General features: G+C 40.5%; 1 protein-coding gene and 1 non-coding gene across 2 annotated transcripts; one reads left to right on the top strand and one right to left on the bottom strand.

Moving 5' to 3' along the window:
- Positions 1 to 110,570: 110,570 nt before the first annotated feature.
- Positions 110,571 to 110,642, bottom strand: TRNAA-CGC (transfer RNA alanine (anticodon CGC)). Its single transcript has one exon. It is a non-coding gene; the product is annotated as a tRNA-Ala (tRNA).
- Positions 110,643 to 161,677: 51,035 nt separating this feature from the next.
- LOC136869182 (scavenger receptor class B member 1) lies at positions 161,678 to 284,881 on the top strand. The gene is made up of 12 exons (XM_067144833.2): positions 161,678 to 162,058; positions 205,690 to 205,773; positions 217,435 to 217,642; positions 235,203 to 235,294; positions 237,511 to 237,671; positions 242,013 to 242,157; positions 246,631 to 246,831; positions 249,998 to 250,248; positions 267,157 to 267,386; positions 269,620 to 269,735; positions 282,301 to 282,426; positions 284,059 to 284,881. The coding sequence occupies exons 3-12, from the start codon at positions 217,456 to 217,458 to the stop codon at positions 284,260 to 284,262; spliced, it is 1,713 nt and encodes a 570-aa protein (XP_067000934.2). The 5' UTR covers positions 161,678 to 162,058; positions 205,690 to 205,773; positions 217,435 to 217,455; the 3' UTR covers positions 284,263 to 284,881.
- Positions 284,882 to 288,358: the final 3,477 nt, after the last annotated feature.

The following is a 288,358-nucleotide window of genomic DNA, read 5'->3' as shown; positions in this document are numbered from 1 at the left end:
TTCCAGCCCTCGTACCACTTAAGTTAGGTACCATCCCGGCATTTGCCTGGAGGAGAAGTGGGAAACCACGGAAAACCACTCCCAGGATGGCTGAGGTGGGAATCGAACCAACCTCTACTCAGTTGACCTCCCGAGGCTGAGTGGACCCCGTTCCAGCCCTCGTACCACTTTTCAAATTTCGTGGCTGAGCCGGGAATCGAACCCGGACCTCCGGGGGTGGCAGCTAATCACGCTAACCACTACACCACAGAGGCGGACTTCTATGGTATCAAACATAATATACTAGTGATGTGCGCGAACGACGCCTGGAATAGCGAGAATCGGTTCCTACGACTCCGAGGTCGCACTCAATGTCGCATGCGAGGAATCCGTTCCCCAATGACGTCATCAGTGCGTGCTGGGAGCACCCACTAGAGTGAGTCGTCCGTATATAAGTAGGGCAAATTCGAACGTGCAATATTTACTATTTCTTATGTGTACAGTATAGTATGATATAACACCCATTTAAGTGAAATTCTTATTGGTTGTCATGAATAATTTATTCTTTCCTTCTTTTTTCTTAATCTGCTTGCTCTCCAGGGTTGGTTTTTCCCTCGGACTCAGCAAGGGATCCCACCTCTATCGCCTCAAGGGCAGTGTCTTGGAACGTGAGACATTGGATCGGGGATACAACTGGGGAGGATGACCAGTACCTCGCCCAGGCGGCCTCGCCTGCTATGCTGAATAGGGGCCTTGGTGGGGGTTGGGAAGATGGGAAGTGAGAGACAAGGAAGAGGGAAGGAAGCGGCCGTGGCCTTAAATTAGGTACCATCCCGGCATTTGCCTGGAAGAAAAGTGGGAAACCACGCAAAACTACTTCCAGGATGGCTGAGCTGGGAATCGAACCCCCTCTACTCAGTTGTCTTCCCGAGGCTGAGTGGACCCCGTTCAAGCCCACGTACCACTTTTCAAATTTCGTGGCAGAGGCGGGAATCGAACCCGGGCCTCCGAGGGTGGCAGCTAATCACACTAACTACTACACCACAGAGGCGGATGCATGAATTATACCACATCACAATGAAATAGTTGGAAATGCTTGGTGTGAAAATGGGAAACAACGGAAAACCATCTTCAGGGCTGCCGACAGTGGGGCTGGAACCCACGATCTCCCGGACGCAAGCTCACAGCCACGCGCCTCTACGCGCACGGCCAACTCGCCCGGTTGGGAGTATTTAACTACGGGCTATCTATACTACCGAATAAAAGAAATCTCATTTGACTCAGACTGATTTTTAAATATAATAAATCTCTATTCACCCAAAGTAAACATAATCATTACCTTCTACTGACTGATAAAACAAAATATAAACATAGATTATCAAGTTGCAAACGTGTTGAAAACTTGTTTAAATGCAAGCTTGCTAGCTTTATATACATTTTAAATGATTCTAACAAAGAAAATTTTATAAAATTAATTAATTAATTAACTATCACATTACTAATCCATCTTACATTTGACAATGCTGTAATTATTATTTTGATCATCATTGATCTAAAGTGCATTACAATAGCTGAATAACCACCAGTTAAATTTTATGACTGATACTAAATGTTACCAATCGCTGTATTAAAATAAATTATAAATTTACATCATGGGTTACTAACTTCTTATCTTCTTAGAACATTCCAATTTGAATTGCTGGAATCATTTCTCCTTAACCATTGTCTAGTATTTAAATCTGACAAACTTTCATTGCAAATAATAAATATAAAATATAAAATAAAAATCACTGTGTAACTTTCCATCATTTTACATAAGATCTTCGAAACTGTTATTATTGAAAATCCCGGGAATTACTGAACTTTGTTGTTAACATAAATGTTACTGTTTCCACAACAATGTGGGATCTATAAAATCCTATCTGAGTATCCCAAATGTTTACTTTTACAAATTTTAATTTATTCATTATTTATGGGTAACACCTATAATTAGTAACAAAATATAATTTATTCTCCAAGTTTTTAGTTCAGTAACTCCTATAATCTGTTGTGAATTGTTGTGTGAGATAAAACAGTAAATCTATTACGTTGTTTACCTAATTATTACGCGAGCCATCTTTCCCTATCTATATAAATAAAATTGTTTCTGTTTGTCTGTTTGTCTGTCTGTTTGTCTGTTCCACCATCACGTCGAAACGGCTGGATAGATCTCAACCAAACTTCATATTTAGAGTATACTGACCCCGGGGAAGGTTTCGATATGCATATCATTTTAAAATCTTTGAAAAGACGGGGGTTTTATAGGAAAAACGGTTTTCCTCCATTTTCTCTTATACTATTATAGGCAAAATATCGAATTTGTCGTATAAGGACGAGACAAAGCTCAATTTAATCCTCTTGACGCAAAGAACAAAACTCGGTAAGCCCTACGGGCCCGAAAACCATGTTTTAAGGCCCTAAAACCAACCGTTACGGAGATATTGGCACCACACTACCCCTGCTCTAGGAATCGGATAAAGAAATGAACTGCCGTAACCATGGCAACGTCAGCTCCAGGATTCTAGAGCAGTGAGATTATGCATGTACGTTTGGGCATAGCTGTCAACCAAAATAGGTACAAATAAGACTTAATATCTGGGAAAAAAATATACTGTTGTGTAAGGCACTCATAGGACTCCTTTGGGCGGGGATGGAAAGGGGGTGAAGAACGAGTGTAAAAATCTTACTATATATAGAAATGGAAGTGTGTGTGTAAATGACACATCTCCAACTAAACCACTGGAGCAATTTCAACCAAACTTGGTACACGAATCACTTACTATCGGGAGACGATCACTGTGGGGGGTAAGCCATCCCTAGCGCCCTTAAGGGAGAGGGTCAGGGGGGTGGTAGTTACAATAATAACCGAGAATAGTGTCGAATTCATAGTTTTCGGGGTCGCTGAGTTGAAAAGTGATACTCTAGAATTTTTTTTAAAATCCAGCCCCCTTTTAGGTTGGGAGCAAAGGGTGGGGGGGTGGGGTGAGATATAGAAATAATTAAAAACAGTTTCGAATCCATAGATTTCAGGGTCTCTGAGATGAATAGTATTACTCCGGATTTTTTGCAAATCCAAGTGGGGAGCGAAGGGGGTGAGATATAAAATTAATCGAAAAACTACATATAAAAATATTATCTTCTTCTTCTTACTATATATAAAAATTGATGTATGTGTGTGCGTGGGTGTGTGGGTGTGGGTGTGTATATGACACATCTCCTCCTAAACCACTGGAGCAATTTCACCAAACGTGGTACACTTATCAATTAGTATCAGGAGACAAACGGCGTGAGGGTAAGACACCCCTAGCACCCTTTTGGCAGGGGGCGAGGGGAGTGGTATAAAAATAATCTTATAAATAAAGTTGTTCGTTTCTGTTTGTCTGTTTGTTTGTTTGTTTGTTTGTTTGTTTGTTTGTTTGTTTGTTTGTTTGTTTGTTTGTTTGTTTGTTTGTTTGTTTGTTTGTTTGTTTGTTTGTTTGTTTGTTTGGCTTAAGTGCGGCCAATATCCAGTATTCGGGAGATAGTAGGTTCGAACCCCACTGTCGGCAGCTCTGAAAATGGTTTTCCGTGGTTTCCCATTTTCACACCAGGCAAATGCTGGGGCTGTACCTTAATTAAGGCCACGGCCGATTCCTTCCAACTCCTATCCCTTCCCTGTCCCATCGTCGCCATAAGACCTATCTGTGTCGGTGCGACGTAAAGCAACTAGCAAAATAAAAAGAATAAAAATGTTTGTTTGTCCCACCATCACGTCGAAAGGGCTGGATAGATCTCAACCAAACTTCATATTTAGAGTATACTCACCCCGGGGAAGGTTTCGATATGCATATCATTTTAAAATCTTTGAAAAGACGGGGGTCTATAGGAAAACCACAACGGTCTTCCTCCATTTTCTCTTATACTATTGATTTTCTGCAAACTCTGTGGACCGTATGTGAAAGGTCTCTTCATCACAAACAACTTTCGTTGTGTTCATAATTTACCTTACTCTTCAAATGACGGAGAAATTTACTATTTTCTGCCGATACCATGCTCGGCATTGAGGGACCGACAGAGCGATAACGAATATATGGGTTACCATGGCAACGTCTCTGACTGCTTGCCAGCAGGGAAGTAACGTATTGTCATTTTCCTCATCATTCCTTTAAATTCGTGGTTGTTCCTTGGGTAGAAAGCAAGAGAGTCGTCAATCGGCCATTCTGCGGGATATTGGCGGAATATCATTGGAGGTTATAACCGTCCTCGAATAGCATAAGTAATAACACAAATATTCATCTTCTTATCTGATTACCTAAGAATCCCTGCTCCTAAATTTCTCTCCGATTACCGCTTTCTTATATCCATAACTCACTCCGGCATAATTTATTGAGGAGCATTTGATTTTCCAATACATTCACTTGGTATTTATATATTTGTCGTCATCCGGATGTCCTCTGTTATAATCTATTTTCTATTAATTTCAACTTACTAAACTGTATTACTTTCTTCCTTAATTACCACGTATGTATGCGAGTGCTAATCCCGAATGCTGTACACTCTTTCCTTTGAGGAAATATTCTAAGCTATGCAAATGTATAACTTCTGGCCCAGGAAAATTCCGAAATATGGATGCAATTTTAACGGCGGTGCAGACCTTCGTTTCGGGGTAATTGGTGGCTAATCAGTAAGTCGTATCAAAAGTCACAAAGCAAATTGTGTTTCATTTTGGAGAGATCTACAACTTTTGTCCTGTGACTTTTCGTCGTATTTCTATCCCTAATACATTAAACACAAGTTGATTTTGTACTTTTACACGTATATGTTATCATTTGGCACACTTATAGGAAAGGTAGAATCATGACATTCGGCACGCACATTGACATGACCATTGGCAATGTTATAGCCAAATTTTATGATTCTAGCTGTCACATGAGAATCAAAAATATAAAGTAGCATTCAAAAACTGTACAAGATTTCACCCCATTCAATGACTCTAACTCAATCTAACCCATAAATAAAGGAGATACGAGAAGATGTCATAGGACCAACCATGTAGAGCACTGAAAGGGGCGTCTGATGGTGAAGTCCGTTTGTAGATACGTCGTACAGTTGCAAAGCAGTAACTATCGAAATAAAGGTCTACACTTCTAGAGTATGTCTGTACATTGACAATTTTGGCGAAATTTCCGTACAGTTATCCGTTTCAGGTGTAATAATGACCATCTGCATATATTCTGTTTTGGTGTCTGTCTGTTTGTTTGTTTGTCTGTTTGTCTAAAACTTGGAAACTACTGGATATATTTCCACCAAACTTGATATTTAGAATCCATCTGTCCTTTGGTAGGTTTTAGGGCAAGTATTGTTTCTGAATCCCTGAATTGACTGGGGGATTATACGAAACCGAAACCGTCATTTTGCAACCAAACTTAATGTAAATTTAGCTGCCGTAATGGAAATTCATTTCTAGGCCTTTTTCCTCATGTGCATCATTTCAATACGAGGATTAATAAGGGAGATATCATTAACGGACCGTTTTCCGGTACAAGTCCCACCGGACTTAACTCAAGAGCGGGTGCGTGTAAAGCGTATGTTTTACAACTTGAAAACTACTGAAGATATTTGAGTCAAACTTTATATTAACATCCACCTGTCCAACGGTAGGTGTTAATCGTCAATAACATTTCATGTTCCCGGAATGGACTGGCGGTTTATAGGGAACCGAAATGGTGATTTTACTCTTCCAGAATATATACAGTACAAGACCAACCTGACTGGAAATCGACCAAACATGATGGAATTCCATCTCTAAAACTTTTTTTCATGTGCATTTTTTCGACAGGAGGATTAATAAGGGAGATATCATAAACGGTCCGTTTTTCCGGTTAAGTCCAGCGGATATAGCCCAAAAGGTGTTGTACGTGGAGCAGGTTCCTTATTTATCTATGTAAATAAAATCGTAACTACTGTGTGCCTGTACATAGACTATTTTGTCGAAATTTTCGTACAGCTACACGCTTAAGGGGTAATAATGATCATCTGCATATTTTTTGGTTTAGTATCTTGAAAGTTCTACTTTTTACACTTCTCACTGAAAACCCAGATTGCGGCATAATCTGCCAGTCGAGAAAGAAAACTGAAATTTGGCAAAATTTTACGACTTAGCCTGTAACGGGCGGAAAACTTCCAAGAGCTTTAAATTTTTCCCTTTCTATCCCGAAGAATATCGAAATATGGAGGCAATTTTAATGATGGTGCAGACCTTCGGGAAGTATCATCACATAACGGATGGCACAATCCCCGTTCAATTTGGAGTGATCTACAACCTTGGTCGTACGACTTTTTGTCGTATTTATATCCATTTTACGTTTGACTTTTCTCTATTTCTCGATCTTAAGTAAAGTAGTACTTTTCACATACATAATTCATACCTTCCATCACTTAGAGGAAAGATAGAATCATCATACTCTACACGAAAATTGGTCCACCCAGTAGCCATATGTGAGCCAAATGCTATGTATGTAGCTGTCACTTAATTATCCGAAAAGCAATGCAATGTGAGATAATCTTACACAAATTTTACCCAAGTTTCTAACTCAATCTGACCCATGAATAGATGAGATATCATATGACCAGCAATTTAGGCCGCTAAATCCGGCGTCTTATGGTACAATCTTTTCTCGATATGATGTACCGTTTAGAAGCAGTTAATCTGTAAATGAAGGTCTGCAATATTGTAAACAAGCACATACTTTCGTATGTCGAACTATATATATTCACTGATGTCGATTTTGTAGCGATCGAGAAAGGGTGTGTCTGCTATTGTAATCAGTACTCCGCACACCGACTATGACTGGCAGTAGGAATGGAGTCCTTCTCCAATTCCTGTGTAACTGGCATTAATGAGGCAGGCCTACCATTGTAATGAATAATTCACTTCTCGATTTGACTTTCAGAAGGCAAGGGAGCATGCAGCATACAGTCTTTGGCTGTAGGCAAGCGTTCCCGCAGTTATAAACAGATGTAGCCATCTAAAATGTGACTGGCATTAGGCATACTGGCCTGCTATTTTGATGGAAACTCATCAACTTGGTGTGACTGGCAGGAAGCTGGCTGGCAGTTGGAAAAGGGGCCTATCATTATAATGATAACTGCACAACTCAATTTTGACTGGTTGTAGGGAAGTTTCCTGCCATTATAATAAAAACTCTTCAATTTGTAATATGTCTGGAGGTAGGAAAGGGGGCCTGCAATTGTAACGGAAACTCCCCAAATAGATTGTGACCGCGCAGTAGGCAATGGGGCCTGCAATTATAATGTAAACTTCCCAACTCGATTGTGAATCGCAGTAGGGAAGTGAGCCTGTCGTTATCATCACAAATCCGTAACAAGCACTTTACACTGGAAACAACGTATGGGGACCTCTGCATATTGTTTCTCGGATAACGCTAAGAGACATGCTATTTTAAAACAATCTTATTTACTGCATGTACAGTATTTACTTCAATATTCGTATACAATGCAGAATACCGTAGCGAAGCACGGGTACATTTGCTAGTCTAAACATAAACGTGTATGGTTACTACCTCCCTAAAATGAAAGAACAAGTAATGAAATTTACTATGTTCATTAAGTCACAGAGGAATATCACATAATTATGCTCGTAAGCACCAAGAAAATAACCATCATGCCTGAACAACAAACGACATCCTAAATCCTACCTATGTTCACATTATTTACTTGATACGTATTCACACACCTTAGCAATTGTATAAATAAAAACATAATTGGCATCAGATTGCATCATTACGTATTTGAAACAAGGTCATCCGGCTCAGAGTCCAATAATTACAAATCACTGAGTGCAGGCGTTTTTTCATGACCATAGGAGTCTTTCATGGCTTCATTTGCAGTGATAAATAAATTATATAATAATCAGAAATAAAGCAATCAATGATCCATTTGTGATATAACGAAATTCTGGAAACATGTGGTATCACTGGCTTGCCTGATATCGAATTAACTATAAAATCGTATGTAGAATTATTGCAATACGATCTTCGCAAGTCAATTGGGTGTTTAAGACTGCTTCAATAAATATTAATCATGATAAATATTGTTATGGCTTACGTATACTTACGTTACTTAGCGATGGTGTGTCGTGTTGGTTTATATACTTCTGTCATGCTATTCACATACTATATTATGCACATCCACTTATAGTGTTCTATTAAGGCACTTGTCCTTACACTCGATTTCATTACATCCCCGGCTCACAACGCCGGCATTTATATTCTCAGCTCTATAGCTAGAATACTACTAAACTACATCAGCTATAGGCTGGAATACTATCTCTTCAGCTCTGCGGCTGGCATATATTATTTTCATCTCATTATCCTTGAGAATTGTATCTACAGTGCATATCGACGTATCACTTGTATCTCTCTTTCTTTACAGCATAAACCTTATCACAAAACATCGTTTCCTGTACCCAATTTCCACACTACTTCAATATATTATTTTACACTCCCCAATTGGATGCTTCAAATCGTTACCTTGCAATATACAGTATAAATCCACTGAATCTACTCATTAATAAATTACCTGACGATCCCCATTAATCAAATATCTTCTGTTTAAAGTTCAAATAATCTTCACCTGTCCATGCTTCTAGTACTCAGGTGAAGCATATTCTGATTTACGAAGCTCATCCAAAATTAAATATAATAACTACTTCGTGGCAAAGTTTAGCACTAATTAAAATATTCACTCCATTACAACTGCAAAAGTAACTTTTATAATCCGCAGAAGACAAGTAATTCACGTCACCTTATCGCTTAACTGATACATAAAACATCAGAATATTACATATAATGCTAATAAAAAGGAATGGAAATATTCCTAGCGAATTGCATTTATCACCATCTTCAATAGTTTAAATCAATTAATCATAAGCAGTACGCTTAAATCGGGATTCAAAAACACTCCGCAATGCTCTTTTTAAGGAAGACAGCCTTGTTTTGCCCTACATCAGCCGATCGCTCAGAGCTTGATGTTGGTGTCACGCTTGGCCGGTAAAAACATAGGGAGCACCCTATCTAGCTTTTTGTATGCTCGAAGATTCTTACAGCTTTACTCCTTGTTGGAAAATTCGCTTTGTTTTCATTGAAGTTCAGTTGATGTATATCTTTCTCCTACGGTGATTAACATCAAGGAACTGCTATGAATTTGTTTTTTCCCGTTTCGTATTTTGTTTGTAAAGAGTAGTGCTCAACTCCATTTACGTATTAAAATACAGTACATATCGCCACGTTGAGCCCATTCGGAGTGATGGCACACAACACACACACGTTCGAAGAGAACACATCACGGAGAGTCATATTACCGAGCTAGCTCCATGCTAACCGCTAGCTCGCCATCGTTCGCCGTCAACCACCACATCAGCGGCACTTCAGTACAACGACCAGCCACCAAGAGCGCCACTGTAGCGCGCCCCTTAGCTTGCAGCGATAGGCCACCTGCCAAGATTATCCAGCGCGGTCCGTCCTCGGAGATATACTCTAAGGCCCGGTTTCACAGTTTGAGTTTAAGCCGAAGCTTTAGTGAGCCACGCACGCCGCTTAAGTAAGGCTTACTCTTTGGCTTAAACACTACGAGTTTCAAAGTAGGGGGACCATGTGCAGCTTTACTAAGCTGAACATCTCCGAAGTTGATAATGCTTGCGCATGCGCAATGATTCAATTCTCATCTTTGTTTACATCCGTAGCCTATGACTGATTGACTTGTAGGTTATACATCGTTATCAGCCAAGAATTTAGAAAAATAAACGGAAAATGTGATTCCAATAAGAGTAACAAAAATAAAGTTTAAGAAAGGTCACTCGCTCGTCCTTCTGACACGTATTACCACTAGAGCCTAAAATGGCCATAACTTCTGAACCATTCATGCAAATAATGTCCTGACAAGGTTATTGTAATCCTTATAAAATACTGGAGGAGGTCAAACAATTTATTTCGATGAGGAATTCGAGGATAATATCGAAATATTTATTTAATGTGAAGGAGTTATATTTTTTTACCGCTGAGTATAGCATAAAACCGCTTCTAGAGGGCAAACGGTTGGAAATAGGTATATACCATCGCGAACTTTTGTGTAGAGGTTTCTATGCTCTACAATTCGAACACTTACACTTGGGGTCTATCGTTGATGGTTCACGCAGCGTAAGCCAAGAAAGCAAGTGACCGACCGACATTTTTGCCTCTTTTACTGTATATCGGAACACGGAAACTGTATTATTTCACGAGCCTCGAAATATATTCAGAAATATAAGTTATTTAATGTTAATGTTATTGGTTTTACGTCCCACTAACTATGAATTTGAGCACCTTCACTACAGGACCGAGACAGGATCGAGCCTGCCAAGTTGGGCTATAAGGAGGCCAGCGCTCTACCATCTGAACTGAGTCCTTAGCTTAAACCTCAGTTTCATACAGCTTAAGCCAGTCACAGATAAGCTCGGCTTACCACTTGCACTCCCCACTGTGAAACTCGTCCAGAGTTTAAGCTCCCGCTTAAGCCCGATCCAAGGCTTAAGCGTATACTGTGAAACTGGGCCTAAGTGGACTTTCTGCGGTCTCCGTCGAACACAACATGAACACAACACACCGAGCAGACCTGCCAGAACCAAGTACCGGCAACCAGCATACTAGCTCCCAGAACGCTAGCCACATTGTCGTCACCTGCGAGACCTTCGGTACAATAGTACCAGCCAAGTTCCAGAACCCAGATACCAGCAAGCTCCTACTCACCGGGAATAGGCCACCAGCAACACAGCCTATTCAAACACAACAATTACCAACTGTCACCAAGAATCAAGGCAGTTACGCTGCCCATAACAGAAGGAAGAAAGCAATTTGTCAGGCTCTTAGTGAAGTTGTTGCTCGAGTCATGTCACGGCGTGATCCGTAAACTATACCTGGCCCGACGATTGCCCACCAAGTAGCTCCAACAACGAACCTGGTTCTCCTAGGAGTTTGACCACTTCCAGTGCTTTTATCCCAATCCCATCCAGATTCAAACTCCCACACGTACCAAATCACCCCCACCCACCCGAAAATGGACACCCCGGGTGGATTGAGTAGCTGGGGCCCATATTCGGATTTCACATCACCCCTTACAATCCCCTTCAATCAAACCTGCCCTCCCTATCGTTCTGTTTACATCATTAATGCTGGCATGATAGAACCGACTCCAGAAATTCAACTGAAATACAGAACAACCATTGCTCTAGTCCTTTTACCAGTCACTGACTTCATCCATAGTACCCTGGAAATAAACCGTAATGTTTATATTATCCCTAATAACCATGACGACATCCACATAATCACTCAATACCTAAATGCAAGCAAAATTCCTCATAAAATCGTGCAACCCAACAACCAACCCTCCATCCAAACAACGCTAGTTGCTTTACGTCGCACCGACACAGATAGGTCTTATGGCGACGATGGGACAGGAAAGGCCTAGGAGTTGGAAGGAAGCGGCCGTGGCCTTAATTAAGGTACAGCCCCAGCATTTGCCTGGTGTGAAAATGGGAAACCACAGAAAACCATTTTCAGGGCTGCCGATAGTGGGATTCGAACCTACTATCTCCCGGATGCAAGCTCACAGCCGCGCGCCTCTACGCGCACGGCCAACTCGCCCGGTCATCCAAACAAGCACCCCAACCTACCACCCAACCCCAGGACAGAAATAAGTGGAAGAAGAAGAAGTACAGGAAGAAACTGAAGAACCTGAAGAAGACGAACACCCCTTCGATCATCCCTTCCACTTGTAACCTGACAAACCCCGGTCAGATATTATTATTATTATTATTGTCATTATTATTATTATTATTATTATTATTATTATTATTGTTATTATTTATTCATGTGTATATTTCATTTATGTGTGTATTTAGCCGTCGCGGCTTAGTAACTCTTTTTGGAACTCTCGTTATTATGGATACTCTCTATATTTTATTTGGGACTAGTGTGTTTCGATCACTCAGTTTATCTCCCGGTTGTGTACGTGACGAGTCTCCGAGCGGGGGTTTACGTGTTGACGGAGCTGAGGTGGAAAATTCCAGGAACTGGGCTATTTTAAGATGCTGTTGTGTTGGCTTGGGCTAGTGTGGTGAGCACGCGTGGAGAGTTGGAAGTTGCAGCTTGCAGTGTGCAGATGTGATACTGGTAGTAATCGGAGAGGTGTTTTGTACGAGTTGTGGGAAGATGTCCCATGCCATGTTGGGAGTTCGAGATCTGCTGTTGAAGGAACCAGGGAGAAAGATGCTGGAGTGTAACAACATTCTATGGTTATGAATGTTAGCCATATATAATTCTACGGAGAGTCTACGTAAGGTAACGTGTTGGGCCTTTTCAAACTATACCAACGCCATCAGCAAAGTGGAGTCCATTCTTGAAAAATGAGTCATGACTGCGTGTGAATATTTTGCGTTGCGGAATAAACTGAGTACCAGTTATTGAGAGAGAGTTATTTCATAAATTAAGACATTTATTATTTATATCAATATTCTCTTTATTTTGTTATATATGTTCAAGGGTGTATCACGACGAGCTCTGCTCGGATTTCTAGGTAAATACAGGTTTAATTGACTAAGTATATTGTATGAGATTAATATATATTCTGTTTAATTTCTATGGGTGGGGGAAATTACCAGATGGACTCCTTTTCCAATATTAATTTTTTAGGTATCAAGTGATTCAGATCTCCTTGTCACAAGGCAACGACCCTGAAGATGAGTTTCAACAGCCGGCAAAGTTTAAGAATTATTTATTTGTATATTTATGGCTCCCAAATTCCATTAGTCATTATTATTTATATTTATATTTAATAGAGAGATTTCAATGTCGCTAGCAACGTGGGGCAAGACTGATCTGAGTCACGATAGGGTATGCACACAGAAATGGTATAGTTGCTCTCAGATTTCATGATATGTACAGTTGTTGTGGAGATTTCTTGTTCGCTGTGGAGTGTATAATATGTCTTGTGGAAATTTTGCGTATGTGGGAAACGCAAGGTGATGAGTTGGACGAGATAAAATATTAATCTGTTAAAATTAAGAAATAGGAGTGTGGAAAGGAAAGTGCATATTAATTGTAGTACAGGGGGAACAAATTATACCGTTGACATGATTAATTCAGAGAGTGAAGCCACAATGGGCGATAATAATTTAAATGTTGTGTTAGATTCGATGGTAACCGGGGACAATGCTTCATCATCTCTATCAGAGCAGAGTAGCGATAATAGTGACCAGCAGCTAGACCAATTAGTTCATATTTTGAGTGAATTTACTAATAAACTTGAAAGTAAACTTAGAGAGCAGAATGATGAGTTAACACAGAAACTTGAAAGTAAACTTGAGGATAATAATCAGAAAATGGAAATTGATGTTGCTAAAATTGAAAAACAAGTTCAGGAAATTAGTGATAGGATGGATAATCAAGTAAAGAGGTTAAGTGAGAAAGTCGATTCAGGTATTATGGAGATGAGGAAGGAATTAAACTATCAATGTGTAGAAATTAATGGTAAATTGTCTGAGCATGATAGGCAAATTGAAGAAATTAGGGGTATATCTGAATCAAATAAAAGTGAATTTAACCGAGTAATTTGTAACGTTGCTAATAATCTTGAAGCTAAACTTGTTGAAAATAATTCTAAATGTCAGGATAAAATTTTAGATAACTTTAACAGTATTCACAATGTGATAAGTAAACAAGGTGTAATTGAACATCAGGTCAGAGAGAACGCTAGTCATATTGATGTATGGAAGGCAGATGTATTACAGAGGGTTGACGAAAAGATTCAATCAGTCAGATCCTCAGGTGATGTTCAGAGTTCTAGCATACAAAGGCATATTATTAAGGAAATTGAGCTGCCTAAGTTTAATGGTAAGCAGTTTAACCCTCTGGAATTTCTCAAGGTAGTGGAGAAACGTTTTACTAGGAGCTTGGAAGAAGGTGTGTTAGAGTGGGACTTGGTAGATGATATGTTAGCAAGTGCGTTTACGGGTGAAGCTAGGAGTTGGTATGATGTTTATAGAGGTCATATTAAGGGTTTAAGGGGATTCAGGGAGTTGTTTATGGATAAGTTTTGGGATGAGGAGATTCAGGGTAGGGAAAGAGATAGGATTATGGCTGGGAAGTATAAGGGTAATGAGGGTATTTCTCGTACGGAGTATTTTCTTGTGCACGTGGCTATTAGTCAGAACTTAGAAGAGAGTTTGCCAGAGCAGGATATTGTTAGGAGGATGGCTAGACATTTTAATGAAGATATTCAGTTGGCCATGTGCATCCAGCAGCTTAAGACCATTAAGGGAATGGAAGGGCTGTTGCAACGTTTCGATTCTTTGGGTAGGCAGGTAGGACATAGGAGTGTGGGGGAAAATAATCACAGGAGAGGAGTAGCATTTGAAAGTAATCGTAGGAATGGGAATGACTATAGCAGAAGGGATCAGGGTAATGGGAATAGGCAGGAAGAAACCAGGATTAATTTCAGGAATCAAGATAGTAGGGATTTTAATTCTAGTAATCAGTCTAGGGATTTGAATGATAGGGGGAGAAGGGATGAGAGAGGTAATAATAGTGGTAATCAGCAGAATCAGAATTTAAACTCCAACGGGATGTCCTAAATAGGTCCGTTAGGAGATCCCCACTTGATGTGCAAATCCATGTTATCAGGGAGGCTTTTGAGATTGATGTTGGTAAGGATTTGTTGTGTGACCAGGATAGTGCTAAGGAAGGTGGTTCGTCTGAATTATTGATCAACCCAGCTATGGAGGCTACCATATGGGGTGTGAAGGAGAAATTGCTTGTAGACTCGGGGAGTCATAAGTCTTGTGTAAATTTTAAATTTTGTGAGGAAGCTCGTCGCAGAGGTGAGATTATTGAGGAGATTCCTGTGAGGAACACATTTATTATCACAGCAGCTGGTGCTAAGAGTAATCGTATTCGTAGTCAGGTTATTGTTCCTATTGAGGTTGGTGGTCAGACCATGTTGCAGTGTTGTCTTGTGGTGCCTAATCTGGCATATTCCGTTATACTGGGGAATGACTGGCTATCTGAAACCAAGTGTGTGATTGACTATGATACTGCTGTTTTGAAATTTCTTGTTGGTGAAGAACGTAAACCGATTAAGCTTAATTATCAGGTGGATAGGAGTAGTTTTGTGCTTCATTGTAGTCATATTCAGGTTATTGAGGAAATTGTTGAGGATGAAGTCGATGTTAAAGTTAATAATGCAAGTATCAGAATTAATGACAGTATGGTATCGGAAAGTCAGGATTTGGTCAGTGAGGTAGGAGATGAAGTATTGTTGCGAGTGCCTCACCCATCTAACGCTGAGGATAAGACCATGTCTAAGTTTTTTCAATTGTTTAAGGGTCCTTTTATTGTTGCGAGAAGGATAGGGAGGTGTGCATATTCCTTAATTGATGCTAATAGGAAATGTATTGGAACTTATAATGTGTTCAATTTGAGGAGATACCATCGGGATCCCTAATGTTGTATATTGTATATTTGATTGGTAGTTTGAGGAGCTGTCCTTGGGCCATCAGCCACCTGATTTGTGTTGTTTTGCCAACATTTGCATCTGTTGGAAAACAAAGGGGGAGTATTGTAACCTGACAAACCCCGGTCAGATATTATTATTATTATTGTCATTATTATTATTATTATTATTTATTCATGTGTATATTTCATTTATGTGTGTATTTAGCCGTCGCGGCTTAGTAACTCTTTTTGGAACTCTCGTTATTATGGATACTCTCTATATTTTATTTGGGACTAGTGTGTTTCGATCACTCAGTTTATCTCCCGGTTGTGTACGTGACGAGTCTCCGAGCGGGGGTTTACGTGTTGACGGAGCTGAGGTGGAAAATTCCAGGAACTGGGCTATTTTAAGATGCTGTTGTGTTGGCTTGGGCTAGTGTGGTGCAAGCACGCGTGGAGAGTTGGAAGTTGCAGCTTGCAGTGTGCAGATGTGATACTGGTAGTAATCGGAGAGGTGTTTTGTACGAGTTGTGGGAAGATGTCCCATGCCATGTTGGGAGTTCGAGATCTGCTGTTGAAGGAACCAGGGAGAAAGATGCTGGAGTGTAACAACATTCTGTGGTTATGAATGTTAGCCATATATAATTCTACGGAGAGTCTACGTAAGGTAACGTGTTGGGCCTTTTCAAACTATACCAACGCCATCAGCAAAGTGGAGTCCATTCTTGAAAAATGAGTCATGACTGCGTGTGAATATTTTGCGTTGCGGAATAAACTGAGTACCAGTTATTGAGAGAGAGTTATTTCATAAATTAAGACATTTATTATTTATATCAATATTCTCTTTATTTTGTTATATATGTTCAAGGGTGTATCACGACGAGCTCTGCTCGGATTTCTAGGTAAATACAGGTTTAATTGACTAAGTATATTGTATGAGATTAATATATATTCTGTTTAATTTCTATGGGTGGGGGAAATTACCAGATGGACTCCTTTTCCAATATTAATTTTTTAGGTATCAAGTGATTCAGATCTCCTTGTCACAAGGCAACGACCCTGAAGATGAGTTTCAACAGCCGGCAAAGTTTAAGAATTATTTATTTGTATATTTATGGCTCCCAAATTCCATTAGTCATTATTATTTATATTTATATTTAATAGAGAGATTTCACACTATACCAAGATAAACACACCTTTCCCAATAGCCTAAAAATGCAACTTCCTTATAGTGCCCCTTACGAACCCAGGGCCAGTTCCAGTCACTCGCCAAGCAGTAATTACAGCCATCCAGCCAATAATCAGTCACCATATCGCTGTTGTAGAGGAAACTCACAACAATCATCTGATTATTACCCCTCTTCGTAACAAGTCCATCACCACCATACAAAATTCACTACAACACATGGGTATCCCCACACCCATCCTGGTTAATCCGGTATCACACACAACCATTCTACGTGATCTCCCCCCTCTCCATCCTCTCACCGCAGACTCCGCTGACCAAACTGACCCCCCTTCACTACTCACCAGCACACCCACAATCATCTCCATTCCCCCTACCCCCGCACCACCCCTAACCCCAGTACAAACTCAAACTGACCCCCCTTCACTACTCATCAGCTCACCGACTATTATATCCATTCCCCCCCACCCCCGCACCACCCCCAACCCCAGCACAAACGCAAACAGAAGTCCGGATTGCACCTGAACTACACACGGAAACAGCTAAGAATCTGACCACACGTAACTCAAGTACACAGACCAGAAAAAGGCGAGCTAACCCTTCTCCTAGGTCACCACCACAGACAACACAAAAAACTGCCACACGAACTCGGACCCGCATACCTACCCAGCCCACCCTAGTTACACAATGCTTCAACTGCCTGAAGTTATATCATTCTGCTGCTAACTGCACAGAATCTGCCCGATGCAACAGATGCGGTGGCGCACATCACCATTCTGAATGCACGCTACCACGGGACCAGCCGAAGTGCGCGAACTGCGAAGGCAGTCACGCAGCTTCGTATCCTGGCTGCCCATATTTCAAACAGGCAGTAAGGAAGCACTACAGACTTCAACGACACCTCAAAAACAGTAACACTCACTCCCCTCTCTACTCACCCTCAACATCACTCCACCATCGAACCCTGTACCCTCTCCAGCCCCCCCCCCCCATACCAGACAAACCCCTCCAATTCCTACTCCTAAACCTACTCACGAACGAAAACAGACAAAACCAAGCCCCAACCACCACTACGTTCTAAAACAAGCCCTAACCGGACCCTCCCCCATCCCTTCTCTACTTCCCGCCCAGTAAAAGACGTGAATAATTCTCACTTCCTACATATTTAACACCTCGCTCCTTAAATACCATGCATGCTCCTTAAATGCATAATAAGCACTGGAAAACGGAAACCGAGGCGGGAGCACCATAAATGCTGCATACACTAATCTATCACCTGCTATCAAATTTATCACTGATAAATTAGCGCCAAATATACGGCATAGCCTTTTGCAATCACAAAAGCAATACTGGGCAAGGCTAAATCTAGCCATATGACGTATTCCCGTATAAAATCACTGTGTCAATCCAGTCATGAAAAGAAACATTCAAGCCCCCGGTTAAATTTAACAAATCTAGTACGAACATTTCAAGATTCACCCCCCCCCCCCCATCTTAACATTCATTCAGACCATAAATCAACTAAACACTTACTTAAAACCGCATACATACAACTAATAAAAAATGGCCGACAGAGGAGCGCTTACGCGCACCGGTATCGGTAGCTCACATACCACCTATCTCCTCGGTGGCTCATACGGATGGCCAGGGTGGTCTCCGTCATTAACTACGTTGAGACAGACTAGGCCAGCGCAGTCTCATCAAAACTCATTCGACCGTCCCCTTATCTAGATTCAATGCAGCCCTTAACATCAATCGAAATTAATAAAACTGATAATAATAATAATAATAATAATAATAATAATAATAATAATGGAATATATAGTAACAATACATTTGTGCGTGAATAAAGCATCCTACCTGACGATATCCTTTGTGCTATACATTAGACTAAATTACAATGACTAAACATTAAACTGACAACTCGCGTAACTAGACTGTACAAATAGTAAACTACGTCTAGATTTACCATAATAATTGGTGTACTCCCATTGTTGCAATCAGGTTCCGCCCGTCACCGTTGAAGTAGAACATTATGGCGGTGATTTCACACATTAACACAATATTGCCGTATCCACTCATGGCGTAGATAACAATTTTCATACTTTTACAATATCTTGATGCCTTATTTCTAACACACACTTTATGACCTAATTTAACACTTTCACCTTAAAGTTATATATACACATTTTCCTCCTAACGCAGCTCATATGTTTCCACACGGATGAAATTTCCTGCGTGATGAGTTTCTGTTGGCTGGAATACTGTCTGTCTGGCGACTTTCCCTGGCTACCTGCTCCACGGCAAAGTCGTCCGTCGCCGTTAATCCTATTATGAAATGTTATTCACCCCTCTTGTATTGGCCTTCATCTACACTCGATTTGTAGTATAAACTGTTTGTTTACCATTCCTCAACTAATTATGTGCTCCCAGTTACTAGAAAATGAAAGTACTTCCTTAGGCCGGCCATACACTTTGCGGCGTACCGGAGAGGTTTAACTGTACAGTTGACCTGCACAGTAAACCTGTACAGGCGACGACCTCATACATGGTACGGTTTGCCCATCAGTTGAACTTATGGCATCGACACGACGATTCCTCTGATTTTTCAACTTTGTCAATAATTTTATATAAGCGTCATCTCTCAGTGCACGCCACACGCCACAGACAAGGTTCAGATTTGTACAACTCGATAAACTCCTCTAAAACTTGAGTTCGTTTACGGTTTGACATGTTTCGTATAGTATTCTATCAAAACAAAACAAAAAATCACCGGTAACCAAAAAGAAATTACAAAACAAAACAAACCGAGTGGTCTTGTAAAAAAATAAACAGAACGCAAGACCCTCTTCCTACGCCTGTCCTGCTTCAACTGAGCTGAAACCTGTGCAGGTCTTGGGTGAATCACACAGACGTGCAGTTGTGTTCAACTGCGCAGGTAACGGAATTGTTTTTCGATTCTTCCTGGCTCGCCTGTACAGGTCTGGCCACCTGTACAGGTTCATCGAACGCAGGTGCCAGCCACGCTCCGGTTTACCTGCGCAGGTCAACTGTACAGGTAAACCTCTCCGGTACGCCGCAACGTGTATGGCCGGCCTTAGTAACTTGCTGGCTGATCACCATTGGCACAAAAGTTCCACCTTCTATGAACTGCCTTCCACTGTTAAATACATCGAAGTGTTGTAACACAAAAAAATAACATTAATGACAACTCTTATTATATTAAAATGAATAATTCTTCCTCGACGTGTGCTTAATATTTGCCTCATATCTGTTATAATGTTACAATGCCATTCATTATAAAAGAACAATCCATAACCTTATTCAATGCTTACACATTGCTCAAAATCTTAAAGTGTCCCATAAATACAATACTATACATGAGCGTTCTCAGTTCACGTCTTTATCTCACGATTTCCCAAAAAAGAGTGTTCTTACTGGCGTGGCGTCTGTTCGCATGTCCTGATACTTGTGCGGAGTGATACCGCTTGACTTATTCCGAGATTTTACGGTTGTCAGAGCGTCTGTTTATTTACACACCACCTTTTGTCACTCCACTAATAGCTCTTATAACATATAAACTTATAGCGATTCCATTGTTATGTTGTGATTGCAAAGTTGATCACTGACTTTTAAATAATTCTGACGGCTTTGGTTGGAATATTTTGCCGGGCGGACTGGGGGCGTGGTTAAGAAATGGCGGCAATACTCATACTCCCTTGTAGTACGACACGTTTTTCACTTTATTAATTATCGCCCACACATCTAATAAATTTCCTTCCTCCACTATTGACGCTATATAAATCGGAGCATAATTTCCATAAAATCATCTGTAACTACTGTTGGATATCCTAGAATGACTAAATAATACAGAGCGCTAACTTTGAAATACTCAGAACGGCGAATTTTCATTGGCTGAGGCGTTTTGATGCATGTCAATCTGGACGATTCCACTTCATTTTTAAGGGGTTTCAGGAAGGTATTTCTATCTTCTGTCTGCGTTGCTCAGTGGTTCCTTGTCTTACAAACAACGGAAAATTCCCACACTTGACATACTTTCTCTGCTACCTGCTGCGTACTGGTGAACTATTGTTCACCGAGATAATTGCTTTATTGCCCCCAACAGAACGTGATTTTAAGAAACTTAAGTAGCTTAAAGGTGCTCCTTGGTGGTCTTTGTCAATACAAAACTGTGAAAACAACAACATTTTTCTGTATGGAAACAATTCACATTGATATCCACTATTATAAAGAAATGAGGCTCAATTCGATGGGTGCAATACTATTGCTAAAATTGTTATGATAAACTGTTAGAATTACGGTACTATTTTGGTTTTCATCACTGCTTAACATTACTTAAGGTTGTCTCTTTAGTACAATTGTATTCTGTTGAAATGGTAGTATTATATTATGTCATAATCCCCGTACAAGTTTTGACTTGTTAACAATCCATACAATTTGATTAGTTTCAAACAGAGAATCATATTACTTTCTTAATCTGCTTACCCACCAGGGTTGGTTTTTCCCTCGGACTCAGTGAGGGATCCCACCTCTACCGCATCAAGGGCAGTGTCCTGGAGCGTGAGACATTGGGTCGGGGGATACAACTGGGGAGGATGACCGGTACCTCGCCTAGGCGGCCTCACCTGCTATGCTGAACAGGGGTCTTGATGGGGGATGGGAAGATTGGAAGGGATACACAAGGAAGCGGCTGTGGCCTTAAGTTAGGTACCATCCCGGCATTTGCCTGGAGGAGAAGTGGGAAACCACGGAAAACCACTTCCAGGATGGCTGAGGTGGGAATCGAACCCACCTCTACTCAGTTGACCTCCCGAGGCTGAGTGGATCCCTTTCCAGCCCTCGTACCACTTTTCAAATTTCGTGGCAGAGCCGGGAATCGAACGCGGACCTCCGGGGGTGGCAGCTAATCACACTAACCACTACACCACAAAGGCGGGCGAGAATAATATTTTCTAATCAAATTACAGTCGCATGAGAGTATGTAACTCCAGGACAATATAATGAGAGCAGGTATGGCCTTTTTTAATCTTTAACAAGTTGCTTTACGTCGCACTGACACAGATAGGTCTTATGGCAACGATGGGATAGGAAGGACCTGAGAACGGGAAGGAAGCGGCCGTGGCCTTAATTAAGTTGCAGCCCCAGCATTTGCCTGGTGTGAAAATGGGAAACCACGGAAACCATCTTCAGGACTGCCGGCAGTGGGGCTCGAACCCACTATCTCCCGAATACTGGATACTGGCCGCACTTAATCGGCTGCATAGGCATTGCATGTAAAGTGACCTGGTTATAAACCAAAACGAACTCACATTACAGAACACATTCATGCTGCACGTGTTTACGTATTTGCATCATAGATGGTGATACTAGTTCCTCGGAATCGATTCCAGAATCGGATAGCCGATTCCTCCGGCATATGGAATAGACTTTTTTACGCGATTCCAGTCGCAATCCATCACTAGAATATACAAACGTATAACCATAATGCTCCTCGTCAATGATTGCAGCAACAATAGTAATTGAGTTTCACCAGTAGTCATAAAAGGTAAATGCCCTTGATAGTACTTCTTCATCAACATGCCCACGATTAAATTTTGGTTAATCCAAATTAAGTTTTCGAAATTGAAAATCAAATCCCTATTGTCTGGATTATACGTAAAGTTGTAATTGCAAATAATATTGTACTTTTCGCGGGCTTGCGTCACTCCGATTTCTTGGTTTGTGAACACGGTACTTGACATACGACAGGAGGTGAAGGGTAGCTACTTCATTTGACCTTCATTGTAAATGATATGGGCATTCCAGAACCTTGACATCAGACCGAGCTCCTGGGAAGAGTGACCCTCGTCCAGCCAAGGATAACAGGTCACGAGGATGTAGACACTGTGAGCACACACTGAAGAATGGTCCATTTTCTAGTGACATTCCTGCTTCTGAGACGTGACAGTACTTAGCACGAATTTCACATTAATATTTTACATTTGAGTGAGTCTATAGGTTCGTATATTTATAGTGTATCAAATCACCTAAAAGTTGATAAAAATGGTTTCAGAAGCTACTGGCTCCTTTTGTTACTTTGAAACTCGACGTGTACTGATTAAAGACTGTACAGGCTTGCCTCCTTTTCAAAATCTCATATGTAAAAGACGGAAAAATTCGAAATATTTCAACTATGTAATTTAACATGGGAGTTTCTCCCACTTGAGAATGTAAAGTTTCTGACCTTTTGTGTTCATCCGTTGTTATTTATCCTGAGCTTCTGAGATCCCCTTTGCAAATTATTCAGAGCTGATGAGGTAGCTTATTATTAAGATGTGTAGGATCTCAAGACACCTTATCGTAAATTTGATGGGTTTTTGTGTGCTCACCGTATTATTATCTGAGCTTTCTGCTCTCATCTTCTACTCTGTTAACTTTATTGTGATTTGTAAATGTTATCCTCTTGAAAAGAAAGAAAAATACAATTTCCTCATATTTTATTAACTATAGTTAAATTTTGATTTAAGCTTTGTCGAACCATTAATCCCTCACGCTTCCTTTTCCTCTGCTAACCACAGAAATAACCGTAATAGTATCAATTACCAAAACATGACAAAATATTCAAGATGATTGCATTCTGACATAAATATTGTGTACAAAGAGGTACTGTAAATTGTAATTACGTTCACATTAATACATTCTCCCTGCAGGGCCCTTTAAACACCAAACAAGCATTATCATTGCTATTTTATGTTTATCCTTCACTGAGTATTTCATTTCTTTTTGTGGGGGGTGTTGAATGTACGAAAGTTCCTCACGGGTTTTTATATATTAGTTCTGTTGTCCACATTCCTTTTCTTCAAATAAAAGAAAGTGCACTTCAATAAAAAATATATCTCTGGATAGAGAATTTTAGCCGGTTCCTGACATGAAATACTCAGGCTGCATTTCTATTATTATTTTTCTGAAATTTCGTTTAATTAGTGCGTCAGAAGTAATTTCCAATTAGACGCATGATTCTTGAGGGAAATAGTGTATATTGTTTCCATTGCCACCGATTCTCATCTGGGTGTGTTTCTTTACGTGTGGTCCCGCTATGGGTGGGGGTGGTAGAATAACACCCACGGTGTCCCCTACCTGTCATAAGAGGCAACTAAACGGGGCCCCATGTGCTCTGAAATTTGGATCGTAGACAGGCGACAACGGGGCCCTTAGCTGAGTCCTGGCATTGCTTCCACTTACTTGTGCCAGGCTCCTCCCTTTCATCCATTCTATCCGACCACCCTGGTCAACTCTTGTTCTTTTCCGACCCCGAAGCTATTAGGTTTGCGAGGCCTAGGGAGTCTTTCATTTTCACGCTCTTCGTGACTCTTGTCTTTCTTTGACCGATACATTCATTTTTCGAATTGTCGGTCCGGTTGCCTAGTTGTACTTTCTCTTAAAGCAATAATCACCATTACCGGCACTTAACATGTGGATTCTGTGTGTTTGGAGATTTGGCTATTTCCAGCGCTTCATCATTCGTTAATCTATGGCATATTTTCAGTGTTATTTCTCGATTGTTTATTATTCTTACCTTCGAGCATACAAATAGATAGAGAGGGCACTGCCAGCAGAACACGGCGCCAAGATACAAATCGGCTGTTGTTGGGCACCTATCAGAATTTGCGCAAGCCATCGGCGTAAGCGGGGAAATTCAAGGATTCATTGTCGACAAACTACGCTTTTTATATACAATTTTAATATATTACAAAACGTTAAAAACCCGTATTTTCGTTGATGTGATAAGTGAAATACACCAGTCTGAAGAAATATAGCAAAAATGGTCGTACCTTGCCCTGCTAACAATTGCAGTCAGAGATTTGAAAAGGGGAGTAAAATATCTTTTGACAGATAAGGATTAAAATTTGTAACTGAAAAGACACTGTCTTGATTTAATACAGTATCTTACTTACTTTGAGCATTTTTTTGAAGTACTCGTTTTCCTGGTAGCCTAAATTTATTTCTGGACCTCGCAGCACAGCCGTAAGTCGTGCACCATGACCCCGGCTGCGCCCGATGTCCGGTGATAGAAAGTTCGAATCCCGGTGCTGACAGTGGCCATCCTTAGAGTAGTGGATTTCCTCGGGTTTCCCATAGTCCTTCCAGGAAAATGCCGAGGTGGTACCTTGTTTGAAGCCCCCTACCCTTACCCGAATCCTAGACCTTAGAAACTAGTTACACACACTAGGTCATCAGACAAATTCAACATGTCCCAAGTCTCTCAAATGAATTAAAAACATTTATTTAATGTAAAATATAAATGTTGCGGGGGGGGGGGTGAGTAACAATGGGTTATTGTGGGATACATTGCTGGATATCACCGTCTAAGCATAACTGATTATGTTATTCACTTATTTCAGTTTCCCTTCAGACCCCGAATTGCTGAATAAATGAGTGAGGAATATGAAGAGAGAGAGTTTTCGCCATCAAAATTGAGTAAACTTTGTTCAAAGCATTTTGAACCTAGTTGCTTTGACAAAGAGAGGTTTGGCCAACCATTTCTTCTGAAAGGATCAGTTCCAACTGTTTTTTGAATTTCCGGAACACCTGAACAAAAAATCCAGGTATCGTAAGCCCGAGCATTTCGAACACTTGAACAACTTTTATTGTGTGTGTGCTTATTTATATCTGATAGTGGCTGATAACCTAGCTGTTAGGCCCTGTAAAACAATAATTATCATCATTCATAAATTTACATCCATAAACTAAATGTGTAGGTCTGAGAATAAGTGTGATGGTGGTGATAGCTGTTTTTCTTTAAATGACAGAACCTTGAAGTTATCAGCTGCATTAAATTTTGGTAATTTAAATGTTTCTTTGATGATAATTATTATAGGTGCAATGGGAACGATTGCATTGTTATCGGTCACATTTCTTGATTGATAAGGCTTGAACACCATAAAATCGGTATTATTAGAAATACAGGCTATTGGTATGTTTTGTTGGGTTTATTATTTACACCACTGTGAAAATATTTGAAAAATATCTGTTTCTGTCGAATATTAAGGAGAACAATTAAAGGTGTGAAATTAGAAGACAAGTAATTCACGTCACCTTATCGCTTAACTGATACATAAAAACATCAGAATATCACGCATATAATGCTAACAAAAAGGAATGGAAATATTCCTAGGGAATTGCATTTATCACCATCTTCAATAGTTTAAATCAATTAATCATAAGCAGCACGCTTAAGTCGGGATTCAAAAATACTCCGCAATGCTCTTCTTAAGGAAGACAGCCTTGTTTTGCCCTATATCAGCTGATCGCTCGGAGCTTGATGTTGATGTCACGCTTGGCCGGTAGAAACATAGGGAGCGCCCTCTCTAGCTATTTGTATGCTCGAAGATTTACTCTTTGTTGGAAAATTCTCTTTGTTTTCATTGAAGTTCAGTTGATGTATATCTTTCTTCTACAGTGTTTAACATCAAGGAACTGCTATGAATTTGTTTTTTCCGTTTCGTATTTTGTTTGTAAAGAGTAGTGCTCAACTCCATTTATGCATTAAAATACAGTACTTATCGCCACGTTGAGCCCATTCGGAGTGATGGCACACAACACACACACGTTCGAAGAGAACACATCACGCAGAGCCATATTACCGAGCTAGCTCCATGCTAACCGCTAGCTCGCCATCGTTCGCCGTCAACCACCACATCCACAGCACTTCAGTACAACGACCAGCCACCAAGAGCGCCACTGCAGCAAGCCCCTTAGCTCGCAGCGATAGGCCACCTGCCAAGATAATCCAGCGCGGTCCGCCCTCGGAGATATTCTCTAAATGGACTTTCTGCGGTCTCCGTCATTAACTACGTTGAAACAGACCATGGCAGCTGACCTTCCAGCCACAGTTTGCCTGCCATTGTGCAGGCACACTAAAGAAGCCTAGGAAAAAGCAAATTTGTCTTGCGCTCAGTGTGGTTGCCTGCTCGTGACTTGTCTCGGCGCGATCCGATAAATCTACACCTGGCAAGACTGGTACCCACTGGGTGCACCTTGCAAACACTGGTCCTCTACGGAGTTTGACCGTTCCAGTGCTTCTCCATTCCAATCAAGCAACCTCCCCCCCCCACCCACACCAGCCAAGTACCTACTTCAAAGAATATGGACAAACCCGGTGGACCCATATTCCGATTTTTCCCAACCCCTCACCATCACCTTCAATGAAGATCAACCACATGACAAAAGTAATTACTTCGTTATTGCTGGCCCAGCATCCAGAAGGAACTTAACCATCCACAGGAAATTTCTCGCATCTACCTTCTAACCCTACACCCACCTCATTCATTGTATCCTAGAAGCTATTCACTAATCATCGCTCATCCAACCAAGAAATCAATGCACTACTAACCAACATCAAAGCTAGACACAAGTACCAAGAAACCCAACCATCAGAAGAACAAGAAGAAACTGCAGTGGAAGAAGAAGAGAAGCATAAATTCGACCATCCCTTTCACTACACCAAACGAAACACTCCATTCCCCATCTCTGAAAAATCTGATCTCCTAATTCTCCCCCTAACGAAGCCCGGAACCATACCACTCACCCGCTAAACCATTATCCAAGCCATCCAACCAGCCGGCATATTGCAGTCATCGACGAAACCCATAACTGTCACCTTCTCATCACCCCAACATAAAACAGGTCCATTCCTCTCATCTTCAGCAGACTCCAAAGCGCAGGTATCCCTACCCCGATCCAAATTAATCTACAATCCAATACCTCAGCCAACAATGACCGTCCCCCTACCCTCACTTCAAACACTGAAACTTCTGAAACATGCAAAAAAAACTTCGCCCTCTCCCACCCCCACTTCCCCCCTCCACCACAAACCAACAAAAACACACAGACAGATGGGACAGAGGCTGAACTGTCCCCGGAAACAGCCTCTAACCCATCCACATGCACAGACATTCGCCACATTCCCCTCCCTCTCCCCCCCCCCCCTACTTACTCCCGAGCCCGGGAATGGGATCTCATCAGTCCCACAACCGAGCACGGGCACACGAAACAAACACACTCTGACTAAGAGCAGGCGTAAAGAAACCTGCTCACAAGTCTAACTAAACCCCAACATGCAACACAACAACAGAAACTCGAACCCGCACCCCCCCACACACACACAGACCCACACTTGTAACACAGTGTTTTAACTGCCTAAAGCTAAGCCACTCTGCTGCTAAGTGCTTAGAGCCCACCCGCTGCAACAGATGTGGCGGTCCTCACCGTCACACTGTTTGTAAGGCCCACGGGACCAGGCGAGGTGCGCCAACTGCCAAGGCAGCCATGCCGCCTCATTCCCTGGAAGCTCCTTCCTAAAAAGGGCAGTTAAGGCACATTACAGCCCGCTCAACACTTATCCCCACACAACAAACCTCCCCCACTCTTAAATCTCACTATTCCACCACCCTCTAAACCCGGTCCCTCCGCCCCCGATCTTACTACCCAGCCCAGCCAAGACATCTCCACCCTACTCAACATTCTCCTTCTCAAACTACTTTCGGCCCAAAACCAGCTTCCACACCCTAATATGCCTACCAGACAATTGATCATCAATTAATCCCCAACCACCAAGAATTCCCGCCAAGGAAAACCAAGTTTTCACTTACTACCCTCACGAAAAGCCTTCAAAGCACTGGAACTCGGGCACAATCGAGGCGGAGTGCCACAAGCTGCAATACAACAGATGCTGATATTCTGAATTTAACATCCGCAGATACTCTTCTTTTATTTACTTACTAAAAGAACAAGTTGCGACCATAACATACGATGCAGCGTTGCAAATCTCCAAAAGCAGCATCACGCTAGGGAAGCCCTGAATGGTCTTCCATACTGGGCGAGCCATATCGTATCCGAAAAATACTGTGCTAGTCATGTCAAGGAATGATGTAAATTTCCCTGGACACATACGATAAACATTAAATCACAGCATACCTAATTACACACTTAAAATATATACAGGCACACCAACACTACAGGTAAACAACATTGGCGTGGTCATCCAGTGGATGGGTAACCAACACTTACACTTATATAAATTTCTAATACAGCACATTAATTACCTTTACTGGATAACAAATTAATTATTCAAACAAACAACAGACCACCCGCATTACAGACCGACAGAGGAACTCCGATGGGAGCACCAGTATCGGTACGTCACACTCCACCTTTCTCTTATGCCCTAGGGATTCCGAGTGATGGCAATTTCTTATTACGTGCCGTTTCTTATTGTTTGTATAATAATGAAGATCAATATCGTGGGGTCCGTACTTGAGTCGAGAAAAATGCATCCGTGTCCAGCTCCATGGCTGAATGGTTAGCGTGCTGGCCTTTGGTCACAAGGGCCCGGGTTCGCTTCCCGGCAGGGGCGAGAATTTTAACTATAATTGCTTAATTTCGCTGACAAGGGAATTACGACGCGCAGGTCGCCTACGGGTGTCAGATCGAAAGGCCTACATCTGGCGAGCCGAACATGTCTTCGGACACTCCCGGCACTAAAAGCCATACGCCAGTACATATTTTCATTGCACCCGTGCGAACATCATGAATGATGTTGTTTTACGTCCCACTAACAACTTTCGAAGGTTTTCGGAGACACCGATGTGCCGGAATTTTGTCCCGCAGGAGTTCTTTTACGTGCCAGTAAATCTACCGACACGAGGCTGACGTATTTGAGCACCTTCAAATACCACAGGACTGAGTCAGGATCGAACCTGCAAAGTTGGGATCAACCGTCTGAGCCACTCAGCCCCGCGGAACATTATGAAGGCTTTATTGTGGGTGACAGTTCATTCAGCTTGCATATTGGTAAAGTGTCTGATCACATATATTTAATATCAAGGGGTGAGGATTACGCAGGTTATGTAGAGCTGCAGTGAATTGGTGACGTATGTCCTGACTATTCATTCAAAGTTCATGTAGATGATCACGAAAGTATTGATTTTGGGACTGGAAATATACATTTCAATTTTATTTCTTTTTGACAATACTGATGTTTGACATTACGGGTGATATCCAGTTCCAGCGAGTTCGATAGCTGCAGTCGCTTAAGTGCGGTCAGTATCCAGTAATCGGGAGATAGTAGGTTCGCACCCCACTGTCGGCAGCCTTGAAGATGGTTTTCCGTGGTTTCCCATTTTCATACCAGGCAAATGCTGGGGCTGTACCTTAATTAATTAAGGCCACGGGCGCTTCCTTCCCACTCCTAGCCCTTCCCTGTCCCATCGTCGCCATAAGACCTATTTGTGTCGGTGCGACGAAAAAAAAAAGACAAAAGAAAGATATCCAGTTCTCAGATTTTCATTTACTCCCACTGTCAAAGTTAAGGCCCAAAAGAAGAGGCAAACGGAAAAGAATGTTAACTGGTGGCAGAGAAAGAGCAAATTAACGTATACGATAGAAAAAAAGCCATACACAGAAACTTTTACCTATTCAATACACTTCTGACACTATTAGAAACGCAATTCCCTTTGACGAGGGTTATTTGTTATTGCAATGCACTATTGTTTTAAAGTATATAAATTTGGCAAGTTACTTTGGCCTATGCTGTTGTTACAAAAAGTTGTTTTGCCTGAATTTCATATATGTAATGATATGAAAGATCTACTCACAGGAAATAACGACAGATGAATAAATGTTAGAGTGAACATTTGCCACTATAACATTTCGTATCATTTGGTGTAAATATAAAATTACCTCCTGGATATGGTCCCCACTGTTTAAGAATTCTCCTTAGAGTACATCAGAGCATTTCTCCTATTGTATATATCCTCAGAATGAATGTCGTCCTTATGACCAGCTCTATATTTTGGATTTAAGTGAGGCAAATGAGTTTAGATTTGACAATGCTGCGAACAGTTCCTTGAGTAATGATGTTCTGAAGACGATACTCGACGTTTAGAACTGTGCACCGAAGCATAGCTGAAGAAAAGGAGTTCGTATCCAGATAAAATCGCGAGCCTATCAACATGGTAATAATATTAATAATTTCGTGTGACTATTTCTAGCCGGGTGCAGCCCTTGTAAGGCAGACCCTCCGATGAGGGTCATGTGTGGCGTGTGGGTTGCAGGGATATAGGGGACAGCACGAAGACCCAGCCCCCGAGCCAAGGGAATTAACCATTTAAGGTTAAAATCTCTGACCCAGCCGGGAATCGAACCCGGGACCCTCTGGACCAAAGGCCAGCACGCTAACCATTTAGCCATGGAACCGAACATCAACATGGTGATGCGTTTCTATCATGAAGCTCGAGAAGAAACTAAGTGCTCTAAGTCCGCCCTATTTTCGAGTCAGCTGACGGTGCTCTGCCAGGCAATCGACACATAGCCGTTTATACAAAAGGCGTTGGCTTAAAAACCATCGATCACGATAGAATGTACTGCGATCCTTTGACGTATGTGCTCATCTGGCCATACGGGGATCCTAGCCGGTAAATTTCAATACCGACTGCAGGAGAGCGGAAAACAAAAATACAATACTATATGCGAGAATATATTTCATATAGGCCTAACGTTCGTATTTCTTCCCTAAAGGCTATTTAAACCCCATGTTAAACGTAGAAAAATTGACTCAACAACTCATTACTTATTATTATTTTCCGATAGAGCAGAATCATAACATACCAGTCTAGCAGATACTTTACAGGTGAGGGCTGAACAGGAGAAATTGAAAGCTGGCCGTATTCTTATTTTACCTCCTTCGTTCACTGATAGCCCTCGAAATATGATGCGGAATTATCAGGACGCAATGGCAATGGTTAGGGTATTTTGGAAAGCCGGATATATTTTTGATGTTTACATGTAACCCTTCATGTTCGGAGATTATTAATTGCAAATATTTGTATGAAACTGCAAATAACAGACTATACAACTCTGTTCATGTTTTCCACTGGAAAGTAAAGGAACTGTTGGGTTCGAATAAACCAAAGACTTCGGTGAAGTTCAGACCGTTGTTCCTACTGTTGAGTTCCAAACGAGAGGTTTCCCTCATGTTAACCTCATACTACAATCTTCCAGATAATTACAAGTTTTAAGAAATTGAAGATATTGACAAAATTTCTGCAGAAATTGCAAAACTCGACAACATACTCTAATGCAGGGTGGTCGAAAACAATGTGAATCAGGTATATGAGTATTAGACGGTAGGTCATACTGATAAATATTTGGAGACAATTATTCGATATCTCACGACATTGCCATTTTATCAGGTGCTGAAGTTAGCCAATCAGATAGTTTCACGGGTGCAATCAAATGAGCTTTACGAGGCAGTGTTGCCAAATTTGCACGTGGATTAAGACCTACTTGAGAGCACCAGTAGAAGGGAAGGGATCCGAACACAGACCTCCAAGCTGACAGGATTGCATCGTATCAAATACGTGTTACAATTATAGAGTATGTCGGGCAGAATATGTGTCACTCTACAGCAAATCGTGGAGAGTTTGAATATATATATAGCAGTGACCATTTAAAGATACAACAACAAGCTATCCGATTAGAAGGAGTCTGGTGTTAATGAGGAGCCCGTGGAGGGAAAAAGAAGAATAATTATAACATTTAACCAAAACAGTATATTCTTTCCACTCGAAACATAACCAAATAAGTTCAATATTTCACAGTGTCGAAAAATGCAAGAACAACGTTTGAATACAAATGACGTATTTACAAAGAAAGTCCTAGACAATTTACATGAGGCAATAAGAAAAATATGTAGCAAACTTCCAAGCCTCAGGCTAACAAGAAAAGTGAACACAATTAAAATCGAATAAAAGGGTAAGGAGTCTAACAGAAAAGGGAGCGGGGTGGGATCACAACACCAGGAGTCGCCCAAGCACGTCACGATGTGGAGTGCAGACTTTGTTCAAAGTTTACTTGTCAAGTCCAGGCCCATGTTCAATCATTCACGCCTCGCCACTCAATGCATCATCTTGTTGCCATTATTTTATTTATAAAAGATATACAGAAGTTAAAACACTCATATACAACTCAAACTGCCCATGCTCACGAAGTTAAAGTTACGCCCACATTAATAAAGTCCACTGGGCAAATAATAATAATTAAACACTCTGTTGCTCACCTAATATCGAAGAAATAAAAGTAGAGTTTCCCAGCGAAATACTGCGAGCTCGTAGGACGACCCTCCAACCTCACTCGGTATTAGTGCTGGACTGAAGACCGAGCGATCGGGGGAAGAATTTATAGGGCAAAAGGAAGTTCGTGAAGCACACAGAACTTCAAGAAACAACAGATAGTGACGTAGCGAGTGACGTACGCTAGTGGTAGTTCAGTACGTAGTGAGGTGTCCAACAGGTCGGGCGATGTGCGAAGCAGAAGTGGGAGTAGGAGGAGAGGTAGATGAGTGTTTGTAGCGGCGTGTTGAGAAAGTTGAGCTGTGTATGAGGAAACATCGGCCGTACGAAGTTAAGTAGGTGAGTGCTCGTTACATACGCTACGGTAATATCGTTGAAACACACGGATTTGATTGCTGATTTCTCTGCATGCCTCTCAAGTCAGTTTTATGCCACGAGCAGATTTAGCAACACCACCTTGTATCTTTGAAACTGATTGTCCCGCCACGTGAAGCAACAACAGTCGGAGATGATATCGTTCAGACTGAGAGGTGAAACATCATACATTTTAGCAATAGCACTGAAAAATCTTAGAAGTAATTTCGAGACACGTTCATTTTGTTCCAAAAATTATGATTCGGTGTTTCCGGATAAATGTAGGCGTTCTTCTTTACCGGTCGCATTGCATGAGGGAAGAATCTGTACGTAGCTTCACCAGACCTCACATATGGGGTGTTTAGGAAAGAAGACACTTCATCGTGACGAACTGAACCGCATTCACCAGTTACTTGTACGCTTATGCAATCATATCCTTTGTAGACATATTTATGAGTGTACTGTGAACACTTAAACAGATTTCAGCATTGTTGTGGACCTGGACATAAAATCATAAAAAGGGATTATAATGAATTATAATTAATATAACGTTTGTCAATTTTAAGTCTTTACCCTGAACATAAACGGTTATTTCTCCTCAAAAGGGTGTTAAACTTTTAAATTATGCATCATTTCAGGGGTGAACGTTTTTAGGTATCACTTGTTTTCACTTACCATCAACCATGCAGTCTGATTTTCGATCCAAGCTGCCGCAATGACCATGAACCATATGAGCTTTTACCAAATTGCGCAAACAATGTGAAACGGATATATGAGCCTTATAGGGTTGGTTATGCAGACAAATAATTTTAAGAATACATTCCTTTTCCTACAAGAAGTTAACGTCTTTACATTGCCTTACCTTTGGAACAATTACCAGTATATTGGCAATCCTGGGGAAAACTCGAGAGGTACTGCAATTATATACAGATCTGAATTAAGCATTAAACTTTGTGAAACACACTCTAGTGGGAGGATAACGTCAATATTGACAGATGATAACACACTGTATATAAACATCTACCTGCACTCTGGAACACATCGTCGCCATGAGAGAGAGGAGTCTCTGACCACACAACTACCATCCTATTTACGACATAATTACAAAGATTTAATTTTCGGTGAGTATTTTAATTGTGTTCTACACGCAAAAGACCAGAGAGGAGAATTCAACCCTTCTCCAGAGCTTGAAAGAATATGTCGGCCTTACAGCTTCGCGATGTATGAGAAAGTAAACATGGCAATTTCGTAAAAAATTCATTTTTTCCGACGAGCATCTGCATCTAGAATTGATAGATTTTACATAAACAGTGACCTAGCTCCCAATGTGCATGACATCAGTGTTAAAATAATACCCTTCAGTGATCATCACGCTGTCCTACTGGAGATACGTACCACTAGGAAAATACCTGCTATCGGGAAGGGATATTGGAAACTGAATAATGCGTTACTAGATGGCGAGGAAATGAAAGAGATCATTCAACAGATGTGGTCAGATATGCTCAGTCGTCGCACAAAACAGCGACCTTTAACTGTTCACAAATGGTTGCATATAGTTAAACCGGCGATTAAATTATTCTTTAAGAAACATGGAGCAGAAAAAGCAAGTGACAGACGGAAAACTCTATACTCTTACTGCACTATATTAAATGAATTTCTGGAGCGTCAACAAGCAGGTTACAGCATCCTAAAGGGTTCCTTAGTTCGTTCGACCTAAATCACCCTTAGCAGAAGGAAAAGCACAGTTTTACCATGTAGCCAATGAAAAAAGAAACGGGAAGCTGATAATAGACGACTCTTTTCTAATAAATACTGTCCAATTGAAACTGAGAACTACTTTACAGAAACGTTCCGGGACTATAAGAATTCCCCGATAGATCAAACGAGCATTCTGTATTTCGTCGAACAACAACTAAATTATAATAAATGGTTCACCTCCTACGTCCAATTGAAGAAAGTGGCCCTGATAACAGCCAGTAACAGATCAGCTCCAGGCCCTGATGGCCTGACTTACTTTTTCTACGAAAAGTACTGGCACATCGTGAAAACACCCCTTTTAACACTGATAAAAATATTGTTCGCTGATCTACAAGACTGCATAGGCGATAATGAGGGAATTATAATCCTTATACCCAAAGTCCCCGCACAACGAACTGTATCGGATTTCCACCCGATAACACTCCTCAACACCGATTACAAACTCTTAATGAAAATACTAGCGAAAAGAATACGACCCTACATTAACAACATCCTCAAAGTAGGGCAAACATGTGCTATTCCCGAAAGGAAAATAACACAGCCTGAAAGCAGTAAGAAATGCAGTGTTACACTTTGAAGCAGAATCAACTGAAATGGGCGCGATTCTAAACCTGGATTTTCGAAATGCTTTCGACAGAGTGCAACATGGGTACTTGTTAGCAGCGCTGCAACGCATTGGTATCCCAACCGCAATATGCAATTTTATTCGAACCCTTTATAGTTCGGCGCATTCTCACATACTTCTTAATGGACATTTCTCCAGACTAATTCCTATTAAAACATCGGTACGACAAGGATTCCCCTTTGCTTTAAGTATTGAGCCCTTTATTCGGGCAGTCCACTTTGTAATGTGCACTATTCCCAAACCCCATAGACCGTTCACAGTTGCAGCCTATGCTGATGACGTTACCAGTTACTGCAGACACCAATCGTTGCCCCACAGTTGAAGTGCATAATAACAACTTACGAGAAAGCCCCTAATTTCCAAGTCAGTTTTCAAAAATCCGAGATATTACCGCTTTGCAGTTGGTCAGTAGAGACGACAATAGTGTCAGTACCTATTAAAGATGGAATTAAGATTTTGGTATTATTGTTCACCCCTAATATGGCCCAAAATATGGACGTAAACTGGATAACTATAGTTTCAAGGGTAAGCACCACATTATCAATCAGTTTGAGTCGAAACCTGAACGTCATCCAAGAAGTGTGGCATATAAACTTGTTTGGCATATCTAAAGTTTGGTATGTGGCACAAATTCTGCCCATGCCAGTAAAAATAAGCAAGCGAGTTGAACTACGAGGTATGTATTAGTTTTTATTTATGGCGAGGATATGAATTTCGTGTAGCAATATCACAAGTTAGAAAATCAGTAGAGAATGGAGGACTGGTTCTCATAGCCGTCGGTGAAAAGTACCAAGCGCTTTTAATACGAGAGTTAATGATTGCTAAGACAGGAGTATGAGCTGCTCATAGTACTTATTTTTGGAATACAAGTCACCAAAACCCATATTAATCAGTGCCGACATGATGTTTTAGAAGAGCGCTGCAAGCGATAGATACTATGAGAGTGACACAAAACAACGTACCACCCACAATAATATACGATCATCTATTAGAGAAGAACGAAACACAACTCCAGATCACGAAGAAGTACCCAGATAGGATATAGAATGAAATCTGGAGAAATTTCAAATATCTGCATGTGTCAAGCGACTGGAAAGTAGCCGCGTATAAAGCAATAAACGAAATTATTCCAACAGAAGATAAAAATTCCGTCACAACATCACCCAATCCCCACTCTGTAAAAAATGTCTGGAGGTGGACACACAAAGGCATAAAATGACTGCCTGTGGAAGTGTCAAAGTTGTATGGAAATGGATTTGTTCTATGCTGAGATAGATGACAGGATCAGCTAATCCTAATTCAGCTTACAGAGAAGTTTTGGAGCTAGATTTCAGTACGCTGCACTTGAAATTTGCGCGAACTTGGCTTGTCATGGTGTATCTCTATTATGTTCAGAAAAAGCGAACAGTGCTCCCTGAACACATTCACCCGACTTCTAAAAGATGCAAACAAAAATGATTGAAACGTGTGCCACCGATAAAGAAAAACAACGTTAAGGAACTCAAGAGTGTTTCATTATAACAGTTGAATGGTCGTGCAGTGAACAGTGCAGGGTTTTTCACGCGATGTGTTTTTTAATGATGAGTTTTGTGCCAATGGATTTTTTTCTCAGTTGAACTGACTATTTTCTAGAGCAATAGTGTATGGGATAAAATGTAATTTTTTGTTTGTTTTATTTTTGAATGATAGAGGGACATGTGACAAGTAAATATTATACTGTAATAAGAGATTGAGTGATTTGCTTGATGTGTTACTTTTGTATGTTAGTGCTGTATCTTGTAATTCATGAGAAAATAATTCCTTGAAAAACTACGAATCTCTCCTTCACTACTCAGTGAAATGTTGATTCGGGTAGAGTGTCAAAAATATATTTCAAAAATTAAAAATCCGTTATAATTGACAAACACCGACCTGTTCAACATATACGAGTTTGATTTATACTCGATATAAAGAGTTTTATTTTCGTATACTTATACATTCAAAGAAAACTGGCACTTTATTATTTTGGTGTGACAGTTTACAAAGATACGGGGTTTAAGCCTACAAGTTCCGATTTACAATTCACTCCATGGGAATAACAGTGTTTCCATAAAAGTTCCTGTTATTCATTCAGAAAAATGGAATACATTCATGCCTACATAATTCAAAAAGTTTATTGTTTGATTTTGCACAGTGTTGTAGTGTTATGTGACTTTTCTTTTTCACTGAATTTCTTAAAACAGTATTTGAAAGTTATCTATTTGGGCGTCCAATAAAAATAGGTAGCCACTAAATGGCGAAGGGATTTCATCACGAGTGAGGACATAGATAGTTACTATCCAAGATTAAAGTACAACAAAAACAACAGCAATGTAGATGTATCTACCAAATAGATATACAGTATGCCTTCAAATATATTACCTAACTGAAGTTATTCCCAGTAAGCATGATTTTATTGTTGGTGAGTTTATCATATAATTTAAACCCAAGCAACCACAAGCCACATCTTATCCACCGTAAACGGTACAAAATTAATTGTTAGGAACATGTACAACAAATGTCTGGATTTATAAATTATCACAGGTGAGTGAATAGACCGAGAAACAACTTAACACCATCAGATACTGTTCTTCCTTTTCCTCTAGACGATGACAGTTTCCCATTAGTTTGGCATATTTCTATGGTGAGAGCATGCAATTTGTGTTGATGCACACAAACAGTGAAGGGCAATATATCTGTATTGTATTTGTTGTATCTGTATTGTAATTACCGGGCTCACTATAGATGATAGCTTAATTCTCACTGTCGTTTTCCACTGTTTTATTATAGGAACAGTTTATGTATATAGGGATAGTCTTCAACAGTTCTTAATTTTCAGTGTGTATTATATAATGTTTGTTACTGATGACGTGCTCATACACTGATGAAAGTCAGAATATACTGTAGTTTAGTTATTTTATAATTAGTGGAGAAGTTAGTGGAGAGCCTAGGTTCAATTCCTACTTGTTCAAACTTTTTCGCAGTGTTAGATAAGACACGTAGCGTACGTACCAGTGCACAGATTCATGTACATTCCCTGCGATCCATTTGATAAACTCTGGCACCCAAATTATGTACATTTCTGTTCATAATTTTATTATATTTTATTCAAATAATTATTATATCATTAGTGTGAAAATAGTTATAATTTTGTCCTTCAAGCGTGGGGCTAATAAATTTAATAGTAGAGCACATAGTTAAAAAAAACCTACTTTTTGGATAATGATAATCAGAGGTATCTTGAAGTTTGTAAAAAACATAATACAGTAATCACGAATATCTTCGATATTATTCCTGACACGATAAATCGCTTAGAACATAAAAGATGGGAAATTAAAATTTGTACAGCCTTTAAATTTACAATTTTACTGTAACGGTTCAAATCCCGTTACAAACATTCCTTAGCATATATTATTAGTATTATTAATATTATTATTAACTATCATTTTTGTATTCAATTATATCATCTGATTTCTCTATTAGTTATCGCCCGCTCGATTTCATTTCATATGGAAATGATCGATCCGAAAATCTGACCTGAGAACTACATCTGATGCCAGTTCCTAGAAATGCGTCACAATAAGACTTAAATTTCCCAAGGTACTCTATGTAACAGTGTTAGAATCAAGGGAATTTGTGTCCGGCTCCATGGCAAAATGGTTAGCGTGCTGGCCTTTGGCCGCAGGGGTCCCGGGTTCGATTCCCGGCAGGGTCGGGAATTTTAACCTTAATTGGTTAATTTCGTTGGCACGGGGGCTGGGTGTAAGTGTCGTCTTCACCATCATTTCATCCTCATCATGACGCGCAGGTCACCTACGGGTGTCAAATCGAAAGACCTGCATCTGGTCAGCCGAACTTATCCTCGGACACTCCCGGCACTAAAAGCCATACGCCACTTGAAGGGAATTTGTATACTGCGAGATTTGCTGCTACGTATAGCAGGTTAATTTATTATGTGAACGAAAGTTTCAGGGGTTCGAATAGGTGGTGCAATACAGTTGCATTTAGTATGGAGTCATGCTACTACCCATACGTCACTGCGTTCATTTTGAAGCAGGAAGTACTCTCAGGGATTTTTACCCTGCCTGCGGCTATCGGCACACAGGGTGCAATATCTTTAAGCATGGCTTGAAGGAGATCACAGTCTGATTTACCCATGACGTAGGGGTAAACCATGTGATGATGAGAATCTATAAAACAGCTTGTATCCCATAGTGAGTCGTCAGATGGAAGGAGACTCTCAGTCAGATCGATGGTGGTTAGTCAGGTGGATGGTGAGTCTTCAGTGATCAGACTTATTAGATGGTTGGGAAGTGTTCCGTATATGTTCAGTCGAGTCGACTTGTGTCGTTTCTATGACAGGTGAAGGTAGATTCTTTGATATGGAGACTATCAGTGCGGTGGGAAACGTGAGTAACTGATTGAGCAGTGTGCTTAAATATATCTGTTGTTGGTGAAGATGAGTCACCGATAAGAGGATCGGTCCGCAAATCTGATCTGAGAACTACAGCTGATGCCAGTTCCAAGAAATACGTTACAATAACGCTTAAATTGTCCAAGGTACTGTAAGTGAGCCATTGAGGGATACAGTTCCTGTACGAAGATTTCAAATGTCCGGCTAGGTGTAATTTAAATTTAATATCTAGAGCTTCATTCCGTCTTAATTTCAGAGTTTTATATTGTAATTTCAGTATTTACCGGGCGAGTGGCCGTGCGGTTAGGGACTCGCAGCTGTGACCTTGCATCCGGGGGATAGTGGGTTCGAGCTCCACTGTCGGCAGCCCTGAGGATGGTTTTCTGTGGTTACCCAATTTTAAACCAGGCCAATGCTGGGGCTGTACCTTAATTAAGGCCACGGCAGTTTCCTTCCCATTCCTAGGTCTTCCCTATCCCTTCGTAGCAATAAAACCTATCCGTGTCTGTGCGACGTAAAGCCAATTAAAAAATTCAGTATCACAGGAAATCTCACGATTTCTATTTCAAACTTTAAGAATATACTTTGTTTAGTATGAAGTGCAGTTATTTTTTATTTCATGGTAAAACTGGTAATCGCTAATTCTATATGGGAACCAAAAGACAATATCCTCTTCCCGGAACCTGTTATATGTTATGCTCTCGAGTAAGCTTACTACCCCATACTCTAGAGGTATTCAAGTGTCTCGCTCTATACTTGTTACATTTATTTGTAGCTGACGCCCATCACCAATTAAAGTATTAGAATTTCCGTTTGCCCAACAGCAGGGCATACATACTTTATGTGGAAAACCGACGGTAATCACAAAGTGGTACCACGAAGTGGGGCGATTGAGTATTTCATTTTATTAATATTTTATTAGATAATAAGAATAACCACAAAGTGGTGCCCAACGCGGGGCACCATTTCGTGATAATTATTATTTTATTCATATTTAATTATATAATAATAATTAATAATAATTATCGCGTTACTATACAGTCAATATCAAAGAAATAACTTGAAATTCCTAAATATTATTACACTCTGTACACTCATTATTTATTAGACAGTCTAGCATAGGGCTTACAATCCGGTTATCCCTGAACTTAATACCGAGTTTCCAGAAATTCTGTTGAGACATTTTCCCGTGATTTAGTGAACAAACAAACGGACAAACAAAACGACTGACTGACTGACTGACTGACTGACTGACTGACTTACTGACACAGTGAGTAAAGTTGCGCTTCTAATTGGCCGTAAAAAATTACAGTCATACATAATCTTGACATGTTGTTACGGTATATAGGACAGAGAGTTTATTCAGAGAGTGCAGTTCTGTACTGTACACCGTTCGTTGGTTTCCTATCTGAATAGAAAGTGAAAGGTAGGATGGTATCTAATCTAGTGATTAAGGCGCGATCCTAGCCAGAACTATGCTATAATAATATTTACCGGGCGAGTGGCCGTGCGGTTAGGGACTCGCAGCTGTGACCTTGCATCCGGGAGATAGTGGGTTCGAGCCCCACTGTCGGCAGCCCTGAAGATGGTTTTCTGTGGTTACCCAATTTTAAACCAGGCAAATGCTGGGGCTGTACCTTAATTAAGGCCACGGCAGTTTCCTTCCCATTCCTAGGCCTTTCCTATATTATATATATTATATTATATTATTATTAATATATTATTATTATTATTATTATTATTATTATTATTATTATTATTATTATTATTATTATTATTTCGCGTTACTATTGCTAGCCTGGCGCAGCCCTTGTAAGGCAGACCTTCCAACGAGGTGGGGGCGGCGGCATCTACTGTGTTAGGAAATTGAGTATTGTTATGGTGAAGGATAGTGTTGTGTATGGTGTATGGGTTGGGTTGCAGGGATATTAGGGACAACACAAACACCCAGTTCCAGAGCCAAAGAAATTAATAATTTTATAAATAATTAATAAATTAATTTAATATGAAAATCCCCGACTCGACCTGATCGAACCAGACACACTACGCTGACCATTCAGTCGAGGAACCGGACAGAGTTATGGTAATACAAAGACATCAGTGCAGACTTCCAAGCCATACAAATTGCCAGACAAACTTGTCGCATGCATTTCGTGATTGTTGATATGAGTTTTCCAGGTCCTTCATACGATACAGCATCAGAAAGCGATAACACCAACATTTCTTCAACCATTTAAATCGCCCTAAACACTGACAAGAGATTATTTCGAAAGTATTGATTGAATCCCTGTTTCGTAGTTTACTCGATTATCACAACATGAAAGATGTACAGTAGTGGTTTGTTTTGACGTCTGGTTTCGGAACCGTACTTGAGTCAGTGAGCGTTACAAAACATGTCCGTATTAAAATCGAAATGATTTCTAGACAGCGCGTACTACGACAATGTCCATTATCGTATTGTAAAGAGGAAATACCATTGCACGTATCAAGAAGAGTCTGACCTAGATATGACGTAATCAGGTGCTGTAATACCGCCGTCATCTTCAGAGTTTAAGTCGCCGCGCCGGGTGGCCAACAATTGGTGTAGCTCTGGACTCCAGCGTTGTAGCGCGTCGTTTGAGGGGTCTTTTCATTCATCTAAGTATGTTCTACAAGTATATGTGGAAAAAGAAATCAAATAATGAAAATTCGAAAAAACCGTCTTTCGCAAAATTTCACACCATACGAACCAATCACTGTCTTCAGAATTATCGAGAACACATTCGAGTGGATATATTGCGTTTTCAAAATTTTCAAAGTCCCAAATTAACAACGCCGAGCGTCGAAGTGCTTATCGGCATCATCTCAAAATTAAGGAGGTCGAGTGTCGTAAGTGAAGTTCCGCGATAGCCCGTACACAATTGTCCATCATACTAACTGGCGATTTCAATATCGATGCCAAACTGCACATCACGCTCTAAGCTCCACGAAAGCGCATTTCTATGAAGATTATCTGCCCATCGAATCCCCCTCGTCTCTGGGTGGTGGGAGTGAGAAGACGAGTTGTTCAACTAAACGGCATGTTCTGGGCTGTCAATGGTGTGATGGTGTGGAATTATATTAGTAGAAGGACAGGCTTGAGTGGAGCTTTTAAAAGTAGGGAGGTAAAGTTGAAATTTAAAAGGACTAATTGAAGTATTCCTTCATAGGAAGATGAATTAGGGATTAGACAAATTTACCAACTGAGATGCTGAGTACATATCCCACTTTCGTGAAATTATTTAAAGAAATACAAAGTGAACAACGGATAGGGAATCTGCTGTCTGGGAGACAGCTCTAAATGAAGATCAGTGGTAAGTAAAATGAAATGCAGTTTCGACTTCAGCCCTTATACTGACGCATTCTTACCATTTGATGTTACTTCTCTTATCACAAGCTCATGTACATTTAAATTGCCTTTAAGATGTGTAAAGTTGTTTTAGAAATAAGAATCAAAATGCCAATAATAACATTTCAAACCCATCAGATATTTAATTTTGACAATACCACTTGTACTTGGCATGCTTGGTGACGGACCTGAGTGAGTGAGAGAGGCTCCACAGTAATCAAGTGATTTGAAGGTGTTATGCAGCAGTGAAAGTGATACATTATTCGGAAATGTTACATTTGTATTTATGAATCAATATACCGACACGTTTTATCGGTATTGATCTCTTCTTCCAAATTCGCATTATAGCAAAATGGGACGCCGTAACAACGGAGTTGGCAGCCCAGCCACTACCAGTGCTGCCAACGTAGACAGCCCCGTGAAGTGCGCGCTGGACGACTTTATTAACTCGGACAGATTCCTTGAAAAATCTGTGCAGGCCATTTTGACACTCATAAGAGATGTGGTCATAAAAACTTGAAAAACGTTTATTTAATATTGAAAAACTTGATAAGAAGGAGGCGAAAATCCGCGAACTGAGGGAAGATATGGACGCCAAGTTGATACATTAGAGCAATATAGCAGGATAAATTTTCGGCATGTGAGACTTAATGACATCGGTAGGTGTCCCAGAGTAGGACCTCGATCTCCAGGAAAAACACGACCTATCCTAGTGAGATTTGTGCCTTATCACTCATGGCAGGACGTCTTCACGAGGAAAAAGGAAACTGAAAGGATCATCCACAACAGCCCGTGAAGATCTTACGCCTATCAGAATGTCCATCTTGAAGAGAGCAATCCTGCTTTTTGGACTTGCAAACCCTTGGACTGACTCAGGAGACATCGTAATCAAGAAGTCTGACGGGATGAAATTAGGATTGTGCCGGTTAAAGGAACTTCCTGTGGCCGTTTTGGATTTACAAACCCTTGGACTGACTCAGGAGACATCGTAATCAAGAAGTCTGACGGGATGAAATTAGGATTGTGCCAGTTAAAGGAACTTCCTGTGGCCGTTTTGGATTTACAAACCCTTGGACTGACTCAGGAGACATCGTAATCAAGAAGGCTGACGGGATGAAATTAGGTTGTGCCAGTTGAAGGAACTTCCTGTGGCATAAGTTTATGTTGCGGCGGTGACAATGTGAGTCCTCTCCCATCCTTTACCGTAAGTCACAGCCGAGAAGGTATATTTTCATTTATTTTAAGTATCTATCTATCTATCTATCTATCTATCTATCTATCTATCTATCTATCTATCTATCTATCTATCTATCTATCTATCTATCTATCTATCTATCTATCTATCTATCTATCTATCTATCTATCTATCTATCTATCTATTTATCTATCTATCTATCTATCTATCTATCTATCTATCTATCTATCTATCTATCTATCTATCTATATATCTATCTATCCATTTACCGTATTTATTTATCTATTTATCTAAATATCTACTCGCTTATCGATCTTCTAGTCCTACCACCTGTCGAACTACTTACTCTTTAATCAGTTTCCTAACTGGTTTTAATTTAAGTCAGGGCCTCCGTGTTACGTCTACATATATCTAGCTACACAACTACGTAGAATAAGCTGCTACGCGAGATATTCTGTACGCTTAATCTGCTGTTGCACGTCATTACTCGTATATTGTAGTGATTCCATGTTAGTCTAAATGCCCTCTGGAGTTTGAGGCCCTTTCTGTATTGGCGAAACTGTCCAATTCCGAAGGAAGAATTATTTCTCCAAGGTATTTAAAAATAAGATACCTGTGAAAGTGTTCCATATGACATGATTATTATTTAAAGTTAAAAACTTCATAATTGTTCCGTATTGAATAGAGAAATAAGAAGATGTACAATATTATAGGGAAGGATCCACCTTTCAATACTCCGTAGTAAGTTGAACTAAAAAGTAGTTACAACCTGTTTATTGGGACCGGTTTCAACACATTTCAAGTGTCATCATCAGCCAATTAGCGAAGATCTTAAAACAACTAATATATTGAACACAGGCAAAAAATTAACATTGTATCATATCGTAGCAATGTTAATTTTTTGCCTGTGTTCAATATATTAGTTGTTTTAAGATCTTCGCTAATTGGCTGATGATGACACTGGAAATGTGTTGAAACCGGTCCCAATAAACAGGTTGTAAGTACTTTTTAGTTCAACTTACTACGGAGTATGGAAAGGTGGATCCTTCCCTATAATATTGTACATCTTCTTATGATTATTATTATTATTATTATTATTATTATTATTATTATTATTATTATTATTATTGACAAATTAACTGCCTAAAATACGTTAATTGCTGATTATTTATTGGATGTAGTCGCATGCTGTGTTTTACTTCCAGTTAGTTTCATTTTAGGAATTGGCAATGCATGCCATAAACAGCCGTAATCCCTCTGACCATTGCAATACTTCTCCTTGTCGTACTTCCACTTCCTTTCACCCCGTGTATCTGCCAGTCCATTGACTCGAACCCCACCTCTTGAAGCTACAACACATTCTCCAGTCAGCCCTAAATAGATATAAAAGCTCACTTCACATAATTTATGTCACCTTAATGACCGGAGTTTAGTTTCCCAAACACGTAAAGATGAACTAAAGGCAGTTTTCATTCCACTTTGCTTTTGTATTATCTTATGTAGTGAACGTTGGTTGAAAGTCAAACATTAGGCTAAGAATCTGAAATTACCTGGCAACTGTCTTCTGAGGAATGACAGACTTGGCAAAGGGGGCGGTAGGGTCTGGGCTTTTGTCTCTTCGCGCTTGAAACCTCAAATTATCTGTCACTCACCTCAAGAGAATGAGAGAAGAACAGGTCTCTGTCGTGAAATGCTTGGTAGGTGTTGTATACAAACCGCCCAATGTTCGCCGTCTGAATATCTTAGAGACTGATCTTATTAGACTGTTACCTATGTACGAACATTTGTAATAATGGGACACTACAATGCAAACCTTCTAGACCCAGATTCTTCCGAAACTACCTATCTGCTGAATAGGTTTCAGACATGCAGTATGACGATCCTCCCACTTTCTTCCACTCACCAACCTAAAACTTCACACACACTATTGGACCTAATAGTAACGAACAACCCCCCGACAGAGTATTACATCACGGCCAGGCACCTGCTCCCGGACTGTCAGCCCATGACATTATCTTTATGACTTATGCACTGCAATTCCCCAAACATAAACCTAAGTGTGTGACTTACAGAGACTATAGCCACACTGACAACGAAACATTATTAGAAGATGCTTTTTCGATGCCATGGCAGCAGTTAACTCATAAAACTAATATTGACTACATGGTCACCAATTTCAATATCATGTTACTACATTTTGAGGAGCACGTCCGTCTACGAGCATCACTAGTCGATAAAAGACTCTCCTGTGTTAAATGATGATATTAGAGCAATGATGGCTAAGTGGGATGCAGCTCATGGTAATTATAATTTTTTTCCCGACAAAGGAAATCCTTATCTATTACAAACGACTACGTAATAAAAGGACTCAGTAAGAAACACTCGACTACGGTACGCCCCTGACCTTTCCTGGCGAAGTCATTCCGCCAGTTTGGACTAAATAAACCGGACAAGGTAGACGATTTGGAGATTTCACTTTATGAATTAAATGATCACTTCGTATCCTCCCATGTACAATTAAACGGAGAAGGAAAATAAAATACCTTGTTCGCAAATTACAACACACCAGCCGTAGGTAGAGACAAATATTAATTTGTTATGTCTCACCTCTGCAAGTGAAATCGGCTATCTTGCGAATTAAAACTAAATCCACAGGGGTGGACAATATATGTATTATAATGCTATAGAAAATTATCGACGCTATTATTCCAGTGTTGTCATTTATATACAACTTATTTAACCCTTCAAAACAGCGTATTTCCAACTGTCTGGAAAATCGCCCTGCTACATCCTTTAACGAAGATAAAATCTCTTAGACTAAGCAGTGACTACATACCTATTAATATACTGTCAATAGTAGCCAAGGGACTCGAACACACTGTATATAAACAAATTACAAACTATCTCAGAGACCTCGACATACTAGACCCACATCAGTCAGGTTTCCGACGCAATCACAGTACATGTACTGCCTTACTAACCACGACTGACGATATAAGACAGGCTACTGATGAATAAAAACTGACAATTTTAGTGTTATTGGACTTCAGCAAAGCAAATGACTCTGTAGACAATGAGTTGCTCCTATCCAAACTTTATCGCGTAGGTTTCTCTTACAGTACTCTGAGATAGATGGGAGCCTATTTACACGAACATCAACAATGTGTCGTCAATCAAGGTACCTTTTCTTCGTGGCAATATGAAAAAACAGATGTCCCACAGGGGTCAACCGTAGCTCCTTTGTTATTTTCTGTCTATATCAACGACCTGACACCTTGTGAACGTCACATTTATGCTGAAGACATATAATTGTATATTCATGCAAAACCAGCAGACGTTTCTACAGCAATCGAGCAAATTAACACGGATCTAGAGTCCGTAAGCAAATGGTCTTCCCAGTATAGACTTACTTTAAACCCGAAAAAGTCCCAAACTATAGCAATTGCCCACCCAAGACTTATTTCCAGTAATTACCGCATGTACATCCCTGACGTACGACTTCAAAACCAAGCTTTGCTCTGTCGCAAGAGCGTAAAAAATCCGGGAGCAATCATCAACCATCACCTCTCGTGGAGAGATCTGAGAGCAGACGAGTTTTTGCCATGTTGCACACTTTAAACAATTTCAAATTTACTTCCCCGTTCAGCTTAAAGAAGAAACTAGTCTAAACCCTCGTTCTTCCAATATTCGATTATTGTGACGTAGTTAACAAAGACGCGAAAGCCGAACTTCGAGATAGGGCCTAAACTACAGCCAGTATTGAATGGAACTTCCTTCCGCAGGAGGTCAGAGGGATCAAACCACGGAAGATGTAAAAGGTGCTCAAAATATCTCCATGGGATGAGCTATTCGTGTGACATTCTTCTTCTTCTTCTTCTCCTCTTGGTCTTTCCTCTTCTTCTTTTTCTTCTTGTTATTTAATTCATCAGTAGTGTTAGAGAGTACTGAGCTGTGGTTCCTGGTATAGTTATCCTTATCCTGATCCCCATTTTGTAATGTTTTTCGACCATAATAATAACATGAAAACAGTAATATCCCCCGAGAAATTTTTGGAACTGGACAAATTAATTGTAAATAATAGTATTTTATCTATATTATTATTTTAATTACATTTTATTTTATTCGTAGGTATTATATTATTGTACTTAGGAAGCAACATGTTCATATATATTGTGTATTATAATAGATATTTTATATGCAGTAGGATAGCGTAGTAGCATAGTAATTTGTTTTAGTCTCTTTTTCATTTATTCAGTATTCTAATCTTTTTATTTTATGTTATTTATTTATTTGACTGCTTCAGTGCAAGACAAGGACACGTGTCCCTAACTTTGCCAGTTAAAATAAACCATATCTATCTATCTATCTATCTATCTATCTATCTATCTATCTATCTATCTATCTATCTATCTATCTATCTATCTATCTATCTATCTATCTATCTATCTATCTATCTATCTATCTATCTATCTATGTATCTATCTATCTATCTATCTATCTATCTATCCATCTATCTATCACGCGGTTCGTGTTCTACGTGCCGGGCTGAGTGGCTCAGACAGTTGAGGTGCTGGCCTTCTGATCCCAACTTGACAGGTTCGATTCTGACTCAGTCTGGTGATATTTGAAGGTGCTCAGAGACGTCAACCTCGTGCAGGTAGATTTACTGGCACGTAAAAGAACTTATGCGGGACAAAATTTCGGCACCTCGGCGTCTGCGAAAACTTACAAAAGAAGTTAGTAAAACGTAAAACTATTGTTATTATTATTATTATTATTATTATTATTATTATTATTATTATTATTATTATTATTATTATTATTATTATTTGTTCTACGTCAAAACGTGTGGCCGTGACCTCGACACAGCCCCGTTTGAATTTTTGTTGATGAAGAGGAGGCTTATACTTTTCAGTGTACTCTTGAGATTGTGTATGCATATCCAACCCATGTCCAGTTTCTCTACCAGGTCAGGTGTGATGTGAGATGACTGTTTCATTTTAAACAATTTTTCGTTCAGAACCACTGATTTCAGTGCGTTACCTACAACCTCTAACAATAAAGTTCGGTGAATGAACTCAGAAGTCGATCCGTCAAAAAAGGCGACACACAAGGCTGCACCTGCGTAGCAGCAGGTTTTGACCACCTGCTCCCAACGTTGTTCAGCTGAGCATCGTGTGTGTGCCGTGTAAGACCTGTTTTGACACGGTACGTGTTTAGTGCGTTGGTTCTGAACTGCGAACAGGAACATGAACGACCAAAAGATCAATGTACAGTTTTGTTTTAAGCTCACAAAGACAACGAAAGAAACGCATGGGATTCTGGTACGTGTTTATGAAGATCAAGCACTGTCCTTGAAGTGTGTGTACGAGTGGTTCGCCCGTTTTCGAGGAGGTCGGGAAAGTGTTTCTGACAACCACCGTAGCGGAAGACCGGCGACCACGGTCAGTGACGACAACATTGAGAAGGTGAGGACATTAATCACGAACGATCGGCGATTAACTGTGCGCATGATAGCGGATGAACTACAGATTAACCGTAAATTCGTGCGTCAAATCGTTACTCAAAAGTTAGGAAAGAGGAAAACGTGTTCTCGTCTTGTGCCACATCACTTGACTGACGATCAGAAGCAGGCACGTATAGAGGTTTCACATTATTTCTTCCTATTCCCGCGACTCAAACTCGCTGTGAAAGGAAAGACATTTCACGATATTCCTGACATCCAACGAAACGTGACGAGGCTTTTGAACACCATCCCAAAGGAAGCCTTCCTGCAAAGTTTCCAGGACATGTATCGCTGATCTCAGCAGTGCATCGTTATGGGAGAGGACTATTTCGAAAGGCAGTAAGGTCACTGTCGTGCATTGTTCATCTATGTTGATAGTACAATTCACCGAAATTTCTTGTCACAGGTTGTATGATAATATTCAATTCATATTCACCCATATATGTATTTGTGGAAAGGAATGCAGAGTTGACTTAAAGCTTGTTTATCACCTTTGGGAAATAAAAGTAATTGCAACCATTACCGCATTCTTGATACATAGGTATTCCCTTCGTAATAAAATGTGATGTTACAATAAACAGAAGGAACACATGCTTCAATAGCATTTCCATAGTTACCAAATTCCTTCCATTTGATGCAAAAATTGATTTTCTTTTATTATCCACAAACCTTCGTCTCAATTACTTTCTCTACATTCATGTGAAGCACTATCCTGTTTTATGCACTATCGCGTCGTCTATGAAGATTGGTATTTCATTAGACAGTGTTGCCAGGTCTACATATAAAAAATCGGTAGATTGTACGTAAAAATATCGGGAGATTTAATGAAACTTTCGCTAGTTTCTCGAGCACTGAAATGTTATAAGGGGCCGATGACCTAGATGTTAGGTCCCTTAAAACGACAAGCATCATCATCATCATCATCACGAAATGTTATAAAGCAACTAAGTTAAAGAGTGCAATAGTCATTTGAAGTTAACCATTTCACTCACCCGTCCTCTATGGCCACTCTATTCTTCTTCCTTTTCTTCTTCTTTTTCTTATTCCTTTTCTATTTATTCCCAATTTTCCTGTAGGTCTATTTACTCACAAGGCGTAGAAATTTTATGCCAATTTTGAAGTCGTAGCAGGATGCAGATTTTGTATTCTATATACGGGTCGGTGATTTCCCTTCGAATGATGCAGTGAAGAGTGAGTTTGGAGTTCATTAGGAGGGGATATATTACATCATTCGAGCCTAAAATGAATGCGGAGAAGTACCTAACGAGTGATGGTATCAAAAAAACGTCACGCAGTGAGACGAGGAAAGCGTTTTTCGGCATGAATATATTATGCACCATTAATAACTTTTATTCATTTTATTCAACTTTGGATTAGAAGAAATTTCGGGAGAGTTTTTGTTCTTTCGGGTTTTCTGGTGTGTTGCAAAAACATCGGGAGATCTCCTGAAATTTCGGGAGACCTGGCAACACTAGCATTAGTTTAAACTCTACCTTAAGATAATATTTTACCAGTACAGCATCTATTACATGGTAATCAATTACTCGAAGTTAGTATATGTTCTGAAAATATGTCTACTTTTGTTGTAACTACTCCTTGTAAGGTTACAGTTATGATTTAGAGTGTATACGTGTTATGTAGCGAGAAAACACTTTCAGTAGATAACCATTCTCTTTGCAATTTCTTTCTTAGTATATCTGTGAACGTTAACAAAATATTCTCAGTCGCCCGAACACAATTTATTAAAATAAAATTCTGGTAGGCTATGTCATGTACATGGCCGCGGGTGTTTTGAGGGTGTTAACGTCAGCGGAATGAAGAGATACTGAATCGAATTGGTGAGAGGAGATCGATTTGGCTAAATTTGACGAGAAGAAGAGATAGAATGATAGGACACATCTTAAGACACCCAGGACTTGTTCAGTTGGTTTTGGAAGGAAGTGTAGGTGGTAAGAACGGTAGGGGTAGACCAAGGTATGAATATGACAAGCAGATTAGAGCAGATGTAGGATGCAATAGTTACGTAGAAATGAAAAGGTTAGCACAAGATAGGGTGGCATGGAGAGCTGCGTCAAACCAGTCTATGGACTGATGACTCAAACAACAACAACAACAACGTCAGCGGCTGCCTGCGACAAAAGAAATGAAGTTCAATTTACAACCCATACGTTCACTTGTTATGTATAGAGAACTTCATTCTATTTTACAATATTATTTTCAATTTTCGCATCATTTAGTTGAGTGACCGTAGCGCACGACTGAGTATGGGATGGAAATAATATAAGAAGCTATGCGTTTCTGTGGTTAGGTGATGAGCGAACGCGAGACCGCAGCAAGTATACCCGAGAGTCATTCGAGCTGTACGCCTCTACTAGATTCATCGTCGCATAGACATCTTTGCGATCCTTTCACCATTGTGTTTGTTACGCCGAGCTCTCTTGATAATGTGTAATTTGACACTCGAACGTTTCACGGTTACCAATATAGAAACCATTTCGTAGCAAATCCTCAAACCTCACAGTCATACACAAAGTGCATTTGTATTCACTGTAACGTAACCTGTATTTCTTATCCTGTCTATTTGTCAAAAAACGTGACCAGAATTTTACATCCATCAACGTATTCTCTCGTTACAGTACCCCAAAATGTTCTGAGAGCGTGTAATCGAGTGCTCAAAGCACGAGGATCCTACGCAGAAGAGATTGCATCATCGAGCTAATTTTTGTATTGTGATATTTAGCAAAGGCAGTGAGCTACCATCTAAACGAGTGGATGATGCCAAATGAACACTTCCCTTCCGGTCACACAGCCAACTGGGTGACTTAGTGACAGACTGCGTTCAGGTGTCACGTGATGCAGGTGAAACCTTCGGAAGTGTGGATACAGTTTGGATTCCAGGTTTGTGTGAATGTGGAGAAGAGAAGACCACAGCACAGTTATTGCAATGTGGTGGATGCCCAGCCCGTTGTGTAGTGGAAGACCTGCGCAAGGCAACATTAAATGCTCTTGAAGTTGCTAGCTTTTGGTCTTCTACAACCTAATCCTGCGACCATACAATATAGTTTATGTGTTTTTTTCCTTTTTTGAAATATTTTATGTATATATGCAATATTCTCTCTGCAATGTTTCTCGCTTCTGACATGATAAATAAATACCTAGTGATATTCGAATATCGAGGGTATCACTTTAGTCCTCCTCCCCCTACGGGTGGTGGTGGAGGGGGAGTGTGCAATAGAATAACATACTCGGTATCCCCTGCTTATCGGAAGATGAGTCTAGCAAGGGGCTCCAGGGACTCTTAGGAACGTGGCTTGGCGACTACGAGGCCCTTAGCTGAGTCCTGGCATTGTTTCTGGTTTCATGTGCTAGGCTCCTCCCTTTCATCTACCCTATCCGACCTCCCTTGGTCAACTCTTCTTCTTTTCCGACCCCGACGGTATTAGGTTTTCAAAGCATAGGGAGTCTCATTTTCACGCCCTTCGTGGCATTGCATTTTTAACAGATACCATCATTTTTAGAAGTGTTGGACTCCTTCCATTCTTCCCTCTTATTAGTGCTAACATGTCCGACTCCATGGGTATATGGTTATCGTTATAGCCCTTGGTCCAGAGGGTCCCGGGTTCGATTCCTGGCCAGCTCAGGGATTTTAAACTTAATTGGTTAAATCGTCTGCCTTGGGGGTTGGGTGCGTTTGCCATATTCATCCTTAGAAATTGTTTTAGGTTCGCACAATCCTCAGAGACATGCAGGCCGCCTAGCAAAAATACATGCACCAGGCCTCTCCGGAGGCCATACGCCATTATTATAACGTTAATTTAGGATGGTTGCCCAATTGCATTTCCTCCTAAAACAATAATCACCACTATCTTATAGCTCGCCAGAAACAGCGTTTGATAACCATGTTGGTTTTCGTATCGTCGAATTTCCGTGCGCACTGGCTTGCAGAGTGGGACGTTATCACGTGAAAACCACGGGTGGAGATATGTGAGTGTCTATCCCACTGGATTTTCATAACGTCACGCGACATAAATCTAACATAATTTGAAATGAAAGATATTTTAGATAGTCAGTTCTATACCATTTTATTTCCAAGTTACCGATTATAACTACAGTCAGAATAGCTGGCTGCCTAACAACACGGATGCTCAATTATATAGCCCAAGTCAACCGTACCACTTCGTTAATTCTGTAGCAGTTACACTTGTGTAAGTCATATGATTCCGTGCAGTGAAGCTGAAGTCTCAGAAGTGTTATGATCACGCAGTTCGATCCTATTCGAAATCCTCCTTCCAGTCCGTTATGTTATTCAGGTCTAACTGGAGATGTTCATTGTCGCCGATTGTTGAAATGGCTTTGAATACTTTGTAGTTATAAGCATATAGTAGGCAATCAGAAAAAAAAAAAAACATTTAACAATTTTCAAAGTATCGTACGCCATGTAATTCCTCACTCACTTTTTCCAGGTCTTGGACACATAGTTGAGTCAATCGTTTTACTCTGTGAGGTGCTGAGAGAGCTTGGATACCCAGTTATACTTCCTCTTAAAACAATAATCACAACCACTTATAAATAAATTGACAAATTTCTATCTTTATATTACTCACACATTCCGTACTTAGAAGCACAAATTCAAAAGTCTTCTTCTTTCTGGAATTTTCCCCAATTTTATTGGGATGGTCACTTGATGAAGATTTGGCCCGGTTTTATGGGTGGTCGCCCTTCTTAACGGCAACCTTCTATGAAGAGATGTATTCACTAGTGCGTGTTTCTGCGGTGGTTGTTTGGAGAGACGTGTATTAAGACAAACACCAAAACCCTGTCCGCAAGCCAGGGGCGTTAACCATAAGGAATTAAAATCACCATCCCGGTTGAGAATAGAACCCGAGGCCCTCTGAGCAGAAGGCTCGTGCGCTGACTACTACGCCAAGTTGCGGGAAAATTCATAACAATTAATTTGTATGATGCATATTTCAGCATAGTCAAACTGATGCTACAGAGGAAATGGGGCGTGGTTTTCTTCCACGTCACCAATCTCGATAGCTGCAATCGCTTAAGTGCGGCCAGTATTTTGTATTCGGGAGATAATGGGTTCGAACCCCACTGTTGGCAGTCCTGAATATGGTTTTCAGTGGTTTCCCATTTTCACACCAGGCAAATGCTGCGAATGTACCTTAATTAAGACCATGGCCGTTTCCTTCCCACTCCTAGCCCTTTCCTATCTCATCGTCGCCATAAGACCTACCTGTATCGGTGCGACGTAAAGCCAGTTGTTAAAAAATATCGTCCACGTCACAGAGTAACATTACGACCGTCAGTTACTCGATCATGCGTGACTATTACAGTGTGGAAAATTGATGACAATAAACCCATTTTGTCAGCTATTGTTAGACTAGGTTCATTATCAGTTCAATGTATCCACCATTTACAAAGTGTATTGCGTTATATTACGTTTCATGATATTATATAATATGAGAATTCCAGTTACTAAAGAGATTAAATACAAAACAACACAACAAAATGTACTGAACTTTGACATTCATTTGCGCTTACACTGGTTAAGTTGTTCTGCAGCCAATTATGATAATGATAACTTTTGTAGACACTTCTCTTTTTGTACAAAGTTAGCACGCGTACGATTTTCACGACTACTTCAAATGATATTAAGCAAACAGGAGGTCGGAAAGTACTTCGAGGATGAGGATGATGATGATGATGATGATTATTATTATTATTATTATTATTATTATTATTATTATTATTATTATTATTATTATTATTATTATTATTATTATTTGTTGGGCTTTGATCTTTGTCCAGCATTGTCACATTTTCTGTCGGTGTAACTCCTTGCTTACATCTTTCCAGGGCAAGGGACAAGTGGGTGACGCTGCCCCCCCCCCTGCCTAGATCTCAGGGAAAGGAACAAATGTAATATAGTCAGGTGTTTTTCTTTCACGAAAATGATTTAAAAGTCGGTATTACGTAGAAGTGATAGGGGATACCGTGGGTGGTATTCCACCGTGGAATACAAGTCGCCATTCATCTTCCAAAATATTAAAAATACTACATACCTCTAGGTCTAGCCTTCACACCCCCACCCTTCCCCTACAAACTATGCTATGTGTGCCCTGGGCCCGGGGGGGGGGGGGCGGGGGGTTACCTTTCTTCCGGGGTTTTACCTGAAGTCCATGGACTTTTTTCAGGGTATGACGCACAGACCGTCTATCTTGAAGATCTGATATTCCCAGTTTCTGTCAGGCAAGTGGTACGAATCTTCTTGTTCTGCCAGAAAATGAATAGGCGATTGGTCAGTGTTTTAGGAGCCAGTCTTAAGGCCCGTCCACATGTAACATTTTACCGTCGGTCTCGCATAATCAAGTAAGGCTGACAGATAAAACTGATGCGTCCACACGGCTCAGTCTTCCGCTCAAACTTCTGTTCAGTCTTACGACAATCACCATGGATGAAATACTGCTGTTAACAATAATTTCTCTGTGTGCTACTAAACTGACAGAATGGAGAAAGAGTTATGCATCGCTCACGGTGGTCTCGAAGATGGTTACTGAAGAGAGAAAGATTATCTCATGTCAATTTGCTACGACAGGAACCAGAAGACTGGCGTAATTATCCGCATATGGATATGGAGACTATGAAGAATTGGAGAGGGGAGCACAGCAAATTGGCCTGGTAGTGAATAACAACAAAACTAAGTTCCTAGTGAGTTCCATAACTAGTCAACCTCCAAATGCACTTAGGTGTGGAGAAAAGTGTTTTGAAGGGGTACAGGAATTTAGATATCTAGGCTCTCTGATTACTTCAGAAAATGAAACAAAAAAGGAAATAAACTCTAGACTGGCTGCAGGAAATCGATGCTATGCTGCCTTAATTCCAACATTAAGAAATAAACAAATATCCAGGAAAGCTAAGTTGACCATTTATAAGACTGTCATTAGACCAGTGGTTACATATGGAGCTGAGACCTGGGTATTAAATAAAACAGAAGAATATAGGTTAATGACATGGGAAAGAAAGGTATTGAGGAAGATTTTTGGGCCAGTTAAAACTGAACTGGGATGGCGTATTAGATCTAATCAGGAGCTTAGAGACCTGTACCAAGAGCAGGATATAATATCTTTGATGAAGACTGCTAGAGTGCGTTGGCTAGGACATGTCCATCGAATGGAGACTACAAGAGAACCTAAGAAAGTGCTGGAGGGGCATCCAGGTGGAAGACGATGTAGAGGTAGACCAAGAAAGCGATGGATAGAAGAGGTGGAGGCTGATCTACATACCATGGGAGTCCGGAGATGGAGGACCAAGGCAATCGACAGAGAGCTTTGGAAGAAGATTGTTGTGGAGACCAAGGTTCTGCAAGGACCGTAGCGTCAAGGAGTAAGTAAGTAAGTAAGGATATGGAGACTTTCTGTAAATTGTTAACTCTAGTAACCCCGGACCAGAAAAAAAAGACATTGCTATGAGGAAAGCTATCACGTAGCACGAGGAACTCTCCACAATATTAAGATTTTTAATGACGGGGCGGAGCTACAAGGATCTTGAGTTCACGTTAATAATTACTAAACAAGCTCTTGGTCGACTTGTACAGGAAATATGTCGAGTTATATATAAAGTTCTGAAGAAGGAACTTTTAAAGGTATGTGAATTAATTATATGCCTTTTCTACTATTGAATTTATTAAAAAATTACTGACATACAATAATACAAACGTGATACCTAGACAATTCTAATTTCTAAGATGAAAATAGAGAAACATTTCTGAAAATTGTCATCTGAAAAAGGAAAATCGTAAGTAGTCACTTGGCGAACTAGTTTTTGATGTAAAGAGTGGTAGATAAATAATAATGTTATTGGTTTTACGTCCCACTAACTACTCTCACGGCTTTTGGAGACGCCGAGGTGCCGGAATTTAATCCCTCAGGAGTTATTTTGCGCACCAGTAAATCTACCGACACCTTCAAATACCACCGGACTGAGCCAGGATAGAACCTGTAAAGTTGGAGTCAGAAGGCCAGCGCCTCGACCGTCTGAACGACTCAGCCCGGCTGGTAGAAAATGATAATGAATTAAGTAATTCGTATGCATTGTTTCACTACATAGTCATCATATAATAGAAAATAAATCCGAAATGTTTGCAAATCTCGCCATAATCACTGGAAAGCTTGTATTTTCGAGATTCCTGCATAGACTTTCCATCGCTTGTCGAAATGCCATTGTACCACTGGCGTCTTCTGGACGGATGTAATAAGGGAATCCATATGGTGTAGAACACTTTGCTCCTGAACAACTATCAGCCAGTTCTGTCGCTGAATATGCCTTGCGCAGTCGATAATTATAACGTCTTAATTCAAAGATTCCATTTTGGCCTTAACACTAAGAGCTTTTGCTCAAAGATATGATGTTTCCCTTGAAGGTCACGTAATTTATGCGCTACATATTTTCCATAAGCGTCAAATGCATTTTCAGAATGGAGAGCTTGTAATTTCTCTCCAGCTAACTGCAGAAGTTATCGTTCGTCTTGCATGACAACTTGATGATGATAATGTTGATGATGCTCGTTGTTTAAAGGACCTAACATCTAAGGTCATCGGCCCCTTGCATGATTACAAAGCCCTCGCCCATCAATCTTTTGCTCAGTCTACAAACCTCATTCATTTCAAGTAAGACGTCAAATTTGCCGTCCACACGTAACGTTTTACATGACCGATCTGGTATGATCATGCAATTAATATTTAGAAATTTTTATGATCATGCAAGACTGACGATAAAACATTACATGTAGACGGTCCTTTACTATATGGCCATAGCATACTACTCTCCTTTTCCTAGCAAAATCAGCCTCTCTATATCTCCGTAGAGCTCGGAATTGTGCCTTCTACGGAATTCATCATCTTCCTTTACAGGACCTAAGATCTTCCTGAGAATTTCCGTATTTCTGACTTCCGTTTTCTCCATCAGACCTCTTCGGTTCAATGAAAGACGCCCCATGGCATACAGAGCTTTTGGCCGTATGCCTGATGTGTAGTGCTTCAGTTTCAGGTTGTGTGACAAACATTTTATAAGTGTTCTTTGTCAGTCGATAGCCCAGTTCCAGCTTGTTGACTTTCATGGATTATGGTGCTCTTTTTGATAAGTTGGATTCAGTCCATTCGCCGAGATACTTAATTTCTCAGTCCTCTTGATTTTTTCCCGTTCTAGTAGTATCTCTCTGCTAGCTTGTTTGATGTTGGTGAAGAACTCTGTTTTCTCCAACAAAACTTGAAGACCCACTTTGGCTCCTTTCCTTATGAGGCAATTGACCTGTATTATTGCTGTATCCAGCGAATTGGCAATCAGTGCCATGTCGCCAGCCAACACCAAGCAATCTAAAACCATCCTTTCCTTCTTATGACCCAGGAATATCCCACTCTGGGCAGTTGGTAAGTTCTTCGCGCCATTCTCTCACAACCATGTTCAACGACACGTTGAAGAGAGGTGGGGAAAGTCCTTCCCCTTGTCTCGCCTTAGTTTATATCTCGAAGCTTTCCGAGACCTCACCTCTAACTGTAACCTTCGAATGGGTGTTAGTAAAGGTTTCTAGAATGAGTCTGCCGGTTTCGTTGTCTAATTCCACTTTTTGGAGACTTTTATTAAGTGTTTGTAACTCTATCAACGGAGTCGTAGGCCTTCCTAAAATCAACAAAGGTGACGACCACCTTGCGGTTTCTCATTTTGGAGTACGCAAGTACAGTTTTAAGGTTGAGGATCTGTTCGGCTCTTCCTGAAGCTTCCCTGATATTTTCCGAGTTGAATATGCAGTTGAATTCTTGCCCGTCATAGTAACGCCTTGGAAAATATATTGTGTGTTACCTGGACGAGAGAAATTCCACGGTAGTTGTTTAGTTCAGTAAAATCTCCTTTCTTATGAAGGGGATGAATCAGAGCTGAGGTCCAATCAGGTGGTAATTTCTCTGTTTCCCATACGTTCTGTATGATCTCGGTGGGCTCGCCCACGGCATTGCTTCCAGCACATTTCCAGAGTTCACAAAAAATGGAGTCCTCTCGAGGTGTCTTATTATTCTTAGGTTGAATCATTTTACAAACTTCTTTCTGTGAAGGAGGCAGCGACTCCGGCTTTGGTGTGGTTTGTTTGTAATCAAACTCTTCGCTGGGTGGATCACAATTGATTAAGTTCATAAAATACTGGACTAAGAGGCGGCAGTTTTCCTTGTCATTAAACGCCAGTTTGCCCTGTGAGTCTCTGAATTAGTCTCCAAATGTGTCACACTAACAAAGAAAGTAATTGAGCAATTTACCGAAATACAGTGCTGTCATAAGAGAGTCGAAAATTATATTATATTATATTATATTATATTATATTATATTATATTATATTATATTATATTATATTATATTATATTATATTATATTATATTATATTATATTATATTATATTATATTATATTATATTATATTATATTATATTATATTATATTATATTATATTATATTATATTATATTAGCAAATGTACCCGTGCTTCGCTACGGTATTCTACGATGTATACCGATATCGAAATAAATTGCTGTATATGAAGTGAATAAAAAAAATTAATTGCATGTCTCTTGGCGTTATACGAGAAAAAGCATAGGGAGGTCTGCAGACGTTGTTTCCAATGTGAAGTGCGAGTTGCAGAGTTGTGATGATAACGACAGGTCCACTTGTCTGCCGCAATTCACTATGCGTAACGTCAGTCACATTTTGATAGGTAAATGTGTTTATAATCGGGGGCACCTATACCTAATGATAAAGAGAATCGGGTAAAAGAGTTTTTAAAAAATGCACGCGCCCTTGCCTTCTGCTAGTCAAATCAAGAAGGGAATTATGCATTACAATGGTACACAGGCGCTGGAGAACTACCCCATTCCTATCGCTAGTTAAAGTCGATGTGGGGAGTACTGATTACAACAACAGACGCCCTCCTGCTGAGAGTCACTATTGATTTGTAAAGTATTAATTACAATGTAAGACACACCCCTTTCTAGATCGCTACAAATGGACTTAAATTAATAAATGTAGATCGACATACGGAAGTATATGCATGTTCACCATCATTTACAGAATAACTGCTGATAAACGGTGCATTCATATTGAAAAACGGATTGTATAAAAAGACGACTCTGGCCTCATTTAGCTATCTAAATGGCTGGCACTATGATATTTCCTCGTATCTCATCTATTTAAAGGCAAAATTATTTTAGAAACGTTGAATAGGGTGAAATTTGTGTAAGGTTTCCACACAGTGAATTACTTTTCAGATACTTATGCGACAGTTTCAAACATAGACTTTGGCTGGGTGGGCCAATATTCGTGTAGAATTTGACGTCCCATCTTTCCAATGACTGAATCAAACCATCAATTTTACGTGTACAAGGTGCAAAATTTAGGTAAATCCAGAAATAGAGCCAAATTTAACATAAGGGATAGAGATACGGCAAAAGGTCATAGGACCAAAGTTGTAGATCACTCCAAATTGAACGGAGATTGTGCCATCAGTTTTGTGATACGACTTACCGTTTAGCCACCAAATACCTCGAAAGGAAGGTCTGCACGTCATTAAAATTGCCTCCATATTTCGATATTTTTTGGGGGTAAAAAAATAAAACTTTTAAACATCTCGTAAATTTTCCATCGGTTACAGGCAAAAAGCTATAATTTTGCCAAATTTCTATTTTCTAACTCGTCTGGGAGATTGTGCTGCCATCTTGATATGGGGGAGGGGGTTAAAAATTAGGACTTTCAGGAAACTTTTAAGCCCATTAAACCTATAGGTTATCGTTCAGGATAAATATCACCGACTGTGTTCTTATGCAGATTTGAAACTCCCAACGTGTCCCTCTCAGAGAATTTTTAGAATTTTAGATTTTTCTAGGGATCCTAAAATCATCAGGTTGTCTGGTACCAAGTTTTAAGTTTCTAGGATGCCTAGAATGGTCTCATTAATTCACGTCTGTTTTCATTTTTATGCCTGAATTTATATATGTATAGTACAGTATATATAGATCGCGCCAAACTGACTTCTATTTATTAATATGGATTATATATTTCACCCGCTTCCGAAGTGGTTCTAGGGGCGTCTTACTCCCACAGTATGTTTTCCAGGTGGTAAGTCATACTTGAAAGTATACTGGAACATACACACGCCTATTACCTTGGGCATTCTTGACAGTTTATTTTTTCACCCTTTCTTACCCTCTATGCCAAAGGGGGGCATTTTTGACAATTTATTTTTTCACTCTTTCTCACCAACTATGCCAAAGGGGGCTGAAGCTGGACTTTAAAAATCTGGAATGATACTATTCGTCTCAGCGACCCGGAAAACTATTGATTAGGCAGAATATTCGATTATTATTATTATAACTCCCCGTCACCCCTAAAGGGGGTTAAACTTTGAGTTTTAAAAATCGGGAGTTTTACTATTCATCTTGGTGACCCCGAAAACTATGGCTTCGACACTGACACTATTTTTGATTATTTTAAAATCTGAATCCCCCTCACCCCCGACCAGAAAGGGGGATGAACTTGGTCTTGTAAAATATCCGGGGTCTCACCATTCATCTCAGTGACCCCGACAACTATGGATTTAACATTATTTTCGTTTATTTTTATATATCACTCTCCAATTGCCACCCACCACGAAGGTGGCTGAACTTTAAACAATTCCGGAGTGCCATTATTCATCCCAGCGACCCCGAAAAGTATGGATTCGACACTACTTTCGATGATTTTTATATCTCAGCCCCCTCGCCCCCCCGCCCCTAAGGGTTCCTGGGGTGTCCTACCCCCACGTGGTTTGTCTCCTGATACTAAAATTTCGAAGTGTACAATTCACCTCGGCGAAATCGAAAACTATGTATTCGACACTATTTTCGATTAATTTTATATATCACTCCCCCCTCGCCCCCGATCCCAAAGGAGGATGAACTTCGACTTATAAAATAACCGGAGTCTCACTATTCATCTCAGCGACCCCGACAACTATGACTTCGACACTACGATTATTTTTATATATCATTCTCCCATCTCCCCCACCACGATGGGGCCTGAAATTGGACTGAAAAAATTCCGGAGTGTCACTATTCATCTCAGTGACTCCAAAAAGTATTGATTCGACACTACATTCGATGATTTGTATATCTCAGCCCCCTCGACCCCCGCCCCTAATGTTTCCTGGGGTGTATTACCCCCACGTGGTTTGTCTCCTGTACTAAAATTCCGGAGTGTCACTATTCATCTCAGCGACCCCGAAGACTACGTATTCGACAGTAGCTGAGCTTGGACATTAAAAAATTCCGGAGTGTTGCTATTCATTTCAGCGAGCCCGAAAAGTATTGATTCGACACTACTTTCGATGATATTTATATCTCATCCCATCGCCCCCCCCCCACCCGCCACTAAACGTTCCTGGGGTGTCTTACCCCCACGTGGTTTGTCTCCTGATACTAAAAATCCGAAAGGTACAATTCACCTCGGCGACCCCGAAAACTATGTATTCGACACTATTTTCGATTCATTTTATTTATCACTTCCCCCTCGCCCACCACCTCAAAGGGGGATGAACTTATAAAATATCCGGAGTCTCACTATTCATCTCAGCGACCCCGACAACTATGGATTCGACACACTTTTCGATTATTTTCATATCTCACTCTCCCATCGCCCCCTACCACGAAGGGGGCTGAACTTGGACTTAAAAAAATTCCGGAGTGTGACTATTCATCTCAGCGACCACGAAAAGTATGGATTCAACACTACATTTGATGATTTTTGTATCTGAGCCCCCTTGCCCCCTTCCCCTAACGTTTCTTGGGGTGTATTACCCCCACGTGGTTTGTCTCCTGACACTAAAAATCCGGAGTGTCACTATTCATCCCAGCGACCCCGAAAAGTATGGATTCGACACTATTTTAGTTAATTTGTATATCTGACCTCCTCACCCGCCCGCCCCTAAGGGTTCCTGTGCTGTCTTACCCCCACGTGGTTTATCTCCTGATACTAAAAATCCGGAATGTACAATTCACCTCGACGACCCCGAAAACTATCTATTCGACACTATTTTCGTTTAATTTTATGTATCAGCCCCCTCTCGCCCCCTACCAAAATGGGAGCAGAAATTTGACTTTTAAAAAATCGGGAGTGTCACTATTCACCTCAGCGACCCAAAAACTCTGGATTAGACACTATTTTCGATTAGTTTTTTACCTGACTCCCCTAACCCCCAACCCTAAGGGGCTAGAGGTGGCTTACCCCCACAGTGCTCGTCTCCAGATAGCAAAGAATACGTTTTAAAATTTGATTGAAATTGCTCCAGTGGTTTAGGAGGAGATGTGTCATTTACACACATACATCCATCATCAGTCCCCTCCTCACCCCCCACCCAAATGGGAGCAGAACTTTGACTTTTAAAAAAATCGGGAGTGCCATTATTCACCTCAGAGACCCCCCAAAACTATGGATTCGACACTATTTTCCATTATATTTTTACCTGAACCCCCTGACGCCCCACCCCTAAGGGGGCTAGTGGTGGCTTACCCCCACAGTGCTCGTCTTCAGATAGCAAATAATATTTCAAAATTTGATTGAAATTGCTCCAGTGGTTTAGGAGGCGATTTGTCATTTACACACATACATCCATCATCAGTCCCCCCTCGCCATCCCCCCCACTCAAATGGGAGCAGAAATTTGACTTTTAAAAAATCGGGAGTGTCACTATACACCTCAGCGACCCCAAAAACTACGGATTCGACACTATTTTTTTACCTAATCCCCCTAACCCCCCACTCCTAAGGGGGCTAAGGTGGCTTACCCCCACAATGCTCGTCTCCGGATAGCAAATAATAAGTGTTCAAAATTTGATTGAAATTGCTCCAGTGGTTTAGGAGAAGGTGTGTCATTTACATACATACATCCATTTTTATACATTAGTAATATATAGTATATAGTAACATAGTAATATAATATAATATAATATAATATAATATAATATAATATAATATAATATAATATAATATAATATAATATAATATAATATAATATAATATAATATAATATAATATAATATAATATAATATAATATAATATAATATAATATCATCTTATCTTACATTGTATTATATTATATTATATTATATTATATTATATTATATTATATTATATTATATTATATTATATTATCCAATCATAAATCATTTTAGTTCTTTAGTACGTTAGTATTCCTCAAGATTAGATGAATGCAAAGAACTCCTGTTAAAGCAACAATGAGTTTGTTAATATTTCGACTGCATTCACTGCCAGTTTGACAGTTTCAGTCAATTATGCAGTGGGTGTAAAATCTTTATTAACGATTTCAATCACCTTAATTAGGAAGATGATAAAAATACATTCTTTTGCGTAAATATACAATATAAACGAACTCAGTACATTCATTACCCACCTTCGTAGTTATGTTACTGATTTTACGCGATAGAACTGGGAATATGAAAAATTCAAACATTAGACTTCAGGAATTGAATACACCGTATTTACTAGCAGCGAGTAAGTGATTTAGTATCGCTTCCAGAATAGCGAATACTGATAATGGTGGATATTATTGTTTTGAGGTGAATTACAGCTGTATAACGAGCCCTTAAATGCTTAAAGCCCTTAAAGGCACGAAGAATACGAAATTGTAAGGCTCTCTTGGTATCGCAGACCTAATAATGTTGGGATCAAATGAGAACAAGAGTTAACGAAGGAAAGTCGGAGAAGAAATATGAAACTCAGGCACCTGACACAGGTAAGTGGACGTAATTCTAGACTGAGCTTGGAGCGCTATGATCTTCTCACAGTTCCAAGTTGGGAGTCCCTGCAGAATACTGAACGATAACAGATTGTTGTTTTATTTCATGATCACAGAGACACTTATCTTTTGAAGATTTTGCGATGTACTTGAAATAAAATTTAATTCCTTTATATCATAAATTATTATCTAGATAATTTTAAGGAATATTTAAATTGTCTGAAGGAACGACTATGAAATACAGTCAGGAACTCGCATGGACTCACTTAGATCTTTTGATGAAGATGGGACAAGAAAAGGCTAGAACTGGGAAGGATGCGTCCGTGGCCTTAATTACGATACAGCCTGTTGTGAAAATGGGAAATCATTATCAGGGATGACGGCGGTGGTGTTTCAACCCACCATCTCCTGAATACGAGCTAACAGCGACGTCGCCAGGAGCATTGCGCTGTTTGGTGCAGATACTTGGACAGTATACAAGAAAGACGAAAGAAGATTAGAGGCACTAGAGAAGTGGATATGGAGGAGAATAGAACAAGTGGAATGGGAAGACCGGGTAAGGAATGAAGAGGTATTACGAAGAGTTGGAGAAGAACGAACTGTTGCAAATCATTAAAAGGAGAAAACCGAACTGGATCGGACATTGTTTGAGGAGGGACAATTTACTGAAGAAGGAAGAGAAGTAGTGAAAGGCAAAAGAAGAGGAAGGAAAACATATCAAATGCAGGATAACATCAAAGGAAAGAAACATTAGGACATGAAAAACTTGGCTATGCACAGGCAAAAGTTGAAGAAGTTTATCACATGATAAGAGGTTTATCTCATTACAAGATCTGCCATAAGGCAGAATACCTGAACGAATGTATCAGGCTCACGAAATCTGTAGCAGACTATTACATTTCAACTGAACGCCAGATAATTTTTCAGTCTAAATTGCTGTTGATAAAGTAACAAAATGGAATGAAAATTAAATAGTAAATTATATTATCCAATTAACAACCAAAAATGTTCGGGTTATCAATTCATACAATGGTTTAAAGCAGCTCTATTGTACTGTACATGCTACCCTATCTCCAGAAAATAATCAATGACAGTTTTAATGGAAAAGGTGGAGTTTGTGTTGGGGGTCGTAGACTATAGTGAATAAGATTTGCAGATGATATGGTTGTGATGACAGAAAGCCCACAAGAAATTATACAAATACACGAAACTAGAAGAATATGGAATGAGAATGAATAAGAAGACCAAAAGCAATATAACTGGAGGGAGAGGTAGAAAATGTATTCAGCTATTCATTTCTACATAACCACCGTATCCTACACCGACTCTAATCAGTTTGTTGTGGTATTCGTGGTGGTGGTGGTGCTGGCGGTGGTGGTGGTGGTGGTGGTGGTTGTGGTGGTGGAGGTGGCGGTGATTATTGTTTTAAGAAGAAGTAGAACTAGGAGGAAAAGGGAAGGGGTCCTGCACTTCGAAGAATGGAGGAATTGGTAAAAGAGAAGGAGTTGTCACGAAGGGCGTGAACAACGTCCATGGTATCCCCTGCTTGTCGTCAGACTAAAAGAGGCGCCAGGTGTTCTTACCTAGGAAACGTGGGTTGGCAACCACGGGGTCCTTAGCTGAGTTATGGCATTGCTTCCACTTCTCACCTTCATCTATCCTATCCAACTTCCCTTGGTCGAATCGTGTTACTTTCCGACCGCGCCGATATTAGGCTTCCGAGGCATAGGCAGTCTTTCATGTTGATGCTTGTCTTTCCTTTGCTGATACCTTCATCTTTCGGAGTGTCGGACCTCTTTACATTTTCTTCTGATTGGTGTTAAGAGAGGATGGTTGTCTAGTTGTACTTCCTCTTTTTTTTTTTTTTGCAAGTTGTTTTACGTCGCACCGTCTTATGGCGACGATGGGACAGGGAAGGGCTAGGAGTGGGAAGGAAGCGGCCGTGGCCTTAATTAAGGTACAGCCACAGCATTTGCCTCGTGTGAAAATGGGAAACCACGGAAAACCATTTTCAGGGTTGCCGACAGTGGGGTTCGAACCTACTATCTCCCGAATACTGGATACTGGCCGCACTTAAGCGACTGCAGCTTTCGAGCTCGGTGTATTTCCTCTTAAAACAGTAATCATCATCACTACCACCACCGTAAAGAAGTAAAGTAGTTGATGCACATAACGATAACACCTTTATTCCAATTACATTATCATTTTTTTATTTAGCACTCACCAATGTTAAGCGTTGCATCGATAAACACCAATGGCGGGGGTCAGCTACTGACCCCACGATTTTAATGTATATTTCGTTTGCTAAATCATTCAAATTATGCATTACTTTAATATTCGTGATCTGGAAATCTTGCAAGTACCGGGCGAACACTTTCCCCGGCCAGTAAAACTGCGCGCCTTCTATAAGGCCATCTATGTGATCTAACTTGAACTGATGTAGTGCAAGGTAGTCTGGTTATCTACCGTTAGATGTCTCTATCATCGGTTTAAGTGCCCCGTCTGGCGGGATTAACGATAATTAATTCTTAAGGGAAAATTGATTTTTACTATTGGCTAACCTTAGTTTTTGAAGGTTGTTTTCTTCATGTATAAAAGTTGTTAACATTTCTGCTGGTTCCTTCTCCAATATCAATCAACCTATCAGAATATTGTAAATATTTTCTGTAGCCAATTATGATCGGGGGTGTGTACAGGAATCCAGCCTATCAGTAAAGAGTTCTGGAATCTTCCCCTCAAAAGTACTATAAAAGCTGTGTACCTTAGGGCCGTATTGTCTTCTTCTTGCTCCAGTTTGCTGAGTGCAGCGTGTTCCAACGGAGGTGGGGCCTCGGGCGGCGTTCGGAAGGCCCTGAAAGCAAGGTAATGTTAGAACTTTTATAAGCATGTGATGGCTCCTGCAGATAGATTGAAGGGAAGGTTTTAGCCTCTTCAGTCTCTAAACCGTTAAAAAACTTAACCCTGTTGGTATTTAAAGTTTCTCATTTAGTGACCCTGCTGTAGAATAGACTTAGCCTCTGTATCTTTGGGCCATACGTTTTTCTAGAAGGAGTGCAGGTATTTCGTCTTCTTTGGATTGTGTTTATGGCCAATTAAACCAACCTTTTCTTCTTACATTAAAGACATTTAGTATGGGCTCCCTTGCTCCTGTAAGTTTATTGTGGTGTGTAGAAATGAGTCTGGTGTGAAGTTTCCTTGAGGGACAGAAAGGTGTAAACTGTTGAGTAATAGACAAGCCTACCTCGAGGCTACCTTGTGTAAATTCGTTAATTAAGAGCAACCGATAGGTTGGAAGTGCGCAGTTAGAAACTGATGCATCTGAGAGGCTTGGCGATGATATATTTGGAGCGCAGACTCCTCTGTAGTGTGAAGGATAGGAGCAAATAGTACTCTTGTAAATTTGATACTGCCAAGAGCTACTCAACTCTTTTATATGTAAATTAGCATTTGTAATTCTCTCAAGTTTTGTACCTGAATTTTTGGACTTTATGTCATTGTTGTTGGACCTGACGATCTCAGATTATTGTTCTTTCAGATTTTGTATTTATCAATTTCAAATTAGAAAAAAAGGAAGGAAATAAAATTTCAAAATTTGTTGTGTTAATTTATGCTCTAGTTAATTCCCTGTCCGCTCATTCACCCCATCCGCTTCTTACACCTCTGCAAACCACGGAAGCTCCGTATCACTGCAAATTAGCTTTATTCAGTTAAGAGACATGGTTTTCTATTAACTTATTTTAGAAAAAATATATTACTGGGATTTAAAATGTTGTTATAAATTGGGATGTTGTATGCAAACGTTTGGAATATTTACACAAAATTACTAATAATTAACATATTTATCAGAGCCCAAAATCTATGAAGCAATATGGCATATTACATAGAAACCTACAGGAAAAACCGGCGAGGCCACATCAACAGAATGCCTAGGGAACGAGTTCCAAAACAGATTATACGATACCATCCTGCGGGGCACGATCTATTGAGCGTCCAGCTAAAGATGGATTGAGACCGTAACAAGCCACCTGGCCTAATACTTAATTGGCAGATAAGGGGGTGTATTCTGCCCGAAGGCAGGTCTGAACCTCCGCAGAGGTGTGCCTAAGCCGGAGTTTACGTACGGTAGGGTGGCAAGTTCGTTTCCACTCCTCCATTCCCCTACCCCCACCAACAGCGCGTCGCAACCCATCCAAATCTTGACCACGCCCAATGTTGCTTAACTTCGGAGGTCTCACGGGATCCGGTGTTTCAACACGGCCACGGCCGTTGGCCTAATTGGCAGATGATGGTGATTAAAAATTTCCATGTAATGTGATGTGAAGAAAGCAGTTTTTCAATTAAATTTTCTTCGACAGGAAAATATGTTATAAAAAGTTAGTTCCTGTGTTAAGTGCTGGCTACCAGTGTAGGTAATTACTGTTTGCTATTAACAGGGTGAAAGTCCGACTCGTTGGCTGAATGGTCAGCGTACTGGCCTTCGGTTCAGAGGGTCCCGGGTTCGATTCTCGGCCGGGTCGGGGATTTTAACCTTAATTGGTTAATTCCATTGGCACGGGGGCTGGGTATATTTGTTGTCTTCATCATCATTTCATCCTCATCACGACGCGCAGGTCGCCTACGGGAGTCAAATAGAAAGACCTGCACCTGGCGAGCCGAACCCGTCCTGGGATATCCCGGCACTACAAGCCATACGATATTTCATTTCACAGGGTGAAACAGTTGATTTGTATGCCCTACAAACTCAGTGATATCCAAAAACTATAAACTCTAATAAGAGAGAGTCAAGATAACAATCTTCCATACTTTCATCAATTTCTTCAGACTCACTAGTACCTGTTAACTGTCAGCCCGGGTATTCTTGAACAATGTCTTCAGTTTCACGGGACGAACTTTCACGTAAACTGTAACTACATTTGAAGTCCGAGTTTCTGAGTCCCTTGTCAGTTTTTACTCGGTCAGTGTCGGGCTTTGATACAGTTTGAACATGCGATGTAAACAGACAAAAAGAATTTCTCTACCGGGCGAGTTGGCCGTGCAGTTAGGGACGCACAGCTGTGAGCTAGCATCCGGGAGATAGTGGGTTCGCACCCCACTGACGACAGCCCTGAAGATGGTTTTCCGTGATTTCCCACCTTCATACCAGGCAGATGTTGGTGCTGTACCTCAAATAAGGCCTCGGCCACTTCCTTCCCACTGCTACACCTTTCCTATCCCATCATCGCCATAAGACCTATCTGTATCGGTGCGACGTAAACCAAGTAGTAAAAAAGAATTTCTTTTCTAGCATTATTTAGCGTCTGTCTGTCTCAGCTACACATTCAAATACAACAGTAGCAACAACGCAGCAAAGAACTGTCACCGGACGCCCTCATCCCACAGAATATCCGTCGGGGACAAATGTCACAATTGCTTAAAGTAAATGAACCAATCATATGAGAGTTAAGACCAAGAAATGTCATTGGGGTCAATGACTGACCCCCTCGTTTGGTATGTGACTATTAAAGAAGCTGCATCTACTTTAAGATCTGATTTATTTCTGGTGAGATATGGTGTTAAGAGTGCACGTGTCTTCTGCCGTGAGCAAGAACAAGTTCCTTTCTCTCATAGACCTGTTTGAGTCTGACTTCTAATGTTGATAATAAGAAAATGCATGAGATAAGAACGACGATACCCTATCATCGTCATCCAAGACTATTCCCGCAGCTGCAGAGTCCGCTCTTCGGATCATGAAACGCCACTTCTTTCGATAAAATGTATCTTCAGGTTGTAAGCCAACGATTTGCAAATGCTATGCTTACTGATGGTGTCCTTCCACCTCTGCTTTGGCGCCCCCCCCCCTCCAACCCCCACCTTCCTAGTCACTACCTTTGATTTCTAGGTGCTAAGTGGTTTTGTCAGCTGTGGTGGGTATATATGTCCATATACATCAGGGAAGCCGGTTTTATCTTTATTGTAATCGGTGATACACTAAACAGCTTCCGAATGATGTCATTGGTTTCATGGTCACGATGAGAGATAGTGTCCATCGAAGTATGCATCTCCATAACACCTCTTTAAACATGAGACAAGGTGTACATTGGTCAAATTTAGTTTATGTGGAGACTCATAAAGCTTCCCTTGATATGAATTTGGCCCAGTTTTACGGCCGGATGTCCTTCGTGACGCCAATCCTATGTGGAGGCATGTATTCACTATTGCATGTTTCTGTAGCGATTAGTAGTGTGGTGTGTTGTATGTGAAGCTTATTAAGACGAACACAAACTACCAGTCCCAGAACTAGAGGAATTAACTCTACACAGTTAAAATTCTCGTTCCGATCGGGAATCAAACCCAGAACCTTCTAAACCAAGACCAGTACGCTGATGATTCATTCAAGCAGTTGGACCATGAGGTTCTCTTTTAAAGTAAAGCTTTTTACAGTTTTGTTAGTATACACTGACTGACAGAGCAAATGCAACACCAAAGAGGAGTGGTCAGAACTTTATGCCAAATGCAGGGTAGACTGACGTCACTGAGGTATGCTCATGATGTGAAATGCGCCGCTATGCTGCGCACGTAGCGAACGATAAAAGGGACACGGCGTTGGCGAATGGCCCACTTCGTACCGTGATTTCTCACCCGACAGTCATTGTAGAACGTGTTGTCGTGTGCCACAGGACACGTGTATAGCTAAGAATGCCAGGCCGCCATCAACGGAGGCATTTCCAGCAGACAGACGACTTTACGAGGGGTATGGTGATCGGGCTGAGAAGGGCAGGTTGGTCACTTCGTCAAATCGCAGCCGATACCCATAGGGATGTGTCCACGGTGCAGCGCCTGTGGCGAAGATGGTTGGCGCAGGGACATGTGGCACGTGCGAGGGGTCCCGGCGCAGCCCGAGTGACGTCAGCACGCGAGGATCGGCGCATCCGCCGCCAAGCGGTGGCAGCCCCGCACGCCACGTCAACCGCCATTCTTCAGCATGTGCAAGACACCCTGGCTGTTCCAATATCGACCAGAACAATTTCCCGTCGATTGGTTGAAGGAGGCCTGCACTCCCGGCGTCGGCTCAGAAGACTACCATTGACTCCACAGCATAGACGTGCACGCCTGGCATGGTGCCGGGCTAGAGCGACTTGGATGAGGGAATGGCGGAACGTCGTGTTCCCCGATGAGTCACGCTTCTGTACTGTCAGTGATAGTCACCACAGACGAGTGTGGCGTCGGCGTGGAGAAAGGTCAAATCCGGCAGTAACTGTGGAGCGCCCTACCGCTAGACAACGCGGCATCATGGTTTGGGGCGCTATTGCGTATGATTCCACGTCACCTCTAGTGCGTATTCAAGGCACGTTAAATGCCCACCGCTACGTGCAGCATGTGCTGCGGCCGGTGGCACTCCCGTACCTTCAGGGGCTGCCCAATGCTCTGTTTCAGCAGGATAATGCCCGCCCACACACTGCTCGCATCTCCCAACAGGCTCTACGAGGTGTACAGATGCTTCCGTGGCCAGCGTACTCTCCGGATCTCTCACCAATCGAACACGTGTGGGATCTCATTGGACGCCGTTTGCAAACTCTGCCCCAGCCTCGTACGGACGACCAACTGTGGCAAATGGTTGACAGAGAATGGAGAACCATCCCTCAGGACACCATCCGCACTCTTATTGACTCTGTACCTCGACGTGTTTCTGCGTGCATCGCCGCTCGCGGTGGTCCTACATCCTACTGAGTCGATGCCGTGCGCATTGTGTAACCTGCATATCGGTTTGAAATAAACATCAATTATTCGTCCCTGCCGTCTCTGTTTTTTCCCCAACTTTCATCCCTTTCGAACCACTCCTCCTTGGTGTTGCATTTGCTCTGTCAGTCAGTGTACATAAGGACAGTCAAACATAGTATCTGAAGATGCTGGAGCTCTTACCTACATAAAGCAAGATCGGTCAAAAATCATATGGGGAACGTGGAATTGCGCAAATATATTTCAATGTATGGCTTTCATTAGTAAATAATTCAGGCGTTTGTTAGATCATCTCCTTGCCCACAACCCAGTGGTTGTATTCAAATCTTAGTACTTTATTTTCTTTGAAAATGATTCCTCACATTTTGCAGCATTTAAGGTAATTCAACTAATCCCTGCTTATCCATCATTAGATGTTGCAAATATTACGAACAAGATAACCCATTTGAATCTTCGTATTCATTGCAACGCTTAAGATTAAACACCTGCACATTATTTTACCAGTTGTAGTTCAGCCGGCGAGGTGCATGGACGTAATGTGCTAATTGTGAGCTAATGGCCACCACACGCAGAAAGCTAAGCTATGTGTGCAACCCAATGAAAAATGTCGCTCCAATGAGGTTACGTGGAATGGCACACACAGACTGCTATGCTAAGCTACGCTAACCTAAGCCATGCCAAGCTAAATTTTACAGATCGCCAAAGTGGCGATTTTCGCGCATGCGCATAATCACTTTTTTGCCCGGGGTCTAGAAGAGAGTCGTTTATTGTGTGTGGCTTTCGTGAATTACCTCAGCAATTACAGGTATATTGCTTAATATTGTTTCTGTGCTTGTTAATTATCATGAAAAGTAGACCAAAGGAGAAAAGACTGATTGAAGAAATAGGAAAATATACTTGTCTGTCAAATTATTAGAGATGTAACCGTGAAAGGGAACTGTTGTTAAAAAATACATGAAATTCTGGAAACTGATTTTATGAATCATTTACTGTATTTACATACATTTCTAAACTACACTCCATAATTTGGGTGCTTCATATTCATTTTTTTCTCAATATCATCCTCAGTAATAACGAGAAGTTCATGAAACTGTTCCTGATTTAGACGAAAGTAATTTTTCGTTCTTCATCACTTCCAAGCCATGCTTGTATCAAATGGTGGAATTCACCATATGTTATTCTCCCTCCAGTTTCACGTGTACAGAATCTGTTCCTCATTCTTTTTCATTCTCTTTCTTCATCTTCTACGACAGCAGACAATAAAAAAGCCTCCTCTTCAATTAGCCCGCCATATTTAAACGGTTGCCTAGCATAGTTTAGCTTAGCTTTCTATTTGTGACATAGCACAACATAGCTTGGCATTGCTTAACAGAGCGTAGCTTAACGTAGCTTATCTTAGCTTTCTGTGTGTGGCAGCCTTAATAGTACGTGTGTATGAACGACGTATATAGGACTATGGGAGTATCTATCGAGCTATTGCTCGCTCTAATAATTTAGTGGGGTGTGGCCTTCGAAGAGGCTTGGTGCAGGTCTTTCGAGTTGACGCCGTCACAATGGGGCCCTACCTGTGATGAATTCTAATTATGAAGACGGCACACACACCCAGCTCTCAATCCGTCCGAATTAACCAATTAAGGTTAAAATCCCTGTAACGGTCGGGAATGGAATCCGCGACCACATAGACCAGGGCCTCTCAGACGCCCAAAATCTCACGCGTGAAAATCGAGGCGCATGAGCTCTGTGCACTGTGTATCAGTTCCACTCGGCTCGGTTCGGACCAACGCTTCGTCTCTGGGCTACTCGGCTAAGCTCGGGTCAACTCGGCTCAACTCGGCTCGGATTTGGAGCGCTACGGAGCAAGTGAGGAAGAGGGAGACAGGGGGAGCGAGCGAGACAGGCGTGGGGAAAGAGAGAGACAGCGCTATTGCTCCAAATCGAGGAGTGGGAGGTCTGCACTCTGGGCAACCAAGCGAAGTCGCACTTTGCACCGTGCACAGTGCATGCACCCTGTGAGGCCCTGCCCTAGACCAAAGGCCAGAACGCTGACCATTTAGCCATGGAGCCGGAGAGTGCTCGCTATAGGGAGGTGGCATTGCACGATAAAAGTCAAATATATCCAAGATGTTGACAATCGTTTAACATAGCGCAAGTGGTGCTGACGACGGTGGTGGGTATGGTCCTTCTAATGATTGGTGGCGTTGAAATGAACTCTGGGCCTGGACTATCTTGGGAAGACATCGAAAACCTAAAGGAGGTAATGAAGGATGTATGTCAAGTAGACACGACCAGGGAAATATTATTAGACCAGAGTAAGGAGTTTAAGGATATGAAAATCTACTTACAACCGGAGTTGAGTAACATAAAGGTGAGCTTGATTCTAAATAAGTCCGACATAGAGAAAATGAAGAATCGAGTACTGCAGTTAGAAAAAAAGGTTAGGATACTTGAATTGAAGGATCAATCACGAGAAAACGCGAATATTTGAAGAAACGGGAGAAAAAGTGTACGGCTTTGGAACACGTGATTATCATCGCAGTGACACCTCGGTAATTTCCATCATCACTATGAATTGGTCTCACTGCATTTCTATTTAAAAATATGGGTCTGAAAAGTTAATACATGCTCTTTCCTGCATAGGATACAGCGAGGGTCCATTATTTGAAATATTATCTAGCATTATGCATCCGCCAATTTTATTAAAAATTATTCATTCTCGTAATTTAGTTTTGATAACGCTGGTTGTAGTATTAACGTTTTTAAATAGTTTCAATACCTTCCATGGTTTGAGTGACATACATAGAATATCTCCAAGTACAACTATTGCTCCGGATCAATGAGTTCTTTGACTTTCGAAAATATCATCTGTAAAAGTAGTAGGCCTATTTGGATAAGTTCAGTTAAAAATATTTCAGTGTCTCCAGGAATCGTGGACAAGAAAAGATTATGATGGCAAGTTTAAAAGACATAAAAAACTACTTCCGATTTTGTGATGGAATCACCTCCTGATTTTCTCTGGTTATTTCATAAATTAGTCAGGATTTCTTAGGAGTTAAGTAATACGCAGAAATACAATATAGTGCCAAATTTATAAAAAATTAAAAGTGAATAATTACGAATAAACTCACTTTTCTAGTACGAAATATTATATCTCACTTTCATAGGAATGTTTCATCTAAATGATTGATTATACGAAAAAAATTAATAGAACCTAACTTGTAGAGAATTTTGTCTTCCATCTTTGTTGCAGCCAAGACATTTGGAAGAAGTCTACTTTGGGGCCATTTTACCATGATGGCGTTGCCGGCGGTGATCTGACGGAGTTGCAAACTTAGTATGCTTTTTGTGTCATCCAAATGTACAACTAGTTTTCAATTCTACCTTACTTAATGAAGCCAAAAACTATGTATTGAATGAAATAAGAAGGAGAATTTCATATGGATAGAGCAAGGATAGAAATATTTCGTTAACGAAGGTCACACAACCCTACGGAAGAGATTCTCGTCAAATGTGACCCCGTCTTGAAGGTGATCATACCGCTAAACCGATGGCCTCCATTTTAGTGTCTAACGATTTTTTGGAGGAAATATGTCAAGGTGAACAGATGAATTCCTTTAAACTTCGCACTAAACTTCGAAAAATGCACCAAGGTATACGTTAACAAACTGTACGACGTAACGTCAACTAGGCGTACTAACGCTTCTATAGTCTACATGATAAGAGCTGTTGTATCATACCAAGACACTTGCAAATACATTTTCACGCTCTTCGTTGCATATTAAGTTACTAATTGTAAATGTTTCTAATGACTTGAAACATCATTGAAATTGAGGTCGAAGGTTTCCGGCGAAATATTGATGTGACACTCTTCATGTAATGCTGAATGTGATTATAGCTCGCGAAGTGTTTTTATATATACGGGAATGGTATATTATATTACTTTAAAGAATAAGTGTGAGCGCACAAGACGTGAGTGTGGAAACTGATGTAATGCGCATTGGGCGCCACTTTGGTATGCTTTTAGCGCTCAAATGGCAGTTACCGGGCGAGTTGGCCGTGCGCGTAGAGGCGCGCGGCTGTGAGCTTGCATCCGGGAGATAGTAGGTTCGAATCCCACTATCGGCAGCCCTGAAGATGGTTTTCCGTGGTTTCCCATTTTCACACCAGGCAAATGCTGGGGCTGTACCTTAATTAAGGCCACGGCCGCTTCCTTCCAACTCCTAGGCCTTTCCCATCCCATCGTCGCCATAAGACCTATCTGTGTCGGTGCGACGTAAAGCCCCTAGCAAAAAAAGAAAGCAAATGGCAGTTACCGTGTGGTGTAATTTGACGTGTAGATATCACACAGGGACGAGTGAGGTGTGTTTGATTCGTCCCAATGGAATAGATCAGAAGATATCAGAAAAAATAAAAAGTGACAGTATATAGGAAAATACTAAAGGGTTTGTATCTAAATGACGAATTTTGTCGTACTTTATAAAATCTCTCCAAATATGTGATTAATAAGAAGGCAAAATCCTATAGAAAACGTATGCAAGAGGAACTGGATCCAATTATGAATAGAATAAGACCAAATATACGCCTGCAGAATGACTGAGATGACTTCGGTGACGTCATAAACTCGCGCCCGCAGTCGTAGACTCTTGTAAAAACAAATGTAGTTCATAGATTCCTTACTTCTCAATCATTCACATTGTTCAATGCCATCTTATCATGTCCAATCCAACTCTACCCATCCACAGAGATGTTGCAGATCTCTGGAGACAAAGGATGAAATCACGTAAGCCACCAATGAAAACAGCTAAGAATCTAATGGATGCTGGTTTCATTTTAAAAGAGGAATGGAAAGAGCAATGGTTTCGTACAGCTCCGGAGTGGCCAAGCCTCTTTAATCCAAATCATACCCCAGCTGGTTTCAGTTTGCCAAGAAGAACGCGGTCATCACTAAACAGGTTTCGCACTAATTGTGGAAGATCTGCATTCTCCCTTCACCAGTGGGGCTTCACGGACTCTCCAGCGTGTGATTGTGGTGCTTGAGTCCAGACCATGCATCATATAATGTACGAATGCCCTCTGCGTGCTTATGGCGGAGACCGAAAAGACTTTGCTGATGTCTCAGTATCCCTAGTGCAGTGGATAAACAATTTAGACATCCATGTATAATTGTTCCTTACTTACCATGTATTCTTTGCAGGGTTTTCTTTTGTATAATATTGTATATATTTGTCCATTTTTTAAATTCCATATTCTTAATAATAATAATAATAATGCCATTTTTAAAACTGTCAAAAATGTGCAAATTTAAATTTAAATGAGTAAAAATCGATGCGGAAAATACAATTTTATTACAATATGTAATTACAGGATAGACGGTTCACGTAAATACAATACTCCAGCTGCTGTATCCAGTACACCAACCATGTCTTTCTTGTATTAGTTTATTGCTCTAACGTTATGCATGCTACTGTTGGGGCTAACGTGTTTCGTACTTGATCAAGACATTTACTGCAGAGTAATCATCAAATGGCTCTATTTACCACGTAACATGCCTTATTGTACAGAGGACTTTCTGTAAGGCTACATATGATTACAATGAAACAAAATACTTACGTACAAAGCATAATTCCACAATAAGTTCATCTCTATTCGGCATTAACATCCGCATCGGTTACGACATTAACTCCAAATTGAAGCCATTTGATTGTAGAAACAGAAACAGTCAAAACACACCGTAATATAAACGACTGGATGAGTCTTATAAAGAAAGAGCAGTTCCTGATTTTTTCCCATGACCTGAAGTTTTGCCTTGACTCATAGGAGTCGTCTGTACATGATAACATGCATAAACATATATATGAAATATCATTTAAAAAAGTCTTATTCCACTTAGGACGCTATGCACATTCTTTGACTTCCAATGGAAGTATGAACTGAATAGACATTCTTTCTTAGAAAAACTCGAATGCCTTAAAACCTAGCCGAGGTGAGTGACTCAGGCGATTAATGATAGGCCCAAACTTGTGGGTTCTATCCCAGCTTATTCCGGTGGTATAAGAAGGTGATGAAGCATCATGACGGTCGATTTACTGGCACAATAAGGAATTCTCACTGGAGAAACTTCTGGTACTTCGGCGTCTCCTGAAACAATAAAAGTAGTTAGTGGGACGAATAACCAATAAGATAATGATTATAAAACCAATAATATTATTATTACAATAAAATCTATTTTAAATAATAGATTTTTTGAAATTTCACCTCCAATCATAAAAACTATTTTATGAATAGAAAATTCTGAACTTGCAACTCTAATGTTGAGTTATACATGCCGGGGCGAGTAGCTCAGATGGGCGAGTGCCGGCCTTCTGAGCCCAGCTTGGCAGGCTCGATCTTGGCTCAGTCCGATGGTATTTGAAAGTGCTCAGATATGTTATCCTCGTAATAGTAGGTTTTCAGGCGCGTGAATGAACTCCTGCAGCACAAAGTTCCGGCACCTCGGCGTCTCCGAATAATACTAAAAAGATTAATATTGAATTGTATGTTATGGTAATCAATGTGGAATAAGTCCCATGACAATGTACTGTTCATACATTGCAGATTTACAAGATACGCCGGTAGTTCAATAAGAAATGTAAGAAGATCTCTCTCAAGCGCAATATTTTTCTTCTTCATACCTGGAATTATCTGTCAAATCGATATGTAAAGAATTTTGCAGAAGAGATATAAAACATGCATCGGATTGCACGCAAAATGACTTGTTACACGGCTTATTGACAGAAACATTTAATTTAACACAAATGACCCGACGTTCTCAGAACTAAAGGGAAGGAAACCTACACAAAATCTGCACATGTGTGAATTCATTTTGTACCCTTGAGAAAGTTCATGGTCCTGGGCTCGTATTATGCAGCTGCTTGAGAAATACTGAATGTTATAACAAGTATTGTGCAATATACTCGTTACTGGGGGCAGCTTCAATCAAACAGCGAAGGTTTTACTGCTCGTCTGACAGCTTGCGACATGGGTTCGCAGCATGAAACATGACATTGATTAAATGTGCACCTGAAAGCCCATGACCTACTGAAATTAGTTGAGACGTATTTCACATAAATCAATATCGAACATTTAACATCGTAGATATAAGTATCATCACAACTCACTGTAGTAATTGCTCAATGATTCAAATAATACATATTTTTAGAACACTTCTCGAAAAGAATTTGAGTAGATAAAAACGTAGTGGTGTTGAAGGGGATTGCTATGTCGTGAGTGTCGATATGTAAATGCCCCCTGGTGAACACGTTTAGTGATCGTTAAGGTAAATTCTCTCCGCACGGTTGTCCGTCTACATGGAGATCCCGTTCCACTACTAACACCGCTATATGTAGTATTAATCAATCATCAAACACCACTGACCTACATTTAGGGCTGTTGACCAAGTGGCAGATTCCTTATCTGTTGTTGACCTAGTCTTCGTAAATTTATTACATCTCCCTTGGTAAATTATTCCAATCCTTAACTCTTCTTCCTACAAACGAATATTTGTCCTAATTTGACCCCTTGAATTCCAACTTTATCTTCATGTTGTGATCTTTCATACTTTTAAAAACACTACCCAAACTTATTCGTCTATTAATGCCATTCCACGCCATCTCTCCACTGACAGCTCGGAACATACCACTTAGTCGAACAGTTCGTCTCCTTTCTCCCAAGTCTTCCCAGCCCAAACTTTGCAACATTTTCGTTACGCTACTCTTTTGTCAGAAATAACCCAGAACAAAACGAGCTGCTTTTCTTTGGAAGTTTTCCAGTTCTCGAATCAAGTAATCCTGGTGAGTTCGGGCCGATGACCTTAGATATCAGGTCCCTTTAAACAACAAGCAATCCTGGTGATAGTCTCCTTCACTGGAACCATACTCTAGTTGGGATCTCACCAGAGATGTTTATGCCCTCTCCTTTATATCCTTACTAATCCTTACTACAACCCCTGATTACCCTCATAACTATACCTCGGATTTTTAGGTGGTAGTAGGTTAGAATGCAAAGTAATTTGGTTTGTAGGAAGTGTAATGCAACCTGTTGTACCATAATGTAGGAAGAGTTGAATAAATTCAAGGAGTTATATAGGGTGTGCCCCTAATATATATGCAAATCTCATAGCATAACCGTTGTACAGTGTAGTGTATACTTGTTACTTGTAAGTTTGCATTCTAACCTATCAGTACCTAATAATCCGGACTCTACTCATAACCATACATAGAGATCTGTATCCTTTATTTACAATCCCGTTTATGTGATTGCCCGAATGAATATCTATCCTTATAATAGCACCTATTTATTTAGTGATCCCCATAAGGAACTTTCACCCCATCAACGCAGTAATGAAAACTGAGACGATAATTCCTATTAGTAAAACTCACAACTTGACTTTTAATCCCGTTTATCATCATATCATTGCCTGATGTCCATCTCAAACCATAGTATACTACAGTCCTAAGGTCTACTCTATTCGCGTCTGAACATTGCAACATGGAAACATAAAAAAAGGAACATGTTCAACAGTAAACAATGTAAACCATTATACAAATCTAATATAGAAACACTGAATTACACCACGTCGGCCCATTAACACTCACGGAGTCGCTTACTCATTTGAAACGTTAGTAGTCGCGCGGGGTGTTGACAACACCCCAACTATCATTTCACAGTACAATCTATATAAAGATATTTTTTGAAAAATGTATTTTATTATGTCTAATATAGATTTACAAACGAGACTAGCACATAAAAATTCATAAAATGCGCGATATTCATCTATAAAAATCCAAGCATACGAAAATATTGAAATTATTACTCGATTTCTGCATCTCAGTACAAAACAAATTAATTCAAGAATATTTTTTCATTACACTCAATGTTTCTGTTTTCAGATTAAAGTAAAGACTTGTAAGAATACATTCAACATAACACAAAGTCATAAACTTAGTCTGTATCACTTTGTGGTTCACCTGAACCTTGATAACATTTTTCACACACATTCCTCATATGTTTCAGACACATTTCTCTACAACAGCGATCACAGTACGATTTAGTCTTTACATATTTGTTTCTAGGGCACACTGTGCACCGTGATTGCTTCGGAGCTCGTTCTCGGACGTTTGTCGTCTTACTGGGGTCATCAGCACTAGTTAGTTTTGCCGCTTTTTCACGAATGGTCTTGGGCAGCCTTTCGGTATAGACTCTTTTACGCATTGTGGGATTCACTAATTCCCTTCCAAGTTCACGCAGGAACATTCGGCGTACAAGTTTCATCCCAGGGTTGTTTGAAGAAAATATGATCTGAGCGTTAATTCCAGCAATGTCAAGAATTGTGAAGAATACTGTTAATGCCCAGCGTCTGCATTTCCGTGATGTCGAATATGTGCCAGACATTTGATCCACTGTGTCCACTCCTGTTTTAGTCATATTGTACATTGTTGCAATTGCAGGTTTCTTTTCATCTCCTGTACTAGTATCAATTTCATCATCAAAATGCATTGACGAAAGAAGAACTACACATTTGTCCTTCTTTGAGACATAAGAGACAATAGTCATGTCTTCCCGGAACCCAAACAGGCTACTTTTTACATCTCTGTTCTTCGCACACGTGAACTCCACTGGTAACTCCCTCTTATTCTTACGAAGTGTACCAACTAGAGGCAGTTTCTTTTCACGAAGTTCTCTTGCAAGAGGAATGCTGCAAAACCAATTGTCAGTTGTTATGTTACGCCCAGTCCCTTCAATAGGTCCAACTAATCTCTTTACAACTTCTGTCGGTGAGTTATTTACTACGTATGGCCCTTCTGGTTGTTTGCCAACGTAAATTTCAATTGACTGAGTGTACCACGTCTTAGCATCAGACATTGTCATAATTTTCAAACCATATTTAGCTGGTTTGCTTCGGATGTACACTCGAAAACTACATCTACCTCTAAAAGGAACAAGTTGCTCGTCAACAGTTGCATATTCGGAAATTGTGTAATTATTCTCGCAGTTGGAGAGAAAAGTTCGAAAATCTCCCTAATTGGGCCTAATTTATCAAGTTCCCTCCTCTGCCGTCGGTCCCTGATGTCATCAAACCGAAGAGCACGCAACAAGAACAGGAATCTGTGTAGACTCATTGTTGCATGAAATATATCTACTCGGAAACTAGTCTGATCCCATAAGTCTTGGAGATTTTGATGTCCAGAGCGATAAACACCTGCCAGTATAAGAATACCAATCACACACTTTATTTCGGATTCATCTGTATGCTTTGCATCACGATCTCTCGAATAATTTCTGGCAATAGAGTCTATGTAAATGTTTGTGCAATTAGTAATAGTTCTGATCATTACATCATCCACGAACAGCTAAAAACACTCGAGCACTGACTTAGCACTTTTAGCACGGACCTTGACACCAGGGAGATGTAATACTATGTTTTGTTGACGCGTCCTAAAGTTCCTTGGAGGGGGATCTTTCTTCCACTCAGTCTGTTTATCTTTGCCCAAGTAATGATTTCCTCCTTCATGATAAACTGCATCATTATCACTCTGTCCGTCATTATCTACTTCACTATCAGCCTCTGTACCACTGTCTTGGATAAGTTCCTCACAATTGTCGCTTTCTGCTGGATCTGACTCATCGAAATCTTCTTCACAACTTTCATCTTCTAAACGTTCGCGTATTCTAGCCTCCTGTAGTTCATAGCTACACATGTTCACAGAAAATGAGACTTTTACCACTCAAGCGAGAACCGGGTACTGAGCCGGAAATGTTACGATAGTGGTCGCGTGTTGTCAACACCCCACGCGACTCTTTGAGGGTTAATGTACTACTTGCAGAGCCTCGTCCGTACCATAGGTTAAATCTTCTTGGTCCAGTTACAGGAGCCAAAGGGCATTGAATAAGGTGACATATAGTCTGGGTTTGTCTGCATTCACGTATTGCGGTATCGCCATCGCCCACATACCCCCATTTCTACAATACTCCTCTCCATCCTTCTCCTCTTTTTGGAAGACTGATTAGGGCTTTTGGGTTTTCCAGTCACACTCATGACCTGGAGTTATTTCTGGTTTCGGCAGTATTCATTAAGACAGCTCCGTAAATTTAGTCCCCCCACTGTTCTATTTTGGTTCTTTCTGAGCTTTTCTTAAGAACTGGGATGTTTGGGAAGAAACTCCTTCAAGATTTTAGTCTCGCATCTGATGGTATATACCCATAACGAAGCTTTTCGTTTGTTATGAACTTAATTTTCTCCTGGCACGCTACAACCTCCCTTCCAATCAAAGGTTGAGCGAATCCAGCCAGTCATTGTACTTTACCAATTTAATGGATGCACGCAAAAACGGGCCAACCATCATCAGTTCTTCACTGATGGATAAAGTAAATTTCTGGAGGATAAAATTAACATACTTTTGTTTTCATCTGAAACAAGAAGCTTTATTTTAGCATTGCGAAACAAAAAATATGTTAATTTTATCCTCAATTTTTTCCATCAGTCAGGATCTTCCTCCAATTTAGGAAAATAATGCTTAGCCCATTTTTGTGTGCATCCATTCAATTGGTGTTGATCTGAGGCAGTCTGTGACAATCCTACACGACTTACTTAGAGCTGTATCTAGCAGCGCGATGTGTTTGAACCGGCACCATACAGGGCAGGCATATTCACCAGTTGAGATACAAAAGGATAAAGCAGTTGTCCGAAAAAATTGTAGATGTGCTCCCCATCTTGAGCTGACCAGCCTGCGTACGATGTTATTACGTGCAGCTACCTTCTGTTTTGTACTGTAGCAGTCCATTGTCAGTAACAGACATTATACTGTACTTGATTTACACTAGCAGATAATTAGGTTAACGACGAAGGTTATTGTCGGGGAGGTTCAAACAGCTTGAAACCTACATGTTACTAACACTAGTGTCCAAAATTTAAGCATGAGTTACGAGTAAGCTATTTTTATTTTATTTTTTTGCTAGTTGCTTTACGTCGCACCGACACCGATAGGTTTTATGGCGACGATGGGACAGGAAAGGGCTAGGAATGGGAAGGAAGCGGCCGTGGCCTTAATTAAGGTATAGCCCCAGCATTTGCCAGGTGTGAAAATGAGAAACCACGGAAAACCATTTTCAGGGCTGCCGACAGTGGGGGCTTGAACCCACTTTCTCCCGGATGCGTACGAATAAGCAGGGCAACAGGAAATAGGGCGCAAATCGCACGACATATGCACCTACCAACCTTACGTGTTCGCTCTGTATAGGAAAGGAGTGTTCCCTGCTTCGACTAGCGGCGTAACCGCAAGGTAAACGCTGCCAGTGCCTGCGCCCTATATTCCCTCAATCGTGTTTGCCCTGTTATAGTGTGCGGAGTCTAGCCTCGTGGTGAACATGACAAACAAAATGGCACAGCGACGCCATTTGGACCCCGTTTTGCAGGGTAGAATACTCGGCCACCTGGAAGCAGGCCAGACACAGACCGAAATCGCCGTATTCTTTATTGTGCCACAAAGTGTCATTTCCAGGCTTTGGAGACGATTTAGAGTCACAGGAGATGTTACTCGTAGGCCAGTACCAGGTCGACCAAGGGTAACCACCCCACAGCAGGACCGATATCTGGCCTTAACCGCCGGAAGAAATCGGAGTGCACCTGCAAGACATTTGTCGACGGAGCTTGCAGCCATCTCAGGGGTTGCCGTTTCCCGGCAAACTGTGCACCGGAGGCTCAGAACAGCAGGTCTGTTTGCCCGACGTCCAGCGGTGTGCGTCCCACTCACTCCAGCACAGAGACGAGGCCCGTTTACTGTGGAGCCATCTACATCGAAACTGGACCATGAATGATTGGAGGCATGTGCTCTTCACAAATGAATCCCGCTTCAGTTTGCAGAACGATTCCCGTCGCACATTCATCTGGAGAGAACCGGGTAGCCGATACAACCACAGGAACATCGTGGAACGGGACCAGAATGGTGGTGGTGGCGTCATGGTGTGGGGCGGCATCATGTTGAATGGTCGTATGGACCTGCACATCTTCATAGGTGGTCTGAGGAATACTGTTAACACACGGAGATACAGGTATGAATTTCTGAGACCACATGTTCGACTCTTCAGAAGTGCGGTTGGTCCAGACTTCCTCTTAATGGACGATAATGCCGCCCGCATCGCGCTGCTCTGGTGGATGAATTCTGGCTGGTGAAGACATTCATCGCATGGACTGGCCAGCGAGGTCTGCGGATCTGAATACTATATAACATGTCTGGGATGCATTGGAGAGGCGAATTGCATCCCGAAAGCCTCCACCAAGGACCCTCCAAGACTTAAGCATTGCCCTATCTGACGACGATCGATGGTCATGAGCGACGCAGAATCAATGCTGCTTACTACTTCGAGTTGTTGAACAAGGCGAGGTTGCATATCGCCGCAAAAGACGAGACCATCTCGACAGGTCATCCTTTTCCACGACAATGCGCGGCCCCATACTGCAGGTCTAACTGTCTCCAAGCTACAGGAAATGTACTGGACTACACCTGATAATCCTCCCTACAGCCCAGACTTATTGCACTGCGATTTGCATTTGTTCGGACCACTTAAGAAGCTCTAGGAGGGCAACGTTTTGAAGACAATGAGAGTGAGGAAGACTTGGTGCGCAACTGGCTGGTAACACGGCCCTGTTCTTTTTACGATGAGGGCATCAAAAATCTGCCCATACGCTGGGACAAATGCATTTCCAAAGCAGGAAACTATGTGGAAAAATAAATTGTAATTACCTTGTGTTTCTCAATAAATGGATTTAAATACAAAACAATATCCCGTTTATATTTGATCCCGCCTCGTAGTAAAGATGTGACGGAAAGGTTGTTGAAGTCTTTTAGTAAGACCCCAATTAGAGTATGGCACCAGTGTATGGGACCCACAGCAGGATTACTTGACACGAGAATTAGATAAGATCCAAAAAGAGCAAGACGATTTTTTTTTGCTTTACGTCGCACCGACACAGATATGTCTTATGGCGACGATGGGATAGGAAAGGCCTATAAATGGGAAGAAAGTGGCCGTGGCCTTCATTAAGGTGCAGCCCCAGCATTTGCCTGGTGTGAAAATAGGAAACCACGGAAAACCATCTTCAGGGATGCCGACAGTGGGGCTCGAACCCACGATCTCCCGATTACTGGATACTGGCTGCACTTAAGCGACTGCAGCCATCGAGCTCGGTGCAAGACGATTTGCTCTAGATGATTTCTGATAAAAGATTAATATTGCGAGAATGTTGTAAACTTCTGGCTGGGATGACTTAGAAATAAGGAGACGAGCTGCTCGACTAAGTGGCATGTTCCCAGCTGTCAGTGGAGAAATTACATGAAATGACATTAGTAGACGAATAAGCTTGAACTGAAATTTTAAAGATCGTGAATCGGAGATAAAGCTGGAATTCAAGAGGACAAATTGGTTCAAATATTCATGTATAGGAAGAAGACTTCGGGAAGGGAATAACGCATCAAGGGATATGTGGGATAAATTCCGAGTTCTTTGAAATCATTTAAAAAAGGGCTATGTAAACGACTGATAGGAAATCTGCCACCTGATTGACAGTCCTAAATGTAGATCAATTATGATTGATGAAAATTCGATACATTTTCAACATTTTGGAAATAATTTAAGAAAATACTAATTAAACAGTTGTTAATGAATCTTCCGTCCAGCTCCATGGCTAAATGGTTAGCGTGCTGGCCTTTGGACACAGGGGTCCCGGCTTCGATTCCCGGCAGGGTCTGGAATTTTAACCATAATTAGTTAATTTCGCTGGCACGGGGGCTGGGTGTATGTGTCGTCTTCATCATTATTTCATCATCATCACCATCACCACCACCACGACGCGCAGGTCGCCTATGGGAGTCAAATCAAAAGACCTGCATCTGGCGAGCCAAACTTGTCCTCGGACACTCCCGGCAGCCGTTTCATTTCAATGAATCTTCCGCCTGGGCGACAACTATAAATGTGAATGTGGTGATTGATTAGTTGACTGATTGAAAAACTCAACATTATGAATGAACAAAGAGAAGTATTTCTGTCTATGATAAGGAAACTGGTTTGAATCAGATTTAAAGGGGAACAAGTTGGCATTCATACCAGATAGCACATTCTAATAATCAAGGCACAGTTAACACAAAAACTGAAGCATGATAACAAAGTAAAACGGAGGGAATGTACATAAAACAAGAATAAAATGATGTGACAACGCTACAATGATAGGAAAAGACATAGCTTGGTGTTATTAGTGTGCAGATGTCAAAAGAGTAATTTTATCTTGGGACTTGGCTAGGTTAAAAGAGGGAGGTCATTGTATGACCTTGCGCTGCGACCAATTGGCTTTTCCCATAAGGAGAGAGTGAAACCGGTTGTGGGGACATTTTATTACTCCTGTTGAATAACAAACTGTCTGGCTTACATCTTACCGTCGCCATCCGACTGGCAAATCACCATCACTCGTCATGAGCACTGTGGAGAGGTTAGGAATTGAACCCAGGCTTTTGGCACTCAACGTACCTAGTGATTAGGAATGGTGTACCAACACGTCTCCTACCCCGCAGGTCAGCATTTTGAAAGTGACTTCTTTTTCCAGCAGCAGGACTCGAACTGTCTAACCACAGTGTTAGACTATAGATACATGACGTGGCAGACAGGCGTGGTTAACTCAGTATTCAAGTTAATAATTGTAATGTCTCAAGAGATATTATAAAATCGGGCTTTGAAACAGGTTTCATTGCCACCACTAACAACCTCCACCTTCGGCTGCCTTAGCTCCCTACCGTGAGGGAAAGTGGTCAAATACACTCCTTGACGATTTTCATTCACCGCTCCAAGTGTATCTTCACTTTCTTCAACAGCTAATTTAACACTTAGAAAACGTTAGTTTATTTACCAGTGTACTGACATTTTACAAATTGACACCAGAGATGTGTTATAAGGACATCTTGTCTTAAACCTCAAGGTTCTTTTCAATTGATCAATACCGGGCGAGTAGGCCTTGCGGTTAAGGGGCGCGCGGCTGTGAGCTTGCATCCGGGAGGTAGTGGGTTCGAATCCCACTGTCGGCAGCCCTGAAGATGGTTTTCCGTGTTTTCCCGTTTTCACACCAGGCAAATGTTGGGGCTGTACCTTAATTAAGGCCACGGCCGATTCCTTCCAACTCCTAGGCCTTTCCTATCCTATCGTCGCCATAAGACGTATCTGTGTCGGTGCGACGTAAAGCAATTAGCAAAAAAAATCAATTGATCAACCCTGAAGACTACTGCTCTATAGACCAGCACATATATCGACCTAATAAAGGTTATTAGATCTGATCACCGAGCGAGTTGGCCTTGCGGTTAAGGGCGCGCAACTGTGAGCTTATATTCGGGAGAAATCCCCTGTTGGCAGCCCTGAAGATGATTTTCATTGGTGTCCCATTTCAATGCCAGGCAAATGCTAGGGCTCTACCTCAATTAAGGCCACGGCCATTATCTTCCCAATCCCAGGCCTTTTCCGTTCTCCCGTCGCCGAAAACCTTCGATGTGTTAGTGTGACGTTAAACAAGGAGCGAAAAATATATAGATTGGATCACAGATATACAGTAAAACTACGGGATGACGGCTGCAATTTGCCTAGCTTCTAAACATAAACAGATTAAAATATTTCCTACAATTAAAAAGTTAGCCGAGTTGTTTACAATATTACACATACCGGAACAGATATAACAGTAACGCAGGCTTTCGGAAGGCACTACAAAGGCAAGGTTTATAACAACCTCCCGAGCCTCTGAAATAATAATAATAATAATAATAATAATAATAATAATAATAATAATAATAATAATAATAATAATAATAATAATAATAATAATAATAATAATAATGCAGGTAGGGAACCCTCATCGGAGGCAGCCCTGCCCAGGGAGTGGCGCCCCTGCCTATGTGAGTCCCAGAGCACACTGAACCGGTGTGTATCATCTGGTAAGGGTCCCAGCTCAGGGTTACGAGTGAAGACCTCAACGGCCGTGAAGGAGGAGATGAAGATCATTGGTACGGCGGAACTGGCGGATAAGGCACCCTTGCTTTTTGGAATAGTAATAAAAAGCCTGTTTAAAATCCAGGTGCGTCTAAGTGGTGTCCACCGGCTTCCTGGTCCGCGTCTGACACCTTGTGGGTGCGGCGGCAATACCAAGCTCCAGGAACTAACAATCCCTGGTTCTAAGCACCCAGCACTGCTGGATCTCCTATTACAAGCCAAACATGATTCGTGAGCGTAGTAACAACATTACCTCAGGTGGTACCCAATCCATCCGTCGCATTGAGACGGCAACCAGGCTTTCGGATTCTGGGGAGCCTGGACAACCACGAAAACATGGGAGAGAGTCGGAGCTCTCTGGTAAGCTATCCCACAAAACCCCCACATACATTGGTACATTCAATATCAACACTTTGATACCGTATATTCAAAAGTAAAATAGACCAAAAGATTTTAAATAGGACCCCTTTATTTGGTATGACATTCGTAGTACATAAAAGTACACTGAACTCGATCCAAGAAGTTAAGTCCATCAACAATGACCATGAGAATTCAGTGTGCCAATAAAAAATATACATTATTAAATGTACACGCCCCTACAAATATAGACAGCAAGAAGAATCCCCAAAACGTGGACAAATTTTAGAACAAACTTGAAAAGGTAATGTCAAAAATTCCAAAAAATGACGTCAAAATCCTCTTAGGCGATTTCAATGCACAAATCGGCCGAGAAAAGGAACACAGGAAAGCTGTCGGAATCCACCCGGCGCACAAATTTACCAACAAAAATGGTTCAAGACTCATTGAACTATGTCAACAGTGCAACCTTAAAATCATGTCCACATCCCTCAGGAAGCATCCCAAGAAACAAAAAACCTGGAGGTCCCCCATTGAATCCATTGGCGAATTTCAGATTGATTATGTAGCTATCTCATATCCGCTACAGAAAGAGGTGCATGATGTACAAGTGAGAAGAGGAGCAAACATCGACTCTGATCACTATCTCACAAAGGTTAAAGTAAAATTTACTCCAAGAAAATACCATCCCAAGAAAATCAAACAACAGAAATTTGACATAAAAAGGATTACGGTTACGGAACTAAAAGAAGCATGGGAAAATCAACCAGCGAAACCATGAAAGGTCTCGAATCTTTCACGAGGGTATAAAAACTGCTGATTTTCTTGTCTCCCGGCCACTTCAACAACATCTAGCTTAGTGTATGGAAGTATAGCAGGGGGCGGGTAGCGCCTCTTTCTTCGGGTAGCAGCTCTTCAACAAGGTAATGGCCGTTTAACATATTTCTTTTTCCTTGCTAGCTCAGCAGTTTAACCCGCGGGGCAGGTCCGAAACCTTCAATATGTAACCTTTAACTTAAAACATGTAAATCTTTTTCCATCTTTGTAAAACTTCATATATCTTTAAATGTAAATCGGGGATAGAGAGTGCTTTACCCTCTCGAGCTCCCCTTCATTTTGACTTGAGGTGACTATGTTTTCGTAACTGATTTTCTAATCCTTCCTAATGTGTTAAAATTTTCTTATACAAGTCACCTATATAGTGTGGGAATGGCCCCTGTGTATCGGCTTAGCGCCACTTAGGTTTTAACAAGCTTTCATGTAAGGAGTGCGAGTAATCGCCTCCATTCAATCTTGTATTTTGGGCCATTAATTTAACCCGGTTTTTTTTCCTTACTGAGAAGGTCCAGTAGATTGGGTACGAGATACCCCTGTTTAATTCTTGTAAGTTGTGGCAAGCTATCGCAATGTATGTATGGCCTTGTATAGGCTTGAATGAGAGCGGATCAGCTCTTTCTGGTATTTTGAAAGGTGCCTCGAGGAGGCATGACATTTTGATTACTGGGAGCAAGTGCTCCATTGTATTGAGGGAATTTCTGCCCTTTTCTAAAATATGTAGGTGTGAGCTGAGAGCTCAGATTGTTAAACTTTGGGGCTCGTAGCCCAGGATTTGTAAAGACCCCTTAACTTGTACTTTCGTTTGTAAAATTACATTGTACCTGATATTTTTTTGTTATTTCACCTAGTGAAAATTGTTAAACCTTGTCTATTGAAAATATAACCTTTATTTAAATTTTAAATTCATCTTTCGGACTTGTAGTTAGACCCATTCCAGCCCGCACCGTCTTTCACCTCTGCTGATCCATCAAAACACGGTAACAATAATAATAATAATAATAATAATAATAATAATAATTATAATAATAATAATAATAATAATAATAATAATAATAATAATAATAATTTTATTTATATAGTAATAATAATAATATTTTTTATTTATTTTAATACATTTCTCTCTTCGTTGAGTAGGGAATTTCAGCGAGAAGGTAGGGATATTTTGTTTTCTCTGTAGGTACAGTGTCAAAAGTAAGTTGGCAACAGTTATTCGAGGCTGAATTTGCTTTTCAATAGTTACGGCATCTTGGTTAATCAAGTGACAGCTGTAAAGGAGGATATTTTGACCCTCGTAATGTGCATGACCCTTAAGTAGATAAATGCATGTTATTCTACTGAGAATATTTCACTACAATTTTGAATACCTTCAACGACGTGCTCCGGCAGAATGAAGGTCTCTTTCAGTCTTCTAACTGGAAATGTGGAACAGTTACAAAGTAATCCATACATCACTAAATACCATAAATATTCTCGAAAACTCATTTCTCAAATAGTTTGTCTTCTTTTTTAGTAAATTCTGTGACAACCACATTATTGTCGACACGCTATTTATAGTCTCTAGTTACTACCAACTGTTGTTCACGGATCATTGTTGCTTCTCGTGGTGCTGGTGTCTATTGTTAAGACGATGTTTGCGCCCATGACGGCCAGACAACTCACAGAGTAAATGCATTCACACATAAACTTGGCGTACATCTTATCTGACCCATTACGGACTTGTTTAATGCTGTTTTTGTATTTGTCGTTTAGCGCAGACCAGGCCAGAGCCTAATTTATTGTTGTAACCATATGGGAACTGCCAAGTTGGTGGTGGACGTAATTATTGTTTTAAGAGGAAGTACGACTGGGCAACCATTTTCTATCATCACTAGAAGCCGAATTCATATGCATTAAAATGGCAATATATGCATGTATCTATGCACAAAAACAGCAATATATGCACTATTGCATACTCTGCAAAACACACTTGTTTTCCTCTGTGTATAAAGCAGGTTCTCCAAAAATCAAGTACTGAAGCAGAATACTTTTAGCTGCTACATCTTTTGGCATGATTTCTAATGGTTAATGGTCAACATAAAATGAAGAAATGAAAGTATATGTTATAGATCCAACATAATGGCGGCTCCGGCGAGGTCGCAATGCACTAAACAGGCATGCCAACGTCGGCGCATTATCCACAGATACTGAGTAACACAAAAGATAAACGGTAAAGATAGCTTAGAGCCACAAAATATTGGTCTGGACAAGACAATTGGTCTGAACTCGTTAGGTCCTGTTAGTGAGAGCACCATAGGGACAAAGAAAATGGTTAGTTTGAGGCTGTTTTTGTTTTAATTCTTGTATGTAAGAATACTTCTTGGAGCGGGTAGGTTGGTCCGTACCAAATACGAGATCTTCCCTCTGCTACTTCAGGTTCGTAAAATATTATGTTTCTATGATCCCGCCAACCGGACCAAATACCATACGCGACCGAAAAAAAATTACACATTGTCAAGCTCTTGTTATCACCGTCGGCTGGCAACAACAATGCATCGTAAAGGATTCCTGTGGCGATCGCAATTATTACACATTCATTTATTTGCATTCTTGTACATATTTGAATATCAATATTCAATATTATAAGTTGTTTTACATAAAATAATAATAAAACTGCAATTATGAACAACCGAGCTCGATAGCTGCAGTCGCTTAAGTGCAGCCAGTATCCAGTATTCGGGAGATAGTAGGTTCGAACCCCACTGGGGGCAGCCCTGAAAATGGTTTTCAGTGGTTTCCCATTTTCACACCAGGCAAATGCTGGGGATGTACCTTAATTAAGGCCACGGCCGCTTCCTTCCAACTCCTAGCCCTTTCCCGTCCCATCGTCGCCATAAGACCTATCTGTGTCGGTGCGACGTAAAGCAACTAGCAATTATGAACTTATATGTACATACGTCAGGAATATGCGCGTATTCAGATATATGCATTTATATGCAGTATAACACGTAGCCATTCTATTTCAAATGGTATGAATCGCCTTTATTTCTTATGGGCATATTATATCTTGAAACAAACAAAAAATACAAATATGCCAAAATCCGCCCTTTAATTATCACTAATCAGAGGGTAAATAGAAATACATGGAAAAGCGAAGATGTCAGCAAAAGAAAGGGATGAGCAAGGAAGGATGAGAAAATAGAAGACTCTGTAGGCCTCGCAGGCCTGACACTATTGGGCCCACAAGAGAACAAGTGTTGTCCAAGAGAGGTCAGATAGAAATATGGCATAAGTAAAAGGAAGCAGTGACGCACTGAGCCAGGGATACTTTGGTCGCCAGCGAACGCTCCCAAGTTGAAAGACCTGGTCCCTGTTTGCCTCACATGGCAAACAGGGGATAGGATGGATGTATTATATTCTACCATCCGAACCCTCAGGTACTGCTTTATGAGGATACAACCAGCCTCCGAGCTGGTGAAAAGCTGGGGAACGAGGGTGGGGAGGAGTGATTATTGTTTTAATAGGAAGTACAACTGGGCAACCATCCTCTATTAATACTAATCAGAGGGTGAAAATGGAAGGGATAATGTGCGAAATTTAATAATTAAAATTTGTAGCTGCGGTGCTGTATTCGATGTTCTGAAGAGCGGTAGGCCACCAATTTTGACGGAAGAAAACCTTATGGATATTTCCGATAGACTATTTAAAAGTCCGTCTAAATCCTTGCGGATATTGGCACAGCAGACTGGCGTATCTGCCTTCACAGCACATAGAGCATCAAAGAAAGAAGCTAAATCTTTATCCGTATACATTTTCTGTCATTCAGGATAGACCAATTTATACCGATGAATCTTGGCTTCATTTAACTGGTTACATGAACAGTCAATATACCCGACTCTGGACACCCGAATAACCACATGCAATTTGTGAAAAAAAATCGTTATCGAAAGATTGGCGTGTGGATTACAATCTCACGTTCACGAATTGTTGGGTCAATATTTTTCTTCTTTTTTACAGAACGGTAGATTCATAAGTTTCCTGTAATGACATACTGCACCAGTTCATCGTGGAACTGAATGAGACTGAAATCATGGGCTCATTATTTCTATAAGGATGACTCCAATCGCTCCTTGCAATTTTTAAGTGTTGGATTCAGGGAAAAATTAATTTCACAAGGGCTGTGGCCTGCACGTAGTCCCGATATGTCATCTCCTGACACTTTTTTTCTGGGGTGCTGCCAAGTCTTTGATGAAATGGCGTGTGGCTTTTAGTGCCGGTAGTGTCCGAGGACATGTTCGGCTCGCCAGGTGCAGGTCATTCGATTTGACTCCCATAGGCGACCTGCGCGTCGTGATGAAGATAAAATTATGATGAAGACAACACATACACCCAGCCCCTGTGCCAGCTAAATTAAACAATGATGGTTAAAATTCCCGACTCTGCCGGGAATCGAACCCGGGACCCCTGTGACCAAAGGCCAGCACGCCTACCATTTAGCCATGGAGCCGGAAAGTTTTTGATAATATACGCAAACGCGTTGCCTTATGCTTGGAACTTCGTGGTGAACATTTTCAACTTCTGCCGTGAATCTGGTAAGTGTACAATAATCATTAGGCTTGCAGATCGTTCCTTTTTAAGTTGCTTTGTTATTGGCTTTGTTAACAGTCTGCCTTTGTGTAACATGCTATTACAGAACCGTTGTGCTCGTAACCTGTTGATTCAGTGTGTTGCGCATGGGAACCTGGGCAGACATCGCTGTCACCCGAACTGCACTGCTTGCTGCGGAGACTCATTTCCAAAGCACTGTATTGAGCTCAGAATAAAGAAGGAAACACACTCAAAACGACTGTCTTCGTTACCACGAGACGTGGATTTTCTCTTTCAGGGCAATGGCATTTCTAATATACTCTATACCTTCTTTTAGTTTTATTTTGTTCTCATCCTCCCGTACTTATCCACTGTCCTATTTGTCTATTACTCGCGTTCCTACCTCTCCCTTCTGCCCTTTTCCATTTAGTTCTCCTTTTTTCCTTTACGTTCCATTCCTTCTCCTCGTCAGTTTTTAGTTGGTATTTATTTTAAATTGTTCTTCCCTCTTTTCATTTTAGCTACTCTTTCTTTGCCCTCATTACCCACGGCCTGAATCACCACTATCATATATTCCTACTCTTTTCATCCTTTCCTCTTTGTCATTATTTTCTTCCATTTCATCGTATTCACTTACTTCCTTCTCTCTTTATTTTTCTCTAATTTCCTTCACTTAGCCTCCGTGGCTCAGGCGGCAGCGCGCTGGCTTCTCACCGCTGGATACCGTGCTTCAATTCGCGGTCTCTCCATGTGAGATTTGTGCTGGACAAAGCGGAGGCGGGACAGGTTTCTCTCCGGGTACTCCGATTTTCCCTGTCATCTTTCATTCCAGCAACACTCTCCACTATCATTTCATCTCTCAGTCATTAATCATTGTCCCAGAGGAGTGCGACAGGCTTCGGCAGCCGGCACAATTCCTATCCTCGCCGCAAGTTAGGGGCTTCATTCATTCCATTTTTTTTTTTGCTAGGGGCTTTACGTCGCACCGACACAGATAGGTCTTATGGCGACGATGGGATGGGAAAGGCCTAGGAGTTGGAAGGAAGCGGCCGTGGCCTTAATTAAGGTACAGCCCCAGCATTTGCCTGGTGTGAAAATGGGAAACCACGGAAAACCATCTTCAGGGCTGCCGATAGTGGGATTCGAACCTACTATCTCCCGGATGCAAGCTCACAGCCGCGCGCCTCAACGCGCACGGCCAACTCGCCCGGTCATTCATTCCATCCCTGACCTGGTCATTGACTGGAAAACCGGGCTTTTCCTTCAGTTATACCCATCTCAACGTCCCACCACACCGACGTCCATTTACAATAACATTCCTCTTCAAGTCACTGCTAAAATGTCCGGAATTCCTGCCGTTCTCTTTCGTTTCTCTTTCCTGTCCTTGCTCTTTTGGGTATAATTGCCTCGTAGAATAATCACCACCTACCCTTTCTCCTTCGTCGTTTACTTTTCTATTTAACTGTTATTCATCCAGTTTCTTTACTTTTCTTCCTCTCGATTCCTTCACTTATACTCACCTTCATGTTTTATCGCTTCCTAGCTATATCCCTGTTAAAACTCAAATGCCCGGAATAGCAGATATTCTAGTGCTGCGATTGTGACTAAGTGGCAGTTCCGTCCTAAGTATATTTAGATTATCATATTAGCGATTCTGCTGAGTTTTACAACTATAAATCTACCTTTATCTGGCTATTCGTGCTTTAGTTGAAATGAGAGTGTTGATTGTTTATTGCTAAATCAATGAATCACTGTAAACATTATAGGAACTTGTAGTAAAGGTGATGTGGAAAATCTGCATATGTCTTGAGTTGATTTTCAATATTCTACTTGGAGAAGTCAGAGAAAAAGTCGAAGTAGTAGCTGTACTAACTACGGTATTAATGATGAATTTCCCTCATTCTCTTCATTTCTGATTCGTAACACTTCGGAAAAGCCTTTCCAAGTTTTCAATATTTTCCTCTTACCTGAGACCACCGCATTTCTCTGTCTAGTTAGAGATCAAGATGGCTACACTGAAAGCCATGCAGGTGGTGGCGATAATTAATTTAAGTGGAAATTTTACAATATATCCATCCTTTCCTTAATTCTAAACAAAGGATAAAGAGAAAGGAGTCCAACCCTTCGAAGAATGAATCTGTCGGCAAAAGAAAAAAAAGGCCTTGAAAGACGTGAAATTAAAGATGCCCCAGGCCATGCAAATGCCATATGTAATATTATCGGCGTCGAACACCTGACGTCCGATAGGAAGGATGAAAGCGAAGTCATCTCCCCAGGCTCCCCTATTTGAGAGTATTTGGGATATTAACACAGGTTGTTACACTTTCGAAACTCCAACGTAGAATTACAAAGTTTCGAATTCTTGTGGTTTTGGATCTGTATGAAAGTAATAGTAACTTAAAAGCTCTTCAGCCTCTCGAACACAAAGGTTCAATATAAATATTACACTATAATATACATGTTAAAAACACTATTGAAGAAGGAATAAAAATATACATTATGAAGCAAAGAATGACACGTTTCGTTCCTAAAAGAACATCATCAGATTCTATGAAGTCACACTCAATATTTGCAAATATTTATGTTTATTTCTACCCAAACAGCTATCAAAGTGACATCTGGAACTTATCTTAATGAAGTCCTGCCTTGTCTCCACTCCAGCTGGAGTTCCAGATTTCAATTTCATAGGTGTTTGGATAGAAATATATCCGAATATTGTGTGTGAATTGGTAGAATCACATGATGTTATTTTAAGAACGAAACATGTCATTAGTGTGTATTTTTATTCCTTGTCCAACAGTGTGTTTTTACAGATATTTTATAGTGTAATATTTATATTGAACTGTTTGACAGACTGCAAAGCTTTCAAGCTTCCTTCAACTCGGTCGACACTAAAAAGTATGGTTTCCATCTTTACAATTAAGAGATTTGATTTTGCATTGTTCAGTTTTACTATGAAGAAACAGTCACCATGCAGTTGTGCATGTGTAGGCTACACGTACAATTCAAGCATGCGAAAGAATACACGATTTTCTTTCATAACTATATTTGTTTCAACAAAAATCTCCTTTCCTTAATCAAAATACTTTACGACAACTATTAAAAACAGGAACAAACAGAGTTTGATAGTGGACCACAACAAACTGAATACCAGAAAATAATATGTTGGCATTAATAATATTGAAAAGGTTTTTAATATATATATTGGATGTATGATAATGAAAGAAGCATTTAATATGATTATCCCGATCACTGGAATATATCACCATGTTTAGTGTACTATACGGAATAATTTAAAAATATATAATAATAGTGTTGCAGTAACAGAAGTGGCATTTACTTCTCCCAGCTATAAACAGCGCTACAGACAGACATGCTCTCTAACTATTAACACGCGAGAGGTCGCACCCGCGGCAATTTGCCGCACTTTTAAATATTTGTTGATAATTTCGTTGCTAGCCGCTGTAGGGCTTAGGGCGCTCGTTTCATCCCTCCCCTCCCTCTCTCCCGCCTGACGTTGATCGTCAGTGTATTGCCTGCTGCGTTCCGGAGTAGTTTAAGTTTTCTTTCACTCTCGCATCTGCCGCGGCAAATTACCTTCGTACGACCCCTCGCGTAGTGCATTCTTACATGACTGCATTTCCAAGAAAGTTTCTTAAGTAAAGTTCATGAGGTTTATGGTGGCTTTCAGTGAAGTGTGGTACTGTAGTTTTATCTTGAATTATGAACAAATCATTCATTGAAATGTACAAATGGAAACGTTGCGGCAATTTTGCTCACGCGCGACCTCTCGCGCTCTTTAAAAACTCTCGTAACTTTACCAGATTTTGCGACAAAATTCATTAATTTTTTTACATTGAGAAAATATTGTTACTGGGTAATTATGTTAGTACTAGTCGAAAGGCAGTTACACATTGTACATATTTACATTTTTATCAGAGCATTCACCGCCAAAGGAAAATAGCAGCTCATTACGATATGAAGCGTGAGCAATTTACATCTCGCGTTCTAAAACGAGTGCGACCTCTCGCGTGTTAAATATCTCACCACTATTGCCAATCATATGTAATCATGCCATTTACAGTGAGTTTAAAAGTATATAAATTACACAAATTAAGAGATTTAAATCATTGTTCAATTTTTACTATGACCCAGTATCTCCAAGCTCCTTTCTTTCCGTGTCAGTCCTCGAGTTCTTTGGATATATAGCCAAAATAAATGGAGGAAACGTAGAAAAATTAATCATGGAAGGGAAGGTTGAGAGCACGATAACGAGGGGAGATCAGCTAGCAGTTGGATAGACTGGGCTAAAATAACCACATATATTTTGCATAACATGAAGTAATGAGATAAAAACTGTTTCATTTCAAACTAAGAAGAATACATGTGCATGGCCGATTGTGTAATCTCAAAAATAACTTTTTGAGTGATTGAGGAAAACATGCAGTCTCCATTTCCATCCACGTATGACTTGTAACGGGACGAATAAGGTAAACAAGTAAATTTAGAGGGATTTACTTCAACGTGCGTTCATAGTTGTAATCATGAGATATACGCCTACTATTTATTCTTCTAAAACGACATTCATAGTGCGAAATTTTTAAATAATGGATTAGGTTTTGATGGTTTTAGTTCTACGAAACGGTTATCTATATCATCAGATCCTTCGAAGAATGAGATTGCCAGGGTGCATATGGTGAAAGAACATGAGAGACGCATGTGGGAATGAAAGACTCCATGCCTCGGTTACTGTATTGCAAGGTGTAAATATATGAGTACCGGTACATTCGGTTATTGACGTTACAGGAAGTCATGGCAAACATCAGGAAACTACCTATTTATTTGGCATGAGGACGTGGGAGCAAAAGAACGTAAATTAACACAAATTCTTAAAATTGCATAAATCATTGGATAACCCATGACCTTGTAGCAACTGGATGCATAAAGAGAGGAGGCCACGCAAATATCATAAATTACACACTTTCACCTAATATAGCTAGCAATAAGTGCAAACTCTGTGAGAAATAGCGCTTGTTAAGAGACTTGAGCTTCCAAGAAAACGACTGTCCAGCTCGGTGACCTGAAGATGTGTGAGTGTAACGAGGTCAGCGTAGTGACATTTTCAGTTGCATGCTGGGCTTTTTTGTCAGGGTTGCTACCTCAGACAAATACTTAAATGACCTCACCAGGCTGAGTAAACCACTTTCATCTCTCAGTTGTCCGACTCGCTGGCTGAACGGTCAGCGTACTGGCCTTCAGTTCAGAGGGTCCCGGGTTCGATTCCCGGCCGGGTCGGGGATTTTAACCTTAATTGGTTAATTCCGGTGGCACGGGGGCTGGGTGTATGTGTTGTCTTCATCATCATTTCGTCCTCATCACGACGCGCAGGTCGCCTACGGGAGTCAAGTAGAAAGACCTGCACCTGGCGAGCCGAACCCGTCCTGGGACATCCCGCCACTAAAAGCCATACGACATTTCATTTCATCTCTCAGTTCAGGGTATGAAAATACTTAGATGGCCCAGGTTTTGAAACCAAGCCCTTTAGCTAAAGAGAAGACAAGCTACCCCTACACTATGGGACTGGTGAACCTACCACGTCTACAAGCTAATATAGGAGCGTAAATACCTTGATAACCAGGGGAAGGAAGGAAGACGCCACGAAATAATACAATCATCTTTAGAGTCAATGCAACTGAAAAGATGAACGCCTTTCATTCTCTGGCTGTCGTCTGAGAGTTTGAAGAGTGGATGAAGGGCGATTGAACACGTAATGAGAGAGAGTGTAATAGTAGAAGCAATCGCAGGCTCATTTGTCGACTACCGGTACCTATAAAACTGACAGGCACAAAAACGTTACATCACAAAAGAATGTTTTTATTATTCAATCAATTAACTGACCATAAAATAAGTATGGAAGTTCGGTCTTAATGGCAGACCGTGCTGAGAATTTGCTGTCTAACTAGTTGGAGCTTGAGAAGAAATATAGTCAGTTTACTAAAATAATGCCAGGTCGAGAGAAGCCTTAGAAGACTGACTCTTAGGTAGAAAATATAAAGCTGGAACAGTTGTATCACCTCAAGTACTTAGGACATGTATTCTTTCAGGATGGTAGAATAATAATAATAATAATAATAATAATAATAATAATAATAATAATAATAATAATAATAATAATAATAATAATAATAATAATAATAATAATGTTATTTACTTTACGTCCCACAAACTACTTTTACGGTTTTGCCGAGACGCCGATGTGTCGGAATTTGGTCCCGCTGGAGTTCTTTTACGTTCCAGTAAATCTACCGACACGACGCTAGCACCTTCAAACACCACCAGACTGAGCCAGGATCGACCCTGTCATGTTGGGTTCAGAAGGTCAGCGCCTCAACCCGTCTGAGCCACTCAGCCCCGCGGTGGTAGAATAGTAAGTGAAAGTGAATCAAGGCGTAGTAAAGCTAGTGCAGTGTTCTCGCACCGCTATTCTGTAAGTCAGTTCTCGGGTGAAAGTATTTTTATATCGTCCTGTTTTCAGGCCGGCTTTATTGTACAGGAGTGACATATGGGTAACTCAGAATTTCTTATTCGTCAACTGGACGTAACGGACATGAAAACTGAGAGTGATTGCGGATGTAAATAGATGGAAACATTGGTAGGGAGGCTCTGCAATGTGAGGAGACGAAGGTTAAGCTATGAATAAACTCGGAGGAGATAATCATGTACTCGTTCCTTGGGGAGGGGGTTATGGCAAGTGGAGGGAGACCAAGAAGACGATGGTTAGACTAAGTTTCTAATTATTTAAAGGAAAGAAGTGTCGAAAGAAACAAAGCGACTGACGCCGTTGAAATAGAGGATTATGGAGGCGGTTAGTTAATGCACAGAGGCTTGCAGACTGGACACTGAAAGACAGGACAATCCATAATGAATATGTATGTACGTAAAATAAATATTAACGCAACTTTGCAGTCAAGAATTCCACTTTATTACTGAATTATTTTGTCCATAATATTATTTGTTGAATATCAGGACACACTTGGTTTTATTCATGTTTTGTTCTCTTTTCGGAAAGAAAAGTTTTGAAATATGAAGGTAATATTTTTGTAACTACTGAAGTGAGAAGATTATGATTGAATGACGTTATTATTTGTCCAGGATTGTTATGGCTTCCTTCTTAGAGGAGGTTTAAGTCTTTATTTCCTCTTCGTCTTCATTAATTATAGCGATAGTTTATTACAAATAAATTCTTGGTTCAAAATACAGTTTTACGATTATTTGAAAAGATGTTCATCGTTCATTCTTGTTGTGAGAAACAGAGAGACAATTCAGTGCGTAAAGCTGTGTCGTAAGAGGTAATATCAGGTACCTTTGCTTCGCTTATAACTGAAAGTCACGTTATTGATAGATAATAATTTTATTATCTTGTAAACATGAAGAAAATACCATTTTGGAAAACTTGAGAATAAAAAACAGTTTACATTAATACAACACGTTGGTAAATAGCTTCATTATCCCTTGTCTCGTGATGTCGATGTGGTCTTGTATGTTATTATTCATTCCATCATGAGAAGGAAGTGATGAACTTTTGAATTACAGAGACCGAGACGGTTCATAACTTAATGTTAACAGTGTTTTGATTGCACGGTTAAAATCTAATGAAACTACACAATGTATGTTCACTTCTATTAAAGCGATCTCATACATATTAAAATAATGCTATTTAAACATATCTCACCTAACCACATGGCACTACATCTCTTGAAGGGCCTTGGCCTACCATACGAACGCTGATCAGCGCGAAGGCCTGCAGATTGCGAGGTGTCGTGTGGTCAGCACGACGAATCCTCTCCGCCGTTATTCTTGGCTTTCTAGACCGGGGACGCTACCTCACCGTCAGATAGCTCCTCAATTCTAATCACGTGGGCTGAGTAGACTTCGAACCAGCGAGGAATCGAACCCGGGGCCTCCGGGTAAGCGGCAGGCACGCTACCCCTACACTACGGGGCCAGCTTATTTAAATATATGCATAGCATATCGTCGCTTCACCGGTAAAAAGTTGTAATCCACAAAGCTCTTCCTATCGATTATTCTCCTTAAGACTGGTCACGCCTCCCAGACACATATGGATACGCAGTCTATCAGAACAATGTCCGTTCAGCTCGTTTTCCTATGCCGACGAGTAAATGAAAATGTACCTTACATGCATTATACACTAGGAGTGCGAAAATACGTAATGCAAACGTACATCCTATAATACGGTATAGTAAGGCTCGTTTTCCTTTACACGTGGGCACAGGAAAATGAACACAACAAAATTTGTTCTGATGGACTGCATATCCATACGCGGCTGGAAGGCGTCACCAGTCTTAAGGAGAATAATTGATAGGAAGAGCTTTGTGGATTACAACCTTTAACCGGTGAAGCGACGATATTATTTTTAATATACTCTTTTCCTTGCTTTAGTGTCGGAAGGCGAAACAACTTCGGCTATGCTCATGATAATGGTTTTCCTTTCATGGCTGAAGGTGTACAAGGGTTGTGTTAGATTTCCCGAGATTTTAGACACGGTTCTCTCCAAACGTTTTGTGTATGAAAAATTAAACCATGGTAAATTATATTCTAAAGACGCTGATTTCAGGGACCGAATCACTTAGAACTGGGTCACCGCTCAAAGGAGGCACTATCTGAAATGTGTCACTAAGTCATGAGTGAAATTTCAACTTCAATTAAAGGAAAGAAATCAATATTACGATATGAACTCAGTTCCATTCAAGATTTTACTTTTATTCGAGGAACGAAATTCATCATCCGATGTTTCTCACTCTCCTGCCAGCCTAGAAAAATACAAAATGTAAGTACTTGGAACGCTCTAATTCTTCCAATTTCTTATGGCTTACCTAGCATTCAATCGTCTGAAGTTTCGTCCCGAGCCGACAATACTTAGAAATGTATGTGGGTGGTGTTGCTAAATGTAATATTTAATTGTGCTTAGTAATTTAGGCACTATTTTGAATACAAAATTAACTAACATTTCTTTCCACAAAATAAATACATTACGCGTTGTGCACAGCGACTCATTTGGCTGATATTCAGTGCAGAACTTTCCATTAAACACAATCGTACATCAGCAGACTGACCTTCTCAATGAGAGACATGACGTATGAAGCTGTGTATAGTTGACAATCCCCATCTCTCTTCCACTTGCTCCCGCTGTCTCATAGCAGAGGCACCGTCTGCATACATGTTCGGCGAGAAGGTGAACGGGTCTTATTTAAACTATGCAGACACCTGAAGTATTGTCCGTCGCTGGCTATGCAGTCCTGCAATGTGCAAGTCACTCTTGTGCATACATCCCCAGCTACCTGGCTCTAGAGGTCTAAGGAGGTATATTTGCGATATACCATTAAGATAATTTTTTAAGGAAAAATACAAATGGGCCACCATCCTTTTAGTGAAGTATCTACAGATCTTGGTATAACCAAATACACTATAGACAATACTGGACACTTCCGGAGAGAAAAGCACGTGGCTTTGTTTGCTCAGTTAATTAAAGATGACAGCTTGTCAAAAACTCACGTGGAAATTGCCGCCACCACATTTCAAAGGTAAGTAGCTAAAGATAGCAGCACCGAGGTAAGCGATGTAAGATGGCGGTAGCTAAAGATGTCAGCACGGTGCTGAGTTGATTAAAGATGACAGCTGTCAAATAGAATTTTTCAAATTATCCGCCACCACATTTCAAAGGTAGTAGCTAAAGAGTGCAGAACTGAGGTTTGCGATGCAAGATGGAGGATGACAGCTGTCAAAAAGCACGTGGATTTTAAATTACCAGCAGTGCCGTAAAGAGGGCAGCACTAAGGTTAGCGATGCAAGATGGCGGATGACAGCTGTCACGTGGAATTGCCCGCCACCACATTTCAAAGGTATGTAGCTAAAGATAGTAGCACGATGATCTATTGATTAAAGATGGCTGCTGTCAAATAGAATTTTCAAATTGCCGCCACCACATTTCAAAGGTAAGTAGCTAAAGAGTGCAGCACTGAGGTTTGCGATGCAAGATGGCCGATAACAGCTGTCACGTAGAAATTGCCCGCCACCACATTTCAAAGGTATGTAGCAAAAGATAGTAGCACGATGCTCTATTGTTTAAAGATGGCTGCTGTCAAATAGAACTTTTCAAATTGCCGCCACAACATTTCAAAGGTAAGTAGCTAAAGATAGCAGCACCGAGGTAAGCGATGTAAGATAGCGGTAGCTAAAGATGACAGCACGGTGCTGTGTTGATTAAAGATGACAGCTGTCAAATAGAATTTTTCAAATTATCCGCCACCACATTTCAAAGGTAGTAGCTAAAGAGTGCAGCACTGAGGTTTGCGATGCAAGATGGAGGATGACAGCTGTCAAAAAGCACGTGGATTTTAAATTACCAGCAGTTCCGTAAAGAGGGCAGCACTAAGGTTTGCGATGCAAGATGGCGGATTACAGCTGTCACGTGGAATTGCCCGCCACCACATTTCAAAGGTATGTAGCTAAAGATAGCAGCACGATGCTCTATTGATTAAAGATGGCTGCTGTCAAATAGAATTTTTCAAATTGCCGTCACCTCATTTCAAAGGTAAGTAGCTAAAGAGTGCAGCACTGAGGTTTGCGATGCGAGATGCAGGATGACAGCTGTCAAAAAGCACGTGGATTTTAAATTACCAGCAGTGCCGTAAAGAGGGCAGCACTAAGGTTAGCGATACAAGATGGCGGATGACAGCTGTTACGTAGAAACTGCCCACTACCACGATAAAGATAGCAGCACGGTGCTCTGTTGATTAAAGATGGCAGCTTGTCAAAAAAGCATGTAGAATTTTCAAAAAGTCCGCCACCACATTTCAAAGGTATGTAGCTAAAGAGGGCAGCACAATGCTCTGTTGATTAAAGATGGCAGCTTGTTAAATAGAATTTTTTCAAATTACCCGCTACTACGTGCGTAAGGTAGTAACCGTAAAGATAGCAGCACGGTGCTCTCTTGATTAAAGATGGCAGCTTGTCAAATAGAATTTTTCAAATTGTCCGCCACCACATTTCAAAGGGAAGTAGCTAAAGAGGGCAGCACGGTGCTCTGTTGATTAAAGATGGCTGCTGTCAAAAAAAAGCATGTGGGTTTGTAAAGCACGTGGAAATTGTCGCCACCACATTTCAAAACTAAGTAGCTAAAGAGTGCAGCACTGAGGTTTGCGATGCAAGATGGCGGATGACAGCTGTCACAAAAGCATGTGGCTTTGTTTACTGATTCAAATCTCGCGCTAGTGAGGTTAAGTTGGCAGCCCTGAGGTTTAGGCCCGTCAAGATGGCGGCAGTGAGGTTAGCGATGCGTTGTTGTCGTTGACAGCTGTCAAAAAAGCATGTGGCTGTCAAAAAAGCACGTGGCTTTGTTTACAAATTCAAATCTCGCGCTAGTAAGGTTTAGTTGGCAGCACTGAGGTTTAGGCACATCAAGATGGCAGCAGTGAGGTTAGCGATGCGTTGTTGCCGATGACAGCTGTCAGAAAAGCACGTGGCTTTGTTTACAAATTCAAATTTCGCACCAAAATTTAAATTTCCCGCGGGAGGAGGAAGAGGCCCCTGGGAAGGCTCCCCAGGAGGAGGAGGTCGAGGAGGCCCCTGGGAGCCGGAGGTGGAGGTGGCCGCCGAACTGTCCACTTCTACTGATTTTTAGGTGTTTACATGTTATTTTACTGCCTAAAATAGACTTTCAAGTAGGTTCTAAAATATATTTAGACAGCTTCAATTTTTACGTGGGTTCGAATTCCCGTCAGGAAGTCGTAAAATGTAAGAAACGATATTTCAACTTCCGGAGATGCATAAGGACCTGAGGTTCACTCTGCCTACACCAAAAATGAGTACCAGGTTGATTCCTGGGGGCAAAGGCGGCTGGGTGTAGAGATAACCACTCTACCCCATCAAGTGCCGAGGTTACGGATATTTGAAGCCTTTACCTTCCACCCCTCAAAGGGTCTTCATGGCCTGTATGGATATGACTATGCTTTAGCTTCACTTGTATGTATTTGAATAGGCATCAAATAAAAAACATGTTACTGGGCGAGTTGGCCGTGCGGTTAGCGGCGCGCAGCTATGAGCTTCCATACGGGAGATAGTGGGTTCGAACTTCACTCTCAGCAGCGCTGAAGATGGTTTACCGTGGCTTCCCATTTTCACACCAGTCAAATGTTGGGGCTGTACCTTAATGTCACGGCCGCTTCCTTCTCACTCCTAGGCCTTTCCTATCCCATCGTGCCGGGCTGAGTGGCTCAGACGGTTAAGGCGCTGGCCTTCTGACCCCAACTTGGCAGGTTCGATCCTGACTCAGTCCGGTGGTATTTGAAGGTGCTCAAATACGTCAGCCTCGTGTCGGTAGATTTACTGACACGTAAAAGAACTCCTGCGGGACTAAATTCCGGCACCTCGGCGTCTCTGAAAACCGTAAAAGAGTAGTTAGTGGGACGTAAAGCAAATACTAAAAAAATGTTTATTTTGCTAAATTGATAATAACTTGTTAGGGAGAAATTTAAAACGAATTTCACTCACCTCTTTGCTGCAAACGTCACAGAATATGATTTTGCCTTCCGATGTGAAATGGGAAACTCCTGTAACCACTTTTTAACTAAAGACGACTTGGAACATGGCACTTTCGGCATAATTCATAGTGTATAGTGCACTACTACACTCAATTTCAAGGCCGTCTCGCAATCAATAACCTGCGATATCTCCCAAAGTGGCACGTATTCCCTATCGTGTATTTGGTATAACATTGAATAAGACGGTAATTCAGATATAAACTATGTTACTGAATTTTGGAGGATGAACCGCATATGGATAAGCAGATTAAAGCTTTCGGGGTTAACTTCAATGCTTCAGGCAAACCTCGCTAGGAACAGCATTTGGTAAATACTTTTCATGACGGAACATATATGCATTTAAAGGCTGAATCCGCGAAGTTGAACCAAAAGGAATAATTGCTACCCCTTGTCTTTACTCGTATTTTTATCTGATTTGTAAGTTGCCGTTTTTAAGGATTAAGTAATAACACCAAAAGTTTTCTTCTTATATGGTTACCTGAGAATCCCTGTGCATAAATCTCTCCTCTGTTACCGCTCTCTTAAATCCGTAACTCACAGCATCACAATTTAGTGAGGTACATTTCATTCTTTCAATATATATTTGTCCTGTCCGGCTGTCCTCAGTTATTATCCCACCTTCTATTAATGTCAACTTTCTTAACTGTATTAATTTCTTCCTTCATTTCTCCGTATGTATGTAAGTTATAATCCCAAAACCTGGGCACTCTTTACTTTGAGGAAAAAATCCATGCTGTTCAAATGTGTAACTTTTGGCCCCCAAAACATCGAAATATGAAGGAAATTTTAATGACGGTGCATATCTTCCGTTTGGCTTAACGGTAAGTCGCATCACAAAACAAATAGGACAATCGTTACCCAATTTGGAGAGATCTACATCTTTGGTCCTATGCCTTTTTGTCGCATCTTGATCCCTTATACGTTAGATAGAGCTGCATTTCTCAATTATATTAAAATCTCTCCAACTCGATTGTCCAAGGCATTAAGAAAAGGGGCCTGTCGTTTTATTGAAAACTCCCGTTCTCGATTGTGAATGACTGTAGGTAAGTGAGCCTGCCGTTATAGTAGTGACTCCCAAACTCGATTTTGAATGGCAGTATAAAACTTGGCCTGCCATTATCGCCAAAGTCCCCAACGCGCATCGTCTTTTTCATTTCGAGAGCTTATTGTAGACACCGAATGTAAAACATTTAACACCTGAAAATTCCGAGGTCTACTGATTACATCTTGGAAGTTATTCTGAAAGACACAGCAAGACAAGAGCTATCAGAATTAACGGCTACTGAATTTACTCCATGTCTCAAACCATATTCGTGTTGGCTCAACATTCCATCTCTTTTGAGTCTGAGATGTAATACCTACGCGAACGCGATGTGCGATCCAGCCAATTAAGTAACTTACTTTGCAGAAGTGAACATTTTGGGCACCCATAGTTCTTTACGTTTAAGTTCTCAGATTGTTCGGAACGAGTTTCGCCGCGTAGCACTTGACAAAAATTCTTGGAGGTGCTGGGGTTTGAACCCAGGACTTTCCGCATGCGAAGCGGACACTCTACCACTGAGTTACACCCCCATGCTTCTTTATTGGTATCATCTCCAATGGTATTAGTACAAGTAGTAAGTCAATAGAAGAAGTCTTTTTTTTTTTTTTTTTTTGCTAGGGGCTTTACGTCGCACCGACACAGATAGGTCTTATGGCGACGATGGGATAGGAAAGGCCTAGGAGTTGGAAGGAAGCGGCCGTGGCCTTAATTAAGGTACAGCCCCAGCATTTGCCTGGTGTGAAAATGGGAAACCACGGAAAACCATCTTCAGGGCTGCCGATAGTGGGACTCGAACCTACTATCTCCCGGATGCAAGCTCACAGCCGCGCGCCTCTACGCGCACGGCCAACTCGCCCGGTAGAAGAAGTCTATCATGTACTGTATATACTTGCACCGTTCACGAACATTGTTCAGACACTCCGATAGCGGTAAGAGACATCCAATTTAATATAATATTACTCACTGCGTGTGCAGTAATTTACGTAGAAATCCGTAAAAAAAGGTAGAATACCGTAGCGAAGCAAGGGCACTTTTGCTAGTCTGATATAATGCAGATTGTCTGTCCGTCTGTCCGTCCCGCGTTTCTTATACATATACTATATACCGTGCAACCAATCTGAACCAAATTTTTGTATATTGACAATTTAGTACCCTGTCTACAAGAAATGTTAACATTCCTAGATTTAGGTGCTTTGGCCAATTAACATAGGATAATATAGGCGATATATCGAATCTGTCGCACAATGACGAGACAAAGCTCGTTGTATGCCTCACAATGCGAGACCAAACCTCGGTAGGTCCCTACGGGACCGTAAACCATTTTTTTTTGCTAGTTGTTTTACGTCGCACCGACACAGATAGGTCTTACAGCGACGATGGGATAGGAAAGGGCTAGGAGTGGGAAGGAAGCGGCCGTGGCCTTAATTAAGGTACAGCCCAAGCATTTGCCTGGTGTGAAAATGGGAAACCACGGAAAACCATTTTCAGGGCTGCCGACAGTGGGATTCGAACCTACTATCTCCCGAATACTGGATACTGGCCTCACTTAAGCGACTGCAGCTATCGAGCTCGGTTAAACCATTTTTTGAGTCCCTGAAAGCAACCGTTATGGAGATATTGGCATCACACCACCTCCGCTCTAGCAATCGGGTGAAGAAATGACGGCCGTAACCGTGGCAACGTCAGCTCAAGGATTCTGCAGTAGAATACAGGCCTGGTGTTCGAAGTAGACAAGTGCGTGAGTGTAAGCGAGGCCGAGGAGAGATTCTGCTTCTAGATTTTAAACTCACAGCTAGCGTTAATCTGCTGAGTTACTTATTGTTCCTGGAACCACATTTCTATACTCCTATCAGCATAATTATTGCGAATAGCACCGATTTTTAAGAGACACCCTTCATGGTTACTGAATCCATATTTCCATACTACTATCACTATAATGATTGTGAATAGCACCTAAATGTTACTTACTCTATTTACAAGAGATTATGTGAGCTGTAAGCCTACATTCGGGAGATAGTGGGTTCGAATCCCACTCTCGGCAGCCCTGAAGATGATTTTCTGTGGTTTCCCATTTTCAAACCAGGCAAATGTTGGGGTTGTACCTTAATTAATGCCACGATTACTTGCTTCCCACTCCTAGCCCTTTCCTATCCCGTCACCGCCATAGAACCTGTCTGTGTCGGCGAGAGTTAAATTAATTTGTAAAAATAATTGTAAATATTTTAAACTCATAAATTGGTACACATATGACTTACTGTCTGGAGGAAAGCACTGTGGGGGGAAGCCACTCCTAACACCAAAAGGAGTGGAGGTGGAGAGGGCTGGCATATAAAAGTAATCTAAAATAGTGTTGAATCCACATTTTCGGTGTCTTTGAGATGAACAGTGACTCTCCAGACGGCGTTTAAGACCAAGTTTAGCCAAATCAGCACGGAGTGAGAAGGGGTGAAAAAGAATGTCCAAATGATCGAGGTTATGGATGTACGTGTGTATGTTCCAGCTCTCAACCAAACTTGGTACACATATGACTTACTGTATGAAAAAATACTGTGGGGTAAGACACCACTAGCAGTCCAAGGGGAAGGGATGACATATAAAAATAATAATAGAAACCCATAATGGTGTCGAATCCACAGTTTTGAGGGAGCTCAGATGAACAGTCATGCTCCGGATGTTGTTTTAAGTCCAATTTCTGCCCCAGTTGGCATGATGGTTGGGAAGTGTGAAAAAGAAAATATCCAATATGACAGAGAGAAGTGTTGATTCCATAGTTTTCGGTGTCTCTAGGCTGACTCGTGACAGTCCCTGTGACAGTTTGAATCGTGTACAACTTATCTTCAGCGAGAAGCGTAGATACTAGAGTTAACATTTACTTTTGTCCGCCTCTGTGGTGTAGTGGTTAGCGTGATTACCTGCCACCCCCGGAGCTCCGGGTTCGATTCCCGGCTCTGCCACGAAATTTGAAAAGTGGTACGAGGTCTGGAACGGGGTCCACTCAGCCTCGGGAGGTCAACTGAGTAGAGGTGGGTTCCATTCCCACCTCAGCCATCCTCGAAGTGGTTTTCCGTGGTTTCCCACTTCACCTCCAGGCGAATGCCGAGATGGTACCTAACTTAAGGCCACGGCCGCTTCCTTCCCTCTTCCTTGTCTATCCCTTCCAATCTTCCCCATCCCCCGCAAGGCCCCTGTTCAGCATAGCAGGTGAGGCCGCCTGGGCGAGGTACTGGTCATTCTCCCCAGTTGTATCCCCCGACCAAGAGTCTGAAGCTCCAGGACACTGCCCTTGAGGCGGTAGAGGTGGGATCCCTCGCTGAGTCCGAGGGAAAAACCGAACCTGGAGGGTAAACAGATGATGATGATGAAAATTTACTTTTATTATTTGTTTCAAAGAATCAGTTAATTTCCAAACAATCTGAGGTGCCACAAGGAAATAATTTAACGCGAAACTAAATAACTTAAAATTATACACAGAAAAATATTTCTAAATCTACAAAAGAGTTGGTAAACTATAAATCAACGTCACAATAAAGAAATCTTAAAGATTATCTTCAAAAAGGTAATGTAAATCCTAAAATGAAACATTAAAAAATGTATCCGAACAGATCCGGGCACTACAGCTAGTAAAATATAAACCCATCAAAACTGAATGCCACATACAAAATTCTAGCCGGTGGGCCATTTCAAGTACATAATTTGGATAATTATACACTCTACTAAGATTATAAGAAAATAAATGGAATCAGAATCGGTGTATCGTACAGGTAATTCAGTGATTTCACCGAATTGATTGGCAATGTCCTCGATTAAGAGAATGGGCTCGCAAATGCAATTTTCCCTAGTTAAAGTGGCCTGTGTTCAACCCGAACTTGCTGTACATGAATGAAAGTCTAGATTGAGTTGGTGTATCTTACATGTAATCTGGAGGTAATTAACATGTAAATGTGGCTATCGTTTCTGATTTAGAGAGATGGTAACAATGGCAGAAACATATCCACATATAAAGTCAAAATTTTGTTTCTTCGCTATGCAATTCTACACGCCTTTTCTGATAATTTCCAGCATATACACACGGTGTATGAGGTACTAGGAAGGGTCGTAGAGGCATTTATATGGTCAAATTCTAATTTGAACATGTTGTAAGGAAGTACAAAACAAAACCCATAAAATAGACAACATATTGAAGTTGTCGAAGATGGACGGGCACAGCTCATTTTACGCCTCTCACTGAGAGAAACATTACTTGGTGAGTTCCTAAGGGACCCCGAAAGCAACATTTTACGGTCCTAAAATCAACTGTTGACGAGATATTTCCAAACAGTTCTCCGCTCTTGAAAAATTGTCAAGAAATTGCCAGCCGTAACCATGGTAACACCAGCTCATGATGAACCGTTCAACTTTTCCTCTAGCTCTGTAAGAGGCAGTGCCCAAAGAATGGCGGGGCTAACTTCAATAACTGAGTATTTTGTGGTACCACCTCTCGACGTTCTTAAAAAAACGCTTCTTAAAGTCTTCTAGGCCTGCTGTGATAGCTTACATTGAAGTTAATTTTCCAGAGAATGAAATGCTAGATTTATCACAGAGCAAAATCCAGCTGTACGATACCCACCAATTCAATGAATGTGTATGGAATTATTATTTTCAGGAGCGGATTACTAGCTTCAATCATATCTTCAAACATAGCTCTGCATTCCTGTTTACCGAGCTCGATAGCTGTAGTCGCTTAAGTGCGGCCAGTATCCAGTATTCGGGAGATAGTAGGTTCGAACCCCACTGTCGGCAGCCCTGAAAATGGTTTTCCGTGGTTTCCCATTTTCACACCAGGCAAATGCTGGGGCTGTACCTTAATTAAGGCCACGGCCGCTTCCTTCCCACTCCTAGCCCTTCCTTGTCCCATCGTCGCCATAAGACCTATCTGTGTCGGTGCGACGTAAAGCAAGTAGCAAAACAAAAAAAAAAAGCATTCCTGTTCGTTTCTTATTTCTAAAACGATGCCTTTAATTCGTACTTTCTTGACACTATTTATTCCAACCAGCAGAGCCTTCGCTTTGGTCGTAGACTGCAGCAATTGGAAAGTCTGCTTCGAATGTTTCACCTCTACTTCATCATTAGGGGAAATCATAACTACATGCTTAGTAGCAGAAACTGCTGCTGGTTTATGAGATTACAGGGCGAGTTGGCCGTGCGGTTAGAGGCGAGCGGCTGTGAGCTTCCATCCGGGAGATAGTGGGTTCGAATCTTTCTTCCAAAACTCAGGCCTTTCCTATCCCATCGTCGTAATAAGACCTATCTATGTCGGTGCGACTTAAAGCCACTAGCAAAAAAAAGAAAAGACGGTTATGAGAGTGTACATCAGCGTAACGAAGCTTTCGTGAAGACTATAAACGAAGCTCAAGAACAATTGCCGAAAGTAGCAGGAATAATTTTTCTTCCGGGGTTGGTACTTTGAGGAATTTATACATATACGCTACTAATAATGTGACACGTTAATATTGTTTATCCTACGGTACTGGGTTAATTATTTTGCAGTTAGATCGGATGTAACGAATTTATATCAATAATTTGCAATAAGTTGATAAAGTTACCAAACTGCAGAGAAACAAATACAACTCAATGTGTATTTGTGATGAATTTTCAGGTGTTTGATGATATAATATTGCATCTATTACCACAACAGTTCATCTAATAAATGTCATTACCTCGAAACTTTGCAATACATCCGTGGGGACATTAATGAACAACATGAACAAATAAGGAGTAAAAAATTTCGTTCTTAATTTTGGAATTAAGACATTGCGAACCATCAAACTTTCAATGGAATGGGTGTGCCTGCATGATATGAGACAGTCTCCTGATGCGTCCTGGTCCAGGTGAAACTTTCAAGTGAAACGTGGCCCCATCTATATATTACTCTCTTCTTATTTATTTCCATATTTCGATTTTTCTTCATTTTTCCCTGAAGACTGCTCGCATACCCCACTGAAATTCTCAGGCGTGCCCCGAGGGGTACACCTACCATAGTTTGAGAACCACTGGTTTAGATGAAACCGTGAGTGTGAACGTGCTTAGGCAGTGTAAGGCGAATGAAGAAACACAGATAACATGTGAGAATAACGAGCATAGCCATAAAAAAATGTCAGAGAAAGGGAGGGTAACTTTGGAGGGGACGATTAGATTCAGTTTTTAATTATGTCAACGAAAGAGACTTCAAAAGAGTCCACGATGGTAGCTGCAGAGGAAGTGTTTTGGAGGCAGTTGGCATATTCTTATAGGCTGAAAGACAACGCAGTCTATTTTGAAAACAATGTATGTATGCAATACAGGGTGGTCAGAAACAACGTGAAGCAGGCGTTACAGGGCTGGTCATCTTCTTCTTCCTCCCACACCTGTGGGGTCGCGGGTGCGAACTGCGTCGCACATGTGGATATGGCCCTGTTTTACGGCCGGATGGCCTTATTGACGCCAAGTCTATCTGGAGGGATGTAATCACTATTGCGTGTTTCTGTGTTGTCGTTAGTGTAGTGTGTTGTGTGAATATGAAGAGGAGAGTGTTGGGACGGACCCAAATACCCAGTCCCCGAGATAGAAGGATTAATCAGAAACGATTAAAATCCCCGATCCGGCCTGGAATCGAACCCGGGACCCTCTGAACCGAAGGCTGGCCATTCACCCACCGAATTGGATCGTTAGAGGGCTGGTCATACTGATAAGTAATTTGAAAGAAATAATTTGATAGCTCACATCGTTGCCATTTAACCATTTGCTGAAATTTCCAATCAGATCACTTCGCGGGCGGTGTTGCTAAACCTGTACGTAGCTTTTAAGGCCGGCATGAAAGCTCCAGATAGAAAAATGAAACTTCGCCAGAGGAGGGGTTTGAATACCGACCTCGGAGCTGACAGGGTCGCGCCAAAGCAACTAACACTGGCTGAAAGCAACGCTGTGTTTGTGTTTGATGCTGATTTCTCAGCATGGCTCTCAAGCCGTTCTTAAATCAAGTGCAGATTTAACAAAGTCGATATGAATTCGCTCGCAAAATGATCTGATTGGCTAACTTCAGCAGCTAATAAAATGAGAAAGGTGCGAGATGTCAGCATAACGCTCATACAGCCAGTTCACGTTGTTCACGACCATTCTGGATATGTTATAATCACCTCAACTACCGCGTGCACGATTCTCATTTGACGCCATTCAGCTTTGACATATCATTTTGCTCTACTAGATGGCAGAGAAGCTGGAACTCTGTTGGGTCCTCAATGACGAAACTGCAGAGAACTGCAGGGAATGAAATGCTAGATTTATCACAGAGAAAAATCCAGCTGTACGATACCCACGAATGCAATAGCATTATTAATTATTATTATTATTATTATTATTATTATTATTATTATTATTATTATTATTATTATTATTATTATCATCATCATCATCTGTTTACCCTCCAGGTTCGGCTTTTCCCTCGGACTCAGCGAGGGATCCCACCTCTACCGCCTCAAGGGCAGTGTCCTGGAGCTTCAGACTCTTGGTCGGGGGATACAACTGGGGAGTATGACCAGTACCTCGCCCAGGCGGCCTCACCTGCTGTGGTGAACAGGGGCCTTGTAGGGGGATGGGAAGATTGGAAGGGATAGGCAAGGATGAGGGAAGGAAGCGGCCGTGGCCTTAAGTTAGGTACCATCCCGGCATTCGCCTGGAGGTGAAGTGGGAAACCACGGAGAACCACTTCGAGGATGGCTGAGGTGGGAATCGAACCCGCCTCTACTCAGTTGACCTCCCGAGGCTGAGTGGACCCCGTTCCAGCCCTCGTACCACTTTTCAAATTTCGTGGCAGAGCCGGGAATCGAACCCGGGCCTCCGGGGATGGCAGCTAATCACGCTAACCACTACACCACAGAGGCGGACATTATTATTATTATTATTATTATTATTATTATTATTATTATTATTATTAATTATTATTATTATTATTATTATTATTATTATTATTATTATTATTATTATTATTATTATTATTATTATTATTATTATTATTATTATTATTATGAAAAGAAGCCATTAGATAAGAAAATTATGACTCCTTTCCACTTATAGACAAATCTATCAGTTTGCTACGAAATATGCTACAAAAAGAAGGAATGACTAATTCCATGCTATTATACCTTTTCAGTGTGTGTCTCACCTCTGCATCCGATTTAATTCAATTAGCATAAAATTATACACAGTCATAATCTTATGTGCATATCTGACACTATTTCACGAAGAATCATTGCACAAACAGTAGAAGCATGACACTTTCTTATGGCATGCGTTAGGTAATAAATAAGCAAGTTACACTTTCTAACGACCTAGGGACATCGTGTTGTTGGCGATATTCCCGGATCTGTACGCGTAATTCAATTCATATTAATTTGTATTCGTCGTTGAAGGCCAACTACACCTGACTTTGTAGACACTCAAGCAGTTGTCTGCAATTTCATGATGGGTTAAGAATTCTCGTATGAGGATGAGTAGTGGTCTCTTTGAGGAATGTTAATCATCGTATTAATTGACGTAGGATATGTTTATCATTTCATTTCAGTGCTGAGTCCCCCGGTGAAAGTCGTTGTGTGCCAAGAAAGTGTACACCAGACCTCCTCTAACAATTTCAAAACTGTAAAATCCAGCAAAGGTATATACACACACACATATATAAAACTTAATTACCTTCGTTCCGTTCTCAAAGGCTTACGAAAAACGTCACATAACCGTACTGAAAATACTAGACTCCGGATTTGTACTTAGTAATAGGTTAGAATGTAAACGAATTTGATTATTACGAAGTGTCGTCTACCCGTTATTCCATTATGTAGTGAGAGTAACATAAATTCTGGGTTCCTGTTGGGCCGTACCCCTAAAGTTTATTCAAGGATCATAACATAACCGTTGTGAAGGGTAGACTACACTTGTTACCAGCTTCAATAAGTATGCATTGTTACCTATACTGATCAGCCAGAACATTATGACCACCTACCTAATGTCCGGCTCCATGGCTAAGTGGTTAGCGTGCTGGCCTTTGGTCACAGAGGCCCCGGGTTCGATTCCCGGCAGGGTCGGGAATTTTAACCATCATTGGTTAATTTCACTGGCACGCGGGCTGGGTGTATACGTTGTTATCCTCATCACGACGCGCAGATCGCCTACAGGAGTCAAATCAAAAGACCTGCACCTGGTGAGGCGAACATGTCCTCGGACACTCTCGGCACTAAAAGCAATACGCCATTTCATTTTTACCTACCTAATAGCCGCTACGTCCACTTCTGACTCGGACAACAGCGGCGACGAGTCTTGGCATGGAAGCAATGAGGTCTCGTTAGGTCGCTGGAGGAAGTTAGCACCACATCTGCACACACAAGTCACATAAGTCCCATAAATTCCGGGGAGCAGGACGATGAACTCTGACGCCACGTTCAATCACATCCCAGATGTGTTCGATCGGCTGAAGATCTAGCGAGTTGGGTGGAGAGCACATCAATTGCAACTCGCAACTGTGTTCCTCAAACCACTCTATCACACTCCTGGCCTTGTGACATGGCGTATTTTCTTGTTGAAAAATGCCGCTGCCATTGGGAAACATGATCGTCATGAAGGCGTGTACGTGGTCTGCAACCAGTGTACGATACTTTTCGGCCGTCATGGTGCCATGCACGAGTTTCACTTTTTTCTCACTGGACCCATGGATGCCCACGTGAATGTTCCCTCGAGCATAACTGAACCGCCGCCAGCTTGTTTCTGTCCCGCAGTACAGGTGTCAAGGAGCTGTTCCCCAGGAAGACGACGGATTCGCACCTTCGCATCGTCATGATGAAGAAGGTATCGGTGTTCATTAGACCATGCAACGCTCTGCCACTGCGCCAACGTCCAGTGACGATAGCCACGTGCCCAGTTCAGTCGTAGTTGCCGATGTCGTGGTGTTAATATTGGCACATGCATGGGTGGTCGGCTGCGGAGGTTCATCCTCATGAATGTTCGGTGCACTGTGTGTTCAGATACACTTGTACTCTACCCAGCATTTAAGTCTGATGTTAGTTCCGCCACAGTTTACCGCCTGTCCTGTTTTAGCAGTCTGCTCAGCCTACGACGTCCGACATCTGTAATGAGGGGTGGCCGCCCAACTCCCCGGCATTTGGACGTGGCTTCACCTTGGTTTCGCCACTTGTTGAAGACACTCACCACAGCACTGCTCGAACACCCGACAAGTCGTGCAGTTTCCGAAATGCTCGTGCCGAGCCTCCGGGCGATCACAATCTGCCCTCTATCAAACTCAGGTAGATACATTTCCTATTCAACACACGGAGAGCATGCTCATTGATACTACATGTAGGCTACCGTGCGTGTGTCTGACTAGCAGTCATTCCTTGTCAGGTGATGCTGTTATCGCCTGGACGGGTTTATATCGATAGTAAGTAGGTGGTCATAATGTTCTGCCTGATCAGTGTATTACTTACTGCCTATAAATCAGGAGTCTAGTCATTACTTTCCGCTAATTTATTAGAAATCGTCTCTGACTGGTTGAACTCCGCTTCATAGTAATGTAAACACGAATATTCAGAGATGTTATGAATCAGCGTACACCAAACTTAACTCTGCTGAATGGTTGCTCCACCTGAGTGCAATACTGTGGTTCCGTACCAATCTACACCAGAAATGGCATCTCTGCATTACCAGCTCAAACATCGCCGCCATCGCCACTTTGACTAACGTATAGGTTTAAAAAATCCATATCCGACAGATAAATATTATCCGTGACCAGAGGACCATGTTTACGACTCTGGTAGCTTAGTGGACTGTTCACTGCTTCAAATAATATTAATTGTCATGTTTTATTACCACATAACTCCATGTACACACCTCTTATATATTCCATAGCACTACACACAAACAACAAACCAAAAAATTCCCTGCAAGCGACAAATATGGGTGAATTTTACGGTGACGTATCGGAATTCTTTATAATTAAATGTTTCTTTTAAAATAAGTAAATTCATCTCCTACATATAGCTCGGAGAATGGATAACCTCGAACGTTAGTGAGGACGTAGCCATGAAAGCCAGGTGTTCCAAACTGGAGGGAACTTTCCATCTCTGTAAGAACATTTACAAGTCCAAATCCCTTTCCGTTCGCCTCAAACTTATACACTATGAAACCGTAGTAAGACCTTCGGTGCCGTATGATTCAGAATGCTTGAATGTGGTCAAAAAGGGACAACTAAGGAATTTTGAACTGAAAGAACAGAAGATGCTGAGAATAATCACGGGCCCCATTAAGGAGGGAGGGGAATACAGAATCAGGCATAACAACGAGCTTTACCAACATTTATAGAGCATCATATCAACCATGTGAAAGAGGAGACTTACCTTCTACGGTCACACAGTCAGAATGGACAAAAGAGACTGACCTCAAGAATCTTCAACACCATTTCTAGAGGAAATGGGACAAATGCTAAATGGACGAAACTGGTTCTTAAAAACCTATACCGGGCGAGTTGGCCGTGCGCGTAGAGGCGCGCGGCTGTGAGCTTGCATCCGGGAGATAGTAGGTTCGAATCCCACTATCGGCAGCCCTGAAAATGGTTTTCCGTGGTTTCCCATTTTCACACCAGGCAAATGCTGGGGCTGTACCTTAATTAAGGCCACGGCCGCTTCCTTCCAACTCCTAGACCTTTCCTCTCCCATCGTCGCCATAAGACCTATCTGTGTCGGCGCGACGTAAAGCCCCTAGCAAAAAAAAAAAAAACCTATAATTTTTAAAAATTGATCCCAAGGATATATTCAACAGGGATCAATTTAGAATACTGATCAAAACATCCGACACTCTCCAGTCACTGACAGCTAAAACATTACCGGGCGAGTTGGCCTTGCGGTTAGGGGCGCGCAGCTGTGAGTTGCATCCGGGAGAGAGTGGGTCCTAACCTCAACGTCGCCAGCCCTGAAGATGGTTTACCGTGTTTTCCCATTTTTACACCAGGCAAATGCTGGGGCTGTACCTTAATTAAGGCCAGGGCCGCATCCTTCCCACTCCTGGGAATTTCCTATCCCTACGTCACCATGAGACCTATCTGTGTCGGTGTGAATTGCAAAATAAAGAAGATAAAACATTTCATCCTGGAGTGGGAGTGAAGTGGAATGAGAAAAGGAAAGCGACCCACAGTGCAAAGATAAGGATTACTGGGCTAAGAAGGAAGGTCACCAAAGTTAGTAACCACGTGGTCCAAGGGACCTCAACGAAGAAGTAAATTCACCATATCATGTAATAAAATATTGTACGCAAGAGCCACTAAAGTGATAACTTCACGCTACTCGTTTCGAAATTCCGTCCGATGCTGAATCTCACTCGTAACTTTCTGTACCTGTTGCGTAAACAACTATCCTTCAGTTTACTGTATCTCAGAGGCTGGAGCCACCCAGGCTCGGTTCGATTTTTGCCAGGGTTTTAAGGTCGGATGCCCTTAGTGACGCCAGGTGGGTTTTGAAATGAAACTCTCAGCCCAGGATCGACCGGAAAACGAACCTAGGCCTTCCGGGTGAGAAGCCAGCAACCAAACCACGGAGCTAATCATATTGTAAATAGGAAGTTCAAAGAGCGTACCCAATTGAATTTCAAGGTCAGGTGGCGCAATAGTGAGTGGTTGTGGTGAAATAACTGCTGTGAGATTGCGATAAAATTAGAATAACTGGGGACATGATAACACATACTCCGAGATTTCGTTCGTTTCGTGTACGCAAGGAATACCGACATTTGTAATAATATTTGAGAGAAAACTACTTGATTAGATACGGAAAAAGTGTGAAATACTTGTAAACGTTGTGAACATTTACGGGTTATATAAATATCTTAATTTAAAGAAGGTTCAACCCTGCCTCAGAAGGACATAAATATAAATAATGAGCCAAAAGCAATTGTAGAACTTGTGTTCTTGTAGGTTAGAAATCTAGGAATCCCTGACTGTCACGGCCAGTAAAGGATGTATCTGAGAAAAAAGGAATGGTAAAATGGAAGCATGTGTATGTGTGTAATTGTGTCTCATGTTAAAAAAACTGGAATCAGTAACTAAGTACAATAAACGTGTGTAGAATCATAGTTTAACATGAGTACGTTCTTGTAATGTGTATTCAATTCTCCATACTGCAATAATTACTAACTCTCTTACATAATGGCGACCGCGATAGGATGGGAAAAATTAAGGAAAAAAAGATTGCAAGGGAGACGCATGTTTACGCGGGTTATCAGCCAAGTGAAACAAAATCTACTGGAAAATACCGTAGATAAAATGGAATTGGAGTCGTCGTTCGACGTTTTGGAAGATAAGGCAAACCATCTCTTCAAACTGGATGAAGAAATCCGTGAATCTTGGTTACGAGAGAGCAAAGCAGAAGAGCAGGCCTACCAGAAAGACTACGATGACGCAGAAACCTACAGACATGAGTGTATTATCATCAAGATAAGATATGACAATGTTATCCAGGTTCATTCTGTAGCTACAGACCGGGTCTACGAGATAAATAGTGCCATAGTACAATCGCCTAACTGAAATTTCCGTCTCCCCAAATTGGTGCTTACGAACTGACTTGGATTTTGGGGTCAGTTTAATAAAATTGATGTCGACAAATCTTTAGATGACGATGATAAATTTCAGTATCTTTTACAATCGATGGTACCACGTTCGAAAGCTGGTGGAAAGTTTCCCTCCATCAGGCGCCAATTATCGTCATGCTATTGAACAGTTGAAATCTTGCTTTGCAAAGGATGGACTTCTTATTGAAATTCATGCACGTGAGCTTTTGTCCCTTGTTCTAAATGAAGCTACTAGGGGAGAAAGTATGGCACTGAGCACTTTACATGATAAACTGGAAACTCTTCTGCGAGCGTTGGAAACTTTAGGAGTTACCCAGGAGAAATTCGCTGCAATGTTATACCCTTTAGTGGAATCTTCATTGCCAGAAAAAGTATTGTTAGTCTGGGAAAGAGCACGAAATAACAGGAGTGAAGCACATGAGCAGGATATTCTAGCTAGCTTACTGGCATTTTTGAGGTTAGAAGTTGAAAGTGAAGAACGCTTCCCGCTCGCTATATCTGGTTTCAGCTTAAGCTTTGATGTTAAGAGTTCTGCGTCAAAGATTGATAAAGTACCCACTGCTGCATGCATTTTATCGAGTGAGAGTAAGTGTTCTACTAAGGATGCGTATTTATGGTGTGATAAATCATCGCATACTTTTGTAGAGTGTTTTAATGCCAATAAGTTAACTGTAGAAGCCAAGAAGAATTTGCTAAAGCAAAAGGCAAAATGTTACATATGTCTTAGAGCAGGGCACAACACTAATAAATGTAAATGTTTCGTGAAATGATTGATCTTTGATAAGTGCCATGTTACAATAATGTGTCCACAGTTATGTACGGAAGTAAAACAAGTGTCCGACAACACACCCAGGGACTTGCAAACCAATGGAACAGACAGTTTGCTATACCGACAGGGAGAACAGACATTGCTACAGACACTTATCGTAACTATAGTCACTGGTAGAACGGCATGCTTGGCAAGGGTTATTCTAGATTCCGGCTCATATACCCAGATAACTCAACCTGAAATGTTTAGGGGTAGAGATATTGTCATAACCTCTTTGGTGGAGGCGAGTTGAGGAAGCGGGAACATAAGGTCTACGATTAGGAATTACGAAACTTAGACCAGAAATTTGAATGTTCAGTGACGGTGTTGGATCAAAGTAAAATATGTAATTTTGTTCCTCGACTGAAAAATCGGAAAATATTACCACAGTTGAAAGAAGCGAACATCACACTCACAGATCAAGTTCACAATGCACCAGACATTGAAATCCTATTATGAGCAGATGCCCTCGGTTAATTTTGGACTGACAATACCATGAAAATTCATTATGATATTATGGCAATTGAGACATGGTTAGGATGGACCATCATGGGTTTCAGGAAGAATATGAAAAGTGTACAAGTGCTTGGGCTCACTAATGTGAATTTCAGTTTATGGGATCTATAGGAACTAGTCATCATAGGAATTCAAGACCAAGCAGAGCTGAAATCGAAGGCACGAATAGAAGAAGATAGTTAAGAATTTTTGCAGCTATCTGCATATGAAGACAACGGATATGAAGTCTGCTTGCCATGGAAGGAAGGATATCATGAGTTAACGGATAATCGGACAACGGCTGAGATAAGACTACTGTCGGTGACAAGACATCTTTTCATAATTGATAAGCTTAATGAATGTTGTGAAGGTTTTGTTGATTGAAGGATGACATCACTGAAATGGTTCCAGATGCAGAAGAACTCAGATCAGGATATTTTCTCCCACATCATGCTGTGATAAAGGAATCAAGTGAGACGACAAAGATACGTCCAGTATTCGATTCCTCTTCTCGAGGTACTCGAGGCAACTCGTTGAATTCTTGCTTGGAAACAGGACCAAATTTAATAGAATTGATTCCTAATCTACTACTTCAGTTTAGAAAGAATGCAATAGGAGTTAGTGCGACATAGCCAAAGCATTTCTACAGATCAGCGTAGCACACAAGGATCGACAGGTTTTGAAATTTCTCTCATGGGAAAGCTGTGACTCGCGAGAAGTGATAACATTAAGACGTTGTAAGGTGGTATTCGTGATTGCACTAAGTCCTTTCTTGCTAAGTGCTACTCTTAGCCATCACTTGGAACAGGTATCGGAGGAAGTCAATGAAAGAGCTGAAAACTGCGTTACAAGTGCTGGTTCTGAGCAGGAGTTGAGAAAATTCGTCAAAGAAACAAAGGACCTGCTGTCCACTGCAAAATTTGAGATCCGAGGATGGACTAGTACACAACTTCATAAGGACGCAGAAAAGACTGGAAGCAGTAGAGTACTATTGCTGGGACTACTATGGGAAACTAACGCGGATGAGATTTTCTGTGATGTCGATACTATAGGACTCACTAGTAACCAAATTACAAAACGTATGCTGCTGTCCATTGCTCAGAAAGTCTTCGATCCTCTCGGTTTTGCTAGTCCAACGATGTTAGTGCTGAAATTGCTCCTACAGTAAACTTGGAGATTAAATGCCACTTGGAATGGAGAATTGCCGACAGAGATATTGGGAAAATTTCTGGCATGGCTGAGAAATGTACATTGACTTGGGAAATGTCGGGTAAAGCAAAGATTAACAGAGGCCACGATTAAACCAGAAACAGTTAGCCTACATGTTTTCAGCGATGCAAGTAAGAAAGCATACGCTGCTTGTTCTTTTTTTGCGTACAGAGCATGATGGGAAACCGTGCGTATCGCACAGGCCAAGCAAGAGTGGCACCTTTAAAGGAAAGGTCTCTCCCTCGACTTGAACTGATAGCAGCCCTTATTGCATGAAGATTGTTCCGTGAAGAAGAGATTAGGAATAGAAGGATGTAAGACATACTGCTTCAGTGATTCGTCGGTCGTTCTCGCATGAATAAAGAGAAGAAACGATTGGAATGCATTTTTCAGTAACAGATGCAGAGAGATCAGACAAAACACTTCTCCAGATGAATGGTACTACATTCCAGGTGCTCTCAATACGGCCGACTTGCCTTCCAGATGATGCGATGCAAAGGTTTTGTTCCTCAGCCGATGGTGGGAAGGCTCTGGCTGGCTTCAGGAGGAGAAAGAACAATGGCCGCAATTAAAGATACTTACTCCAGAACAGGATGTGAACAAGGAAGAAAAGAAGACGACTTTGCGCACTGTTTCCAGCAGCGACTCAAGATTCAGTGGTAATATTAATTATTTTTCCAGTTATGTGAATATTCTAAGAATGATTGCTTGGATACTGAGATTTCGACACGATTGAGCCAGTTCGAGCAAGCGAACAGGAGATCATTACTATGAAGAAGTAGAGAATGCGGAAATAACGCTGTTACAATTCATCCAATTAGAGCACTTTAGAAATGATGAACCAAAACCCTGAAGGCACGCCGGACGTTCAACAACATGGGCTGATCAGAGTCCGAACAAGATTATTGCTTAGCAATAAACCAGACGAATTTAAGCACCCAATACTTCTACTGCATTACGACGTCATAATCCATCGAATGGTATTTGAGAAGCAGTGCCAAATGCAGCACGCTGGCTGCCAGATAATGATCGCCAACATCAGGGAGAAGTTCTGGATTATTGGCATCAAGAGATTGGTACGAAACATAGTGAGTAAATGTGTGATTTGTTGACGATATCAACGCAAACCGGCTGAAGCCCCTTCTTCACCATTACAGAAATGCCGTGTTAAATGTGCAGCGGCATTTGAAGTGACTGGCACTGATATGACAGGTCCCTTATCTCTGAACTCTGGAGATAAGGAATGGATAGTGCTATTCGCATGCTCTGTGTATCGAGCAGTGCACCTTGAGTTTGCCAGGTCCCTATCCACAGAATGCTTCATGTTGGTCTTGAGGAAATTTATTGCCAGAGCGGGGAATGCACAGGTCATATGCACTGATAACGGCAAGAACTTTGTAGGTGCGAGCAACGCCTGAAACCACTGAATTGGCAGGAAATAATTGCTATGTCCTGCGTACAGAAAATCAAATGGATATTCAGCCCTCCGGCCGCACCATGGTGGTGATGGGTGGGGGGGATGGGGGGAGAGATTGGTCCGCATGGTAAAAGAACTCCTGCGAAAAGTCCTAGGCAGAAAAGTTGTAAGTTATGAAGAGTTGGAAACCATACTTTGTGACTGGGCCACATTCAACTCTAGACCATTGATCTTCATAGAAAACACGACAGAGACTCTGACACCATTGACACCGACTATGTATGTACAAGGTCTACCGAGAAATGATGTCGTAGACGTGGATGAAATGGAAGCCCGCAGCCTGAACAGAAGGCTGAAATAGCTTCAGAAGTCCCGAGATTAATTCCGGCAGCGTTTCCGTAATGAATATTTGGCTATGCTGGTCCATCAGAGGGTGTAGAAGCAGGGAACTCTACAGGTGGGAGAGATTGTGATGATCGAGTCAGATGGGGTGAAGAAATTCAAATGGCCCTTCAGACGGGCGTTAAAAACCTACCCAGGAGCAGATGGCAACTTAAGTGGCGAGAGTAAGGACTGCTCATGGTGAAAGAATTAGGCTACTTCAACGTCTTTATCCTTTGCAGGTGTGTGCAACGATGAAGCAGCTGCTTGTGGAACCTGATTCTCCATTGGACGTCCAGCCAAAAGACTCCAAGGTGTCCGAGGTTGGAAAGAAGGTACTTACAACTACAAGATCGGGGCGTTGTGTGAAAATACCTGACAGGCTGTACTTGAGAGGAAACTAGAAAAGATTGAAATTCTGTGTTACTTTAAAATTGCAAGGTGGGAGGATGTGTAGAACTTGTGCTTTTATAGGTTAGAAATCTAGGAAGCCCTGACTGTCATGTGTAGTAAAGGATGTATATAAACTCTGAGAAAAAAGTACTGGTAAAATGGAAGCATGTGTGTGTGTAATTGTGTATCATGTTAAGAAAACTGGAATCAGTAATTAAGTACAATAAACGTGTGCAGAATCATAGTTTAATATGAGTGCGTTCTTGTAATGTGTATTCGATTTTCCATACTGCAGTAATTACTAACTCTCTTACAGCAATCGAACTAGTCCAAAATACCTGAAGCTGAGCGTAAGAGAGGGTACATACCAGGTAAGAAAGGCGAGGCGGCCGAGTGCCGCAAGCCGCAGCTGACTACTGTACTGCTCTTTTCTAGCCTATGGACTTAAATACGCCCAAAGCCATTCAAGAATGTAATCGAATCGGTGATTTGAAACAGTGCTATATTATATCATGTGTAAAATGAGAGTCCTGAAATCAGACTATTTCTAACCTAAATTCTACACATGCGCTTGTTTTCCACCCACGTGATGTATTCTATTTCCATCGATCGTAGTTCCGACACCTACCCCGCCCATTTTTGTATACTTACTTTTTTACATGCTAATGACGGAGTGAACAGCGTAGATAACGTGGTCCTTAGTATTATATATTTCCCGTTTAATGTATTTCTGTGTGAGAATTTCACTTGACTTACAGTCGGGCTGTTAAACTGAATGGCAAGCGTGACGGCCTTCGGTTCAGAGGACCTCAGGATCAGTTCTCACCTGCGTAGGAGATTTTTGCAGCGTTTGATTCATTCCGCGGAAAAAGGGTATATGTCAGTCTGAACACACCCAGCTTCATTCACATACTACACATTACACTACCAATCAGCACGAAATCGCATCTATTTTAACAATTTGATTTACGTCGCACTGACACAGATAGATATTATGGCGATGATGGGATATTATTATTATTATTATTATTATTATTATTATTATTATTATTATTATTATTATTATTATTATTATTATTATTATTGTTGTTAACAATTACATCGTAATTGGGAAATATTCCGGTGGCAATGGTCACTTACAGTATAATAAATAAAGTTAAAACATAATTACTCAACAACAACAACAACACGAGTACAAGAAGCAATTCCATTGAAAGAAAATATTACAGGAAGTACTATTACTTTAATATTATAAATCCAGCATCATCATATACAAATTCACACACAACTGAATTATTTCCAGTGCGTAACACTACGGTTTAGAATACTGTAGGTTGAGCTTAGCTCAACACTACAAGTGATAATAAAGTAAATTTAAAACACTTGGGGGCTGGTAGTTTGAAGGAACCGTATCAGCGGGTTTTAGCTTTCGTGTCTGTCTGTGTGTTTGTTTCACCATCATGGAAAAACGACTGATGGAATTTTTACCAAATTTCATGTTTGGAGTCTGCTCATCCGAAATCAGGTGTAGATATGTTTACGATTTTAAAATCGATTTATAGACAGGAGTTTATAGGAACATCAAGAGAGTTGTTACATGTTTTCTAATATAGTGATGATTTTCTGTAAAATCGTTGTTATTATTATTAATCGAAACGAATCGAATAATCGAAACGTCTCTTTCTTTACACCTATATTTTTCTGTGCATATTTTCGTTTCTTCTCCAAATGACGGAGACAATTTCTGTTTTCTATGGGGTTTATGTTCAGACACGAACAACGAACTTCCTCGCATCTCGACAGCGAGTCTACCGGTTTCCATGGCAACATCTCATGACCGGTTTCACCAAACTTCGTCAAAATGTCCTGATGAACATTAAAATTGACGATCAAGGCTTGACGATTCGTTAAAATTAGAAGCGTTTCACCAACAAACTTCGGATTTATTTGAGGTTTTGTGTGAAATGTTACGATTCATCAGAATAATACTTAGGAGTCCATGACAAATTAATATACAGTATGTTGGTATGTTGACATTTATGACTCGTTAGTAAAACAAACGAAGATTAGAAAACAATAGAATTCAGTTCCCGTGAGTTATGTTATGTTTTTCTATTGAATTAACTCATAATCAAAAGTTAGTTATTTAACCCTCAAATGGTGAGATGAAACTTCATGTACTGGGACGTAAATGGTGAGGTAGGGTCAAAACTGGCACCAACATAAAACATAATATACATGTTCTAAACGTGTGTGAAAATACCAAAGAAACATTTACAGTGAATCTCTTAGAAATTGTTACATATCACACGTGAATGTGTTAACAGATTTGGTATGATTAATGAGAAGGAATTGAAAGATAGTAACTTTTATCTTTAAGGAGGCCGATGATTTCAAAATTTATACCGATAAATCAATATAAAACCCTATCAGAGTTTAAAGATACAGAAGTAAGAAACATTTTTCGAATTTTCTTTGATTTTGCAAGTGGTGAAAGTACTTCACAATCTGTTCTCTGGACACTCGTGGCAAAGTACTGAACGGCAATTTTGTCACATTTGACGGCTGCAAGCGACACAGTACAGTATTGCTTAGTCTGATTCTGTTTCAGAACTCAGGATCATTATCCAACCATGTCTTGCATCGTAACCCATCGTAATCTTAATTTAGCACACTGTTCACAAAGACTGGAAGATCGGGATTAGTGGTAAAAACATTTCTTCGGGAGCTAAAACTAAATAGAATCATGTGAACTTAAATATTTGCACAAATAATTGAAGTTTATGGAGCCAAATTCGTAAAATACCTAAGGAAAGTATAGTACATTACACTTAACGCAAATGGTGAGGTGGGGTCAAAAATGGTACCACTATTACTCCAATATTGGGTAGAACGAAGACGGACAACATTAGTGAAGAACCACTTCAGACAAGAATTAACCTTCAGCTGAGGGTAAGGTACAACGAAAAGCAAGTGTTACGGAGTAAAGCGAGAAACGTGGTAGAGGTGTACAGTCTGACTGGTGCCATAATTGACCGCACCACACCATTTGAGGGTTAACATTGTTTTGAATAACTACGAAGAAGAATTGGACAATAAATAAACATTTTTTAAAAGAGAGAATTTCTTCAAAGAATAGAAGGCACTAATTATAAGGTTAGTTGCTAAAAACAAACATCTAATAGCAAAGAGAAGAAAAGGTGGTGTGTCTGAAAAAGAGAAGGAAAGATCTTAGGAACAATTAACAAAGACAAAGTCACCTCCGTACAGGCCGTGAAGACCCTTGGAGGAGTGGAAGGTAAAGGCTTCCACCATTGTTAATCGCGGCACGTGATGGGGTAGAGTGGTTAGCTCTACGCTCGGCCACCTTTGCCCCCAGGAATTAACCTGGTACTCATTTTTGGTGTAGGCTGAGTGAAGCTCAGGGCCATATGCACCTCCGGAAGTGAAAATCTCGTTTCTTAAATTTTACGACTTCCTGACGGGGATTCGAACCCACGTTCTTCCGGGCGAACCGAGCACACCTTTACCGCCTCGGCCAGGCAGCCCCTAGGAACAATTAACAGACCTGTTTAATGCTAGAGATTTTGTTAAGAAAAGATATAAAACGCAGTTGAAGTCATTTTATGACAATTTTAAGCGCAGGTAGAAACAATAGAAGGCCCAGGATAAGATCAACATGCATAAAACTGGAGGTGGAGCAGCTGAAACTTCATCCTTAGATGAAACCTCTTCTCAATTATTATCTGTTATCTGTGGTGAAGTAGAGCCCATCCCTGATGATTTTGACTGCGACGCTTTCTACATAGAACAGATAGGTAACACCGGTTACGACCGATGCGGTTGAGATAAAACAAGAACGACACATAACCTTTCTGCTATGTTGGAGATCGCACCTCATGAAGAATCAGTGACGTCAGCTATTTCACCGACTCCTGTTTCTACCGAGCAAGTACTGATATCGCAGCCAAAATCAGTGTCAACTATTTCAAGGAATTCCTGGAGTGCAAGGAATAGGTCCAGTTTAAATAAAGTGAAAAAGATCGAAGCAGCCAACGCCCGCGAAACACGTTCCGAACTGTCTGAAGAAAGACAAAATCTGTGCAAACGAGAGTTCAAGAAAATAAAAGAAAAATATGATTTAGAAATGTGGCCTTTTTAAATGCAGAGGGAAACAAAGGTATGTATTAACGTTCGAAATCGCCTTTTTCGCCCAAAAATGCCATTTTAATTTTTTCACTGGAAATGAAAGCTTGAAGTCTCTACTTCAAAATGAGATATAATTCATACATATATTCCAACTGTAAGTATCCGAAAATAAGATTTAAATAGCCACGTGCGCGCGTGATAAGGGGCGTGGCTGCAGTGTCCTGCTTACATGTAAACATCGTGTCAGATTATCTTCTTCAAATTTACCTCTTTGGTGTGACATGCCTCCTGAGTACAAAGTTCATAGTTCTGACAAACAGATGTCAATACTTGTATATTCCAAAGACTTTTATTCCATTGCTATGCAACGGATATAAACAAATATGTTTGCATCCTTGTGGCCAAGTGGTCTTTCACATTGTGACCAAAGAGTTTGTTTCTCTGTGAGTGTGTATAAAATGGGTTCTAAAAGCCGATGTAGAGCAAAGAAAAAGAGAAAATTCCATGGAAACAGACATAGCAAGGTGAATGTCAGTGTTACTTGTGCTATCAGTATAAATAGTGAGACGGAAGGTAGGCCTAATGTAAGGGAATCATTTGCTAGTGATTCTCAGTCCAAACTTCCGTCTGTAAATATTGAATCTGATAGTGTTAGTGACATTTACAATATCATTATGGACATAGAGTGCTTTACACATATATTATCTGCATTAGCTTGCCCTAGTTGCTTCAGCTGTAATACAGTTTTTGTAAAAAAAACCCTAGAAATTCTGAGATTTGGTTGGGAAATGTCCCTTGCATTGTTTTGCAGCAACTGTGATTATGAATTCCGCAACAGACAGGAGCACTCATCGATAAGATGCAAAATTATTTGGAATTGCTTTACGTTCCAACACAAGCAGTACTCACGCCATGTCAAATGGCATATGGGCCACATTGTACCATTTGACAGCAACAAAGGACCGTCCCACCCACCATTGGTGTCCTGTAGGAACTCATATCAGTGAGCTAAAGTAAATAATGAGATGGAACAATTTTAATTCAAACCAGGCCTGTCCTTTGGCACTCTTCAAGCTGTGAAGCCTATATATGAGCAACTCACCGACCCAGAAATGCTAAGTCCTTGCATGGATTGACTCAAAATAATGAGTCATTCGATGCCATGGTATGGAGAAGGTGTCCTAAGGAGACATAAAGGTGGGGATTGATACCTTAAAATTAGGAGTGATGGATGCTGTTTGCCATTTCAACTGGGAGAACGGAGTGGAAATTGAAATACTGAAGAGGCTAGGAATTGCTTCTGGCAAGTACACATCATCTGGTATACTTGAAGCTGATGCAGTATGGTTGTACAAAGGTGCAAATCAAAGTACTGCAGAACAAAAGCAGAGGAGGCAGTACTTGAGAGGCAGAAGAAAACTAAAAGAAGACAAGAAACTTCTAAAAGAGGGTCCAACCTATGGAGCAGGCATGTTTCTTGGTGTCCAAATAAGTGGGTTATGTTCATAACTTAGTCCTAAAACTTCAGTGCTGTTTTTCTTGAATGTAATTTTTTGCACACGTTCCCACATTTCAAATAAATTTAAAGATCCTTAAAATTAAGATAGAAAAATCAATGATAGATTAAATTAAAGCTAATCAATGTGGGAATGTTGTAAACTAGTACTTTCTTAATATTGTGAATATTGTTATTGTTATTATTATTTTTATAGCCATTGTAACACGGGTTTTTAATTATTTTTAAAATTTTGTCAAAAATTATGTCTAGCTCCCTTTCTGTTTTTGATAATTAGAAGATCCTAGTTCACAACATTCTCTGAATGAAATACTTCAACTTGGTGAAAACAATTTCAAGATACTAACATTTTTGGAAATTTTATGATATTTTGAAAATTTATGTGTTTTTTTCATTAAACTAAATTTTTGGGTGAAGATAAGACACAAAATTTTGATTGCATTATACGAAACTGTTAGTCTAATATTTTTTGTTTTATGGTACGAAACTCAAAAAAATCGGTGAAGAATTTTGGATTTTCCTTCGAAACGTTAAAACATACCTAACACATAAAACAAGAAAAAAAATGCATAGAACATCTGTGTTGCAAGCAAAACTCGCCGAGTACTTGAACAAGTATGTATTTATTAAGAATGTAAATATCGGTAGTATTTGAACTACTTTTTTATTTTTCTCTCGTCCCATACAAGAAATCATTCTAAGTGATAGAGAACAATGGCTTTTGCGTCTTTGCATTATGTGACAAAATGCATATCGGTGAAAGTGAATTAATTAACAAAAATGACACAGATGTAGACACAATGTAAATTGCCAGTAAATTGAAAGTAAATGACTTAAAATGTAATGAAAATAAGTTTGTATCACTATATAAGAACATTTTATTAAAAATCTTGCGAATGTGTATGTTTAACTGGACCATTTTCTTACAGGTAATGAGTTTCGACAACCCTTTCACGAACAGCAGCAGGCGCACCATCACGAGGAACATCTACGGCGGGGACAGGACTGCATCAATTATAAGGTCATTTCTGCCATGAGCTCTTTTCTCTCGCAAATACTCACGAAGCTCTTGATCCTAGGGGGGATCCCGCTCTATAGTTTGTATTGCAATATTATGAAGAATAGCAGTGGCTATTATGATGGTTAATGCAGTTCTCACTTTTGTTCTTAATCGTAAATATACCACAGGTAATCTCCTTTTCCACACCCCATATTGTCTCTCCATAGTATTTCTTGTCTCCAGATGAGCTTTGTTGTAGTTTTCTTAACCTCAGTTCTTGGATGCAAAAAGGGAGTTAGAAGATAGGGGGTAACCATTATCACACAATAAAAGCCCTTCTGGTATTCTTCCTGTTTCGAACATCATTCTGATTTCTGTGTTATAAAAATGAAGCTAACATGTACGGAGCCAGACAATCGTGCTGATACATTTCTAATCGGTATATTCGCAACTGAAATTTACATATACCATAAAATTCCTGAATGACAGCACGTACTTCATATCCACTAGGAAAACGAGCACAGTGATGTCTTAAGTATTCGATTGCTTCAGACACATTCTTGATATATCTGCTTATTGTAGCATTTTAAACTACATTTTATTTCCAGTTACTGTTTGATCCCTTCAAATAAATTATAAAAGTAAGGGATAACAATTTGTATTTATGCGTCGCACATTTAAAACTGTAACTGGGACTGTCACCAATCAGCCTGGCGAACTCGAAAACTGGAGATTCAACACTAATCTCGGCTATTATGGACATTTTCTTTTTCATACCTTCTCTGCTCCCTTGCCGATAGAGGCTAAACTTGGGCTCAAGTGCCAGCCGGAGTGCCATTATTCACCTCAGCGACCACGAAGACTGTGCATTCAACCCTAATTTAGGTCGTTTTCGATTATTTTTACATGCCACTCCCTCCCCACTCCACCCCGAGGAGTGCTAGGTGTGTCTTACCCCACAGTATTTCTCTCCAAATACACGTACCAAGTTTGGTTGAAATTGCAGGTTTGCCTGTAGTGGCTGTCATTTTTACTTGTTTATCTTCACCGACATCTCTACTTAAAGCTATTGCTCCTATGTATATGCAACCCACTAAGTACAAAATGTATTGCGGTCTAGGGTGAGCCTTCGCTTTCAGCGTCCATTTAGTGATTGTATTTTAGGATTGTTCAATGTTGACTGAACTAACAGATCTACAAATGCCTGGTGATCCACCGGCAGCTAATTTCTGAGAGAATAACACAAAAATGAAACAAATCGGACTCGAACGGACGGATGGATTGGATACTCGAAGAGTGCTAATGGTGCTTTTGGTACATTATTTCACACTGTAAGGTCTTTTCTGGCATTTTACATAATAAATCTCTATTTCTCGTCTGTTTCCATTTCCCGGTTTAATTTCTTGGTTGCCTCTCGTGACTGTGCCTTGCCTCCTTAGGCTAAAGTAATAACACCATCAGTCATCTTATCTGAATAGTTAACAAGATCTGCACCTGAATGTCTTCCCTGTCCCCGATTTAAAAAATTCGTAACCAATAATATCAGGGTTTAGTGAGGGACATTTCATTTATTCAATACATCTCCATGATGTCAACATATGTTTCCTATCCGTCTGTATCCTCAAATTTTATCCTATCTTCAATTATTTTAAACTTTCCAGTAACGAGTCTTAATTTTCTCATATGCATAGGAATGCTAAACCCGAAACCTGGACTACGTCTTCTTTGCGTGATATTAGGCGCTATACTTTTTATATTATTTCCTTCAAAATCTACGATTTTGCTTATTAATTAGCATAACGGACCGTTAACTGGAACTTATTTGAAGTAAGTGGATGGGTTTTGACACGTCTGAGAGTTGTTGCCTTTTACTGTGGACGCTACGAAACGAGCAACACTTGCAAAATTATCCTTCAAAGTTTAAACATGAGTCTATCCAAGGTACCTGAGAATAATAATAATAATAATAATAATAATAATAATAATAATAATAATAATAATAATAATAATAATAATAATAATAATAATAATAAATGTTTTACGTCCTACTAACTACGTTTTTTACAGTTTTAGGAGACGGCATGCCTGAGACTGCTTTTCAGTGCAAGCCCAGGCTCGGTCAGTAGAGAAGAAATCAGTCCAATTCTAGGGCGTCTGAGAACGCTTCTCTACGTTAGGCCGGATTGAATATGAACAAACTTAGGGAGAAATTCGGCGAGCGATGCTAATAGCCAGGAAGGTACTGATCATTGAGAGAATGCGATTCTAGATGTAGGGTGTCTGAGACTAATTTTAATAATGTCGTTTTTGCGTCCCGCTAAGTTAAAATTTTAACGTTTCCGAAGGTGCCGAGGAGCCTGTAATGTTGTGCTACAAGAGTTAACTTATGTGCAGGAAGATCTACCGGCACGATGTTGACTCATAGTAGCCTCTTCAAATATTTCCGATATGAGGCAAGATCAAACCCACCCCTTGGACACAACAGCCAGCGCTCTACTATATAATCCAATGAGCGCAGCAAGACTGCTTCAAAGCGCTGGGCCAGGCTCTCCGCTTCAGGTTCAGAGCGTGATGATGATCATGAGGCTCTCAGAGGATGAGATAATACCGATTAAGGGAAACATTGTTGGATGCTTCAAAAAGTGGTAGAGTAATCCTTTCAGTTAGACGCGAAAACGAGACCGCTGAGCAATATTTGTAGGCGTTAGCAGAACGATGAAATGGCTATACATCATCAAACGAAATGCAGATGTCTCGACAGAAACAGAAAATTACGCAAGCTGATTGGCAAAGATCAGAGACCACTGATGGAGATCACAGGCGCTTAGAAGCAGACCAAGCAAGACTTGCAATTGTTAGAAAATTAGGCTCAACTTCAACTGACGCTATACAGGGTGTTAGGTGTATACGTGCAGATATTTCTTGTAGCAATAGAGAACGATGTCACGAACCACTATATATCAAACTTTTAGTAATCAGCGGAAGTTATTTTCGAAAGCAAAGGGGTACGATGTTTTTAGAATAGGTAGTATGCCTTGTTCTGCGAATGAATAGCTTTCCGTTGATAACAGGCAAGTCACGCGCCACCCGTGCCAAACCGGTTTCTGTTTATGTTTCAGAGCAAATGTACTACTGTAACGAGATGTTACGTAATATACTTGCCAAACTGGTTTTATGTTTACGAGCAACTGAAGTACGATAGCAGCTGAAGGCTGCTACCGGTGTACGTACCTACATTTCGTGCTTCCTGCCGGGCTGTATGGCACAGACGGTTGAGGTGCTGGCCTTTTTACTCCAACCTCGCAAGTTCGAACCTGGCCCAGTCTGGTGGTATTTGAATGTGCTCAAATACGTCACACTCGTGCCGGTCGATTTAGTGACACGTAAATAGAACCCCTGCGAGACCTCATCGTCTCCGAAAACCGTAAACGTAACGCAAATACCATTATTATTATTATTATTATTATTATTATTATTATTATTATTATTATTATTATTATTATTTTTATTGACTACTCGCCAATAATGTCTGCCCAGAAAATACTTCTCATCGTTTATAACTATGGATCTCGACAGTTGTATAATGTCCTAAATATGATGATTTTCAAAATTGGCTTTACGTCGCACCGACACAGATAGGTCTTATGGTGACGATGGGACAGAAAAGGTGTAGAAGTGAGAAGGAAGCGTTCGTGGCCTTAATAAAGGTTCAGCTCCAGCATTTTCCTGATGTGAAAATGGGAAACCACGGAGAACCATCTTCAGGGCTGTCGACAGTGGAGTTCGAACCCAGTATCTCCCCAATGAAAGTTCACAATTTCGCGCCCCTAACCGCACGACCAACGTATTCCAAGCTCTAATGCCGGGCTGAGTACCTCGGACGATAGTTCGCTGGTATTCTGATCCCATCTTGGCAGGTTCGATGGAGGCTCAATTCGGGGGTATTTGAAGGTGCTGAAATACGCCAGTTTCGTGTCTGTAGATTTACTTGCATTAAAAAAAGTCCTGCGGTACAACATTCCGGCGCCTCGGCGTCTCCAAAATCCGTCAAAGTAATTATTAGGACGTAAAAAATTACATTATTATTTCGTGCTTACAAACGAAAAGCATATGTGTAATGGTAAAATAAAGTATAACGTACTGCTTCCTTTGCAGTGCTTAATAAATTTATCAAAATAAAAGTGGCCAGTTTGAGTTGCTCAGACGGTTAAAGCACTGGTTTCTTGGTTCCAACTTAGCAGGCTCGATCTTGGGTCAATCCGGTGGTATTCGAAGGTGTCGGTAGATTTACTGGCACGTAAAAAGAACTCCTGTGGGACTAAATTAGGCTACAGCGCCTCCAGAAACAGTACGAGTAGTTAGTGGGACATAAAGCAAATAACATTACCGGTATTATTATTACTATTATTATTATTATTATTATTATTATTATTATTATTATTATTCACCTGTTCATATTTTCGTCTTATTCCTCTTTTTACTCTCCTTTTAAGTCGTATACTTCTTATTCATATTTGATATTTTGTTATTAATATTATTGTTATTTTTATATTATTATTGTTATTTTTATTATTTAGATTTAGTTTATTTCGTTTATTTATAATTTCTCTTTAGCTTCACGTGACACAATACTTTTTCCGTCTTTAATTCACCTTTTGTGTCGTGTGCCGGTACATCTATGTTTCTGTCTGTGCTTCAAGACAGTGCTGCAAGGTCTGTGTTTGTTTTCCCAGCCCGGATTGCGTTTCGTTTCTCATGTGTCACAATTACATCTTACGTTCTGTTACATGTTTAAGTTTGACCTTGTGATACATCACCTTTAATCTGCTCTGTAGCCTTTAAGAGTGTAGCATGGTCAATGACCTCAGTGCTTGTTTTGTTCACATAACTGGACTAAGAACGCGTCTCAATCGGCCCAGCAAGTTCAAGGCCAACCACTTCTCTCTGTTTGTTTGTTTATTTACCAATGTATGTATGTATGTCAACACTGTACTATGTCAACATCGTACCATGAAAATTTACTCAATAAACGGGGTGTTTGGGGGGACCTCTGTCCTGGGTGGGGTGCTCTGCGGACCTCCTCTTGGGTCCGTGTTGTTGCTGCGGTTATCTCTCTGCGCGGTCAGGTATTTACTAACAGGGCCGATGACCTCGATGTTAGGCCCCTTTAAACAACAAGCATATTTACTAACGTATTCAATTCAATTTATTGTATGTACAAGACATACGTCCAACTTGAATTATTTCATCCTCACAACTCTACTTTCTTACTACATGGCCCATGAGCTACACGCATAGCTGAAGGCCCACCCACTCCTCCACGAGGTCTGGGAATGAAATAACTAATTTGATTGAATTTTTTCCTATTTCAGTAGTGATGAATATAACACAAGCATTTTATTGAATTTTTATACGTGTTAATGATGATGATGGTGATGATGATGATGATTGCTGTTTTAAGGTCATCGGCCCTTAAAAGAGCCTTTTGTTTTAACTCGTAGTGAATAAGAAACAAAATATAAATTGCTCGAACACACGTAAAAAACTAAAACCACATGCAGGGTAGAATTGAGGAACTGCCAAAATGCGTTCAAGGTCAATGTCTAGAGTTTTAACAAGCACGTCTTCCCTGTGTTGTGTTCAGCTTTCGGCACGTACAAGTCACTCGCGCACTGAAACTCTCGATTTATAATTTTTGTTACCGGTACTTCAATTTCACTGCTCGGATTTATGAGAATATCGAACTATCGGGACTCAAAATACTATATCGATACTGTACTGTACTCCCAAGTCATTACGGGGCAGAAATGGCGTAACATCTGACATACCAAAGCGAAACTCGTAGCAATTGTTCACAGTGACCACCCTGGGCTTCTCTGCAGGCTTCACTTCTCCGAATGCAGTTGCGACGCATTCGAGACAAGGAACCTGTGTTGTTCAGAATATCCTCTGGTGCCGAAAAATTATGTTTACAGAGGTCATCCGAAGTGGTTACTTCAGTTCAGTATACTTTGTGTTTCATGTCCCGCCAGACATAACAATCCACTGGAATAAGGGCTGGCCAATTGATAGTTCCACATCGTCCTGTCTACCGTTGAGGAAATGTCTGCACCATCGTGTAAAATCCACGTGGTTCGGCGTAGTCGAAGCGACACATCCTCTGAAAGCTCCAGTAACGTACTGCCTCTACATTAATAAAAAGATGTTACCGACCTCCAACTACACCCATCCAGATGTTAATTAGAAGCGGTGCTGGAAATCGCCTTGTCCTATTGAATGGAGATGTTCCACAGCTCATGAGTGGGGTATAGTGGGTTCGAACCCCTCTGTTGGCAGCCCTAAAGATGGTTTTCTGTGGTTTGCCATGTTTACACCAGGCAAATGCTAGGGCTGTAACGTCATGAAGGCCACGGCCGCTTCCTTCCCTCTTCCTTGTATATCCCTTCCAATCTCCCCATTCCCCCGCAAGGCCCCTGTTCAGCATAGAAGGTGAGGCCGCCTGGGCGAGGTACTGGTCATTCTCCCCAGTTGTATCCCCCGACCCAATGTCTCACGCTCCCGGTCACTGCCCTTGAGGCGGTAGAGGTGGGATCCCTCGCTGAGTCCGAGGGTAAACCTACCCTGGAGGGTAAACAGATTAGGAAAAAGAAGAATAAGCCTTCTATTAGAAATGCCCGGCGGCAATTCCACAGTAGACCGAGCTCGATAGCTGCAGTCGCTTAAGTGCGGCCAGTATCCAGTATCGGGAGATAGCAGATTCGAACCCCAATGTCGGCGGCCGTGAAGATGGTTTTCCGTGGTTTCCCATTTTCACACCAGTCAAATGCTGGGGCTGTACCTTAATTAAGGCCACGGCCGCTTCCTTCCCACTCCTAGCCCTTTCCTGTCCCATCGTCGCCATAAGACCTATCTGTGTCGGTGCGACGTAAAGCAACTAGCAAAAAAATCCACAGTAGCTATTTTTCCTTCGAGCAATGTTCACGCATGGTTGCAACTACGGTTTTTGAAATCTGTCTCATTAATAACAATATGACTGAATACTTACAGCCTTTTCTTTCAGTGTCCACCGTCATTTCATTGACCTGAAAAGTTTATGAATAAGCATAGACAACTCGCATTGTCTATTGTCAGAAATTCATCGTAGCCTGTCGCAATAACAGCACCGAAATGTTGCGCTCATTTTTCATTTACTTATTAACTATTTCCTTTCATTTTGTCAGCTTGGATCACTGAGTATTGCCATTGACGTCTTATGAATCACACACACCTACACAATACTTGATTCGCATGTATGTGCTGGTACGTATCTTCGAGGTCACTGTAACGATTCTGTGTACATTTCATACAGAGTACCCTAGACCGGTTTTCAAGTACAGCAAGTGGCTGGCACGTGAGCCATCCTCTCCTACTTGCCAAGCCTTTAGGGGAAGTGCACAACAACATGCGTTGGCCTGCGATAAGAAACAGGTTCAACAAGCCCTATATTCTGCTACTGTACTTCCACTACGCGTGGACAGAATGACGTAACCGGCATAACCTGCTACGGCCGTTCAAAACACATTAGGTCCTGAAATGTTTGGCTCAGTTATGGGCAAACTAATAGGACAAGGTAAAAAGTACATAGCATATATTGTGATATGTCTTTTTCTTTGCCGACTAGCTTAATATCTGCACGTATACACCTAACACCCTGTATATCTTGTACTATGATCCATGAAGTGAAAAGCAGCGAAGTATATTTGCATATAATTCTCTCATCGATTACATTCATCAACCAAAAATGGATCTCAGATGGAAGCACGAATCAGAAGGAATTTCTTATTCCTCAGGCAAAATTGAATTCGGTTCTATAGCTCATCCACCGGCATCTCAAATTTCTCTGTCAAAAGAAATGCCGACTCTCATCATTCCCTTCAGTATATATTATACTACAACAGTACATTCCAAATCACTAGCTGCCAACATGTATAGGAACTGAAATGACTATAAGTCATGCAATAAGGTAACATCCACAAGGTTGCCCGCATGTACAGGCGCTAATGATGACAAGAAATCATGCAGGATGGTGACATCCACAAGGTTATCATTGAATCAGCCAAGGCATTCATGTTTCTGGTGTGGAAGGAATGTAACAAACAAGTCTTTCCAGAGAACGGAAGAATCCTGTAAAGAAAGTATATTTCCCTTTCTGTTCTTATCGGGCTGTAACATGGCAAAGCCAGATGAACTACTGGCACTTATTCCGTCAACTGTCCGATCAAAAATTCCACGTAGAGGTGTTTGCGAAGATATAGAGTAAAGTGTCAGTCTACACAAGAACTCACCAAAAGAGCTAAGAGCTATCTTCAGCTTAAAGACGTCCTGAGTCAGGACGAAAAAGCTTTCTTTTCAACCAGTTTCACCGGAGAACCTCGATAAACATGAATCTCAATTTGTTACGTGGTATATCTTATTACCGCGAACTTTCGATTACAATATTAAAAAGAAGTCGAAGTCGAAGAAATGCTGCTTATGACGGTCAGATGATGATAACTTAATAATAATAATAATAATAATAACAATAATAATAATAATAATAATAATAATAATAATAATAATAATAATAATGTCACGAGTAATTCACTTGAAATTGAAAGCTCTCGAGGACTTACTCCAAAGGTCAAATGTTTGAACAAACTCTTCGTTTCATGTCCTCGGTTAACTGACAGATACTTGGGTTGTATGTGCTGTTAGGGTTCGCGGATAAAATACTAACCGTCGACATTGATAAGATCATTAGCGCTCAATTGTCAGAAAAAGATAGTGTGACACAGAGCTTTCCAGCTTTGTTAAAAGTTCGTTAGTACATAGTCCAAAGGGTCCTCTGAAGTGGCACTCGCCATATATGAAAGACTAACGATGTTCATATCGGTACTAATACGTTGTGATCAATGAAACTATCATGAGGATGATGGGTGGCATTCTGACCGGTGCACAGTGTGCCATATTTGCAATCTGAAGGAACTTTATTCTGTAGTGGATCTGTACGTAGGTTCGTGAGGTCTTTTTGAGTTTTACTAAGTAACATAAACATATGCATGAAATTTAGAACAAGAATGTGCAATAGAATGTGCAATACATACCGTTTACGAACACAACAAAACAAAGATACACGATCAGGTCACGGTTAACAACTGCTAATCATACGTACATAACAATGCTCAGAGTGTATATTATGAAGAAAATTACGATCTACTTAGGCTAGAACTTAAACTAGTTCGTGCTGTGAGCTTGCATCCGGGAGATAGTAGGTTCGAATCCCACTATCGGCAGCCCTGAAGATGGTTTTCCGTGGTTTCCCATTTTCACACCAGGCAAATGCTGGGGCTGTACCTTAATTAAGGCCACGGCCGCTTCCTTCCAACTCCTAGGCCTTTCCTATCCCATCGTCGCCATAAGACCTATCTGTGTCGGTGCGACGTAAAGCCCCTAGCAAAAAAAAAACTAGTTCGTAATACACAATGTACTGTATACAAAAACAAAACCGCTTAATTATCGGAGTACTGTGCTTGCAGTTTGTGTTGAAATAAGGCAGAGTCATATTTTGCTTGTCCGGCTACATGGCTAAATGGTTAGCGTGCTGGCCTTTGGTGCAGAGGTTACCGGGTTTGATTCTCAGCCTGGTCTGGGATTTTAACCTTCATTGGTTAATTTCATTGGCTTGAGGGCTGGGTGTGTGTGCAGTCTTCAGCATTAGAATTCATCACAGGTAGGGCCCCATTCTCATAGACACGCAGGTCACCTATACGGCGTCAACTCGAAAGACCTGCACCCGGCTTCTCCGGAGGCCAACAGCATTATTATTATTATTATTATTATTATTATTATTATTATTATTATTATTATTATTATTATTATTATATTTTACTCATTCTGAATATGTGATGCCAAAACAATCTGATAACATCGAAGTTTTTACAGTATAGTCGATTCCATTCACAACTGTCCAACCTCTGGTAACATCGTTTCAGAACGTTTAGTTTTAGGAGGCACGCGTATTCTTACAACAATTACATCAGATATTTGAGTAGTCTATGAAGTAAGTCAGTGTTTGTCTCAACACCTGATGTTTTTCCTGTAAACAATTGAAGACATGGATAGAAGAAGGGCGTAACTCAAAAAACACACTTTTGAGATAAATGAATTTAAATAATTATAACATCAAACACATTTCTCAGAATTACAGAATTTTGGAATATTATACTCAACTACATTCTTGATTATTTCATAATATGTACATCAAAAATATTTATAAATTTTGTGGTTTATTGTCAGTTTTTAATTTGGAGTTACGCCCTTATTTCATTTTCAAGAAACGTTTTCATTGAAAATTAATATTATTTACATTGTTGGAAGCATGTAGACAAGTTATACAGGTCAGAACATTTTACAGGTCACAACATGTCATTAGGGGAGTCACTATATCGAGAATTTCCTACTCCCACAGATTCAGCTTCCCGGAAAATATTTTCAAAACCTGCACGTGCATCTGTGCGTAGAAATCTTACTAAATCTTTAACATCGTTTAATTTCCCGGGTTGAATATCTATATGAGGGACTGGGATACTACCCAAAGTATCTACAGACCTTATATCCTTCAATAACTGAAACTTGTCATCAAACATAACATTATAACTCTGGCTTCCTGGCATAGTTCCTTCAGGACAGTAACATAATATGGCATAGGTACTTTTGAATTGAAAACTTAAGTCCTTTTGTTTGTGGTGTTGCAAATGACACTGAGCTGAGAAAGGCAGACCATTCGGATAGTAAGGATTTGGTATCCGAATCATCTGAGGTTTCACTTGGTATATATTCACTGTCATCTGCTGAAATATCAGATGTTTCTCCTCCCGAGACTACTCCAGCGTCAGCCATTTCGCTTCTGATGAGTGATGAGTGCGGGCTCACCGTAAGTCAGCATTGGAGTGTATTTTAGGTCAGGCACGAGCAATATTTGGAAGAACGACGCAACTCAATATAGCATATCACATGCCATATATTGACAGTACCGAGAAGCCATTTAGGTAGTATCTACAAGAGCTTCCAAGGAACGTATATATGCAATTTACCGAATAACGACATAACCTGACTTAAGCCCTTCTTCAATCCATGTCTTCAATTTTCGATATTTTCTACTATCCTTATTCCGTGCTTCTTGCACTTCTTCTGAAAGCTGACCTATCGGAAAAATAATACTGGATTCGATATCACCACCATACAATAGTACTTTATGAACACTTACGGCCATAGCTCTCAAGTATGATTCTAAAGTATTCCGAATGCATTCAGCAAATTCGTCAACATAGACGGAGAAATAACTATTCAATCATTCTAATATCACAGGAAATCTCATTGTTAGTTCTATATTTACTCCAGTTAACTCGACAGATATTTCAGCATCACTAAAAATATTTCGTGCTTATTGCCGTCATTCGCGTTGTCAGCTCCATATTTCGGCATATTTATCAAGAAATCAAGAGTACTGCGGAATCGTTCCTGTACGCGTTTCTTCTCTTTAACTTCCTTTCTTTTCAGCTATTTTCTGCATCTCGAGCCTGCCACGTCTTAATATCTAGTCTCTATGATGTATGAAGTATGCAGTCATACAAATCCAGGAATGAGGGGATGACAGTCATAGACCAAAAGTTAACAAGTGTTCATCTCACTCGACTTATCTCCACACAAATAACACGTTTCTGTTGACGTACAAGACGACACAGAATTGCATACTTCACCATCGATTATACAAAAACTCATATTATGGTGTCCAACTAGGAATTCTCGACAATCTACAGCAACCGTAAGTAAGGCGTGAGACGAGCAATCCGTTCTTCAACTGTATTTATTTAATTATTCATAACATCGACAGATTCCTTCGGAAAAACGAATTTAATACCATGACAATTTCTCGTTTATGAAGGTGCAGAGTGCAGGGTTATGCCAGATTAGTGGTTTGAGGTCGCTAATGGCATTTTCTATAGGTACTAGAGAAATACTGCGCAAACTTCCATCTGTAAATTTCTCATCCTAATTTTTTTGTCGGTGGTTACTTTGTTCTGCACCGTCACAGCCCCACATAACCACAGTAGTTATAATGTGTTCAACAATGGACTACATTGGAATTTAAGTGTTCAAATAATGATGTAAAGGAGAAGGCGTGTAGTCACTGATAAGACTTTAATTAGAGTATGTCTCTTATGGATGGAAACCTCGCCAGAATGACTTCATTCTAGAAGTAAAAAAAGATCCAAAGGAAAACAGCACGATTTGTTGTGATTTACGACGAAAGAATACTAGTGCAAAATTGTTGCAAACTTTGGACCAAGAAGACTTGCGAGTAAAGGTACGAGCTGTTTGTCTAAACGGTATGTTCCTTGCTGTCAGTGGAGAGATAACGTGGATTTATATTAAATGACGAGTAATTTTGGAGTTTTAAAAGTAGGAAGGATTATAAAAAGAAGATAAAGTTGGAGGTCATTAGGACAAACTGGAGCAAATATTCGTTTATAGGAAAACTAATAAGGTAATAATTAACCAAGGGAGATCGTCAGAATCTTTACCTTCAGTAATATAACAAGATATCCAGAATGTATCTTGAGATTTAGCTAATAACTACAATATAGGTAATTAGTAAAATAAATATGAATCACGTCGTATTTTATTTGATTATGCATATTTTATTTTTTCATTTAAACTCTTTGGGCCACAGCCTGCCAATATATCGGCTATCGGCTCCGTCAGAATAACCGTGTTACATCCTGCTGACAGCGCGGTCTGTGGTGGTCAACTGTATTAATGAAGACAATTAAAATAACTGTACAGATGGTTCAATGCCTGTTCTTGGTTTTTTTTTTTTGCTATTTGCTTTACGTCGCACCGACACAGATGGGTCTGACGACGATGGGATAGGAAAGGCCTAGGAAAGGGAAGGAAACGGCCGTGGCCTTATTAAGGTACAGCCCCAGCATTTGCCTGGTGTGAAAATGGGAAACCACGGAAAACCATATTCAGGGCTGCCGACAGTGGGATTCGAACCCACTATCTCCCGGATGCAAGCTCACAGCTGCGCGCTCCTAACCACAGGCCGACTCGCCCGGTCCTGTTCTCGTGAATGTAAATTAAAAACAAGTGCATGAAGGCACGACAAAATTAAATAAAACGAAAACGAGAAAATTGTGGCAAAAGGCATCTGTGCTTGGTTGAAAGTTTTGATTTATTTTTAATGCCAGACTTGTCCCTGAATAGTACAAGTAGTAAACAAAGAGCCAAACTATTTCTATGGACTATGCATATATTTTTATAAACTTTATCTTGTATGCCCACTAATCAACATTTATTTTCACTGTCAACACTTGATGAACATTCCCATTTCATTTGCAGTTATCCTGTAGGTTCAATATCAATACATATAACCTATCAGATCCAGTTATAAGACTTCCATATAAACTATAAATTCTGTTGTAAACCTTGATCAAAATGGTAGACAGATCAACTGTAATTTTTCTTCTGATCGTCAAAACCTAATAGCTTCTTCTCCACTGCACTCAGAAAATGGTGGGTTCAATCTTCATAGTCGTCAGCACTGTATATGGTTTTCCAACGTTTCCATTTCCACTCCACTGGGCTGAGTGGCTCAGAGGGTTGAGGCGCTGACCTTCTGAAACCAACTTGGCAGGTTCGATTCTGGCTCAGTTCGGTGGTGTTTGAAAGTGCTCAAATACGTCAGCCTCCTGTCGGTAGATTTAATGGCACGTAAAAGAATTCCTGCAGGACTAAATTCCGGCACCTCGGCATCTCCAAAAGCCGCAAAAACTTAGTTAGTGGGACTTAAATCCAATAACATTATTATTATTATTATTATTATTATTATTATTATTATTATTATTATTATTATTATTATTATTATTATTATTATTATTGCGCCCATACCGCGTCCAGGTACGACACACGTAAAAATATCCCGGTAGCTGGTGTTCTCTCAGGGTAATTTTTCGTAAAAACTGGTTTATTTTAACGTGGATTCAAAGAAAAGACTCGGATCGGGCACGACATACGTATCCATTTTCGAATCAATCAGTCAATCACCGCAGGTCTTATAGCAAACCGCATGAAAAACCACTTAAGAACTAAGTCAACACACATCTAACATCTATAAATCACCAACTCACTAATTTAAAAATAAATCAAAAGAAGAAATGTATTAAACTAATTGAATATGAAAGAAAAGAGAACGCAGAATCTACTGGTATTTTCCCAGTTATGACACAACATCAATTATTATATACAGGTATCTCATTAAAGTCTCTCAGGCTTTCGAAAGAAAAATGGTTTTCATCTCTGACATGAGCTAACATATTATACATTTCATATTGTATGAAAATCAATCAATTATTCAATTACAATGTTAAATTAATTATTAAATTGAAAGAAAATTTATGATTCGAGTCTCTGACTAACATAACCCTTAGTTTGTTTCAGAAAAATATTTTTAAATTTTTCAATCTGAATCACTTTCTTATTGGTCGCTCGTATGCAGATATTTTTGTTGAATGACGTGCAAAGGTTACTAGACCTATTGCCTTCCAAAATCTCGGCCCCTATCATCCTAGTCTAACATATTTACATATTTAAATAAATCATGAATCATCTCTAGAAATATAAAATAACCTACCTCACATTTATAACTAAAATAGTTCTTAATTAACCTTATTAATTTCCTCACGACATGCATGTGATCTTTCACGAAGCTTATATTCTTATGTCAAGTTTATTTAAGTGACTCCTCTAACTTTTAATTATGATATCATGCTATATCATGCTATTCACTAAGTCTACACATTCATTTCATCTCCTGTTATGGGCATTACTACAATATATCATTTGCTATGAGTATTTCCCTACAACAACAGCTGTATTTGACATTGCGGAAACCATTTATTCTTATCTACTGATATGGGTTTGTCATGCATACCTTGTATTACGTTATTCCCTCGATGAATTTTTTTCAGTGATCTTGCATCACATATTTGATCCATATCTGAATATTTACACATTTAGCATTCATATTTACGTTTTACTGCAACATATCTTCCTATTACATTACTTCAATTGCTTCATTTAAATCCATTCTCGACTCTATATCGCTTGCTCAATACAATTAAACCAATAACATAACCATTCTTCCTATACCATAACCTCTTCATAAATAAACACATCTATTAAGACGGACAAAACTCCGTTGCAATTATATTCGCTTATTTGGACCATCTTTCTTCTCAAAGAACAATACTTAACCTCTATCACTTTATAATTCCATTTGATGACGTAATTCGATAATAAATAACTCATATCAAACATAATTCCTCTCTATCTCATCCCATAATGACGCTAACTTAGCATGAATAGCTCTACAAAAGCCATTAATGAAATCTGTGCACGCAAATACTCATTTCCAGCTGTGTATAATCTACATTCCTTCTCGCAAATAATCGTATTCTAATTTGCTATCATAATCCACTTGGTATATGTTTAGCCACTTCTTTCGAGATATCGATCTTGTCATAACTTAACTTAGTATGGTATCATGCAAATGTATCACTTCACTGAGTCACTTCACTTCTTAAATATTTCACACTTAAAAGTAAATTATATTAGATAATTACGTCTAGCTTAATTGAGAACTAATATCTCGGAAACTTAGCTCGTCATTCAGCAAGTACGATGTCCTCTGCTGCTCTCCGCGTCACATCATTGGTCCACGGTTGGTTGCGGTCTGTGGAACGGCTGGAATTTCTCCTTTCATCAGGTCTGATCTTTTGGCCGGTCCATATTCATCTCCAGGTCGGTCCACCTCGGAATTATCAAGTCATCTGCTTCTTCATTCTTGAGCTAATGATAAAATCCAAGAAATCCAACAAGTAATCGTTCATTTATAAAGCTTCTTAAAATAATATTAATCTCTTCTGAATATCCTTATGTTTTTTCTTGTCAGTTCGGACAATCAAATTACTGGGTTCAGTATCTCCAACCTTATTTTTAAAAGAATCTATAATTTTAGGATATTTCTGATCTCAAAAGCTTAATTATCTCTCAATTCTTCTTCTCAGGAAATTATTTATGTATATTTCTCTTCTTTAAATCTCTATTTGTGATGAGCTTCGACGTATCGTTTCACTTGGAATCGGTCCAACTGGTGAACGTATTTGAAAAAAAAATCGTATTTTACGTCGTGTCTACACTCTTTGATGTCGAATAACAAGTATTAGCCTGTATTTTCCCTATTTTCCCTTTTACTTGACGTAATATCTTCGTAATTCCAACTATCGTGGCAATTATTCTCCTCTTCCGTCGCAGCAGAACTAATACACATCTGGTCTCTATCCGTTCAATTTTGTAAGTGTGATAATAAAAAATATATTTTATTTCACTTGTTTCTCAAAACAATTAATTTGATACTGTTGTGTTCTCTTCTCACAGCCTTTTAAAATTGTATGTTCCAACTTGGTCATGGCCTCCTATAAACTTTCAACTTAATATTCTTTTCCATACAACTCCGGCCTGTGTGGTCCATACCTCTACTTGACGCCATTTTGAAACACGTCAGAAAATGTAACGGACACATTATTATTATTACTATTATTATTATTATTATTATTATTATTATTATTATTATTATTATTATTATTATTATTATCATTTCCACTCCGGACAAATAATGTCACTGTCACTTCCTTCCCAATACTTACCCTTCTCTCATCCATTGTCCCCCTCTCTGTGTTACTGTGACGTTAAACTTCTTTAAAAATCTGTTCATGTTATTGCACGTATCCTTGATCAACTGGAAGACTAACTTGTACACATTAATGCAGAATGTTTATTTCTTTTTAGGAGCAATTTTGAGGAATAACTTTCGTCATGTTTTCCAAGCTATTATATATCGCGTCGACACACACGGGTCTTACGGCGACCAGGACTGGGAAGGAAATGACCGTGACCGTGCCTGGTGTGAAAATGATGAAATCACAGTAAACGTCCTCAGCGCTGCCGACAGTGGAATTCTAAACCACCATCTCCCGAATACAAGCTCACACCCACGTGATTCGAACCGCTCATCCAACTCACTCAGTGATTAATAGGGCCCGGATGTTTATGATATGTTATATTTTTCTTTATATTATTTCCATGGAAAATACAACTTAAGCATGATTTTATCTACGGCGACTAAAATGAAGTCATATGAAGTCATATTTTGGCTTTTTAACGTTTTTTGTCGTTTTCCAGTAATTTTTTCTTATTACGGTTATATTTCCGCGTGAATATTCGTATTTTTGTCATATTTTTATCCTTTTATTCCATTTTCAAATACCTGCTTGCAGTTGTCTCAAAGACGGATTTTTCAAATCTCCTAATTGTTGTCTGTATTTTTTAACAATTATCTTTTTTATAAATATATATGTATGTGAATTAGGAGAGTAAGCTGTATAGAAAGAGACAGAATAGTGAGCCTCAATTGAACTCTAATGATTTGACGTAATGCCTCAGTCAACATTTTGCGATGTTGAGCGGTCTTCTTTCCTGTTACAAGCCAATGTTACGTGAAAATAGAAGATCATTCCTATTTGAAAACTTTGAAGCGTATGTAATTTGATAATGTAATTATTTCTAATCACCCATCAAAATGTGACATTTACATCATTCTGTGCAGAGTCGAGCGTTACCTCTGGATTGAGTAATTAATTAAATTCAAAACACCGTATAATAATATAAATAATATTATTAATTATTTATTATTATTGAATGTGCTAAATTTTAAATGTATATCTTCAATATAATGATAATTTAAATTGCGGCAATATTTTGAAGATTTCCAAAATGTTACCCAAAAAATTTTAAGTCATTTTTATTGTCATATTTTAATACATTTTTAGGTCATAAACACCTGGGCCCTAGTGATGAATAAGCTTTGCTGCTGATGTCTTCAGTGAATCTCGTTTTCAAGGTACATATAGTTTCAGAACCCACCCTATCGGAGTGGTAGCCGACCTTAATAGCAAAGCAAAGTCATCTCCGTCCAGGCCATGGAGGCCCTTGGAGGGGTGGAAGGTAAAGGCTTCCACTATCAGAAACATCGGCACTTCGTGGGGTAGAGTGGTTAGCTCTACGTCCGGCCACCTTTGCCCCCAAAAGTTAACCTGGTACTCATTATTGGTGTAGGCTGAGTTAACCTCAGGGCCATGTGCACTTCCGGAATTGGAAATCTTGTTTCTTAAATTTTACGACTACCTGACGGGGATTCGAACACCCCCTTCCGGGCGAGCCGACCTTAATGGCGCAGTAAATTAATCGTTGTCCAACTGTCCCCAAGATAATAGGTTTATTTCTGGCCGAATTCGATGGCATTTAGGGATGTTTAAAGGTGGAAAACGCGTGTCGACTTTCAACACATTAAAGAACTCCTGCTGGAAAAGTACCTCGTCGTCTGTGTTGATATGAACAGATTTTAAACGAATAATATTATTACATCACCTACGTAATGACGTGTATTATTTATTGGATGCGTAACTGTAGGTATCTCCATGGAATGAATTGGGAAATCTTCCCACGTATTGACTGAGAATAAAAACTCTAGGGGACTACATACTGAGAAATGACAGCTCTTCTCATGGTCGTTCCCTATGACCGCATGGCTATGGCAGAAAGTGAAAAATAAATTCCCACGAGTTTACCATCTATTATATAAACTGCGTGCGGAATTGTGTAGTATCTTCTTCGCTTCACCAGAAAAAGTTGTAACTTGTAAGTACTCTTCTGGTTGGAGCCTACTGTTGATTCGATTACGTATCATGAGGAACGAGAAGAAAAATAATTTTATATCTTTATACTGCATTAATTATCAGAGCGCCCAGCAGTTAGATTAATGTGTAACACTGTCCGATCGTGTTTCATTTCATTTATTTTCATCAACAATCGTCAAAATTACATTCGTATCTGCTTTATTTTCATTGTGAAGCCTTTCTCCTCATCTGCACTACGGACATTATAACAAAAAGATATATTGTCAGTTTTATAAACATAAAATCCACAAGTAAATAAATTTAAAGAGTGAAAGGTATAGGCTTATATGAATCAACTGGTCGATTATATACAGAGAGAGTGAAGTTAGTTTCTTCCATTTACCGCTGCCAATACCAACCGGAAGTTTTGACAGAGAATGACATATAAGGCTTTTTAACTTTCAGCAATTCTCTCCCTATCCATATTGACTCCTGACTGTGGCAACCGAATGCTCTTCAAATATATTTTGTACACATAATAAGTCACAAATGACTTACGTTTCATTACGGTCGTTATAATCTCACAAGTTAATGTTTCATATATCATGCTTTCATTCTTTCTTCCTTTCTTCATTAAAGTAAGAAGTACTATATTATATTACAAATAGGTACATAAGTACTACAGAGGTCGCTGTAAGGACAATCTAATCTCCACATGGCAATGGTGTATATTATATTTCTGAGCTTAGCATATTGACAATTTGAACATTGCTTGTGACGAATGGAAGGTTAAAGGAAAAGAAGCAACATTTAGAGGAACCTTTTCGGTCTGCAATAGGATTTTAACTAATACCTTTGTAAGGAAATTACTGGGAAAAAGCCGACGCTCTTATCCGATTGGAGGGTGAGGTAGGTTCTTCAGTACAAGACGTGATTCAATCCGAAGTAGAGTTCGAAACGGAAACTCGTATTCTGCAGCCGAGGTTATATTTTTTGGCAATTACATTGAAAATACCGAAGGGAAGTCCAGCGTATTTTCAAAGCTTATCCTCCCAGCTGTAGGAGAAGAAGGAAAACCATCACAGATAATGTAATTAATATCTCTCATCAGAGTAGAGTCCAGGGAAATAGCAAATCTGTGTTACCTGGAGCGATAATCGTCTCACAAGAAGAAGTACCCCCATGGCACTACAGCCCTTGAAGGGCCTTGGCCTACCAAACGATCGCTGCTTAGCCCGAAGGCCTGCAGATTACGAGGTGTCGTGTGGTCAGCACGACGAATCCTCTCGGCCGTTATTCTTGGCTTTCTATGTAGACGGGGCCGCTATCTCACCGTCAGATAGCTCCTCAATTCTAATCACGTAGGCTGAGTGGGCCTCGAACCAGCCCTCAGATCCAGGTAAAAATCCTTGACCTGGCCGGGAATCGAACCCGGAACCTCCGGGCAAGAGGCAGGCACACTACCCCTACACCGCGGAGCCGGCCGAGAAGAAGTACGTAGTCCCAAATTTACGATTGGTACGTTTCTTGTTTCTATTGTTGTGATGGTTGTCGTTGTCATCGGAGCTATGTACAACGTGGTAATTAGTTCCAATCTGAAGGTTCTAGCATGAGTTAAATTTCTGGAGTAAGTAAGGGGGAGTCACTCACTTAGGATGGTTAATGGCTTCAGTGGCGCTCAAAAGTCGAACTTTCAGTTTGTGTAGGCCTGCAGTATGATGATGAAATCGGTTAACCCCACTAGCACGTTTACACTCAACATTCTTCAAGGCACACTAGAAAAATCTCACACTCCTACCACAACTGGATATTCCTTACAGCCATGTGAACGATATATAGCAAAGCAAAGTCATCTCCGTACAGGCCCTGAAGGCCCTTGGAGAGGTGGAAGGCAAAGGCTTCCACCATTCGTTACCTCGGCACTTGATGGGGTAGAGTGGTTAGCTCTACACCCGACCTCCTTTGCCCCCAGGAATTAACTTGGTGCTCATTTTTGAGTGTAGGCTGAGTGAACTTCAGGGCCATATGCACCTCCGAAAGTGAAAATCTCGTTTCTTAAATTTTCCTGACGGGGATTCGAACCCACGTCCTTCCGGGCGAACTGAGCACGCCTTTACCGCCTCGTCCAAGCAGCCCCTGTGAACGATATATTGAAAAACATAATCGCATTAAAAAATTAATTACGTATTTTCGAAATGTATAATAAATACTCTTCATTCAGCTTCAGGCAGAGAGATCGCATTATTGAATCTAAGGGAAAATCAAGAAACCCAGCAAGTGGCCACGCGGTTTGGGTCACGTAGTTAACAGCTTGCATTCGGGAGATGGTGGGTTCAAACCCCACTGTCGGCAGCCCTGAATATGGTTTTCTGTGGTTTCCAATGTTCACACCACGCAAATGCTGGGGCTGTACTTAATTAAGCCCATGGCCGCTTACTTTCCATCTGTGTCCTTTTTCCTATCTGTCCCGGTGTGACGTAAAGCAAATTGTAGAAAAATAAAAACAACACTTTTTTCTGCTTCTAATCAGCGCTCCAAATGTAGCTTTTTCTTCATCGTAATTTAAAAGGGGGAATTACATATGTGGAGGCCGTCCTGGCTGAAGTAATACAAGTGTCTAGAAATCCTAGAGCTTTCAGTTTAGAATTTCTATGGCGAAACAGTTTTCTCCTCATTCGTACTTAGACTACCTTTAATTATGTCTATATAACAACAAATATACTCGTATAATATAAGAAGGATACGAGAGATGGAAGAGATGGACAGACAGACAAATAAATAAAGGAATATAGTTAATGACTATAAAGATGAATCCTTTTTTGCTACTTATTTAAAAGTTTTTGGCGACGGAAGGGTAGGAAAGAGCTAGGATCAGGAAGGTAAACGGCCGTGGCTTTAAATAAGGTACAGCTCCCAGTATTTGCATGGTGTGAAAATGGAAAACTACGGAAAATCATATTGAGAGCTGCCGACGGTGAGAATGAAAACCACGATCTCCTGAATGCGCGACCCTAACGACACGGACTACTCCCTCGATAAAAAGAAATTAAGAAGGAACCAATAAATATTCAATTATGCCTTTATTCCATTACCCATCTTGGACCTCTTGGCCATCAGACCAATGCCTGTATGACTGGTAAGGCTTGCAGTTAATAATAGTAACAATAATAATAAGAAGAATCCACCTCCGTGGTGTAGCTGTTAGCGTGATTAGCTGCCACCCCCCGGAGGCCGGGGTTCGATTCCCGGCTCTGCCGCGAAATATGAAAAGTGGTACGAGGGCTGGAACGGGATTCACTCAGCCTCGGGTGGTCAACTGAGTAGGGGTCGGTTATATTCGCACTTCAGTCATCCTCGAAGTGGTTTTCCGTGGTTTCCCACTTCTACTCCAGGCAAATGCCGGGATGGTACCTAACACAAAGCCACGGTTGTTCCTTTCCGTATTCTTTGTCTATCCCTTCCAATATTCCCACTCCTCCCACTAAGCCCCAATTCAGCATAGCAGGTGATTCCACTCAGTCGAGGTACTGGTCCACCTGTCCAGTTGGATCCCCGAACCAAAAGTCTCACACCCCAGGACACTGCTCTTGAGGTGGTAGAGGTGGGATCCCACGCTAGTTCGAGGGGAAAAACCAACCCTGGAGGGTAAACAGATTAAGATAATAATAATAATAATAATAATAATAATAATAATAATAATAATAATAATAATAATAATGTAATCAACTCAAAGAAGGTCAAAATAAAATGGCTAGAAGAAACTAAGGCGGACCTCCAAGAAATAAATATCACAGACGACATCATGGAAAATCGTGGAGCTTTTAGAACAAAAGTAGCCAATCATAAATTTAGGGAGAAACCAAAAAAGACAGCTGGTAGGAAGTGGTCGACAGAACGCAAGATGCAACACAGTGCATTCATGAAGAGATTTTGGGAGGATAAAAAGGCACAAACCATCAAACCAACTAACAATTTCAAACGCGCTCTATGAATGGGCATAACGAAGAAAGAAAGAAAGAAAGAAAGAAAGAAAGAAAGAATAATAATAATAATAATAATAATAATAATAATAATAATAATAATAATTGTACCGGGAGGTACACCCCTATACCGCACTTTTAAATCTTCCGCCAATAAAACCTCCTCTACAGGAGGAACTCTGAACTTAAAACGGGACCAACTTGTAAATTTTCTCAGATGTCACTACCGTAATTTTTTATGGTGAAGTTTCCTGAACTGTGTGAAATTCTACTTATTTTTGTTTTCCATTCATCAAGAAGTTTGGACATTCTCTCATAGAGGTCACTACAAAAACTATGATCATGCACCCTGGTGCGAAGTGAAAGAACCTTTCAGAAATAATTTTGTTTTCATAAGTTTTTCCTTTACTAAATTTCGTTCATTCAGTTTTGGGTTGGCAATATTTATCCTTTCTTTCCACCTGTTTTGAATTTAACCCATCAAGAATTTCTCTAATTAATTTCCAACCAATCACAGGCTTCTTCTTCGATTTGGTGTGTAATTTTAAGCTACCCAATAAAATTGAGTGGGTGTGGCTGTTTTATTCATGAAAGGTCTCGAACCTTCCCCGAGGGTTTATAAACTGCTGATTTTCACGTCTCTTGGCCATTTGACCAACGTCTATCTAAGTGTGTGGATGTGAAGCAGGAGGCGGGTGGCGCCTCTTTCATCAGGCAGCAGGTCTTCAGCAAGGTAATGGCCGTTTAACATCTTATTTCTTGCTAGATCAGCAGTTTAACCCGCGGGAAAGGTCCGAAACTTTAATATGTAACCTTTTTCTCTAAAATGTAAGTTCTGCCGGCTTATGTAAAAACTTATAAAATCTGTAACTGTAATTCGAGGATAGAGAGTGATTTACCCTCTCGAGCTCCCCTTCATTTTGGTTTTGAGGTGACTACGTTTTGGTAACTGATTTTCTTCCCTTCCTTAATGTTTTAAATTTCTTTCTTAGACGGGTCACGTCCATAGTTTGGGAATAGCCCCTGTTTCATCGGCCTAGTGCCTGTCAGGTTTTAAGAAGCTGCATAGAGGAGCGCAAGTATTCGCCTCCTTTCATTTTGTGCTTGGGCCATTTATTTAACTGTTATTTCTTTTACACGAAGGCCCTGTAGGTTGGGTACGAGGTACCCCTGTTTCATTTTTGTAAATTTTTGCCTTGATGTCAAGTTATTGTAAGGTCTGATATTGCCTTGAATAGGCTTGAAAAACTGAGAGCGTGTCAGCTCTTTTCTAGTATTGTAAAAGTGCCCCTAGGAGGCTTGACATCGTAAATTACGGAGCTGGTGCTCCATGTTTTAGGGGATTTCTGCCCTTTGAACAAATCATTGTTTGGTAATGCTGAGCTAGGAGCTCAAACTTGTAAAACTAGGGCCTTGTAGCCCAAAAGTGTTATAATTCTGAAATCTTGGATCCTTCCTAGTCTTGTTTCTTCACCTAGTCAAAAGTTGTTAGATTTTTGTTGTTATTATTTGTTAAAACTCAGAAAATATAACCTTTGTTAAAGTTTTAAATTAACTTTGATTTGGTAGTTAGACCCATTCACCCCGGTACCTTCTTTCATCTCTGCTGATCCACCAAACCACGGCAATAATAATAATAATAATAATAATAATAATAATAATAATAATAATAATAATAATAATAATAATAATAATAATAATAATTTTCTTGCTAGTGGCTTTACGTCCCACCGACTCAGATTGGTCTTATGGTGACGATGGGAGAGGAAAGGCCTAGGAGTTGGAAGGAAGCGGCCGTGGCCTTAATTAAGGTACAGCCCCAGCATTTTCCTGGTGTGAAAATGGGAAACCACGGAAAACCATCTTCAGGTCTGCCGACAGTGAGATTCGAACCCACTATCGCCCGGATGTAAGCTCAGAGCCGCGCGCCTCTAACCGCACCGCTAACTCGCCCGGTAATAATAATAATAATAATAATAATAATAATAATAATAATAATAATAATAACAATAATATTAGTAATAATAATAATAGTAATAATAATAATCGTAAGGCCACACCTACTGTGTGCGGGCATGTTAACTCCATCTCGCTGCCTGCTTGTCAATTTCGACGATCCATTTTACTCTAGGCCTACTAGATGGCAGAGTAGGCAGAACTAAATCTCTCTTGGGCATCTATGGCTGAGTTAAATACATTTTGTCGGATAAATCCAAATATGTCACCAGAGATCTTTCACATGCCCACATCGTACAACGTGGAACATCTAAGGGACTTCTTCCCGCCCTTAACAAATCGGACCACCTCTACTAATAATAATAATCATAATAATGGCTAGAAGAAAATAAGACCGATCTCCACGAAATGAATATCACGGACGACATAATAGAAGATCGTGGAGCTTTTAGCATAATAGTAGCCAAGCACAAATTCGTGGAGAAATCTAAGAAGAAAGCTGGTGGGAAGTGGACCATTGAACGCAAGATGCAACACATTGCATGCAGGAAGAGATTTTTGGAAATGAAATGGCGTATGGCTTTTAGTGTCGGGAGTGTCCGAGGACAAGTTTGGTTCGCCAGATGCAGGTCGTTTGATTTGACTCCCGTAGGCAACTTGCGCTTCGTGATGAGGATGAAATGATGATGTTAATGATACATACACCCAGCCCCTGTGCCTGCGAAATTAACAAATTATGGTTAAAATTTCCGACCCTGCCGGGAATCGAACGCGGGACTCCTGTGACCAAACGGCCAGCACGCCAACCATAGACATGGTGCTGGACAATTGCTAGGAGGGAAGATTAGATTAAGGACGGAATGGAAATAGAAGGAGGACATTGAATATACGAATATGTAAAGAAAGGAGAAGGAAGGATAAGAGAAAGAAGAGGAAAGGAAGGAAGGATCATAAGAAAGGAAAAGAGGGGAAAAGAATAAGGTAAGAAAGCAAAAATCAAGTGATGCAAGAAAGAAGAATGAAATTTTTTTGTGGTGTACTGTCGCACCAACTCAGACAGGTGACAATAGGAAAGGAAAAGGTTAGGACCAGGCAGAAAGTGACCGTGGCCTTAAAGAAGTTTGAGAAGGGAGAAGAAGGGAAGAAGTAGACAAACATTTAAGAAAAACAATGAAGGAAGGAATGGGTGGAGGGGAAAGTAAGAATGAAAGAAAGGAAGAACGTAAACAAGAGGTGAAATAGGGGAAAGAAGAAATAATGGAAGGAAATATGAAAGGAAGGATTGGCCTAGCATTTGCCTGCTGTGAAAATAAGAAACCACGGAAACTCATCTTCAGGGCTGCCGACAGTAGGGTTCGAACCCACCACCGTCTCCCAAATCAGGCTGACAGGTACATGGTCTGAATTGCGCAGCCAACTTACTCAGCAATGGAAGAAGGAGAAGATAAATGGAGGAAAGGAAAGGAAGGATAGAAAGAAGTGAGTCTGAGGGAAGGCAGAATTAAATACATTTGAGAAGGGAGAAGAACATTTAAGAAAAACAATGAAGGAAGAAATGGGTGGAAGGGGAAAGTAAGAATGAAAGAAAGGAAGAACGTAAACAAGAGGTGAAATAGAGAGTAGAAGAAATAATGGAAGGAAATATGGAAGGAAGGATTGAACAGAGCAGTGGCCCCCAATGGCCGTTCGATTATGCACGTGACTGCATTGTTGTTGGTATCAGTTGTCACTCCCACCCCCCTCCAACGAGACGTACATCTTCCTAATTATGCTACATGACCACATCAGGACAGTGCCTGTCCTGCTCGCTGCAGAGTGCACACTCGAACAGTCTACTGATCGCTTACATTCCGTGCGGGTTCTCCTAGCTGAGCTCTTCAGCTTTTCGCGCGGAGCTAATAGATCCTCACAGAGACAGGACTGAACTGTAGAGTAAATTGTGTCATTTATATTGATGAATCCAGCCTAATTGCGGTATCCGGTAACAAGTTACTTTTACCTTCTGGAAGCCAGGCGTAATCGTTTCAGTGTAGTTTTGAGTAGTAATGTCGGTTGTGAAAATTTGAGCTGAAGTGTTTTATCATTAGCGGTTACTGACTGCAGGAACGAAGGTAAGGATTTTTACCCCTACCTTCCTGATGGTCCCAGGAAAACTGAACTTGCCATAAGGTGTACTAGAAAGAAGCTCCATCGGAAAAAACCGGTTCATCGAAAAACAGGTGAGTGACATTTTATTTTATTTTATTTTATTTTATTTTATTTTATTTTATTTTATTTTATTTTATTTTATTTTATTTTATTTTGACGGCCCCGTGGTGTAAGGGTAGCGTGCCTGCCTCTTACCCGGAGGCCCCGGGTTCGGCTCCTGGCCAGGTCAGGGATTTTTACCTGGACCTGAGGGCTGGTTCGAGGTCCACTCAGCCTACGTGATTAGAATTGAGGAGCTATCTGACTGTGAGATAGCGGCCCCGGTGTAGAAAGCCAAGAATAAAGGACGAGAGGATTCGTCGTGCTGACCACACGGCACCTCGTAATCTGCAGGCCTTCGGGCTGAGCAGCGGTCGCTTGGTAGACCAAGGGCTGTAGTGCCATGGGGTTTGGTTTGGTTTTTTTTATTTTATTTATTTCTTCTAATAACATATGTATGTATGTTTAGTCATCAGCCCGAAGGCTGGTTGGATCCTCAACAGCTCCGCCATCAGCTATCATAGATAGCCTAGGCATCACCAAAGAGGCGTACTAGGAAAATGAGGAGTGAGGTAGTTTCCCGTTGCTTTCCTCACTGAGCCAGAAGTTGCTATTACATATCAGTCTGCAAAGCCCACTGAAATGCAAGCACCAACCGACCCTATGAGCAATACTTTCACACCATTCATAGCAGGGACTGGCTGCATAAGGAATGGCATTACTAGCATCGCTCATATCTCAGTCACTTTCATATTTTCAAAGCCAAGGATAAGACAGAGACAGATCAATGAAAGTAACAAAATTGCTCTAGCCTATACCAGAAGACACAGTGCACTGTAAACACTACGTCCTGCCAGCAAAGACACCTAACAACATAACTGTACTAATTATTCTAGAATAGTGTGTGTGCGTCCAGTTCACTGTATGAATTGTCGGCGTATCGGCCTTCGATTCAGAAGTATCGGGTTCGATTCCCGACTGGGCTGGGAATTTTCACCGCGTTAGGTTAATTCCTCCAGCTCGGGGGCTGAAGGTCTGTGTTTGCCTTAATGCACATCTTCACTTGCATACAACACACCACACTATAAACCATCACAGAAACACGCAGTAGGGAATACATCCTTCTACTTAATGCTGGTGTCGGGTAAGGTATCCGGCCGTAAAACTGGGTTTAATCCACATGCAGTACCGACCTCAAGTATCTGAGAAAATTTTAGAGAATACTCAGTTCATCAGATAAAAATGAATGCTCAGAACAAACGTACTGTCAAGCCTACGAACTGGATCCTGAACGAGATTACTGGGATTTTCAAGACTGGATAAACACTGTCGTACGCTGCTCCCGTTTTTCTGTCCATTCTAATGAACATACTTACAGTTTTCGGTCTTGCGAGCGTTAAGATTTTTTCTTGTAGTGGTTTAATGTCGCAACTCAAGGATGGAAAGGAATTGGGCAAGTAGTGGTCGAAGTCTTAAGATACACTCTTAGGATTTTCTGGTGTTGAAGCGGGAAACCGTGGAAAATCATCATCTGCGTTGCCGATGGTGGTTCGAACTCACCATCTGCCGAATACAAGCTCCCAGCTACGCAACCTGAACCGCGCAACAACTCACTCGGTGCATTAAAATCAGTGTTCCCGTGAAGATGTAACCTGGTGACGGAAATGGGACGTCTAAAGGTTGTAGCGGAGTAAGATATCGAAAGTCGCCCCTTAATCAAATCGATTGTCATACACCATTAGAGAAACATTCGTGCCAATTTGTTCTGATTTTCAAGTTAGTTTGAGGATCAGGAGTGGGGTTTAATTCTAGAATCGAACCCAAGGCAAACTATGCTAACCCCTAAACCACGATGACAGTTTCTAGTCAGAGAGTTTTGATTTATAAAATTAATGACACATAATCGACTGTCGATTACTATATGAATATTATGTAAATGTACAGTCTAAAATGGACTGCCCGGCCCAGGTGGTAAAGGCGTACTCGATTCACCTGAAAGGATATGATTTCGATTCCCCGCCAGGAAGTCGAAAAATTTAAGAAACGAGATTTCCACATTCGGACTGCATATGGCCCTGAGGTTCACTCAGCCTACACCAAACTGATTGAGTACCAGGTTAATTCCTGGGGGCAAAGGCGGCCGACCGTAGCACTAACCACTCCACCCCGCCTCGGGCCTTCATGGCCTGTACGGAAATGACTGCTCACCTTCAGGCTAAGCAGCAGTCGCTTGGTAGGGCAGCCCTTCGGGGCTGTGGTGCCATGGGATTTGGTTTGGTACAGTATAAAATTGTCTAGATTTAGTTTTAAATTACAGTACAATTCATTTTTTCTGATAATACGCTCCACCACGGTTGGGTTTCTTTTGATAAATTCAAAATTTCCAATTGGTAAACTCTGCCATGGATTCAATAAAGTAAAATCTCGATATAGGTAAAGGTCACCAAGGACTTATCCAGGTACTACTGTCCAATTATGCGAGATACTCTGTGGTGAAATTCATTTTTCTGTCTGCCTACAGTTTAATACACAAAACGTACCAATAAACAACCACCTCCCATCATTGCTGTTTGCCCAAAGACGTTCAATTAAACAATCTCCTTCCACCGCTGACACCTCTTGCTGTCAACACTAGCGCCCACTATCAGCGGAAATAGAACGTGACAATACAAATGAAGAGAACATACTAGATCTACGGTGTCTACCCTGCTGCAGAAGGATCCTACGAAAACGAAATTAAGTAAAATTATAAATAATAATAATAATAATAATAATAATAATAATAATAATAATAATAATAATAAACGAGGTATTGACCGAACAGTTTTAAGTTAACCTTTACACCGGTCAAACATTTTAAACCATTTTTGGTGAGGTATTGTTCAAACTGCTTTAACTTAACGTGTAATTGATCAAGAATTTTTAATTACACCTACCAAATTTCGTTGACAGATCTCTGTGTGATGCTTCGAAATTCCATTGCCAGTTCTCAGGCTGAGAAGTAAGAAAGGAAATGCTTTTGGTGAGTTTAAGCCGAAATATAGACTAGTGGACTTGGTGGACTTTACTCTTTCGATACTTTACGTATGGGGTGTGGAAGTTTATACCATCTCCGTGAGGTAATTATATAACCGTGCCAGAATTTACCAACGCTCCTTAGTTTCAATAATTCTGACTTTTGGTTTTAGGAAAGGCCTAGGAGTTGGAAGGAAGCGGCCGTGGCCTTAATTAAGGTACAGCCCCAGCATTTGCCTGGTGTGAAAATGGGAAACCACGGAAAACCATTTTCAGGGCTGCCGACAGTGGGGTTCGAACCTACTATCTCCCGAATACTAGATACTGGCCGCACTTAAGCGACTGCAGCTATCGAGCTCGGTAATTTAATTTCAATGACATTTTCATGTTAATATTAATTGCATAATTAACTTTACTTTTAATGTTAAGTAGTTATAGGACAAAGCATATTCAGATCATGAAGGCGTGTAATTAAGCAGGCTTCATCATCTGAGCCCCATCACGTATGGCAAGATATATATATATATTGCAATTTAATTTACGTCGCACCTCCACAGATAGATCTTATGGAGCAGATGGGATAGGAAAGGGCCATGAGTGGGAAGGAAGTGGCCGTGGCCTTAATTAAGGTGTGAAAATGGGAAACCACGGAAAACCAACTTTAGGGCCGCTGACAGTGGGGTTGGAAAACACTATCTGCAGAATGCAAGCTCGCAGCTGCGCGACCCGAACCACACGGCCACTTGCTTGGTATAAATAAATAAATAAATAAATAAATAAATAAATAAATAAATAAATAAATAAATAAATAAATAAATAAATAAATAAATAAATAAATAAATAAATGTATTGGTATTACGTCTCAGTAACTACGTGTACGTTTTCCGGAGATGCCGAGATGTAAGTATTTTGACCCGCAAAATACTGCAAGTAAATCCACCGACACAAGGCTGGTGTACTTCAGCATCTTCAGACTGAGGCAGGATAGAACCCACCAACTTGAGCTCAGAAGGCCAACGAGTTACTCAACCCGGCCAGTTGAAATCAAGGTGAATCATATTTGGTGAGCTTTAACTGGGTCAGTAAACAATAGACCTAGTACGTTATTCCAGACAATTGTGGCATTATTTTACTATATGTGTCCGCCTCTGTGGTGTAGTGGTTAGCGTGATTAGCTGCCACCCCCGGAGGCCCGGGTTCGATTCTCGGCTCTGCCACGAAATTTGGAAAGTGGTATGAGGGCTGGAACGGGGTCCACTCAGCCTCGGGAGGTCAACTGAGTAGAGGTGGGTTCGATTTCCACCTCAGCCATCCTGGAAGTGGTTTTCCGTGGTTTCCCACTTCTCCTCCAGGCGAATGCCGGGATGGTACCTAACTTAAGGCCACGGCCGCTTCCTTCCCTCTTCCTTGCCTATCCCTTCCAATCTTCCCATCCCTCCACAAGGCCCCTGTTCAGCATAGCAGGTGAGGCCGCCTGGGCGAGGTACTGGTCATACTCACCAGTTGTATCCCCCACCAAGAGTCTGAAGCTCCAGGACACTGCCGTTGAGGCGGTAGAGGTGGGATCCCTCGCCCAGTCCGAGGGAACAACCGAACCTGGAGGGTAAACAGATGATGATGATGATGATGATGATGATTTTACTAAATGTACCAGAGAGCACAACTGTAGGCCTCTCGAGCTACATGTTCGAAGTGGGTGATTGCATAGTTTTTAAGTGGATTTCTTGAGGGTAAAATTCAAGTCGTTAATTTATGTGAAAACAATGCATTTCTCAGTCGATACTAAATTATTAGAGCGAAGTAGGAAATCAAAATAATGAGTGTCAGTCTCATGGGCAAACTTTCAATTTTTCAAACCAGGACATAATACTGATGAGGGCTCTTGTTCTGCAGGATCAAGTAAAAACATGCTGAAAAAATTCACTCCTTCATTGCTAATATCTATGCCCGCCTCCTTGGCTGAATGGCCAACGGCGCTTTTCACTCAGGAGCTGTGCATGTGTTTATCACAATACACATCCCTCCATGTCCAGTCACAACACATCACATTACTAACCGCCACAGAAACACCCAACAGTGCATACATCCCCCCCCCCACGTAGGCTTGGTGACAGGAAGGGCATCCAATTGAAAGTTTACGTGTGCGGCAGTTCGAGCCCGCGACTCCACCATGGTGAGAAGACGAAGTCCTAATATTTATCAGTTTAACCTGGGAGAAAACTGGTATATCGAACTCTGATAGCAAAGAATTGTTCTCTAGTCTCAGAAATATTTCATTATTTTATTAAAATTTGCTATATGTCCCACCGACACAGATGTGTCTTACGGCAACGATAGGATACGAAAGGGATAGGAGTGAAAGGAAGCAGCCGTGTCCTTAATTAAGATACAGCCCCAACATTTACCTGGTGTGAAAATGGGAAAGCATGGAAAACCATCTCAAGGCTGCCGGCACTGCGGTTCAAACCCACTATCTCCCGAGTGCAAGCTCCCAGCTGCATGAACCTAATCGCACGGCCAACTCACTTGATGAACTATTTCAACTGATGATCTTCTTGCCTTACTTTCCTTCAGCCTATCAATCTTCATATTTAGTCGTGACGGACACGATGACCTGTGCTGTTGGGTTTACCTCGGTATAGAGTGCAAGCTAAGAAAAAAACGATCGAGTCCTACAAGGACGGATAGTGAAACAGAAAACCAGAGAAAATATTTCAGAGAAAAATTTCTTCAGAGATGCCGACGGTGGGATTCAAACCCACTATGTCAAGATCGGAAGCTTTCAGCTACACGGCCAATTATTGCGCAGCCAACTCGCTCTGTATATTTTGTTTAAACGTACAGTCTTATACTGTTCAATAACACATGAAGGCGGTCGACAATAAGCAAACAAAACTATAACCAGTACTGTACACTTCTGACATAATGACCACGTATAACTTACTTCTGAAGAAACAATATTATCTATCCAGATTATTCGTTCATAGACTTCAATCTCCGGGGACCCAACTTTGAACCCCCCCCCCCAATGGCACTACAGCTCTTGAAGGGCCTCGGCCAATCAAGCGACCGCTGCTCAGCGCGAAGGCCTGCAGATTACGAGGTGTCGTATGGTCAGCACGACGAATCCTCTCGGCCGTTATTCTTGGCTTTCTAGACCGGGGTCGCTATCTCACCGTCAGATAGCTCCTCAATTCTAATCACGTCGGCTGAGTGGACCTCGAACCAGCCCTCAGCTCCAGGTAAAAATCCCTGATCTGGCCGGCAATCGAACCCGGAACCTCCAGGTAAGAGGCAGGCATGCTACCCCTACACCACGGGACGGCAACTTTGAAAACCCATGTTCTAAATATTAATTATATTCATAGCTTCTGTCTGTATATAATATTATGAAAATATAGTGAAGTTTTACGCAAGAGGTCTATCATTTACATATCGCAATCATTTACTCAGGCATCTGGGAGAAACATGAACAAAATAAGCGAGCGAGCGGGTTCTAACATTGCACAAGGATCAGAACTGAGTTTTAGAACTTTATGCACTTTAGGTATTATTTCGAATGAGTATAGACAGAGAGAATCGATATTAAATGAACAATTCCTTGTAGTCTCAATCAAGAGAACTGACATGCTCTGACGTATAAGTCGTTGACATCACTCCAGGAAAAAAAAATTAAACATGGTGCCATTTCTTTCTCCGACCACTAGATTACAGTTTTATGAAAAGCAATAATATTCGCGTCAGAATACATACACTGTCTGCTTGCCCAAATTCAAAGTGCAAAGGATTCGTTACGAAAAGGATTAGAAAGTTCGTTTCAACCTCAATACAATTTATTATTTAATCTCCATTCCTCCAAGCAAACGGTTGTTTGCAGTACAACATTTTATTAAATTTTAACCTATTTATTACACCTCACTAATCCACGGAATAAACCACATAATATTCCTCACTTAAAGGTTTCCTATCATGTTAACCCTCGAGTCAAAAGCTGATTTACTAAGCGCCTGCCTGCGCTGTTCGGTTCGAGTAGCTGTGATATTACATTCGGGAGATTTGGGTACGAATGCCTCCGTCGTCTTCCCTAAAAAGGGTTTTCCGTGGCTTTCTATTGTTACACCATACAAATGCTGTGGCGGTACCTTAAATAAAACCACGGGCGCTACTTTACCAATCCTACCTTTTTTCCATCCTTGCTTCGCGTAAAATTTTCGATGTGTTAGTGCGACGTTAAACAACTAGAAAAAATAAAGCTATAGTTGGTTTACCTCAACCAATCGGTATATATCACGCATTTATAGCACCTGTTGTATATATTACTGATATACACATTGCTTATAGGACTCTAAAACCTTCAGAATGAACTTAAACCTTTGACAAGTGATTCGTATTTTCCCGAACTATTTCAATTTTATAACCATGATCCTTTAAAAGTGTGGGGTTTACAAATTAGACTTCATTAGATATCAATGTTTTCATTTGCAATTGGCTTAACATCGCACCGACACAGATAGGTCTTATGGCGACGATGGGATAGGAAAGGCCTAAGAATCGGAAGGAGGCGGCCGTGGCCTTAATTAAGGTACAGCCCCAGCATTTGCCTGGTGTGAAAATGAGAATCCACGGGAAATCATCTTCAGAGCTGCTGACAGTGGGGCTGGAATCCACTATTTCCCGGATGCAAGCTTACAGCTGCGCACCCCTAACCGCACGGCCAACTCGCCCGGTATATATCAATGAAAATGAGTAATATATATAATTTAATCTGTCACTAAAATGTGCTTGCCATGAGATACAGAATAGTACACAAGTAATTTACAAGAACTTTTGATAAATTTTGAGTCATAGGTTCTTAGTGATATTTCTGGTGATTGCTACTGTTTTATTATCGTTCTTTCCGGCTTTTGTACTTATATTTTTGCTTATCTTTCATTCTATCATTTGTAGCTGCATTTTCGCTTCTTGTATTCATTATTTTCATTATTCTCCTTCTTTATTTCTTTGCATCCTATATATTCACTCTTTTTGCTAGTTATTTATCTCCTCACTTCTATTTCTCTCTTGCACTTTCTTTATTTCTTTCTTTTGTACTTTCTTTGTTCTTTGCCCCTTTTGATCGCAGTTTCTCATCTCCTTCCAAACTTCCACGTTCTTTCTCTTTCTTTCTTTCTTTCTTTCTTTCTTTTGTACTTGCTTCAATTTTAACTTATTTCACTCGTTATTTCCCTTTTCTCTTCCTTTATTTGTTATTTTCCTCCATATTTGTTCCTTTGCTCGTTATTTTCCTTCTCTGTCATTCATCGTCTCCTTTTTACTTTGCTCAATTACTACTTTTACTCTTCATTTTCCTTCACTTTCTGTCTTTCCCTCTTCTGTGCTTTCCTCGAATTTTACCTCTCTTGCTTGTTTTTCTCTGCTGTATTCTTTTCCATGTTGTAACAATGCCGAACATCTCTCCCATCCAATCCCCCTGTGAGTGGGGGCCGTAGAATAACACCCACGGTATCCCCTGCCAGTCGTAAGAGACGACTAAAAGAGGCGCAAGGGGCTCTGCACTTTGGAACGTGGGTTGGGACCACGGGGCCCCTAGCTGAGTCCTGGCATTGCTTCAACTTACTTGTGCCCGGCTCCTCATTTTCATCTATTGTATCCGACCTCCCTTGGCCTAGGGAATCCTTCATTTTCACGCCCTTCGTGGCCCTTGTCTTCCTTTGGCCGATACCTTCATTTTTCGAAGTGTCGGATCCCTTCCGTTTTTTCCCTCTGATTAGTGTTGTATAGAGGAGGGTTGCCTAGTTGTACTTCCTCTTAAAACAACAATCACCACCACCACCACTCTCCCATCCAATGCCCTGCCTTTCAACCAGATAAGAGCTCTCACTAAGTTCTGTGCCTCCTCTCCAGGCTATCTCAAGCGTCAGAGAGAGGCTGGACTTATGTTTTGGTACGAGAAATTGTTCTTGTCTGGAGATATAAATCGTGTAGAATTTCACGGAAAGCGGATGGATGCAATGGTTACTCATAACATTGAAAGGCATTTTACTATACTGTGTTACGCAGATCAAGGATACCAGTGGGTAGGTGGAAACGAATTTATTATTGAATATCCAGATAACGTGGGAGCTCCTTAAAAATCGTTTAAGTAAAATTGTATTCTATCAGATGAAGGGTCCGAGTTCGGTACCATTATTGTTATACAGTGCAGAAGCAAATAGACCCACTTACACGGTGATCAGAAGACTCATTGACTTTGAACTTTGGATTTATCAACGAATATCATATGTAGGCCTACAAGAAGTCCTTCAGTACATAAATCAAGACCTGTAAAATAGAAAGATGATCAAAAAATAAAAAGGAAAACGCATGGTGCTCTAGCTTTGATAGGACTTGACCTACCAAGCGAGTAACCTGTGATGCTGAGTGAAGGAAACTAGTATTCTTTGGCCTGGAACATTTCATTTGTTCAAATTCCAAGTATATTATAGGAAGTAGCAAGCTTCAGGCCTTGTTAGGCAATGTTGGCGCCATTAAATTAGATAGAAGATTAGAGAGGTCATTGCCCACTAACGGTTTAGCAGTACACGTCGTTCACTGTGTTTGTGGCTATGAATAAACGATCATGTTATGCGCCATTAAGTATGAAAATGGAAGAAATATACGGGTTCTTTTATTCCATGTGCTCACACTATAGATCTAGCACAGTTCGTTGAAGCAGCCTAGACTCTTGTTGTTCTTCTCCTCCTTCTCCATGATATCACCTTGAAAGGAGGCGATTGAAAGGAGAAACCACCGGAGGATCTCAGCTTGGGAGCACGGGATGCTAACCGTGAGGCCCCATTTGAGTCCGGCATTGCTTCCATTTGCTTGTGCCAGTGTCCTCGCTTTACAATCCGACCTCCCTTGATCACCTCTTGTTCTCTTCTGATCCCGACGATTTTAGGTTTTCGAAGCGTGGGCAGTCTCAAGTTTCACGCCCTTTGTGGCTCTTCCCCTTATTATGCGAAGGGTCGAAACGATTCAACTTCTTCCTCTGGGTAGTGATAAGAGATAATAATGTTATTGGTTTTAAGTTTTCCGAAACGCCGAGATGCTGGAATTTTGTCCCGCAGTAGTTATTTTACGTGGCAGTAAATCTATCGACACAAGGTTGACGTATTTGAGCAACTTCAAACACCACCGGACTGAGTCAGTATTGAACATGCCAAGATGGGCTCAGGAGGCCAGCGCTGTGCCGTCCGAGCTACCCAGCCTGGCAGTGACATGAGTGTATACTTCCCTTTAAAACAATTATCACCAACGTTACGTCTGTAATCAGCATTCCCGAAGGGTTGAATACAGCTGATTTTCACATGTTTCTTCGCAGCGGTTGCTTGGTTGGTCGAGTCCCATCAATAGCACCATGCGTTTTCCTTTTTATTTCTTTTATTTCTGTTTTCCAGGTCTTTCTTTATGTGCTGCAGGACTTCGATAAATCCAGCGTTCGAAGTCAGTGAGTCCTCTGATCACTGTATGAGTCTTCTTGCCTCTGCACCGTATAACAGTAACGGTACCGAAGTGGGACCCTTCATCTGATAGAATATAATATTACTCAAACGATGTTTCAGGAGCTCCCACTGTTCTCTGATTATTCAATAATAAATTCGTTTCCACCTACCCACTGTAAGTTGAGTCTCTCTCTGACGCTTGAGATAGCCTGGGGTGGAGTCACACAACTTAGTGAGCGATCTTATCCCGCTGAAAGGCAGGGAAATGGATAGATGTTCGAAATTGTTACAACATGGAGAAAGAGAAAACAGAAGGGGAAAACAAGCAAGAGGGAAAAAATTCGGGGAAAACACAAAAGAAGGAAAGACAGAAAGTGAAGGGAAATAAAGAATAAAAGGAGTAGTTAAGGAAAGTAGAAAAGACAAAAGACACAATGAATGACAGAGAACGGGAATAACGTTGAAAGGAACAAATATTGATGAAAATAAGAAATAAAGAGTGAAAGACAGAAGGGAAATAAGGAGTTAAAGTAGCATAAATTGAGGAGAGGACATACTGAAAAAGGTCAGAAAACAGAGAAGAAATGACGAGCAAGTACAAAAGTGAGAAAAATACAAAGGAAATAAAGAGAAATTTAAAGGAGGTTGCAAATAATGAGCAAAAGGGTTACAATTGAAAGCAAGTGCAGAAGCAAGTACAGAAGCAAGTACAGAACAAAGAAAGAAAGAAAGAAAGAAAGAAAGAAAGAAAGAAAGAAAGAAAGATATTATATCGGAGATAGAAAATTACGATCAAAAGAAGCAAATAGCAAAGAAGATACAATAGAAAGGAATAGAAAAGGTAAATTGCAGAAGGATTGAATATTTAGGAATTTATCTAAGAAATAAAGAAAGAGAGGACAATACAGTAATGGAGATATGGAACATAAGACGCAAAAATGTAGGTACAAAAGATAGAATGAAAGGTAAGCAGAAATGTAAGAACAAAAGAGAGTCAAAAGATAAAAAAATTAAAATAACGAGTAAATGCAGCAAAATTGAGGGGAGTACGAAGAAAAAAGGAAACGGAGGGAGAGATAGTGGGACAGAACGTAGGCGAGAAAAAAGGGATGTATGAAAAGGACAGAAATCTGAAATAAGGGAGATGATCAATACGGGAATAATAAGCCTGTTTCTAACACAGGCCGAGGAACTGCAGTCGCACAGAGACCCACCACCAGCCTTTCTAATACGCTGAAGTATGTAGCGTTTGCGCTAATATATGATAATTTTGTGAAATAAACAATACTGTTCGGTACTGCGGCCTTTCAAGACGACTGCTCAACATGCGGATGACCTGCTAACGATGTACTCAGCACCTTTCATGGCCTTTTTGACCGGGTTTGCTATCTATCCTATCAGGCAATTCTTCGATTGATCTCGTGGCACTTGGCAAACACCACTCCGCAGCCTTTAGACCAGGATTAAAATTCATAAAATAGCTCAAATAGAACATCTTTGGAATACTTTGAGTAAGAGGCAGAAACACTACACCCCACAACGAAATAACTACTAAATAAAACCCGATAGATCGTTAAAAAGGTACATGACAGGGGTCGCCTGGTTATTAATAAGGCGATATTTTTAATTCTATAAAATTAGGAATGTATTACCTCTCTTACTCCTGACCAATCCAGATATACTACGTAATACACCGTTACAACTAAGAACTCCATTTAATAGTTACCGTTAAAATAATAATAATAATAATAATAATAATAATAATAATAATAATAATAATAATAATAATAATAACAACAATTCTGAACCCTTTCCCATTTAATGAGGTCGCCACTTGATGACTGGATTCATTTTTACGGCCGCATACCCTTCCTGTAGCCAATTCTCTCTCCCACTCTCTTTCTCCCTCCCTCCCTCTCTCTCTCTCTCTCTCTCTGTGTGTGTTTTGTCGTGATATAATTCTTGTGGAAATATCGTGTTTCTTGTGCACATGATCATCTTTAGTCAGTGTTACGTTTGCTGAACACACTGCATGGTTAGACACGTGTCGGTTATTATAGAACCTTAACCCGTGAGAAGTTGGAAACTGCCCCTGGCTGAATGATGTAACTGTCAGTTATAATCACGGTTGCCTAAACTACTGCAACAGGTGAATTTGTTCTTGGCCTTCAGAGCTCTCACCTTCAATACAAAGGTCGTACCCAAAAGGGCTTCTGAAATCATATGATACTCAGCGGGGAAGCTGCAAGCTACGCGTTCTGATGCATGCAGTGTTTAACAAGAGCGAGAGAAGTTCAACAGGCATATGAGGACACTCTCGATTTAAAGGTACCATAAATAACACGGTTTGCATCTTACGTTCTGGTTGTTGTTGATGTTGTTTTACAGGATCCTTTCAAGTTTAGAAGTCTCACATCATTCCACCCGTATTTTCTAAAAGCATCTGCAGTAATAATAATAATAATAATAATAATAATAATAATAATAATAATAATAATAATAATAATAATAATAATAATAATAATAATAATAATAATAATAATAATAATAATAATAATAATAATAATTTCACAGAGCGAGTTGGCCGAGCGGGTCGGGTCGCACAGTTGTTAACTTGCATTCGGGGGATAGCTTGTTCGAATCCGACCGCCGGTAGCCCTGAAGATGGTTTTTCGTGCTTTCACAGTAGGCAAATACTGGGCTGTACCTTAATTAAGGTCACAGCCGATACCTTCCCAACGTTATCCATTTTCCATGCTTCCGTCACCGGAATCCTTCGATGTGTTAGTGGAACGTTAAACAAGTAGGAAGAAAAGAATTTCTCATTATTAAATAATTAAAAAGTGAGTCACAGCATCGTTGTCTCATCTTCTCGACTTCTCCTACCCTTTGCGACCGAGTCCATTGATCTTAAGTAAATTATTGTCCTCCATTCGCCGAAGCCACTTTATACATACAGCTTCACCACCTGTGTTCATTCCTACCTTAGCCTTTATCTCCTCATTTCGAGTACCCTCCTCCCATTCTTCCTACATGTTTGTATCAGCAATCATTCTCTTTACTTTTATGTCCGTAGTTATGAGTAGACCTGGGATTTTAGGCTCTAAAAAAATTAGTTTTAGGCGCCTAAAATAGGCTTTTAAAACAAGTAAATAGGCTTTTAAAAGAGAAAATAGGCACTTAAAATATGTTTCAAATATGTGTGGATAGGCAGGAGATAGTTTAAAATATTACAATATACACTTAAACTGTAACGTGATACTTTTTTACTTTAACAAACGTGATATCCCTATTCTTAACCGAAATAATTGCAAAATTAAGACAGAATAAAAAAAACATTTATCAAAAATAATATTAAAAAGTCATGTGTCAAAAAAAGTTATGGATGATATGAAATACCATTATCAGTACTGATCTAAAACCTTAATTCTAAAATCACTGTACACAATGACAACACTGTAGGCATCCAATAACGCTGTAAACGCGAATGGAGTATGTGCTTATTATTTGTGAGGGACATTCCTGCAGTACTTTCATTCGTAGTTTGCTTTACAGTACATAACAATAATCTTCTCCAAATTGTCCACAGCCAGGCTGTGTCTTTTGTCTGTTAAAATCATTTTGAAAGCAGAAAAAGAGCGCTCCACACTCACAGATGTTAGAGGGGCATAGGAAAATTTACCTACATTTTTCAATTCAATTTCACTTGGTAAGTCTATCTTTTCCCCATCCATTACCTGATGTACCCTTTTCAGCACTGAATAACCTGAGTTCTTGTGCAGTACACTAGACCACTTGTCTCTTATTTTGTCCCCTACCTTGCCCCTAACACTTGCTTGCTTGTAGTTTAAAGGGGTCTAACATCGAAGGTCATCGGCCCCCCTAACACTTTGTATGTTATTCTCACTTCCTCAATTACAGAAAATTGCTGTTTGAGACTGTTTCCTTTTTCCTCCAATTTTGTAATGGTGACTGGAAGAAATGAAAAATTTGCCTGAATATACGCAATGTCTCTCTGAACACTGGAACAATCTTTTAACAGCTCTTTGACAGACGACACACATGCAGAGTTGTCCGTTAAAGGCAAATTGTCTATCACAGTCATGATTTCCTCAAGATGTTCTGCATAATACAGGGCAGCTTCCATCCAGGAACCCCAACGGGTGATGATTGGCTGTGGTGGAAGGGGAATAGAGGGGAGTTTCTCTCAAAAGATGGCTATTCTTGATGGAGCCTTACAGAACACTTTCTTCATTGTTGAAATGAGAGTATTTACTGCAGGAAACTCGGCCCTAACTGTTTCTGCGAGTCTTTGCAAGGCATGGGCCATGCAAGTAACATGAATTAAGGAAGGATAGAAAGTTTTGAGGAGAGGTGCAGTGGCAATCGTGTAGGAAGCAGCATCGGAGACAAGGAGAAGGACTTTAGAATCATCAACACTCCCAGGATACAACAATTGCAACCCCTTGTTGATGAAGTATGCAATGCTTTGACTATTGACTTACTCAAGTTGTTTAGAGCAAAGAAGGTGAGCGGTAGATGCCTGATTGGGTTCCAGTTTTCCTACTATAAGGTTAGCAATGTACCTGCCCACAGAGTCGGTGGTTTCGTCCACACACAACCATATGCAAGACTCTCCAATATCCTCCCTGATTGACAAAATGACCTCATTGTAACAAATATCTAAGTAGTTTTTCTTTAATGTAGATGCTGATGGGATGTGCTGCTTGGTGTATTTTTGTAAAAAAATCTCTGAAAACCGGATTATGCACAGCATTCCAGGGGATATTTGCTGCAACTTGGGCTCTACACATATCAGCATAGAAACCATTATGGGTTGTAGGAGATATAGTTTGTGTGAGCAGAGTCTGTCTAATGTTACTTTTCATGGCTGCTTTCGCTTTGTGACTGGCAGTATCTGCATGCTGCTGAAGGTGGCATTTTTTCTGATGTGAAATTTAAAACACAATAAAGTGATGTCAATTAGAGACTAAGGTGCGGAATAGAAAAGGTGAGCTATTGAAAAAAAAATGATTTTGAACTATTTAAATCAAGCCACTATTACTCTAAAGTTAATTAAGAACAAGAACACTACAGTCCCCGAAGGGCCTTGGCTTTCAATAACGGTTGCTGCCCAGCTCATGGCCTGCATATATTGGGTGGCGTGTGGTCAGCACGATACATCCCTCAGCCATATTGCCTTGCCTTCGTGACCCCTGCCCACTGTAGCTTCTCAATTGTCCTCAGGATGCTGGGTCAACACCGTTCCAGACCTCATAGATTCCTAAATTACTGCCGGTACTAGAAATCAAACCCAGGTCGTCTGGACTAGGTCTCTACAATTAATTAGAGGAGCCAATATCAAATCCTTAGTTTTAGATTAATATGAAATTTAAGATATATGCACATACTTGTTTATTGCAGTACTGGCAGAAAATAATCTTGCCATCAAAAGTCATCCCTGGAAATTGTACAAGTCATTGTTGTTTAAGCGCACTCTTAGATGATTTCGTTTTTGGCATGATGAACTATATTCACTTAAACAGATATTCTTTCACTGGCGACTTGACACAGAATGTCCCTTCTTACCACCTGCTCCTTGTTCTTCCTAGATAATCCCCCCACCCCCACCTCCTCACCCCGTCACTCGACACAGTACGTCCTTTACTACCTATTCGTTGTTCTTCTGAGCTAATCCTCCACCTCCAGCCTTCACTCAGCATTCCTTTGGTGACAGTTGTCTGGGAAGAGCACCTTTCTGTGAAAAACCCACCCTCTGCTCTTCTTCTCGTTCCAGGGATGTCCATTGTGTGATTGTAAAAATTGCAGAAGTTGAATTTTATTTTAAATATAGAAAATAGGCATTTTAGGCACTAAAATAGTAAAATAGGCTCTAAAGGTCCAAATAGGCCCTTTAGGGCACTATAAAACTCTATTCATGTAAGGGATTTATCATGAAACGTCAACATGTTTTAAAAACATCATGTTATTTCGTAAGGAACGAAATAGGCATTTGCCTTAAAATCCCAGGTCTAGTTATGAGTAAGTTATCTGAGTTCACCCAGCCTTGACTTTCGTACAGTAAAGTCGGGCTGAAAACTGATTGATGTAAAGATAGTTTTGTTCAATAGCTCACTTCATCTTTACAGAATACCGTTCATAAAACTACGTGTTGCTTAATAATAATAATAATAATAATAATAATAATAATAATAATAATAATAATAATAATACACGCTTTCATGATCATGAAATACATTGAAACTCTGATCCTGAAGGTTTCATGTTCAATTACCAACTTTCGGAGATATATTTGAAGAACATACAATGTGAAGTAGAAAGGAATGCTTTAAGCCTCGTGAGGACATATTGAATAGAAATCATTGAAATCCCAATCCTTGTCCATCCTTGAAGTCATATTCTGCGGTTTCGTCCAATTCAACTCCAGCCCACAGCTGAGGTGGCACTTAACTTAAGGTCACAGAAAATGTTTGGCCTATCCTCCATTGATTCCCATCTTGGAAAGATCCGTATTAAGTCAATAGAACCGAGGTCGATAGCTGCAGTCGCTTAAGTGTCATCAGTACCCAGTATTCGGGGGATAGTGGGTTCGAATCCCACTGTCAGCACCCCCAACATGGTTTTCCGTGGTTTCCCATTTTCTCACAAGGCAAATGCTGGGTCCGTGCCTTAATTAAGGCCACGACCACTTCATTCTCATTCCTAGCCCTTTCCTGTCCCATCGTCACCATAAGACGGTGAGACATAAAGCAACTCGCGAAAAAAATAAAAAAAAATAAAAAAAAAAGGAGAGAATGCTGATGAAAATGAGGTAGGGAGAAGCTGAAACTCGCTGTCGAATAACAAACGACGAACTAATCGCCGTCAACAGCGTCATACTTCTGATGAATATTTTTCAACCAGAGGGAATCGAATCTTATTAGCGTGATTAGCTGCCACCCCCAGAGGCCCGGGTTTGATTCCCGGCTTTGCCACGAAATTTGAAAAGTGGTACGAGGGCTGGAACGGGATCCACTCAGCCTCGGGAGGTCAACTGAGTAAAGGAGGGATCCGATTCCCACCTCAGCCATCCTCGAAGTGGTCTTCCGTGGTTTCCCACTTCTCCTCCAGGCAAATGCTGGGATGGTACCTGACTTAAGGCCACGGCCGCTTCCTTCCCCCTTCTTTTTCTCTCCCTTCCAATCTTCCCATCCCTCCACAAGACCCCGGTTCAGCATAGCAGGTGAGGCAGCCTGGGCGAGGTACTGGTCCTCCTTCCCAGTTGTATCCTATGACCGATAGTCTCACGCTTCAGGACACTGCCCTTGAGGCGGTAGAGTTGGATCCCTCGCTGAGTCTGAGGGGAAAAAACAACCCTGGAGGGTAAACAGATTAAGAAACAAAGAAAGAAAGAAAGAAAAAGAAAGAAGGGAAACGAAATAATAATCATAATAATAATAATAATAATAATAATAATAATAATAATAATAATAATAATAATAATAATAATAATAATAATAATAATTTTCTCCTGTGGCTATTTCTAGCCGCGTGCAGCCCTTGTAAGGCAGACCCTCCAATGAGGGTGGGCAGCATCTGCCATGTGTAGGTAACTGCGTGTTATTGTGGTGGAGGATAGTATTATGTGTGGTGTGAGAGTTGCAGGGATGTGGCCCCCGGGCCACTGGAATTAACCAATGAAGGTTAAAATTCCCCACACGGCCGGGAATCGAACCCGGGACCCTCTGAACCGAAGGCCAGTACGCTGACCATTCAGCCAACGAGTGGGACAATAATAATAATAATAATAATAATAATAATAATAATAATAATAATAATAATAATAATAATAATAATAATGGCATTTGTTTACCGCCCCGCTGTTCGGCTCCATGGCCGAATGGTTTGCATGTTGGCCTTCGGTCCAGGGGGTCCTGGTTTCGATTCCCGGTCTAGTCGGGGATTTAAACCTTAATTGTTTAATTCCGATGGCTCGGGGGTTGGGTGTGTGTGCCGTCCTCATCATCAGAATTCATTATAGGTAGGGCCCCATCCTCATTGACGAACCGGTCACCTATACTGTGTCAACTCGAGAAGACGTGCACCAGGCCTCCTCGGAGGCTACACGCCACTGTTACCGTCCCGCTATCTATTAACCTTGTCATGAGACACCAGAGTGTCGGAAATTGGGCCTGAAAATGAATTCTATAACAATATCTCCTGACGGAGTCTGTGGCATTTAACTATCCACAATTTCCATTCTGTTATCTTGAGCAAAGAATGCAGTATTCTAAAATCTAAACAGTTGAGCTAAGTAGACATTGTTGAGGAGCAAATATGGGACGCAATTAGTATTGGCATAGTGCAAAATACCCTGCAAGGTATCTGATAGCCGAAGGTAAGTCGGCTTTGAGCCAGCGTGGAGTAAACATCAGGCTCCCTCCCGACGAATAGAGCAAGAACGTGTGATTCAGCGCAGTATTATTATTATTATGTATGTATGTATGTGGATAACGAAACAGTAAAATATGTCACTGAAATGCATATTGACCGAAATAATGAACAAACGAGGACCTGCCGAAATTCACGAGTGGATCTCAAACATTGTAACCGTCCAGGCTTCTCCAGCCCTACTAATTTAATATAATATCATGTTACGCGATATCATTTGATATCAAGTTTATCCGCCATCGGCAATTATTTGTAATAACATATTTATTCAACGTCAATCATTTGTAATCAAGGCTTTTTGGAATCATATTGTATATATGATAACATCGTTTTATTATTTAAATTATTATATTATGTAGGATAGGAATTCATTATGTTGTAAATACGGTCAATATGTTGAGACATAGTTGTTTTCATTTCATCTCATGTTTGTGTATACGGAGGGTTATTCTTGAAGCTTGGGATTTTTCGTTAGTCATGGGTTTATTTTATGACCAAGGCTAGTAAACAGCGACCCGTGCGCGAGGCTTGCAAGCTAGTCAGCAATATCATCGCCACGCCTTTTGGACTTGTCGAGGAAGAGAAGGGGAGTTGATGCTTCGATCTATCGAATCAGATACTTCGTTGTATATGAGTTTTGAGATTGAACTGTTACCAAGAGTGGGGGTGAGCCCGGATATATAGTGATTCTCACCACGAGAACGGCACCTAACTAAGTACAACTTCTGCTGTGAAGCTAACATCCTAACGAGATACTCCATCACTAGTAATTCTACTGTGAACATCTACTTTGAACGACGTGATCTGATTTTTGATACAGTGTGTGGTCGCTCCGCGACATAGTTGCTTTTGTACAATGTGTTGTCGCTGCGGTAATGTTATCGGATCTACGAGAAACGAAACAAGCTTATGGCTTGTGTGATATTCAGTAAATATTGTGGACGAAGAACTATGTTTAGTTCAAGTCTACGGAATTTGGTACAAGTCTGTACCGTATAAATAGTATAGCTCAGTTGGATTGAGATTTCTACTAATATGGAAAAATTCATATCTCTGAATTTTCTCCTCTTACGATCAAAGCTGATCAGTTTTTACAAATATAGGGCCAAGGTCTAATTTAAAGACTAGGCATGTAGGGAGTGTTAGTCCAGATAGCCCGTACCATATCAGAGAAGGAAGGAAGGATGTCCATGCAGCAGAGTCTACATCGAGAAGAAGAGAACGAGTAACCACGGAAACCAGATGACGTCAACGAAAGCTGTAATTGGTGAGCTTCAATTAGATAAAGCAAGCAATAGTAAATTCAGTAAATTCTAAATCCCTCCACGCTTTAAGGAAACTTTTCCGATTCATCTCATTTTTTTGTATAATAAATTCATTTGTATTTTATATTGCGTTAATTTTCTTTCTTAAGCGATACTTAATGGTTAATTATTTAAAATCCTACCCCTGTGATTTAAGTATAAGTCTCTATGCTAGTAAATATAAATTTTGGTTTACAGTTTTATTTAAAACTGTAACCATGGCGCCCAAACATTACATAGAGAAATGGGGAACCATGGAATGTTAATTGTCTCTATTTGCGTGGCAATTTGCGGGCAAGCCACAAATAGTTTATTTAATATTCATGTGTCCCAAGATAATAACTTTCATCTCCTCAAGTGTTTTGAAGAGGTGGAACAGTTACAACATCTTACATCTAAACGTCGACCAGATCCTTACGGCTGAACAACATGGAGAATGCGGTATACCTCAAACTTACCAACAAACTCGTCGTGGAAAAAATCGTTTCTTCAACGAATGGGATCTCACAGGTACGAAAATTTAATGGTTCCTTTATGGCAGGTACAAATTACTTTCCCAAAGGTAGATAGTAGACATCTAAATAATGAACCTTCAGATTGCGCTTCCTCACGAAATAATACTGTATCTTTATTATTCTCTAGATACGACAAAGTAAGGGACATTAGTAACGCACGTTGGTCAGTAACGTACAAATGTAATGTTTACAGTAGTATCAGGGCACTCCACGTAGATCTTAGAACTCCTGTCCCACCAGTGGTCAGTATTGACGGATATAGGACACAGGTAGTTTACTGTCATTGGTGCTCTCCTGATCACTCTGATCACTTCAAACAGGACTCCGACACAGTGAGAGCAGTACCCAACCGGCCTCAAGGCAAATGACTGATGTTGTGTCCGGTCATAATGTCCGTCTCCATGGCTAAATAGTTAGCGTGCTGGCCTTTGGTCACAGAGGTTAACCATAATTGGTTAATTCCGTTGGCACGGGGGCTGGGTGTATGTATCGTCTTCATCATCATTTCTTCCTGATCACGACGCGCAGGCCGCCGACGGGGGTCAATACAAAAGACCTGAACTTGGCAAGCCGAACTTTTACTCGGACATTCCCAGCACTAAAAGCCATACGCCATTTCATTTCACAGACATAATACGGAGACACGTGAGTCAGCAGAACAAAACAAACACACTGACTCAACAGTACCCATACAACAGAATGATGACTTACTAGATTCTCACACCGCGATCATAGTAGCACAAAACCGGTCGACATAAGCCGACATCATACTTACACAGCAGTCATATTCGAAATCCTCAGCTTCGGAACAGAGATAAGACTCCCATGAAACAGTACACAGCCAAAAGCAACATCACCAGGAAGACATAATAAGGGAACATTTTCGAAATGAATCTAATATACCCCTTACAGTCCAAGACACCATGGAGTCTAACCAAAAGGCTTGTCTTGAAAGGAAGATAGCAAAAGCGAGTACATCACATCTTCATACAACAACCAGGATTACGTCACAGTCACACAACAGATTGACACCATACAGCTCAAAATGGAAACGTCAACATCTGACAGTATGTTTATGTAACCAAGTATAATTTCTGTAAACTCAAATATCCTTCCCACAACCTCCAAAATGGAACACATGGAGCTTGTTGGCCATAACAACCTCACCTTTATAAACTTTCAGACAACAGGTTTAGGTGAAAAATCATTATAACAGCTCAATCCTCTAGCAACAGGAATTCCAAAGCATCTTCCGCCCGACAAACACACTGATAGTCTGACCTTCAACACGCCAAACAGAGATTGGTCTAACGAAATGGATTACAGTATGGATATACAACAAGAAGAAACTGAAGTCTCAGAAACAAACATTACTATTTAGGAAAAAAACGAAACAGCACTATCGAAGAATCCCACGAAGATGAACAAAACGAAACCATCGAAGGATGGCGATCACAAGACCCAGCCGTATAACGACCGCCAACTTCGGGGAAATAAGGCTGTTGAGAGATGATAGTGTCTCCCCGTTGTAGAATACTGCAACACCACTCAATATACGATGCTTCCTATGAGAATTGCATACACCTTTATGGTTTTAAATATAAATTGCATTCAGGTGGTAAATAAACTCCAACTAATGACGCAGTTAATCCATGACCGAGTTGTAGACATTGCTATGCTACAGGAAGTGGCAATAGAATATCTCATTCCAACTCTTCGCTTATAAATAATTAGTTATCGTGAATGAAAAGAAGCGTGGCACCGCAATATCCATGAACGATAGTACTGAACACTCTGAACCGAGTTTTCTTAAAAATTCCGAAGGAATTAGTTGTTATGCCAGGGATTTATGCTAAATCCTACGCGCCATCTCCTTAAACGGTTTTCTTTCCCAACCTATAAACATCAATAAAGGTGTACAACAAGGATGCCCACTGTTGATGCTTCTGTTTGGTTTGTCTCTTGAGCCACTACTCTGTACTCTCACTGCACCAGGCAATCCGTACGCCCTAGAGGTTTACTTACTCCTATGCCGATGACGAAGATGCCACTATTATTGCTGACTGCTGGCAGAATTCTGAGTGGTTACTTAACACAATCAATGAATATTGAAGACATTCTAAAGCAAGATTGAACACTAAAAATCACACATGCAAGCAGTAGGTGAAACTAAACATAAGACATTCACCCCACCAAACTGGCTTAACCTTGAGGAAGAAATGAGAGACTTAGAGACCACATTTTTCATCCGTATTCAGAAAATGATGCTGTGGAACTGGACATAAAAACTAAACTCACTCATAGGCGTATTACAAAGAGAAGCAGAGGCTCCACTAGAGAATACAATACTTCAACATGCCGTGAGCAAGATACATTATTTGATCCAAATTCTCCCTATACCCCGCACGATAAGTACCAAGGTCAAACGTAACTTATCACCAATAGGTTAGTTTCTCTGGTAAGGTTCACTTTTCAGAATGGTATATAACTCTCTCACTGAACTGTAGTCTCTTCGTGGTCTTGGCCTCATTGACGTGGAATTGCATGAAAAATCCCTTTCCAAAATCTCGGCCCCTATCATCCTAGTCTAACATATTTACGTATTTAAATAAATCACGAATCATCTCTAGAAATATAAAATAACCTACCTCACATTTATAACTAAAATACACTGACTGACAGAGCAAATGCAACACCAAGAAGGAGTGGTCAGAACTTTATGCCAATTGCAGGGTAGACTGACGTCACTGAGGTATCCTCATGATGTGAAATGCGCCGCTGTGCTGCGCACGTAGCGAACGATAAATGGGACACAGCGTTGGCGAATGGCCCACTTCGTACCGTGATTTCTCAGCCGACAATCATTGTAGAACGTGTTGTCGTGTGCCACAGGACACGTGTATAGCTAAGAATGCCAGGCCGCCGTCAACGGAGGCATTTCCAGCAGACAGACGACTTTACGAGGGGTATGGTGATCGGGCTGAGAAGGGCAGGTTGGTCGCTTCGTCAAATCGCAGCCGATACCCATAGGGATGTGTCCACGGTGCAGCGCCTGTGGCGAAGATGGTTGGCGCAGGGACATGTGGCACGTGCGAGGGGTCCAGGCGCAGCCCGAGTGACGTCAGCACGCGAGGATCGGCGCATCCGCCGCCAAGCGGTGGCAGCCCCGCACGCCACGTCAACCGCCATTCTTCAGCATGTGCAAGACACCCTGGCTGTTCCAATATCGACCAGAACAATTTCCCGTCGATTGGTTGAAGGAGGCCTGCACTCCCGGCGTCCGCTCAGAAGACTATCATTGACTCCACAGCATAGACGTGCACGCCTGGCATGGTGCCGGGCTAGAGCGACTTTGATGAGGGAATGGCGGAACGTCGTGTTCTCCGATGAGTCACGCTTCTGTTCTGTCAGTGATAGTCACCGCAGACGAGTGTGGCGTCGGCGTGGAGAAAGGTCAAATCCGGCAGTAACTGTGGAGCGCCCTATCGCTAGACAACGCGGCATCATGGTTTGGGGCGCTATTGCGTATGATTCCACGTCACCTCTAGTGCGTATTCAAGGCACGTTAAATGCCCACCGCTACGTGCAGCATGTGCTGCGGCCGGTGGCACTCCCGTACCTTCAGGGGCTGCCCAATGCTCTGTTTCAGCAGGATAATGCCCGCCCACACACTGCTCGCATCTCCCAACAGGCTCTACGAGGTGTACAGATGCTTCCATGGCCAGCGTACTCTCCGGATCTCTCACCAATCGAACACGTGTGGGATCTCATTGGACGCCGTTTGCAAACTCTGCCCCAGCCTCGTACGGACGACCAACTGTGGCAAATGGTTGACAGAGAATGGAGAACCATCCCTCAGGACACCATCCGCACTCTTATTGACTCTGTACCTCGACGTGTTTCTGCGTGCATCGCCGCTCGCGGTGGTCCTACATCCTACTGAGTCGATGCCGTGCGCATTGTGTAACCTGCCTATCGGTTTGAAATAAACATCAATTATTCTTCCGTGCCGACTCTGTTTTTCCCCAACTTTCATCCCTTTCGAACCACTCCTCCTTGGTGTTGCATTTGCTCTGTCAGTCAGTGTATATATATCTTCATACAACGTCACAATTACTCGGCGCCAAGAATCACGATGACTGCTGTTATAGTGAACTGGACTCGAGTCTGGAAGAAAATGAATCATAAAGTCCTTCCAAACACAGTGCGCGAACACTGGTGTATGGTAGTGGATAACCTGATCCCAACTAAGAACAAATTAAATCGTATCCGTAAGATACCATAGAGCAGGGACTCTCAAACTCCCAAAATCTCACGCGTGCAAATTGAGGCGCAGAGTTCCTGTGCACAGTGCATCGGTTCCATTCGGCTCGGCTCGGACCAACGCTTTGTCTCTGGGCTACTCGGCTAAGCTCGGATCAACTCGGCTCAATTCTGCTCGAATTTGGAGCGCTACGGAGCAAGTGAGGAAGAGGGAGACAGGTGGAGCGAGAGAGACAGGCTTAGACAGCGAGGAGTGGGGGTCTGCACTTTGGTCAACCAAGCGAAGTCGTCTTTTGCACCGTGCACAGTGCATGCACGTGCACTCTGAGAGGCCCTGCAAAAGACAGTCCAAGTTGCACTGCATGCAAAAAGGAAAACGACACCATAATGCACCGTTTAACAAGCTGCACACAAGTTCAAGCAATGTGGTGGATGGTGAGAGCCTTAATAAGACAGTTAATGGACTAATATATTAGGCGAATAGTTCCCGAATGGATCTTAAGACTCAATTTCGTCCTGTAGTCAGCATAACACGAGTAAGTATGGTTATTTCTTGGTGTATGTGTGCATTTTTTCAAGTGTAACCCGATTACATAATGCCTACATCGTGAGTCTCCAACTAGACGTGTATGACTACCTGGTCAATAGCACAAGATATAAAAATAAGAAACAAATTTTAGGCCAACTTGCAAAAGAATAGCTAACATTGAAATGAACCAATATGGATTCTTCAAGTTTTCATTGTAATTATTTGCATCGTATTTATCTTTTGATCTCATTATTATCAATAATGTCTTTGCTAATCTTAATATTTTACTGTTTGTTTTTACTGTAACATGAATTTCTGTAAAAAGAGATAAAAAAAGGGAAAATGTTGAGAAAAAACTAAGGCGGTCGTTGTTCAAATCCCTCCAATCCATTCGTAGACTTGGGAGTTAAAGGTCACGTTGGTCTGTATTTCACGTAGAAGTGAATGTCTCGTGGTTATGAACACATTATCAGAAATCACGTGTCTAAGAGGTGACAGGATGCTGTAGATCTCTGCATACCAAGACTGTCGGTGTGGTGAATGTACGGATGTTTACGCAGTGGGGAAAGGTAATCAATGTCTTGCCATCTCCTTAAAGGAGACATGTCTCAGTATAATAATTATCACTTATTAAATGTTACCCGCACAAGGTAATGAGATAACTAAAATGATCGGCGTTAAAACTTCAATTTATTTAAAACTACAGCATAGCTAATCAACGTTATAAAATATGGTTTCAAAATATCTCATATCGAGAAGTTAACAAGTGGAAGAATCAGTTGACGACCTTGCTTTGTGATGTCAACTAACAGTATCTCATTCTTTCCCCTGAGGGACGAGTGGAGATGATGGTAATTCTAGTGATAACTTGTAATGCAACACGTGGAAGCAGGTTTTGGGAGAAACTTCAAGGACGTTTCCGGGAAGAAAGGAGAACTGCCCACATCTTGGCTACGCTATTCCATCACAGCAGCCCAGTAAGTTCATTGATCCCATAACTTGTTACGCGACCACGACATTACAGCAGCTCGACAAATTAGAAAACTCAAGGCCATTTATTAAAATATTTGTTTTATTAATAAGCCTCATTCTTGGACAAACACAATAGCAAATGCATTAAGGTAAACAGTATGTACAAGGTGCCCCGGAATCGCCGTTAAATTATCTTGAATAGGCAACCCACAGCACGCCGTAAGAGTTCGGTGAAGTTGCAGCAGATTTAACAACCGTAAACACTTGAATTTAGACCACGTGCTACATTAATTCGTACATTTTTTCAAATTGGTTTCGTTTATTAAAAGAACCCCATAGAACAGCTGCAATATGATTATAACACTTCGAAAGTGGGTGAGGGATTGGAACTTAGAGATGACAGGGGCCTTTAAATAGAACATAATATAATACACCAGGCCTTTGAAATTCTTGTTCATTTACTTTTTTCTAAGCTAGCTGCAAGCGTTACTGGCATTTGAAGGCGGTGTGAACAATTCAAGAAATAACACCAAGAGGGTATGATATTGATAGGGTCCCTGTGTGCTGAACACGCATGTACAGGCCTACCCACCTAGTTGAGCAACACTTCACCACGTATACACTGGTACTGGCTACTTTTCATTTGCTATTGACTCTTGAACCTAGTATGATGGATATTGTATATGAAATGAAACTATATATCAAAAATGAAACCAAAGGTGAGAAAAGTTAAAAACACCTTCATATACACGACAACATTACAATTAGGTGTATTTTACTTTGGTGCTGCCTTCATTATGAGTTCGTTCCTTCTACTCTCTATGTCTGTTGTAAGAGGCCTGCCTTTCAGGAACTAACAACTGACGTCTGGTAACGGTTAAAACATGCACAAGAGGCCGAACTTGATTAACAAATTTATTTATTTATTTATTTATTTATTTATTTATTTATTTATTTATTTATTTATTTATTTATTTATTTACCTTCCAGGATTTATTTTTCCTCGGACCCAGCGAGGGATCCCACCTCTCCCACTTCAAAGGTAGTGTCTCTGAGCGTGAGACATTTGGTCGGGGATAAAACTGGGGAAAAGGACCAGTACCTCACTCAGGCTGCCTCACCTGTAATGCTGAATAGGGACCTTGTGGTAGGGGAGGGGAAATTTGTAAGGGATAGACAAGGAAGAGGTAAGGAAGCGGCCGTGGCCTAAGTTAGGTACCGTCCTGGCATTTGCCTGGAAGAGAAGTGGGAAACCATGGAAAACCACTTCGATGATGGCTGAGGTGGGAATCGAAACCACGTCTACTCAGTTGACCTCCCGAGGCTGAGTGGTTCCCGTCCCAGTCCTCGTACCACTTTTCAATTTTCATGGCAGAGCTGGTAATCGAACCCGGGCCTCCGAGAGTGGCAGCTAATCACTCTAACCACTACACCACAGAGGCTGACTATTTATTTATTTATTTATTTATTTATTTATTTATTCATTTATTTATTTATTGTTTTCTTTTTTCTTTTTTATTTATTTATTTACTTATTTATTTGCGTCCTTATCAGAGATACTTCCCCGATTGCAGTAGACAGTGACAGACTCATTTCTACTACGTAATAAATACAAAAATAATAATATTACTTATAATGATAGAAATGATTACAATACAGACAATGATAAGAATACATACGTTAACACTACAAGGATATATAGAACTATATCAGTTAAGAACAATTAAATCGTTGACAAATTATTACTTACAGATATTACACAGATGTACGAATCCTATCCATAATATTAAATAATAACAACTATGAATAATAATAATAATGAATAACTATCATACAATTAGCAGTGAAACGAAAAGAGTAAATATATACAAAGAGATAAACACTAAACTAAATTACAATGAAACAATAATGATTATGGGTTTATAAGTTACCGGAATATGTCAGTGCCACTAGATACATCTAAGTTCTATATTCCTGTTGAGCAATCTTGCTCAGTCTCTCCTGATGCTGTCCATTAATTATGAAAATCCTTAAAGTGGGTATGATATTTAGGAAAAGGTACTACAAAGTCAAATTGGTTATGTTTCATTGTAATGATGTTAAATTTCTCACACATTTTTAACAGGAGATATTTAAGTGGTAATGATGAGGTAGCAATTCTGTAGAAGGTTCGATGCCAGCCTAAGTTCATGTTTTTGACACTGAAGTAAATGAAATGAAGAAATTGTGGATTATCAATCACCACATTTATATAAGAATGTCTGTTGGCTACGGTTCGTTAATGACATGTAATAAATGCCTATTGACTGTCTTTAATAAGTTATATAAACTGCAGCGCGCAGTTCCCAGCCTGAGCAATACTTGCTCCTGATTTGTGTGTGCACCTCCTATTGTAAGGTACGTGTTCTTCGTATATATGTTCGTTTTACGAGTTCATTCAAGGTACCCCACTGATCTCTATACATGGATGGCTGGTAGCTTGGGTAGCAGTAAGCCGAATAGAAGATGACTGGCGTAGGAAGATGGCAGCGAGAGTACGGTGCAGTAGACCACGAGGAGCGCGCTTGCTTTGTTCATGCTTAGTTCAGTGACGCCAGGCCTCTTGATTGTGATACACAGGACCAATAATGAACTGAACTTTCCTTATTACTTCGTACAGTTTGCATATTTGCTGAGAGATCTTTAGAAGATCGGTCCAGCAGCCAATGTTGTTGCTGATCCAGTGGTCACGTGTAGGGCTTTCTAAGGTTTAACCCATTAGTGCATATGATCCGAAAAATCGGATCTTGGTATTTCAGGATTTAAATTTTGTAATTGTGTGATTTTCCTTTCTTTCCAATTTCATATCTGTTCAGTAATTCCTTCCAAACAAGTCAGTACCATTAGTTAGTGCGTGCAGTTGGCCAGACTGACACAGTATTCATTAGAAGACAACATGGCGTCTCAGAGGAGCACTGTTCACAGCATGTGGTAAGTATTTTGCAAAAATATCACTTATTTATAACATATCTGATCTCTTATTTGTTATAGAAGTATTGTTGAGAATCCATGCTTTTGTTTGATATGTATTTCAGACAAGTACGTTCATATGTTTTGGAAATAACATGATTTATTTTCGTGGATCCGAAAAATCGGATCACATGCAAAGCAGTCTTACATTGTTCTCCATATACAATACCAACTAAATGTTGTAATCGTTGTAGGATGTTTCTGATCTCAACATAATGAATACAATATTTGTTTCTCATTTTGTTTCAGCCTCCCTGTGGCCAAGATAATTGAAATGCTTGAGGAAGAGGACGAGGAAGACAGTGATGACACTGATAATGTAATATACGCTGATGTTCCAGCAGTGGGTAGGGAGACAGACATTGACAGTGATAAAACTGATGATGAACATGAGGGTAACCTTAACCACCTTGGTTGGAGGATGATGATTAGCTCGTGTGAAATACAGACTAATGACACAGACTTTGAAGAAACTGAAAATTCTCTCGGATTTACACCAGAACCTATTGCGTCTGGTTCAAAAGTTGTTCAGGTATCTGAAACAGATGAAAATGGTGGACTCCCGCGAAAGAAGAAACGTGTTCCTGTGAGGGAGAAACAAAATTTTATGTGGAAGAAACCAGATCCTCATCCTGTCTTGAAAACTCAGTGCGAACCAATACCTGTGTCTGAGACTGCAGAAACATGCCAAACACCATTGCAGTTTTTTCAGTTGGTTTTTCAAAGAACTTGGTACAGAACATTGTAGAAGAAAGCAATAAATATGCAGCTCAGAAAAATTTTATTCTCGGCCTAACAGAGTCGGAATTTTGCGTGCTGATAGGAGGCCTGCTTTTGTCAGGGTATGCTAAATATTCCAACAGAAGGATGTACTGGTCAACAGATAAAGATGTTCCCAAGCTTTTAGCCAACAGCATCCGCTGTAATAGATTTGAAAGTATTTTGCACTACCTGCATTTCAATGATAATGACAACATTGACCCGAACGATCGTCTGTACAAGCTGAGATCTATCATCGATATACTGAACAAAAAATTCAGGAGACGAAAGTATGATTCCATACTATGGGAAACATTATGCTAAGCAATATATAAGAGGTAAACCAATACGATTTGGATTCAAGAACTGGGCACTTTGTTCTTCATCTGGTTATATGGTGTCCTTCAAAATTTATACAGGGAAGGAAGAAAATGATGAGAAGCAGTTTGGCTTAGGTGGTGATACAGTTATTTCACTAATAAAATCTGCAGTGTACCCCCACACAAAGGTTTCAAGCTATACTTTGATAACTATTTCACGTCAATAAAATTGCTCAAACACCTGTCTGATGAAGGTTACTGTGCAACGGGAACTATTAGAGAAGGCCATACTGAGAAATGCCCTCTCATCAGCACAGCAGAAATGAAGAAACTGCCGCGTGGATCCAGTGATTTCCGCTCTTCGTGTGAAATACTTGCTGTCAGGTGGAAGGATAACAATGTTGTTATCATAGCAACAAACCACGGTGAAAATAGAGAGGGAACCTGCTCTAGATGGTCCAAGGAAAAGAAAGGAAAGGTGAGAATCAAACAGCCAACACTTTTTGGCTCCTATAATAAAGGAATGGGGGGTGTAGATCTAATGGATCAGTTAGTGGCGACATACAGAACCAGAATACGTCAAAAAAATGGTACTGGCCAATCTTTGTTTACTTACTGGACGTTTGTATTGTCAATGCATGGCTGATAATGCGTAAAGTCTTGCCGGATGATGATAAATCGCAAAGTCTCCTGAAGTATCGAAGGGATGTATGCGTTAGTTTGCTGAAGACGCATGGAACTGTTTCTAGAAGGGGAAAACAACCGTGTGATCCCAACATAGATAGTCGCTTCGACGGAAGGAACCACTGGATTATTTCCGTGAGCACGGAAAAAAAATGTCGCCAGTGTTCAGGTAAAGCAAAATTCATGTGCGACAAATGTGATGTAGGCCTGCACCCGAAATATTTCAAGGCCTACCATTCATACTAGGAAAACAGTTGCAGTATTATGCCTTAGGCAGTTTCTTTGAAGAACTCTACAGAAATGTGATAGAAGTACAGAATTTTTAGAAAAAAGAATGTTTGTATCAACATTTGAGCATGTTTCTTGTATGTAAGTGTATATGTAACTGATATTCTGACAAAATCAACAATAAAGAAACAATCGTTGTGTTGTACTGGTCTTCTATTATTGAGTCTTCTCTACCTCTCCCTCTTCCTCAGTGTATTTTATCCTTGCATGAGATCCGATTTTTCGGATCGCATCTCCCTACCAAAGTACGCAATATCGCGTGTTCTATGCTAAATGTATATTTAATGTACTTACATATGGTTCGGAAAACACAAAAAACTTAACTAAAATGCGACCAGGAAACTTCATGCACTAATGGGTTAACCTACGGACGTGAGGACAATGCAGAGGCTCTAGAATGGATAACAAGTTTGGACATTAAAATATGGGTAATGTACTTGCTTTCCTGTTTCTGTATATATATGCCATACGATAAATAAATAAATAAATAAATAAATTCATTCATTCATTAAATAAATAAATAAATAAATAAATAAATAAATAAATTCCTTATTACTGATGTAATTTTCATTGTGGTAAATTAAGCTGCAGGTTATGTGATATCTTGACAAATTTTGAATATTTGCTGGTTTTATAAATGTGTACATTTGCTTCAATGATATTTTAATTTGATAAACTGCGCGTTATTTCATGGAAACAGTAAACCGGAATTTATTATCAAGCACCGATTACGATATGCCGAATCTAGGCCTGTATAGTGAGCTACGTTTATAGGTACATCATTTTAAGAACGCATAATTTCGTGGCATACATGTATACAATTTACAGCAATGTTTCCAGAAACTGTTTTTCACTCGTATTGTGTTACCGATCGCTAATTGCATGTATTCAGCGCCAGAGTTAATATTTGTCGGCTGTTATTATACACTCATTTTTATTGCTATCCCGGAGATTTACTGACCTCGGAAAGACGTGTCAGTGATCCTAATGTCCTTATGCTTTGAGTGAACATGTCTCTATATTTTTAACTATTCCAATGTGCCATTAACTGCAATTTAAAATTGACTATATTATCATTGCTTCACCATAAGGAGAGCTCTAGGATGGGTACGCCAACATGGCGGACCGCGCGCTCAACTTGCGTACTTTCTCCTGCAGCGGAGAGCTGCCATCAGCGATCCATGTATAGAGATCAGTGAGGTACGCATAATGAATGAATAGTGGCGCTCACGATTCCTGCTGTTTTCTAGCCCGTAATCACACGTCTCGTTATGGTCCGATGTATTTCAGAATTGTAGCAAACACACCGGGATGTATAAAACTAGATCGCAAGGGGCTGGTGGATCACATGATTGGTCAACACGTATCACAAATTTTACAATAATATCAGCACTAGCTTGGTTAGCTGACCGACCCATCGGTGTAGGGGGCAACGAGTTCGCCTGTCACCCGGCGGCCCCGGGTTCGATTCCCGGCTGGGCCAGGGGTTTTTAATTGTAAATGATAAATACCTCTGGCGTCCGGCTCCATGGCTGAATGGTTAGCGTGCTGGCCTTTGGACACGGGGGTCACGGGTTCGATTCCCGGGAAGGTCGGGAATTTTAATCTTAATTCGTTAATTTCGCTGGCACGGGGGCTGGGTATATGTGTCGTCTTCATGATCATTTTATCCTCATCACGACGTGCAGGTCGCCTACGGGAGTCGAATCAAAAGACCTGCAGCTGGCGAGCCCAACATGTCCTCGGACACTCTCAGCACTAAAAGCCATACGCCATTTCCACTTAAATATCCCTGGCCTGGGGACTGGGTGTTTGTGTCGTCTTTAACGTTCCTTTCCTCACATGCATCACAATACACTTCCTCCATTCCAATTACACGCAGGTTCATATCGCATGGTGCAAGTAGGGGCAAAAGATCTATATAGGTCGATGCCCCGAACAAATAGCATTAAAAAAAAAAAAGCTTGGTTAGCCGGTTTCTTCAACCTACGACAGGCATCAATCATGTCGTCACTTATATTAATGTAAAGTGTGCGACCAACGTCCTTAATAACAGAAACAGTGTTTAACAGTGTTTACATTTTGCTTTTCGGGAATAACAAAGACTTCAAAACTGTTACGCCTACCATGTTGTTCTAAATCATCTATATTTATATTTACTAAAGCAGAGTTTTCGCCCTTTAGCCCCTCTGCTGTCAGCAAACGTGCCTTAAGTGTTTCCCCTTGACTTCCCAGAAGTTTTGAGGTAACTTATCATCCACTTTTTCATGAGCTAAATCAAGGGACTTACCCAGATCCTTCTCGACATTCTTGTTCGATTATTGAAGATCTCCAACTTCTTGGCTAATGGTCAATAGTGTACTTTATTTTTCGATGCGATATTGAGATTCATCTGGGAAATCCACCTTCACATTTTGTAGTAGAAATGGGAATGCTGTTGATGTGTTTATGTATGTTTGTACATTATATTTATGCCATACTCGCGGTGTAGGGCTAGCATACCTGTCTCTTACCTCCAGGCCTCGAATTCGATTCCCGGCTATTCCAAGGATTTTAATGTTCTGGACTGGGAGCTAGAACGGGGTTCGCGTAGCCCCGTGAGACCAACCGAGCAGCGAATGATAAGAGACGCAGTGGACCCGGCCGCTAAAACAAAGCAGTGTATTTGAAGATTTATTCATGATGACCACGTGAAACACCAGAAGAACAGGAGTCGCCTTGGCATGCCAAAGAATGTAATGGGATGTTGGCGCCTCGGATTGTTTTGTTTACTTGTTTGTTTGCCCTGTGCTACTCCAGTCGATGTGACAACCGCGGCCAGCATCATTTATGAATGAATACAAACTATGACGTGTTCTAAAGAGCGAATAGGGGAAAGTGACTGGATGTATATACCGTATAGACTTGTGAAGGCCATTCTCTCCCCTCCAGCTGTAGACGATCTTAACATTGACCGGCCGACTCAGTGACGTAAGAAGTCATCAACACATGCTCGAAGGCATGGAGGAGGGAATCATAATGGAAAAAAATTAATGACTTCCCTCCTAATGCTTCTTCTCAATTTAAGGACCTGTTCTATCTTTATACTGTCACCCTTGAACAGCCTTTTGCAGATATCTCCGTCGGCAAGATTTTGAAAAATACCGGTAATACTAATGAGGACCTGTGAAACAAGATGACAGATATTGAGGATTGATAGGTACACAAAGTGATGACTAGGATGGTCACTTGTAAGTGGAAGACAGCGATGGCGCAGTCAGATCTGTGTAATGCAGAACGTCGACATCAATTTTGACGACACTTCATACATCAGTTTTCTTCAAACGTCTCCCTTTGGTCCAGGGGATCCCGGGTTCGATTCCCGGCCGGGTCGGGGATTTTAACCCGGGTCGGGGCTGGGTGCTTGTGTGCTGTCTCATCATTAGAATCCATCATAGGGAGGGCCCCATCTTCATAGAAGCGCAGGTCGCCTAAACGGCGTCAACTAGAGCTGGCCTCTTCGCAGGCCACACGCCATTATTATTATTATTATTATTTATGTTCCACCATTGTCTTCAAGTCTTTTACAGTACATATTCGTAGGTACCTTATACTAGTTGGTATACGAATAAGGAAAATAATAATAAAACGAGAATATGAAAAAATCTAACGAGACTGTGTTGAGGTCACGGCCGCACGTAGAGTACGTACCGCGTGATTGGTAATGCCGAAATGAAGTATCTAGTTAGTATGGGTTCGAAATTTTATTGTTGGCATCTTTTCTTAATTTTAAACACATTCACACACCTTCAAGGCCATAAGTTCCAAATCAGTTTCTACCGATGGAGTAGCTAGGCCTAGTTGTGCTTGACTGAGGCTCCAGCAGCACGGAAGTTGCATCACGGCGCTCGGCTGCCCCAGCTTTGAGACGCCCCCGACAAACCTTTTGACTCTCGTGGTTACATTAGACTCTCTAGGGTTCTCAAATCAGCTATATATATTCTTGTATGGCCTTTCAATAATTTGCATACCATTCGTAGTCCATATGTCACGACAGTTTGCGAAGGAAAGACTTTTTCACACTCTTTCGCACTAAATCTTCTCAGAGATTGGCTAATTTGATTTGATTTATATAAAATCAAACTACACCTCACATGACGCGCTACAATGCCGGAATCCAGAACTACACTCATTTTTAACCGCGCGGTGCAGTGATTTTATTACCTCAAGATAGCAACACAGTTGCATCACCCGCTGACGTCAGACTCTTGTTGCTAGACTCACTTGCCCTTCCTCTTTAAAATAAAGATATTGAGCATTATCGTTGTATAGACATTGTTTCGGGTTTACAACTTCCATTTCTTTGTAACTTTGTCGTGCTGACTACACGACACCTCGTAATTTGCAGGCCTTCAGGCTGAGCAGCGGTCACTCGGTAAGCCAAGGCCCTTCAAGGGTTGTAGTGCCATGGGGTTAAGTTTTTTCTTTGTAACGCTGTTCAGCCCAGAAACTATAGACATATCCAGCGTCAAAAAATCTGTAGTTCTGAATCGTAGGAATGTTCCATTAACGAATGTTCAATGACAGTGTAGAAAATATCATATTCTTACTGTATATTAAAATAGTTAACAATTATTTTCCTTAATTATTTATCCATGCAATTATACTTCAAGAAGTTTGTCAGTATATTTCCCAATATATGTATTTCCCAATCGCTATAGATTGTGTAGTGTGTTATTAATTGTTCAAATTTAATTTTGTTGCTTTTTTTTATGTAGTTAAACTTTGTCCTTTTGGCAATCCAGAATGTCTGCAAAGTCGTTGAGTTTCTCAACAAATATATAATAAATAACAATAACCGGGCGAGTTGGCCGTGCGCGTAGAGGCGCGCGGCTGTCAGCTTGCATCCGGGAGATAGTAGGTTCGAATCCCACTATCGGCAGCCCTGAAAATGGTTTTCCGTGGTTTCCCATTTTCACAACAGGCAAATGGTGGGGCTGTACCTTAATTAAGGCCACGGCCGCTTCCTTCCAACTCCTAAGCCTTTCCTATCCCATCGTCGCCATAAGACCTATCTGTGTTGGTGCGACGTAAAGCTCCTAGCAAAAAATAATAATAACAATAATAATTAAAAAACAAATTATTTTTTCACCGTTACTCACTATTCGTGATAAAATGTGGAAGTGAATGAGTGATATTGACGTCAGGAGTCACTTCCTGTTCGCGAGCTTTTCTCCTAAATACTTATTTTATGAATGTTTTTCTTTCTTGACCGGGCGAGTTGGCCGTGCGTGTAGAGGCGCGCGGCTGTGAGCTTGCATCCGGGAGATAGTAGGTTCGAATCCCACTATCGGCAGCCCTGAAAATGGTTTTCCATGGTTTCCCATTTTCACACCAGGCAAATGCTGGGGCTGTACCTTAATTAAGGCCACGGCCGCTTCCTTCCAACTCCTACGCCTTTCCTATCCCATCGTCGCCATAAGACCTATCTGTGTCGGTGCGACGTAAAGCCCCTAGCAAAAAAATTCTTTCTTGACGTACCATGTAAATACGGGCAGACTTTTCATATATTATTTTACGGATAAAAGTTGAGTAGTTTCATAGTGTCCAAACCATACTGTTCTCGACTCAAAACTTTATGTACACTTGGTTCCCTTTTTCTGCAGTACATTCACAACTATATCCAGGCCGGACTGAAGAAACTCAAATACGTCAGCCTTGTACCAGTAGATTTACCGGCAAGTGATAGAACTTCTGCGCGACTAAACTGTGGCACATCATTGGCTCAAAAAATCTTTACTGGGACGTAAAATTAATAACACTATTTACTGTCGATTAATTTATAGGAAACGTTTACGTTATAAAAATGCACCGTCATAATTCTACATATATGCAAGCCAGAATCTAGGAACTCAAATACGACAGCCTCTTGTCAGTAAAATTACCGGTAAATGAAAGAACTGCTGCGGGACGAAATTGAGGCCCTTTGATGTTTCCCCAAATAGTTGATGGGGCCTAATATAATAATAATAATAATTCATGGTCAACTCAAGGATGCTCCTTCCACAATACCACTAGAAGACCCCATCATCAGAAAGGTCCCGGTGGTCAGGTACCTAGAAGAGTGGATCGTAGCAAACCAGAGTGAAAACCTAGCCATAGGCACCAAGTGCACCAAGATTGAGTGGACCTATCACTCCTGCAGAAGCATCTAAGCGTCAAAGTACTTCTCCAAGGACCTCAAACTTAGCCACTATAATGCAATAGTAAATCCATCTGTTCTCTACGCCTCTGAGTGTCTCGCGGTGAATAGGAAAGGTCCTCTCAGGAAACTAGAACTCAAGAAAGAAAGAAAGAAAGAAAGAAAGATCTTGAGGAAAATACTGGGACCCGTAACAGAAGACCTATAAGAACTGGGCACAACGACGAGCTGTACGAACAACAGGAGGACGTAGTCACGTGTATAACAAAAAGACGCTTGCTCTTTTATGGGCACCTAACCCGCATGAACCCCTGCAGACTTACCAAAACGATCTTCGCTGTGTCAGGTAGAAGGAAAGAACAAGTGGATTTCTTCGGTCAATTGGGGATCCTGCATGAGTCCATACACGACCACCCACAGTTTCAACAAGCCATCCAGCGGGGAATTTTTCTAACGTCACTTCCATATTGTCACAGCCATGGATGAGACTGGGACTTCAGTGGAAGCTACACTTTGCTCTGACCTATGCAATATGGAAGCTGCTGAGGTATGAGTTGTGCTGTGTAATGGCATTTGGAGAACAGCCAGTGTGTCTGAGGTTATGAAAGGTGTTAGTCATAGGGATAGTCATGCTGCAATAGCACTGCCTGGTCCAGTGAGTACGCCTCATTTTGGTGCTGTCATCGGCTTTTGTGGGTTTCCTATACCTACATAGCCTTTGATGGTGCCATTTGAGGATCGAACCAGCCTCTGTGCTGATGACCTAACAGTTACTAGTAGCAAGAACACAGGAACCAGCAGACTTATGTGGAGGGAGGAATGAAAGCTGGCTCACAGCCAGAAAATGAAGGAGTACTGGAAGAGGAGAAAACAGAAGGCCCAACTGATGAGAAGGTACGAGCTCCGTGGTTCTCAGTAGGCTCTGACGACAAATAATAATAATAATAATAATAATAATAATAATAATAATAATAATAATGACATAGACTCATCTCATGTGTGTACCGGGCGAGTTGGCCGTATGGTTAGAGGCGCGTGGCTGTGAACTTGCGTCCGGGAGATAGTGGGTTTGAATCCCACTGTCGGCAGTCTTGAAGATGGTTTTCCGTGGTTTCCCATTTTCACACCAGGCAAATGCTGGGGCTGTACCTTAATAAGGCCAAAGCCGCTTCCTTCCAACTCCTAGTGCTTTCCTATCTCATCGTCGTCATGAGACCTATCTGTGTCGGTACGACGTAAAGCCACTAGCAAAAAAAGTGTATGTACATCATCTGGACCAGGGGTTTCCAAATGGCGGCCCACGAGAGCATTTTAAGAAGTAATGTGAACAAAAGTTATAAAAATTATTTCATAGCTCGTTCAAAAGTATATTACATTTTATACCCCTTATAGACCAAAGTCAGTCCTCTTTTATGTGAATATACTATTTTTTTAATTTTTTAAATGTTAAAATCCAAATTTCACTCTTTCATGCAATTGTAAAATAGTGCTTTAAAGCACTTAAAATTATGAAACCTTCATTTCAGTTGAAGCATATTATTTCATACTGGCACTTCTGTTATATTTGCAGAATGTTACGAAAATTAGCCTAATTATCAAGTGCGGCCCGCGATCATGACTAAGGTTTCCAGTTTGGCCCCCGAGCCCTTACAAATTGGCAACCCCTGATCTAGACTACCTGTGTATCAGTTTCGACGTTGCGTTTTACTCTAATTAAACCGGATCTTCCTTGGGTGACCTAAGGCTGAGTTTTAGTTAATTTTGTCGGGTAATTACCAAAATTTGTCGCCAGAGATCTTTTATATTCGCCATCATACGACATGGAATATCGAATGGACCTTTTCGCACCGTTCAAGAATCTGACTACCTCTGCTGTGTTCGAACCGGCGATCTTGGGATCCGGAGGCTGCCACTCTACCAGTGGGATGTAGAACCAATGACATTACTTACTGTCGATTAATTTATGAGACACTTTGCATTAAAACTAAAAATAACCCTGTAGTCGTTCGTAACTGTTGATATCCTGATCATAGTTACGGGAACTTTAGTTTTAAGTAGAATCCGTACCATAAAGACGTGAATTTTTATTTTTTAAAATGTCATATCATGTGCACTAAGCGGAATTCTAACTGTGGCCCGGTTGGTGATATTCAGGAGAATGTCACCCGCCTTTGATTATCGACCCCCGTCCTCTTGCCAATGAGGTTACTGCCTGATTACCCCTGTTACTGTGATGTCTACAGAATTGCGTGTAGCAACAGTTAGTAGGCTAGCGTTACAAGGCTTGAAGTGTGGAACGAGCGAGGAAACTAAAAATTCGCCATGGTCTAGAAATGGACTTCCTACAGTAGTTTCTAGGTTACAAAGGTTAATGTGAAATTTCGGGACATATGTAGCACATGGCTCGCACATGTGGCCTTCGTGATATTTGGCACTTACACTATCGGAGGTCACGACTCGATACTTGATCAATTTTCGCCTTGTTACGTCATGGTTTACATGTAAACGTCTTGGTCTGACAATGAAACGCTTCAGTTCGTAGAGAGCAAGGGATTAAGCATCATCAGGAAAACGCAGTGCTCGGTCCACTGCCACCTCCTAGTGGTCCGAATTGTTGTGTGATTTCTACATCACATACACTTATAAGGGGCACGTTTTTTTATTTTATTACGTACACACAATATTCAAGATAAGTCATGTAAGGTGTGGATCTTCTCTATCATTACAGATTTCATATTGTTCTTGGTTGATGTGGAGGGCTTATTCTGTTATACTACGAATGATGGTCATTGGTATTTCTCTGAAGACAATAACCACCACGTAAATCATACGGAAACTGTTTGAGTTAGACCAGATATATTTAAATGCAGTTTTATAGAATGAGCAATTAACATATGCTGCAAATTTATTTATTCATTTATTTATTTATTTATTTATTTGTCGTATTGTTTTAAATTTCTTTGTACTGGCTTTGGTTGATCCTTTCGGGATTGGCTCTTTGAACTTTGATGTATGGGCGCCTTTTCTTCAGAATGAGCATTTTCAAGCGAACCATTCTATGATCAGTGTCTAGTTTCAGACCATTGACCACCTGGATGGCCTTAATGCCTTCAAGTTTGCCTGTCAATATGAAGTCTATTTCATTTCTTGTTTTCCCGTTTGGAGCTAGCCATGTCCATCTACTACTTGGGTTTTTCTTGAAAAAGTTATTTATGACTTTTAACCTTTCCTCCTGTGTAAATTGTATGAGCCTGTCCCCTCTTTCATTCCTTGATCCGTAACCATAAGGTCCTATCGGCTCCTCTTCATCTATTTCTTTGAAACCTATTTTGCTGTTAAAGTCTCCCATTACAATGGTTTTATCCGCTTTGTAATGGCTTAGTGTGTCTTGTAGAAGGTCGCAGAATTTTTCTATTTCTTCCTCCGTGCTAGCTTCTGTAGGCGCATAGGTTTGGATTGTAACAAGTGTATTCCTATTTAGTTTTAGAGATAGTACAATTCTTCTTTCCGAAATCCCTTTTATTTCTTGTACAAGGTAAGGGTGTATTCTGCCCGAAGGCAGGTCCGAACCTCCGCAGAGGTGTGCCTGAGCCGGAGTTTACGTACGGTAGGGTGGCCAGTTCCTTTCCGCTCCTCCATTCCCACCCCCACAGCAACAGCGCGTGGCAACCCATCCAAATCTTGACCACGCCCAATATTGCTTAACTTCGGAGATCTCAGGGGATCCGGTGTTTCAACACGGCTACGATTGTTGGCTATTTCTTGTACGCAATGTTTCAGTTGCTTCTTTATTATGAACCCTACCCCTTTCTGTCCTTTTGTTTCGACTATGTAGCTGAATATATCCCCATCTGACGTTTCTATTATTTCTTCTCCGTATTTTCTGACCTCAATGAGACATAGTACGTCGAATTTTAGGTCAATTAATGCATTCTGGAGTTCCGTTTCTTTTCCTACCGTTCTCCGAGTTCTTACATTCCAGGTGGCGAGTATTAGTTCTTCCTTATTCACAGTACATAACGTTTGTTTGTTACAATTCACCTCCTGGTTGTTTATATTCATTTTTTTTGCATTCAAATCTTTCCCGTTTCTAGTGGCGGGACTGTCCTAGTACATGCTCGGCTCCTCTGGTGCAAGTCTTCCTATTTGATGCCCTACCGAGTTCGATAGCTGCAGTGGCCTAAGTGCGGCCAGTATCCAGTATTCTGGAGATAGTGGGTTCGAACCCCACTGTCGGCAGCCCTGAAGATGGTTTTCCGTGGTTTCCCATTTTCACACCAGGCAAATGCTGGGGCTGTACCTTAATTAAGTCCACGGCCGCTTCCTTCCCAGTCCTAGCCCTTTCCTGTCCCATCGTCACCATAAGACCTATCTGTGTCGGTGCCACGTAAAGCCAATAGCAAAAAAATTGATTCCCATGGGTGACCTGCACGTCGGGATGTGGAATGATGATAATGAAGCAGAGAGAGGGTGAAACACGGTGTTGGCACATAGCCTACTTCTGTCGAATAACACCAAGGGGTTTGCTCAAGGCTTTGCGTCTCCATCCGACGGATGAACCACTGTCAACAGCGTCATATGCCCTCATTCGCTAGGAACACTACGGAGAGGTTTGGAATCGAATCCAGGCTTTTGGCATGCAATATAGTGATTAGAAATTGTATACCACCACCTCTCCTACTGTGCCGGCCAACATCTTGATGGTGAAAATTTTGTCCACCAACGGGACCTAAAACGGATAACCACGGTGTAACACCATGAAGACTTGACGTCTTATCAATCATTGACAGCAGGCGGGCTAACATATCCTAAATTTAATGGCAATGAACATTTCCCCGTAAGGTAAACGTTAGTGGTACAATTATTTTCTGAAAAATAGCTGGGTGGCTCAAAGCAGTTAGATGATGATGACCGTGCGTATGCTCTGTAGTAATATACAGATGATTTTATTTTAAATCTACCTAAAACCCTTTATACTGGAACACTTTCTCAAGTTCCACAAACCTAATCTGCTACAGTAACACGTAAAATATAATCATAAATGAAACTATTAGAGTTTTAATGCTCCAGTAGTGTTTAAAAAAGGAGCTGAAATATTCTTCTTCCTCTTCTTCTTCTATCGCTTCTCCCAAACCTGTGAGGTCGCGGGTGTGAACTTTGTCGCACATGTGGATTTGGTCCTGTTTTACGGCCGGATGCCCTTCCTGACGCCAACCTTATATGGAAGGACGTAAGCACTATTGCGTGTTTATCTGGTGGTTGGTAGTGTAGTGTGTTGTCTGAATATGAAGAGGAAAGTGTTGGAACAAACACAAACACCCAGTCCCCGAGCCAGAAGAATTAATCAAACACGATTAAAATCCTCGACCCGGACGGGAATCGAACCCGGGACCCTGTGAACTGAAGGCCTCAACGCTGACCGTTCAGCCAATAAGTCAGTCGTACCGAAATATTATTATGCAGTATGAAATCTTGATCATCTATACACAAACGTGCATAGTATTAAGATATAATATTTTATTAGCACAAACGAGGACACTCCCGGAGTTCTGTACAGAATCATCCAATATTTTCATGCTGTGGACAGCCTATGTAACAGCAAGTGTAAAGCGATCTTCTGATGTCTAAATTGATAAAAATAAAGAATGACATAATAGTATATTTGGACATCCATCACTTAGTGTTGCTCAAACCGTAAACTACAGTATTATAGACCTAGACCTGCGTATAAAACTTAACTACTATTGCAAGGTACAACTGTTTAGCAAAGCTTATTACATAAAGGACGGTAATGTAGTATGTACAAATTTACAGCAATATATTATGATTATGTTACTGTGCTATGTCTATGTGTGTTAGAAAATACTTCATTCATGTAACTTTTCACAGGGTAATCTGGGTTCGTGCCAATACACGTCAGAACTATAAAGTCCAGCCTTCAACTCAGCAGAGGCATCCTGAATCAGAGTTCAGGTAAGACACGATTAATAGATCTTTCCTTCGGCTTTTTTTCTTAAATCACTTTTTAAATCAATATTGATGACTATAAATTAATAATACTATCAGACACGTGTCCCATATCAAGGTCCAAAAAGAAAAACGTTGTTGATATGGTTAAAAGTATCGCACGTCTCCTTTGTATGCACAGTATTAGCTGGTAAGAAAACATTATCCATTGGAGAACGATGGAAAATCTACCTTTGGGCAGTGCTAAAAGCATATGCCAGTGAGTAGAAAGGCGGTCTGTAATAGGCGTTGTGTGCTAAAACCTAGTCGTCGTCAGAGTTCACAGTGTGTCAAAAACAGACTTTTAACTTGCACTGCGACCATTGAGTGAAGAACTAGGCGCTAATCGAATACAAAATTTCACTTCATCTAAAAGCAAAATCGAACTCCTGTGTGGTAACCCAATCAGGACGGCCAGATGTGTAACTTGAATACTGCATGTTGACTAATATATAGTGATGATTGGTTGAAGGTGATGGAATACAAACAAATCTTTTGATTATGGCTGCATACATACATACATACATACATACATACATACACACTACACTTGCGGAGTGGTCGCAGGTGGGATGAGTTCAAGCGTCACACACTCTTCAACTGGTAAGTTCAGTCTAAAAGGGATTATACACCTACTACGAATTACATAAAAGCAAACTGTTTTCTCTAACTACATCTACAAACAGCTATGATGCGAATGAGTTCTGACAACACAAGTTTCCCACATTGCTTGCCAATACATTTTGAATTGACTTACGAACTCACTGACACGAACCAAGACTGTGAGCGGAAGAATACTTCCAACGACACGATGTTGACACATTAAAAGAGCATGAAATATCACTGATATCAATCGAATTTTAAATCACTATTTTAGGATCAAAAACGATAATGGCTTATCAACTGCGTTACTAGGGTTGGAAAACGAATAATTTTGCAAGGATTTGGTAGCCATCTTACATAAAATAAGCAAATGATACAGTAAGATTTTCGGATGTCTTACTTCAGATAATACTTGTAAATTTGTTCAACTTCCATACGCTTATAGCTTCATCTATGACTGTAGAAACGTTTGTGAGATCTTCCCCAATTTTGAAATCTTTGCTTGTATAGACTAAACGGAGATTAATAATCACAATCATCATGTCAACCACAATAAATCCTCCACGTCATTCAGAATTTGTCTACAATGTGTCCTACTGTATTGTTTGCCTCTCCTTGTCTGCCCTCTACTGCTGCGAAATCAGATTTCACTTGCTGGTCGCCCTGGTAGTTTCTTGCCATCTAGCATATTTCTGATGACAGTTCCATTTCCGAGATGAATGTGGCCTAGCCAACGTAGTCCCCGTCATCTTACAACAGCTACAATATTAGGATTGCTGCAGATCTTCCTTAATTCTCGATTCTTATTCATTCTACATTAACTTGATCACAAATGTCTCCCACAACTTTGCTTTCAAGACTGTAAAATCTTGTTACACATTTATCACTCAGAGACTATGTTTTGCCACCGTAAGTTAAGACGGGTACAATGATTATTTTCTAGCACTTTAATTTTGTGATAGTAGTTTGGATACCAGGATTTTATTCAAAGAGTACATGTTGCGATTGATGAGTTTGTCGATTATTTCCTGTTCACTCAGATTCTGCTTAGGTATGAGATGCCAAGTTATTTAAACTGAGATACTGATGATCAATTGCTCTGAAATCTTACAGAATGCCTTTATTTCATGAAATATCGAGTACTTGGTTTTGTCTACATTTGTAGTCAGAACTGAGACAACACCGTGAAAGATTCAGGAATGTATCTATTCATGTGTTCAGCTTTCTTGGTTCTGTGGAAAATTTTGTAATATCTCTCCCATGTTTAAAGCTCTGTTTGAATTAAATTGAGATTAATAATAATAATAATAATAATAATAATAATAATAATAATAATAATAATAATAATAATAATAATCATGCGGTCATGTGAACCGCAATCGGTGTTTGACCTCATTCACAATTTGCTTCCAACATGTTGCCTCTTCTTGTCTGCCCCCATTGCTCCTAGATGGGCTTCGACTTGCTTGATTCATCTGAATTTCACGGCTCGCCGAAAGAGTTCGCTTTTGGTTGAGGTGGAGTGAACTTTTATGATCAATGCAGTGACTCCTTTCGCTTGTACTGCTGCAAGTAAATAAAGTCTGCATTGAACTGTGATGACGACTGATTTTTTAAACGTTATTCCTTTCTCCTACTTCACACAGTATTCAGAGACAGGTTCTTGTCACATCACCCAAAGGTAAATTTTCAGTCGTTCTTCTGTGCATAAATTGTTCCTTTAGCACCTAATATTGTTCCCACAAATGTGACATTGTTTGTTACATCGCATAAATTCCTGAAGGAAATATTTAATCCACTGCAAATTCCCGTGCGATGAACGGGTACAAGAAGAGGCTGTTTTTAAATTTTATCTTACACTACTGATTATATCTCGATCAAACTTCACATTTAGAGTGTAATCATCCAGGAGCAGGTTTCGATATGCACAGCATTTAAAAATCACAAAATTGCATCCGGGAGATAGTAGGTTCGAATCCCACTATCGGCAGCCCTGAAAATGGTTTGTCTGTGGTTTCCCATTTTCACACCAGGCAAATGCTGGGGCTGAACCTTAATTAAGGCCACGGCCGCTTCCTTCCAACTCCTAGGCCTTTCCTATCCCATCGTCGCCATAAGACCTATCTGTGTCGGTGCGACGTAAAGCGCCTAGCAAAAAAAATCACAAAATAGACTGGGGGTTTGTAGAATAAAGGAAGAGCTTTTCAATTTATTTTTCACTAATGGTTATATCTCGAGCAAACTTCATATTTAGAGTCTAATCGTCCAGGAGTACGTTTTGATATGCATATCCTTTTTTGTTGCTAGTTGCTTTACGTCGCACCGACACAGACAGGTCTTATGGCGACGATGGGACAGGGAAGGGCTAGGAGTGGGAAGGAAGTGGCCGTGGCCTTAATTAAGGTATAGCCCCAGCATTTGCCTGGTGTGAAAATGGGAAACCACGGAAAACCATCTTCATGGCTGCCGACAGTGGGGTTCGAACCTATACTATCTCCCGAATACTGGATACTGGCCGCACTTAAGCGACTGCAGCTATCGAGCTCGGTTGCATATCATTTAAAAAATCACCTTGCAGACTGGGGGGTTTATAGCAAGACGAGAGGAGGTTTCTTCCCAATTTTCTCTTACGCTGTTAAATTTTAAAATCTGTGGACTTTATGTGAAACGCCTCTTCATTTTAAGTAATTTTTATTATGTACATAATTTCGCTTACTCTTCAAATGACGGAATATATTTCTACGGGCTTCATGCTCTTCAGCCAGTGACGGACACCCTCGCACACCTACAGTTGTAACTAAGTTGATGATAAATAAATAAATATAAATATAAAATATATCAATAAAATTACTCAAAAACTTAATAAAATTAATAAGCATAATTAACCGAAATGTCCGTAGTATGGGCGCCAGAGTTCACCAGAATGGATTCCTCGAATTTAGATAAGAGCATGATAGACTTTATATCCCAGGGCGTGTACATAATGCTGCGTACTGGTACATCTGCTGCAGGCCTTACCTAACCTCCTGAAAACGACTAAGTAGGTAGGAACTGCACCTAGGTTCATCAATAACACTGATTCTAAAATAGCTAACTATATTCTTAACAAATTCCGTGCATGAGCACCTCATCAACATACAACATTATACATATAATACACACATAAAATATTGCTGGAAGACTCCATATTTACAACAACAACAATAATAATGAAAATCGTGGGAAAACGAAAGCGAGAACTAAGCTACCATTTGCAGATAGTCCGATGAACAATGTACATGTATGAAGATAAAAACCCTTCACTGTCTCTATATCAATTCGACTTACCGATTCTCATAATCGGCAGTTATCACTTCACACAGATACAGTACCTTGTACTACTGTGTTCACATATTTTAACACTTGTAAAGATATATACACACGTCTGTCGATCCTCAACATATAAATTTATGGAAAGTCTGAGATAGCTTTCACCAACATATAATGCTAGGCCGCCACAAGTGCTGCAATACTTAATGCGCAAGCACTCTCCACAAACATAACACGACTACGCTCCACGAACGTTTGAAGTCCAGTCCATTGCTGCCGTGTCACTCCCGTACCGTGTATCAGCACCACTTCCTTCCCGTACAGTCCGTCAGTTGTAGTTGTAGTTATCTTCCTTCTCGTTCCTATACAATCACCTTCACAATCACCCTTACAATGTTTCTCATACAATCTCCTATACAATCCTCTGGTTGCCGCCGTATGACCAACCTTTATAGACATCAACATCCCCCTCCTCTCAGATGAGACGTCTGGATTGGTGCTTGCCAGCCAATCATGAGTGATCTCAAATCAAGACCAAGCCCTGAACTACTTCTTCCTCCCAAGACAATAACAAACTCTGGGGAGTTTTCATGAATCACCAAACTTTCCTGGTACAACAACAAGCTTATCTCAACAGGCTGGGATATATACATGCCTAATGGAATTTCCCGACACAAGTACATCACAACAAGCACTGGGGTAGCCAAATGACTCATTCAAATTACCAGAGTTATTAAAGCAATGTTTTCCCACTCGTGCAAAACAAATTACTCATACCTACATATGTGGATATCTTCCAGCTTACCAATATAAATGACAAAACATACAAATGAAATACTGATGATAATAATAATAATAATACTGATAATAATAATAATAATAATAATAATAATAATAATAAATCGAATACTGACAATAATATCTCTAACTTCTACATATAATTCGGGGGTGTGATATATGTACTATCACATAACGCCCCCTTGGTGAATCGATGATATCATATATTATGATTCACCATAAAACAGAACTTCTTACATAACCTTATAATGACATAACTGAACACATAATTTACTGTAATAATGATATATACATTGCGTCTACTGCATTGTATTCGCACACACGAAATACAATTTGTCCAAACAATAATAATAATAATATGGCTATATACACACAACTCCGATTGTTTCATATACCATAGAACACAATCCCTTCTTGCTACTGTACATGTACATTAAAATTGATAATATATACCTCCAAGGTGCAGATCCTATCTCATATCTGCGAAGGCTATAGATATTAAATGTCCCAAGGACCTTATTTTCAGCGGTTAGGAGCCTATAAGCACACTTGCCTATTCTACTGTCCACAGTATACGGACCCTAACATAAATGAAAAAACTATACGTAAACTTAACATTAGCATCGATAAGCGAGGAATGCGTACCGCAATAAAACTAACTACTTCTAGAATATACTCTATCTCACACACAAACATTCGTACCATTGAGTCACACAAGAATCATACAAACTTTCATTCGGAACATTCATAAAAAGGAAATCCCTCTTTCTGAAATGCGCGGGAATCTCACTACGTTTACTCTTCCACAAAACCATAATTAATGCAAGCAAACAGATCACATACTTTTTCACACATTCCACATCGATATCATACAGCACGTCGTTCAAATAATTCACACAATTCTCAGCCTTAAATAAAACATTACGCACTCGCTTGAAAAGACTTTTTTTCATCTCACGCACACTTCCATTCTCACACACGCTCACTCTATTACTAAAATTCTTACCATAATACACATCGAAATTGCTGTCATTACTACTTAATGACCCAACAATTAATCCATCTTCACCACCTTCCATATCAGCTCCTACTTGCACCACCTTCATGCCAACAACACTGCTACTTTCGACTCTCTTATCAGAAGTTTCATTAATATCAAAGTCACCATTTTCACACACAATGGACCTAACTTTACTCTCCTCACATACCCTTAAATCAACAAAAACATCCTCATGATGCATACTCCGTGAACACACTTCACTCACAAAACAACCTTCATCAACTTCACAAAAAACTTCACTTTCAGTTTCAGAAACTTCCACAAGATTATCGATCGCAACACCGCTATTACCATCACCACTAGCACAAAGTAAGATATCCGACACAGCTTTCTTACCTTCATCACGCCCCCTATTCTCAAAATCTCCCTGAACACAAAACACAGGGTCATACAATAATTCCTCTTTCACGTCTACCTCGTAACTTACCTGTTTCGTCGCGTGAATAGGAATTTCGGTATCGGACTGCCTATCTGACCCAACTAAGAAGTCCGATTCCGGTTTAAATTACTTGACGTGGACTGTTCACTATTATCATGTCTCTGCACTTGATCTGGAGGTCTTTGATCCGTACGCCCCCTACTTTCTGATTCCCCTTGATTAGGTCTTCTGCCATAATATTCCTGGTGATTAACTCCCTGATTAGACTGTCTGTTTCCCCTTCCGGAATTACCACCCTGATTCCCTTGCCTAGAATGACTGAAATTCTGATTATTCCTATCTCCCCCTAGCTGATTACCTTGTCTCCCATTATCCCCGTAATTCCTACCTTCACTTTGCCTGGTCCTCCCCTGCCCTTCCAAAGCATCAAACCTCTCTAACAGCTGCTCTAATTCCTTGATCGTAACAATATTCTGCATACATGCAGCTAATCCGACCTTCTCAGGAAAATGCCTCAACATCTGGCGGACTGTATCTCTTTCCGATGCTAGACCTTCAATATTCTGGCTGATCAGAACATGCGCCAAGAAATACTCCGTCATAGATACACCTTCCTGAGGTTTATACTTGCCAAATAGCACGCGATCTCTTTCCCTTCCCTGAATAGCTTCACTCCAAAATTTAGAACTAAATTTCTCCCTAAATTCCTCCAAACTCGAAATACCCTGTCTGTAAACTTGAAACCAGGATCTCGCTTCACCAACAAATGCAATATCCAACATCTCATCAACCATACTCCAATCAATCAAACCATCGTCAAGATTCTTAGAAAACCGTTTCTCCACCGTTTTCAAGAATTCCATCGGATTAAACTGCCGGCCATTAAACTTGGGTAATTCAGAGTCCTTCGTACAAGATACGTACCTATTACATATATTGCTACCTACTTGGATTTGACTGATCTCCTGCCTTAACTTTACATGACATGCTTTAATTCCTTCTTCAACTACCATTCTGGCATTTCCTTCTACTGACTTGAGGTCTTTCTCCAATTTCTCAGTCTTTTCATCTATTCGCTTCGCTAAAACATACTGGCTGGTTTTAATTCTATCTATTTCTTCGACTTTATCTTCCACTATTTTTATTCTTTTATCACATTCCTTGCTGTTTTCAACAAATTCCTTCCTAACTACATTAAATCGACATTCGATTTTCTCAGTCAATTCCAAGCGTTGAGATTCTACCTTATTATTGACTTCCTGAATTTCCCTGCTTTGATGGTCAAACTTCTGGTTTAATTCATCTATTCTACCATTCACAGCACTACTTAAACTATCAATTTTACTAGATAATTCAACACTCACTGAATTTAACTCCTTACTTTGATTCTCAATCTTACTGGACAATTCCGTACTAACTGAATTTAATTCACTATTAATACTGTATATTTCATTACTTAAAAAACTCAATTCACTCTTCAACTCTTTACTCTGACTATCAATCTTGCTAGACAATTCAACACTATTATTATCAATTTTACTGGACAATTCAACATTATTATTATCGATTTTACTGGACAATTCAACATTATTATTATCGATTTTACTGGACAATTCAACATTATTATTATCGATTTTACTGTTAATACTGCATATTTCATTACTTAAGGAATTCAATTCACTCTTCAACTCTTTACTCTGACTATCAAGTAGCGATTTAAGCATACTGAGCATTGAAGACTCGTCTTGATCCCCTACATTCTGAGTTTGAGACGGGTTACTCGGTTCCTCACCTATCGTTGTCAATTGATCTTTCCTACTATCAGCCATTTCGCTATTCTCACTTAAATTAGATAAACTCAATGTGGTGGAATTCTTTTGACTTCTCTTATCCTGATTCATAGTACCAACAACTTTAACAACCTCTCTACTTCTCAGTTTTATAATACTCGACTCGCTACAACATTTCTTCATACTCCAACTTACATATCACGTACATATAAAACACTTCACTGACATAGTTTGCAGAATTCCAACCACACCTGACAAGTGCACCTACGCTTATAAGCCTAACAGATGTACCAATCATTCAGCCACACGTTGGGAAGCCAATTGTAACTAAGTTGATGATAAATAAATAAATATAAATATAAAATATATCAATAAAATTACTCAAAAACTTAATAAAATTAATAAGCATAATTAACCGAAATGTCCGTAGTATGGGCGCCAGAGTTCACCAGAATGGATTCCTCGAATTTAGATAAGAGCATGATAGACTTTATATCCCAGGGCGTGTACATAATGCTGCGTACTGGTACATCTGCTGCAGGCCTTACCTAACCTCCTGAAAACGACTAAGTAGGTAGGAACTGCACCTAGGTTCATCAATAACACTGATTCTAAAATAGCTAACTATATTCTTAACAAATTCCGTGCATGAGCACCTCATCAACATACAACATTATACATATAATACACACATAAAATATTGCTGGAAGACTCCATATTTACAACAACAACAATAATAATGAAAATCGTGGGAAAACGAAAGCGAGAACTAAGCTACCATTTGCAGATAGTCCGATGAACAATGTACATGTATGAAGATAAAAACCCTTCACTGTCTCTATATCAATTCGACTTACCGATTCTCATAATCGGCAGTTATCACTTCACACAGATACAGTACCTTGTACTACTGTGTTCACATATTTTAACACTTGTAAAGATATATACACACGTCTGTCGATCCTCAACATATAAATTTATGGAAAGTCTGAGATAGCTTTCACCAACATATAATGCTAGGCCGCCACAAGTGCTGCAATACTTAATGCGCAAGCACTCTCCACAAACATAACACGACTACGCTCCACGAACGTTTGAAGTCCAGTCCATTGCTGCCGTGTCACTCCCGTACCGTGTATCAGCACCACTTCCTTCCCGTACAGTCCGTCAGTTGTAGTTGTAGTTATCTTCCTTCTCGTTCCTATACAATCACCTTCACAATCACCCTTACAATGTTTCTCATACAATCTCCTATACAATCCTCTGGTTGCCGCCGTATGACCAACCTTTATAGACATCAACATCCCCCTCCTCTCAGATGAGACGTCTGGATTGGTGCTTGCCAGCCAATCATGAGTGATCTCAAATCAAGACCAAGCCCTGAACTACTTCTTCCTCCCAAGACAATAACAAACTCTGGGGAGTTTTCATGAATCACCAAACTTTCCTGGTACAACAACAAGCTTATCTCAACAGGCTGGGATATATACATGCCTAATGGAATTTCCCGACACAAGTACATCACAACAAGCACTGGGGTAGCCAAATGACTCATTCAAATTACCAGAGTTATTAAAGCAATGTTTTCCCACTCGTGCAAAACAAATTACTCATACCTACATATGTGGATATCTTCCAGCTTACCAATATAAATGACAAAACATACAAATGAAATACTGATGATAATAATAATAATACTGATAATAATAATAATAATAATAATAATAATAATAATAATAATAATAATAATAAATCGAATACTGACAATAATATCTCTAACTTCTACATATAATTCGGGGGTGTGATATATGTACTATCACACAGTTATTTGAAGGATCCATAACAGCAGAAAATAAGAGGATGCAAAATATTTCTCTCAGCTTGAAAATTAACCCCACGTAGTGTATCTGAACACCGAAGTAACATGAGGTAGAACAGATAGAACGTTTCCTTTCGTGTCCGTCTGTTTGCATATTCCTAAAAGTGAAAAACTAGTGGACTTATTTCAACCAAACTATTGATTTCGAATCTACTCACTCCGGATTGTGTTATCAGGTGCATATGATGTCATGGTAACCACATGGAGTTGATATTTGCAGGAAGGTTATTTTCAAATATTTTCGTTAACATTAGGTCTTTCAAAAGACTGTACATAACAAACGTTTAAGAATATGTTATTTCCGTTCCTTTGTGCCATGTACGTGTTTATCGTACGACGGACAATAAAGCAGATGATTACGAAAAATTGTACTTTTAGTCCAAGGTCAGTGGGGCCTGTCGTGTATGACGATTCAAGGTGGGTAACGGGAAAAACTAAAGAGCCATTTTGCTCTTTTCGGTAGGACAAATTCATTGAAATGGAAAAAAAAACATTTTGAACACTTTTCACTTCCTGGCCAGCAATTTTTGATGCTCGTCAGTGCAAGTGCTTTAAATGTGCTGTTTTATGTCGACGAAAAGGAAACGTGTTGTAATAACAATTGAAGAGAACACTGAAGCAGGTGGAAATTGGGAGGCTGTTATGAAACGTAGCAGCATATTACGGTGTCGGCATTTCGAAAGTATCTGACTGGATAAAAGCGAAACCAAAATTGCAGGAACTCTTGTCGAAAAGTTTTAAGTATGGAAAAGCCGAATTTTCGGTTTTATGAAATAGTGAGTCTAAATACTGTACTTTATTCTTAAATACAGTAAAATGTATTTTGAAATTAAACTATATTGCATTTGCTTTCGTTCTAAAAATAGTCCCAATGTTTATCCAAGAAATGTGTTATTCAAAGTGCCTCTACTCACTTTAGTTCAGTTAAGCGGGTTTTCGTTATTATTATTATTATTATTATTATTATTAGTATTAGTATTAGTGGTGGTAGTAGTAGTATTAGTAGTAGTAGTATAACTCCGATGAATGAATATAACAGTGTATTTTAGCAAGAAATGTCGTCTGAAGATATGAATATTATTTTTGTTTGCATTAACTTACACTACACCAACAGTACCAGGAAATGAGAAGTTATCAAAAATTTTCTTTCTCTATTTCGATGAATAGAAAAATATTTCCTAGATGCAAAAAGTATATAATAATATACGTATGTTCCTGTAGCAGGAATGTGTTTTAAATGTCGGCATCCCTGCCACATCCTCTTAGTATTCAGCTAATATTGCATTTTCCAAAGTGGAATTTTCTATTGTTTGGGTACTCTCTTCTGAGGAACCATAGAACAATCGAATTCATAACTTTAATGACCAGGAGCTACAAGAATAACTTGAAAAATTATATTTTCACCTAAAATATAGGTAGTTCAGCATGAGCCACCCACAAAATTTCAGGGGAAGATATTTTCTCTTTGAGAGCCCTTCCTAACAAGGTAAAATATGTTTTGAATACATTCATAATCATTTATTGTAGGTAATAGTGTCAATAACTTACACAAAATCATCGTTAATCATAAAGTAACATCATCTCTCAAAGTTGTGGCAGAAATGAATTAATGAACTAATTTGGTAGTTGATATTATCTTTCACTATATGATGTCAAAAGATGAGCAAACTTTGTTAGCCTAGGAAGAAATAATTTCTTAGATATTTACCTACAAATTGGGCCTTAAAATATGCAGATTTCATGTTCGGGTACCCTCAAACGGTTTTTGTATACGTTATCCTGACCGTACTTGTTCATATTGTATTCATAGAGATTCTGGAGGCTGGACGAAATGCTGGACATCATTGGAGAGAAGACTGGTGGATGTCCTTGTGACTCCGTGACATGCAAACAGTCCCAGCCGCTCGCAGGGAGCAAGACATGGACCTCCATCCATTGCATTAGCAGCACAGGAACTCGGAAGTCGCTCCGGACTGGCTTCTCACACAAGCTTCAGAGGAACCTGCAGAGGCATAAGAGTAAGTGCAACTCTTCAGTTGGTTCATTTTAAGAGCTGCTTTCTCTATAAACTACTATCTAAACATCTGTATGGTTTCTGCTTAATACATACTATTAAATGAAAAAAGGTGCAGTTGATATGATCATGAAAATTGAATACTGTTTTCACTTTAAACATTGAATTAGTTCATGGCAAATTGTGAAATTGTGACATCACTATGTTCATTGTTTTGAATTAACTTAGTTTGATCATGTGTTCCATAGTCTTTGGGACGTACAACCAATAACGTTATTATTAAATTCCGACTTCTATGAAATCATTTTAAAAAAAAGAGTAGGTAAGCAACCGACCTGTCACCTGGGCGAGAGCCCAAAATATGGATCAGTGGTCATTGATTGATTGATTGAATGATTGAATAATGATAATAATAATAATAATAATAATAATAATAATAATAATAATAATAATAATAATAATAATAATAATAATAATAATAATAATAATAGTTCCCATCGAGGAACTTTATTTTTTATATAAAAGACAAATGAAGACATTTATAGGTGGAGGTACATATTTTCCCTAGTGCACTCTCCCTGCAGTGTCGTACGAAAGACACTTGTGGTGATATTTCACCGGTGCACTAGCCACCAGCGTCTTGAAAACGTGTGGCAATCCAACTGACGAGTCCACTGCTACACTAACTAAACGCTGGTAAATTCACGACTTAAAAAACCTATATATGTTTTGAATACTTTAATATTCGCAACCGGTGAACTTAAATTTATAATAAAGATATTCTGTTTTAATGTCCCAGTAACTACTTTCATGTATTCGAAGACATCCAGGTGCCGTAATTTTGTCCCTCACGATTTCATTTCTGTGCCGGTAAACCTAATACGAGGCGCATATGAGCACCGTAAAGTACCACTGGGTGGAACCAGGATCGTAGCTGCCAATTTCGATGCGGTCGACATTAATAATTATGTTATCGGTTCTACAACCCTGAGGCTCTCAGGTCGGCAGTCTGTGTAACACCTACTAGCCTTGTACAGACTAATGAATTCGTTTCCGCGAACGTTCATTTACAGCATTTATTTCACTAGAATCATATAATGTACTACATCGTCATTTTTCCTTGAAGAAGTATGCAGGAAATCTATGTAAAATCTTAAAGGCCCTCAATGAATTTCACTTCGTCCCAACATCGATTTTCTCACCTTGTTCTCTTCAGAGTGTTTTACGCAATTTTGTAGCGGAAGAATCATCACTCACGATCACCAAATAAGAAAACAGATCTTTGAAGTTCAATTTTACTTTTATGTTATAAAATGCACAATTTGGTAGGGTGCCTATTCTCTATTATTATTATTATTATTATTATTATTATTATTATTATTATTATTATTATTATTATTATTATTATGTCATTGGCTTCACGTCCTACTAATTACTTTTACAGTTTAGGAGACGCCGAAGTGCCGGAATTTAGTCCCGCAGGAGTTTTTTTACGTGGCAGGGAATCTACCGATACAAGTCTGGCGGATATGAGCACCTTCGAACACCACCAGACTGAGCCCGGATCGAACTTGCCAAGTTGGGAATTAAACTTCATATCAGCATTTTTCCATGATCGCTAAATGATGATATTATATCCTCTAGTCAGCTTCTCATATTCCATATGAAGACTTGTTTGTTAATATATGGCCTTTGCTTATTTTTTTGTTTCCAGTAGGCGAAGTTCATATTCTGTTGTAGATATCTTTCAGAAGGAAGTCTGGTAAATACTAGTTTGTTTACTACTACAAAGTTTATTGGCCTGATATCTTTATCATTAACAGCAACTTGCAGTAGTTCCTACGTTTGCGGACATGTACACTCTTCTGTATATCTTTGGTAGATGGTTAACAACAAAGAATTCATATAGTTCCTAGTTTAGGTATTTATTGATCTGATGCAGGTAATAAGGAGAAGGAGAGGGAAATGAAGAAGAAACAGCAGCATTTTTTGCTTTGCTAGCGATGTAACGTCGTACTTACTAAGATAGGTTTTCGGTGCCAGTGGGTTTGGAAACGCCTAGGAATGGGAATGAAGTGATGGCGGCCTTATTTAATGGTACTACAGGGGTACTCGCCCTATATGGACAAGGAAAGCATGGGAAACCACCTTCAGGGGTGCCGACAGTGAAATTCAAACCCACCATTTCCCGAATGCAAGTTTAGACCTACACGGACCCTACCACACAGGCAGTTCTCTCAGTAAGAGGAATAAGAATAAGATTTTTTCTAGTGGGCCATAGCAAAGACTGTTGTATCAATCAATCAATCAATCAATCAATCAATCAATCAATCAATCAATCAATCAATCAATCAATCAATACTGATCTGCATTTAGGGCAGTCACCTAGGTGGCAGATTCCCTATCTGTTGTGTTCCTAGCCTTTTCTACTTTGTGAAACGAGATGACGTTGCAAATTCATTAACATAAGTAAACTATTATGGGCAAGTACTCTGCCTGGAGTTCGGTTATCCACTGCCATATCAATTCATGAAACGTTCAGAATTACGTATTAATCTCTTAATTTACGCCGCGTCGAATTAGTGACTGTAATAAAAACGATTTCCATTGGGCCGAATGACTGGCCCACTTTATCAGAATAATGTTGTGACCTTTAGTCGATATCGTCATATTTGTGAATCTGAAGTCTGGTCATGATCTCCACACATTATTATTTTGTAATAAGCACTTCCTATTTTGGTTCTTCGCAGATATAACCTATTTTATAACATATCTTCCGGGATAGTTTCTTTGCTGTCTATACCGTCTATCACAGCAATATCAGTTATCTCTCAACATTTCGATTAGAAAATGAATATCTCGAAGTTAATGTGATATAGTCGAATCCTTGGCTGAATGGTCAGCGTAGTGGCCTTCGGTTAGGGGACCCCGGGTTCGATTCCCGGCCGGATCGGAGATTTTAACCTTAATTGTTAATAACGTTGCTTCGGAGGCTGAATGTTTTTACTATCCCCAAAAATCCCTACAAATCACATACCCCACACAACACTATTCTTCACAACAATACCATACAGTTTCCTATACATGGTAGATGCCTCCCACTTTCTTCGGAGGGTCTGCCTTACAAGAACTGCACCAGGCTAGCAATAGCCACACAAAATAATTAATTAACACTACTAATACTACTACTACTACTACTAATAATAATAATAATAATAATAATAATAATAATAATAATAATAATAATTTCCTTACGTCCCACTAACTACTTTTACGGTTTTTAAGACACCGAGGAGCCGCAATTTAGTTCCGCAGGAGATATTTTACGTGCCAGTAAATCTACCGACACGAGGCTGACGTGTTTGAGCATCATCAAATACCACCGGACTGAGCCAGGATCGAACCTGCTAAGTTGGGGTCAGAAGGCTAACGCCTCAAACGTCTGAGCCACTCAGTCCGGAACGAAATTATTATAACTTTATATGCATTATCATACAGCATGTACCTCGTTTCCGGCTTCATGTTTAACTGGTTAGCACTATGGCGTTTGGTCCACGGGGCCTCGCCTTCCATTTACGGCCGGGATGGGGATTTTAACCTTCATTGGTTATTTCCTCTCATTCGGAAAATAGGTGTTCGTATCATCTTATGTCCTAGGCAGGGTCACAATCTCAGAGACGCGCAGAGCCACCCATGCGCGACAACTCGAACTACCTTCAACAGAACACTCCGGAGACAAACGCCATTATTATTATTATTATTATTATTATTATTATTATTATTATTATTATTATTATTATTATTATTATTATTATTATTATTATTATTATTATTATTGTTGTTGTTGTTGTTGTTGTTGTTATATTTCGTTCGTGTCTCGCCAATGTAACTACCTAGAGAGTCTAAATCTCAACCTGGCAGTACTTCAGGACGTAGAAACTATTTCATAATAAATCATGGATTGACGTGATTGTTCAGTGGTTTGCTTCGACTAGACCATATCAGGAACGATGATGTGCGTAATAAATTCAAGGTTACTCCATTCACAGATAAAATGCGTGAATCATGCCTGCGATAGTATGAGCATGTACTCCTTAGCAGTGGATTCTCAGTTGCGAAGACTGACCTTCAACTGAGCGTGGAGGGTCACCGACCTCGAAGGCGACCTCGAACACGATGGCTGGATCGGTTGCGAGATGACATATAGGTTACAAAACTTTGCCTCCGGGATGCTTTGGAAGGATTGAAGTAGAGGAAACATTGGAAGAAGGCAGACCCTACATAAATGGGAAAATACGAAGAAGATAATGATCTGAAATACTATATATCCTCACGAAATTTCAGATCAGTTGGTCAAGTACTTTTGTCATGATTGAGAGGTAAAGAAGAAAACACTTCCTCATTTTAAGCTAATACGCGATCCTCTGCAAATAATTTCGCAAATAATGTACTTTTGGTCAAATCAGGTCAATAGTTTGAAATAAAACAGTTCGTCATGTGACAGTTCCCTCTGAGAATGTATTTGCAAAATGTGATGACCCCCCCCCCCCCGTCCCGCCGAACCATGCGAACTCTGGAACTCGTCCCGTAATATACAAAAGCCGCATTTCCAGGAAAATTATTACAGTAACAAGGAAAATGAATGTGATCACTTTTAAACTGGATTTTAAGTACGCACGTTGAGCTTTATTTGGTAAAAAGATTTTTTGGCTATTTTGCTTTACGTCGCACCGACACAGATAGGTCTTATGGCGACGATGGGAGAGGAAAGGCCTAGGAAGTGGAAGGAAGCGGCCGTGGCCTTAATTAAGGTACAGCCCCGGCATTTGCCTGGTGTGAAAATGGGAAACCACGGAAAACCATCTTCACGGCTGCCGACAGTGGGGCTCGAACACACTATCTCCCGATTACTGGATACTGGCCGCACTTAAGCGACTGCAGCTATCGAGCTCGGTTAGTAAAAAGATTAATCATTTGACATTGTTTTAGTTTGTAGTGGGTGCAACTTGAGTATTTTCAGTAAATACCTACATATTGATATCCATCATTTATAAAAAGTTAATTATTGAAAAATAAGAATAGGCTTGTACTTGAACCGAATATCTAAGTCACATCCGTACCACACTTCAGCTCAATTAGTCAACTAGTTTTGGTAAGATTGAGCGAGAAACCAAAAGATACCATCTCATTTTAAACCATTGCGCAGTTTTAAATTAATTTTGCAAATAGAAAATTGTCGAGCCAATATCTAGAAGTGAAAAATACCGGAATGAACACGTCATTTGGTTTCACACCTCTTGTAAATAAATCATTAAACACTAAGTCTAACCATTGTCTCCTTGGTATTCGTCTACTTTTCTTATCCTCCAGGGCCTGGGGTATTATTCTCCTAGGTAATCTTGCCGCCTCCATTGGCCTCACATGACCCCAGCGCCGCAACATACAGGTTAAACTATCAACATAGTCCTTATCTCCTCATTCCCAGTACCCACCTGCCACTATTCCCATCTGCATGTGCCAGCAATCATTGTCATAACATCTATGTCTGTTACTTCTAATTTATGATTAAGATATCCTGAGTCCACTCACAACCATACTGCAAATTTGGTCTGAAAACAAAATATTAAAAACATTTTCGCCCGAAATTCCGACAGCCGCTTATTTGCAATTGAACGTCAGATAAATCTGAAAAATGGTAATACCTGTAGGATTCAGAGTAACCCCGATTTGAAACATCACAAAAATTGCATAAACATTACATATTTTGGATTATGTTTTTATATATTAGTTTAATGTACTACTATTAGAATTTGCATTGCCTTTCGCGTTTTTAAAATATTCAACTAAAATATAACGAAAGTCGTAAACTTTAATTTCATTTCTTCCATACTTTCGAGTAGCTTTGTACATTTTAGTGCTCTTGAGGTTGCCCTGTTAGAAGTCTGAGGTTGTCTGATTGTTCTGCTCACGTAACAATGGTGCCTGGTCTGAGAGTAATCTATTACGCGATTTTTTGAAAATAATATAATTTTAGGTCTAGGTTTTGAAATAAAACGTAGTTATTTATGTGAGAGATCCCTCTGGGAATGCGCGAGCAAATTTCCATGAAATTCCACGGAGCGGTTTCGACTTGATGTCATTTCGGAAGGCAAAAGGACAGACAGATAAACAGACATCATTTCTTTCTCTCAGGGATAGTCCAAAGAAATATAATTTTTTTGCTACTTGTTTAACGTCGCACTAAAAAATCGAAGGTTTTTGGCGACGGAGGGATGGGAAAGGACTGGTTAGGAAGGTAGTGGCCGGAGCTTTAATTAAGGTACAGTCCCAGCAATTTCGTTGTGTGAAAATGGGAAGCCACAGAAAAATCTTCAGGGTTGTCGACTGTGAGATTCGAACCCAATATCTCCCGAATGAAAGATCACAGTGGCGTGACACTACCACACGACCAACTAACTCGATTAAGAAACAATTGATATCAGGTATTTATAAGGAGAATACTTCCTAAAATCCTTTCTTCTTCGAATATTAGGAACATTCGCAGCATAACCTTCATACACTCCCACTTGTAACTTAGGCAATTATTATTATTTCTTCTCGCTAATTTCTGGGGCAAGTAGTGTTGCAATTTTCACGTTTAAAACAACAGTGTATGACATTTCCCTTAAAATCTGCTTCGAATATGGTGTGGTATAAGACTAATCTATGAGAAGGCTAAGCGGTCAAATTACAATGTTGCAGACCCAGACATTGAAGAAATTTTATTACAATACAGAACGTAGTTTCTTCTCGACACTTTCCGCAGTCACTTTGTACAGTTTATACAAAAGTTCATTTCGACAATTTTACGATCATAATACAAACAATTACGGACAGAAAATATAAATTAGAAGACAGAATTCATATCGGCAGTAACCACAAAGCAGTTCTAATTGAGCCAGGCTGAGTGGCTCAGACGGCTGAGACGCTGACATGCTGACCCTAACTCGGCAGGTTCGATCCTGGTTCAGACCGGTGGTATTTGAAGGTGCTCAAATACGTCAGCCTCGTATCGGTAGATTTACTGCCACGTAAAGGAACTCCTGCGGGACTAAATTCCGGCATTTTGGCATCTCCGAAAACCGTAAAAGAAGTTAATTGGACGTATACGTAATGCCAATAATATTTATTTATTTATTTATTTATTTATTTATTTATTTATTCATTTATTCATTTATTTATTTATTTATTTATTTATTTATTTATTTATTTATTTATTTATTTATTTATTTATTTATTTATTTATTTATTTATTTATTTATTTATTTATTTATTCACAGGATTGTTCCCCTTAAGGAGAATACATAATGTCATCTTCGGGCGTTTTTCCCCTTTTCTTCCCAAAAAATCGTCATCCGTTCTGAATGCTTCCTCTCCGGCTCCTCCGTCCACTTTTTCCCAGGTTGTCGTGATATACTTGACTCAAATTTTGCATTTACATTTTTATTTCGGCACTCGGTTCGGTTCTCGAGATTCACTCTGTTGAACTGTTGTAGGTCCCTCTGAACCTCTTTTAGCCATTCCGGACCGCATTTACTCTTTGTTACGATGTCGAGTAGTTTCTTTGCCGTTCTGGAGTTGTCCGTTCTGTAAATGTGTGTGTAAAACATTGCTCGGCGTTTTCTAATTTCATCCGTAATGGTGCTTATCTTTTCATAGAAGTCGTGCTGCGGTCTCTTCATCCAGATGCCATTTGTTTTGACTGCCCCATAAATCTTCCGAAGAATTTTTCGTTCTTGTTTTTCGTTCATTGGTGATCCTGTTTAGTCCCGAGGACTGTATAGTTTCACCAAGGTATTTAAAATGACTTACTTGTGCGATTTTACGGTATTGTGTGATTAAAGGGGATTTATTTTCTGGCCGTCTTTCCATATACTGGGTTTTCTCATAAGAGATTTTTAGTCCGGTTTTAGGCGCAGTTTCATGTAGTTTTTTTTTACTGCGTATATTGCTTCAGTTCTGTTGTCTGTAATAATGGCAATGTCGTACGCGAAAGCGAATCACTTGACTATAATTCGGTTTTCTTTTTTTTATACCTAGTTGGATGCCCTTTAAATGAGAATCCCATTCTCTGATGATCTTTTCTAGGACAGTACTGAAAAGGATAGGAGATAGTCCGTCCCCCTGTCGGACTTCATTTCTTATTTCTAAGGACTCCGATGTTTCGCACATGAATTTCACTTTGGATACTGTTCATGTAAGTATCTGTTTAATGATGTTTCGATTCTTTCTGTCTATCCCGAATTCCTCCATGATTTCTAAGAGAGTGTCACGGACTACTGAGTCATATGCCTCTCTGAAGTCGATAAATGTAATTACTGTATTTCTGCATTTCCTCATTTGTAGTATCGTCTTCAAGCTCCAGATCTGTTCAAGACATGATCGCCATTTTCTGAATACGGCTTGATCGTCACCAATTAGTTGAGTCCCTTGCGGTTCTATCCTGTTCAAAAGTGCTTTGTAGAGGATTGTGTAAGCATCCAGAAGCAAGGAGATTCCTCTGTAATTGATGATGTCCATCTTATGATCCTTTTTGTGTAAGGGGTGAATTAGAGCACAGTTCCAGTCTTCTGGTATACTGTCTGCCGTCTATATATCTAAAATTATGTTATGAAATTTCTTCATAAGTGTAGGATCGTTTAGTTTCCAAAGTTCAGCAATGATCGCTTCTTCTCCTGGTACTTTGTCATTTTTAAGCTGCTTGATGATCTCCTCAATTTCTTCCATGTCTGGAGCTTTTGAGTCCGGATGTGTTAACACCGGAGGGTCGACGACAAATTTTTCTTGGGGCGGTTGGCAGTTAAGAAGGGAGTTGAAGTACTGGGCTAAGATTTTGCAGTTATTTTTTGTGTTGGTTTCCAATGATCCGTCAGGCTTTTTGAAACACAGGCTGGGCATTTGATATCCCTGTAGATTCTCTCTGAACGTCATGTAGAATCATCTTGTATTATTTTGGTGAAATCCTGCTTAATTTCGCGGAGTCCGTTGTTATCATATCCTCGTTTCAGTGTCCTAAATATTTTTGAGGCATATTTTGGAATTTGAAGAAAGTTCTCCCAATTTTCCTCGGTGTTGTGAATGTTAAACTTCTTCCACGCAGTTATTTGGTTGTAAATTGCCTGATCACAAATTGCGTTCCACCAGCGATATTTCCTGGTGCGAGGGAGTTGTCCTAGTTTCATGACTTCCTGAATTTCCTTTGTTATTTTCTACCAGTCTGTTGATTTCTCCTGGTTAATTTGCATGAATATTTATTCTTTGTTGAGTTTCAAGTACTCCGGATCTAGTTTAATAATTTTAGGTGGTCCTTTTTGTCTTCTATTGGGTTGGAATTGCATCCTTATTTGGAGAAGAAAATGGTCCGATTGAAAGGGTCCTTTGCGAGAGGAGTTCTAACATTAAGAATGCTTTTTGTGTTTTTCTTTGAAATAGCGACATGGTCAATTTGGTATTCGCCCTGTCGAAGACTGGGTGATCTCCATGTTGCTAATTTTTGTTAAGATTTCTGAAATTGGGTACTCATGATTTTAAGTTCGAAGTTTCTGAAAAAGTGAAATTTTCACCATTCTTGTCGGTACGCTTGTGTTTGGTATGGGGCCCTGTGGTATCTCTGAGTTTTCTTCCTTTACCTAACTGTGCGATAAAATCGCCTAATAAGATTTTACAACTTTATTATAAGATTTTCACGTGATGCCTTGGTATTTTGTTGGTTGTTTATTCTAGAGTTTCCCAGAAATTTCCACAGTTTTAGGGTCAGTCTTGTTGTGCTGATTTGTGGGGGCGTGCACGTTGATTAATGTGTAAGGTTTATGGACTGTTTTAACGGAAAGGAGAGAGACTCTTTCGTTGAGAGAAGTAAAGCTAATGACTGAGTCGAGTACGGAATGGAGTATGGCGAATCCGGTTCCCAGGAGAGGTAGTTTGTTTCTAACTTTTATGGCAGGGTTTCTCTTGTAGGTTCTGACATTCTCCGTATCAAAGTGCTCTTCATCCGTGAATCACGTCTCTTGGAGTGCGGCGAATTTTAAGTCAGATTTTTCTAGGACGTTGGTGAGTGGTTTTAATTTGTCTTTTTTAGTGAGGGTGTTCACATTAATTGTGCCAATAAAGATTTTAGTCTAGTTCTGAGAGTATGACAAGGGCTTGAGAAGCTCCAATTCTTCTCCGCATTGTGTCCCTGATCCCCTAGAATCCGATGATCAGGTAAGGCCAGTCTGTCGTCTGGTGCCTGGGGTAGTGATTCTAAGCCGTATCTTTCATCATGCGCTCAAGTTTAGGTTTGTTTTTTGGGGTGATCTCAATTGAGACCATTGGTGTACGACTCGATGTTTGAGTTCGAGAAGATTTTAGTGCAGCCGCCTCAACTAGAGGGTCAGGCGCTGACCACAAGTCAGACGCAATGTGGATTTCGCAGGATGCCATGCCTCTTCCACCAGTTCCGCCGTACCGAGACCTACTCTCTCCACCTTCACTACCGTTGAGGTCTTCACAGTAAGCCTGGCAAGAGACCCTTGTATGGGACTACCAGCCAGGTCAGCTGGACGAAGGTTTTTTAAAGAGTCTTTTTTGCTATTTTTTGTTTTATATCGCACCCACACAGACAGGTCTTATTGCGACGGTGGTATAGGAAAGGCCTAGGAATGGGAAGGATGCGGCCGTGGCCTTAATTAAGGTACAGCCCCAGCATTTTCTTGGTGAGAAAATGGGAAACCACAGAAAACCACCTTCAGGGCTGCCGACAGTGAGGTTCGAACCCACTATCTCTGGGATGCAAGCTCACAGCTGGGCGCTCCTAACCGCACGGCAACTCGCCCGGTTTTTAAAGAGTTGTTACTCCTCTATCACTCGCCCTTTGTCCTGACTTGTGACAGGCAGAGCCTGGCTTCCGAAACATCATCATCATCATCATCATCATTATTATTATTATTATTATTATTATTATTATTATTATTATTATTATTATTATTATTATTATTATTATTATTATTATTATTATTATTATTATTATTATTATTATTTAGTTTTAAATGATGCAGTGACATCGATCAAGCCGAGATGTTTGCTTCCACTTTTGAATACCCATTCAATTTGGCAATTTAAAACAGTGTATTTTAAACGGCACTAAACATTATTTGTAGAAAATATAGGTTACCATTTCTCTATTTTATTGGACAAATCGGTCGGAAGTACCTCACCCCTGAAAGAATTCCTCGACGCAACCCGTCTAACAAGCTTGCTTGAAAAGTTGCGTTCAATATCACATCGCGGCGTTGAGCTCTTTTGCTTCTGCCGTCGTTTAGGATATGAGAAATCGGATTACAGATAGTCTACACCAAGAAAAGATGGCTTTCAAAAAAAGAAGTGATTTTTAACATCAAAAGCTATACCACCTGAAGTTCCAGAAGTGGTCCTTTAAGTATTGATTTTGGATTGTAGTACTATACGCCTGTGAAACGTGGGCAATTCTTGAAGATGAGGAGAAACGGCTATTATGATCGAACGTAAGTGATACAGGTATGGATATCTACCCCTTACTCCCGTTTCTGGTATGGGGTCGAGGATGAAGTGATATACTGTATAATATGGTATGCATTTACTCCCGGGTGCCCTTCCTGACGCCTATCTCAGTTGAGGAGCTAATAAAGATTAGACGAACGATGGTGAACAAAATTGGGTAAGGAGCTGGTATTAAATCGGCAGTGGCTTATGAATATGAACTGTCCCGACATTTTCCTGGAAGTTAAAATGGGAAAACACAAGGCAGACAACGATGGGGTTGAAATTCACTCATCTCCTCACTTCAGAGCTTGCCTTCGTAGCTGTAGCGGCCACTGCGCTCGCTAACTTAAGTGCTACATGTGACCACTAAAAATACAATAGAGGGATATGATTACAAATGATACGGTTTTGAAGAGCATTGTATCTAATAAAGAGAGAAATAGAGAGATCATGTATAACACAGATAATAAACGCGCTTTTGACACTTTTGCTAACTGTATTGGAAAAGGACAGGCGGAGGCAACGAACAAATAAGTGGTAGACTGTACTAGGTAAAACATGTATTGTGTATTGCAATTATAGACAAGTTAAAATGTTCGCTTTTATATATTCATTGACATTTTAATGTGCGAAATATTTAGCACTATTGAAGTTTTACAATGTCTTTGTTTTGTCGTTTCTTTTGACGAGAGGCTAGCACCGCACGCTCCCGCAGCTACAGTATCTCATTCGTTCTTCAGATGAACTTTTCGTTTTGCCTAGATCCCTCCTGTATATGTTTCTTACAGGCCTTTGCCCACTTATTCGTGAAGTATGTCCAAATTCGTCACAATTCAATCACAGAACCTTCAATATTTTTATTTACAGTCACATTAATTTTTCTGTTTTAGAGACCTCAACAGGACACCTCACTCGCCACTGTGCGTCATTTGCAGGCTAAGCTACATCCCGTAGTAACTGACTTTCAATCAAAATTAAGCCTGCTGGGACTTAACATGTTCAAATTATTCTACAACTTTAAAAGCTGTAAATTCTTCAAAGAAAATGAAATAAAATAAAATGGATTTGATTCGTTTAAGTGAAGTAAGGTAGGAAGGACAGCGAGAAATGAGGAGTAGAGAAGTCACAATATATTATCCTTGGAAAGAAAAATGATCCGATGGAGTCAATGGAGCATGAATAATCTAAAGAAATTAAGTAGCAGAAAAGAGTCCAGGGAGTAGTGCAAGTAGCGGGAAGGATACGAGGACTGCCCAAAGATCTACTGATAATACAATTATATGTATATATGCTAACACCCCAATTCGAAAATGAAATCATTGATCAAATATGCGGCCGGAATGAGTGCCTCAGTGATTGAGCGCTACCCTTCTTTGCTCAAGTTAACGGATTCGATTCCCGGCTCAGTCCGATGGTATTTGAGGGTGCTCAAATACGTCAGCCTTGTATCGGTAGATTTATTGGCACGAAAAAAGAACTCCGGCAGGACAAAATTTCTGCAGCTCGGGGTCTCCGAAACCGAAAAAGTAGTTAGTGGGACGTAAAATTATTATTATTATTATTATTATTATTATTATTATTATTATTATTATTATTATTATTATTATTATTATTATTATTATTATCAAACCTACGAAAATATTGAAGACCTGTTGTAGCAGGATAATTGTTGGGGATTGGAATGCGGTAGTAGTGGGAGGCATGACGGGCAGAGCGGTTAGAAAGTATGGGTAAGGAAGAATAAATAAACGAGGGAAAATGAACCGGTTCTTTACCAACACATGGTTTGCAAATCATAAAATACGAGTAAGACGGTCGCATGGATTTCATCAGGTAATAGAGCTGTATACCACACAGGTTATATTTTGGTTGATGATAGGTACAGAAATGTAGTGAATAATTCTCGCGGACTTCCAGTAGCTGATATTGCTAGCGACCATGTACTAATTATGATGGAAATGAGATTAACTTGAACGAAAGTTAAGAAATGTAATATAGAGAAAATAATGGAAAAATGATAATAAAAGTGATGATAACCAAAGCCATAAAGGAAGGTAATTGAGAAAATGTTCGAGAATATAGACTAACAAAAACAGCAGAAGAAGAAATAGGAAACTGTGAAAGGAAAAGGGGAAGATGACTTGGATTACAACAGAAATATCAAAGAAAATGGAAATGAGACTTTACAAAAACAAAGGAGATTAAAATAGCCGAGTAATGTATCACAGATTAAACAATGAACTGTAAAGGTAGACACAAGCACTAGGGAGAAGTGGTTGAGAAAGAAATATAAATACATGGGAAGAGTGGAGAAAAAATACAACATGAACCTTGTACAAAATAAAGAATGTCACATGTGATATCTGCTGTTAAAGGAATTAGATGGACGGAGAAGATGGAAAGAGTGTATGGAAGGACTGTGTGGGATGAAGTAGAAACCTGATTCGATCATAGAGATGGAAGATGTGAAAAGGACAGATGATAGAGGATCAGCAATTTTTATGTCTGAAGTAAAACAAATAAGGGGGTGAAAAAGGGAAAATCTACAGGAATATATGAACTCTTTACGAATTCAAGGAAATTAAAAACGGAAAATCTACAGGGATATATGAACTCTTTAAGAATTCTAGAATTATATAGACGAGGAAGTCATATTGGGAATTGTAGATGTGTTTAAACTGATATTTGAGAGGTAATTGGTCACAATATTTTGCCATGGCAGTGATGATACTGATCTGAAAGAAATCGGGCACAAGAAAACAGAACTATAAGCCTGGTATTACACGCTACCACAATTTTGTTAAATATATTGAACCGTAAAATGGTACGAATAATGGACGAGAATGTAAGAGAGGAACAGTTTTGTTTTAAAAGAGGAAGAAGTACTACATGATATAGGACTGATTTTAACGACTGGTGAAAGATACATACAAAGTGGAAAGCGGATGTCCAATATTATACAAATTAGAACAGGCATTTCATTGAGTTAATAGGGACAAGCTGATGCAAAGATATTAAAATGGAATGATCGAATATTAATTAAGGATTTGTTCTGGGCTCAAAAGTCAGTAATGAAGTTAAGGGATGGTTTGATAGATCGGTTCGAAATAAAGAGGAGTAAGTCAAGGTTGATGTCTTTCACCAATCAATTTATATCAATTTATATTGAGGACATGATATGCAATACATTGCAAGAGGAGGAACCGGAAGTTGTAAGCATCGGAGGCCAAACGATAACTTGAATCAATTTACAGATGACATGGTATTATTTGTCGATGAAACGTTACCTCTCTGGAGAATTATACTCAAGCTAGAACGAATGAAACGCTATGGAATGAAAATTAGCGTTAAAAAAGCTAAGGTCATGAGAATATACTATCAAGAAGTTATGGAGGTGATGGCATTAAAAGGCAAAATTGAACAAGTTGGACAATATCGATATATGCGGATCATCGCTGACTGTGTTTTTCTGGTATATGTAGACCTGATTGATAGTTGTGTAATATGTGCGTGTGTGTATTCAAGCAATAGTATTTCTACTGGTTAATGAACAGTATCTATATATTAAAAGAGTTTGCTAAAAACAGCTTTACCGAGCTCGATAGTTGCAGTCGCTTAAGTGCGGCCAGTACCCAATATTCGGTAGATAGTGGGTTCGAACCCCAGTCGGCAGTCCTGAAGATGGTTTTCCGTGGTTTCCCCATTTCCACACCAGGCAAATGCTGGGGCTGTACCTTAATTAGGGCCATGGCCACTTCCTTCCCAGTTCTAGCCTTTTCCTGTCCCATCGTCGCCATAAGACCTATCTGTGTCGGTGACGTGACGTAAAGGGGAAAAGAAAACAGCTTTGGGAAATCCATCCGTCCGTTCTACTGAACCAATTTCCTTCATTTTAGTTTTTTCTCTCCGGAATTACCTGCCGGTGAATCATGAATCATCGGTCTCTATGTTCAGCCAACTTTTATTAATCAAACATTCAAATCATTAATTTTTTTTTTTTTGCTAGTTGCTTTACGTCGCACTGACACAGATAGGTCTTATGGCGGCGATTGGACAGGGAAGGGCCAGGAGTGGGAAGGAATCGGCCGTGGCCTTAATTAAGGCACAGCCCCAGCATTTGTCTCGTGTGAAAATGGAAAACCATGGAAAACCATCTTCAGGCCTGCTGACAGTGGTGTTCGAACCTACTGTCTCCCGAATATTGGATACTGGCCGCACTTAAGCGACTGCAGCTATCGAGCTCGGTCAAACCATTAATTGATAACTCCAATAATTGCAGGCAAAGGCTTACCCTAACCCGCAATACATTCTGTGCTTAGTAGGTTGCTAAGCGACTAACATATTAATATTCTGATAAATGTGACTTTAATCCTTAATAATGTGATTCTATTCAGCCATGTTCGATTATTACCTGTCAAGCCAGAAAGTATATACTTCATCTGATTATGGAAGAATACTCTTCCCTGCTACATACTTTTTGATTATCTATCCTTTCTCAGCTTCCAAATACAATATTCAACAAATGGCAGAACTTTCCTAATTACTTACCTGGTGCTAAAAGAAAAAAGTCTACGTCCAAACAGACCCCATAATGACATATGCCTTAGGAATAATCTGGGAACAGCTATCGAAGGATAAAATTAAATGGCGTATGGCTCTTAGTGCCGGGAGTGTCCGATGACATATTCGGCTCGCCAGGTGCAGGTCTTTTGATTTGATTCCCATAGGCGACGTGCGCATCGTGATGAGGATGAAATGATGATGAAGACGACACATAAACCCAGCCCCAGTGCCAGTGAAATTAACCAATGATGGTTAAAATTCCCGACCATGCCGGGAATCGAACCCGGGACCCCTGTGACCAAAAGCCATTACGCTAACCATTTAGCCATGGAGCCGGACCATCTAAGGATAACCTAGCTATACTAGAAAGAGTGAAGGCATCTATCTTAAAAAAAACGTTCTCTGTCTGGCAAAAATATGCTCCTTCGAGACTACCCTATGAGCTCACAAGACAACCGTTCTATATAGAAGAACTGCGATTAAAAATACCACGACACAATACCAAGCTTTAAACCAAGATCTGCAGGATAAAAAAAGCGAATATTTGGATATTATTTTTACCAAACAGACAGCATGATGACGTCAGAATTGATTAATTCTGACTACGAACTGTGGTATATCATTACGCGCTTCTTATGAAATGTTAATAAAAACCATTGAAAAGGGCAGCCAAATAATATGACAACGACAGGGATATCAAGACGAGTTACATGACCTATTTATAACGAATGCTGCGGAGCAGCGCGGGTCATGTAGTAATATTTTAATTCCCTCATAAATGTGAGTGAGTGTGATAGCCTATGTGTTACCATAATGTAATTCTACTAAATTGTAACTTAATATATCTTCATAAAACTATTGTAAGTGTGGTTAGGTGTAAAAGAAGGTCAGGTGTCCTAACATCGCCACTTAAAAGAAAATAAATAAATAAATAAATAAATAAATAAATAAATAAATAAATAAATAAGTGATAAAGAAGTAAGAATATCCCTGGAAAAATAACGTTTATAAAAAAAGAATAGAGACAAGACGACAAAAGAATAGACCTAGGTTAGGAGAAGAGGGTGTTGTCTGGGACTTACCATTAGGCATAACACCATATGATGATAGTGATAATGATCACCATTTGCTTTGCATGAAAAGTGTCACATCGACTCTTTTCCGGAGATCCCGACCCTAATTTGAATGAAATTTCACGTCAAAATAGAACAGGTCGTCCAAGAACATTCCTTGAAAGAATCAAGAAAGAAACTAACTGTAGCTTTTATGGCGAAGTGAAATGACTGGATCAGGAGAGAGAGGAATGGAAAGCTTCTGCCAACAAGATTGAGATTCAAGCGAGAGGTATTTTCGATATAGAAACGTTGACAGTCTATATATTGATTTAAATTACATTTGTTTAGTTACAGTGATTTCTTCCATAAATCAACTTATTGTTTTAATTATAATTATTTATTTTCTAGGAAGAATACTAATGGGCTGTATAGGACTATTTCTAGTAATTCTCGCCCTTACCATCTTCCTGCTGGATCCACTGGAACGAATCATTGCATGGGTAAGTAAATGTTCATAAAACATATCTCCTGAGGATTAGTGGACATCATGGCTAGCCAATGATCAATCTGGCTTGATTCACTAATGCCAATAACACATAGAAATCATAACTTAAATTTGTGTACTAACTACGTAAAGGCTACCACTATTGCTAAGGGGATGACTAATTAACTGTTATAAGTTTTCTGTACTGGGTGGTTTGGGATTCATTATAACTTTTTAATGACTTTCATGGTCCAGAGTGATCACGTTCACAGTAAGAGGAACGGTAATTAATAACAAAGTTGTTACTGTAACTAACAATACGTCCATGAGATCAGGAGATTCGAGAAGAATGTAACTTTGTCTGGTTCAAAACACTTGCCATAAGGACTTAGACCCCCTATAAATATTATTCTAAGTAATATGTGATTAAACTAACAGTCCTTTATAACCCAAATTTTCTACAGTAGTGAGAAAGAAATAGCCATCAACACTGCCCTTCCAATAATAAATAGTTTTGCATGGACAGTTACCAACTCTATATTTTGTTTACATAAAATTACCAATACTGTATTTACTTTGTACGAGCGACTTTACGTCTTAGCTCGGATATCTTATGGTTTCATTGGGTAAAAACCATGGAAGTACTAATGAGAACTTTAATAAACTGATATTGCAATTGTGACATACAGATCGTTCTTATAACACGTAAAATTCACCCTCCATGAAGAATAACGATGACAATTTGTTGCGGGTGTGAATGTTCTTCCTTCAAAGGGTGATTTCATCATAAAATAGTGAAAATAACACGTAACGGACAAAAATAAAGGGGTGACAAAGTGTAATGGAAGTGATCGTTGAATTTCTTAAATTAATTGTTGTGTAATTCGCCAATCTCTCCATGTAGTGCAAGTTGACTACTGTAAAAGCTTCCTAGCCTTATTTCGGCCATATGTAAATAAATTAACTCAATTTAATTGTCATGCCTATACTAACCATCCTTTTATACATTGCTCTGTGTCTATTTCGCAGTTCTTCTCTACATTCCCTTCTCACTATATCAATCCACAATCAATACAGTTTATAATAGAAATCAAAAGCTTGCATGAGACTCGGCCATATCGTATATACTGCAGAATAAAACAGAAGAATTGCATAGCATTAAACAATATATAGCTGTAAATGACAAAGTAATAGGCCCTAGAATGAACACAAATGTTTAGCGATATTCGCTCATACAGCTGCTGCATTTCTCCTAACAAACTGTTACCATTTCAATATAAAGTAGCATAATGAAACATGACAGCCATGAGTATTTTAATAATGAATATCACGACGGCATTTAGAATGATCTGAAAGAACTAAGAAATGCCGAAAGGTTTCAATTGACACATTATGTGGTTGTATTAGAAAAACACGTGGTGTAGTGGTTAGCGTGATTAGCTGCCACCCCCGGAGGCCCGGGTTCGATTCTCGGCTCTGCCACGAAATTTGGAAAGTGGTATGAGGGCTGGAACGGGGTCCACTCAGCCTCGGGAAGTCAACTGAGTAGAGGTGGGTTCGATTCCCACCTCAGCCATCCTGGAAGTGGTTTTCCGTGGTTTCCCACTTCTCCTCCAGGCGAATACCGGGATGGTAGCTAACATAAGGCCACGGCCGCTTCCTTCCCTCTTCCTTGCCTACCCCTTCCAATCTTCCCATCCCTCCACAAGGCCCCTGTTCAGCATAGCAGGTGAGGCCGCCTGGGCGAGGTACTGGTCATTCTCCCCAGTTGTATCCCCGACCAAGAGTCTGAAGCTCCGGGACACTGCCCTTGAGGCGGTAGAGGTGGGATCCCTCGCTGAGTGCGAGGGAAAAGCCGACCCTGGAGGGTAAACAGATGATGATGATGATGATTATGATGATGATTAGAAAAACACGCAGAGCTTTATTTTTAATTATTTGTTACTTAAAATTAGGTTTAAACCTAGAGGGATTTACATGAATTAACTTCACCATGAGATCATTGAACAGTTTAGGTAGCTGCGGGTACTCTTGAAACTTTGACGAAAACCGTACCTGAGAACTAGGATCCAGTTCTGCACAATTGTCAGCTGTGCCTCGTATCGAACCACACAACAAGTAATGTCAGTCCCATCATCTGTGTCACCGGTAATGGACGGTGTGAATACGCTATGTAGTTATTCAGTAGTATGTTTTCTTCACGCTAACTCTGCCTTCTGTTCTCTTTTTCAGCAAACGAGTGTGGTGGATGGCACTGTGGTATTTAAGTTTTGGCAAAAACCTCCTGTCACCGTACTTCTGAGTGTCTACATGTTCAACGTAACTAATCCCCAAGAGTTCCTAGAAGGCCGCGAGAAGCTACGACTGCAAGAAGTGGGACCCTTCGTATACAGGTAGAGTATTACTAGCGTACGTACCCGGCTACACCCACTTATGAAAGGGCATTGCTTCCCTATGTATCTGTTAATCCGTACAGAACATTCGGTAAATTTTAAGGCAAGTAATTAACGATAACACATCAGCTGCCGAGCTCTTTTTCTGTAATATAAATTGTTTCCTGTTTCTCATATTATTTAGTAGCAGGTAAAATAACATCAAACATACATTTGAATAATGGCCACGTGTCATGAGACCTAAATTGAGATGAATCTTACATTGTGAAAATAAAGTTCCTTTAGACATATAATCTATTGCCTATAAGATACACACTAACGACCTGACATTACAGATTCTATACAACATGGCGTACAGATCTTCAACTCTTTTACTATAGGTTTCAGGTTGCTTTTATTCAGGTAGAGTTTTCGGTGGCGTTGGAATGAGAAAGGAATAGAACTCGGAAGTAAAAGCTGCCGTGGCCATAATTAAGGTAGAGCCCAGCATTTTCCTGATGTGAAAATGTGGTAACTTCGGAAAACCATAATCAGTGATATTGATTGTCGCGGGAGGGGGAGTTCGAACCCACCGTCTTCCGAATACAAGCTTTCAGCTGTTCGACCACTATCACGCAGCCAACTCGCTCAGTGAGTTAGCCCTCTAAAACCACGAAGAATAATGTGTGCTCTCTTCTTTTTCTTCTTCCAGTCCAGAGGTCGGCTGCAACGGCGAGTCTCTTGCATTTTTGTTCATCTCTCTCACCCTCTTCCAAGAATACTTTGTCTTCTATGCCATCCATGATCCTGTCCCCACACCTCATATCCTGCCTTCCTGTTAATTTATTTCCGGTTTATCCAACGTTCTCTTCGCGACAACAGTTCCCTCCTTCCTTACAACATGCTCATACCATCTCAATCTACTTCGTCTTCTTCTCAGCGATACTTCCATCATTCATCTCAACGTTCACATTTATGTTCTATCTAAGATATCAAATTCTCTTTTCCTTATTTTACATGTCTCTGCTCTACATATCAGTACTGGTCCTATCACACAAGGTTACGACACTTCACTTCCTTCAGCCTGATTTGATTCCTTCTAACATCCTTTCCAAATACTCTTTCCTCGTCTATGACTGTTCTACGATATTCATAACTTTCTCCTTTCTTTATTATGCTTGCTCTTCCGCCCTCAATTTGTATACTTCCCCTGCTAGTCTGTTGGCTACCATACTTATGTACAGGTAACACTCCGTAACTAATATGTTTTAAACAGTCCACCATGCACTTCATGGACGACAACAACAAGAAATAAAAAGTAGCGCTGCCAACCTAAGTATTGACCGAAAATTTAAGGAACAAAAAAGTCCCTGAATGCGAATCGTGACAATAAATGAGTTAATCCCATGTCCAGGGACGTGAGGAATCTGATAAGGCCCACCTGCCAAAATAAAAATTCGGGCTCCCTAAAATACAATGTGAAACCTACGAATAACTAACATAAATTTAATTAAAGCAGGTGGATAATATGCAATATATTGCCAAATATATAAGCAAAGTGATTACTCAATATTGCAGGATTATTAAAAATATTTTAAATATGTTTTATTTGGCTGCCTCCGTCCTTTAACGGCTAAGTGATATCAGGCTATATACAACCTGCGAGAATAAACTTCGGTGAATAGTCCTGTACTATCAACATAGATGAACAATCCACGACAATGACCTTACTGTCCGTCGAAATAGTCCCCTCCCATAACTATGCACTGCTGAATTCGGCGATTATCACCGTAATATACAGTATTTATATTTATGTCCTGGAAACTTTGCAAAGAGGTTTCTTTTGGGATGGTGTTCAAAAGCCTCGTCACGTTTCGTTGGATGTCCGGAATATCGTCAAATCTCTTTCCTTTCAAAGCGAGTTCGAGTCGTGGGAATAGGAAGAAGTCTGGAGGATTGAGATCTGGCTAGTATGGGGAATGTTCAAGATGCACCAGGTTTCATCCTCAGTGACAATACAGTTTAAGACATTTGGTATCACATTCGCCATTTCGACAAAATCCTGTGAAGCCTCTAAACGTGCCTGCTTCTGATCGTCGGTCAAGTGATGTGGCACAAGACGAGAACACGTTTTCCTCTTCCCTAATATCTGCGTAACGATTTTTCGCACGGATTCACGGTTAATCTTCAGTTCATCCGCTATCATGCGCGCAGTTAATCGCCGATCGTTCGTGATTAATGTCCTCACCTTCTCAATGTTTTCGTCACTGACGGCGGTCGCCAGTCTTCCGCTACGGGGGTTGTCAGATACACTTTCCCGACCTCCTCGAAAACGGACGAACCACTTGTACACACACTTCAAGGACAGTGTTCGATCTTCATAAACACGTACCAGCATCGCATGCGTTTCTTTCGGTGTCTTGCCAAGCTAAAAAGAAAACTGTACATTGATCTTTTGGTCGTTCATGTTCCTGTTTGCAGTTCAGAACCAACGCACTAAACACGCACTGTGTCAAACAGGTCTTACACGGCACACACACGATGCTCAACTGAACAACGTTGGAAGCAGGTGGTCACATCCTGCTGCTACGCAGGTGCAGCGTTGTGTGTAGCCAGTGTTGCCGGATCGACCGTTCTGACTTCATTCACCGAACTTTATTGTCACAGGTTGTATATATTTAGCGAGGTGTATGCGGGGCTCCACCTGCTTTTCAGACCCTGCAGGTCCTAACGTTACGGCCCTGCCCACGCTATTTCCTACGTACAAAACTAACCGTCGCCGCTGCAGTCTAGTTGCTCCTCACGTGGTTGTGCTGAGTATCATCTCCCCGAAATTCAAAGTTGGTTTGAAGGGTTGAAATGGATACCCCACCTAAAGAGAAGAATAGGCCTACCACTCTAAACAATCCTAGAAATATACCTTCCGTGTATTTTTATTCAACTCTACAGTAGACGAATATCAAGACGGTCCATAACATCTTAGCCACGACTACTTCTTTGCTCTACCGAGCTCGATAGCTGTAGTCGCTTAAGTGCGGCCAGTACCCAGTATTCGGGAGATAGTAGGTTCGAACCCCACTGTCGGCAGCCCTGAAAATTTTTTCCGTGGTTTCACATTTTCACACCAGGCAAATGCTGGGGCTGTACCTTAATTAAGTCCACGGCCGCTTCCTTCCCACTCCTAGCCCTTCCCTGTCCCATCGTCGCCATAAGACCTATCTGTGTCGGTGCGACGTAAAGCAATTAGTAAGAAAAACTTCTTTGCTCAAATTAATTTTGCATACATACACTATTACAGACAGTGTTATCGCCGTAATATATTTGTATCATCGTGCATTTTATGAGTACATACTTGCAAGAAAGAATTTCCTCAGTTCTAGAGGTCTGATTGAACTGATATTAAAATTGTGTTCTGAAACGTTTTACAGATAGTTTGCTTGAGTTTCTAATCGCACAGAGTTCCACATGACGTGCGAAATTACTGCAGACAGACTCAAGCACCGAATACCGATATTAACAAAACTAAATCACAAAACATACGATTTGAAAATTGTAACTCTGGTTTTTAGCCGGTATTACACTCCAGTTTGATTATGTTAAATATTTTTTGAAGAAAATTATCTCCAAAAATAGAACTTCCTCGATTTTATTAAGGTACCTCGGTAAGGTATACTCACGATAATGACAGGTAATTCCACCGTTCAAAGATCCACAGTTCAAATTCCGACACTAAGAGTGGTTATTTTGAGAGTAATTCTTCATTCTCACGGGCCTTTTTTTCTGATGCTTATTCCGGTAATATGCTGTAAAGGTTATTTGTATTTCAAACCCCGGTATATGTATTCTAATCGAATAATTGGCACAAATTGTATCTGATATGTTTAACTGCAGACCTCACCACAACACAGGACATAAGCCAGTTCAATTCACACACACAGACAGTGCTGAGGGATACAAATATTCTACTTGCTAGGAGCTTTATGTCGCACCGACACAGATAGGTCTTATGGCGACGATGGGATAGGAAAGGCCTAGGAGTTGGAAGGAAGCGGCCGTGGCCTTAATTAAGGTACAGCCCCAGCATTTGCCTGGTGTGAAAATGGAAAACCACGGAAAACCATTTTCAGGGCTGCCGATAGTGGGATTCGAACCTACTATCTCCCGGATGCAAGCTCAACAAATATTCTATACTCCTAACAACAAATTCTTAAAAGTCTCATTTCATGAAGAATGCATATCGACGTAATCTATTTTGTAGAATAATGCCACTATAAATTATCATTTCCCCCACATATACCTGATATATTAAAAGAATATTGATTTATTAAATTGTATGTCAACAGTTCTTTTTATAATTTTCAGGGAGCTATACGAAAACACGAACCCGAAGTTCAACCCAAACGGAACTGTAACGTTCATACCAAAACGATCCTTGAAGTTCGAGAGGGACCTGAGTGTGGCAAGCCCCACGACCTCCTACTTCACCCTCCCCAACATCCCTTTTCTGGTAAGTGTAATACAACCATACTCACCTCGAACCATATTTTATAATAGTACTTCTACAAGAAACTAGAGTGCTTTGGCCATATCATTCGATTGAGAAGTATAGACTCCTTCAGCATATCGTACAAGGTAAAACTGGAGGAAGGAAATGTAGAGGAAGAAGGAGAATGTCTTGGCTACTGAATCTGCGAGAATGATATGGACTCATTGTCTCATTCTTTTTATTTTCTGAGAACAAGAATCTGATCGCCTTGATAACAGCCGACATCAGATGAGGATGTGGTACAAGAAGATGAAGAAGAATAATCTGCAGAACGTACCGTCGTCCACGGACCGATGGTTTACGATTTCACTGACTTCTGTTTATACCCTACGATGATGCGAAATTTTTAAGCAGCAAACTTCACACGCTATCTGGTGTACGTTCTTTATAAACATGACCAAGAAGCGACCAAATAGCCAGTTGAGCAGCGCTCGGTTGGCGGGTGCTCTGGGACTCGTTCTTTAACACATAAAAGACGAATTTCCTAGAGAACCATTAGAGTTAGACGAAAATTTAAATGGTACTACTTGTAGAAAACTGAATTTTAAGTGCAAATTTTCGGATTAATTTGGTGACAGGATCAGTTTTAATTGCTGAGTTGAAAGGGTCAAAGTACCTCACCGGAAACAGTTCAAGTACATAAATGTTAATATAAGAAGAGAACTTAATTGCGGTAATCAAATTAACAATATTGTAAATAAGGGTCACAGATCTCTTCAGATGGTTATGAAAGTATTTAGAGGTTGTAGTACGGATGTAAAGTAGAGGGCTTATAAGACTCTGGTAAAACTACAATTAGAGTATAGTTCCAGTTTATGAGACCTATACCAGGATTATTTGATAAGAGAACTGAAAAAGATCTCAAGGAAATCAAGACGATTTTTTGTGGGAGTATTTCTGACAAAAGAGTAGCGTTACAAAAATGTTGCAAACTTCTGGGGAAGAATCTGAAGAAAAGAGATGAGCTTTTTGACTAAGCGCGATGTTTCGAGCTGTCAGTGGAGAAATGGCGTGGAATGATATTAGTAGATGAATAAGATGGGCTGGAGTATTTAAAAGTATTGAAAGATAATATGAAGACAGAGTTAAGACCCTCCGTGGTTCTGGCGGCAGCACGCCGGCCTCTCACCCCTGGGTTTCGTAGTTCAAATCCCGGTCACTCCACGTGAGATTTGTCCTGGACAAAGTGGAGGTGGGTCAGGTTTTTCTCCGGGTACTCCGGTTTTCCCTGCCATGCTTCATTCCAGCAACACTCTCCAGTATAATTTCATTTCATCTGTCATTCATTAATCATTGCCCCAGATGAGTGCGACAGGCTTCGGCAGCCGCCACCATCCCTATCCTCGCCGCTAGATGGGAGATTCATTAATTCCATTCTTGACCCGGTCGAATGACTGGAAACAGGCTATGGATGTTTTCATGAAGATAAAGCTGGAATTCAAAAAGACAAATTGGGGCAAATATTCATTTATAGGAATAGGAATTAGGAATTAGGAATGGAATAATTTATCAAGGGAATTCTACGATTTTCCAAGTTATTTGAAATCAGTAGCTAAACAATAAATAGAGAATCTGCCACCTGAGGGGCAGCTCTAAATGCAGGTCAATTATTTATTTATTTATTTATTTATTTATTTATTTATTTATTTATTTATTTATTTATTTATTTATTTATTTATTTATTTATTTATTTGCCCAATATTTTGGTTTTTAGTGGATAAAATACGCGCTACTTCATTAAATACCCACATAATAATAGCTGCCATTAATTATTGAATTAGAGTAGGCTTGTACTTGAACCGAATACCGAAGGTATAAAACCAAAACTATACCCCCATGACACAACAGCCCCGAAGGGCCGTGACCTATACCAAGCGACCGCTGCTCAGCCCGAAGTTCTACGCTTGACGATGCTGCTCTGTGTCTGACAGATTAGGTTCAGTAATGAGCTGAGGTGCAATTCCAGTACCTGTAATGTAATGTTAACAATTTTAAGAAAGAGTACTGAGATTTTGAATGAAACATAGAAAATATTACCTCTAATTAAACGTAATGTTAAGCGTAGTAGAAACAGTACCCAACGATATAGAGAACGGTAATTATTACAGTGAGCTCTCAACTTGGGAGGGGACGGTGGAGGGACGACCACAGGTCTCTTAGTCTGAATTTGCTTTGACTTCCTCGTCAAAGCCTTCTCACTTTCTTCTCTCCTCGGTCAACAGTTGGAATTTTCCTTCCCCGATATAAACAATTTTTAAAGCCTAGAAAAGATTCTTCTTCTTCATATTATTATTATTATTATTATTATTATTATTCTTATTATTATTATTCTACCGACTTTTCCACATCAGTGGGGTCGTGGGTGCTAACTATGTCACACATGTGAATTTGGTCCTGCTTTACGGCCGGATGTCCTTCCTAAAGCCAGACCTATACAGAGGGATGTAATCACTATTGCGTGTTCCTCTGGTGGTTGGTAGTGTAGTGTGTTGTCTGAATGTGAAGTGGTAAGTGTTAGGACAAACATAGTCTAGTGTTTTGTTTGAATATCAAGAGGTAAGTGTTAGGATACACATAGTGTAGTGTTTTGTTTGAATATCAAGAGGTAAGTGTTAGGATACACATAGTGTAGTGTGTTGCCTGAATATGAAGAGGAAAGTGTTAGGACAAACATAGTCTAGTGTTTTGTTTGAATATCAAGAGGTAAGTGTTAGGACACACATAGTGTAGTGTTTGGTTTGAATATCAAGAGGTAAGTGTTAGGACACACATAGTGTAGTGTTTTGTTTGAATATCAAGAGGTAAGTGTTAGGACACACATAGTGTAGTGTGTTGTCTGAATATGAAGAGAAAAGTGTTAGGACAAATATAGTCTAGTGTTTTGTTTGAATATCAAGAGGTAAGTGTTAGGACACACATAATGTAGTGTGTTGTCTGAATATGAAGAGGAAAGTGTTAGGACACACATAGTGTAGTGTGTTGTCTGAATATGAAGAGGAAAGTGTTAGGACACACATAGTGTAGTGTGTTGTCTGAATATGAAAAGGAAAGTATTAGGACAAACATAGTGTAGGGTGTTGTCTGAATATGAAGAGAAAAGTGTTACGACACACATAGTGTAGTGTGTTGTCTGAATATGAAGAGGAAAGTGCTAGGACACACATAGTGTAGTGTGTTGTCTGAATATGAAGAGGAAAGTGTTAGGACACACATAGTGTAGTGTGTTGTCTGAATATGAAGAGGAAAGTGTTAGGACACACATAGTGTATGGTGTTGTCTGAATATGAAGAGGAAAGTGTTAGGACACACATAGTGTAGGGTGTTGTCTGGATATGAAGAGGAAAGTATTAGGACAAACACAAACACCCAGTCCCCGAGGCAGAAGAATTCATCAGCAGCGATTCAAATCCCTGACCAGACCGGGAATCGAATCGAGGACCCTCTGAACCGAAGGCCTCAACGCTGACCATTCATCCAATGATTCGGACTTGAAAGCCTAGAATATTATGCATGGAAATAAAATTCACGAAGCGGGAATTTGTGAAAAATAAGTTACAGAAGAAACGAAAACCAGAAGTGAAAAATGAATACGTATGGAAAGAAAGAGATGTAGAAAAGGTATAATATAATGAGATCTTTTGATAATACACCATGGATAATTGCAGAAGAGTGTAAAAGCAAGCTGTGCAGTTACCAATGAAAGAAAATATAGGCCGAGGAAGATCTAGAATACGATTAATAGAGCTGGTTAACGCAGTGGGGCCTTCAGTAGAACACGGTCGGGAATGAGGAATCACGGAGAGGAGATACAGCAAACGAGAGGGGGGAAAGTATGTTTACCCCAACCCTAGTGTGTCTACATATGTGAAATTGATGTTGAAGGTGATGATGACGTATCATTATGATTCCCAAGTTTACCATGAAGGTTTCCTCGTTTTTCATGGAAATAATAATAATAATATGGCCTCACCTACCGTGTGCCAACAAGTTCATTTGAAACCATTTAGCCTACAATCGTGTCAGTTTCGATGTTCTTTTTTATTCTACCAGATGGCAGAGAAAGCGTAATTGGTGGGGTTGTACCTTAATTATGGCCACGGCCGCTTCCCTCCAACTCCTATCCCTTTCCCACCCCATCGTCGCCGTAAGACCTATCTGTGTCGGTGCGGCGTAAAGCCAATTGTAAAAAGAAAATCATAACGTTTTAAGTTTTAATTAACTTTATCTGATAAACTTCATTTATGCCACCAGAGATGTTTTACATGCTGACATTGTATTACATATTGCACTGCATATTATATTGAATTTGTTTCTACCCTTTAGAAATCCTATTATCTCTGTCAGCGAGATCTTGACATCCAGATGCCGACACTCCACCTCCGATACATAGGGAGTATTGTCTTTAAACGAACGATCATCAAACTTGTTTTCCAGGGTGCCGCCTCCATGCTGCATAGCTCGTCCATCTTCACGAACCTAGGACTACGCTCGCTGACGACGTATCTGGACTCTCAACCATTCCTGAACCTGTCAGTGCACGACATTCTCCTAGGCTATGACGACCCTCTGGTACAAATCGCCCACTCCGTGCTGCCGAGCTTCGTGGGCTTCAAGAGCTTCGGTATTCTGGACAGAGTGAGTAACCTAGTCCTCAATTCATCTGGTTTCCATACTTGGATGGGGTATACATTTATAGCATTACTGTTAAAACATTGGCATGACTTCACGATAAAATTATTATCTAATTTTATTGCTCAAGTATGTTATTGCACTAGTAGGATACGCGTGCTTCACTACGGTTTTAAACTGAAAGTTATTATTCAAAGTTTTACATTTTACAGCTGTAAAATACACCCTCAGTTCGTACGTCAAACGGTTTTTGGGGACTGATTGTTTATTTTCTGCTCTAACACTCATTTGAACTCCACACGGAAAAATGTTTTAAACCCTATCTTATTTAACATCTGGGATGTAAAAGCGATCAACCTGTGAAGTTTTTATTTTGTACGGCGAACAGTAATAGAGGAATGGATACTTTCTTAAGGGGTGAATGTTTTAAAATATTTATTACAATCTAGGATATACAAGGCCACCCTTAAAAAAATAATTCCGCGACAGAAACGGTTTCTAAAGAATGGATATTGTGTTTTTGAGAGTCAACCACCATCTAAATCTCTTAGGGGAGAAATAATTTTAAGTATACGATATTTTACATTTAGGACATAAAAGAAGACCCTTCTCGTAAAATTACAACTTTGTACGTCAAACGGTTTTGGAGGGATGAATAATTTCGTTTACGGAGCTAACCTCATTTAGCACTTTAGGGGTGGAATGTTAAAAAAATATTTCCTATTTCACACCTAGGATTTAAAATATTACCGCTATTTGGAATTTTGTCGTCGTAAATTAAACCGTTTCGGAGGAAGGAATTAATTTATATATATATTTCGGATCTTAACCCTCATTCAAATCTTTGGGGGTTAAATTTGTTTCAAACTTTCTGTTGTTTAACACCTATGATATCATTTGACATATTAACTTCGTAATTTACCGGACGAGTTGGTCGTGCGGTTAGGAGCGCCCAGCTGTGAGCTTGCATACGGGAGATAGTGGGTTCGAGCCCTACTGTCGGCAGCACTGAAGTTGGTTTTCCATTGTTTCCCATTTTCACACCAGGCAAATGCTGGGGCTGTACGTTAATTAAGGCCATGAACGATTACTTCCCATTCCTAGCCATTTCCTATCCCATCGTCGCCATAAGACCTATCTGTGTCGGTGCGACGTAAAGCAAATAGCAAAAAAAACTTCGACATTCAAACGCTTTCATATAAATGCATAGTTTTATCATTCCTCACCCCGAGTCAGAACCCTCTTAGAGGAGTATTGTTTTAAGTCCACTTTTTATTTTCTCCTTTCACAGCCCTCTTTAAGTTGATTCCACCCCCTCTCCCGCCAGAGAACACGCGTGTCTTTATTTTTAAAGGAGATTCCAAATACCAATTTTCTCGTCCGCAACATCCATCGTTTTCGAGATATAGGTATCCTCAAACAAAGAATTCAACTCATTTTTCAATTAATTTCTCCCCCCTCCCCTCATGAATTGGATTTTCCGTAAACAAAACAATACATGTCTTTATTTTTAAAGGAGATTCCAAATACAAATTTGTATGTCTGTAACATCTTCAGTTTTTGTGATAAGTATCCTTATAAAAATAATTCAACCCCCTTTTTCAGTCCTTTTTCCGCAAACAAATATAACTGTTTCTTTATTTTTAAAGCAGATTACAAACACCAGTTTTCACGTCTGTAGTATCTTCTTTTCTTGGAGATAGCAGTATCCAAATAAAAATACCTCAACCCCCTTTTTTCTGTCTTTCTTAAACCCCCTTAAGTCTTTTTTCCGAAAACAAAAAAGTACGTGTTACTTTATTTTAAAAGAGATTAAAAATACCAATTCTTGACGTCTGTAATATGTTACGTTTTTGAGACATATTGTAGATATACTTACTTCAAAAATTCACCCCCTTTGTCACTCCCGTTTACCTCCTTTAAGTACATTTTCCAAAAATAACAAAATACGTGTTTCTTTATTTTTAAATCAGATTCAAAATACCAATTTTTATGACCGTAACGTCTTCAGTTTTTGAGATATAAGTATCCTCATAAAAGGTATTCAACACCTTTTTCACCTTTTGCCACCTCCCCCCCCCCCCCTTAAGAGGATTCTCCGAAAACAAAAAATACGTGTTTCCTTATTTTTAAAGATGATTCCAAATACCAATTTTCTCGTCTTTAAACTGTTAAGTTTTTAAGATATGGATACACTCATTTTAAAAGTTCACCCCCACTTTCGCCCCCTTAGCGATGGAATATCCAAAACTCCTCCCTTCTTTATATCCAGTAGTTTTGGCTCGGCGATGATGAATCAGTCAATCAGTCTGTGAGTCACCGGGCGAGTTGGCCGTGCGCGTAGAGGCGCGCGGCTGTAAGCTTGCATCCGGGAGATAGTAGGTTCGATTCCCACTATCGGCAGCCCTGAGGATGGTTTTCCGTGGTTTCCCATTTTCACACCAGGCAAATGCTGGGGCTGTACCTTAATTAAGGCCACGGCCGCTTCCTTCGAACTCCTAGGCCTTTCCTATCCCATCGTCGCCATAAGACCTACCAGTGTTGGTGCGACGTAAAGCCCCTAGCAAAAAAAGTCAGTGAGTCAGTCAGTCAATCAGGACATGGTATTTTATATACCTCGTATATAGCTTTCATGAATACCTGCAAGATAACTTGACCTAGTTTAGTCTACCACGTGCATCTGGTTAATTTTAATTAATTAATTTCATTATTTATTTAGCGTATGGCTAGAGATACAGTGTCTCTCTAGCCATTAAATTATTAAATTAGATAAAAGAAATAGCATTATAGAAAGAGGAGGAAACGAAATGTGTTTTGGGTAAATACGATGGGATCTTTGTAAATCGTAGAGTAGCGCTGAAGAATGGAAGGAATATTATGAAAGACTGTTCACTGTAAAGAAGAGGACTTTGACTTATTCTTTAGGAACACAAAATGCATTCAAATTAGAATGATGATTTAAAAAAAAGGAAGTTGAGATAACATTATATAAACTCTTGTGTCATATAGTAGGATGGTATACTACACTTGGCCAGAAATTACGAGTCCAGAGACAGGGAAGAAAGAAAATGGCTTTATGGAGTGAAATATTAGTATGAAATGTAATGTCCTACATCCTGTATTTATACAGTAAGTGGAGGTGGTGCAACCGAGTCGATGTTTTTCTCTCCAGATGTATTCTCAATCAGAAGAAGGAGAAATAGCGTCCATGAAAGCAGGCTACAATGCTGGACTGGATCCAAATGATCCTGACCCTTGGCTCCACGACGTCTTCTCCTTGGACACATACAACGGTTCACCGGGGTTGCCGCAGTGGGGCTACGGGAAGAAATTGGTACATGATCCAGTTACTAACAAGTCCGTGCCCGAGGAACTGCCGTGTAATATGGTCCGCGGATCCCTCGAGGGCTTCATGTTTCCCAGGTTAGTGACTGGTCAACTAGACTATAATTTGTTGAATAACTGGTTTATTGAAAGGAAGGAATAGAAGTATGCACTCATTGAAAAAATAATTGCAAATATAATATATACTCAAAATTTCAAATTAAATTAACATTTTAAATATGTGAAGGAAGGAAGATATGCTTAGAATGTGTCTCAGAAAATATAACTCTCAAACAATTGAAGAATATTTTGAATATGGAAAATTATGCTTAAATGTTGAATATTAAGCTTGAAACATAGAAATATATATGCTTAAAACTTAAAGTTTAAATAACTAAGAATCATTTGGAATATGTAATACATTTTTAATTTAATCATTACTGTAAGTTTAAAAGTTTAAAAAAATCCAAGCCAACACGACAAGCTACTATGGTCTTTGAATTAAACATGGATTATGATCCATGGAAATCACTGGGTGCCACGTCGGGGCTGTAGGGAGGATGTCCAGTATCTCCCACCGAAATTTGCCGTAGCAGTTCACGCGTGTTGGTTGCTGCGCGTGGTTTGACATTGCTATTCAGCAACACGACACCTGTTGAGAGAAGTCTAGGTCGTCTTCTACCGACAGACGCTCCGGAGTCGTTATAGTAACAGGTAGCATTCACTGTCATTTCCCTGGTGAGGATATAAACCACTTGGGCAATCCTCCCTACATCCCGACCTGGCACCCACTGTTTTCCATCTCTCGGACCGTTGACGTAGCACCTGGGTGGTAGGCGATTGAGCGACAATACGGACGTTCAGCATGCCGCCATGACGTGCCTTCAGAGATTGTACGCGGACTTCTCCCATGTCGGTGTCGATGCCTTGGTGTACTGTTGGAACAAGTGCATGGCCAAGAATGGTGACTATGTTGAATACTGACACGTATGTCTCCTTACAGTCTTACAATCTTCCTGTATGATAAATTTTCTGCGTGCGAGCTCCTGTTAACTATTTTTTGGAGGTGCCATATGTACTGTATATCCATTTGAATATTCAATGTACCCGATATGTTAACTTTAAAGCCTTAGTACTCTGTTAACGGTGTCTTAACCTATCGAGTTCCCGTCGATCTTACAGATGCCCTTCGTAAATGTCAAGCTACTTTACCTTAACATGAGAACTCGGAATGTTATTTGATATCTTGAGAAAAGTTTGATGTGATTTCCAGTTACTTTTCTACTTTGATGTTGAAGGATTTTTCGCAATAAGTAAATAGATTTACCGGCACGTAAAAATAACTCCAGAGGGACAAATTTTGCCACTTTGGCACTGTTACCGTGGTTTGGTGGATTAGCAGAGGTGAAAGAAGGTGCGGGGGTGAATGGGCCTCAAAATACGAAATTAAAGTTAAGATAAAATTTAACAAGGTTATATTTTCTTAGCAAAATCAAGAAATAACAATAAAGGCAGGTGCAGAGTAGCAAGGTAACAAATTACAATTACAGTATTTACAGGATTTGGGCTTCGAGCCCCGAACTCACAATTCTTGGGCAATTAGCCCAACTTTACCCCAAAACAAGTTTTAACAGAGGGGCAGAAAACCCCATTCATGCCCAGGAGCACTTGCTCCAAAATTACACAGTAAAGCCTCCTCGAGGCATACAACATTCAATTTTCAAGAAAGAGCCACTCGCTCTCAAACCTTAAGCCTATCAAAGGCCACACCAAACTCCACTTTCAAGTTGTCCTCCACGGACACGAAAACAGGGGTAAAATACCCAACCTACTGAGGCCTATTAAGAGAGAAAAGGTTAATTACATGGCCTCTAAAATACCAATTTGAGAGGAGGCAATCAGCACTCCTAATACATTTGTTTAAAACCTAAACTGGCTCTAGGCCGCTAATGCAAGGGCTAATCCCATACTAAAGAGGTGACTTTAGAAAGAAACAATTTACATTACGTTAAGGAAGAATCGGTTGTGAAAAATAAGTTCACCTCAAAACAATATGCGTGGGAGTTCAAGAGGATTAAGCACTCTCTATCCCAAATTTTTAGTTTAAAAAGATAGAATTGAAACTAAGTATCTTTACATTTTAGAGGAAAGTTACATGGTGAAAGGTTTCGGACCCGCCCCGAGAGTTAAACTGCTGAGCTAGCAAGAAAAGAAGTTCTTAAACGGCCATTACCTTGTTGTTGAACTGCTGCCCGAAGAAAGAGGCGCTTCCCGCCCCCTGCTATGTACTTTACACACTGAAAGATAGTACTGAAGAGGCCCGGAGACCCTAAAATCAGCAGTCTATATACTCTCGCGGAAAGTTCGAGGCGTTTGAGGAATGAGAACACCCTCCCACAAAAACTTTATTGGCTAGGGTTAAGCAATATATCCCCTCTGGGGAAGATACACCTGATTGGTTATAAATTAATTAAAGAAATTCGGGATTGGCTAAATTCAAAACAAGGGGAAAGAAAGGGTTATACAGCCAACTTAAACAATAACAGCAAGAAATTTAACAAGAAACAAACTTTTGAAATAAAAATTTCTCCAAAAAAGTTCTTTCACTTCGCACTAGGGTGCACTATTGTAGTTCTTCAGTAGTGTCCTCTGGAAGAGAAAGTTCACACTTCTTACTACAGGTAAAACAAAAATACGTCGAAAACGACCCAGTTCAGAAACTTCAAAATTTCCAAGTAGTGACATCTTCTGAGAAACTTGAAAATTAATACAGTAGATAAAGTTCAGACTTCCTCCAGCAGAGGAGTTTAACAGGCGCAAAGTTTGAATTAGCGGCGTGGAGGTGTACCGCCCGGTACAGACCTCCCCCCCTCCCTCAAAGTCCCTCCAGGGGTGACACATGAAATTTGTTTGAAAACAAGGTCCAAGTTATGATGTTGATATGGAGATTAATTGCAGAAGCATTTATAAAAATTTACTAAATTTGGTTTGATCCAGTTTCAAAATTCTTGTAGTAACTGTTGAAGTAATGTCTTTATGTTTGTAGAAGTTGAATTCAGAAGGAAAATTTTAGTTTTTTAAGGTTGATGAAAAATTTACTAAGTCCACCAGATATTGCAGGAAATCCAACAATAAGGTAGTAATGTTGAACTGGAATGTCCATATAGCTGGATATGTACTTTAAACGTTGATCAGTTTGACGGCCAGACCAGCCGCCGCTGCTTGAGTTCAGAGGAGGCCGCTCGGACCCCTCAAGTACCCTGAGATACCGCTCGCCCGCACTATGAGAGGAGTAGTGGAGTAGAAGCACGCCGCGCCCGCGGCGAACATACACGTCGCGGGCCAGTTATAGGTTGTGCGCCGCACATCAGCCTTGGCCGGGAGGAGGACTCCGGCTCGCCGTACACAGGTTGGCCTCACTGGGGAAGGGCGGGCCCGTACCCTGCCTCAGGAGCGGTACGGCGCCGCGCTGCTGCGGGGGCACTGAAACATTAAAGCTCGGCGGCAGAATTTTGTTGGACCATCACCTTCTTTGAGGGCACAGGCTTTGTGGAGAGATTGAGGGGCCAGCGGCGTGCAGATATTCATGGCATTTATAAGCCACTGTGTGTTGTGGAGCAGGAGACGGGAGTGTGGTAATGGCCGTGGCAAGGACAGGATGGCAGTATAACTGTGCGGGGAAGGTTTACAATAAATAATCACACACAAGGAAACAGATCCCAAGGGCAGAAGGCCTTAAAAGTGAAACCACTCAAACAAAATATAACCTTCATATTTCTTTCAAAATTATATGAAGCAAGTTAACACAGAATTTACACCGGTTTAACCTGTGACAGGTGAACCCTAAATATCCTCTCGGTGGCTGGATTACTTAATAACAACGTAACCGGCGTAAGGAAATCTAGAATGATACACGGCCCCTGAAATCTGGGGGCAAGCTTGCCCGCGGGAACAAAGTTCTTGACCATCACCTGGTCACCTACCTTCAAATGGGTGGGTCTCCGTCCATGATCATATCTTTCCCTAACCTTTTCATGAGACACCTTAAGGTTGTCTTTAGCCTTCTTCCAAAGATCTTTAATGTTATCCGGATCTATTGTCTCAGGTAGAATGTCACTCAGAGACCAGAGGTTAGAGAGCGGCGTGTTGGGAACGAACTTGAACATCAGCGAAGCTGGAGTAAACTTGTGAGATTCATGAACCGCCGAATTCAAAGCAAAAGCTAACCAATGCATGGACGTGTCCCACCTGGAATGATCTTCATGATGATAGGCAATAAGCGCGGACCTGAGATTACGATTAACCCGTTCAGCCAAAGATGGTTGAGGGTAATAAGCAGAAGTAGTCACATGAGAGATGGACAGGTCAAAGCAGAATTTACGAAATAAATTAGATGTAAAAGCCTTAGCATTATCAGATACAATATATTGACACGGACCAAAAGAAGCAAAGATAGAATTTAGACAAGTAATGGTGGACTGAGCGGTAGCCAGCTTAGTCGGAAATAACCAGGAAAATCTTGTAAAACCATCTACGCATACAAAGATGAACTTGTTGGCATTTCCCTTTGACTGGGGGAAGGGTCCTACATAATCAATATACAGGCGTTCCATGGGGCGCGACGCTTGATGAGAAGACAAAAGGCCTACCTTGGTGGACGTGGTTGGTTTACTAAGCAAACAGGATTTACAAGCCTTTACTAGTTCACGGATTTCACCGTCCATACCTTTCCAGATGAACCTTTCACGAATCTTTTCACGCGTTTTAAAGATTCCAAGATGCCCCCCCAATGGGGTCTCATGACAGTACTTGAAGATCATAGGTACAAGAACAGCTGGAACAACGACTTTCATCATCTTATCATGCCTCGAAGGGCAACATAAAACACCATTCCTCAGTACATAAGGGACGACATGTTCCCCAGAAGAAAGGGTTTCCATTATCGGAGCCAGCGTCGGATCTTCACGTTGGTATTTCTCAATGTCCCTAAAGAGCATGGGAGCATCTGTTAAGATGGCATTAACATCAGATAGCATGGACTCGGGAGGGGATGAACTATCGACCGGTTCATGGGTCTCAACGTCGTTGGAAAACATACGGCTGAGTCCATCAACAACAACATTTTCTGTATCTCTGATATGCCTGACATCGAATTGGAAGGCAGAAATACGGATGGCCCAACGGGCTATACGACCAGTACGACGCGGCCTACCTAAGACCCAGCTTAAGCCTTGATTATCTGTCCCCAGGTCGAATTTGACATGTTCCAGGTAGAGACGGAACTTTTCTAAGGCAAATAAGACTGCCAAACCTTCGAGCTCATAGATGGAATACTTGGTTTCTTGAGCCGATAGAGTCCTAGATGCATAGGCGATGGGTCGCCTCCCTAGTTCAGTCTCTTGAAGAAGGACTGCAGCTACCGCCGACGACGACGCGTCGGTTTGGACGATGAATTTCTTTGAGAAATCAGGCATAGCAAGGACAGGGGCATTACAGAGAGCTAATTTCAGATCTTCAAAAGCGGCTTGTTGAGAAGGTCCCCACTCGAATTTGATGCCTTTCCTACGAAGAAGGTTCAAGGGCGCCGCTCTATTAGCGAAGTTAGGAATAAACTTCCTGAAGAAATTCACCATTCCAATGAACCTGGCGATACCTTTGATGTCCTTAGGAGGTTTAAAATCACGGATGGCCTGTGTTCTAGAATGATCGACTGCAACACCATCAGGTGACACAATATGCCCTAGGAATGACATGGAGGGCTTAGCGAAGGCAACCTTGGACAACTTAACAGTTAACCCAGCCTTACGAAGGCGATTAAGAACTTCTCGCAGATGATCTAGATGTTCTTCAAAGGTCTCCGAAAATACGACATCATCCAGGTAGTGATACAAGTACTCAAATTTGATGTCGGAGAAGACCCTATCTAGCAGCCTAGTGAGTACAGCTGCTCCCGTGGGGAGCCCGAAAGGCACGCTGTTGTATTCATACAAATTCCAATCAGTGACAAACGCTGTAAGATGTTTAGACCCTTCCGATAGGGGAATTTGATTATAGGCCTGATTCAGGTCCAAGATAGTAAAGAACTTGGCCTTACGAAACCATGAAAAGCAAGAATATAGGTCAGGAAGGGGCACAGATTGTAACACCACCTTCCGATTGAGAGCCCTATAATCAATGACAGGCCTGAAGCCCCCTTGGGGTTTCGGGACTAGAAAAATAGGTGAAGAATACGCCGACTTAGAGGGCCTAATAATACCATCCTTCAACATCTGATCGATGATTTCTTTCAGAGCCTTCATTTTAGGTGGAGATAGCCTATATGGTGGAAAACGGACAGGAATCGAATCCGTGACCTCAATTTTGTATTCAATAAGGTCAGTAACACCAAGAGTATCCGAGAACACCTCTGGAAACGACTGACACAGCTTACGAATACTATCAGCCTGCTCCTCAGGTAGATGTCTAAGGTCTAACAACATCTCATCCTGGGTAGGCGAAATAGATGAACATGATGCAGAATTACATTTCAATAATGGGATTTTACAATTAGACGCAAATTTGAAAGTGCACGACCTACTCTGAGGATCGAGCACAAGACCAGTGTGAGAAATGAAGTCGGCTCCCAATATAATGGGGCAAGACAAGTGCTTAGCCACAAACAATTTGATTTTCCATGTAAATTTAAAAATACGAATTTTGACATGTAAAGAACCTAGAATTTCTAATGGAGATGAATTAGCCGAAACATATTGGATCGCAGACAAACAATAGTCAGGAAGCTTACAAACAGATTTCAATTTTGAATACCATTCAGCCGAAATAATCGAACACACACTGCCTGAATCTAATAGAGCTGTTACAGGTTCATTATTTAACTCAATCTTAAGAAAAGGAACAGGTGCGGGGGTATCCGCCGCAATCCTAAGACATTCTTTGGGGCATTCAAAAGATGAATTTGAAGACTGATCGTTCCCTGAATTTTCGACCTGTTTACCAGGGGCTGAGCCTCGGGAAGATGGGTTAATCGACTCAGCCGAAGCCGCTAGTCACTTATTATTATTATTGACATTGGTGGCAGTTGCACCAGAAGTTGAGCAGAACGGGGTGCTATTTGAATTTGGGCAATTCTTGGCGATATGTGAGAAAGCCCCGCATTTAAAACAGCCTTGTGATGAACCAGCTCCATTATTTGCCCTAATAGATTTGATTGATGGGCACTTGTTCCGAAGATGGTCAGGCGACCCGCAAGCATAACATTTACGAGGTGTGACTGGTCGGCGAGGTGGAAGCCGAGGATTACCAAAAGAAGGAGGGGGTTCTTTCGCTACACGCAAGGAATCGGCGTATCTAACTCCTTCCGCTGAGACAGCCAATGCTTCAAGTTCAGAAAAAGTTTGCGGGCACGCCGCGAAACATAAATATGACCTATAGGATGGTGAGATACCTTCCACAATAGCTTGTACAATCTGGTCCTCAGGAAAGTGAAGAGTAAACACCCTAGTATAGAACTTAATATCTTGGATGAAGTCTGCCAAGTTTTCATCCAAGCGCTGTACACGATAATAGTACTTCTGAATAAGTGAGGACGTTGCCCTAGCCGGGATGAAGTTAGCTAGCAAGTGGGCGTGGAAGTCTTCAATAGATGATTGCTCGGCAATAGCTCTTACTATTTTGTCTGAGAGAATACCAATTGCATAGGGATAGATGATTTGCAAAATCTGACATGGAGAAAGAGAAAAAACAAGGGCATGGTCCTGGAACTCAACTAAAAACCTTAAAAAAGAAATACCTTCACTGGTAGTGTTAACAGAAAACTTAGAGATACCTCTGAGCAACATTGCTAATGGATGAGGCAAGCTGCTGAACCCCGGTGACATAGTAGGTAAAGGTTTAAGTGGCAAAGATGTTAATTCAGAACGTACATTATTCAACGAGGTTCGGCGTTCAGACTCGTTGTCCAATGGGGCCGATGTTGTTTGAGCTGCAACAGTTTTCCTATTGACGTCTCCCTTAGGAGGCTCTTCCTCGCTACCTACATTCACCGTGAGGGGTTGATCAGTTTTGGGAGGAACTTCCCCAGTTAACAATTGGGTAACTTTACTGAACAATTCAGAAAGATTTTCGAGAACCATACTAGCTTCCTTCCTCTGAACGTCATTCAACTTCAGAGACAACAGATCGTTAACTCTATTTGAAAAATGAAATAGCCTGGCTTGCACACGCTTAATTTAATTAGGAGAAGGATAATTTTCTTCAAAAAAACTAACTACAGATGCTAGCTCAGTAGTATTGTCAGTGATCGTGGAAAGAGAGTCGTCAATTTCTTTCTCTCCAAATGTGGGGATGGAAATGGGCAAATCAAGGGACTCTCTAAGCTTATTTGTGTCTACCGAAACCGTGCCTCCAGATTGCACATATCTAATAGTTAACTCATAGATCAACTCCTCCTTGCGCAAATAGTTAAGATGGAGAACATCGCGAGGGCCGGGCATGATGACAGAACAATTTTGAAAAAGGAAAAAGTAAAAATTCCAGCAAGTGAGAAAATAGTTAGAGTTGTAATCAAAGCAATGTTTAGCCGTCAAAAGGGGCTAAATTGAGACCCATTCAACCACGCTCTGCTACCACTTGTTACCGTGGTTTGGTGGATTAGCAGAGGTGAAAGAAGGTGCGGGGGTGAACGGGCCTCAAAATACGAAATTAAAGTTAAGATAAAATTTAACAAGGTTATATTTTCTTAGCAAAATCAAGAAATAACAATAAAGGCAGGTGCAGAGTAGCAAGGTAACAAATTACAATTACAGTATTTACAGGATTTGGGCTTCGAGCCCCGAACTCACAATTCTTGGGCAATTAGCCCAACTTTACCCCAAAACAAGTTTTAACAGAGGGGCAGAAAACCCCATTCATGCCCAGGAGCACTTGCTCCAAAATTACACATTAAAGCCTCCTCGAGGCATACAACACTCAATTTTCAAGAAAGAGCCACTCGCTCTCAAACCTTAAGCCTATCAAAGGCCACACCAAACTCCACTTTCAAGTTGTCCTCCACGGACACGAAAACAGGGGTAAAATACCCAACCTACTGAGGCCTATTAAGAGAGAAAAGGTTAATTACATGGCCTCTAAAATACCAATTTGAGAGGAGGCAATCAGCACTCCTAATACATTTGTTTAAAACCTAAACTGGCTCTAGGCCGCTAATGCAAGGGCTAATCCCATACTAAAGAGGTGACTTTAGAAAGAAACAATTTACATTACGTTAAGGAAGAATCGGTTGTGAAAAATAAGTTCACCTCAAAACAATATGCGTGGGAGTTCAAGGGGGTTAAGCACTCTCTATCCCAAATTTTTAGTTTAAAAAGATAGAATTGAAACTAAGTGTCTTTACATTTTAGAGGAAAGTTACATGGTGAAAGGTTTCGGACCCGCCCCGAGAGTTAAACTGCTGAGCTAGCAAGAAAAGAAGTTCTTAAACGGCCATTACCTTGTTGTTGAACTGCTGCCCGAAGAAAGAGGCGCTTCCCGCCCCCTGCTATGTACTTTACACACTGAAAGATAGTACTGAAGAGGCCCGGAGACCCTAAAATCAGCAGTCTATATACTCTCGCGGAAAGTTCGAGGCGTTTGAGGAATGAGAACACCCTCCCACAAAAACTTTATTGGCTAGGGTTAAGCAATATATCCCCTCTGGGGAAGATACACCTGATTGGTTATAAATTAATTAAAGAAATTCGGGATTGGCTAAATTCAAAACAAGAGGAAAGAAAGGGTTATACAGCCAACTTAAACAATAACAGCAAGAAATTTAACAAGAAACAAACTTTTGAAATAAAAATTTCTCCAAAAAAGTTCTTTCACTTCGCACTAGGGTGCACTATTGTAGTTCTTCAGTAGTGTCCTCTGGAAGAGAGAGTTCACACTTCTTACTACAGGTAAAACAAAAATACGTCGAAAACGACCCAGTTCAGAAACTTCAAAATTTCCAAGTAGTGACATCTTCTGAGAAACTTGAAAATTAATACAGTAGATAAAGTTCAGACTTCCTCCAGCAGAGGAGTTTCAACAGGCGCAAAGTTTGAATTAGCGGCGTGGAGGTGACCGCCCGGTACAGGCACCATAAAAAAACTTAAATGTAATATAAAGCTTATAAATACTCAAACATTGAAATTACTTTTATAGGTTTTATGCCTTTACTGCACAAGTACGTGTTATATACTGTACCCGGATGAGATAGGCCCTGGTTATCATGATTTCTTGATTATAATATATGGAAATATTAAATTATGTACAGTGTCAGTTTGGTGTGGAAAGAAGAATTTCGACATAGCCAGACGTGTTCACGATAATCCGTCGCCACAGTTAAGCCTGTCATTATGGGGAGAATGTTTCTTGGTCAGAAGCTAAGAGGATTAATACTAGAGCTCACTACAACAGAAGTAATGACTACAAGGAAGTGAAAGAGCATTTATTTCTGAACAAGGGCGAGGCCAGGTGCATCACCGATACGGAGAATATGACATACGAGGATTTCCAACGCCTCGAGGCGTTTTGTGTTGTCAAGTTGGAAGGAAGATATTTTAAACTAACCGATGCGGTGTTGACCAATGGCAAAATTTATCAGAGGATCGCAGATAAACCAACATAAGAGAAACTCAGAGTGAACTCCAGTCAGCTTCTCCGATAACAATAATTAAATTATTCCAACCACATAATTGAATAGAGGCGATTTTTGTGATATCATTCCCATGGTGATTAATTGTAATTGTAATAAGTTAAAGTAATGAATTCTTGGAAATGACCCACGCTATCTCGCCATTGGTCAAGATGAGCACGCCATCAGGGACGCCGGCTTAGCGCGCGAAAGGTGGAGGACAGGAATCAAGTGATATCTCCATGAACACCGAACGATATGAGTTCAGAATACGACACAGGAATGTGTATCGCCAGTTTATTAGGTGGGATAAATTAAGAGATCCAAATCCACCTGCATATGCCGATTTAGGATAACCAAACCCCTCCCTATGAGATGACCACGGATGACCCCGGCGGGAAACCATATCGTCCATAAATAACCAGCAGTGGGACCTCACACCACCAAGAGGACGAGTTCGACAGCCGTAGCGGACGGACGTGTTCCTCTCGCTCGCTCTCTCTCTCCTCGCCAGGCGCTCTGTACTTTCCCAGTACTAGTCAGGCAGCTGTACTTGTTAGTACATCTTCGAAAGAGCATTTGTCAGAGCTGAGCACTTTTCAGTGCTCGCTATTTCTCTTTCAGGAGCTTTATTTTTCAGGAGGACCAGGATGGAGAAGTCGACCCTACCAGTGAGGCTGGTCGACTACGACTACGAGGGAGCCGTCGACAAGCTGCTGGACGCGATCGACACGATGGATCCCCCCAGCTATGAACGCCCGGGGCTGGTGGTGTTCAACCGGCTGGGGGAAGACGACCACCAGGGGACGCTCCACGTATTCGACAACCTGAATGCGACTGCGGAGTTCATCGGAGAGCCACTCCTGCCGATCATCGGCATTATGGTTACTACCTGGGCGATTATCATTCGCCCTAACGACGCAGCCAGCTTCAGGGTCTACGAGGAGCGCGCGTCCCAGCAGTTCCAGGTTGCCCGGCTACCAGGACTCAGGGAGCACCTGGACGTCTCGGGCTACCAGGAGGCAGCCTCGCAGACGGAGCCAACGACCGAGGACGACGGCGGCGCTCCCGAGCGCCGCGACGGCGCGACTCCAGTTGGAAAGCTGTACTCCACCAAGTACACGCAGACCAACAAGGCGACAACCAGGGCGAAGTGGTCGCAGACGCAGGCCTACCAGGAAGGGCCTGTTACCCGGGCGCAAACCAGGAACGCGCCCGTGATGGTGGAGAGCAGCACAGCGGTGGAGAAGGACGCCCCCTGGCGTACTGAGACTGCTGCCCAGGCCCAGCCTGCCTGCACGTCTGTCGAGTTGCAGACCTCGATGTGCGCCCCCCAGGACAGGGAACGCAGTCGAGTGTTAGCATCGACCGACGCCACCGCCGCCGCCAGCCAGGAGAAAGAAGAAGATGGCGACGCAGAGGAGCCGGCAGCTACCCCGGGGTCACCAGGCCGGGAGGAGGGCCACCAGGGCGAGGCCTCTTCCCCCGCCGAGAAGCAACCCTTGGGACCGACCGACGCCGCCGCCAGCCAGGGGAAAGAAGAAGATGGCGACGCAGCGGAGCCACCAACTACCCTGGGGTCACCAGGCCGGGAAGAGGGCCACCAGGACGAGGCCTCTTCCCCCGCCGAGAAGCAACCCCCGGGAAGAAGAAGAAGACGACGCCGCACCAGGAAGCAGAAGGCGTCGCTGGCTCACCAGGAGAGGACCGCCAAGCCGCAACCCAGGACTGCTCCCAGGACAGCAGCCAACCGAGGAGCCAATCAGGAGAGGACCTCAGCGGGTAGCGGCAGTCAGGTGAGAGTAAAACGTCCCCCTCAGCAGCTCTTGCAGTGTTTCCGCTGTCTGAGGTGGGGCCACCGTCAGGTTAGCTGTGGACTCCAAGTGAAGTGCAACCGCTGTGGTGGTGATCACCACTACACGGCCTGCGCAACACTTAAGGAGGCGCCGGTGTGCGCCAATTGCGCGGGGGGCCACCCGGCCTCCCACCGCAGTTGCCCAGTCTACAGGGCCATGGCGCGGGCAGAGAGGAGGGAGGCCCGGCGCCATGACCCAGCCCCTTCCAGGAGGCCCCCGCCTCGGCGGGCTTGGCCTCATTCTCCGGGATCGGAGACTGGGTACGAGGTACCCCAAGGAGGTGGAGTCGTGCGGCGGGCCCTAGTGGTACTTGACGCATGGCTCCGCAGCCGGCAAGGACCGCGCTAGTCACAGCAGTGCCCAGACGGACTGATCCCCAGACGATGGAATGGCAAGGAATTGGTGTATGTTTTGTGCATGTTACCTGTTCCTAACTAATACAACCCCTGGTCTTTTTCCAGCCCACATCCTTGCATGTGCTATCAAAAGATGTCAGGTTTTACATGTAGGCTCTTTCTTCTTTCTGCCTATGTGGTTTTCCCCTGACCCTTCAATACCAAACTTCAATACCATATACCTAATACAATATCGCCTGGTAGCGTGTCTAACATGGAAACAGGCAGATACTCCTTGTATCACTTCCCACTCTTCCCTGCTATCTCTTTCTTCTTCTTAGAAATAATAGCATGTCGGAGGCCATGTAGATTGAGTCGTTGGTCACGCGGGGGGAGCGGGCTTCGGGGGCCCCCCCGATAAAAAAAAAACTCACACCACCAGTTGTTACCAGTCACCAGTTGTAACCAGTCGAGCTTCACATCAACCAGTCGTTTGAAATAATTTGATACGTTGACACGGTGACTCTGTAACTCAATACTAGAAAACGCATTATAGATTCTGTTAGAGTTGAAAATACGTTAGTAGTCATGAAGGTGAAGACGAACAGGGATAATTATTCAGTATATCGAGTGTAAATTATCAATATCACTGTATGTGAAATTAATACATTTCTCAACATGTCATATGTTGGAATTTAAAGGATCGACAGGAACGCCGATAATACTTTTTGAAGGCAGTGTTCAGAGCCTGAAATAAATATTTCATGATAGACGGTGTAACAGTTATTGTAGCAGGGAACTGTAGGAGCGAAGCGATCACGAGACGGTTTCGTATACTTCAGGAAGTGCGGATTGAAGAACGCGATACGCGCCGGTTCGAATGAAACGACACTTCGTCGTAATGAGTCACGACGTGTGATTCGGGCTCAAGGAAGAATAATTGTGCAAATGTAATGGGTCTAGAGGCACCTGTAAGTGTTTTTTATTCTTGTATAAATTAGTGTAAATTCTCTAAATAAGGTATTAATCATGGGTAGTCGCCCAGAAGTGTTTAATTGTGTTAAATTTATAAAGTGCGATATGATGGACGAGTAAGTTCCCACGGGGCCATGAGGCTTCTCATCCGCTACGAGACAATGGAATTCTACATAGGAATGAGTACACAAATTTAATATTTGGGGTGTTATCGCAACAAAAAGGGTCCAGTGTAGATTAATTATGCTTACTTAACATGGTCCGCCTCCCGAATCCATGATTTTTAAGATAGACGGACGAACTAATTTATATTAACGTAATAATGAGTTAGATTAATTAATTTGAGTATTTGTTTGTTGTATATAATGTAAATATGGGATATATTTCTTTCAATTAATGCATGCAGTTTGTGTATACTTTGATTTAAGTTCAACTCAAGTGTTAGATTTCTTTTTGTGCTAACCCATTTATTTGATTTTCAATCACTGCGGTGATTATTTGTATGTTAGTATGAATATTTGTACCAGACATCCAGAGTATGAATGTGCCAGAGAGTAAAATTTGTGTTGCGTACGAAAGGTCATAATAATAATAATAATAATAATAATAATAATAATAATAATAATAATAATAATAATAATAATAATAATAATAATAATAATAATAATAATAATAATAATATTTTGTGCGTTTCCAAGTTAAAGTATAATAATCATTACAGTGCTTTGTGAGCGGCAAAGGAAAGTAAATTAATAATAATAATAATAATAATAATAATAATAATAATAATAATAATAATAATAATATTTTGTGCGTTTGCAAGTTAAAATATAATAATAATGATGACAGTGCTTCGTGAATTGCCTAGTGCATATAATAATCAATGTGGAGATGACATGTAGCGTTATAGAATTTAATTCGGGTAGTCAGTTTGATTTTACGTAAATTGTTGATTTCACGTTTTTGGACTTTATCTTAACTATTAAAATTTGTTTTAAAGCGATAGAGGCACGTGAATTAGAATGGTCACGATATGTTAAAAGCCCAGAGTGGTTTGAGCCCATATTTAGAGTTGGAAGTCATGATAGACGAGAATCCGGCATGAAATAAAATTGAGCCGTACTGTTTGTAATGATGAATTAGATGAATCTCAAGGCCTAAGATGATATAAAATGCATATTCCGGTGTTATGAGTGGCAGAATCCACGCACCGAGGAGTAATTTATGAATTAAATGTTTTAAGACTTCCAATAAGAAAAGGTTGGATTTCAAATGAGTAGGAAGGAATAGTTAGCGATCGCCGGCATTGGAGGTATTTGCCCAGCCGCGACGTGCCATAGGTTGTGAGATGTGTCTTGGAAGGACATGTGTCCCCATAAAATTAACGGCAGTACGAAACTGATGGTTGCGGTACCGAATACCGTCTTGTCCCGACCGATATAAAGCAGATCTTGGTGGGTCACAACGGGATTTAACATATGTGACTGAATTCTAAAGAGTGGAGATTAAAACATCCAACTTCCCATTTTAATAATAACAATAATAATAATCCAAGTGAATCTGTTTTAAATCAATTGCTTAGTACGAAAGTAAGCCGAAACTGTAAAAGCTTACGCATTAACCATAAATATCGCTAACGGTAGTGTAACACGTGAAATTAAGTTACTATAATAATCATCATAATAATATGAAAAGGAATAATAGGATGAATTTATTCGATTAATTTGAGAATAATTATGGTGAGATCTAAGTAAACTATTAAATCCATGATGAATAAGTGATACGAAACTTGTAATCTCCACTAATAATAATAATAATAATAATAATAATAATAATAATAATAATAATAATAATAATAATTTATTAGGAAATTGATCATTAAATTGTGCGGATAAATCACGAGGAAGAACGACCCTTCGTTTGAAACGTCGTCAAGGGTTAGCATATAATCATCCCGGATGACAACTGATAATAATCAAATATAGGATTATAATTGAAATTAATGATAATAATAAAATAATTGATGGCAATCACATAATATGATAATGATCAGGTGAAGAATGATAATGATATTATTTAATAATCATAGGAGGATATGATAGGGACAATCGTCATGTGTCGAACTGCTCAGAACCAGATGTTGGGTTTTCACGGGGGAGATTGTTAGCGGTAGATACGAATTAACCCACGGACGGCACATGTCTTCATTGTCTGAGCATACTAATGAACCTTTCCGTACGTCTTGTCGTATTGACAAGTGTAAATATTGAAATAGGCTTTGAGTTAATGAGCTCTACCTGGCATGTTTGTGAATCTGGAAATAATAGGCTAGAGTTTGTCCGTACTATAATTTCCCGTTTTTCGAGGTGATAACATTTCCACGGTGGGTGTCCGGCTCACCAGAATGTACATACCGGAAGTGTCTCATGTCCAAACGGAACGAGGAGATGACAGTAAATAGTTACGTCGTCTCCGAAAGAAGATCTCCAGCGATGAAACGTCCACTCATACGGATGTGAATTTGACCAACTGGGGCGAATTCACCAAATGTTTTACACTACCAGAGTAGTGAGGTAAATCCAAGTAGTAGGCCTATGTCATTTATTTTTCAGGATGGAAGTGTCCCAATGTAATAATTGTCATCATGTGTAGTTTGCAAAATAAGTGAATAAATTGCTCCTCATTGCAATTTCAATAGGAAACAGTTTCCATATCGTTTTATTGTAGTTAGTCCAGTATGCCCACGGAATTTAAGTTGTCACTTCCCAGTCCTATTGTGGAGTCTAAAATTTGTATCCGTGAATGAGCAGTCCCCCGTTACCTTAATTTGCATGCCCCGTTCATCCCTGTGTTCATTTGGTGCGCCGATACATATATTTTGATTTTTTGATTAATTTCTTTTATATTTCATGAACTGATCACCCCTGAGATTAAGGCTAGTCTGGGACTCAGGAGGTGAGCGGGTGCAGTATATCTCACCAGATTCACTATTCTCTCCACATATTGCCATGGCTTGTTAATATTCGTCAAGGATAGTGCCTCAGAGAATATTTATCTGTATGGTATACACAACAACCCATTTGGTAAAGAAAGGCTGCTTGAAACTCATAGCTCGTAATGTCATAATCAAAATCTTTGAGCAAGATGCAGAAGACTATCCTGTATTGAAGAACAATTCTAATTCCAGGGGGATGACTTCAGGGTCGAAGTTCTATGTGTACCGACGAGCTTTCTGTCGCACGTTCCCTGCTCTGTTCGAGAGCGAAGGTGTGGGTCCTGGAGGGTACAGGGCTCTGTGGTACAAGCTGGACAAGAACTCTATGGATCCGTTAGCCGACCAGAACTCTTGCTTCTGTGACAAGAAGAATGAGCAATGTCCACCTCTAGGCACGTCTGACATCAGTCCCTGTTACTACAGTGAGTATAGTGTTGTAATAATATATAGGCTACTGAGACTTTTACGAACCTTGCTATTGAATTTTGGTCTGTTATGCCTTTTCCAAGTGAAAATCTTGTTAGCATCCATAATCAATGTATTGTATGGAATAAGTCCCCTTACTTCATATGCACGTACCATTTTTGTAAGATGATCAATACGTGCCATGAAAAACGAAAAAAGGATTGGCCTTTATTTCAGAGTCCAGGCACACAAGGAGGAAAAAATTCAACATTTGAGCAAACGAAACAAAATGTGATATACAGTAAACTCCCGATTCGTAAACGTCTAGAGTGACTAATACTATTTATTACTATTTGAACTACCGAGCGAGTTGGCCGCGCGGTTAGGTACGTGCAGCTGTGTGCTTGCATTCGGGAGATAGTGGGTTCCAGCTCCACTGTCGACAGCCCTGAATATCAATTTCCGTGGTTTCAAATTTTCACACCAGACAAATGCTGTCTGAGGCTATACCTTAATTAAGGTCTCGGCCGTTTCTTTCCCACCCCTTGCCCTTTATTATCCCATTGTCGCCATAAGACGGTGCATCGGTGCGATTTAAAGCAACTTGCAATATAGGCTGAATAGTCCTGAGGGAATACTCTTGGCCTTCTGAGCCCAAGTTCATGGGTGATAGTTAGAGGCAAGCGGTTTTTTCGGTGTTAACGCACTTCATCTGGTGAAAGTCAAGAATAACGACCGAGAGGATTCGTCGTGCTGACCACACGACACCTCATAATCTGCAGGCCTTCGGGCTGAGCAGCGGTCGCTTGGTACGCCCTGGCCCTTCGGGGCTCTTTATTGTAAACTTTATTGTAAAGTTTGATTATAGGCACCTTGTATTCACTTGTGATACACTTCTATCACATGTTTATTAACTTGTTAATAGGCATAGTTTGGCACGTTCTCCTATAACTGTTGCTGATATTCTAGAATCTAAGAGTTCCAATTATATGAGTATTTAATAATTTTCTGATAACCTACTGGTAATATTTGTTGTATTAGGTTTAGCAGTAAATGCTTGGGAACATTGAAATTTGAAGTTTTCTAAGCCAAGTAGAAGGTTTTATCCCAAAAGTGACTATATATAATTACCAGCATGTTGCTCTGACCGACTGTCGAAAGTTGGAAGTGTTCGGAACTGAAACTCTGAAGGTTTTTCTCATCATTACCATTTAAAGACCCCTGACAGAGGAAAGTTATGGTTCAAAGTTGTTTCTATCTATCGTGAGGAATGCTCGGTGTGCTCAGCTATCTGTGTTTCGTTAGTTGGTTAGCCACTCGTCTCCTAAGCTCAACGTTTCAGGATCGATTCCTGAAATAGTCGGCCTGCAATGAAGGGTGTTTCAATGTGAGAGACACGTGTAGGTAAAGTTGTTGCCGCGTTAAGGAAATCTTTTTCAGAACAGTATTCTGGAAGTCCACCGTCTATTAAGACGATGCCAGTAAAATGGATGTTAAATATAACTTTCAGCGCGTGTAAGCATTTTTTTTTTTTTTGCTAGGGGCTTTACGTCGCACCGACACAGATAGGTCTTACGGCGGCGATGGGATAGGAAAGGCCTAGGAGTTGGAAGGAAGCGGCCGTGGCCTTAATTAAGGTACAGCCCCAGCATTTGCCTGGTGTGAAAATGGGGAAACCACGGAAAACCAACTTCAGGGCTGCCGATAGTGGGATTCGAACCTACTATCTCCCGGATGCAAGCTCACAGCCGCACGTAAGCATTCATAATCGTGGCAACATTCCCTCGAACTCGGGACACAAACTTTCGATCGTCGGACATTCTCGAAATATTATTCTGATAATTTATATTGCATTAGCAAGTAAATGTTGACATTTTTCCTTTACCATTGATGACAACTACTACCTTCCCAGTTTCTTGTACAGACCATACTGTATCCTGGTATCATTTCGTGTGATCTGAATGAAGGACTGACCATCTTACTCAAATATTCTTTAGATCAATCCGATCAAATTCCAAGTCGCTGCTTCCACTACGTAGTTGACGAACAGTGTCTTGTGTAGTCCGGGGTAAAGCCGAATTTCTAGGATGAGAGTAAGGTAAACAACTACAGCGGCCAAACAAGTCACGGACTAGTTTCTGAGACCTATAACACATTGTTTCAGATATTAGTAGCTAGTCTAACAGATGAAAATAATGTAAGTGTAGAGATTTAGGAACTCATTGTACAATATATTTTCTTTCTTTTCAGATATCCCCTTGACCTTGTCCATGCCACACTTCCTCAACGGGGACCGTCGACTAGTGGATGCAGTAGAGGGCCTTAATCCTCTACCGGAGCACGAGTCCTATCTCGTTGTACAGCCGGTACGTACTGTCTCGAAAACAAAACATAAAAAGATTTGAACCAGTGTGGGCCTAGTACACAGTCGGCTGCAATGAAGAGTGCTTAAATTTGGGAGCGATGTGTAGGCTAGATTTATTGCTCGTGTTAAGAACATTATTTAAGAACAGTATTTTGTACGTCCAACGTCTATTAAGACCAAATCAATTAAATTAAATATAACTTTCAGCGTGTGTAAACATCGTTAATTGTAGAAACTTACCCTCGAATTAGGGACACAATCGATTTAAAATAAGGTCGTCGGACGTTCTCGAAATATTATTCTGCGAGTTTCTATTTCATAAGCAAGTAAATGCTGATATGGCTCATTTACCATTGATAACAATTGCTTCCTCCGCAATAAAGGTGATTCTCAATCTGCTTTGAATGCAATTCAAGACAAATATAATTTACAGCCGATTGCTGTTAATCTAAGATCTATTAGACTGCAATAAGCATATGAGCAAGAAATGGGTAAGAGGTCATAACTGTACATAAGGGAACGTGAGAGCGATTAACTTGCCAGAGAAGCTGCGACCTCCACCCACTCTGTTAATATAATGACAAAATGGCCTATGTCACTTTTCAAAAAAGAACTGAAAACGTATACGGAGAATATATGGAATACTATATGGATAACTAGCTCAAGAGGTCAGCATAAAAGAAATATGTTCGTTCAGAAGATCCAAGATAGACTGAGAAGTAGATTACTAACACATTACCATATATTAAAACATCTTTTGTCAGGACATGAAAAAATTTGGTTATATTTTGAGAGGTTTAGAATCAAAACTTAAAAGCCCTACGCTTGTACCTGTGAAATGCCACAAACTGTTTATCATATTTGATTTGAATGTCCCATTTCTTTAAAGAAGTATATCTTCTTCTTCTTCTTCTTCTTCTTCTTCTTCTTCTTCTTCTTCTTCTTCTTCTTCTTCTCGTTCAATTCAGCTTTCCAACCAGGTGCAGGGTCCGCTCTTTGGATCAACGAATGCCATTTAAAGTAATCAGAAGCAACCTTCGGTGTCAGGTGAGCAATCTTCATGTAGATAGGAATTATTAATGCAGTTAAATAGGCCTATGTGTAATATACAATATCCATCACCTTTTAATACTTTATATACTTTATTTCAGAATAGTTGCTGTTATAATGCGTTTGTTAAATTTCTTCATTTTATTTACGAGTCCTCCCAGTTTTATGTCATAGTTGTTATTTAGTTTTGTTATCTATAGCTATAATATTCCATGCGTAAAATAGGGTTTGTATTGGATAATGAATAATGATAATCATTTGGAAATAGCCATAATTAACACGAGTACTGATTTTTATCAATGAAGGAATTCAACCCAAATACGTATGGATGACTACACTATGAACGAACATATGCGTATTATGCACTTACAAAAATTTATATTCGTGAATTTTAACGATCAGAATAATTATGCATCTTATTTATTTATTTATTTATTTATTTATTTATTTATTTATTTATTTATTTATTTATTTATTTATTTATTTATTTATTTACCGTTTCAAGTGTTTCGTCTTCTACAGTGATTTTAATTTGAATAAATAGAATCCGTCGAGGGAGGGTAGCTGACCGGAATTAATCACCATTTAACCAAACGGCAGTTTTCTTTTCTGTTAGAGAATTGTAGGATAAAATAGTACTAATAATAATCTGTCTACGCATTTTGCTTCATTGGTAATATTTGAGTACTTCTTAATAATTTCAAATTAAATTGCAATTTTCATTTCTGTTTTTGCTTAGTAATAACTTTTTATAATTAGGATACGTCTGAACGCAGTTTAAAATTATTGTAGTGTATGCAATGTCTTATTAGAAATTAGCGTGCTTACTCTATTATTGTAAAATGTTTGTGTAGTACGTATAATAGAAGTATCTGTAGAAACTCTCTTACTAGAATTCTGTTGTTGTAATTAGGACCTTAAACAAATTTCATTTGCTTTCATTTTCCTTTTTTTGTGCACAGAATAAGTTATTTTAGTTTCCTTTTCTTTTCATTATTCCGTAAAGAATCGCTAAGGAATGCAATTGTAGGAACTGTGAGTATGTCCAGGCATTAAGGATTATGTGGGAGGAGTTGGAGAGTTTCAGGAATATAATTAGGATTCTATCAGAAGACAGGAAGCAAGGTAGGTCTCCCTCAGACCATATACAGAATACAGTAGGTGTAAAAGAGGTATGGGTAGGAAATAGGAGAATTGTAGAAGACAGGTGGTCTAATGTTTTAAGGGGAAGGAGATTGCAGGCTAAGGGCTCTATTCAGGATCAGAATTCAGGACAGATGTCTGTGAGAAATAGGTACGAGTCACTGTAGGTAGAACAACAGAGGGGAGATGAGGAACAGGGAACTGTTGCTGAGAAGAGTGGAAGTAGGAGGAAAGGAAAAGGTGGGAAATAGAAATGTGGAGTAGAGGATAGGAAAAGGTAGGGGAACAGGGTCATTGAAGGGAGAAAAGGAAGGAGGAAGTATGCAGCCTTCAGGAAAGACAGGGCTGACCAGGAGGAGAGGGGATCAAATGAGGTGGGTAGTTCTGTTAATCCCGATATACCATTTGTTCTTAAATGTAAGCAATTGCCTCTGAATTTAAACTTTTTTCTATCACAATGAATAAGTTACCAGAACAACTTTAAAATTGCGATAAATCTCTCCACTCCGGTGTTTGGGACAGCTGTATGTAGCTTTCACAAGTGTACGCAAATCCATATATGTGTCAAAGTACAACTCCAGTCCACAAATACATCCAATATGGTTTGTAAGGAAACACTATGTCCGGCTCCGCGGTGTAGGAGGCAACGCGTTCGCCTGTCACCCGGCGGCCCCGGGTTCGGGGATTTTAATTGTAAATGATTAATATCCCTGGCCTGGGGTCTGGGTGTTTGTGTCGTCCTTAACGTTCCTTTCCTCACATTCAACACACTACACTTCAGCCATTTACAAAATACACGCAGGTTACTCACATATCGTGCAAGTAGGGGGAAAAGATCTTTCTAGGTCGACGCCCCGAACAAATAGCAAAAAAGAAGAAAAAATGAAACACTATAATTATTGTCCTGATTCCATTCAAATGCCGTAAAAAACCTCGGAAGTGTAACGTTTATTCATAAGATATATTAAATTATTTAAAACGTCCAATTACTTCTTAGTAATTTCTACCATACAAGACAGGTTTACATACTAGTCTATACTAATATTATAAAGAGGAAAAATGTGTTTGTTTGTAACGAATAGACTCAAAAACTACTGAACCGATTTTAAAAATTACTTCACCTATAGAAAGCTACATTGGCAGTGAGTAACATGGGCTGTATTTTATATTCAAAACAATATTCTAGGTGAGGGGCACGGGGGGGGGGAGATATACAAATAATAGGCTAATATATGCAAAATATCGAATTTGTCGTATAAGGCCGAGACAAAGCTCAATTTAATCCTCTTGACGCAAAGAACAAAACACAGTAAGACCTACGGGCCCGAAAACCATGTTTTAAGGCCCTAAAACCAACCGTTACGGAGATATTGGTACCACACTACCCCTGCTCTAGGAATCGGATAAAAGAAATGAACTGCCGTGGCAACACCAGCTCCAGGATTCTAGAGCAGCGAGATTATGTATGTACGTTTGGGCATAGCTGCCAACCAAAATTGGTACATTAAGACTTAATATCTGGAAAAAATATACTGTTGTGTAAGGCACTCATAGGACTCCTTTGGGCGGGGATGGAAAGAGGGTTAAGTATAAAAATCTTACTACATATAAAAATGGATGTATGTGTGTTTGTGTGTAAATGACACATCTCCTCCTAAACCATTAGAGCAATTTCAACCAAACTTGGTACACATATTACTTACTTTTGGAGGACGAGCACTATGGGGGTAAGCCATCCTTAGCGCCCTTAAGGGAGTGGGGGCGGGGGGAGATAGTTATAAAAATAATCGAGAATAGTGTCGAATTCGTATTTTTCGGAGTCGCTGAGTTGAAAAGTAATACTCCAGATTTTTTTAAAAGTCCAAGTTCAGCCCCTTTTAGGTGGGGAGCGAAGGGAATGTGAGATATAGAAATAATTAAAAACAGTTTCGAATTCATAGATTTCAGGGTCTCTGAGATGAATAGTAATACTCCAGATTTTTTGCAAGGTCAAGTGAGGGGCGAAGGGGATGAGATATAAAAATAATCGGAAAACTATATATAAAAATCTTATCTTCTTCTTACTATATAAAAATGGATGTATGTATGTGCGTGACTGTGTGTGTGGGTGTGTAAATGACACATCTCCTCCTAAATCACCAGAGTAATTTCACCAAACTTGGTACACTTATCAAGTAGTATCAGAAGACAAACCGCGTGGGGGTAAGACACCCCTAGCACCCTTATGGGCAGGGGGCGAGGGGCGTGGCATAAAATAATCTAGAATATTATCCAATACATAGTTTTCGTGGTCGCTGAAATGAATAGTGACACTCCAAATTTTTTAAAGTTCATGTTCAACCCCCTTTGGGGTGTGGGTGAGGAGGGAGTGAGATATAAAAATAATCGAATACAGTGTTGAATCTACAGTTTTCTGAGCCACTGAGATGAATGGTGACGATCCAGATGTTTTATCTCTTAGGGGTGGGGGGCGAGAGACGAACAGTCTCATTGACAGTTGAAATCCTTTACATCCTATCTATAGTGCGATGGCAAAATATATATAGTTATCACTTATTAATTTTTGCCGGGATCAAATATTTCCCAGTCGATTCGAGCTTCCATAAGTACGAAGTTTTACTCGAAAATTAAATAATCTAAAATTTGAAATCAAACACATCTAAATAATTCTAAAACTACATAATAGATCGTAACACATCAATCTACAAGTGAAAAAGGAATTCTATAAAAATTCACATCACACATAACTAACTGGTAATACAAATCTTAAAGGTAAATATTCAGAAACTATCCGGGCAACGCTGGGTACTACAGCTAGTCTACAATAAATCACAAAATCTTAACATGTTACAGACATGAAAATTGATATTTGGAATCCCCTTTAAAAATAAAAGAACGCAAATATTCGTTTTCAGAAAATCCACTTAAGGGGGGGTTGTGCGTGAAAAGAAGTGTGGAAGGAGTTGAATTATTTATATGAGGATACATATATCTCAAAAAATGAAGATGGTACAGATTTTAAAATTGGTACTTGGAATCTCCTTTAAAAATGAACACACTTTTTTTTGGAAAATCCACTTAAGGGGGTGAATAGAATAAAAAAGCGGGTGAATTTTTAAAATCAGTATCTTCTTCTTCTATCGCTTTACCCACAACTGTGGGGTTGTGGGTGCGAACTGTGTATTTGACCCTGTTTTACGGCTGGATGCCCTTCCTGACGACGACCGTATGTGTAGGGATGTAATCTATACTTGTATACTAATAGTATAAAGAGGAAAAAATTGTATGTTTCTTTGTAACGGATAGACTCAAAAACTACTGAACCGATTTTAAAAATTACTTCACCTATAGAAAGCTACATTGTCAGCGAGTAACATGGGCTGTATTTTATTTTCAAAACAATTCGAGGGGGCGACGGGGGGAGATATAAAATATTAAAATAATAGGCTAATATAAGTGAAATCGAATTTGTCGTACAAGGACGAGTCAAAGCTCATTTTAAGTCCCTTGACCCAAAGAACAAAACTCGGTAAACCCTACGGGCCCGAAAACCATGTTTTAAGGCCCTAAAACCAACCGTTATGGAGATATTGGAACCACACTACCCCTGCTCTAGGAATCGGATAAAGAAACGAACGGCCGTAACCATGGGCAACGTCAGCTCCAGGATTCTACAGCAGCTAGATTATGCATGTACGTTTGGGCACAGCTGCCAACCTAAATTGATGCACATGTGACTTACTATCTGGAAAAAATAAACTGTTGTATAAGACGCCCAAAGCACTCCTTTGGGCGGGGATGGAAAGGGAGTGAAGTATAAAAATAATAGCCCCGGAGATCTCCGTAGTACAGCGACCAGCGGTTGCCGACGGGCCTCCGTATTTACGTACTGGCTTAGGTTACAGCATTTTGCGGAGTCTTTTACCTATAGTTTAAACTATTTTCTATCAAATCATGGAGTAGTAGTATCACTGATGTTATTAGTGCCGATATTTTGGTCCACTTTTACGTTCATTGTAACCATGAAAACAACCTTTGCACTGTACACAATTGTTAAGATGGTGCACCCTTGACTTGAAAAAATTTCTCAACATTTATACTCAGATTCATTATAATGATGTGCGGCATGAGTGACAAGACCTGAGAATTATAATTCGCGATAATTATAGTAGTTTTTATGCAACGCGTATTTCCTTGATCATTTGTAATAGTTACGAAATGTCGGATCAAACAAATACATTCAATAATATTTATATTTGTGGTACTATCTAGTGGAAGTATACTTACACTAAACCTGCAGCTTTGTGAAGGGAGCAGGTATATCTAGGTAGGAATGAAGGAAAAACATGCTAGCAAAAGATCTTAGAGGTCGACGCTAATTAGGAACTAATATTTAGAGGCCCCCCATGAAGAAAAGAAGAAGAAGATACTTACACTATAATTCCAAACACGACAAATAATTTCTAAGTACTTAAGTAAATACACCAGTGATATAAATATCTAATGAAGTCAGTCAGACCTGTAGTATGAGTAACTAAAGCCAATTTCTGATAACCCGTACGAAGAACGGGTACTTCTGCTAGTTTAATATATACTAGCAAATGTACCCGTGCTTCGCTACGGTATTCTACCTCGTATAAGGATTTCTACGTAAATAAATACCGTGCACACAGTGAGTCTCTTAGCGCCATCTGAGAAACACCACGGGGAGGACCCCATACGTTGTTTCCGACGTAAGGCGCGCGTTTGGGGACTTTGGTGATAATGGCACGCCCCGTTTCATACTGGCATTCACAATCGATTTTGAGATTTTCCACTATAACGGCAGGCTCACTTACCTACTGCCATTCACAATCGAGATCGGGAGTTTTGGAGTTAAGGATTTAAGAGAGCGGTAACACAGGAGAAATTTACGTGCAGGGATTCTTAGATAACCAGATAAGAAGATGCCTTATGGTGTTATTACTTAGGCATGAAAAGGCAAGGCAAAGGCAAGAAGAGGCCCCTTTCCCTAATGCCATGCACAATCGAGTTGGAGAGATTTGTTTATAATCGAGAAATGCGGCTCTATCTAACGTATAAAGAATCGAGATACGACAAAAAAGCATAGGACCAAAGTAGTAGATCTCTCCTAATTCAGCCAAGATTGTGCTATCTGTTTTGTGATACGACTTACCGTTCAGTCACCAATTACCCCAAAAACGAACATTTGCATCATCATTAAAATTGCCTTCATATTTCGACATTTTTCGGGGTCAAAAATTATACATTTGAACAGCATGGAATTTTACCTCAAATGAAAGATTGTCCAGGTTTCGGGATTAACACTCACATGCATACGGAAAAATTAAGGAAAAAACAACACAATTAAGAAAGTCGACATTAACTGAAAATGGGAAAACAACTGAGGACAGCCGGATAGGACAAATACGTAAATACCTAGTTAATGTACTAGTACTGGAAGAATGAAATTTCCCTCACTAAATTATGATGATATGAGTTACGGGCTTAAGAGAGCGGTATCAGAGGAGAAATCCATGTGCAGGGATTCTTAGGTACTCAGATAAGAAGATGCCTTATGGTGTTATTACTTAAGCCTAAGAAGGCAAGGCAGAGCCAAGAAATTAAAGCAGAAAAACAGAAGAAGAAGAAGAAGAAGAAGAAGAGAAATACGGAAAACATTATAGCATATGACAGTAAACACCTTACGGTGTGAAATAATGGGCTACACTCCGCGGTAATGTTAAAATTTTAACATCCTCCCTTACTGCTATTCGAAGACGATTGTAACCTCCAACGGTATTCCATAAACATCCCGCAGAATGGCAGCTTGACGTCTCTCTCACCTTCTACCCAAGGAACAACCAAGAGCTTACAGGAATGATGACGAAAATGGCATTATATTTCTTCCCTGCTGGCAAGCAGCCAGAGACATTGCCGTGGTAATAATAATAACTTCGTGTTTCTAATTCTAGCCGGGTGCAGCCCTTATTAGGCAGACCCCCCGATGAGGGTGGGCAGCATCTGTCATGTGTAAGTACCTGCGTGTTATTGTGGTGCAGGATAGTGTTATGTGTGGTGTGTGAGTTGCAGGGATGTTGGGGACAGCACAAACACCCAGCCCTCGAGCCATTGGAATTAACCAATGAAGGTTGAAATCCCCGACCCGGCCAGGAATCGAACCCGGGACCCTCTGAACCGAAGGTCAGAAAGCTGACCATTCAGCCAACGAGTTGGACGTTGCCATGGTAACCGGTAGGTATGTTCTCGGTCTGCGAGGGTGTTCGTCACCCAAGACAAAAAATAGTAAGTTTCTCCCTCATTTGAAGAGTACGCGAAATTATGAACATAACAAAAGTGGTTGAATATGAAGGCTTGTTTCACACATAGTCTACGGATTTTGCAGAAAATGAGTAGTATAAGAGAAAATTAAAAAATCTGTTCTGGTTTTACTACAAACCCCTAGTCTATTCAGTGATTTTTAAATCATATGCATATCTAAACCTGTTCTTGGATGACTATACTCTAAATATGAAATTTGGTCAAGATCTATCCAGCCGTATCGCCATGATGGTGGAGACGGGCAAACAGACACGAATGTTAAAAACCACTGATACGTTCTTGAGTTGACCTAAAACGGATAGAAATCTAAAAAAATGGCAAACTAATTGTAATTACAGAGAGCGGACACCCTACGATTGTATTTATACAGATTAGGATATCGTATTTAATAGGCCCTCCTTTGTGGTCTAGTGGTTAGTGTATTAGGCCCGAGATCTATTCCCGGCCCTGCCACCATATTTGAAAAGTGGTACGAGGACTGGAACTGGGTCAACACAGCCTCGGAAGGTCAACAGAGTAGAGTGGGGTTCGAATTCCGCCTCAGCCATCCTCGAAGTTGTTTTCGGTTTATCCTAATTCTAGTACAGCCAATGCCGGGATGCTACCTAACTTACGGCCACGGCCGCTTTCTTCCCTCTTCCTTATCTATCCCTTTCAATCTTCCCATCCCCCACTAGGTCCCTGTTCGCATAGCAGGTTAGGTCACCGGGGCTAGGTAATGGACTTGCCCACCAAATGCGTTCCCACCCAATCTTCCATGCTCCAGGACCCTATCCTTGAGGTAGTAGAGGTGGTATCGTTCACTGAGTCCGAGGGAAAACCAGTCCTGAAGGCTGAACAGCTCAAATAATAATAATAATAATAATAATAATAATAATAATAATAATAATAATAATAATAATAATAATAATAATAATAATAATAATAATAATACGAGGGCTGGAACGGAGTCCACTCAGCTTCGGGAGGTCAAATGAATAGAGAGTGGTTCGATTCCCTCCTCAGCCATTCTCGAAGTGTTTTCCGTGGTTTCCCACTTCTTCTCCCGACAAATGCCGGGATGGTACCTAGCTTAAGGCCGCGGCCTCTTCCCTTCTTCTTCCATGCCAATCCCTTCCGATCTCCCCTCCCCCCCCCACAAGGAACCTGTTTCTTCAAAGCAGGTGAGGCCGCCTGGGCGAGATACCGGTCCTCCTCCCTAGTTATATCCCCGACCTCAAGTCTCACGCTCCCGGAAACTGCCCTAAAGGCGGAAGCGGTGGGATCCCTCGCTGAGTCCGAGGGGAAAACCATCCCTGAACGGTAAACAGATTAAGAAATAATAAAATCCATCTCTGTGGTGTAGTGGTTAGCTTGATTAAGTACCATCCCCGCGGGCCCGGGCTCGATTCCCGGCTCTGCCACAAAATTTAAAAAGTGGTACGAGGGCTGGAACTGGGTTTGCTCCGCCTCGGCATGTTAACTGAGTAGAGGGAGTTTCGATTCCCTGCTCAGCTATCCTCCAAGTGGTTTTCCGTGGTTTTCCACTTCCCCTCCAGGCAAATGCCGGGATGGTACCAAACTTAAGACCACGGCCGGTTCCTTCCCTCTTCCTTATCTATCCCTTTCAATCTTCCCATCCCCTATCAGGCCCCTGTTCGGTATAGCAGTTGAGGCCGTCTGGGCGAGGTACTGGTCATCCTCCCCTGTTGTATCCCCCGACCCAAAGTCTCGCGCTTCAGGACACTGCGCTTGAGGCGCTAGATGTGAGATCCCTCGCTGGGTGCGAGGGTGAACGGATTAGGAAAGAAAGAAAGAAAGAAAGAAGATATCACGTCATATTGTGACAAATTTTATTAATTCTTTGACGATATAACTACCTGTATGACCCGTTACGAGCGTTGGTGCTAATTTTGGTACTGATGAGTGGAGGCGTGTAGATTTGTATAATGAACAAACAAACTTACTTTCGATTTTATAGATATAGATTTTTGTGAGTAATTTTGACCGAACGAGTTGGCTGTGCGTTTAGGGTCGCGTAGCTGTGTGCTTGCATTCGGGAGATAGTGGTTGGAATTCCACCGTCGGCAGCGCAGAAGATGATTGGCTGTGTTTTGCCATTTTTTTCACCAGGAAAATGCTGGAGCTGTGCCTTAATGATGACCACGGCCTCTTTCTTCCCAATCCTAACCCTTCCCCGTCCACCGAGCTCGATAGCTGCAGTCGCTTAAGTGCGGCCAGTATCCAGTAATCGGGAGATAGTGGGTTCGAGCCCCACTGTCGGCAGCCCTGAAGATGGTTTTCCGTGGTTTCCCATTTTCACACAAGGCAAATGCCGGAGCTGTACCTTAATTAAGGCCACGGCCGCTTCCTTCCACTTCCTAGACCTTTCCTCTCCCATCGTCGCCATAAGACCTATCTGTGTCGGTGCGACGTAAAGCAAATAGCAAAAAAACCTTCCCCGTCCTTACGTGTTAATGTGACGTTAAACCACTAGGAAAAGAAAATTGAGTAATTTTGTGCAAATAAACATTTTTGACTTTATTAATAATAACAAGAATTTTCAATCATTAACTTTGTAGAGTGCGTTACACATCCTATGGATAGATGCGCGCTTCCCACCCCCCACTCTATTTCTCGAAAACGGTTAGTCATGCGAAAGAAAAGCATATAAAGAAGGTGGTTGAGAATTTTATGAGCTATATGTTTTATAATAATCTCTAATGATATGCGATATTTTTAGAACATGAAAATAAAGGTCTGTGCACGTATTTAGCTCTCCACCTTTCATTCTGAGGTTCAATTCTTATTTCACTGGACTAAGAATGCTTCACCCGAGATCCTCTACATGACGACAATGCATCACATGGAGCTGAACTGATATTTCTTCAAAACCTTCACAATTTTCACCACATCTACCGTGTTTGATCCCTCGATCTTGAGATCCAGAGGGAGTTACTGGCCCGGTGTTGATCCACGACAGCACTTCGGACAAGACCCAAGCAGCCTCATGGTTCAGAGAACCTATCATCAAAACTTGTGGTGTCCGGGCATGTTCCGTTGCATAGACTCTTTAAATGAACCGTGTACTTTCAACCAGAAACCGATCTCACAATTAGTATGTAATATTTATAGTACTAATTTTAGTATTCTTTGCTTGGATTTGAAGATTTCTGGAGTACAAAAAATCGTTAATTTCTATTTAATGGGCATTATCGGGCTACTAATTGAGAGTGCCCTAATTTTTACCGACGGTTGTTTTGTAATAATAATAATAATAATAATAATAATAATAATAATAATAATAATCCACCTCTGTGGTGTAGTTTTTAGCATTATTAGCTACCAGCCGCGGAGGACCGGGCTCGATTCTCGGCTCCATCATGAAATTCAGAAGTGGTACGAGGGCTAGAACGGTGTCCACTCAGCTTCGGGAGGTCAACTGAGTAGAGGGGGTTTCGATTCCCACCTCACCATCCTGGAAGTGGTTTTCCGTAGTTCCCACTTATCCTCCAAGCAAATGCCGGGATGGTACCTGACTTAAGGCCAAGGACGCTCCCATCCCTCTTCCTTGTCTATCCCTCCCGATATTCCCATCCCCCCACCCCCACCCCACAAGACCCCTGTTCAGCACAGAAACTGAGGCCACCTGGGCGAGGTACTGTACTTCCTCCCTAGTTTCAACACCTCAAACCAAAGTCTCACACTTCAGGACACTACCTTTGAGGCGGTAGAGGTGGAATCCCTCACGGAGTCCCAGGGAAACACTAACCCTTGAGGGTAAAGGGATACAAAATAATAATACGGATATAGAAAACTTCTAAGTGCTAATGGTCTTTTGATGAAGTAGCATTCCAGAATTTGCATCTTAAAGAGATTGCTTGGTGTAAAAATATATTTATTACTACAGATCTTACTTATTTTAGCGTTCGTATTATTATTATTATTATTATTGTTGTTGTTATTATTATTCAGTAAGTATCATTACTATATATCAGAAGTACTATAAAATATAGAGGCTGTATTTGACTGTTTGTCTGACTGTATTTCAGGATCTTGGGATACCTCTCAGCATCCGCTGTAAGATCCAAGTGAACTTGGTGATTAAAAAGACCAAATTGCATCCAAAGGTGGCTCCATTCAATGACCTTATTCTACCCATCTTGTGGATAGATTTTGTAAGTATTCCTTAAGTTAGTGTGTATTCTAAACAATACCTGCCGAGCATCACTTGTCATTATCATCATCATCATTATCATCATCATCATCATCACCTTAATCAGTAAGGAGTAAGGACTACATTAGGGTAGATAGGGATGATCAATCCCTTCCCATCGACATAACAAAGTATAATTTCCTATATTTACTTCGTAATTACCTGCTTTGTTATTGAGAACGTTCCAAGGACTTCCAAGGCCCCTTATTTACCAATCCAATCCAAGAGAGTTCCACCCTATTTATGTATGCTAAGATCAATAAATCTCATTAGCATGACATTGAAAATGTCAGTTATATTGCTGTGCAGTGAACAGTGGATATCATACATGTTCCTTTGTGCAATAAAATAGTAGGACACTATAATTTTAATCAAGTACTAGAAATCTGTACAGCATAAACTCGAAATATGGTGCATTACTTCCTTAAAATATTTAAATAAACACTGAGACGTGAACAGTATCTAGTCGGTCAAACACCATGATGTAGACGAATCGTTGAGTCATAGGCTGCCTCCACATGTACCAGTTTGCAACTGCAAAATTGTGCTAATTGAGTGGATCAGTTGTGGTTACAATCGACCACTCTTAACTACAATTGTGTGGTCCTTTGTGGTTATTTGAAGCTCATATCGACCACAATCCAACCACTCTACACCCGTAAGTACACAGCACTGAAATGGGTTTCGAAGAGGAAGCATTGCTGTTGCTTTTGTAATGTCGATGAAGAGGGGTCATCAAAATATACTTCATTGGATCCATCCTATTATAGAAAACAGGAGCGAAAGTCAGTTTCAATTACTGTATCAGTCTTTGAAAATGTACGATTACAAGTTTTGAATTATTTAATTAATAATAATAATAATAATAATAATAATAATAATAATAATAATAATAATAATTAATAGAGCAGAAATAAGAATCACTGGCTGGAAACGAAGCGAACGACTGAAATTAGTGGATGGCGTGTGGTTGGCGTGTAGTCACAAAGTGGTAGGTGTGCGCGAGGTTGGGAGCGCTGTCACTGGCGTGTGGTTGGCGTGTAGTCACAAAGTGGTAGGTGTGCGCGAGGTTGGGAGCGCTGTCACTGGCGTGTGGTTGGCGTGTAGTCACAAAGTGGTAGGTGTGCGCGAGATTCGGAGCGCTGTCACTGGCGCGTGGTTGGCGTGCAGTCACCAAGTGGTAGGTGTGCGCGAGGTTCGGAGCGCTGTCACTGGCGTGTGGGTGGCGTGTAGTCACAAAGTGGTAGGTGTAAAGGCAGCCATAGCAGCTGAGACAGTGACGATATCAATTGGTAACTCAACACCGTGCTAGTCAGCGTCTTGGGAAGCTACGGCATATCAACTTACGAGCCCGCTTTCATACTCGAGTGAAACTCCTGTTTTCCGGATTTCAACATTGTCAGTTTTGAGAAATTATCTTTACATAGGCAATGCATTAAGAGGCTTTTGTTTCACTTGTATGTAAACGATCAATACATTTCATTCATTTCAGTTGCTCCCTGCACATATCGATTACTTCGTTCCTTTCCTCTTCCTTCTGTCATCCTTACATTTCTTCCTACCTTGTTTATGACGTAACTTACGTCTGTTCCAGAACGTGAAGGACCTGCCTTTCCACATCGAGTTGTTAATGACACTGGCCCTATACGTGGGCCCTGTGCTACAGACAAGTTTCACTGTGTTGCTGGCGATAGTGGGAAGTATCATGTTGTTGACAGCCGTCTTCAAGAACAAGAACCATCAGTTCTACAGCAGTGTTGTCGTCGAGGACTCCGTCGAGATAGACCATGACAAGTGAATTATCAGTATTATGTAATTTATTGTTATGTTACGTCATTCCTCAAATATCAGTGGCAAAATACGTTGTTCATAGTCACCGCATTCATTGCAGTCACATCTTCTTTTCAGTTATGAAATAATGTGACTGCTTGAATTCTAAATATCCGTGGAAGTGAAACATTTAGTGTACAAATGCCATGTGAGACAGACTCTGTTTTATTGAGTTTGTATGAGTGAAGTAAATCTTTGATGATATATGAGAGGAATTTTGTGGTGACAATTTTGTTTACTGTTCAGATGGAGATAGCTGGAAATGTCTCCGTCATTTTACCTGCAACTAATCTCTAGCCAGTGAAGTGTTGACTGAAAGTATTTAAGTAAGATCTGAAAAGGAAGGAAGTAGGCCTTTCAACAATGCAAGTAATGTGTATACAGTGAGTGATATTCCCAGTGATAATAAAAATATTTATACGTTCTCAACAGTACAACTTGTTAATGCATTATTTTAAAATTTGCTAACAGTGAATTCATTATCAAAATTGAAATACTGATATTATTTTAAAAATGTATCGATAATGTATAAAGAAAAATTGTGAACAAGTGCTCATTCGAAATGAAACATTAAACTCCTGACTACAATAATTAAAATAACAAATAGTTATGTGCATAAATATTGTTTTATTCTCGCCCACAAACTAAAACATCATCACTGTAACAGAATATGATTTGCATGACTTAACGGAGTTCATTCAAGTGAGGAAACTATAACAAATGTGTTGCCTATTATGATTAGAAATCTTCCTATTTAGCCACGTTTAATAACTACCACTCAATTTGTGCCAGGGGTCCAATGAATACGTCCAAATTTATTATTATTATTATTATTATTATTATTATTATTATTATTATTATTATTATTATTATTATTATTATTATTTATTTTCCACTAATTGTAGTTACAATTTAGGGATGGTGAATGGAGAAAGGGCATAGCCCCACATACACAAAATGCCTCCATCACCACTTAAAATTATAATATACAAATATACAATTACATTCTACATGGTGTTCTTATATGCAGTTACCGTATTTACATAGGCATATTTACATAATACTCACAAGACCTGTTCAACATTCAAGTCATTCGACACCCCCCCCAACACACACACACACACAGAGTCTCTCTCTCTCTCTATCTCCCTCTCTCTCTCTCTCTCCCTCCGTCTCTCTCTAGAAACCCCACATATATTTTAGCTAGGCCGGCTCACTCATACCCATTTACCGTCTGAATCACTCGGGACCCCATAACTTTCATCCATCCTCCGACTCATACTGAACATTCTCACAGTAGATAAATTATGTTTTGTACAGAGGGTTTCGTTATATATACATCCTTTTTACGTCTTTACAAAATTTTTCTGCAGGTAGTTCTTTTATCTGCGGTGGGAGTTCATTCCACAACCGAGCAGAACGACTAAAGAAGCCACTTTGATATGATGCTGTTCTTGCAAATGGAGGGAAAAGGGACACACCTCGACCTCTTTGAGCGGAACGATAGTTCAGCTGTAAGCGATTGAAAGGGTTTATATGAATGTTACCTGCGAGGGATTTTCTCAGGAAAGTAATATCTATTTGTTTACAGAGGGATGTTATGGAGGGCAGTGACCTGGCTGTATTTAAATGGCCGTGTTGAGTAATTAGTCGTTCTGCTCGGCGTTGAACTCTCTCTAGTTTCGTCATGTTCTCCACTGTAGTAGGGTGCCAGGAAGGAAGCCCGTACAACAGTATTGGCCGTACTAATGACAAATAGGCTGTCTGAACGGCTTTCTTCCTGGCTCCCAGTAGAGATCTGCGGATGAATCCCAGGACTCTGTATGCTTTGCACCTTATTTCCTCAACATGCTTATTCCATTTTAAATTGCTGCAGATGTGAATGCCAAGCAATTTTATTGAGGTACAAGGCATCAGGTTTTTACCACACAGTGAAATTTCGTGTTGTAACTGTGATCTTGCTCTAGTAAAGCGGATATATTTACATTTCTGTACATTTATACACATTCTATTTATTTTGCACCACAGAACCACGTTATCGAGATCTGGCTGTAACTTATTTACGTCGTTCTCATTGCGAATGGCTCTGTAAATGATGGTGTCATGAGCGTACTGTGCCATAGAAGACGATACACAACCTGGCAGATCCAGCGTACAGCAGCGGCCCTATCACACTATCTTGAATCACACCCGAGGTGACTGAGGTTTGTTTTGACCTGGCCCCACTGAACGTAACGCTCTGCGTCCGACCTACCAGGAATGATCGAAACCATGCCTGCAGGTTGCCTTGAATGCCATACTTGTTAAGTTTTAACAACAGTCGTTGATGAGGTACCTGATCAAAGGCCTTACTCCAGTCGAGAGTTACGCAGTCCACTTGGGATATATTAGACTGGTCCAGGGAATGTTGCCACTCATCAATTACTGTTGTTAAAAGTGTAGTACAGGATTTTCCAGGGAGGAATCCATGTTGGTTGTTATTCAACAGGTTTCTCTGAGTTGGTTCTTCAGCTTCATTGAAATCTTTAAAATAAGCATTTAACTTGAGTGTGAAAACGGGCTCGTAAGTTGGTATGGCATACCTTCTCAAGATGCTGACTAGCATAGTGTCCATAATTCTCGTATTAAAATATACGGCTCTCAGCACGTATGTAAATGTGTAAATTTTTAAATAAACATTTTATTAACATGTCATCCAATTAAATATTATACCATGAAATTATTTAGGCCTATATTAAATATGCTATTTAATAATAGCATATGACTTCCTATGCAGCAAAATTAGTTAGACGCCCGTCTTTCTCAAATCAAGGTATTTATTTAAAAGCAAAATAAAATATAAATTTTATTAACACACATAATTTTTACGTACATTCCCTGAAATTCATTATTTTATTTTTAATAATATGGTAACTTTCAGTGCTTAAGATACCGGGATTTCGGATGGTACAACTAATATTAAAACAATATGAAAGACCATATTGTGTTTTTAAAAGAACTAATTTTTCCCTATGGAACTTCCGGATAAGTTCCCTTCCCTTTGGAGCTAAGGTGTATAGCGTGTCTTCCTTTCCAACTCTTGAATAACCCACATACAGCTGACTAAGGGGAAAAGCACCATTACTGAAGACGGAGTCCTACAACTTTAAGGGATTGTTCTTGTGCCTTGTTGATGCAATAAAACACGGGACTGAAGACGTCTAAACTGAAACGGTATATCCGAAGGGATGATTTGAATCCGACGAATGTATACTACTTCGCCAGCGGTATGTCCAGTCATAATGGGGTCTTCAATTATATTCGGCATCAGTTTCTTGACTGAGAGTTGTGTCCATTGCAGAGGGAAGGAGGATTCATATTCCTGATAAGGACTCCAAAGTTCAAAAAGGCTGTCGTGTAGTAGACAGCCTTATCTGTAAGCCTACTAGATGTCGTGTCGATGGACTTGTAAATGTCTATAACAACGAGTAATTCTTATAAAAATTGCTTGTTGATGACGTTGACAGCTGACACGTTGGCCGTACAGTTAGGAGAGCGCAGCTGTGAGCTCGCATCCGTGAGATCGTGGGTTCGAACCCCACTGTCGGCAGCCCTGAAGATGGTTTTCCGTGGTTTCCAATTTTCACACCAGGCAAATGCTGGGGATGTACCTTAATTAATGCCATGGCTGCTTCCTTCTCATTCCTAGGCTTTTCCTGTCCCATCGTCGCCATAAGAGCTGTCTGTGTCGGTGCGACGTAAAGCAAATATCAAAAGAACTGCTATTTGACATTGCCATGCGTGATCTGTGAAATGCTGAGCTCACCTACGAAAAAGATTTCAGATTTCTGCCTGCCGTATTGTAGATTTGACAGGATCACACAAACAAACACACACACACGAATACTTGACAAATACACACCTTGACCGATATATGTATTATTACTATTCCTTGTTTATTGTTATCTATATCATCATCATCATCATCATCATCATCATCTGTTTACCCTCCAGGTTCGGTTTTTCCCTCGGACTCAGCGAGGGATCCCACCTCTACCGCCTCAAGGGCAGTGTCCTGGAGCTTC

The sequence above is a fragment of the Anabrus simplex genome, chromosome 1 (assembly GCF_040414725.1).
Source record: "Anabrus simplex isolate iqAnaSimp1 chromosome 1, ASM4041472v1, whole genome shotgun sequence".
In the NCBI taxonomy this organism is placed as follows: Eukaryota; Metazoa; Arthropoda; class Insecta; order Orthoptera; family Tettigoniidae; genus Anabrus; species Anabrus simplex.
This window is presented reverse-complemented; position numbering and strand designations above follow the sequence as displayed.

Bases quoted from the DNA above. Each gene is read 5' to 3' on its own strand.
- LOC136869182 (XM_067144833.2), top strand. From the start codon at position 217,456: ATGCTGGACATCATTGGAGAGAAGACTGGTGGATGTCCTTGTGACTCC. The intron at 242,158-246,630 runs GTAAGTGTAATA...CTTGTTTTCCAG, and splicing joins TCCCCAACATCCCTTTTCTG to GGTGCCGCCTCCATGCTGCA. The intron at 267,387-269,619 runs GTGAGTATAGTG...CTTTCTTTTCAG, and splicing joins CATCAGTCCCTGTTACTACA to ATATCCCCTTGACCTTGTCC.